We start from the raw sequence: 288,358 nt of genomic DNA, 5'->3' as shown, positions 1-288,358 counted from the left end.
TATAAATGTATCCTTAAGATCTCTCAGAGCAGCCATGCTCTATGTCAATTAGAAGAGAAAAAATGAATGGCACAGCGTCTAGTAAAAGCAAAAAGGTTTAATAGAAATCTGCTTACAGCAGCAAAGTTACAAAAAGCATTAGAAAAAAAAGAATTCGTCCTCCACCCTCCATGGGTGCCACAACATCACTGTAGCTTCCTTGCCTTGTCTGACGTCCGTGTTGTCTGAATAGTTATCTTCTGTGAGGCAGTAAGTTCTTCAATAGCGATTCTGGCATAGGGAAAAAAAAATTCAGTTTCAAGGAGTGTTAGGCCGCGTACACACGATCGGTTAAACCAATGAAAACGGTCTGATGGACCGTTTTCATCGGTCCAAACCGATCGTGTGTGGGCGCCATTACTTTTTTTTTAACCGAAGGTTAAATAACCTAACTTGCTTTCAAATTTAACCGATGGATTGCTAACCGATAGGTCAAAAACGATCGTTAGTATGCAAAACCATCGGTTAAAAACCCTGCGCATGCTCAGAATCAAGTCGACGCATGCTTGGAAGCATTGAACTTCGTTTTTTCAGCACGTCGTTGTGTTTTACGTCACCGCGTTCTGATACGATCGGTTATTTAACCGATGGTGTGTAGGTGCGACGGACCATCAGTCAGCTTCATCGTTTAACCTAGGACAACTGTCCTTCAGAGGCCCCGTACACACGACCAAACATGTATGCTGAAACTGGTCCGCGGGCCAGTTTCAGCATACATGTTCGGTCGTGTGTGGGCGCGAGCGGGCCGAATTCCAGCAAACATTTGCCCGCCGGGCCTTTTCCCAGCGGACAAATATTCCTGGACGTGTTTTAAAACCGTCCGCTGGAATCCTGCCCGCTCGGACATGTACGGTCGTCAGTACAGACCTACCGTACATGTCCAGGCGCCCGCCGTCCCTCGCATGCGTCGAATGACTTCGACGCATGCGTGGAAGCCTTTAAATGGCAGGCCCGCCCACGTCTCCGCGTCATCGCCGCGTCATCGTCGCGGCGACGACGCGGACACGCCCCGCGTATTGTTTACGCGCGGACTTCTGTACGATGGTGTGTACAACCATCGTACAGAAGCCCTCTGACAGACATGTATGGTGAAAACGGTCCGACAGACCGCTTTCACCATACATGTTTGTTCGTGTGTACCCGGCCAGACTGTTCTCATCGGATGGACTGATCGTGTGTACGAGGCTTAAGAAGACATGGAGGGTCACTCAATGAATTCAAAAGAAAAGTGGTTTAACCTTAAAGTGGAGGTTCACCCGGAAATGTAAATTTTTAACCTTAGATTGATGCTCATTTTGTCTAGGGGAATCGGGTATTTTTTTTTTAAATCAAAGCCGTACTTACCGTTTTAGAGATGCATCTTTTCCGCCGCTTCCGGGTATTGGCTGCGGGACTGGGCGTTCCTACTTGATTGACAGGCATCCGACAGGCTTCCGACGGTCGCATCTATCGCGTCACGATTTTCAGAAAGTAGCCGAACATCGGTGTGCAGGCGCCGTATAGAGCCGCACCGACCTTCGGCTTCTTTCGGCTACTCGTGACGCGATAGATGCGACCGTCGGAAGCCTGTCGGAAGCCTGTCAATCAAGTAGGAACGCCCAGTCCCGAAGACCATACCCGGAAGCGGCGGAGAAGATGCATCTCTAAAACGGTAAGTACAGCTTCGATTTTAAAAAAACTACCCGATTCCCCTAGACAAAATGAGCATCAATCTAAGGTTACATTTTTTTTTTCGGGTGAACTCCTGATTTAAGCTGCTTAGGGGTTTTTTCACTGTCAGTAAAGGGCAGTAAAGATGTGAAATTCACTTCCACAATCTGTGGTGTCAGCGGGAAGTATTGATAGTTGTAAAAAACTCTTGGACGGGTATCTTAGCAAACACAGTATACAGGGATACGGGAAATGGTTATGAACACGCACACCCACATAGATTGAACTGGATGGACTGATGTCTTTATTCAACCTTACCAACTATGTAAGCCCAGACTTCCTGACTGTTGACAACTGCCAAATGAGAAAAGTGCCCATTGTAACCTCAAGGGGTCTGTTTTGTATCAAAGGATTCAGAATTGACAGAACGAATACATTGAATGAAGCCTAGAATTAACTTGCTCAAACTCTGTAGCCACAGAAACGTAAAAAAAAAGAAATCTTTTAGTTCAGTCATGTTTCAAAAACGATTAAAGCATCTGGACAGTTAAAGTATATCTAAAGCCAGAACTTTTTGGTTTTCAAAAGAGTAGGGACTTTTTTTTTGTCTTGTAGACACAGAGGAAAGCCGTCCCAGGAGAAGACAGTGGGCCAGATTCAGAAACAACATACGACGGCGTATCTCCTGATACACCGTCGTATCTCTGAGTGCGGGAGGTCGTATCTATGCGCCTGATTCAGAGAATCAGTTACGCATAGATATCCCTAAGATCCAACAGGTGTAAGTGTCTTACACCGTCGTATCTTAGGCTGCAATTTCAGGCTGGCCGCTAGGTGGCGCTTCCGTATGTTTACACAAGGAATATGCTAATTAGGTAGATACGGCGATTCAGAAACGTACGTCCCGCCGGCGCATTTTTTTATGTCGTTTACGTTCGGCTTTTTTCGGCGTATAGTTACCCCTGCTATATGAGGCGTAGCTAATGTTAAGTAGGGCCGTCGTTCCCGCGCCGAGTTTTGAAATTTTTACATCGTTTGCGTAAGTCGTGCGCGAATACGGCTTTACGTCATTTACGTTCAAGTCGAATCCAATACATCCTTGCGGCGTAATTTGGAGCAATGCACACTGGGATATTTTACGGACGGCGCATGCGCCGTTCAAAAAATACGTCAAAAACGCGGGGTCAAGTCAAATTTACATAAAACACGCCCCCAACATCTTCATTTGAATAAGGCGGGCTTACGCCGCCACACATACGTTACGCCACCATAACTAAGGGCGCAAGTTCTTTCTGAATACAGAACTTGCGCCCAAAGTTACAGCGGCGTAACGTATCGGAGATACGTTACGCCGGCAGATAGATACACGAATCTATCTGAATCCGGCCCAGTGATTATTGCTTAGTGGCTATACCAGCCGCTAGTGATAAGCGCATACAAAATTTCAGAAGGTTGGTTGTACCCAAGTTGATTGATTGGTTAACTTTGTACACTCCGCCTGCTCATACATGATTCGATTCTCAGCCGGATCCTGCTGAACTGGCTGAGATTCAAACTGTCTATGGCCAGCCTTAGTTATACTTTAGGAAATAATACAAAATAAATAAATAATAGCACTCTTTTTAGTAGATGAGTAATACATAGTAATATTTACCTTAATCCATGGTCCTGAAATCTACCTTCCTGTCAGTGCTAATTTTGGCAACTGTTCCTCTGTTCCCTTTCTTGATGGTCTCCAACTGGTCCTGTCTGCCCTTCTCATTGATGTCATCACATGCAGTGCAGTACTAGCAGTTACCTCATCAGAATGGGACAGAGCTACTGGTAGGAATGTTCTACCCACATTCAAACACTGAACAGAAGAGGACCAAGCTGCTGGCAGTTGCATCCTCTGAATTAGACTTTAAAATGTATTGAAAGACATTTTTTTTTATTGGCCCGAGTAAGGAAGGGGAGGATCCTCCATCAGTTTTTTCTGTGAGAAGCATAGAGGAAGGCACCAGACAAGTTATACTGTCGTTGGTTATGGAATGTCATATTCAATAAAAAAACTTTTAGGGCTACCAAATCCCATTGAAAGAAGTCCATTAGAACCCCTGAAATTAGTTGGTTTTTGACTACAGCATTAAAAAAAGACTAGAGCCTCGCACACACGACTGATTTTCCCGGCAGGAAAACTGCCAGGAGAGCTTTTGGCCAGGAAAACCGGAGCAGGAAAATAGAGACCCTTCTCTCTATTTTCCCGTCGGGATTCCCAGTGTTTTTTTTTCCACCAGATCTACTACTTACCTATGGAAAACACTGCGAGGCAGTGCCGATGGAGCATACACACGGCCGGGATTCCCGGCCAAAGCTCCATGGCAGTTTTCCTGCCGGGTTCTCGGCTTTCCCCTCGGTTTTCTTGGCGGACTTTTTACCGCCGAGAAAACCGAGCGTGTATACAGGTCTTTATTCTGTACATAGTTAATTCACTCTCTTCCGTTTCTCTGAACAGTCTTAGGCCCCGTACACACGACCGAGTTTCTCGGCAGAAATCAGCCAGAAACTCGATCGGAGCTGGATTCTGCCGAGAAACTCGGTCGTCTGTACACTTTTCACCGAGGAAGCCGATGAGGAACTCGTCGGGCCAAATAGAGAACATGTTCTCTATTTCCTCGTTGTTCAATGAGGAAAGTTGGCCCGCCGAGATCCTCAGCGGCTTCAACACAGAACTTGACGAGGAACTCGATGTGTTTGGCACGTCGAGTTCCTCGGACGTGTGTACGGGGCTTTACAGGGATATGAGCCAAGACCCCTGGCCTCCGGAGAGCTGTCAAGGGAAAATCTTCTCATACCAGACAAGATACTCAATTGCATGTCCTTTTGCTTTTACTCTCCCCCTTAGATCAGTGCTGCTCTTTACAGTTCTACAAGAATCAAAAAGTTTAATTTCCTTTAGGTCTATTTGAGCCTTTTAAATTGAAAGCAACAATTATTTGTTGGTACTCCCAGAAGTGAGCGGGGGCTATTAGTAAAGAAGATTATCAATTTACTCAACAGGCAGTTACTGAGTTGGCTGAGCTTTGTCTGTACTTCTCCTTTACAGTATATTGATTATGTTCTGAGTTAAGCACAGTTCCCAAGTTTACTGCATAGCATTATTAGCCAACGGCATTCATTTTTTTGACTGAAATTGCCCTTTAAAACTGTTTTTTTATGTTCAACTGGCAAACATCTCAAGCATTTGCATTTCACACTGTAGACAACAAAGAAAATAAAAAAGGTGATAAAACTGACACCAATGACCTTCATATCAAAGACAGAATCAAAGTCAGGAAAACTTCTTCCTCTCTGAGTATAATTGACTGGCCAACCGGATGCCAATTTAATGGAACATTTATTAAAGTTTCACTGGCAGACTTGAGCTTTATCTCACCCACTTACAGAAATGTGAATCTAGGTGCATTTACTATTTCATTGACGGCATCCTGGGTCACACAACTAGATCAGAGTAACATCAACAAAAAAGGGAGTAAAATCCATCCTTTTTGGCTAGGTGAAGATGAAATAATAGAATACACACTGCAGGTTTCTGTGACAACTATAGAGCTAAAAGGCTAATTTGCAGTGTTGCAAAGCTACCAGATTGAAATTTACTGGCACGACACCTGAAATTTACTAGCGTAGCCACGTTTTTACTGCCATTTCACAAAAGTTACTAAATTACATTTTTTAGGTGCAAATTTCAGTATTTAGGCTACAAACAAGTACGCTAGGCAAAAAGCAATGTGATTTAAGGTAGATATTAAGGTAAAAAAAACATATTTTTGTTATTTTCGATATAATAAGGCCAAATTATTTAGTCACATTATTTAGTCACATCACCCTGCCTCCATCCACCTCTGCCACCAACACCCCCTGCTTTCACCCCCCTCTGCAGTGCCACAATCTCCCCCTGCCTCCAATCTCCCCCAGGCCCCCTGCCTCCATCATCCCCTGCCTCCATCCCCCTCTGCAGTGCCACCAACAACCCCTGTCTCCATCCCCCACCCTCTGCGGTGCCACCATCCCCCTCTGTGGTGCCACCAACACCCCCTGTCACTAACACCCCCTGCCTCCAATCTCCCCCTGCCTCCATCCCCCTCTGCAGTGCCACCACAGCCACCATCACCCCCTGCCTCCAATCTCCATGCGCAGTTCCAAGCCGAACTGATCTCGGCTATTTTTACTGGCAGATTCCTGCGACCACGGACATTTACGAACGGGGGGGGGGGGGGAACTGTCCGTAAAAATACGGATGGTTGGCAACACTGCTAATTTGTGGTGTAAAATCATCTGAAATTCTTGATGATCTGAATTCGATTTTCACTCTTACCGCTGAAATATCTGGATATCCAGCTTTCTTACAGGTTGAGGTTGGACTTTAAATTCACATTTCTGTGTGTTTTTATTATATAGATATAGAGTGCACTTTGTCCTTTGTACTTTGTCCCATGTTTTCAAGTGCCTTTTAACCCTAGCTATGAGGTTCATCCAGTGCCCCTCTCCTCCTACCGTGTATGATTCAACAACCACTTTGAAGGAGACGGTTGATTCTTGCAACGGCAAGAGAAATGCAGAGCCTGACATACCCCCCATCCCAATGCAATACTCTTGCTGTTGCTTGTTTTGGGAATGTGTTCACAGCTGAGACAAGCTGCAACTATGAATCAACCGCTTCCTTCAAAGCTGGTGTACGGTCGCTACAGGAGGAGGGAAGGATGACAGGTTGTTGCTCATAACTGGGGTTAGAAAGTACATACATTGATGATTTGAACCTAGCCTTAGTGGATTTTGGGCCTTCACCACCACTCACGTTTCTTCTCATTCTCACTACAATAAGTGTTTCACTAAAGCACCCTTTTCCAGGCTGTAATAGGCTTTTTTTTTTTTAGCAATGTCTCCATCACTACTCATTTCCGATGGTTCAGGGTGACATGGTCAGGTATCATATGCAGAAGTAGTAGCTATGCTGTATATAAAGGCCAAATGGAACATATCTAGTATGCACTCATCAGATAGACATTCTATGAAACAAAGGGATATAAATAAAATGAAAACCACAAGAGAATCTACTTGGTCCTTATGTTGCAGGACATTTATAATATATCATTTAAAGGACGTCATAGGTTACTGGGGTTATAAAAAAAAGGCACTGATAATCATCTGAGACTGGAGAATATTTAAAATTGAGTGTTGAATATTTTCATGAATATGCTATTCTAGTGTTTAATAATATATTCTAAATCTGGGGAACTGTTAATAGTCAATGATTGCATGCCATTATCGCACATCATTATTGAGGGTGATGTGCCACAACTGGACACAGATTGAGTATTTAATGGTTTTGTATGTACAGTGGAACCTCGGATTGCGAGTAACGTGGATAACGAGCGCTTCGCAATATGAACACTGTATTTGAAAAAAAACATAACTTGGTTTGCGAGTGTTGTCCCGCAAAACGAGCAGGATTTAGGCCAAAGCAGTGTGCAGTACAGCGTTTGGCCTGAGGTGGGGGCGCAGGAGCCGAGTGGCGGCGATCGCAGCCGTTTGGAAATGCTCAGAAAGACACGAAAATACTCCGTTCCTGAGCCTTTCCTAGGTTTGCCGAGGTCAGCCGAGCTGTCCTCGGCCCTTTCCGGACGTTTCCGAGGCTCTGTAGCGCCCCCCACCCCTGGCCGCATGCGGAATTGCATGCCATTGAAGTCAATGCGGGAAAAATTATTTTAGTTTCCATTTACTTCAATGGGGAAACTCGCTTTGATATGTGAGTACTTTGGATTACGAACATTCTCCTGGAACGGATTATGCTCGTAATCCGAGGTTCCACTGTACTTTGTTTCTAACATATGGAAGTATACTGCTCAAAAAAATTAAAGGAACACTTTGAAAACACATCAGATCTCATTGGGGAAAAATATTATGCTGGAAATCTATACTGATATGGACTGGCTAATGTGTTAGGAATGAAAGGATGCCACATCGTTTGATGGAAATGGAAATGATTAACATACAGAGGGCTGAATATAAAGACACCCCCAAAATCAAAGTGAAAAAAAAAAACGATGCAGCAGGCTAGACCATTTTGCTGAAATTTGATTGCAGTAACTCAAAATGGTACTTAGTAGTTTGTATGGCCCCCACGTGCTTGTATGCATGCCTGACAACGTCAGGGCATTCTCCCAATGAGGCGACAGATGGTGTCTTGGTGTATTTCCTCTCAGATCTGGACCAGAGCATCACTGAGCTCCTGAACAGACTGAGGTGCAACCTGGCGGCGTCAGATGGACAGAAACATAATGTTCCAGAGGTGTTCTATTGGATTTACGTGAGGGGCCATTCCATGGAATCAATTCCTTTATCTTGCAGAAACCGACTGCATACTCTTGCCACATGAGGCCGGGCATTGTCGTGCACCAGTAGGAACCAGGACCAACTGCACCACCGTAGGATCTGACAATGGGTCAAAGGATTTCATCCCAATGATGATCGGTTAAAGAACTTTCTATGGCCCTGTCCAGCTCTCCTAGAGTAACTGCCTGTCTCCTGGAATCTCCTGGAATGCTCTTGAGACTGTGCTGGGAGAAAGCACAGATAGTAAACCTTCTGGCAATGGCACTTATTGATGTGCCATCCTGGAAGAGTTGAACTGCCTGTGTAACCTCTATAGCAGTGGTCATCAACCCTGTTCTCAGGGCCCACTAACAGGCCAGATTTTATGTATTACCTTGGGGAGATGCAGACTAGAATACTGCAATCACTGAGAAGCAACTGATATCACTTGTGATGTATTTAAGTTATCTTGCAAACCTGGCCTGCAAGTTTCTGTGCTGTGTTATAAATAATAGTAATGAAGACAGCTAACCCAGAAAGGCAGTATACAACCTCCGAAGCATACTAGTCAAAAAGGTGTAGCGCCCAGAATATTATGCTAATCAGAGTAGCAATATATAAATGTAAATCAGCTAAAAACACATGTATAAAATTAAATAAACACATTGGGCTAGATTCAGCAACAACATACGGTGGCGTAATTTCAAAACTGCGCCGTTGTATCTTTACGCCTATTCTCAAAGGCAGATACGTTTTCGAATAGGGCTGAACGTAATTTACGTTCACGTCGAAACCAATACGTCCTTGCGGCGTACTTTGGAGCAATGCACACTGGGATATGTACACGGACGGCGCATGAAAAAAACGTCATTCACGTCGGGTCACCTCCATTTACATAAAACACGCCCCCCTCAAACTCATTTGAATTAGGCGCGCTTACGCCGGCCCCATTTACGCTACACCGCCGTAACTTAGGAGGCAAGTGCTTTGTGAATACAGCACTTGCCTCTCTGAGTAAGTGAGTAAGTAGGTGGGAAATATGGATGTATCGCCACCACCACCGTGAAGAAAGGGGGTCAAACACTGTCCAGGGGATAAAGCCTCCACCATCGATTACAATGCCTACTCACCAGAACAAATGGCTGCCGATACAGCAGCAAATGTGCCTTAATGCATAGATGAGATCACTCTGGAGGCATCACAACCTGCTACTCCTGCAGACAGCTCTCACTGGATTCTTCTGAGAACACCCCTGTGCGCTCACTGCTGTCCATTTGGTGTCAACCTTCTGTTTTTATCATAGTTTTATGTATTTTTTGTGCTAAGTATATGTTTTTTAACTCTTTCTATACTTGATTTTTTTGTAAATGATTTGTTGTTAATAAAAATACAATATTCTACTATACTCATCTTGCACTTAATTGTGACCTTTAAGTGACGGTTCACAAAGGGGCAGGTTCAATGTCGTCTGACTCTAAAGCCGCCCCGTACAGCGCAACTTCAGCGCGGCTTGCGAAACAACTTCTGTATAGAAGTCAATGCAAGTAGCCCCAAAGTAGTAGTGTCATCAATCAAGAAATATTCATATATAGTGTGTAGCAGTGGGACCCCTTGCTACTCAGAAGATTGGTGGTTATGCCAGATTTTTGGAGAGTGCAAGCTGATTGTTGAGGTGTGGGCTGGCTTCATAACAGACCCGGGGTTAGAGCTCAGGGCTGCACCCAACAGACAGGAGGTACATGAGGCTTTAGACTGAGTATTCTTCAGCAATGTATGAAAAGGCAAAAGGCTTTATAGGCATGACCACGCAATTGTCAGTTAAAGCAACGCAGTGCCGAATCGCAAAACGCGGGCCTGGTCTTTGACCACCAAAATGGTCCAGGGCTGAAGCGGTTAAGGAATTCTTTGTATTGGTCTGAGGAGCAGACCCAAGGCCTAGGCTTGAGGCCTGAAGCAGCCATGTGGCAAGAGAGGCACTTGCAGTGAAGGGGTTAACCACTAGGTGGCGCTGCAGGGGTTAAGTGTTCCCTAGGAAGTGATTCTTACTCTTAGGGAGCATGGCTACACGTGACACGTCACTGATAACCGTTCCCGATCACGGGAAAAAAAAAATAAAATGCGCCCCGCTATGTAGATTCGTCATCAATCATGTGGTCTAGGAATTTAGACCCCAAATCAATCACGATGAAGGATGCCTGCTCATTGCTGGCATAATCAGCTCCAGTCTCTCTTCCACCGCAAATGACATCTAAATGTAAACAAAGGCATGGTCCTCCTGGGTGGCTTCATTGACCAAATCTGGACAAATTTGAACAAATACGGACATAGGGATTATAATTGGCAAAACATATGGCAATAAGACTGCAAAGTATTGGCAAAATATACATCATCTCACAACAACCGAAATACACAGCCCCAGAGTAAGTATGCATCATAATGCTTGCAATGGTAAGCACACATTGGCCAGTGTGACTGTGTGGCCACCTGGTCACACTGAGAAGTGCTTCTTTATTTTAGGACAACTTACAAGAAGAAGCCTCAGATGCACATCTTATTGGTCAGCACTGGTCATGTAGCTGCACTGACTAATAAGCATTTGCCATTGCGAGGATTATGAGGGATACTCACTCCAAGGCAGTTTAGTGTACGGACTGCTACATTGGCAGCATAGGGCATCACGGCCGGTATGTGCAATGGGGTCTGGAGGGGTGGCCAGGATTTTTGAAGTTAGTTCTCTTTTTTATTTTTTGAATGGCGTACTAACCCTTTAACTTGTCATTTTTTGGACAGTAACAAGCACGGCTCTTTGAAGTTAATAAAGCAACCTATTCCTTCACCAAAGTTTATAGAAGCTGCTGCCAAATATGGATTATTCAACTTATAAATAATTTCCTGATGCATAATTAGTGAACAAAAACATTGTTTTTGTCTGTCTCTAGAGGCCCCAGTTGTTCTCTCATCAAATGCCCCCATCTTGCCTGGCATAGAGAAGTTGAAGCCAAGCTGTCAATCACAGCCTGAACATTCAAGACACCTCTGCCCCTCCTTTCTATGACAGTCATGGGTCCTTGCGCTCTATATACCTCAGAGTCCAGGGGGAGTAATTAGAAACGAAGATGAGGGTTTAGCTGTTGACTTTTGGAAAAACAAATATCAAAATCTGCATATCCATTTGCCTAGGCAACAGAAAGTTTTAGGGAAAAAATAAGTGCATTCGAAACAGATGGAGCTGATTACAAATGTGCCACTATGGTTACCATGCCTGGAGAAAAAGTTAACTTTAACAATCTGACAACCAGCTGCTGTAAATAAATGGCCGGACGGCACTCTTATTGGGGTAAATCCTTACTTGCTTACATTGTGTAGCAATATGGACTACAAACCTAAAGCACCGTACCTGCATTTTGAGGTATTGCCTGTCCCTTTAGTGATCAATGTATCCAGTCAGTGACATCATATCTGTGTGCCAAATAAAAGGATTGTGGGACGAAAAGTTCCCTGTCAGATAATTGCTTTGCACAATTATGTGCCAGGACTACATATCCCAGGGAGCCTTGCTGCCATCTGAAGATTGCTGGGAGTAGCTATAAGAGCAGCAGGAGCCTGAGGAGCCTAGCTCTGGTGTTCGCTGTCAGACATCCTTTACAGCACCCCTCCGGTCGCCTGCCTGTCGGTGTGTGTGGCAAGTTTCACGACGGGAGATCGAGACAGCTGATCCGCTGCACGAGTGTCACTACACAAGTTCCTGTTTGGAGGACATCGGGGACGGTCTGGTCGTTGGTGAGAGGGCAAATTGCTTGACCTATATCCATTCTTTGCCACCGTTACATTGAGACACTTTGCACAGACATCTTTACTCCAAAAACACTTCACTGGATTATTTTAACACTGGGGCAGATTCAGGTACCTTTGCGCAGTTTTTACGGAGGCGCAGGGCAACGTTTTCGCAAATTTTCTGCGCTACCCGCGATTCACGGAGCAGCAGCTCTGTAAATTGCGTGGGCGCTCCGGCAAAATGCCCGGCGTAAGTGCGCGCAATTTAAATGATCCCATAGGGGGCGGGAATCATTTAAATTAGGCGCGTTCCCGCGCTAATAGCAGGGGCAGCCTTACGCGAAAACCGCCGTATGCAAACGATGTAAACTGCGTACGCAGGGCTCGCGTAACGTTGTGAATCGGCGTTAGTATGCAATTTGCATACTATACGCTGAGCACAACAGGAACGCCACCTAGCGGCCATCGCAAGAATGCAGCCTAAGATATGCGGGCATAAGAGCCTTATGCCACGCATATCTTAGGCTGCAGTCGGCGTAACGAGGTTCCTGAATCAGGAGCATTCGTTACGCCGGCGCAAGTAAGCAATTGCGCTGCGTAACTATGGTTACGTAGGCGCAATTGCTCTCTGAATCCGGGCCACTGTGCTTAGACATCTTTAGTTTTCTTCACTACAAGGAATCTACTGTTCCCCCCACATGCAAATGGATTACAGTTAACAAGCTCTGACTAGCCGGTGAATAACATCAGATCCGCAACGTAGACTTTATTGGCATTACTTATATAGAGGCCCCTATAACTGTTCTCTAGACCCGCTCTCCCTTCCTAGGATAGCGTGTAGGCTGGCCAGGTTCCATCGTCTATAGTGTGGCATTATATGCAGTTAACTGAAACATCCACTAGGGGTTAACATTACATCTAAAGAAAGTGTAGTGAGTGGGCGCTGTTGCCTAGAACTCAGCAGATTTATTGCCTCCTCTTGTGACAACTTACACTTTTATTGGTTCAAGTAAAATATTCATATAACCTAAATACATTAAGTTGTTTGATTATTGCCGCACAGTGATACAAGGATGTCTGAACCCAGAGTGCCAGGTGGGTTGGAAAGTTCACCAGGTCATGGCTATGCAGATGAGCAGGTAATTCTAAGCAGTCCTCTAGGAGGCCGTGCTACAGTTGTAAACAGAACCAATTAGGGCGGCTCTGTGCCATGTGATCCTGTGATGGCCAATCAAAGCGATCACCAGTGTAAACAATATAGTACTGTAGACTAATGAACCTCCATTGGTGGTGGTGGGGTTAAAGGGCTGTTGATCACCAACATTGTGATAATGTTTTGGGGAGGTTTTAAAAGGCCACTGACCACCAACATTGTGGGATTTTTTTAGGAAGGTTTTAAAGGGCCACTGACCTATGATTATGAGATGGTTTTGGTGGGTTAAAGGGTGACTGACCACCAACAATAGGTGTGTGTGTGTGTGTGTGTGTGTGTGTGTGTGTTTTCAGTGTGTGTTTGGGGTTAAAATGCCACTTACTACTAATGATTGTTTTGGGGGTTTAAAATTCCACTGATCACCAATAATTGTGAAATTGTTTTGGGGTGGTGACAAATGTTTTGGGCTTATCCTTCATATCGAGCCATGCACACAATTTAAATTCAGCGCAAGGCAATGTCATCCTACAAGGAACTAATAGTGAATGACTTCCACTTGGCTTCAGTGGGCAACCTATAAAAGTTAAGCACAGCTTACTTTATTTTATAACAGTCTCAATATCAGCATGTTTCTTCATTTTCTTTCAGCATGAGGTGTCCGCTTTAAAAAAGGGGTCATTTTGGGGGTGTCCATACTGTACTGGTATTTTTATTTGATGGATTTCATACTAGAAAGGGGAAAATGTTGCCTTTTTTTCCCTTTATATAGACTAAAAAAGTGTGGGCCAGATTCACAAAGAGTTACGCTGACGTATCAGTAGATACGCCGACGTAACTCCGAATCTAAGCCCGTCGTATGTTTAAGTGTATTCTCAAACTGAGATACACTTAAACATGCCTAAGATACGACGGCCTGCGCCGTCGTATCTTAGGGTGCAATATTTGCGCTGGCCGCTAGGTGGCGCTTCCATTGCGGTCGGCGTAGAACATGCAAATGCGTTGTTACGCCGATTCACGAACGTACGCTTGCCCTTTGCAGTAAATTTACGCCGTTTCCGTAAGAGATACGCGGCGTAAAGATAAACATGCCCCCTAGGTGGCGTATCCAATGTTAAGTATGGCCGTCGTTCCTGCGTCGCAATTTGAAAATTTTACGTTGTTTGCGTAAGTCGTCAGTTAATGTCGCTGGACGCCATTTACGTTCACGTCGAAACCAATGACGTCCTTGCGACGTCATTTACCGCAATACACGTCTGGAAATTTTAGGGACGGCGCATGCGCAGTACGTTCGGCGTGGGAACGCGCCTAATTTAAATGATCCACGCCCCCTACCCGGATCATTTGAATTAGGCGGGCTTGCGCCAAAGGATTTATGTTACGCTGCCGCAACTTTACAGGCAAGTGCTTTGTGAATCAAGCACTTGCCCGTAAAACTTGCCGTGGCGTAACGTAAATGCGAAACGTTACGCCGCCCCTGTCGGTACTGAAAACTGGCAAGGCTGATAACATTGCTTGAGGTAACACTGCAAATGTATTGGATTTCTGGCAGGACCAACAGGTATTTTTTGCATTTATTACATAGATCAGAATTTCACAACTGGTGTTCCACAAAACCCTAGTGTTCCATGAAAGGTCCCCTAGTGTTCCATGAAAGGTCCCCTAGTGTTCCATGAAAGGTCCCCTAGTGTTCCATGAAAGGTCCCCTAGTGTTCCATGAAAGGTCCCCAAGGGTTTTGCTGTAGATCGCATCCCCATAATCATAATTTGCAAATATCTCCTAGAGATATTTGTTGCACCTACAGGTAAGCCTTAATCTAGGCTTACCTGTAGATTAAAGTGGTTGTAAAGGGTTTACAACCACTTTAAGGGGGTAAATCCTTTCCGGTCCTTAAAGAGGAGTTCCACCCAAATTTGGAACTTCCGCTTATCCCACTCCTCACCCCCTTACATGCCACATTTGGCATGTAATTTTTTGGGGGGGGGAGTGGGGGCTTCAGGAAGAGTGGGACTTCCTGTCCCACTTCCTCCTTCCTGTAGGCGATTAAGCCTAATCGCCTACAGGAAGAGGCTGCTGTAGGCGATCGCCTAGGACATGTCACATGTCCTAGGCAATCTCCTGGCCAATTACACGGCGCAGCGCCGGGCCGCGCGCATGCGCAGTGCCGCTCGCGCATGCGCAGTGGGTGCCCGGCCGTGAAGCCGAAAGCTGTCACGGCCGGGTGCCCACAGTGACAATGAAGACGCCGGCCGGGGAGGGGGGGAGAGGAGCGGAGCCCCAGCCGGCGCGTCGCTGGAACGCTGGAGCAGGTAAGTGTCTGTTTATTAAAAGCCAGCAGCTACACTTTTTGTAGCTGCTGACTTTTAATAAACATACAAATTGGCTGGAACTCCCCTTTAAGTGGTTAATCTTTAACTTCATAAATATTCCATAAGGTTTTTAAGTAATAAAAGTTTATTGAACCTTCTTAATCCATTCTGGAGTTTATTCAATAGGGCAATACATAAAATATTGACTTGGATAAGTGTTTTAGTCTGCTAATCATAAGCTGCCTTTGGGCATCACTCTTATAAAACCTTATTTATTTCTTGGTGCAATACAAGCAAATGATCTAAGAAGCTCCAAGTATCCTGGATGAACATTTTATAGTACATTGTCATAAAGGAGCATAAGAGTTCAATAGCCTTTCTTTTGATATAGAGATTATATTACAGGGATCTGAGATGAGATAGCAGACCTGTCAGGAACAAAAAGCTATGCGCTACGCATAAATCCTGAATTTCAATGGCACATTAACATTATCATACCCAGTAATTCTTCTTTTATATACACTGCAGGAGATAATAGTGTGATATTGACTTTGGGATAGATATTGTAAATACCATTGACCTTATTGTCATGTGGACCTGTAAGGATGAAGCAAACACTCTGTAAAGGACCATTTAGATAAACAGCATGCTTTATATGAGCATAGGAGAGATAATAAATATATACCAAAGCAGAAGATAAGGACAGAATCTGGATAAACGGCGTTGGTCCAGGATACCAGCAAATTCTCAATATCCAGTAATATCCACATAGTTGAAATGCAATGTTTCTATGCATTGTAGTTATACAGTGCCTTGCGAAAGTATTTGCCCCCCTTGAACTTTGCAACCTTTTGCCACATTTCAGGCTTCAAACATAAAGCTATAAAACTGTAATTTTTTTTGAAGAATCAACAAGTGGGACACAATCATGAAGTGGAACGAAATTTATTGGATATTTCAAACTTTAAAAAAAAAAAAAAAATGAAAAATTGGGCGTGCGAAATTATTCAGCCCCTTTACTTTCAGTGCAGCAAACTCTCTCCAGAAGTTCAGTGAGGATCTCTGAATGATCCAATGTTGACCTAAATGACTAATGATGATAAATAGAATCCACCTGTGTGTAATCAAGTCTCTGTATAAATGCACCTGCACTGTGATAGTCTCAGAGGTCCGTTTAAAGAGCAGAGAGCATCATGAAGAACAAGGAACACACCAGGCAGGTCCGAGATACTGTTGTGGAGAAGTTTAAAGCCGGATTTGGATACAAAAAGATTTCCCAAGCTTTAAACATCCCAAGGAGCACTGTGCAAGCGATAATATTGATAATGGAAGGAGTATCAGACCACTGCAAATCTACGAAGACCTGGCCGTCCCTCTAAACTTTCAGCTCATACAAGGAGAAGACTGATCAGAGATGCAGCCAAGAGGCCCATGATCACGCTGGATGAACTGCAGAGATCTACAGCTGAGGTGGGAGACTCTGTCCATAAGACAACAATCAGTCGTATACTGCACAAATCTGGCCTTTATGGAAGAGTGGCAAGAAGAAAGACATTTCTTAAAGATATCGATAAAAAGTGTTGTTTAAAGTTTGCCACAAGCCACCTGGGAGACACACCAAACATGTGGAAGAAGGTGCTCTGGTCAGATGAAACCAAAATCGAACTTTTTGGCAACAATGCAAAACGTTATGTTTGGCGTAAAAGCAACACAGCTCATCACCCTGAACACACCATCCCCACTGTGAAACATGGTGGTGGCAGCATCATGGTTTGGGCCTGCTTTTCTTCAGCAGGGACAGGAAAGATGGTTAAAATTGATGGGAAGATGGATGGAGCCAAATACAGGACCATTCTGGAAGAAAACCTGATGGAGTCTGCAAAAGACCTGAGACTGGGACGGAGATTTGTCTTCCAACAAGACAATGATCCAAAACATAAAGCAAAATCTACAATGGAATGGTTCACAAATAAACATATCCAGGTGTTAGAATGGCCAAGTCAAAGTCCAGACCTGAATCCAATCGAGAATCTGTGGAAAGAACCGAAAACTGCTGTTCACAAACGCTCTCCATCCAACCTCACTGAGCTCGAGCTGTTTCGCAAGGAGGAATGGGCAAAAATTTCAGTCTCTCGATGTGCAAAACTGATAGAGACATACCCCAAGCGACTTACAGCTGTAATCGCAGCAAAAGGTGGCGCTACAAAGTATTAACTTAAAGGGGCTGAATAATTTTGCACGCCCAATTTTTCAGTTTTTTATTTTTAAAAATTACAGTTTTATATCTTTATGTTTGAAGCCTGAAATGTGGCAAAAGGTCGCAAAGTTCAAGGGGGTCGAATACTTTCGCAAGGCACTGTATACATCCTATACATGCACAGTATTTGATGTGATAACACATACTACTGGCTGCTCCAACCCTCATTTTGAATATATATACAATTTCTATTGCCCATTGTCATTGGTTGGGATCAGTGGCAGTACTGGCGGAGAGTTGGGATGAGTGGCAATGTTGGAGGGAGTTCTGATCAGCTAACTTAGGTGCTCTTGATCAAGGTCATCTGCTGATCTGAGAACTGTAGTGGGGACTTTTAATGGGAACTATAATCACAGGTAGTGTTACTCACTGTGTCTCCGGCTTCACTGTGTCTTCGACTTTGTGGTGTCTCGTAGCAGTGACACCTCTACAGAAATCTGAAAATAGGGTCTCCTCCAGCCCCTCCCACTTCACATTCCTCACCAGTCAGCTGACCTCTAGTCTCTGCCCCCATGCCGTGAACTGAATCGGCGGCTGCAAAGAGGCTGAGTGGGTGGCCACGGGCTCCAGGGACAGCCCTGCTTTGTGACCGCAAAAAGGCTGGGAGAGAGGTGCGGGCTTCAGGAACAGCCCAGGATTTGGTGACCCCTGGAAAATCATCATTTGACCCCCAAGGGGGTCCCAACCCCAGGTTGAGAACCACTGGTTTAGTAGATTATCATACTATATGTGTGTGCATCCACTGTACACAGATGTAGTACAAGGTTGGGAGAATGGAGGGTTAAGTCAGGGCTTCATATTCCCTAGAGCCCAGATAAAATGACAGTGCCTTGCAAAAAAAGTATTCACCCCCTTGGCTTTTTACCTATTTTGTTACATTACAGCCTTTAGTTCAATGTTTTTTTAATCTGAATTATAAGTGATGGATAAGAACACAAGAGTCTTAGTTGGTGAAGTAAAATTAGAAAAATATATACATAAAAAAAAAAATCAGAAATAAAAAACTCATAATTGGCATGTGCGTATGTATTCACCTACTTTGTTATGAAGCCCATAAAAAGCTCTGGTGCAACCAATTACATTCAGAAGTCACATAATTAGTGAAATGATGTCCACCTGTGTGCAATCTAAGTGTCACATGATCTGTGATTACATATACACACCTTTTTGAAAGGCCCCAGAGGCTGCAACACCTAAGCAAGAGGCACCACTAACCAAACACTGCCATGTAGACCAAAGAACTCTACAAACAAGTAAGGGACAAGTACAAGCCAGGGTTAGGTTATAAAAATAATATCCAAATCTTTGATGATCCCTAGGAGCACCCTCAAATCTATCATAACCAAATGGAAAGAACATGGCACAACAGCAAACCCGCCAAGAGACGGCCGCACACCAAAACTCTAGGACCGGGCAAGGAGGGCATTAATCAGAGAGGCAGCACAGAGACCTATGGTAACCCTGGAGGAGCTGCAGAGTTCCACAGCAGAGACTGGAATATCTGTACATAGAACGATAATAAGTCGTACGCTCCATAGAGTTGGGCTTTATGGCAGAGTGGCCAGAAGAAAGCCATGACTTTCAGCAAAAAACAAAATGGCACGTTTTGAGTTTGTGAAAAGGCATGTGGGAGACTCCCAAAATGTATAGAGGAAGGTGCTCTGGTCTGATGAGACTAAAATATTACTTTTTGGCCATCAAAGAAAACGCTATGTCTGGCGCAAACCCAACACATCACATCACCCAAACAACACCATTCCCACTGTGAAACATGGTGGTGGCAACATCATGTTGTGAGGATGTTTTTCAGTAGTTGGGACTGGGAAACTGGTTGGAGCTGAGGGAAAGATGGATGGTGCTAAATACAGGCATATTCTTGGGCAAAACCTGTACCACTCTGTGTGTGATTTGAGGCTAGGACGGAGGTTCACCTTTCAGCAGGACAATGACCCCAAACACACTGCTAAAACAACACTTGACTGGTTTAAGGGGAAACATGTAAATGTTTGGAATGGCCTAGTCAAAGTCCAGACCTCAATCCAATAGAACATCTGTGGTTAGACTTAAAGATTGCTGTTCACAAGCGCAAAACAATCCAACTTGCTGGAGCAGTTTTGCAAGGAAAAATGGGCAAAAATCCCAGTGGTAAGATTTGGCAAGCTCATAGGGCCTGATTCCCAAAAGAGATACGCAGACTTAACTGCTGTTCAGTCTGTGCCTAACTTTGGAAACGATCCTCAAAAGGCTTTTTCCAAAGTTAGGCAGAAAATCTGACATGTGTAAGACACTTACACGGTCAGATCTTAGGATGCAGTACCGCATCCGCCACTGGGGGCATTTCTCATGGAAATGCAGCTTTGAGTATGCAAATGAGGACTTAAGCAGATTTTCAAAGCATTTCATCACTGTGATTTCTGCCTAAGTTCCGAATTTGCCTGCGCAAAACTAGGGCTGGTTTTACAATGTGGAAAGTTAGTCACACCTTGTAAAGGCCCATTCAAGCGACGGCATTTGGTATACATTCCCGAGGGAGAACTCCACGGCAATTTTTAAATTCAAAACCGGCATGGGTTCCCCCCCCCAGGAGCATACCAGGCCCTTAGGTCTGGTATGGGTTGTAAGGAGACCCCCCTACGCCGAAAATTCGACGTAGGGGTCCCCCTACAATCCATACCAGACCCGTATCCAAAGCACGCTACCCGGCCGGTCAGGAAGGGAGTGGGGACGAGCGAGCGCCCCCCCCCTCCTGAGCCGTGCCAGGCCGCATGCCCTCAACATGGGGGGGTTGGGTGCTCTGGGGCAGGGGGGCGCACTGTGGGCCCCCCCACCCCAGAGCACCCTGTCCCCATGTTGATGAGGACAGGGCCCCTTCCCGACAACCCTTGCCGTTGGTTGTCGGGGTCTGCGGGCGGGGGCTTATCGGAATCTGGGAGTCCCCTCAAATAAGGGGGCCCCCAGATACCGGCCCCCCACCCTAAGTGAATGGATATGGGGTACATCGTACCCCTACCCATTCACCTGGAGGCAAAAAGTAAAAGTTATTAAACACACAACACAAGGGTTTTTAAAATAATTTATTATTCTGCTCCGGAGGCCCCCCTGTCTTCTTTATTAGCTCTATTACCAGGGGGGGCTTCTTCTTCCACTCTCCGGGGGTCTTCTTCCACTCTCCGGGGGTCTTCTTCCACTCTCCGGGGGGGGTTTCTTCTTCCGCTCTCCTGGGGGGGGCTTCTCCGCTCTCCGGGGGTCTTCTTCTCTCTTCGCCGCTCTCCGCTGTTGCCTCGGCGCACCCCGGTTCTTCTCCAGCTGTCCGGTGCCTTCTTCTTCAGCGCTGGCTGCCTGCTATCTTTGTGTGTTAGCTCAATTAGTAACAGGCAGCCAGCGCGGTCTTCTGTGACGTCAGGTTCTTCTCTTCTGTTCTTCTCCCCTCTTCCAATGTTGACTCGTCGCCTCTTGTCGCTGTAATGATGGAAGCGCGCCTTGCATCCCATTTATATAGGCATCACCGTCCCATCATGCTCTGGCAGGTACCCACGTGGTGGGTGCCTACCCACGTGCACCCACCACGTGGGTACCTACCGGAGCATGATGGGACGGTGATGCCTATATAAATGGGATGCAAGGCGCGCTTCCATCATTACAGTGACAAGAGGCGACGAGTCAACATCGGAAGAGGGGAGAAGAAGAACCTGACGTCACAGAAGACCGCGCTGGCTGCCTGTTACTAATTGAGCTAACACACAAAGATAGCAGGCAGCCAGCGCTGAAGAAGAAGGCACCGGACAGCTGGAGAAGAACCGGGGTTCGCCGAGTCAACAGCGGAGAGCGGCGAAGAGAGAAGAAGACCCCCGGAGAGCGGAGAAGCCCCCCCCAGGAGAGCGGAAGAAGAAACCCCCCCCGGAGAGTGGAAGAAGACCCCTGGAGAGTGGAAGAAGACCCCCGGAGAGTGGAAGAAGAAGCCCCCCTGGTAATAGAGCTAATAAAGAAGACAGGGGGGGCCTCCGGAGCAGAATAATAAATTATTTTAAAAACCCTTGTGTTGTGTGTTTAATAACTTTTACTTTTTGCCTCCAGGTGAATGGGTAGGGGTACGATGTACCCCATATCCATTCACTTAGGGTGGGGGGCCGGTATCTGGGGGCCCCCTTATTTGAGGGGACTCCCAGATTCCGATAAGCCCCCGCCCGCAGACCCCGACAACCAACGGCAAGGGTTGTCGGGAAGAGGTCCTGTCCTCATCAACATGGGGACAGGGTGCTCTGGGGTGGGGGGGCCCGCAGTGCACCCCCCTGCCCCAGAGCACCCAACCCCCCCATGTTGAGGGCATGCGGCCTGGCACGGCTCAGGAGGGGGGGGGGCGCTCGCTCGTCCCCACTCCCTTCCTGACAGGCCGGGTAGCGTGCTTTGGATACGGGTCTGGTATGGATTGTAGGGGGACCCCCTACGTCGAATTTTCGGCGTGGGGGGGTCTCCTTACAACCCATACCAGACCTAAGGGCCTGGTATGCTCCTGGGGGGGGAACCCATGCCGGTTTTTTCTTTGAAAATTGGCATGGAGTTCTCCCTCTCAGGAATGCATGCTGAGCAACGCTGTCATTTTTTTTTATAATTATTTGTTTTCCCGGCGCGTATATTTTTTTTCACCCGTCGCAACTTTAGGGTCCCTTCGCAATCCACAAAGCCGCCCGGCGTCTATTACGTTCGCGCGCTGCACGTCGGGAAAATGACGTCACACGCATGCGCAGTACAGCCGGCGCGGGAGCGCGCCTCATTTAAATTTTAAACGCCCCCCGGAGAGGAGGACCGCCTTGCGACGGCGGCACTTAAGTTACACGGCCTGAAATTTCTAGGTAAGTGCTTTGTGGATCAGGCACTTAGGTAGAGATTTTAAGTCAGTGTAACTTAACTGCTGAAAGTTAAGTTAGGCAGCTTTTTTGGGAATCAGGCCCATAGAGACTTATCCAAAGTGACTTAGAGCTGTGATAGCCACAAAAAGTGGCTCAACAAAGTATTGACTTTAGGTGGGGGTGAATAGTTATGCACATTGACTTTTTCTGTTATTTTGTCCTATTTGTTGTTTGCTTCACAATAAAAAAAAAACATCTTCGAAGTTGTGGGCATGTTCTGTAATATAAATTATGCAAATCCTCAAACAATCTATGTTAATTCCAGGTTGCGAGGCAACAAAACACGAAAAATGCCAAGAGGGGTGAATACATTTACAAGACACTGTATGTGGACTCCTACTATGGTGCTACCCTCATAACATGAAGAAGGCGAACAAGAAGAACTATGGAGTAAAATTATAATTAAAATGGAGTATCAAAATGTAGTCCCATGGTGGAGGAACATTTTGGACTATGTTAACCACTTTGCATCTGGGCAATTTCTGACACTTCGCTCCTACATGTAAAAATCCACTTTTTATTGCTAGAAAATTACCTAGAACCCCCAAACATAATTAGATATATATATATAAAAAAAAAAAAATCTTAGCATTTAGCAGAGACCCTATAGAATAAAATGGTGGGTGTTGCAATTTTTTATGTCATACGATATTTGCGCATCAGATTTCCGAATGGCATTTAAAAAAAAAAAAACGCTTTTGTGAATAAAAAACAAAAAAATACTAAAGTTAGCCCAATTTTTTTGGTGAAAGATGATGTTACGCCTAATAGATGCCTAACATGTCACTCTTTAAAATGGCTTTTTTACACTTTTTTTTATACCAACTTTGAACAACATCTTTTTTGACAGCATGTCCTCATTAAAAATTTTTTTTAATTTTTTAGAACCCGAAAAAAAGGTCATGTGTACGCGGCATCAGGCTTTAGGGGGGCCGTACTGTGGCCAGTGGGAGTAAATATTGCCCCAGCATTAGTGCCCCATCAGGGTTTTAATGGGAGGAATAAAGCCCTATTTATGGTATCAATTGGAAGAATAGTGTCAGTAGGGGAATGGTGCCCCATCTTTGGTGTCAGTTGATGGAAAGGCAAGATAAAGGCAAGCGAAGGGCCACAGTTTGGAGACCACTGCCTTAGACAATGGTGATCAGGGCATTTAGAGAGAGTGAATCTTACCAACAGGGACGCAGACAGCAATAAAAATCTGACAGCGGTTCTAACCCTTCACCACGTTATCCAAATCTAAAAAAAGGTTTTTAGTCATTCTTTAATTTTGGGGGTGCATTGTCTCCCTTTGGCTCTTGCTCTTTCCTGTGTGCTTGAGTTAGAGTGTTTATATGTAACATGGCAAACTGATTCATCCTCACGGGAAAGTGTGTGAGACCATCTCCTGCTGTACTCTAAATGGAAAGTTGCCTTCAGCTACTCTGCACCCTGTAGCTAGCCTAGGGTGACCACGTGTCCCGGATTGCCCGGGACTGTCCCTTAATTAATACTTGTGTCCCGTGTCCCGGACACCCTCATTACGGGACAATACAGAGTCCCGGAATTGGCCTGGGCCGATCTAATGCCCCCTAAAATAGCCTTTGTATACATCCTCTCTGTCTCAGCCTGTGGTGGACCCCTAGCTGACAGAGAGTGAGACCCCTTTTTACTTTATTTCCACCGCTGGCTCAGTGCCCAAACTGGTTGCTACCTGGCTGCCTCCCGCTTGGCGTGTAGCAACCAGTGACGTCAGAGCAGGAGAGAGGGAGAGACCTATAGCAGCAGATGAGAGTTTAACTTCCTCCTCCGCGCCTTCTGTTCAGCTCCACCCACCTCCTCCTGTATGCTCTGGAGTCCAGCCGGCAGCCAGAAGAAACATCGGACTGTGAGACAGACTGCAGTGTACAGATGAGAGATGGTACAAACTAAGGCAAGTAAAATTACAAAGCACTGACCAGCAGATCCATCGGTGTTATAATCCTGTCGGCTCTCCCTCAGCAGTCAGAGTTCAGTAAGACACTGGAGTGTGTGTCTGCACTCTGCACAGTACACTCAGAGGCTTGCTCCAGATAAGGGTCGGCAGGAGAGACACTGACACATGACACCCTGGATGGAAGGAGGAAACTTCCTTAGATATCAGGGCAGGGTTCATGCTGGGACTTGTAATCCTTCACTTTTGGGGATGTGACTCCCCCCCAAAAGTGAAGAACTACAGGTCCCAGCATGAACTCCTCAGAGCTGAAGATGTTTCCTGCACACATGATAACTCCTCACACCCAGTCCTGTCCGGCTGCTCCCTGTCTCTTCTCTCCCACTACTTGTTTGCCTCTCACTGCAGCAGCCCCCCCCCCTCCTCCTTCACCCTCAGCCTTTCATGTTCTGCCACCTTTTCACCTTCTAGTCTTGTTACCCCCTCTGTATACCAAGCAATCCTCTCAGGAGTGGCTCATCAGCGACTATCACAACCTCAGAATCCTGCCAGCATTCCATTCATTGCTCCTTCAAACTGCCAGAAATGTTTTAGTTACTCCACTGCAGCGGTGTAACTACAGGGGGCGCCATTGCAACCCAGCCTCATACTCCAGGATGGTCCATGCAGCTTCCCTCTAAACTTGGATAGGAGGGGTGGCATATAGAGGAACTGATGCCCTCCATGTTCTTCTTGCAGCCACTGAATGCCTGCAGGAGGTAAAGGAGGAAAAGCGGGCATTCAGTGGCTGCAAGAAGAACATGGGGGGGGGGCATCGGTTTCTCTATATGCCACCCCTCCTATCCAGTTTCCTTCTGCTGCCCACAGGTCCCTCAACACTCTCCTGGCTGATCTTCCCCAGTAACTTCTCTGCTCTCTCCCACCTCACCCCCCATTCTCCAACCCCCTGCTGTCCTCTGGTCCCACCTGTGCTGTTCTTCAGTCCCCCCACCTGTGCTGTTCTTCAGTCCCCCCCCCCCCCCTCCTGTGCTGTCCTCTGGTCCCACCTGTGCTGTTCTTCAGTCCCCCCTCCTGTGCTGTTCTTCAGTCCCCCCCCCCCCCCTCCTGTGCTGTCCTCTGGTCCCACCTGTGCTGTTCTTCAGATCCCCCCCTCCTGTGCTGTCCTCTGGTCCCACCTGTGCTGTTCTTCAGTCCCCCCCCCTCCTGTGCTGTCCTCTGGTCCCACCTGTGCTGTTCTTCAGATCCCCCCCTCCTGTGCTGTCCTCTGGTCCCACCTGTGCTGTTCTTCAGATCCCCCCCTCCTGTGCTGTCCTCTGGTCCCACCTGTGCTGTTCTTCAGATCCCCCCCTCCTGTGCTGTCCTCTGGTCCCACCTGTGCTGTTCTTCAGTCCCCCCCCCTCCTGTGCTGTCCTCTGGTCCCACCTGTGCTGTTCTTCAGTCCCCCCCCCTCCTGTGCTGTCCTCTGGTCCCACCTGTGCTGTTCTTCAGATCCCCCCCTCCTGTGCTGTCCTCTGGTCCCACCTGTGCTGTTCTTCAGTCCCCCCCTCCTGTACTGTTCCTGATTTGAAGGAACTGTCCCTCATTTAGGGCATTGTCCCTCTGTCCCTCTTTCCTCTTTGTTTGTCCCTCAAGGAGCCAATATAAAAGAATAGTAGTGGTAAAAAAGCACCTGTGGGTTTAACCATTTTTATTTTTGTTTATAATTCTCCTACATATTTTTGCTAATAGGTGTCCCTCATTCCCATCTCAGAAAGTTGGGAGGTATGCCTCTATCCATCCCACGGTCCCCCTGTCCATCCCACGGTCCCCCTGTCCATCCCACGGTCCCCCTGTCCATCGCACTGCCCCTCTGACTACTCTGCTCTGTGCCCCCCCCCCCCCCCTGACCACTCAGTTGTTCTTCTTGATGCCTAGGGCCCACTTTTGATCTTGCGCATGGGCCGCTGATTTCATACGCCCCTGCCCCCAAAATCTGCAAAAAAAATGGGGGGGGGGGGTGTCCCTGAATGGCAGTTTGGAAATGTGGTCACCCTAAGCTAGCCGTGCTTATCAATAACAGCAGTGAAAATCCGAGAATGTTACCAACTACACAGCAAGCCAATTGCACACTTCCAGGCTTAATTGACAAGCACAGTGTGAGGTTGGTATGTTACATGCTTGGAAATACAAAGAGCTGTTTTCCTAGAATCAGTGGGACTAGGGTAGACCTCATTCCAGGGAGGCCCGGAGCAAAAGACAGCAAAGACTAGCAGAGGGCCGGGCATGACAGAGTGTCTAGTGACACAGGAAGGGTTAAGCTTAGGGGGGGGTTGTAGGTAGGAAGAGCAGGATTGGTGTAGAGAGGGGCGGGGGAGTTAGTATTAGCAAGTTCAGAGGAGGAGCAGGATTGGCTGCTGGTGTCAGGGGAGTTACCCTATAAAAGGGTGGGGCGGGGCCAGGCGGGCACTTGCAGTCAGGAGAGCAACGAGGAAGCAGCTTTTCCTCCTGCTCTCACACAGACAAGATGGCGTCCATCGACCTCGTGCTCGCACGCTTGCGGGCCGAGGCAGCTCATCGGGGCACGGATTGGCTGGAGAGGCGCGCTGCAGAATGGGTCGCGGAGCAGGCGGGCGGATCGGGAGGATCGGGCGGCGGTGAGTTGACCCCACGCGGGCGGAGGTCGCGGCCTCCGGCCCGCTATTCCCCGGGGCCCTCATCCAGGACTGCAAGGGGGGCCCGGAGCCCCCCGGGGGGGCGGTCGGCCCCCCCGCCGAAGCGGGTTACCAGAAGCGGAACGGGGGGGACAGAGCAGGACTCACGCCGCCGACCTCCGTCGGTGGGCGGGGCCACGGGCCGTACCGGCGCCGCTTCCCCAAATGCGGGCGGCGGGGGGGGGGCACCTTCTCCACCTGCGGCAGGAACGGGAGCGGCAAAGGGGAAAAAGAAGGCCTCAGACCCACCTGGCACGGCCGCGGGGCCCTCTACACGTGGGGCCGGCGGTTCCGCGGGTGGGCGTGGCTCGGAGCGGGGGGCATCGGTCAACGCGGAGTCATCGTCGGGTGGTCTGCCTGCTGCAGCAACGCGGGGCAGAGGATCAGAAAAAGGCCGGCCGGAACGGAGGGGGGACTCCGGGGCCTCCAGGTCATCTTCTCCTGGGGGACTGTCGGCCGCACCGATCCCAGTCGGGGAGGACAGGTCAGAAGGTGTGCCATCGGAAGAAGAAGATGGGGAACCAGAGAGGGTGGCAGCGGTGGAAATCCAATCTACGGCAGCGGGGGCGTCTCCCGGCAGGCCTGGTAAGTCCACTACTTTACATGTATCCTCTTTAGCTGACGCATTGTGTGAATTGTTGGGAGTGGGGAGGGGGGGGGTTCCAGCACCTCCGCCGCCAGTGGCGGTGGCTGCACCGGTGGTGGCGGGCGTTGCGCCTGCAGCCTCTGGGGCTGACGCCCTGTTGACGGAATTGGTGGGAGGCCTCAAGGAGCTTTTGGGCCGGGTGGCTGCTGTACAGGGCCCTTCGCCACAGGTGGCTCCGTGGGCACCTGCGGCTGTGGGCGCGACTGGGGGTGATGCTACGGCCGGAGGGGGGGTTGCGGTTTCGCAGCTTCCCCCGGTGGCCCCAGTGGCAGGACAGGTGGGGACGGGAAAAGACAAGTCAGGGGGGGCCCCGGAGGTGGTGACTCGTTCCGATCTGGTACGTATTGCGGATGCGGCAAGGGGCGAGGTTTATATATGCTACGAGTGTCCTCTGGGGGGTCATTTAAAGCAGGAGGTGAAGGAAAAAATTTATAAGAGCGAATATGTAGAGATATTCTCCCTGTTGCCGTTGGAGAAATTCAACCTCGACAGGGTGAAGCCGGATGATTCTAAAAAGGAGGATGAGGAGAAGAGGCGGTATAGGTTGATTCCGCGCACTTTCGTGAACTGGCTCCAGGCGTTCGCCATTATGGCTAGCGTCGTTGGGGAAAAGAACCCAGAACATTGCTCGGCGTTGTTCGGGTACATGGATTCAATTGGGGAGGCGCATCGGGTGTACGGGGGGTCGGCTTGGCTCAGGTACGATGAGCAGTTTCGGCAACGGCGGGCAGTTAGGCCCTCTCTGCGCTGGGATCAGAAAGATATCAGCCTCTGGATGCGGCTCATGTCGGCGGCTAAGGCCCCGGCGCAGTCTTTTCACGGGGGGGGCCGGGGGTACATCCTCCTCAGGACCGTCGGCCGGTAAGAAGTGGGGAGTTTGCTGGCAGTTCAATGAGAACGCCTGCAAATTCGGAGGATCATGTAAATTCAAGCACGAGTGCTCAGGGTGTGGGGGCTCCCACCCCGCGGCCAAGTGTTTCAAAAAAGGAAAGCGTGCCGGTGACGCTGCTCAAAAAAGGGACGACTCCGGTGAAGGGGGAAAGGATGCTACCTTTCCTAAGTAGGTACCCGGACAAGGCAGCGGCAGAACTATTGTCCTCGGGGTTCAGGGACGGTTTCAAGATACCGTGTTCGCTGGTGGTGGTGCCGCCGGTGGCACGAAATTTGAAATCGGCTCTCCTTAATCCGGGGGTGGTGGGGGAAAAGTTGGGCAAGGAAGTGGCACTAGGACGGATGGGCGGGCCGTTTTCGGCCCCGCCCTTGCCAGAGCTGGTGGTGTCTCCGTTGGGGGTGGTGCCTAAGAAGGAACCGAACAAATTCCGTCTTATTCACCACCTGTCATTCCCAAAAGGGGGTTCGGTCAACGACTTTATCGATCCGGAGGCTTGCACGGTGTCCTACACGTCGTTTGACGCGGCGGTACAGTGGGTACGGCGGTGCGGACGTGGGGCCTTAATGGCAAAGGCGGACATCGAATCCGCTTTCCGGTTGTTGCCGGTGCATCCTGACTGTTTTAGGCTGCTGGGATGTTGCTGGCAGGGCCAATACTATGTTGACCAGTGCCTACCCATGGGCTGCTCTATTTCCTGCGCACTGTTTGAGACATTCAGTTCCTTTTTGGAATGGGTGGTCAGGGATGTGTCGGACCTGGACTCGATCATTCACTATCTGGATGACTACCTCTGCGTGGGGCCGCCTTCCTCTGGTGTGTGTGCGACTCTACTGTCAACGTTGCAGCACATTGCGGGACGTTTTGGCGTGCCCTTGGCGGCTGACAAGACGGAAGGCCCCGCGACGGAGATTAGTTTTCTGGGTATAGTGATCGATTCGGAAGTAATGGAGTGCCGTCTTCCCAGGGATAAGCTCGAGGCCTTGAAAGCGGAAGTTAGAGAGTTTCAGGGCTTGCGGAAGGTGCAGCTGAGGAATTTACAGTCACTGCTGGGAAAACTTAATTTTGCCTGTAGGATCATTCCCATGGGTAGAATATTTTGCCGGCGGCTGTCGGCGGCTACGGCGGGGGCAAAGGCCCCCAATCATTTCATTCGTCTGTCTAAGGAGCATCGGGAGGACTTGAAGGTATGGTATGAGTTCCTGTCATCCTACAATGGCAGGTCGATGTGGCAGTCCAGTCCGGTGAGTAACTTCGACGTGGAACTGGTAACGGACGCGGCGGGGTCCACGGGCTATGGGGCTTTCTTCAAGGGGCAGTGGAGCGCAGAGCCTTGGCCGAAGTCTTGGGTGGAGGCAGGCTTTCTCCGGAACCTGGTGCTGCTGGAGCTTTTTCCGGTGGTGTTAGCCATTGAGCTTTGGGGGGAGGCCTGCAGCAACCTAAAACTCCGGCTGAACTGTGACAACATGGGAGTGGTTCAGGTAGTGAACCGCATGTCCGCGTCGTCACGACCGGTCATTCGGCTCATGCGGCATTTAGTGTTGAGGTGTTTGCAACTGAACATTTTCATTTATGCCGTGCATATCCCGGGCGTCGAGAACACGCTGGCTGATTCATTGTCTCGTTTTCAGTGGGACAAGTTCAGAGAGCTGGCCCCGGCCGCGGAGGCTGTCGGGGTCCCGTGCCCAGGCTGGATTTGGGAGCTGGCGCTGGATTAGCCGCCTCGTGGATTAAGCGGTCCGTTGGCACGGCCACATGGTCGGCCTACGCCAAGGTATGGAAGGAATGGTTGGAGTTGGGTGCCGAAGCTGGGGTCGTGAGCGGGGGGCCAGAGGAGCGGTTGCAGGTGATTTATTTTGTATCTAGGAACATGGAGCTAGGCGTGTCTGTGTCCTCCATTGAGAAAAAGTTGGCGGGTTTAGCGTTCTTTTTTAAACTTATGGGTGGGGTGGATTGGACCAAGGACTTCTGGGTCAGACAGGCAGTGAAGGGCTACAGGAAAGGTCGTAAGGTGCAGGATGCCAGGAGGCCTGTCTCTTTTGCCAATTTGGTAAGTATCAGGGAGGCCTTGGACGGGGTGTGCACGGGGCAGTATGAATGCCTGTTATTCGCGGCGGCTTTCTCGCTGGCATTTTACGGCGCGTTCCGCATCAGTGAATTGGTTAGCCCTTCTCGCATGAGGGCTGGGGGGCTGATGAGGGAGGATGTGTGGATATCGGAGGATAAGGTGGGTATTCGATTGCGCAGATCAAAAACCGACCAGAGTGGCAGGGGGGTGGACGTGGTTCTTTTTTCCCTGCCGGGGGCCAGAGTATGTCCGGTGGCATCGCTCAAGGCATTTTTGGGGGTCAGGCCGGAAGGGGGCGGGCCGTTGCTTAGGCACGAAGATGGGTCTTTCTTGTCAAAGTTCCAATTTGTGGCGGTTTTTCGTAGTTGCTTACAAGAAATGGGCTTGGACAAGTCCGAGTTTTCGTCTCACTCCTTCCGTATCGGGGCGGCTACCGAAGCTGCTAGGTGCGGGATGAACGAGGCGGCAGTACGGAAGATCGGGAGGTGGGAATCACGGAGGTTCCGGTCATACGTGCGGCCTCAGTTGGTGGTTGGTTGATGGGGAAGGGAGTGATGAAATGGGGGGGTTTTTTTTGCTAGGGTTGGTGTCTGTTTGGTGAGCATTGTGGATTGTTATTTCATTTCAGATGGAGGGACTACACGCCTCGTCTGGATTTTCGGACATTCGTACGTTTGCTGGGGGGCAAGAAGGGCTGATGAGAAGCCGGAAGGCAGGCAGCTGGGTATTTCCAGGAAGGAAGCGGTTTTGAGGTGGTTGGGGATACCTGGGATGATGTGGGGTAGGGTGCTACCAGAGGTCGAGAGGTACGCCCGACTGGACAGGCCCCCCGATGTTCTGGTTATACACGCGGGGGGGAATGATTTTGGTGTGCGGAAAATCAGGGCTCTGATTACGGACATCAAAGCGGACTTTGAGCGGCTGCGAGCGGCTTTTCCGGGGACGGTGCTGGTGTGGTCGGAAATTGTCGCCCGCACACAGTGGCGCAAGGCTCGGTCAGTTACAAAGCTCAACAGAGCCAGGACTCGGGTTAACCGGGTGGTGGGTAAATTTTTGGCACGCCTTGGGGGGCTAGTGGTACGCCACCAGGAATTGGAGACTAATGTAGGCATGTATCTGAGGAGGGACGGGGTCCACCTGACTGATGTGGGGATTGCGCTGTGGTCGATGGGGATTCAAGAAGGGATCCAGAGAGCGTTGAGGTTGGGTGGGGGCCCTTAAAGGTGGAGGTGTCATCCTTTCGGGCTGTGGCGGTTAGTTCTGTTGGTCCTTTATGGTGGCAGTAGAAAACGTGTGAAAACGGGGGTGGGGGGCTCATCAATATATGGGCCCCTTAAAGTGTATCCCAGCGAAAGGTTAGTTGGGATACTGTAACGTTTGCACTGCGGGCGGGGGTTGTCTCCGAGCGTACTACACGGACTGGAGGCCTAAAAAGTTTAATGTTTGCTCGCAGTGCATTGTTCATCTGGTATATGGTAAAATGGTGGAGAATGGGTGTGCTGCCAGAAAGGACCAACAGAGTGGGGGTTTACTGTATGTCATTTGATGTTGGATATTTACTGTTTCATTTAAGTTGGAGTTTTATTGCAATTTATGTTTTAATAAAATAGGCTGTTGTGGCCAGTTTACTCCAAAGCAAAGGTGTGGTCTCTTTACTATATAGTAAGTGGGGGACAATTAAGGGGTGGAGTACATGGGGTCTCAATGGTCGAAGGTTATTGTGTCATATCTGGACTACATTAGTCAAGGGAGGCCCGGAGCAAAAGACAGCAAAGACTAGCAGAGGGCCGGGCATGACAAAGTGTCTAGTGACACAGGAAGGGTTAAGCTTAGGGGGGGGTTGTAGGTAGGAAGAGCAGGATTGGTGTAGAGAGGGGCGGGGGAGTTAGTATTAGCAAGTTCAGAGGAGGAGCAGGATTGGCTGCTGGTGTCAGGGGAGTTACCCTATAAAAGGGTGGGGCGGGGCCAGGCGGGCACTTGCAGTCAGGAGAGCAACGAGGAAGCAGCTTTTCCCACCCTCCCTCCCTTATTGCATTACCAGTTGTTGCCGGTGTTTTTTCTTTTACAGGTACGGTGTTGGACGGTCGTCACGACAGCTGGGTTGGCGGTTAGTTCTGTTGGTCCTTTATGGTGGCAGTAGAAAACGTGTGAAAACGGGGGTGGGGGGCTCATCAATATATGGGCCCCTTAAAGTGTATCCCAGCGAAAGGTTAGTTGGGATACTGTAACGTTTGCACTGCGGGCGGGGGTTGTCTCCGAGCGTACTACACGGACTGGAGGCCTAAAAAGTTTAATGTTTGCTCGCAGTGCATTGTTCATCTGGTATATGGTAAAATGGTGGAGAATGGGTGTGCTGCCAGAAAGGACCAACAGAGTGGGGGTTTACTGTATGTCATTTGATGTTGGATATTTACTGTTTCATTTAAGTTGGAGTTTTATTGCAATTTATGTTTTAATAAAATAGGCTGTTGTGGCCAGTTTACTCCAAAGCAAAGGTGTGGTCTCTTTACTATATAGTAAGTGGGGGACAATTAAGGGGTGGAGTACATGGGGTCTCAATGGTCGAAGGTTATTGTGTCATATCTGGACTACATTAGTCATGCATTAGATAAGGGGCTATGTATAGTGGATCATCAGCTTGTCAATATCTATTGCTGTAAAGAACGAGAAGCTCTTTTAATTATACACAAGCGGTTAGCTGGAGGAGGAGAACTTCCACTTAGCTTATTAAATCTAAGTGATGTGTTAGAATTGGAATTAGAATTTAGTTGTATCTATTTTAGCTGTAAGCATTGTTTGTAGCCTTCGAGGCTTATTAATGATTTAATCTCCATGCTATTTTTAGTTGGTTCTATGAACCCATCATGGTGAAGTGTGCTATACGTTTTGGACATTTATGTCCTTTGGCTCGGCTTTAAAGTGGATGTAAACCCAACATTTTTTTTTTGATGTCACAATGTAGAGTATAAGATTTCCTATCATCTGTGCCCAATCTTGCCACACAGAGTTAATCCAGCTCTGAGCAATCCTCTTTTATTGTTCAACTTTTTTTCCCCCTCAGTTTAGGCCAATATGTATTCTTCTACATATTTTTGGTAAGAAAATCGCAATAAGCGTTTATTGATTGGTTTGCGCAAAAGTTATAGCGTCTACAAAATAGGGGATAGTTTTATGCCATTTTTATTATTATTTTATTTTACTAGTAATGGCGGTGATCAGCTATTTTTATCGTGACTGCGACATTATGGCGGACACATCGGACAGTTTTGACGCTATTTTGGGACCATTGTCATTTATCAGTGCTATAAAAATGCACTGATTACTGTGTAAATGACACTGGCAGGTAAGGGGTTAACCACTACAGGGAGAGGAAGGGGAAGGGGTTAAGTGTGACCTAGGGAGTGAACTTAATATTTTGCTCCTTATCAATCCTTAACTTTCACGCCGAGCGAACGCATATATGCATCCTCGGCTTTAAGGCCGGAATCACACTAGTGCGTTGCTTTTTTGAGCTGCGTTGTCGTTGCAGATTTCTCTAGAGGGTGTTCTGCAGATCAACTGCGGTTTAGCTGCAGATCAGGTGCGAATTTGGAGACCTGGGAGAACTTCCGGGTGAGAGGAGAGTGGGGGAGAATTGTATTGAGCTGAATGAGAGAAACTCCTGCAGAGAACTGAACACATGTGCGAATTAGATGCGTACCCATAGAAGATAATGGGACTGAATTCGCACCTGAGCCGCACCGCAAGACATAAAAACCGCATGCGGTTTGGAGGCAATACGCAGTGCGAATGCATCGCACATATGTGAACCAGCCTCATTGAAAACAATGTATTTTGAAATGTCCTGCGAATTAGATGCGGTTTAAACCGCACTCAATTCGCATAGGTGTGAACCTAGCCTCAGGGATTATACCGGGATGATGCCTGCAGCTGCAGGCATCATCCCGGTATCGTTGTTTAGAGCCGGCGATCGGCTTTTCAGACATAACAACCGATGCGGCTAAAAGCTGCTTGGTTGTTATGCCGGAGGAGCGGGAGGGGACATCGCCCCCTCCCGCCGCCTCTCGCCGCTCTGACCGGGCCTCCCGTCCTACCGGGAGACCCGATCCTCCATCCGCCGCCTTCTGTGTCCAGGCGGAGACTGACACTAAGCCGTAAATGGCTTTGATTCAGTCTCTGCATCAGAAATGATTAAAGCCAAGGTGAGGAAGGAAAAAAGCTGACATAGCGTAATCCTGTAAAATCATTTAATAAAAATATTTAAAATCGCACTTACAATGAGTAGATAAAAATTTGCATGTGAATATATGTAGCCGGCCGGCTAACACAGCCCGTTCACTCCGGGACACTGTATGTAATGATGACGTCATCTACTCATTGTAAGTGCGATTTTAAATATTTTTATTAAATGATTTTACTGGATTACACTATGTCAGCTTTTTTCCTTCCTCACCTTGGATTTAATCATTTCTGATCAACTGTGAGCGGTGGGAGATCTATTGGATACATGATATATCTTGCTGCATAGACCCCTAGGCTGGGTAGAAAGCCACACGCCAACAGAAGATCTCTGGTTGGGATCTTCCCTTTCGGTAAGAGGCAGTGTGTTTGGAAGGTGGAGGATTTCCTTTCTATCTTTTCACTATTCTGTGGTTCCCCTTGGTTTGATGTCACCATTTATTTGAAGGAGAGCAGTTTATTTTCAGCCACTAAACTACCATCTGATGCATCCTGTTTTTGGAAATAAGACATTGATTTTTTCAGATTTTTTTCAATTTTTTGTCTTTTCACTGGGACTCATTGAAATATACATTGTGAATGGGGCAACCCATTCTCTTCAAGTGATTTCAATCTATCAATGGCACAATGTCATAATTTTGCATGCTAGTTGATTTGATGTTTTAATTATCACGCTATTTGCGCAGCTTGTTTTTACTTTACTTTTTTAAATTCAAAAGCTTTTTTTGCTTTTTTGGTTCAATAGATTTCAATGGAGATGCTGCAGAAAAGCATGTAGTGCGTTTTTAGCACGCTTTTGATGCTTTTTGTATTAATTAATCTGGCCAACAACCAATTAAATCCGGCCCATAAGCATGTATTTACCAGGAATTACACTCCAAAATAAATTCTATTGAGGAAAGGGTAAAAAAAAAAAAAAAAAAAGTATTACCTGTGGTTTTAGTAGTGTCCACAGAGGAGAGCATTGGTCCAGGCAGCAGGCAGGGCTGTGCTTAGCGACAACAATAGTAATTATCCAGGCAGCAGGCAGGAATATTGTCAATATTTAGTACAGGTATATTGTCAGCACAGCCAAAGCATTTTTCCATAGGAATTGTGCAGACAGAGACAGCCAGCACAGCCATAATATTGGTCCTGGTACACTGTTACCTGCAGACACTTATTATTGCACCGCTCTCCAGCCCTTCATAAACATACTACCTCTTGCTACAGCTAATTATTTCCATAGTACAGGTAGCAGGCAGAGGTGTGGTCAGTTCATACAGAGGCATGATGGCAGTAAGTCAGCAGCAGGCTGAGGGCCTCAATCAGGTAAGACCTGGGCACAGGGATAGAGGCTTCACCCACCCAAATCTCGTCAAAGCCTCCAGACTCCAGACCCAAATATGTGAATTCCGAAACCTGGATAAAACAAAAAAAAATGTTTTTCTCCCTCCAGAAAAACAATTCTGGAGCCCTCACATATGTGAGACCCCTGTGTACTACAGTAGCAGGGCAACAGATAAATCACAGCAGCAGACAAAAGCATAGTCGTTAAAACAGGCCAGGGTCAGTTCACATGCAAGCAGTCCAAAAGGTAGGCAGAAGCGTAGATGATAGAACAGGCCAGGGTCAGTTCACGTGGAAGCAGTCAAAAAGGTAGGCAGAGGCATAGCTGAAAAACAAGTCAGGGTCAGTTTACGTGGAAGGCAGTGGCATGGTTATTTGAGGAAGCATGGAAAATAGTCTGCACAGATGATGAAAATGGGGAAATGGTTAAAAATATTGGCTAATATTTTAGGGATGTGTGATGAAGTCGGAAGCATTCTCCAATGCTTGGGCCGGGTTGGGAGGGACACTGGGGACAATGGTAACTGGTATCTCTTCGAAATCCTCTTTTTCTGCATATGCAACATCTTTTTTGACATCTTTGGCCTGCTTCAGATGGTGGAATCTTGTCTGGGAAGTGGCGCTCATGAAGTTAGCTAACAGCATCAGAGCAAAGGTTTTCTGGGGGGTGACCGGTGCACTTTATGGGAATGATAGGTGACAGGTGTTGGTCACTGATGGGTGACTGATGTTCACTGACGAGTGACTGATGGGTAACAGGCGATGGTCACTGATGGGTGACAGGTGCACAGCTGATGGTCACTGATGGCAGTCTCTGATGGTGACAGGTGCACTTTATGGGCACTGATGAGTGACAGGTGTACTTTACGGGCACTGATGTGGTGAATGTTGGGTGACAGGTTCTCTTTATCGTGTGGTGCTTTGTGCAGTACACTACAACACACAGATCGGTAACTCGCTGCTCCTGGCTCTTCTCTCCTCACACTTGAAACAATGTGTGAGGTGAGAAGAGTCATAACAGCCAGGTACCGGTCTGTGTTTACATTTGTGGTCGGCTGTGAATGGAACACGTCCGATGACGTGGTAAACAGCCGCCAATCATTGGCTGTTTACCATTGTCGGTGACGAGCTGTGTTCCTGGGAACACGCTGCCACCAACATCCACGCGTAGTGTGTTCCCTATCGCGCGCATACGCAATGTCCAAGGGGGAAGTACAATCTGTGATCATGTGGTAAACAGCCATGGCCATTGGCTGTTTACCCCTGTCTGTGATGAGCTGTGTTTTGGGGAGACGCCTCCGCCGATCACGTACATGCCCTGTTTGAATGCCCTGTGATATGACGTCCACCCAGAACGAGAGCCGCACCACCCCTCCGTCATTTGACAATGGGTGGGCGGCAAGTACTTAAAGTGAATAACTCAACACCAAATTCACTCTATGGACCCCTTATGTATTTGTACATGTTGATCATATCCCCCTTAATCTCCTCTTCTCCAGAGAGAATAAATTCAGTTCTTCTAATCTTTCCTCATAACTGAGCTCCTCCATGGCTCTTATCAGTTGGGTTGCCCATCTCTGCACTTTCCCCCCTTTCCCTGATATCCTTTTTGAGAACTGGTGACCAAAACTGAACTGCATATTTCAGATGAGGTCTTACTAATGATTTGTACAGGGGCAAAATGATGTCTCTCTCTGCAGTCCAGACCCCTCTTAATACAAGAAAGGACGTTCTCAGTTTGGAAACCACGGTTTTATCCCGTGTTGGGTCTTGATAAAGAAGGAGTGGTGTTGCCCCTGAAACATGTTGAATGCTTTGATAGGACTTTTTTTTTTTTTAACCAACAATTAAAATTACTTTTCACTCTCTCATCCAATTATGATTTGGTGCTCCTTTCTGTATTTTTATGGTTTGAGATACTGTCGGGTGCCCTTTCCTCGCAGTGTAGGAGCTAAGTCACCAGAGCTATTGAGCTTGTTTGAAGTTTTCCTTCATCTGACTACACTTGCAAGCATAAAAGTTTCCAACGTCTCTTTGAGAATGATGTTCTGAACAACAAAAAAAAAAAAACAGAGGGAGGTTCCGACCCACTGTATCCAAAACTAGAACAACAATTTTGGCTTTAGATGCTGTAATTTCAAACTGTCACATTTTCTAAGCCAGACTGGGTTAGGTTTCGTTAATGCTATGATGTGTGTCTGCATGACATAAATTAGATTGTGAATTGCTTTAGGGTCAGCATCTGGTATGAGTGGTTCAGCGTTCTCTATAATGTGTACTGTGCGTCAGTGATATATAAAGGTATGGAATAAGTAAAGGGTAATGGATATTCTAATCTAACAGTGGAGATAAATGACTACATGAAAAGCTGTAGGCTGTTTTTACTATGTGATATCTAATGGTTTTCTCATTTTATAGAAAGATGGAGCATTATTTCTAATAATACACATGTATCATTTTGATCTATAGCTGTGTCTGTAATGTGTCATTGGATATGTTTCACCGACAGCAATGTTAGACTGGGATACCCATGCTTATAAAGCTACTAGTATATACAGTGCTGCACATAAATGAGTACACCCTACCAGGTTTGTCAGAAAACTTTCCTTTCAGAATCAATATTTTCTATGGGACACTATACTACAAAATACTCCCACATATGCGGGCCACTGATTGCAACCAAAATTTGTTAAGTTGCACACACAAAAAAGTATTTTTCCTAACCAATTCATTCAAGACCATTTTGCAAAAATTAATACACCCCTATGAAAGTCTAAAGGCCCATACAAATGGTCTGACTTTTTGCCAACAAACTTCAAAATGAGCAAGTTTTCCAAAAAATTCGACCATGTGTACGCTCCATCGGACAAACGTTTTCGGTTTTCATCGGACAAAAGTTCGCTCTGCAAACAAACAAACTTTTTGGCAACAAAAGTCCGATGGTGCAAAGTCCGACCGTGTGTACAGGAATCCATCGGACTTTTGTCTGAAGTAGAAATACGCATGCCCAGAACCAATGTTAAAATCAACCAACAATAGCAGAAGTTGACCAAATGGAGCAGAAAAACCATGTGATGTTTGGAAAGTTTGCAGAAAAGTCCAAGCGTGTGTATGCTATGGGTATGCCTGGCCAACTCCCTTCGGACAAAAATCCACGGAAAAGTTTGTTTGAAGTCCGACCGTGTGTACGAGGCTCTAGGAGAAAAGCTACATTTTACAGGTGAGTCAAATTTTTCATCAGACAGTTGATTATAAAAGGGCATTGCTTATGTTCTGGAAATTTCATAGATAGGCAACGCCTATGCTCATATTGATTAGTGGTTCCAAATAAATAATAACTACTGCAGTAGGGATTAGGAACAGACACAAAAGATACACTCAGCATCTTTCCAAAATAACTGTTCTGCTTTATATTACGCAATTGAAGGTTTTTTATATACATGATTGCGTACAGTGAGGGAAAAAATATTTGGTCCCCTGCTGGTTCTGTACGTTTGCCCACTGACAAAGAAATGATCAATCTATAATTTTAACGGTAGGGTTATTTTAACAGCGAGAGACAGAATAACAAAAAAAATATTCAGAAAAACACATTTCAAAAAAGTTATACATTGATTTGAATTTCAATGAGTGAAATAAGTGTTTGGCCCCTTCACAAAACAGGACTTAGTACTTGGTGGCAAAACCCTTGTTACAGAGTTTCTTTTAGTTGGCCACTATGCACACAATTCAGGAGGAATTTTGTCCCACTCCTTTTTGTAGATCCTCTTCAAGTCATTAAGGTTTTGAGACTGACGTTTGATAACTCGAACCTTCAGCTCCCTCCACATATTTTTTTATGGGATTAAGGTCTGAAAACTGGCAAGGCCACTCCAGGACATTTATTTGCTTATTCTTGAGCCACTCTTTTTTGTTGCCTTAGCCGTGTGTTTTGGGTCATTGTCATGCTAGAATACCCATCCACGACCCATTTACAATGCCCTGGCTGAGGGAAGGATGTTCTCACCCAAGATTTGAGGGTACATGGCCCCATCCATCCTCTTTTTGATGTGCTGATGGTGAAGTTGTCCTGTCCCAAAGCATAATGTTTCCACCTCCATGTTTGACGGTGGGATGGTGTTCTTGGGGTCATAGGCAGCATTCCTCCAAACACTGCGAGTTGAGTTGACTTCAAAGAGCTTGATTTTGGTCTCATCTGACCACAACACTTTCACTCAGTTTTCTTCTGAATCATTCAAATGTTCATTAGCAATCTTCAGACGGGCCTGTACATGTGATTTATTGAGCAGGTGGACCTTGCGGGCGCTGCAGGATTTCAGCCCTTCACGGCGTAGTGTGTTACCAATTGTTTTCTTGGTGACTATGATCCCAGCTGCCTTGAGATCATTGACAAGATTCTCCCGTGTAGTTCTGGGCTGATTCCTCATCGTTCTCATGATCATTGAAACTCCACTAGATGAGACCTTGCATGGAGCCCCAGACCAAGGGAGATTGACAGTTATTTTGTGTTTCTTCCATTTGCGAATAATTGCACCAACTGTTTTCACCCTCTCACTTAGCTGCTTGGCAATGGTCTTGTAGTCCATTCCAGCCTTGTGTAGGTCTACAATCCCTGACATCCTTGGACAGCTCTTTGGTCTTGGCCATGGTGGAGAGATTGGAATCTGATTGATTGCTTCTGTGGACAGGTGTCTTTTTTTATACAGGCAACAAGCTGAGATTAGGAGCTCTCCCTTCAGGAGAGTGCTCCTAATCTCAGTTTGTTACCTGTATAGAAGACATATGGGAGCCAGAAATCTTGCTAATTGATATGGGATCAAATACTTATTTCACTCATTAAAATGCAAATCAATTAAACTTTTTTGAAATGTGTTTTTCTAGATATTTTCGTCTCTCACTGTTATAGACTGATCATTTCTTTGTCAGTGGGCAAATGTACAAAATCAGCAGGAGATTAAATACTTTTTTTTCTGTAGTTATCACATAATATTACAGATGCACTCTAATGCCGCGTACACAAGATCAGACATTCCGTAAAACACAACGACGTGCAGAGAAAAATGAGAACAATTAAGTTCAATGCTTCCGAGCATGCATCGACTTGATTCTGAGCATGCATGGATTTTTGACCGATGGATTTCCCCACAGATGATCGTTTTTTTCTATCAGTTTTTTAACCATACGAAAATTTTAAAACAGGTTCTATTTTTTTTCATCGACGGGAAAAAAACTGATGGGGCCCACACACGATCGGTTCGTCCGATGAAAACCGTCCATCGGTCCGTTTTCATCAGACGAACAGATCGTGTGTACAGAGCATTACTCTACCTTTTACACTACATTGTAGACAGTAGGGGGTGTAAAATAAAACCTCATAACTTTTTCTAAGGACTCTCCCATAAAAATAGTACCTCTGTTTCTCTCTTTCTTCTGGGACTCTGTACTTACAAACTACGTCTGATAACACTTTTTACTGTGGCCTTTGCAGTAGCATTTGCCACTGGACATCCAGAAAACATGTCCACACAGACAAAATGCATACTTATAAGATCCTGACTTGGGCATCTGGATATCTTTTTGTAATCTCTGGAAGGGAAGATCGGCTTTTGCTAAGACCCTTGGTAACGGGTAAAACAAAAAGTGGTGTATTATAAAAACGACTGTGGAGAACCCTGGCGTTATCCCACATTTATTTACTAAAATTGCCATAACTGTTTTTGACTGATGACAAGCTGGAGGGAAAAGAGTGACTAGTAGACATAAAATATCACCTTTTCGAAAGTCCTGTTTCATAAGTTGCCCCCTGTGGACCACTTGTTCTTCTCGTTCTGGGGTCCTGGGGTTTAAATATTAATCCCAGCTCTACTGCACCAGAACTAGGGTGGAATATGTGAGTTGCACAGACCCAGAAAGTGGCCAGGTCTGTAAAGCAGCATCCTTAGGCACCTGGTTTTCTTCCATGTTTGAGTTTTAAAGTTAGTATGGCTACCATGCTTGATTGGTTTTACCTCCTGAAGTAAATACAAACTTCTGACCCTTCAAATGAAACCAAAAGCTCTCTTTATCATTTCTATATATATAAATATATGGGGGTTATCCACAAAGCCGCGGCGCAACGTAACTTTTCGGATTTAAGTTACTCCGCCGCAAAATTCCCAAGTTAGGTGCCGATCCACAAAGCACTTACCTGGAACTTTGCGGCGCTGTAACTTAAATCCGTCCGGCGCAAGGCATTCCTATTCAAATGGGCGAGTCCCATTTAAATTAGGCGCGCTCCCGCGCCGGACGTACTGCGCATGCTCCGTCGGGTAACTTACCCGACGTGCATTGCGCTAACTGACGTCGCTCCGACGTCATTTGCTTAGACGTTAACGTAAATGGCGTCCAGCGCCATTCACGGACGTCTTACGCAAACGACGTAGAATTTAAAATTCGACGCGGGAACGACGGCCATACTTAACATGGCTTAAGACAACTAGGACTTAGTCCTAGTTTTACGCGGCGGAACTCGACGTAAACGACGTAGATTTAGAGCGACGGGCCCGTCGGAGCGTTCGTGGATCGCCGTAACTGGTCATTTGCATATTCTACGCTGGCCGCAATGGCCTTGCCACCTAGCGGCCGGCCTAGAATTGCATCCTTAAGATCCGACAGTGTAATTCAATTACACATGTCAGGTCTTCGTCCTAACTATGGGAAACTGAGTCTGTGGATCAGTTCCATAGTTAGGACCAGGGATACGACGGAGTAACAGCAGTTACTCCGCCGTATCTCTTTTGAGGATCTGGCACATACTCTTTTGATTGCTCACAGGCTTCACTAAAGCTAAGCTTCACTAAGGCTTCACATCTGCTTCTTGAGCTGGGGAATAAGGATCCAATGACTGAATACAGAGCATCTTTTCTGGGTGATAACTGTCATCCTCAGCATAAAACTGTGATCAAATCTACAAAAAAATCTAATATCTGGGTCACTGAATGTGTTTCACCAACAGAAAAGTTAGACTGGGATCAAGAGTGACCATTGCTTATAAAGCTATCAGTATATACAGTGCTGCACATAAATGAGTACATCCCAACACATTTGTCAGAAAACCTTTACTTTCCTTTCAGAATCAACATTTTATGTGGGACACTATACTACAAAATACTCCCACAAATGCTGGCCATTGACTGCAACCAAGATTTGTTAAGTTGCACGCACATTTGACGCAACTGAAGATTTTTATACACATGATTACGTAGGTATCTCATTAATATTACAGATGTACCTTTATGGGAACAAGGGGCGTAACATAGGCAGGCTAATTTTAACCAGGACTCAAGAGAATGCAAACATGTAATGAAAACATTATTAGTGCCGTGTGCAGAATGTAAGTGCAGTGTGCAATACATACAAAATAGAATACAATAATATACAGAACTTACAAATTTCCCTTGCACTTAGCATGAAATAGGAAGGGGTTTTCTTTGTTCTCAGCAATGGCACCACATGTAAGAGAAATGTCACCAGGCCTGAGAAAGAAAATCATTTCTTTACACAAGAGAGGTGAAGACTCCAAGAAGATCAGCAAAGCTTTACTTATCAGTCAGAATACTGTAGCAAAAGTGATAATTTTTTTTTAAGAAAGATGGAACTGCAACGATCTCAGAGAGATGTCCAGGCCGTCTACGGAAGTTAAAGCGGAGGTCCAACACAATTTTTTTTTTAAAAGCCAGCAGCTACAAATACTGCAGCTGCTGACTTTTAGAAAATGGACACTTACCTGTCCAGCACGCCTGCAATGTCGGCAGCCGAGGCCGAGCAATCGCTCGTCTCTCGGCTGCCCCCGCCGCCATCCTGGACCATCGAGGATGGTGAGGGAATCAGGAAGTGAAGCGTTACGGCTTCACTGCCGAGTTCCCCTCATGCGCATGTGCGAGCCGCGCGGTGTACCCTCACTGGTCCCCGCTGTCTCTTGGGACCAGTGTGTTTCCCAGAAGACAGCGGGGGTGATGCGAAGGGGCGTGACTCCCACGGCAGTCTATTCCTGGAAGTGGGTGCAAATACCTGTATTATATAGGTATCTGCACCCCCCCCCCTGAAAGGTGCCAAATGTGACACCGGAGGGTTCCAAAAAGCATTTTTTGTGTGGACCTCCACTTTAACACCTCGACAGAAGCGTCTTCTGATGAGAAGGATTGAAATAAATCGCCAAGTTCACTGCAGGTAGCTAAAGAAGTAGAAAGCCAAACTGGGTGATTGTTTTCCGTGACACAATACAGAAGGACCATGCATGAGGAATGACATGCATGGGTGTCGTCCATGAAGGAAGCCTCTCCTAAAGCCCATGCACAGAAAAAGCCAGCCAAGAATTTGCCAGGACCCATGCTGAAAAAGAAGAAGACTACTGGGACTCTGTACTCTGGAGTGATGAGACCAAGATACAGTAAAACCTTGGATTGCAAGCATAATTTGTTCCAGAAACATGTTTGTTATCCAAAGCACTTGTATATCAAAGCAAATTTCCCCATAAGAAATAATGGAAACTCAAATGATTTATTCCACAACCATTTATTCATAGGTCCTTCAGTTTCTAGTCCATATTAGAAGATTATAGCAATGTGACAAGGTTGTGTAACCATAAAATGTCCATCCACAAGGGGATTAGAAGCAAAATTCAGTAGGAGCTACAGAGGATAGAGGCACCTCTAAGTGTAGCAATGTGTTGCTAAATGTTGTACCTTCATGAAATGTTACCATATTGCTACACTAATGCCTTGTAAACATGAGCAAAATTTCAGACGGAAAAAGTCAGACGGAAGCTTTTCATCAGATTTTCCATCCGTGTGTGCCCCATCTGGCTTATACCGTCGGAAATTCCCACAGAATTAGATAGAGATATGTTCTCAATTTTTCCGATGGAAAAAAATTTCGATCAAAATTTTTTGTTCGTCTGGATGCAATTCCGACGGACTAAAAACCATGCATGCTCAGAATCAAGCCGATGCATGCTCTGAAGCATTGAACTTCATTTTTCTTGGCTTGTCGTAGTGTTGTACGTCACCGCGTTCCTGACAGTCGGAATTTGGTGTGACCGTGTGTATGCAACACAGCTTGAGAGGAAATTCCCTCGGAACTCCATCGGAAAAACCGTCGGAGTTTATTCCGACGGGAAAACCGGTCGTGTGTACAAGGCTTTAGAGGCGCCTCTCTTTTATACTCAGTTGTGACATGACGCTACTCTTATATCAAGACATCGCTTGTATATCAAGTCAAAATGTCTTAAAACATTTTGCTTGTCTTGCAAAACGCTCTCAAACCAAGTTACTCTCAAACCAAGGTTTTACTGTAAACGTTTTTGGAACCGCTGGCTTCAAAACGGTATGGCATTGCAAAGGTGAAGAATACAAAGGAAAATGAATGGTGCCTACAGTGAAACATGGTGGTGGTTATTTGTAAAAAAAAAAAACTGAAAACCATTTATCATTTTCCTTCCACTTCACAATTATGTTCCACTTTGTGTTGGTCTATTACTTAAAATTACAATAAAATAAATTTCTGTTTTTGTTTGTAACATGACAAAATGTGGAAAATTTCAAGGGGTATGAATACTTTTTCAAGGCACTATATCTAATGGTATAAGAATTTTAATAGAATTATCAGGAATTTTTATTGCAGGAAATATACTTGGCTTAAAAAAATGAAACAAGTGCGGCAACCACACCTACGGAGTCGTAATATGCAATATATTTGTTTTTGGGACATACTTTTAATATTTATTTCTTACCATGGCAGGTATACCATTTTTCAACCACACGCCAGCAGAATGGCACTTTTGCCTGAATCGCCGTACCTGTATGGCGGGCGCATTAAGGAGTATAGGGGGCATGCGTGTGCCCACCACGTGACGTAGGAGCCAATGCACCTACCTGTGATTGCTTCTGAAAAAGGACAGAACGGAGATCTGTCAATGTAAACAAACAGCACTCCGTTCTGTCAGGGGAGTAGAGACAGATCGTCTGCTCCTAGCACGTAGGAGCAGTAATCGGTCTCCTCCCCCAGGCAGTCTCATCCCCCCCACAGTTAGAAACACACTGAGAGAGAACACATTTAACCTGTAGGAGAGTCAGAACAGAGGCGCTGCTGGGAAAATTTGTGTTCCGCCTATCACAGGACAGTCTGAGAAAAAGGCGTGGCTTTTAAATCATGGACGCCCGCAGCAGACGGATTCTGTCACCGGCGTATAAGACGACCCCCGACTTTGGATGCATTTTTTTGCATCCAAAAAGTCGTCTTAGACGCCGGAAAATATGGTATATCGTTTTTGGGGATATTTATTATAGCAAAAAGAAAAATATATTGCTTTTTTTTCAAAATTGTCGGCCTTTTTTTGTTTACAGCGCAAAAAAAGGAAATAAATGCAGAGGTGGTCAAATACCACCAAAAGAAATCTCTATTTGGATACAACGCAATTGTTAGTTAAAGCGTTGCAGTGCCGTATCGCAAAAAATGGCCTGGTTATAGGAAGGGGGCAAATCCTTCTGGGGCTGAAGTCGTTAAAATGGCAGCATACACAGCTAGGCATTTCAAGCAAAGGCCAGAATTGCCATTCTGAGCTGGTTCACCAGTTTATAACATTATGCAGCCCTATGCTAGTTGATCAGATCACTATTTCACTGATCCTGCTTCCACAGGATATTTTACATATATCTTTCTTACCTGTGTCATATATCCTGCATACATTTAAACTGGCTGTTCTTCCGTAATGAAATGCACACATATATCCATAATCCTAATATGATGTCATAGTATGAAAAATATTGGAAAACACCATAGCAGGAAGATACAAGTGGTATTTTAAATAAGATTACTGGTTGTAAAGTCATCATAATGAAGATTTATGGTACAAATCGAAAGGCAGGCAATATTTCTCTTAGCAAATAGAAAGATGTAAACCTTTTATCTTTATCAGGGATTGACAGCACGCTCCAGACCACAAGAGCTTATGTTATGAAGAATATTCAGGCTACACTATCCCGATTTAAAGTGAACCTTTCCATTCCCCTAGCGTAAACATAATGTTATCGTCATATTCTTTTCCAACTACTGTTTCAAATGTTCTTTCTGCAAAAGTGCAGTTTAGGTTGACTAAACAGCACTGCTACTGATATGCAACTTTGATTTTTTTTTGTGAAAAGTTGACAGCCTCTCCGTCTCTTACCATTCCCCCTACAATTGAGCTGTTTCCTGCCAGCTGTCAAGAAAGGTGGCCGTTATTTGATGTTCAAGCCGTGAATAATGAGCAGACATTTTCCTTCTCTGTCTGTGTGAGTAGTACTGCCCAATGGTACGGTACGATACTGCCCAATGGGTGATAATGGTGGCTTGGGGGAACTGATGATAACAGAGTTCTTGTTTATGGAATATACACCAGTGTCTAAATAGCTTAAAGCGGAGGTTCACCCGCACATGACCCTTTTTCCCCTTAGATGGATGCTCGTTTTGTCTAGGGGAATCGGCTAGTTGTTTTAAAATATGATCCGTACTTACTGTTTACGAGATGCATCTTCTCCGTCGCTTCCGGGTATGGGCTGCGGGACTGGGCGTTCCTATTTTGATTGAGAGTCTTCCGAGAGGCTTCCGACGGTCGCAATCCATCGCGTCACGATTTTCCAAAAGAAGCCGAACGTCGGTGCGCAGGCGCAGTATAGAGCCGCACCGACGTTTGGCTTCTTTCGGCTACTAGTGACGCGATGGATGCGACCGTCGGAAGCCTCTCGGAAGACTATCAATCAAGAAGGAACGCCCGCTCCCGAAGACCCATACCCGGAAGCGACGGAGAAGATGCATCTCGAAAACGGTAAGTACGGATCATATTTTAAAACAACTAGCCGATTCCCCTAGACAAAACGAGCATCCATCTAAGGGGAAAAGATAAAAAAATATATAATTGGGTGAACTCCCGCTTTAAGTTTGTGGAAATTAATTATTAATTCCTCGATTAATCGTTAATTTTTTTTTTTTTTTTTTTGATTTTGTGCGTGTACTCGAGAGAGGAGCCGGACTGCAGGAGTTGGGAGTAGGCAGGCCTCCCCCAGAGACAATCTGCCACCTTTCTCCATGCCCTGGGTGGCAATGGTGGGTGTGTGAGGGGGTCCTCTCACACAGCCCGGCCTTCCTGCTCCGCTTTGAAGCCCAACGGGGCAGAGGGACTCCCTATAAGGGAGTGAGAGGATCTAGCCCGCTCAACCAGCCCCGTTAGTCCTTCGCCTTTCTTTTTTTTAGAGACCGCGTGGTCAAAGTGCGTGCATGTTAACCCAATTTCGAGTGCGTGTAAGTGTGGTGGTTTTTGTGGGAGGGGGGTGGGCGTACTAAGCGCAGGCTTACCTCGCATAGCACACCCACCGGGAGCCGGGCTGAGACCACCAAACTCAATTCACATGTAGCTGAGATCAGGATCCGAACCCCTAGCTGCAGAGGTGAATGGCTTGTCAGCGCAGTGCCAATCGCGTTGAGCCACCGCAGCTCCCCAATCGTAAATGTTTTTGATCAATCAATTTTTTTTGATCAATCAAAATTCTTTTGATCGGTACTCACCTCTCCGCTTCCGGGTCCTCAGGGAGTTCCTTCTGAGATCCGTTGACATCACGGACACCGGCGGGCCTTGCCGTGTCCGTCTGAAGGGCTCCTTTGCTGTGCCTTCATTTTTGCTTGCCGACGGGACCTTCGAAGGGACCCTGCGTGGCTCCGAAACGTTGCACTCTCTTTGTGTTGTGATCATGCAATAAACCATCTGTTTGGATGCTACTTACGTCGTTCCATGGTGTGCTGGCAAATATTTCTACTGTAACGTGCACCAGTATCCAGCTGGTTGTTGCTACGAGCACCCAAACCCAAGAGCTTTTTCAGGAATGTGTGTGATGGGAATATGAAGTATGACTTACTATCTGTCACACGCAAGGGCTGTTACACTTCCCTCTATCACTTCCCTCTATCAACCTGGAATTCTACAACCATCCACTGGGAGTTGTGATAGTTCCCTTCGTGGGACATCTACATGCCGACGGACTGAGATTAACCCCTCCTCATCTGGATTCGGCAGTGGTATCGTTGGAAAAAACATTTTTATACCAGTATCATACTTAGCTACATGTTTTTATGTCTGCTTTTGCTACCGTTTAATATTACTCGCACCATTTTTACAGTTTATGTAGCTACATCGATTTTATCTCCAGTGCAATATTTATTTTGTTACATACTTGAAGACTATAAAAGTTTTAATGCTATTCCCATCGAGCGCTGCCTTTGTGTGTTTTTTGTATCCTGCTATCCATTTTTTCAGTGGTTGGTAGCTGCACTGGGAATCAGCCTGCAAGGAGATCAGCTAAAAGTTGTTGGATCTGTATGTGCGTTATAATTAATTGAAATTAATAATGAAAAAAAAAGTAGTAAAAATATATAAAATAACGTATGAAAAACCACAAATGATGCAAAACCAAAAGTGGAGACGGAATTATAAATAAAATCATGAGCAAAGTCTCTTGCTGTGGTTGAGTTTGAGGTGGGGGAAATAAATAAATAAATAAATAAATATAATTAATCGAAATTAGTCGATTAATCGATAAAAAAAAACCGATTAATCGAACACGAAAGTTGTAATCAGTAACAGCCCTACAAATTACTAATCAGCCAATCACATGGCAACTACTCAATGTATTTAGGCATCTAAACGTTGTGACGATGACTTGCTGCAGTTCAAACTGAGCATCAGAATGGGGAAGAAAGGGAATTTAAACTCTGAACGTGACATGGTTGTTGATGCCAGGTGGGCTGGTCTGAGTATTTCAAAAACTGCTGATCTGGGATTTTCGCGCACCACCATCTCTAGGGTTTACAGAGAATGGTCCAAAAAAAGAGAAAATATCCAGTGAGCGGCAGTTGTGTGGAAGAAAATGCCTTGTTGATGTCGGAGGTCAAAGAAGAAAGGGCAGACTGGTTTGATATGATAGAAAGGCAACAGTAACTCAAACAACCACTTGTTATAACCAATGTATGTACAATACCATCTCTGAATGCACAACAGCACAAACCTTCAACCTTGAAGCAGCAAAATATCACACTGGGTGCCCCTCCTTTCAGCTAAGAACAGGAAACTGAGGCTACCATTCTCACACGCTCCCCAAAATTGGGCAATAGAAGATTGGAAAAAGTATGCCTGGTCTGATGAGTCTCAATTTCAGCTGCGACATTCAGACGGTAGGGTCAGAATTTGGCATGAACAACATGAAAGCATGGATCCATCCTACTTTGTATCAACGTTTCAGGTTGGTGGTGGTATAATGGTGTGGAGGATATTTTCTTAGCACACTTTGGGCCCCTTAGTACCAATTAAGCATTGTTTAAATGCCACGGCCTACCTGAGTATTGTTGCTGGCCATGTTCATCCCTTTATGACTAGTGTCCCCATCTTCTGATGGTTCCTTCCAGCAGTAATGCACTATGTCACAAAGCTCCAATCATATCAAACTGGTTTCAGTTTCACTGAACTCCAATGGCCTCCACAGAAACCAGATCTCAATCCAATAGAGCAGCTTTCGGATGTAGTGGAGATTTGCATTATGGATATGCAGTCGACAAATCTGCAGCAACTGCGTGATGCTATCATGTCAATATTGACCAGAATCTCTGAGGAATGTTTCCAACACCTTGTTGAATCTATGCCACGAAGAACTAATTTCTGAAGGCAAAAGGGGGTCCACCCCAGGACTAGCAAGGTGTAGCTAATAAAGTGGCCGGGGAGTGTATTTCTCAAACAATAAAATAATCAGAATCCCTAAAATACACTATATGGTCATCACATATACAGTATACAGGCTTGTTGGATATTCCATTACAAAACATGGGCATTATTATGGATCTGTAACAGCTACCACTTTTCCCAGGTTTTCCAAGTGTAACTGTGGGGATTTGGACCCATTCAGCAAAAAGGGATTTGCAGTGTCATGTACCGATAGTGGAAAAGGAAGACTTGGCTCACAATCCACATTCCAGTTGACCCCCAAGGTGTTTTGGAGGGTTGATGTCAGGATTTTGTAAAGGCCACTTTATTTCCCCAACACTAAACTCATTAAACCATGTCTTTATGGACCTGGCTTGGGACACAGTAATGGTGGAACAGGAAACGTTCCTTCCCTAAACTGTTGTAACAAAGTTGGAAGTACACAATTATAAAAATCTCTTGATATATTGCAGGGGCGGACTGGGCCGGGGAGAAATTGCCCCCTGGGCCGCTCTGATGTCCCGTAAAAGGCAGCCCTCATTCCACCGCAGACTTGCCCAAAGGTTTCCTGGTAAAGAGGAATCAAAAGTCCCAGCTGGTGTCCTACCAAGTGTGGGATGAGGACAGAGCATAGCTTGCCCCCCATCCCTGAGATGGATGGTGTATGCCATGTCTAAGCAGAGACCGGCTCCATGCCCCACCAGAGACTCTCCTCCCCAGATCAGCCCAGACTGAGCCACCCCATCTCCCCCCTGCATCCCCCGGCTGCCCCCTACCATCCGGTTCGGAAACCCGGAGTTGGTGCAGCAAGTGCTGTCCAGTCTGACCCACCCGGTGAGCAGAGAGTACTTGGAGCAGAGCTTCAGCATAGGATGGATGTAGGTCGGGAGGAGGCAGGGAAAAGGGAGAGCGGGAGGGCAACCGAGTCGTGCACCATGGGCCTTTGGGTTGTATTTGCCCCTTGGGCCAAAAGTTGCCATTCAGCCCCTGGTATACTGTATCACTATCAGTACCCTTCACTGAAAACACCTCAACTCAATCATTTGGAGGAGTGTCCAAATTGGTATTCATATAATGTAAATGTAAATGTCACACTATAATGAAGTGTAAATAAAAAATCACACCATAATCCACCTAGAAGTGATGTGTAAATTTATGCTAGTTTCTGGTCATAGCAAATAATATGAGATTGGATGTTTCAGTTATTTTAATGTATTGATAATAAAGTAGCAGGAGTGATAGTCTCTGATGGAAGAGTGCCAAGTTCCAGTGGAAAGATCTAATTGGAGTCTCAAAGAAATACAGGAAGCCACTGAGAGAATCTAAAAAGCATCTACACATAAATAATTACTTCTGGAAATTTGCTTGATAAAAATGCAAAGATAGGAAGTAATACTTGCTTTAACCGGCTGCTTTGGATCATTGGCAGCCATAAATAGACTTGAAGATAAAGTACAACCAGGCAGCTTATGGTGAGATGGTGGTTAGAAAATTAAAAGCCCCCACTATACCGGTGTGAAGTACACTTGAGCCTGTATCTGCATCACAAATGGAAAAACAAGATCAATAAAAAAAAAGCAGTCAGTACTAAAAAAAATGGCTTTGGGTCAAAGTGGAAGTAAAAAGTGCCCCCCCCCCCTTTTGCTGACCTGCAAAGTAAACGCATAATGTGCTAGTATGCATTGCATACTAGCACATTATGTGAATCTTACCTGCAAACGAAGCCCTCGTTGTCACCGCTGGAGGCAGCATCCATCTTCGCCCGTCTTCCTTTCCGGATCCGCAGACTCTGGCTGTGTGACTGGCCGTAGACGCGTGACGAGACACGCGCGGGAGCCACCGGTCATAGCACAGGGCTCTGAAGAAACGGCAAGGGCAGCCGTTCCTTCAGAGTGCATGTGCCGATGACGTCATCAGCGGAGTATACAGTAAATATCTCCTAACCAGTGCAAGTTTAGGAGATATTTGTAGTGCCTACGGTATAGGTAAGCCTTATTATAGGCTTAACTATAGGTACAAACAATACAGGGAAGTTTAAAGCTGAGCTCCACCCAGAAGGGGAAGTTCTGCTTGTCTGCCTCCTCCTCCCCTTCTGCTGCCACATTTAGCACCTTTTTTTTGGGGGGGGGGAGTACCTGGTTTTGACAGGTACCTGCTCCCACTTCTGGCTCATCTTGCGGACGGCGGAGTGAGCCGGAAGTTCGACCCCCTCTCCTTCCCCCTGCAGCCGGCCCATTTACAGAGCGCAGTGCGATTCACTGTATCACTGCCAGTTTCCCTTAACTGAGATGGCAGCGCCAGCACACGGGAGCCAACTCAAGAATCGGCTTGGGTGAGGACCATAGGTGTGCGCAGCCTATTGCATTAGGGTGTGCACCCCAAAAGCCAAACACACACTACCGATCGCTCACGGTGTTCATTCAGAAAGGGAAGGGGCCGGTAAATTACATATTTACTGGCCCCTTCCCCACTCCTAAAACATCCCAGCAGCAACAGCCAATAGGAGAGGAGGGAAGCTGGCAGTAATTATTTTATTCGATATCCATTTAAACGTTACATGATGACATGTACATAGCCCACAACTGTGTGCACGCCTATGGTTGTGAGCATAGGTGTGCACAGCCTATTGCATTAGGGTGTGCACCCCAAAGCTCAAACACATTTGCGTGTCTGACAGCAGCTCAATGGACGGTGTCAGTAGGGCAGTAGTTTTTATTTTTATTATTTTATTTTTTATTTTTTACAATTGTATTTTTTAGGGGGCTTGGGTGAAATATCAGCTGTCTAAACAGGGGGAATCTGCGCCACACCGGGTGATTAGGGTGTGCCTGGGCACATCTGGCACACCCTGTGCGCACGCCTATGGTGAGGACACCACTGGATGCCTGGATAGGTAAGTGCCCTTATAGTACATTTTTAGGGGGGGATGTAACTTCGCTTTAAGCTGTAAGCTGTTATTTTTCTATTTTTTCAATGTTCTTTAAATAATATCTTTAATTTGAAAATATGTTTTTAATTAGGGTATACCCTTATAGAGAGAGCACAGCAGAATATGTTTGACTTCAGAAAACCTCTCTAATTTGATGTCTGTAGGGTTTGATGTCTTTGGGGAGCTACAGAGCAGTGAGAAAATTAGGGGCATGAATTACTTTCCGAGTATAATCTTAGCATTAGCTACTGAGCTTTGTATATGAGGCCCCGTACACACGACCAAGTTTCTCGGCAGAATTCAGCCAGAAACTCGATCGGAGATGGATTCTGACGAGAAACTCGGTCGTGTGTACACTTTTCAGCGAGGAAGCCGACGAGGTTCCTCGTCGGGCCGAATAGAGAACATGTTCTCTATTTCCTCGTTGTTCAATGAGGAAAGTCGGCCCGCCGAGATCCTCGGCGGCTTCAACACTGAACTCGACGAGGAACTCGATGTGTTTGGCACGTCGAGTTCCTCGGACGTGTGTACGGGGCCTCAGGCTTTTCTTCAGCTAAATGGTCCAGATTAGCCCATTTATGTGAAAAAGAGCTTAAAGCACCGCCTGTTGGCTGTAAATTGTTAATATAAAAATAATCATATAAAAATAATCATATCGAGAATTTCATTTTGATTTGAGTAAAAATGTATTTGTAGTCCTGAATATATAGCAGATGGGTTTTATTATTTGTATAATGTATAGGAATAGGATCAGAATTAATAAACCAAAAATTTTATTATAGACCGCATTTGAATTCAAATGGGAAATAAGAAAAGTACTCAAGATGCAGGAATTGCATACACAGGCATAAAACAGACTAAATCCATATTTTTATTATCATGACCGAGTATTGTAATGTAAATGACATAGTTACTGCATAGACGTGCATGCTATATAGTATAAAAGAAATTTGTAAGCCGACAAATGCTATATAGTACGATTATCATAATAATGTGCCAATTTTCATTTTATAGAGAAGACTGAGCAATAGCTTGGGTTGTGCTGTAGCTGTAGTAAACGAGAAACAGACCTTTGAAAGTTTCAACCTAACAAACTTACTGAAGAAATATTGTCTGTATTGACACGGACAGGTCAATTGTGTCTTTTTTTAGCTCTCGCAGAATGAGCAAACACAGTGAAATGTCACAGAGCCTCTACCCTGAGAGTTAGCTTGATAGCAGAATCCTGTGGATTAAACAATCGAAGTACAAACTTAAAGAATATTCATCATTTGCACACAGTGGAAGCTGCTGTTTTAGGAACTTAAGCCACATGTACACTTTAAATTCTCCGTGGACTGTCAATAGCATTCAGATCCTGCTGTGGTTGATTGCTGAAGGCTACTAGTACTAATCAAACCCACACTTGGTATAATCACTTGGGTTTATTGAGTTTCTTTTTTGTCAATGTACATGTTGTTGAAGTTAGAGGTGATCCTCAGGGGTGGAGCTGTATTTAACTTCAGGCAACAGAAAAAGAAGGAACAGTGCCAAAACTTTTTTTGTTCTTCTTGACTTGTCTGATCACTGTAAAAGAGGTGAAGGATTGAGAAGTACAAGGGTAATCAAAATGGTTTTCTCAATAAACATGGAGCCATTATTGGGGTAAGCTTTCAATAAGGTTAATGTAAAGCTCAACAAACATGGATCCATCATTCGTGTAAGCTATTAGGTTAAGAAACAAGAATACCCCATATTCACAGTGGCTCCATCTGTCACATACACTAATCAAAAGTTCCATCTGTGCCCCCTGCCATTCATAGAAACTCTACTATCAGTTCCCACAATGAAAAGCGATATATGAATAGAGGACAGTTGGGGCTCTCTGAAGTTTGTTCTATGTTGAAAAAAATTACTTTGCAGTCTTCCTCAAGATTAGTAAATCCTAGTATTGGTCCTGGAGCCTGGAGGTTTTGCAGAGTATTGGGTAGGATGAAGTCTCTGCCAATCCGGCCATTGGCTGCCACTCAACCAACAAATTAAATTCAAGATGCTAACATTAACTTACAAAGCCATCCACAACCTGGCCCCCATCTTCATCACTAACCTAATCTCTAAATACCAACCAAATCGTTCTCTTTGCTCTTCCCAAGACCTCCTGCTCTCTAGCTCCCTTGTCACCTCATCCCATGCTCACCTCCAGGACTTCTCCCGAGCCTCTCCCATCCTCTGGAATGCTCTACCCCAATCTGTCTGACTATCTCCTACTTTGCCCATTTTCAGACGATCCCTGAAAACGCATCTCTTCAGAGAAGCCTATCTGGCCACCACCCTACCTCTCCATCAGCACATCCCCCACAGTTATTAACTTGTGTCTCACTTGACCCTCCCTCTTAGATTGTAAGCTCTAAGGCCCCGTACACACAATAGAATCCATCCGCTGAAAAATCTCAGCGGATCGGTTTCAGCGGATAGATTCTATGGTGTGTACATTCCAGCGGATATTTATCCGCGGATATTTCCGAATTCCAGCAGATAAAAATTTGTAGACATGTCTACAAATCTATCCGCTGGAATCGGAACCAGCGGATCGATCCGGTGGTCTGTTCAGACTCACCGGATCGATCCGTCCGAACCCATCCCTCGCATGCGTCGTAATGATTCGACGCATGCGTGGATATCCTTATATGACAGCGTCGCGCACGTCGCCGCGTCATCATCGCGGCGACGGCGCGACACGTCAACGCGATGGGATTTCGGCGCGGATTGCGATCCGATGGTGAGTACACTCCATCGGATCAAAATCCGTGGAAATCCTCAAGAGGATTTATCCGCGGATACGGTCCGTTGGACCGTATCCACGGATAAATCCTCTCGTGTGTACTAGGCCTAAGGAGCAGGGTCCTCTAATTCCTACTGTATTAAAGTGTATTGTATTTGTACTGTCTACCCTCAAGTTGCAAAGCACGGCACTATATAAATCCTGTATAATAATAATAATAATAATAATAATAATAATAATAATAATAATGAAGCCTCCGACTCAGGACACATTTTTAATGGTGACCAATGTCTGCTGATTGTGTAGGTGTGCACAAGTCTTATGTTCTGGAAACTATGTAGAGCTCCTCCCTTCCAAAGATACTGTTGTGCTGCCAGGGAGCAGCAGATGCTCGTACACACTAGGGATGTGCGTTTGTCTTCACTGACCAAGTTGACACCTAAAGGTACAGTTGCTCCAAGAGAAGCATGTGGACACTGTCATTTTTTGGACCGAGAGGTCATGTTCTTATAGGCTGGGAGCCAGTGTAGCCTGAGTTGGGCTGCTTTATGGCCAAGAGGCTATATTTTTTACCTTAACCACTGTATGAAGAAAACTCCTGCATGGTCAGATCCTGCTGTAAATAACCTTTTTTCTGTTAACCACTTCATTACTGGGCACTTAAACCCCCTTCGTGCCCAGACCAATTTTCAGCTTTCAGCACTGACGCATTTTGAATGACAATTGCGCGGTCATACAACACTGTACTCAAATTATATTTTTATCGTTGTTTTCCCCACAAATAAAGCTTTCTTTTGGTGGTATTTGATCACCTCTGCGGTTTTTATTTTTTGCGCTATATACAAAAAAAATACAGAAAATTTAGAAAAAAAACAACATTTTTTACTCTTTGTTATAATAATATCCCCAATTTTTTTTTTTTTTTCTCGGTTTAGGCCAAAACGTATTCTTCTACATATTTTTGTTAAAAAAAATCGCAATAAGCGTATATTGATTGGTTTGCGCAAAAGTTATAGCGCTTACAAAATAGGGGATAGATTTATGATTTTTTTTGATTTTTTTTACAAGTAATGGCGGCGATCTGCGATTTCTTTTTTTTTGTCAGGCCTGCGATATTGCGGCGGACATATCGGACACTTTTGACACAATTTTGGGACCATTCACATTTATACAGCAATCAGTGCTATATAAATGCACTAATTACTGTATGAATGTGACTGGCAGGGAAGGGGTTAACACTAGGGGGTGAGGAAGGGGTTAAATGTATTCCCTGGGTGTGTTGTAACTGTGTGTGGAGGGGGACTGACTGGGGGAGGTGACCGATGCTGTGTCCCTATGTACAAGGGACACAGCATCGGTCTCCTCTCTCCCTGACAGGACGTGGAGTTCTGTGTTTACACACAGAGCTCCACGTCCCTGCTGTCACCGCCCATCACGGGTACCTGGCGGACATCGCGGCCACCAGGCACGTGCATCGGCTTCCCAGCGATGCGCCGGGCACAGTGTTTCCCCGCTGCGCGCCCCCAGTGGCGTACACGGGGAATGTAAACAACAGGACATCCAGGGACGTCCACCCGGCACTTGAGAGCCGCGCTGTGGACGTCTTTCATCTACAGCGCGGGTCTCAAGTGGTTAAATAAACATGGGCAGAAAACCTTTTCGTTGCAAGTTTGGTGAGTGGACAGTGTCCTTAAAGGGGTTGTAAAGGTTCGTTTTTTTTTTCACCTTCATGCATCCTATGCATAAAGGTGAAAAAAAAACCTGGCAATAACAGCCCCCCCCGTTTTACTTACATGAGCCCCGAATCTGCTGTGTGCTTCCCCCGCGTCCGCTTCTCCTCAGAGTCTGGCAGTCGATTGGCCAGATTTGCTGGATTGATAGCAGCTCAGCCATTGGTTCGCACTGCTGTCAATCACATGCAATGACGTGGTGCGCCAGGGGCGGGGCCGGCTATGGCCGTTAGCTGTATCACGGGAGCGTGCCCGCAAGCAGGTAAAAGAAACCACAAGATCTGTAGTAAAAGCAGCAGACATTACACATTGTTAATCTTTTGATCGCCCTTGATGTTAACCCCTTCCCAGCCAGTGTCATTAGTACAGTAACAGTGTATAGTATTAGCACTTACAGTATCACTGTATTAGGGTCACTGGTGATGTCAGTGGCAGTCAGTCAGTTCCTCCCCACCCCAGCGTCAGTTAGTTTTAGATTGCCCGCCACACTGTCGCAGTCCCATTATAAGTTGCCGATCGTTGCCATTAGTAGTATAAAATAAAATAAAATTCCAGTGTATACAGTACACCATAGTTTGTAGACGCTATAACGTTCACGCAAACCAATCATTATACACTTTTTTTTTTATCAAAAACATGTAGCAGTATACATTTTGGCCAACGTTTATGAAGAAATTTTATTTTTTTATTGGATATGTTTTGCGGCAGAAAGTAAAAAATCTTTATTTTTTTAATCAAAGTATTTGGTATTTTTTTGTTTATATAACAAAAAAAACAATGGTGATAAAATACCACCAAAAGAAAGCTCTGTTTTTGGGGAAAAAAAATAATCTAAATTTAGTTTGGGCACAGCGTTGCATAATCGAGCAATTACCAGTTAAATTAGCACTGGTCATGAAGTGGGTAAAACCTTTCGAAGGTGAAGTGAATATTCCCTCTACATAAAAATTTAGGTTGTTTGGTCAGGATCTTGTTTAAAATCTCAGCTCCCAGCAAAATATGCAAATTTTATTTTTAATATCGTATTAACCCCAGTAATTACCATCCTAACATCCGTGACAAAGGGAGTGTTTTGTATTTAATATCTTTTTATTTATCTTGAATAATTCATTTATTTAAATTTTCCACCTCCTTAAAGGCTTTCTTATTAAAATTACATTTTTATTAAATTTTTATTACATTTTCAAAAGATATTTTTTCCACATTTGTCCAACGCATCTTTGAGGGTGCATTTATCGCAATATAACATGATGTATGTAAGCATAATGTAAAAATGTTTCCTCTCTTTGAGGTTACCATTTAAGAATGATACAGGTAGATTTGCCAGTGAAAAAGCATGGCAATAAATCTTCAAGCATACACAGAAAAAAGGAAAACAAAAAAACAGACCCCCCCCCCGTAAAAAAAGGCTAAAAGGGAGAAATGCCATATTAAAGCTGTTGTAAACCGCAGCAGTGAAAAAAAAAAAATACCCCTGTAAGACAATTGCATAACGTTCTAGTATGCTAATGTTTTTCTGTGTAATTGCTTGTGGTTCTATATCTTTAGCTAGCATTTGTGTTCCCAGTCCATATGTACATCATTTAAATAATATCAGTGGCTGATATCCCATGTATTGCCCTGGCCACCTGTCTGATCCTTGTCCTGCTGTATAATAATAGAAAATAAATGACGTTCTTCATAGGAAGAGATAGAACTGCATCCATATAAAAGCTTTTCCCATATTTAGAAGTGAAGCATACAATACCTAGAAATAGAAATGATCGTCATCATTGTTCAATTGCGGGTAGGTAGTGTTATAGGTTCATCCTCTTTCATCTTCAACAGTGTCCATGTTTTCACAATATTAGTCAGCATTAGAACATTCTTAGAAACAGATGTCACGGATGGCACATTAGAACATACTTAGAAACAGATGTCACGGATGGCACATTAGAACATACTTAGAAACAGATGTCACGGATGGCACATTAGAACATACTTATGCCGCGTACACACCATCACTTTATGTGATGAAAAAAAATGACGTTTTTAAAAACGTCACTTTAATTGACTGTGTGTGGGGGAAAACGTCGTTTTATGTCTTGTAAAAAACGACCAAAAAAAATTGAAGCATGCTTCAATTTTATGTGTCGTTTTTCAAAAGTGCACTTTTTACTTCACAGAAATTGACCGTGTGTAGCAAAAAACGTCGTTTTCTAAGACGTTTTTTCATCCACGCATGCCCAGAAGCTACTTCAATGGTAAAACGTGGTGGAACGTAACCTCACTTTGCAAGAACATTGTGAGAAAAACGATGGTGTGTAGGCAACTTCGTCTTTGAAAATTGAAGTTTCAAAAACGTCATTTTTTACTTCACAGAAAGTGTCGTTTTTTTTCATCACATAAAGTGATGGTGTGTACGGGGCATAAGAAACAGATGTCACGGATGGCACATTAGAACATACTCAGGGCCATCTTTTCCATTGGGCACGCTGGGCAGTTGCCCGGGGGCCCTGCTTGCCTGGGGGGCCCCACCGGCTGCCCAGCAACCCCAGTAAAAAATTGTGGAGAGTGACGGGTTAGAACTGCCCATGCCCAGTTTGCGGAAATCACAGAGAAGATCCGGTCCTCCACGAGTGCGGGGGGTTGCTGATGTAAGGGGGGAGTGAATGCAAAAATGTAAGGGGGAACTGATATAAAGGTTCCCCCTCCTATATTAGTGACCCCCCTTACCTTAGAGTATTTACTCTACGGAAGGTGGTCTCTGGTCACCAGAGTGCCCCCCACATCAGAGTTCCCCTTTACATCAGAGTCTGCAAGATTCACCCTTACAATGCAAGGGGGAACTCAGTCTGCGGACCCTGATGTAAGTGGGAAAGAGAAAGCAGTGGACTCTGATATAAGGTGGTCTCTGGTCACGGAATTCCCCCTCCACATCAGAGTTCCCCCCTTAGATCATGATCTGCAGCGTTCCCCTTTGCATAAAAGTTCCCTTTCACTGTAAGGGAGAATCCTGCAGACTCTGATGTAAGAGGAAACTCTGTGCTGGCTGGGTTATAGTAACCTGACCTTCGTGTCAATGAAGACATCTTTTTTGTTTTACTTTTGTTTAACTTAAACACATTGCTAATAGCACTAGCTATATGTTTATAGTTTAAATACTGACATTTGCATTGTTCGGCACTGAAAACTGTAATTTTAGGTACTTTTTTTGCAGTGGCAGTAAAAAATGTGGTTCTGCCAGTAAATTTTATGATTTTTGTCAGTAAATTCTCGTGCGTGATTGTGTAGACAGGGCCCCAGTGCACTGTATTGCCCGGGGGCCTATAATGCTCTTAAGATGACACTGAACATACTTAGGAACGGATGTCACTGATAGTGTCCATTACATAGCTGCTACATTGTATTTTCTAGTGATCTTAGCTACACCAGTGGGGTCAGCTTCTATTTTGTGAGCTGTGCTGACAAAAAAGCAAAAGTTGAAGACAGAGATAGATTGTCCCGACCCATCCAACAAGTGCCCTTTGGGGGTATATTCTGCTACCTACCACCTACCAAGGCTGTTGGCCACCGTTATTTGTAATATGCTAACTTGTTCTTTTTGGAACTTTGTGTCAGGGCCTGGATTTGAACCCGGAACCTGCTGTGTCAGGCAATGCATTTTCTTGCCGACCTACCTGGAATGCTAGACAGTTCCCTAGTTCATTCAATACTTTGAATGATCCTGTCTTGAACCTTGTTTGTCCTGGGCCCTGAACTCTTTGCTCCTCCCATGAACTTCCTGATTTATGTCTTGTAGCTGCACTTCCTGTTTGCCAGATCATTGTGATCTCTCCAGCCAGTATCTCACTTCTGTCTTCCCTGCTGCCGTCCATATTTTGCTACCCCTCGTTATCGACCTTTGGCTTGTTCCTTGACTATGCTTCTGCCTGATCCCAACCTGCAACTACTCATTATTGACCTTTGGCTTGTTTATTGACTGTGCTCTTCTTTGATCCCTACCTAATTATCCGCTACTGGACCCCAACTTGCTCGCCTCCTAGTGGGGTGATCCTGAGGGCCGTGACCTGGTATTTACACACAGCAAAATCCATCTTCACCACCAGGAGCTCTGGTGAACACTGGTTAGTACTTAGACTCTGCACCTCAGATGAGCCCACGTCATTCATCAGGATGACTGCCTGTGTACCTATCCTGCTGGTAAGTGGTAGTTCCACTACTGCTATAACAACTGACTTCTAAGCGTGACACTTTGCTGTTTTCAGTAAAGCTCTGCCCAGAACACCTTGGGAGTATTCACTCCATAGCCCTTGCATTACAAATACCCTCACTTTGAGGGTAAGCGCACCAACGCCAGTTTGAGGGCCCCATCACCTTAAGACTTGTTTTTTATTCCAAAGACCAATGACTACACAAGGTATGCAGCTGTTGTGCTATGGGGGTTTACTTTATTTACTGCTGTTTTTCTTGTGTAAAAGTTGTTCTCCTCATGCTGCCCTAGTGCGTTTGTAAGCAGGTTCTTACGTGTTTCTTAGTTAGTTCTCCAGGCTGCCCGGAAGGGAAGGGGTTAAATATATCTCTACATTTCCCTAGCATTTTCGGGCTCTGCTCTCCACTCTGTGTTGTTATAAAAACAGGGGGGTGGCTGAGCTTGGGGGTCTGTGGCCTGCGTGTGATGGAAATGAGGGACCAAGCCTGAGATGTAACCAGTAGCAGCTTCTAGAGTGTACTTTAGGAATTCTGCCTGAGCCGGGATTCCTCCCTTCATGCACTCTAACCTCTGGGGAAGGTATGCACTGGGTAGCCGGGGTCTAGCTAATCAGGAATGAACTGTTATTGCACTGTTGGACCGTATTGTCAAGTTGTCCAGTAAAGTCTTATCAACTGTTTCATGCCTGGTCTGAAGTTATTCAAAGAGGTGCATGATGGTGCATATCTGGAAGAACAGGGGGTGAAGAGGAAAGAACAGAAGGCCACTACGAAGGGTTAACTCAGCAGAAGAGTTGGTGGGAAGTGTATAGCTGCTATGGGTAATCATGGACTGGTGGGAATGTAATAGCAGCCAGACAGGGAAGAGTGGTACCAGGCATGGTTGACAGGTCCTCCGGTAGCGAGGAGTTGGTGCTCTTGCCCCCTCCCTATCTGCCTGGTGTTACACAGCTGTGCAAGGTGTACGGCTCACTACTAATCCAGGATTCTGCTTCAATGTTGACTTTCACACGACCGCGGTGAGCATGTACATGAGAAGAGCAGGGGCAGACTGACCATTCGGGCACTGCCACTAGGGGGCTCCATCAGGGTTGCCAGCCTCAATAAAACCAGGGACAGTATGTAAAAATCTGTGTTTTTTTACATCTGTTCCTGAAATGTCCCCTACCGACATCCTTTGGTCTAAAATTCCCAAAATTATAGCTGCCCCGCCTCTCCAGTACCTTCTCAGTGTGTGTGTGTGTGTATACTGTGTGTCTATACTGTGTATGTATACTGTATGGCCCGGATTCTCAGACGACTTACGACGGCGTAGCGCCATGTATGCAGTCGTAAATCCAAATCCAAGCCTTCGTATCTATGCGCCTGATTCTTAGAATCAGTTACGCATAGATTTCTATTACATCCGACTGGCGTAAGTCTCTTACGCCGTCGGAGCCTAACTGCATTTTTACGCTGGCCGCTAGGGGCGTGTAAGCTGATTTACGCGTCGAAATATGTAAATTAGCTAAATATGCGAATTCCCGAACGTACGCGCGGCCGACGCAGAAAAGATACGCCGTTTACGTTAGGCTTTTCCCGGCGTAATGTTGCCCCTGCTATATGAGGCATAATTGCAGCGTACCAATGTTAAGTATGGCTGTCGTTCCCGCGTCGAAATTTGAACATTTTACTTCGTTTGTGTAAGGCCCCATTCACACCTAAGCGACAAAACGCCCGACGCGGGACGCTTCTGTCGCTTGAGGGGAGAATTCCCATTGCCGTCTATGGAGATGGTTCACATCTCATAGACGCGCAACGCCTGTCGCCTGAAAAAAAGTCCCGGACCCTTTTTTTCACGCGACAGGCGCGTTTTCCCATAGACAGCAATGGGAATACTTTAGAAAAAAAAAAAAAAAAAAAAGATACATTTGTAATCGCGGCAAATCTGCCGCTACACGCGTACGCGGCTGTCGCTTAGGTGTGAATGCAGCCTTAGTCCGTTGTGAATGGGGCTGGACGTCATTTACATACATGTCAAAACCAATATGTCCTTGCGGCGTACTTTTACGCAAAGCACACTGGGATATTCCACGGACGGCGCATGCGCCGTAAGTGCAAAACGTCAATCACGTCGGGTCACAGCACATTACCATAAAACACGCGCCCCCTGCTCAACATTTGAATTAGGCGGCCTTACGCCGACTGAATTACGCTACGCCGCCGCAACTTACGGAGCAAGTGCTTTGAGAATACAGCACTTGCCCATCTAAGTTGCGTAACGTAAATCGGATACGTTACGCCGCCGTTCTACGAGAATTTGGCCCTATGTGTGTATACAGTACTGTGTGGCACCATAATCCATTGCCCGGGGGCCCCATAATCTCCTATTGCCTGAGGGCCCCATGAGTTGTCAGTCCGCCCCTGAAAAAGAGGTACCCCCACATGCAGGGCAAGTGGGCCCCATACACACATTCTGGCAGGGCAATTTAAGAGGCAGCTAGGGCAACAGATGACCCTTACTTTACTTAATCCTCCTAACCAGTAGTTCCCTTTTTAAAGACTTGTTCCAGCTTCATTATTACTTGTGTGTCTGTGAGTTGCAAGGGGCCAGATAGGCCAGGTCACCACTGGCAACGGCAGGAGAACCCAACAATTGGACAGCTCTTTAGGGAGTCAGTGCTACACATCTAAGATCTGGAGCCTTTCTTTTTTTTTTTAGAACGGTATAATTGTGTTGAAGAAACACTACATTAAACCTTGCAAGTCATTGACGATCCTTCTGTTTCAAATGTAACTAATATACCGAGTACAGAGGAAATGATTCATGCAGCTGTCCTTTAGATTGATTGGCACATTATTCCATGTCTTTGAGCGTCAAGGGTTTTAATTCTGCAATATAAATGCATTGCCGTGAACTAGTGATTAAACTCTGCCTTCCACCCAAAATTGAAACAGAAATTATTTTCCAACAATAAAAAAAATAAGATACTGCAGCTATTCAATATAACTCATTTCGAATGAAAATATAAGACACAACAGCATGATGAACAGCGGAGTAAAATGAACACGATAAAAAAGATGCTAATGGGGCAAAATCAAAGGTTCTCTAGCTATACTCTCCACAACTCTAATGCGTGAAAGTGGAAAATACCATATTATGGTCACTAGATGGCGCTGAGGAGCATACATATTTCTTATGATAGTCAGTGGGGTGGATTCAGGTACGACTTGCGCCCTCTTACGAAAGGCGCAGCGTACCGTTTTAACGCTGCGCCTCCGTAAATTAACTGCGCTACGCTTCATTCACGAAGCAGTAGCTCCGTAATTTGCGTGGGCGCTCCGTAAAAGTGGCCAGCGTAATCGCGCGTAATTTAAATGATCCCGTAGGGGTCGTGGATCATTTAAATTAGGCGCGTTCCCACGCCGAACGTAGTGCGCATGCTCAGTCGGGAAACTTTCCCGACGTGCATTGCGGCAAATGACGTCGCAAGGACGTCATTTGCTTTAACGTGAACGGAAATGGCGTCCAGCGCCATTCACGATTCACTTACGCAAACAACGTAATTTTCAAACATCGCGACGCGGGAACGACAGGTATACTTAGCATTGGCTGCCCCTGCTAATAGCAGGAGCAGCCTTACGCGGAACCCGACGAACGCAAACGACGTAAACTGCGTACGCAGGGAGCGCGTACGGTTGTGAATCGGCGTTAGTATGCAATTTGCCTACTCTACACTGACCACTACAGGAACGCCACCTAGCGGCCATCGTAAGAATGCAGCCTACGATACAATGACATAAGAGCCTTATGCCAGACATATCTTAGGCTGCAGTCGGCGTATCGACCTTTCTGAATCAGGAGCAGTCGATACGCCGGCGCAACTAAGCAATTGCGCTGCGTAACTATGGTTACGCAGACGCAATTGCTTACTGAATCCACCCCAGTGTCATCTTGTGGTTTGCTCCATTCACTCAGAACCATATTACATGCAGTTTTGATGGATGAACAGCTATGCAATTTTTTTATAAATACACAACATAAAGTTATAGGCAATATTAAAATGTGTTTTTTCTTGGTTTTAAGATTTTAATAAATGCTAAACAATATTTCAGCATTTTTAAGCTTTTCTGTTCTTATCTCAACAACTGTGGATATTAACCCATATCTGTGACATTGGGGAGGTGGTTACCACTCTTGCAGAATATATTACTTAAAGTGGAGGTTCACCCAATTTTTAACCTTAGATTGGTCCTAATTACGGGAAGCAGAATCGGGTGTTTTGATTAAAATCAATGCAGTATTTACCTTTTTTGAGATAGATGTTCTCCCGCCGCTTCCGGGTATGGGCTGCGGGACTGGGCGTTCCTATTTGATTGACAGCCTTCCGACCGTCGCATACAGCGCGTCACCAGTTTCCGAAAGTAGCCGAACGTCGGTGCGCAGGCGCCGTATAGCGCCGCATCGACGTTCGGCAACTCGTGACGCGCTGTATGCGACCGTCGGAAGGCTGTCAATCAAATAGGAACGCCCAGTCCCGAAGACCATACCCGGAAGCGGCGGAGAACATCTATCTCTAAAAAGGTAAGTACTGCATTGCTTTTAATCAAAACACCCGATTCTGCTTCCCGTAATTAGGCCCAATCTACTGTTAATTTTTTTTTTTCGGGTGAACTCCCGCTTTAACCACTTGATGCCCATGCTATACCTGAAAGACAGTACTACAGTGCATGCTTAAATTGCTGGGAGGGCATACATGGATGTCCTCCCATGCTTGCGTTGCCCACACGCCCCCTGTGGTGTGCGGGCAGCACGCTCTGTAATCACTGAGTACCTGGAACTCGGCAGATCACAGATCCCGGCCCTTTACCACATGATCAGCTGTCAGCCAATGACAACTGAGCGTATGATGTAAACAGAAACCGGTAATCATTTTTTCTTCCCCCTCACGCTATGTGAGGGGAAAAAAATAAGCCGATCACGGCTTGTGTAAATGGGACATCTGTCCCACACACTGACAGCCACTGCTGCTGAGCAGTGCCCACCAGTGTCACCTACCAGTGCCTATCAGTACTGCTAAGCAGTACCCACCAGTGCCACCTATCAGTGCTTCCTATCAGTGCCACCTAGCAGTGTCACCTACCAGTGCCCATTAGTGCTGCCTATTAGTGCCCTTTAGTGACACCTATCAGTACAGCCTCATCAGTGCCTCCTGATCAGTGTCCACTAGTGCCACCTCATCAGTGCCACCTATCAGTGCCCATCAGTGCAGCCTCATCAGCACACATCAATGAAGGAGAAAAAATACCTATTTTATTTTATAACAAACTATGAAAACTTTTTTTTTTTAAATGTCAGTCTTTTTTTGTTTGTTTATTTAGCAAACAATGAAAAACCCAGTGGTGATTAAATACCACAAAAAAAAGCTCTATTTGTGTGAAAAAAATTATAACAATTTCACTAACAAATACCCCCCTGTTTATATAACAAATTATAACAAAAATGCTGTGTGGCAGAAAACGAACACATCATCCCCACCGTGAAACATGGTGGTGGCATGTTGTGGGTATGCTTTTTTTTCACCAGGGACAGGGAAGATGGTCAGAGTTGATGGGAAGATGGATGGAGCTGTATTAATCCTGGTATTACTCCTTTCTTTTTCCTTCGGGGTCCAAGGGGAGGCTGGGTTGATCTGGGCTCTTGTGTCTCTCCCCCTGATATTGTACTGCGCTAAGGGAATCTTGCCTCGTTTTGAATTTTTGTGTTGCTCCTGATTGTTGTACCTAACTGTACCTGCATTTATTTGCGTTGATGTAACCCTGCTATGTTCTCTCAATAAAACATCTCTGTTAAAAAAAAAAAGATGGATGGAGCTAAATACAGGGCAATCTTAGAAGAAAACCTGTAATGCCACGTACACACGGTCGGAATTTCCGACAACAAAAATTGAGAGTAGGTTCTCAAATTTTCCGACAACAAAAGTTGTTGTTGTAAATTTCGACCGTGTGTACACAATTCAACGCACAAAAATTCTATGCATGCTCGGAATCAATTTGACGCATGCTCAGAATCATTGAAATTTATTTTTCTCGACTCATTGTAGTGTTGTACGTCACCGCGTGCTTGACGTTCGCAATTTCCAACAACATTTGTGTGACCGTGTGTATGCAAGACAAGTTTGAGCGAACATCCGTCTGAAAAAAAAAACACGCTTTTGATGTCGGAATGTCCGATCGTGTGTACGCGGCATTAGAGTCTGCAAAAGACTTGAGACTGGGGTGGAGGTTCATCTTTCAGCAGAAACACAGCCCTAAACATACAGCCAGAGCTACAATGGAATGGTTTAGATCAAAGCACATTCATGTGTAAAGGCCCATACACACGATCAGACTTTTTGACAACAACGGTCCGACGTACTTATTTGATCGGACAAGCCAACCGTGTGTATGCTTCATCGGACAATTGTTTTCGCTTTTTCATCAGACAAATGTTCGCTGTGAATGCTCTCAAATTTTTAGACAACAATGTCTGATATGCCTCGTACACACGATCGGTTTTCCCGACGGGAAAACTGCCATGTTTGCTTTTGGTCAGGAAAACCGGCCGTGTGTATTCTCCATAGCAGTTTTCCCGACAGGAAAACTGGGAGCAAAAAAAATAGAACTTCTTCTCTTTTTTCCCCGCCGCAATGCTCTGCATTTTTTTGCTCGGCAGTCTTCCTATGGGAAACACTGCAGTGGAGCATACACACGGCCGCTTTTCCCGACCAAATCTCTCTTGGTAGTTTTCCTGTCGGGAAATCGTGTGTACATGGGGAAAAGCAACCGACCAATCGGAGCAAAATCGACGGAAAAGTCCGATGGAAGTCCGATCATGTGTATGATGCTGCATACACACGATCATTTTTCGGCATGAAAAAAACTTTGTTTTTCAAAAACGTCATTTAAAATTATCCTGTGTGGGCTACATATCATTTTTCAGGTTCTGAAATACGACAAAAAAAAAAATTCGAACATGCTGCATTTTTTAATGTCGTTTTAAACAATGTCGTTTTTCGGGTTGTAAAAAATGATCGTGTGTGGGCTAAAACTACGTAAAAAACCTGCGCATGCTCAGAAGCAAGATATGAGACCGGAGCGCTCGTTCTGGTAAAACTACCATTCGTAATGGAGTAAGCACATTCATCACGCTGTAACAGACAGAAAAGCGCGAATTGTCTTTTACTAACACGGAATCAGCTAAAGCAGCCCAAAGGCGAATGGAACTTCCCCTTTATAGTGCTGTCGTACGTGTTGTACGTCACCGCGCTTTGCTAGATCATTTTTTAAAAACAATGGTGTGTAGGCAACGTCGTTTTAATGATGAAGTTGGGAAAACGTAATTTTTTGGACATGCTGAAAAACTACGTTTTTTTTCATGCTGAAAAATGATCGTGTGTACGCGGCATGAGGCTTTAGAATGGCCCAGCCAAAGTCCAGACTTAAATCCAATTGAGAATCTGTGGCAAGAATGGAAATTGCTGTTCACAGACACTCTTAGCTAGATTCAGGTAGGGGCGCGCAACTTTAAGGCGGCGTAGCATATCGTATTTACGGTATGCCGCCTTACGTCAGAGAGGCAAGTACTGTATTCTCAAAGTAGTTGCCTCCTAACTTACGGCGGCGTATCGTAAGCACGCCTAATTCAAAATAGGCTGAGGGGGCGTGTTTTATGATAATTTGGTTTGACCTGAAGTGATTGACGTTTTTTTGGAACGGCGCATGCGCCGTCCGCCTACATTTCCCAGTGTGCATTGCGGCTAAGTACGCCGCACGGTCCTATTGATTTCGACGCGGACGTAAATCCCTATTCCGCGTATATTAATGCGCCGGGTGCAAGTACGTTCGTGAATTGGCGTATTTCACTCATTTGCATATTCGATTTGTAAATCAATGGGAGCGCCCCTTGCGCCCAGCGTAAATATGTGCCCACGATACGACGGCGTAGGAAACTTACGTTGGTCGTAGGAAGCCTATTTTCAGGCGTATCTTGTTCTGTGGGCACGGCGCACAGATACGACGGCGCACATTTACACTTACGCGGCGTATCTCGAGATACGCCGGCGTAAGTGCTACGTGAATCCGGGCCATAATGTTCAGTTTTTCGTTCTTGTTCAGTTTTTTGTAAAGAAAGTATTTTTTTAGAGTATGTACAGCATATTTTTGATGTTCATTTTACAGCTCAGTATCCTAATAAGACTGCACTGTATAAATGAATTCCCGACTCCTTCACATAATCCTCCAGTGTACTTCACTTCTGAGGTCCTCCGTCCCTCTTTATTCATTTTGTATTCTCTGCGTGTCGCTGCACAATTGCCGTTGCATGGCTTCCCCAGGGTATAAGAAGATTCGGAGGCATATTAAATGACGGCATTGATGATGAAGATCTTGAAATAGAAGCACAGACATTATCAGGTGTGCCAGTCTTACCTTAATAAGCAGTGTACAGAGTATTAACTAAACCCTCATTATAAGCGCTCTTGTTCTGCCATTCAGCAAGTACTGCTGTTCAGAGGTATGAAAAGCTGTTGAATTAACATTCATGTTTATCATAGAAGACTTGTCATTTTGCTGCAGAGGACCAGGATAGGAAAGTTAGGGGGTTACATATTAATGTCTCCATTTAGTTCCATAAATATACCAATTATTTTGTTATATCTGATGTTAAGATTAGGGATGAGCCGAACACCCCCCCCCCCCCCCCCCCCCGTTCGGTTCGCACCAGAACCTTCAAACGGACCGAACGTTCGCGCAAACATTTAGAACCCCATAGAACCCCAAGAAAGAGGCGGGGGATGTGTCGAACCGGTGGTAAAGGTCCCGCCTCTTTCTTGGTTCTAGCTGTGATTACACGAGATCCAAGAGGAGGCGACTGGGACAAAAAGATCCTACAAAGTGAAACAAAGTGGATTGAAAGATTGAACGCCACCCAACCCCCAGGAATTAACGAACTCCAAACATATAAGTCATTCCTGTAGTCCACCACAGTGTTAATTTTATGGCAGACACTGATTTCACTCCACTCTCCATAATAGACAGTATATTATGATTCTGCTCCCCCCCTCCGCAGTGCACTCATTTGTGATATGCAATGTACTCCGTCAGATATTATCCTACTTTGTTCCCTCCCCTTTTCTTGCTCTGCTGCCTTTGCTCTTTTGTTTTCCATATTCCCTTATCTTCTTATAGGTATTTACAAGTGTTAAGACATAACTGTATTTAAAAGTATTGAAGATGCTTATACTACCTAATACATGTCCTGTTAAACAAGGTAGAATGAATTCATGGCCACTTTAACCATGTACTGGATTGTGGCGTGCTACTACGTACAATACATGTTTGTTTTTTATTATTTCCCCTTTTTTTAGGATTGATCACTGAAATTCTATGACTCTGGTTGCCACTTTTGCTGGGATTGGTGCGTCCTTTGGGGTTCAATGGGGGGGGTTGTGTACGGCCAGATAACCACAGCATATTTTTATGCTGTGGGATATCAGGGGATGGACGAAGAGTTTCGGCCTGATCCGTATTCATGCTGATGGCTTTGCCATCGGATGTGTGCAGTGCTGGTTCGACACGCCCCGTCTATTCCATTGGCGGGACGTGTGCTTGCACTCCTCCCCTTCCACGAAGAACGGCCCTGTGATTGCGACGGCTCTGGCAGGCGTCATCTGACGCCCACGGAGCGTTGCAGACAGGTGATTGGCTCTCGTGGTCTATGGCCGGAACACGTGATGCGGAAGTTCCATCCGCACACGTGATCGGAGACATGCACGCTTATAACGGAGCAGGATCCCCAGAAAGCCAGACGTTTGCTCCCATATGTAGTGGCGTGCGAGACATTAGGTGTATCCGGACATGGTGAGTACCCCTCTATAGGCTTCTATCTGGTAGCGGTGACTGGCATTATTCTTTGTATTAGGACCAGCCCTCACTTAGAATGTTTTCTTTGTTTATCCATTTTTTCTAAATAGATACCATCTCATACCATCACAGCTGTGTTCTAAATGGTCTGGTCCCCACAATTTTGGGATATTCTCCTAACGTTCATGGGAACATTTCCCCTTCACTTACATATATGCAGTATATACATATGATCCTGCATTTCTTCCTAATTTTGGACTAGCCCTACATTTGCTGTGCCTCATACATCTGGGTATGTATATATGGGTCTCTGGATTGGGGACTTTATCTGCACTTATGCGATTGAAGAGCCCTATCACCTTATTAGTATTTTTTACCTTTTATTCCATTAGATCTACATACCAGCCTATATCTGTCTGAAAATACACACCTATATCCATTTTGTTACCTGGAACTTGTTACTCCATTGATCCAGAGTTTCCATTGGAAATCCTATATATTTTTTCTTATCCATTATCGTGGATGGTAGGTTTACTACATTTTCTATTATATAATCTCGCCTCTTTCTATACACAAAGCGGTTAACTTTCACTCCCTACTGGTGACGTGTGGAGCTTCGCTATCATCTTTCCCTGCCTCTATTATCACCGGCAATATATATATATATACTTTTCTTTTCTCTTGCCTCACTATTTAGGCATACCCGCAATTACTCGCCAACCCTTTACATTGGCGAAGACGGGTCACTTCTGAACACATTTGTTCTATCTATATGGGTATGTGGCATGTCCCTACACCTCCCTCACTTGAACCTTTTTCGCACCGTTCGCATGGCAGTCTGTGGCAACCTGAGTCATATATTATGGTGCTCTTATGCACAAGGAATACTATTTGTCTCTATTTATAAAACACACAATGATAAATCAAAATTTGAAACCAATAATAGTCTATGTTTTTCCTTCCAGAAAGTTTTCTTTTTAAGCTCCTGAAGAAGCAGTAACATGCGAAACATGTAGAGCCTATTTATAAAAAAAAAACGCCAATTGAAGTCTACGTTTGTTCACCAACTGTTGTTGTTGTCCCTTGTGGACTGTTTGTGGTTTTTGTATAACCCCTCTGGGTTATTAGCATTTTAGAGATATTCTATGCTTACCAATGTTTTTAATGTAGTAAAATATATGTTTTTTTATATATCGTTATTCTGTACTGTAATTGTTGATTCAACCACCCAGTTTCCTGGGCTTGTATCAATAAAAAACTTTTATACCTTATGTTGACCACTGGTGCCTATAAAGTCCATTATTCCTCCAAAAATTTAAAATCGATCTACCAAGTGTCTAACATTGCTTTTTATTCATGTGTACGGATATGTATCTCCCACTTATACCTACCTGATCTCCATCTCGATCCAGCGATGCTCATGAGAGCACTGGCTCTCCTGGGTCTCTCTCACCTAATTGGCTCACACAGCAGCAGCAGGAGCCATTGGCCAATGAGTAGAGAGCAGGGGCCATGGCCAGGAGCCAGGAACGGGGCTTGGGAGTGAGCCTGCTAGAGTGCCCTCATAGCAAGAGGCTTGCTATTGGGGGAACTCCACAGTAGGGAGGAGCCAGAACTGCCAGCAGGGGACCCAAAAAGAAAAGGATCAGGGCTGCTCGGTGTAAAACCATTGCACAGAGCAGATAATTATGTAGCGCCTGGTTACTTCAAAATACCGGTGCTATTTAAATGTAGAGGGAGATCAGAGTGTAATTGAACTCTGATCCAGTTAATGTGTTCAAACTTAGGTCTCTGTCTCAGCTTGGCTGTGCTGTGGGCTCATTCTGTTGTTGCTGGGGTGCTCTTCTCACCCCAGGGCAGTAGGTGGCAGCAGTGGAGTCAAGGTTTGGGTGTTCTTCCCCAGCAGCCAATCAGAAGGGTTGAGCCTCGCTGTGCATGCTAGGGGAGGGTATTTATGGGGCAGACGCCATTGGTTCGGGGTCTTCTTCTTGGAGTGCGGCACCCACCTTTAGGATGACTGTGCCACGGCGCCCCAGCGTTATGGCCTACCGGGGTGTGCGTGCCACACGGTGTTCCTGGTTCTGGGACCATGTTGGTCCGGAACATTCGAGCTGTGGCAGGGAGCCCAGTGGTCTACTGGGTTCCCAATCCTGAAGATCCCAAGCGGTATAGCTGTTCGGTCCATCTGAGGAGAGCCAATGAGAGGCTGGCAATCCAATAGGGTCTTGACAAACCACCGGGGACACTGAGGTATCCGGACACTGAGAGGCTGGTCACCTGTCACTCGGTACTTGAAAGCAACTTGAAGGAGATCCAGGCGTAATTCTATCAAGGAGTTTCATCTCTGTAACCACAACCAGGAGGGCCTGTGGCAGAGGTTTCTCTCTGAGTCCATTCCAGGAGGGTCTGTGGCAGAGACTTTTCCCTAAGGCCTCTTACACATGACCAAACATGTCTGCTGAAACTGGTCCGCTGACCAGTTTCAGCAGACATGTTCGGTCGTGTTTACGGCCGACCGGACAAATGTCCGGCGGATCGGACAGGTTTCCAGCGGACAAATGTTTCTTAGCATGCAAGTGAAAAAAAGCGAAATATTCCTTTAAATATCGTACCTGCTGGGTGTCTATAGTATGCCTGTGAAGTGGCACGTTTTTTCCTGTGTTTAGAACTGTCCCTGCACAAATTGACATTTATATAGGAAACAAGTCATTTAAAACTGCTTGCGACTTTAATGTAATGTCTGGTCCCGGCAATATGGATGAAAATCATTGAGAAAAATGGCATGGGTCCCCCCCCCCAGGCCATTACCAGCCCCTTTGGGTCTTGTACGGATATTAAGGGGAACCCTGCACCCAAATTAAAAAAAGGAAAGGCTTGGGGCCCCCAGGCCCTATATACTCTGAACAGCAGTATACAGGCGATGCAAACAAGACAGGGACTGTAGGTTTGTTGTTAAGTAGAATCTATTTGTAATTTTGCCTGTATTTGTATGAGAACACCAGCATTTGTATTCAGGTAAGCTTTAGGTGCACACTGCGCAAAGGACAATAAAACTGAATACTATAGGTCCCTGACTGTAATTGTATGAGAACACCAGCAATTGTATTCAGGTAAGCTTTAGGTGCACACTGCGCAGAGGACACAGTACACTAAGTGAAAATACTGCAGCTAGCACAATCACCTGCCTGCCTTAGTATATTAGGAAGAGAATACAGGAACGGATCTAGCTAAACTGAATACACTGTATAAATATATTTACACAACACCTGGGATGCATATATATCTCCTAAACACTGTAACTGCAGCTAACTGACTCGCATGCATGCCTGCCTGCTCTATCTAACTCAAATGAAATGACACTCTCTCTCTCTGTCTTTCACCAACGCCGCAACACACTACACAAGGCCCATTTCCAGGCAGCCTTATATAGTGTGGGGCATGTACTAAATCCCGTGAGGTATAATTGGCCAAAGCCACCCTGACTTTGGCCAATTGCGGCTCTCTGTACAGTGTCACGATCGCTACCGTGCCAAATGGACAGCAAGGCGTGGTCGCGCCCCAGGTGGCTCTGGGTGGAATTGAACCCAGGACCTCCCCGTTGCTGCTCCGGGTCTTTGCCTCTGAGCCACTTCTCAGTTGATATCCTGCTTGCTGTCTGTCGGAGCCTGGTTCTGAACTATGTGCTGATTGCCTGTCTCTGGATCTCCCTACAATCTGCACTTGTCTATCCTGGTCCAGCTGAGGCAGGTTTCCTAATCAACCAGGGTATAAAGCCCTGCCTCACTATGAGGGATGTGTCAGTTCACTGTTCTCTGATTGTCCTGTCTGTGCCAACGGTTCCTGTGTTCCTGTGGTTGTCTTCAGCTACAAGACTGACCCCGGCTTCTGACCCTTTGGCTTACATACCCTGGAATGCTGCTGTCTCCTGCCCTTTGACCCCGGCCTGTACTTTCGGACTTTCCCTGCCTTCTCCAGCCCTTGACCCACGGCTTGTGCCCCGGACTTGTCTTTGGTTCCTGTCTGCAAACCCTGAACTTACCGTCAGTAGTTACCTAACCCTCAGCTGTCATCTGTGTACCTCGTCTGCTCAGCTACAAGACTGACCCCGGCTTCTGACCTTACTCTGAATTCTGGAATCCTGGGCCACGGCTAATCCTTGGCTAATCCCTATCTAGCCCCCGTGCACAGACTCACAGCCCAGGTAGTGTCTTACCTTATTACCGTGGGCTGTGTGTACCTGCAAGGGTGAGCTTACAAATCTGCAAAATGGACTCCACTCAAGGTAAGCCCTCACATACAGATGGCGCTGTGATTGGCCAAGCATACAGGTCATAGTGCATGCTTGGCCAATCATTAGCCAGCAATGCACTGCGATGACGCAGTGAATTATGGGGCATGATGTGCCACTCGAATTTGGCGTGAACGCCCCATAACGTTCGCAATTCAACGAACGATCGAACATACGATGTTCGAGTCGAACATAAGTTCGACTCGAACACGAAGCTCATCCCTAGCACCTACCAAAGCAACTCCCACCAGCACTGTGATATCAGTGCTCCCCTTGGTTGCTGGCACTTTCGTCTAACAGATTCAATCCACACAAATGAGGTGGATGGAGGAATCTGCTTTGCCAGGGCATTTTATTTGGACAGTGAGACCCGGCACTGTCAAAACACACCTATCAGTGGCTGTAGATTCTGGTCAACAATACTTTCCTACTTGTCTGTTAAACAGTAGTAATTAGATTGACTTCTGTCAAACAGTGGCGCTGCCACACTGAATGAAATGTGTCCTCAACCAAATGTTAATCCTTTTGTGGCATGCTTTACACAGACAACAGAGGTTCACACTATAAAATAGAGTTTACTAATGACCATCTACTTCATTACATCTGGTCCTGTGCTTAGACTCTTCGGGAATTAATTTGAAAAAACTGAGAGATCTTGCGAACAGTCGGGGGCTTTCCCTCTTCACCATTCAAGTCTTCCCAGGAACAGATATAAGCGCTCTCTTGTGTATCTCTCTCCCTTTCCAAGCAGCAGTGCACAAAAACAAAACACCAAACTGTGAAGGATGTGCGTTGGTCCCTTCGAAGAAGAAGAAGGCGTCCTCTCTTCTCCCCGGAGCTCAAGGCTCCTGATGGGGGCAAGGCACACTCTAATCTACCTAGTCAAAGGGCCCAGCAGAACCCCGCTCCTCATAATAAGGTGAAGGCGACCACTGAATACTAGAGAGACTCCTAAGGAAGGGGTGGAAGGAACCCGATGGCCACACATCCTCGCCCTAGTCAGGGCCGTCTTTAGCGCAGGGCAAACGGGGAACTTGCCCTGGGCCCAATCTTTGTAGGGGGCCCTGTGCTTCCCGTGAATTGGGGCCCAAACGACGGCTTTGCAGAGTGCACAGAGGACACGGAAGGCTGTATTCCCAATCTAGCCAGCAGTGAGGGGGTGGGACCGGGAGCTCCACAGACGCGCCCCATGTAGCCTGTATGCTCGGAACAGAGCGCTGTAGTTAGACCAGTGATCAGAGTGGGCGTGTCAGTGGAGCTCCCGGCCTGCCCCCTCTATACTGGCTGGGGAATACAGAGGTCCAGGGGCGGGCCGGGAGCTCCACTGACGTCCACTCCGATTACTGGCTCTAACTACAGCCGCTCTGTTCCGAGTGGAGCTCCCGGTCCCGCCCCCTCTCTGCTGTCTAGCGCGCAAATACAGCCTCCTGTGTCCTCTATGCACTCTGCAAAACTGTCATCTGGGCACCAATTCACGGTAACTTTATGCAGTATATGTAACAGTCTCTGGTAACTTTATGCAGTACCTATACCCACCTCCATCTGCATGCTGTACCCACCTCCAGCTGCACCCTGTACCCACCTCCATCTGCACCCTGTACCCACCTCCATCTCCCTCTGCACCCATCTCCCTCTGTACCCACCTCCATCTTCACCCTGTACCCACCTCCCTCTGTACCCACCTCCATCTGCACCCACCTCCATCTGCACCATGTACCCACCTCCATCTGTACCCACCTCCATCTGCACCCTGTACCCACCTCCATCTCCCTCTGCACCCATCTCCCTCTGCACCCTGTACCCACCTCCCTCTGCACCCATCTCCCTCTGTACCCACCTCCCTCTGCACCCTGTACCCACCTCCCTCTGCACCCATCTCCCTCTGCACCCACCTCCCTCTGCACCCACCCACCTCACCCCTCAATACCAGTGGCGTCTCCAGCTTTCATATTTAGGGGGGGCACATGGGGGGACAGGGACAAAAGTAGGGGGGCCAACTATAAAATGCAATTATATATATATATATATATATATATATATATATATATATCTCCTGTGGCCCTTTACTACGATCCCACAACGGGCCCTTTTACATGTTCTGCAGTGAGCTCCCTTCCTACTATACTGGGGCCCCCCAGTATGTCTTGCCACCTGGGCCTGGTGTTCTGCCCCTGTGAGGTTCCCCAGCTGTCCTGTCCCTGCTATTTACAGCGCTGGTCTGGCATCTGTCTCCTTGGCAGCAGCGGCAGTCTATTAGGACCTAGTGCTGGTGACATTATGGGTGCATGCAGGGGAAGGCTGGCACTATTTGTTATAGAGAGCTGAGCCCCCAGCTGTTCACCTAGCAGCAGTAATGCTGTATAACCTTCTCTGTTGACATGCTGATCGGGATGAGATCCGGGTAATGCTCCCAGTCAGATCTAATAAGCACAGTATTTATTAGCATCAAGAGTACAACCACACATATATATATATATATATATATATATATATATATATATATATATATATATATATATATATATATATATATATATATATATATATATTGATTATATATATATATATATATATATATATATATATATATATATATATATATAATCAAACGTATGTTCCGCAGCCGTGTGGGCTCTATGCCTGTAAAGTGTGGGCTTTGATCAATAAAATCACTGATATTTAACATTAGGATTTGACTTGGAGCATCACCTGGATTGCATCACGATCAGCATGTCAGAGAAGGCTCCACTGCTGCTAAGCAACCTGCAGGGAGATCAACTGTCTACAACCAATAGAGATGGGCTCGGGTGGGTTTGAAATCCCACATGCCCGATCCCGCCAGGCCCCCCCTCCCCCACAGTGCTCATGGAGTCCTTTCTGCAACTCGCTCTTCTCCGTGCTAATGAGGATGCAGGGGAAGGAGCAGATCGGGCGGATGTGGTTGTGTGAACGCTCGCATTATGCAGTGTCAGCGAGAAGAGGGAGGGGGAGGAATGCCCTGCAGAGCTGACTGGGGACGCTCTCCCTCTCAGGAGAGACTGTTACTCCAGCAGCGGCCCGAGATGTGGGGGGCACAGCATAATGTTGGGGGGGCCAGGGCCCCCTCTGGCCCCCCCTAGAGTCGCCTCTGCTCAATACTAGTGCAGTTTGGCCACACCTTCAATTTGCACTGAGAGGTTATGATGTGTAGTAACCTCTTACAACTAATCAGTGAGTAATATTGATTTGCAGTAACCTCTAGAATCCAAGTAGTGAGCAGTAATGATGTTCTGTAACCTCTAGCAACTAATCTGTGAGCTGTAAAGATGTGTTGTAATCTCTGGCAGCCTATCACAATCACTGCCTGGTCTGCTGCAGTAAACTCATTTGGAGTCTACAGTAGCTGGGGGGGGGGGGGCAATAAAATCTTTGCCCAGGGCCCAATGAATGTTAAAGGTGGCCCTGGCCCTAGTCTACAACCTAAGTCAGAAGACCCACACCCTACCATCTTGTCAGTGAAAGAAAGACACATAAAATGCAAAGACACAAGTGGAGAGTGTATAATTAAAAAAATAAAGTGCCAATTTGTTTCCCATGCCTTGCAGCCTGGTAACAAATGTTGCCCTGGCTTTGGCCAAAAGGCCTAGCCCATGAGATGAAGTGAAGAAAAAGCTTAGGTGTTGTGCTCTAGCACTCCCTCACACAGTGGGGTCTCAAGCCCATAGTACTACTCTGGAACCCCCCAGGGATGGCACTCCCAGGGGCGCTTGACATCTGCTTAACACTGCCAGAACCTGTATCCCTGCCCTCTTGGGATCAGGCTCTCTCCCCAAGTCATGCTTTGTGGTTTTCCAAAAAAATAAAAAATACACTACAGATCCCTGAATTATCGGAAAGAAACATTTTGATGCACCTGGCTCTACTGGGTAGACTATACCTGCTTCTTGGAATACAAGACTATTTATGATTGACATAAACAATCAAGTTGTTTTTTTGCTTGTGCCCTGATTTATCCAACCCTTGGAAGCAGACCCATTCCTTGATTTGCTTCCTCTTCTTTTTCTCCCACAAGCCCCCCTCTTTTTTTTTTCTTTCCTTTTTTCTTTTTCCCTGTCCTATAATTATACTTTTTTTTTTGTTTCGGAACAAAGGGACTTGCAAATTAATTATTCTCTTTTCAAATTGTACAATCTTACAATGTGGCTTCTACAGGCAATTCCCTTTTGACTTTGGATCTTTGAAAAATGTGTTTACTGCCTTTAAAATATTTTTTCTTTTGAACAAACATTTTATTGGAAAAAATTCAAGCAGTTTCACAAATAGTCGATATTGCAGTACATATAAAAGATAAAAATTGCACATAAAAGTCAACTGTTGTACATTTGTTTTGTATTAGGCTCTCAATACAAGATGTACAATTATAGCATGCACAATACTTACAATTGGTATATTTTTAGAAAAACTGAAATAAATGTCTTTAAAATATTGTTCATACATTTTTTCTGTCAGATCTCAAGATACAAATCTATGCTTGTGTAGCACTACCCCCGGAGGAGCTGCTGGTTGTTTTGGGTGGCATATTTTCCTCGTGGCTCTTCCGAATTCCTAGGGGTGAATGGTGCATATAGCAATAGTAAAGGAATGTCCGCAACAAGTGTCTTTTCTGTGCTCTTTATTACCCAGCCGGGTAAAAACAATGAACCGGTGATGAAAGGATAGAGTTTGGAAGAAGAACAACAACAGATTCAGGCGTAGTATTTGGAACAGTCCTGCTCCCATACGTAACACTTTCCGTACCACTCCTACCTGAGTGGGCTTAGCGTACACGGACAAGCCTCTTCCACTGACCTGGCAGCCGAAGTATCACTCAAACCTTTTTAGGGAGAAGTCTCTGCCACAGACCCTCCTTGGAATGAACGTCAGGGAGACACCTCTGCCACAGGCCCTCTCTGATTGCAAATGCGGAGGCAATCCTCCTTGGAAGAATTACGCCTGGATCTCCTTCTTAACGTCGCTCAGGTACCGACTGACAGGTGATCAATCCTTCAGTGTCCGGCTACCTTGATCCCCGGTGGTTTGTCGAAATCCTTTTGGACCGCAAGCCTCTCAATGGCGCTCCTCAGATGGACTCCCCACCGAACAGCTCTACCGCTTGGGATCTTCAAAAGTGGGAACCTCGTTGATCACTGGGTCCCCGCCGTTGCTCAAACGTTCCGAACCAACATGGTCCCAGAACCAGGAACACTGCGTGGCACACGCGCCCCGGGCCAGGTAGGCCATAACGCCGAGGCGCCGAGATGTGGTCAGTCTAAAGGTGACTTAACATCCGCCCGCCGTCAAATGACGGCAGACGGAATGCTCTATTGTTCCGACAGGACGTCATATGACGTCCTGTCATTTAAAGCCTCTAGGGCGCACGCGCCGCCGGCAGCGCGCGCCCACCCGTCGCGTCACTGGGAACACAGTGCGCGTGCCCGGCGGCCGCGATGGCCGCCAGGCACCCGCGATTGCCCAGTAACTGAGCAGGTACGTGGAGCTCTGTGTGTAAACATAGAGCTCCACGTCCTGTCAGGGAGAGAGGAGACCGATCTGTGTCCCTTGTACATAGGGACACAGATCGGTCACCCCCCCCAGTCACCCCCCTCCCCCCACAGTTACAACACACCCAGGATACACATTTAACCCCTTCCCCGCCCCCTAGTGGTTAACCCCTTCCCTGCCAGTTACATTTATACAGTAATCAATGCATATTTAGCACTGTTCACTGTATAAATGTGAATGGTCCCAAAAATGTGTCAAAAGTGTCCGATGTGTCCGCTATAATGTCGCAGTCCCGAAAAAAACGCAGATCGCCACCATTCCTAGTAAAAAATAAATAAAATAAATAAAAAAATAAATCATTATGTCCCCTATTTTGTAGGCAATATAACTTTTGCGCAAACCAGGTTATTGCGATTTTTTTTTTTACCAAAAATATGTAGAAGAATACGTATCGGCCTAAACTGAGAAAAAAAATATATTTTTTTTTTCAAAATTGGATATTTATTATAGCAAAAAGTAAAAAATATTGTGTTTTTTTTCAAAATTGACGATCTTTTTTTGTTTATAACCCAAAAAATAAAAACCGCACAGGCGATCAAATACCACCAAAATAAATCTCTATTTGTGGGGAAAAAAAGGACGTAAATTTTGTTTGGGAGCCACGCCGCACGACCGGGCAATTGTCAGTTAAAGCGACGCAGTGCCGGAAGCTAAAATCTCGTCTGGGCAGGAAGGGGGTGTATGCAAGTAGGCAAGTGGTTAAAGGGGTTGTAAAGATTCGTTTTTTATTTTCTAAATAGGTTACTTTAAGCTAGTGCATTGTTGGTTCACTTACCTTTTCCTTAAATTCCCCTTCTAAATGTTTTTTTTCTTCGTTTTCTTTGTCTGAATTTCTCACTTCCTGTTCCTCCTCAGTAAGGTGTTCAGTAAGCTGTTCTAAATTACTTTCCACCGCTCGGATGATGGTGGAAAGCTTACTGAGGAGAAACAGGAAGTGAGAAATTCAGACAAAGAAAAAAAACATTTAGAAGGGAAATCGAAGGAAAAGGTAAGTGAACCAACAATGCACTAGCTTAAGGCCGGGTACACACGGACAAACATGTACGATGAAAGCGGTCCGTCGGACCGTTTTCACCATACATGTCTGCCAGAGGGCTTCTGTACGATGGTTGTACACACCATCGTACAGAAGTCCGCGCGTAAACAATACGCGGGGCGTGTCCGCGGTGTCGCCGCGACAATGACGCGGCGACGTGGGCGGCCCGCCTTTAAAATGCTTCCACGCATGCGTCAAAGTCATTCGACGCATGCGAGGGACGGCGGGCGCCTGGACATGTACGGTAGGTCTGTACTGACGACCGTACATGTCCGAGCGGGCAGGATTCCAGCGGACTGTTTTAAAACAAGTCCAGGAATATTTGTCCGCTGGGAAAAGGCCCGGCGGGCAAATGTTTGCTGGAATTCGGCCCGCTCGCGCCCACACACGACCAAACATGTCTGCTGAAACTGGCCCGCGGACCAGTTTCAGCAGACATGTTTGGTCGTGAGTATGGGGCCTAAGGGAACCTATTTAGAAAATAAAAGACGAACCTTTACAACCCCTTTAAGTCCTAAAGGAGTTTATCCACCTGCAAGGGAAGTTAAAAGGGGTTGTAAATATTTGTTTTTTATTTTCTAAATAGGTTCCTTTAAGCTAGTTGGTTCACTTACCTTTTTTCTTGGATTTCCCTTCCAAATGTTTTTTTTCTTTGTCTGAATTTCTCACTTCCTCTTCCTCCTCAGTAAGCTTGCCTTGCCCCCATCATCCGAGATGGAACAAGGCGCAAATGGCTCATCTACTGAAATGTAAACAAAGTTTTGCTCTGTTTGGCTTTTTTAAAGTCACATGAAATACATTCTTTTATTTTTGACAGATAGGCTTGTCATGTTCAAAGAATTGAAAAGCACGAGAAGAGTGCTAATGCACAACGTGTGTGCCGAAGCCTTTTGTCTGAAATCCATCAGTGCTGGATGCTGTTAATGATCTACTTTTGTATAAGCAAATGTCTGTAAGGCGAGAACAAGTGAGAAACAGACGGCATTTACCGCAGCAGGTTGTAGATGTAGCAAAAGTTTTAGGAAAGAAAGGTTTGAGTAATAAGGGAGATAAAGATTTAGAGGTCGAAAAACCATGAAAATCTCGAGCAGAATTTCCGCCAGCAAAAGTTTAACCACTTAAGACCTAGGCAGCTTAAGGAACCGGTCAGTTTTTGCGATTCGGCACTGCGTCGCTTTAACTGACAATTGCGCGGTTGTGCGACGTGACTCCCAAACAAAATTGGCGTCTTTTTTTTCCTACAAATAGAGCTTTCTTTTGGTGGTATTTGATCACCTCTGTGGTTTTTATTTTTTGCGCTATAAACAAAAATAGAGCGACAATTTTGAAAAAAATGCAATATTTTTTACTTTTTTCTATAATAAATATCCCCCAAAAATATATAAAACATAATTTTTTTCCCTCAGTTTAGGCCGATACGTATTCTTCTACCTATTTTTGGTAAAAAAAATCGCAATAAGCGTTTATCGATTGGTTTGCGCAAAATGTATATCGTTTACAAAAAAGGGGATAGTTTTATTGCATTTTTATAAAAAAAAATTTTTTTACTACTAATGGCGGCGATCAGCGATTTTTTTTCGTGACTGCGACATTATGGCGGACACTTTGGACAATTTTGACACATTTTTGGGACCATTGTCATTTTCACAGCAAAAAATGCATTTGAAATGCATTTTCCTGGTGCCTCCATGGCAGCATACCAATGGTTGTGGCTCCGCCCTCGTCCAACCCACAGGACCACGTAACTCTATAAAAGAAAGAGCTACTCCCCCCCTCAGGTATTCTTTTTTCTGTCCTCATCCCTGCAGGATCACAGATCAGCCCTGCCTCACCGTCATATGGTGTAACCATTGCAGGTTCATGCTCTCCTGCAGTATGGAGTCCCATTACTTGGACTGCTAAATGCCTCACATAAGTATGGGAGCCCGTTTTTCTGTGGATCTTTTTGGGGCCCGTCTAAAAACATCCAGGAGCATCTCCTTCTCCTCTGTGGCTTTTGGCTGGCTATTTTGGGGCAAGACAACACAAGGTACCTTTTAGAGCCTACAATAGCATTTCAATGTTTTTTTGCCTCACCCTCTTCATGTCTGCTGACATTTCATCCATGTGCACCTGATTTTGAATCCATGTGCACCTGATTTTGAATCCATGTGCACCTGATTTTGAATCTATGTGCACCTGACAGTGCATCCATGTGCATCTGACAGTGCATCCATGTGCACCTAGCAGTGCATCCATGTGCACAGTGCATCGGACAGTGCATCCATTTGCACCTAGCAGTGCATCCATGTGCATCCATGTGCACCTGACAGTGCCCCTGACAGTGCATCCATGTGCACCTAGCAGTGCACCGGACAGTGCATCCATGTGCACCTAGCAGTGCATCCATGTGCATCTGACAGTGCATCCATGTGCACCTAGCAGTGCATCCATGTGCACCTAGCAGTGCATCCGTGTGCACCTGACAGTTCATCCATGTGCGCCTGATGCCTCTTCCATGTGTAACTGGCACTACCTGTGCGCCTGACACTGCCTTCATGTGCACTTAACACTGCATACATGTACACCTGACACTGTCCTGTGTCACCTGACACTGCCTACACGTGTATCTAACACTGCGTCCATATGTTCCTGGTGCTGTCTCCATGTGTACCTGGTCCTACCTCCACGTGTATCTAACACTGCAACTATGTGTACTGGCGCTGCCTCCATGTGCACCTATCACTGCATACATGTACACTTGACGCTATCCTCGTGTGCGCCTGACACTGCCTCCATGTGGGCCTGGTGCTACCCCCATGTGTGTGTGCCGGAATGCCACCCTCCTGTAGGTTCATTTCTGGGAGCCGTTAGTGGCCTGATTCTGCCGCCGGGTGCGTTGCCATTTCCTTCCCCCTCTCTTCCTGTGCGGGCGCTTCGCGCGCGTCTCCCAACACAGCTTCATCATCTCGGAGGGGCGGAGTCACAGCGGAACGTCACGGCGCATGCGCAGTAACCTTTCTGAGGCTGAGCGGCGGCCATTTTGGTACACCCTGGCCGAGATTGTCTGTCTTAGATTAATGGCTAATTTAAGTCTGACAAAAAAAATACAACTTTAGGTGTCTGCTTCCCTTCACCTCCCTCTTATAGAGCTTAACCTATATAATGATGATGTGTAGGTGTGTGTGTATGTATATCTATGTGTATGTGTTTACATGTGGGTATATATATACATATGTGTATACAGTATATATTAATAGTATTATTTATGCCTTCCTATACTTTACGTAATTAGATTTAATCTTAGTCTTAGCCGCTCTGATATACAATGCCGCATCAATAAAGATCCTCAACATACGCTAGGTAAGGGCTGCAACAAAACAGGTAAGTTCCTTCATTCAAAGAGCTTATGGCATATGGAAAACACTCCTTTTTGTTTGTTTCCGCAGCCCGCACCGAGAACCACCCGCAGGGGTTCTCTATAGGGGCATACCTCCTACATTGACTGAGGTCACCCCAGCATACCCCAAGCAGGCATGACATGACTCTGCACATTCAGGGGGAAAGGCCTGTTGAGTTTGTGGGGAACAAACCTTACTGGGAATATTGGCGTGTGGTCCAAAGTCTGTCTACAGAGGAGAAAGCAGTAAAGCGCTATCTTTTCTCCAGACCGGTTCAGAAGCTGATTCGCATCACATTGTGATAATTTTATCACCACATTAAAAGACACGATTCCGTGGGAAGAAGATCCGGTATCCTCTGTCCATACGGGAAAATATTGTTTTCCTCACCTGACGAATAAAGCTGCAGCCGTTACCTTTACGAGGTTAGGAGAACGAGCGGCGATAAGTGGAGAAAAAATGCATCGCCTACAATCAATGTCTCAAATTTTCTGTCTGCTGACATTTCATTCATGTGCGCCTGATTTTGAATCCATGTGCACCTGACAGTGCATCAATGTGCACCCGACAGTGCATCAATGTGCACCCGACAGTGCATCCATGTGCATCAATGTGCACCCGACAGTGCATCCATGTGCATCAATGTGCACCCGACAGTGCATCCATGTTCATCCATGTACCCCTGACAGTGCATCCATGTGCCCCTGACAGTGCATCCATGTGCACCTAGCAGTGCACCCGACAGCGCATCCATGTGCAGTGCCCCTGACAGCGCATCCATGTGCAGTGCCCCTGACAGTGCATCCATGTGCACCCAGCAGTGCACCTGACAGTGTGCACTGGCGGAAGCAGATGCTCAGCTCCTTGATTCAGATCAAACTTTGGGCACATCGGTCATGACATTAGCCAAGAATGCAGCCATCAGTGTCTGTGGGTGCTCCCCCAGAGCCATGCTATACTTCATCACAGCCAGAAGGGCATTACGATAAAAGCCATGGTCGGCGGACCTATCTGCAATGCATTCCTAGTGTCGCATCCCATATGATGGAAGGCCTGGTTCGGCAATAAAGAAAAAATTCCCCAAGATAGGAGAAGAGAATTTGCCTCGCGGGCAGCTACCAAACAAAGATCAAGAGAGGAGGCTGGGAAGGCTCACAAGCCACCCTCCCAAATTGAGCAATCCTAAGACTCGTTGTCAACGGTTGAGAGCCAGAAGTCCTTTTGCCCCCCTTATCCACCGGTCCGGTAGTAGCAAGACTCAGGCTTTTCTGCCTACGTTTGGGTGGAAAACTGCACTGGTCCATGCAGCCTCCACGGTCCTTCAAGGACTTTTTCTCTTCTGGTGATTCAAAACCATCCTCTACCGCTTTCTCTCCGACCCACCAAATTCTGATCTCCAAAGACAAGAAAGAAGCTCTCTTTCAGTCCAATGTTTCGCCTGGGCTCAAAGTAGGCGATTTGCGCCTCCAATTCAAATATCTTCCCTTTGGAATTTCATCCCAAAACCTTTTTACCAAGGTTTTAGTAACAATCCTAGCTTCCTTCTGGGAAAGGGAGATCAGGTTCCTACATTTCTTCCAGTTCGAATGACTTATCTACTCAGTCTATTGGCGCTTATGCACGCATCTGGAAGCTTTATTCAACACCCCGAAGAAGCGACACCGCCTTCAATCAGAGAGGATCCCTGAATTTGTACAGAAGGTGGACGAAGCAAACCAGTTGGCATCTACGATCTCCACTTGGGTTTTTTCTGGCACAATGGAGAAAGGGGCATTTAAGACAAACAGTTATCGGGAAAGTCCAGCCTTGGTAGTGGGCATGACCTCCCAACCTCCTAGTTCACAGCTTCCTTGACCCATCTCATGAACCATTCTTGCATCTGAGGCAAGTCATCTGGGCTGGGGGGTGACACATCACCTAGAGAACCAGTTAGTACAAGTAGGATGGCGGCTCAGTTCGGAAAGAATCTCCGATATCCTAGAGCTAAGAGTAGCATGGATGGCGCATCTAGTCCCTCTTCTTGGGAGCAAGTGCATGCTGGTTCAGACAGACAAGGTGGCAGTGGCCCATGTTCAAAGCCAAGTCGGGACGCACAGCAGGTCTCTGACCCAGCGAGGTGCCCCAATTGATAAATAGACCGAGAATAATTTGATTAATCTTCAGGCTGCCTACGGCCCAGCCCCAAGATTCAGCTAGCCGTTCGCCTTTTTCAAGACCTTTCAACAGCAACAATGGATGATCACTAGGCCTGCAGATTTTCCGTTGGATATACCATTTAGATCATAGAACTTCCAAAAGGGATATGTTTTCCCTAATGATTACTCTGAAACTGCCTTTTCTCCAGCTCCTGACGTTGGTGAGGGTCGCTATCCTGGCAGTCACGCTATTCTGGCAAAGAAGACAATGGATTTCCACTATTAGCCAAATGGCTCGGTACAGTTCCCACACGCGGACAACCTCCTATATCAAGACGACTTCTTTCACCCACGTCCAGGGATCCTGGACATGAAGGCCCGAAGGTTGGGCAGAACAGACTGGGTGACCTAATTTGCTCACATGGTTTCACCCAGACATTATTACAGGCAAGAGATTCATCCACCTATGCCACCTACTAATAGGTTTCGAAGGAGGTTCACAGAACTGGAAGAATCCAGCCATTTCAATTCGCTAGGTCCTGGGGGTCCAAAAGATTCTACTCTTTCTACAAACTGGTCTGAACTTAGGCTTAGGTCCTAAAGCACTCTGAAAGTTCAGCTTGGAGCCTTGTCAGCTCTGACGGGCGCACACTAGGCACATAGTCTTCTCGTGGAGCGCTTCCTGAAAACAGTCAAAGACTACGCCCTCCCGGGAGGACCCACACCCCATATGGGTGTCTGACAGTTGTCTTAACAAACCCTTCCTTTGCTCCCACTAAAGAGTGTGCATTGGAAGACATTACCTGGGAACCTACCTTGCTGATTGCTATCGTGTCAGGGCATAGAGCGTCCGAAACGCAGCCTCTAGGGGCACAGAAATCCTACGTCACTTTTTTCCCAGACAGGGTAGTCCTACAGCCTATGCACCGGTATGTCCCTAAAGTACCTGCAGTCTACCATCTTAGCCAGGAAAGGGTTCTCCCGACCTTCAGAGGAGACCCAATCACCTCAAACTACATGGTTTGGATATAGCCAGATCCCTGAGGCGTTACTTAGAACTAACACAACAGTTTCGCAAGGATCAATGTTCATTCGTTATTCCCAAGGGCGAAAAGAAAGCAATGTCGCCTTCCAAGCTAGTCCAAGGACGTATCATGCTAGTTGTCTCCCAGCCTAAGTATGCTGAATGCGCTGAATGCTCACGAGGAATCCTCAGCAGGATTTGGGCTGAGGTGTCTCCTGGAACAATTTGCAGGATGGCTAGTTAGTCGTCCTTCATTGCCTTTGGGTCGCACTATAGCCTAGATGCGGCAGTCCTTATCTCCCAAGACTTTGGGAGGAGATTTTGAACTATCAGTTTGGTAAACTCATTTGATTATATTATTACAGTACCCTCCCTGTAAGCGAGTTAATAACCATTGGTATGCTGCCATGGAGGCACCAGGAAAACGGAAAATTGAATACTTACCTTTCCGTAATTTTCCTTTCCTGGTGCCTACCCATGGCAGCATACACCCTCCCTTCTGTAATCCTTAAAGTTCTGAAGACTAGTTACGAGAATACCTGAGGGGGGGAGTAGCTCTTTCTTTTATAGAGTTACGTGGTCCTGTGGGTTGGACGAGGGCGGAGCCACAACCATTGGTATGCTGCCATGGGTAGGCACCAGGAAAGGAAAATTACGGAAAGGTAAGTATTTAATTTTCCGTTGTTTACTGTGAAAATGAAAGTTGCAGTTTGGGAGTTAACCACAAGGGGGCGCTGATGGGGTTATGTGTGACCTCATTTGTGTTTCTAACTGTAGGGGTGTGTGGCTGTAGGTGTGACGTCATCGATTGTGTATCCCTATAAAAGGGAACACACGATCGATGACAGAGCCACAGTGAAGAACAGGGAAGCTGTGTTTACACACAGCTCTCCCCGTTCTTCAGCTCCGGGGACTGATCGCGGGACCCCAGCGGCGATCGGGTCCGCGAGTCCCACGCCCACGGAGCTTCGGACCGGGTCGCGTGCACGCGCCCGTGACCCCATGGCTGGGCTTAAAGAGCCACGTACGTGGATGTGCCCAGCCGTGCCATTCTGCCGACGTATATCGGCGTGAATGGGTCCTTAGGTGGTTAAAGAGCAGGTTCTTAATTTTTCAGACAGATAAAAATTCCTATGGGAAAATCCATTCGTCTGTATGGAATTCCGTTAGGAAAAAAACACATGCATGCTCGGAAACAATTTGACGCATGCTCTGAAGCATTGAACATTTTTCTCGCCTTGTCGTAGTGTTGTACATCACCACATTCTTATCGCTCGAAAGTTCAGAGAACTTTTGTGTGACCGTGTGTATGCAAGCCAAGCTTGAGCGGAATTCCGTCGAAAAAAACATCCGACTTTTTTTTAACGGAAATTTTGGTCGTGTGTACGCGGCATTAGAGCTCATTCTTTCCTTCAGCAAGTACAGTATGACATATGTCTGAACGATCATGTACATTTTTTTTTTATTCAAAGCAGCAAGAAATTGCAGTCTTCTGGAGGTAAAGGAAGAGGGTCTTTGGTTGCCTTGCTCTCAAAAACAACTGTTAAAGCAATACAAGCTATTCAGGTGCTCATCCAGGAAAATATCTCCGAAGTAGTAAGGAAAGCCGGGATGTTTTCAATTCAGATTGATACAACTCAAGACATCACTTCCAAAGTTATTGTTCGCTTTGTGACTGATTGCGTTCAAGAAAAGCTTCTGCGGTTGTTCAATGTGCATCTTCAACGAGACAAAACCTATTTAAATTGCTAATGGAATTCTTAAAATCATGCAAAATTCATTTTACAAATTGCATTGGCAATTCAATGGATGGTGCAGCAAAAATGTAAGGCCAATACGATGGTTTTTCTTGGCTGTCAACTTAAAGCGGTAGTAAAGCCGCAGCTGTTTTTTTTTTTTCCATACCTGTAAAGCAAAAGCCATAATGAGATAGTATGCACCGCATACTAGCTCATTATGAAATACTTACCTTGGAACGAGGTTAGGGGAACTCACCTGGTCCACGCCGAGGGGGATGTCATCTTGCCTCGGCGTGTCTTCCGGGTATCGCCACTCCAGCGCTGTGATTGGCTGGAGCGGCGATGAGACTTTTGTCCAGGGGTGGACTGGCCATTGGGACTACAGGGAGTTTCCCGGTGGGCCGAGGGCTCAGTGGGCCGGCTTCAGTGACAGCTGACTGCCGCCCCCCCTCCGCTCCTCTGGAGTTGTCCGGCTGCCATAGGAGAGACATGTCAAAGTGGGCCAGTCTGGATGAAGTCCAGGGCCAAATTTTTGTCCCAGTCCATCCCTGCTTCTGTCCAGCAAGGTCTGGCTGGCTCTATGTTGGCTCTCTTTGTGATTACATGACATACAAGTCCTTTGAAGCGGAGGAACATCTAAGGAGTAAGGCTGAATGATCCTGGAGATCAATCCCCTATTTGTGAGACACATTGGGTGGAGTGGAGATCGTGAAAGGTAGAAATTGAACAGCTGAGCCCAGATAGAAAAGAAAGACGCCTGGGGAGTCATAATAAAGAGTTAATTTGAGTCTTCCCAACTTATCCTTGAGGTGAGCAGATTAAATAGCTGGTGGTGGTGTGCACAAGTAGTAAGAAGTAACGAGAAGCACATGATTTGATTATAACACCGGAGCACTATTATCAAGATTTATATTGAATTATATTGATTTATGGGAAATTTTTATGATTTTTTTTATGATTTTGAATATTGCATTGCTTGCTTCATTAGCACCAAGTATAGCATTGAACTATCACAGTAGTAGCGCTGCACTGTGTGCTCTTTGGGTGACATACATATATATAGACAATTGATTTTTAAAGTGTAGTGAATTCACTTATAGTGTACAGCGGCTGCATATTTACATTTGATCAATCATTAGGGTGGCGCAGATTGTTTCACATATTTATGTATATGCAGTTAAGCATGCTTGTTATACTCACTGTGGAACCTAAGGCCTAGTACACACGAGAGGATTTATCCGCGGATACGGTCCAGCGGACCGTTTCCACGGATAAATCCTCTTGAGGATTTCAGCGGATTTGGATCCGATGGAGTGTACTCACCATAGGATCGAAATCCGCGCTGAAATCCCCTCGCGATGACGTGTCGCGCCGTCGCCGCGATGATGATGTGGCGATGAGCGCGACGCTATCATATAAGGAATTCCACGCATACGTCGAATCATTACGACGCATGCGGGGGATCCCTTCGGACGGATTGATCCGGTGAGTCTGTACAGACCAGCGGATCAATCCGTTGGGATCGATTCAAGCGGATAGATTTGTAGACATGTCTACAAATTTTTATCTGCTGGAATCGGGAAATATCCGCGGAAAAATATCCGCAGGAATGTACACACCAGGGGATCTATCCGCTGAAACCGATCCGCCGCGATTTTTCAGCGGATGGATTCTATCGTGTGTACGGGGCCTAAGGGTTTAATCCTATGTATTGTGTAAAAAGGCTGTTTGATCCTAACTTCTGACGGTCCCCTTCTAATTGAGGTATTAAGGTATTTTTATATTGGTTAATTGAAAGTTTTGCGATATGAAACAAATAAGCCCATGGGTCTTCAGGAATATTAATTCCCGTAATCTCCTGTATCTGTTGATGAACCTTTTGCCAAAACTTCTGTATTTTTGGGCACACTTCCACCATAAGTGTGCCATTGTTCCTCTTGTGCCACCTCTCCAAAAGAGTGGTGATTTCTCTGGCTGGTATATGTTTTCTTTAATCATTGTTATATACCATCTTGACAGACATTTAAAAATTAATTTCTATCGAATTTACATACTGCAATACCATATACTAAGCTCAATATTTTCTCCCTCTGTTGTTCACTTAGGGATGCCCCAAGCTTACTTTTCCATCTTTTGACATACACTTTTTTTTACAAAAAGTATTAGGACGCCTGCCTTTACACGCACATGAACTTTAATGGCATCCCAGTCGTCTTAGTCCGTAAGGGTTCAATATTGAGTTGGCCCTCCCTTTGCAGCTATAAAAGCTTCAACTGTTCTGGAAAGGCTGTCCATAAGGTTTAGGAGTGTGTCTAAGTAGGCCTGTAGTAGAGTAGGCCTGTAGAAGGAGCTTGTCTCCGAGCGCGTAGCCTGTTGTTTCTAGTCTCACCTTCCTTCCGGTGCTCTCCCTGGTCCCACTCTCTGGTAACGTCATCATCTGTGTCTCCACGCTGAACCTGGCTGTTTCCTGGTGTCCACAGAATGGATTTCTCTCCCTGCCTGCAGATCCGTGGATCAAGATGGACCTGAGACTGGACCGCGCCGCGCATCATGAGACCCTGATGAGCCTGTTTTGTAGTTGTGTATTGTAAGTGCATTTCTTTTGAGATTAAACATAGTATCTGACATATTGCACTTAGGTGGCGCTTCCCTTTTTTGCTTCCTTAAAAAATCCCCATAAGCACATTCCTAAACTTTGTGGACAGTCTTCCCAGAAGAGTTGAAGCTGTTATGGCTGCAAAGTTTGGGCCAACTCAATATTGAACCCTACGGACTAGGACTGGCATGCCATTAAAGTTCATGTGCGTGGAAATGCAGGCATCCCAATACTTTTGGTAATATAGGCCCGGATTCACATACATTGGCGCATATTTATGCCGGCGTAACGTATCTAATATACGCTACGCCGACGTAGAGCAGAGAGGCAAGCACCGAATTCACAAAGCACTTGCTTTTCCAAACTACGCTGGGTTCCCTCGGCGTAAGCCGTCGTAGGCGGAAGTGGGCGTGAGCCATGCTAATAAGGCGTGACCCCATGCAAATGATGGGCCGAGTGCCATCCAAGTACTTAAAACGAACAGCGCATGCGCCGTCCCGTGGACGTATCCCAGTGCGCATGCTCAGAATCACGTCGGAACTACTCCCTAAGATACGACAGATCACTGCCTACGACGTGAACGTAACCTACACCCAGCCCTATTCACGTACTACGTAAAATACGACAGCTGTGTTCCCTGGTCCATACCTTTGCATGGGATGCGCCTCATATATGGGGAATAACGTTGCGCCGGACGTACGACATACGCAAACCGTGTATATTATGCGCCGGGCGCAAGTACGTTCGTGAATCGGCGTATCTCCCTCATTTGCATATGTGCATAGAAATCAATGGGAGCGGCAAATGCGCCCAGCGTAAATATGCGCCCACGATACGACGGCGTATGCAAGTTACGTCGGTCGTAGGAAGCTTATTTTTAGGCGTATCTCAGTTCGTGGGCACGGCGCATGGTAACGACGGCGCATATTTACGCTTACTCAAGATACGTTGGCGTAAGTACTTTGTAAATCCGGGCCATAGTGTATGGCATGATTTTTGGTTCCACCATTGTGGTGAGTATGAATCCGGCATATACAATGCTTTGTGGCCACCTCCAAACTATACAATCGTTCCAAATGGAAAACGCATTTCCACTGTTCTTATTGGCTGTGGTAGAGTCGCTACAAAATGTCTTAGCTGATAATACCTCCACTCATTAATCAAAAATATTCCCACTTTGTGCCTCAGTTCCTGGATCGTGCATATTTCTCCTCCTTTCATTATATCTTTTAATTGTGCCTTATTCTCTTTAATCCAATCTCCAAATAGTGTTTCCTTTCCTGGCAAGAAATAATTTTTTAAATACCCAAATCCCAAATTTGAAATACATTCAGTGTTAAATCACTTGTGTTCTCCATATACAAGACTTGACCAATAAACAGCAGTGTCAGCTATAAAGAAAGCAATCCGGGGAGGGAAACCCATCCTCCACATCAGTTATCAGATGAAATCCCAGGAAAACCTTTTTAGATGGGCTTGCTTATCACTCTTTCCATCTAGAAGATTGGAGCCAGGCCAAGGATATTATAGGGATTGTATATGGATGCTTCATTTTGTATAACTATTCCATCAAGAAATGTCTTTTGCAGCTATTAGATGGGGGCTTTGGAGGAGCAGGGGCACTGAGACTTCCAGTAAAGCTTTTAACGAACAGCAAAACGAAGGAAAAAGCAGAAGGTTATATTTACAAACTCACTTTGTTTGCTTGGCTATAATTATAGGAGCTTAGTTATGTGAAACATGCACTTATTCTCGAATGTTTCGGAATGGCACTGATCCCGTATGAGGTTGGGTGGCCAAGCAGTGCCTGTAATAGTTTTGCTATGGAACTAATATATACACATCACTGCTTACCGTTTAACCACTTGCCTACTGGGCACTTTCACCACCTTCGTGCCCAGGTAAATTTTCAGCTTTCAGCGCTGTTGCACTTTGAATGACAATTGCGTAGTCCTGCAACACTGTACCCAAATTACATTTTTATAATTTTTTTCATACAACTAGTGCATTCTTTTGGTGGTATTTACTGGTAATGAACTAAAAAAAACAAAACATTTTTATAGTGTCATGGATATTTTTCTATACGTCATGCGTAATCCATATCTCCTGCACTTTAAGCGCCCTTTCAGCCTAATGGTATAATGCATCTTAGAATCACTCGGTTTCCCGCATATCCCCAAGTAAACAACCATGACCAACATGCTTACATCCTCAGCTCACTCAACTGCCTCGAGCCTGGAGAGCAATCGTTATCTAACAATAGAGCTTGGTGGCTTCATAAATCAGCCAGCCAAGCACAGGCAAGCAGGAGGGGTTATACAACAGGCAGGGACAGTGTGTATGATTTCAACTCACATGGCTTGAAATCATGGACGCTCTCCCCGACCAAAACAATTTAAAGGCTCCCCTTATTACCGTTGGCGTGAATTATTATTCTGCATTGTTCAGAGAACAACGCATACCCGGATTATACTACCGTTCCTGTGGATAGGAGATTATCTGCAGGGGCACGCCACGGCCTCCCTAAATGTGTTGATCAGGCACACCGGAACACATCCCCCCCAGACGAACATCTGTGCATCGTACAGGGGCCCTTCGCTGGCGGACATATCCCCACTCTGCAAACACCTCTCTGCGACCTCAGGAAGCTTTCCACTACCAGACAGGACTCAACCAGCGTCAGTCTGCCCCAGTCAGCTCTTTAGAGCGGGCTGCGGGAGTACTAACGGGAAACACTGTGACAATACATATTAAATACAGTATTTATCGGGGTATTGCGCACTCCGGTGTATAGCGCGCACCCCTAAAGTGGACCCGCATTCCTGTAAAAAAAAAACATTTTAGTACTTACAGTTTTGGTGTCTTGCGTGGCGTCCATCGGCGGCCTCGTCGGGGTCCGGCATCCATCTGCGGCTTCGGTGGTGTCCTCCTCGTCGGGTCCGGCGTCCTTCTGCGGTGTCCTCCCCGCTCGATCCCCGATTCCCACGCTGAGTTTGAACTACTGTGCCGGCATATACCGAACGCAGTACACTCGTGTATAGTCGGGCAGGCTCGGCTCCTCTCGCGGTCACGTCCTGTGCGTCCTGTACGTCCAGGACGTGACTGCGAGAGGAGCCGAGCCTGCCCTCGGTATATGCCGGCGCAGTAGTTAAAACTCGGCGCGGGAAGCGGGTATCGGCGTATATCGCGCACCCACGCAAAAAAGTGCGCGGTATACGCCGATAAATACGGTACATCTTCATAAAGTTTCCACAACAATAGTTAGTTATAACATTTTGAAAACAGGTAATCTTTCTCCTTCACTGATGTGCGCTGATGAGGCTGCACTGATGGGCACCGATAGGCTGCACTGATGAGGCTGCACTGATAGGCGACACTGATAAGTGTCACCAACGGGGAATGATAGGCAGCACTGATAGGTGGCGCTGATGTAAAGAAAATTAGATAACCAGCTTGTGTTGACATCCGTGATCAGCTGTCATTGGCTGACAGCTGATCACATGGTAAAGGGCCGCCTTGATTGGCCCTTTACCTCAATCTGTAATCAGCTGAGTCTGAAGGATTTGAAAAGTGCGATCACGGGAGGACATCAATAAGTCAGTCCACGCTGTAGCCATCATTCGACTTTAGTGCTGGCGGGAAGGGGTTAATAAAGGAAAAGTATGCTGTATTCGTATTGAGTATATTTTGAATCATGTATTGAACAGTGTTCAACATTATAGTAACCTGTTAAGGAGTAATTCCACTTTTGTTCAGAGAAAAAAAACATTCCCTTCAATGTATATGCCAGGATTTTAACCTCTTTGAGCCCAAGGATGAAACAAATCTTAATGCCTAAGCACAATTTTGAAACTTTGACTAGTCATTACCAACCACTGATCTCGCTCGGATCATTAACTTACATGGCCAGGAAATCCCAGACACTTAAGCAAAGGAACAAGGATAATGCCGCGTACACATGATCATTTTTCGGCATGAAAAAAACATTGTTTTAAAAAAATGTCATTTAAAATGATCGTGTGTGGGCTTCACATCATTTTTCGGCTTCTGAAAAAACGACAAATGTGATCGTGTGGGGGCTAAAACAACGTTAAAAACTCGCGCATGCTCAGAAGCAAGTTATGAGACGGGAGCGCTCATTCTGGTAAAACTACCGTTCATAATGGAGTAAGCACATTCATCACGCTGTAACAGACAGGAAAGCGCGAATCGTCTTTTACTAACACAAAATCAGCTAAAGGGTGACGTCATCCGAATGGAACTTCCCCTTTATAGTGCCGCCGTACGTGTTTTACGTCCCTGCGCTTTGCAAGAGCATTTTTAAAAAACAATGGTGTGTGGGCAACGTCGTTTTAATGATGAAGTTGGAAAAACTTCGTTTTTTCTACATGCCAAAAAAAATTTTTTTTTCATGCTGAAAAATGATCGTGTGTATAAGGGTTCGACATCATCATAGCTTAATATAGTCATGATGCATCCCCAAATTCTTAAAGGGCCTGGTATGAATTTAGAGGGGGTGGATCCCATGTAGTTTACTTTTTGGAAAAGGGGGATAGGATCTGGCTGGTCTAGACTGGAAAATAGTTTTTTTAACAAAAGCACCTCATCCCAAATTTATATATGGGAAAGTAGAACAATGGCGGGACTATAGCGGTGCATGCAAAAAACAGCAAAAGAAGATAGAACAAATAATATAAATTTTAATGATTTATTAAAAAACAGAGTAACGTCAGGTTGTAAGGCATATCATAGACCTCACAGGAGCCCACTACACAACTCAACAACCTGATCAAGAGTACAAAGTTAAAAGGTTCCCATAACAGACATCAGTACTGTAACAGAGATCGCAACCCGGTTGGTAAACCCTATATATTTCGCCCGGTCAGGCTTCTTCAGGGGTGGTTGAGATCAGAGTTTGGATTCTGATAATGACATACAGAGAAAGAAAGTTAACGATTTATACATAGAAACATTAGATATACATAAACAATAAATAAAGTCGCTCTGTCAGTGTATATCACATAATGCCCACCTGCTGGTCCGTAGTGGGAGTAAAAAGACAACAGGGTGCGTGTATACCCTGGTTCCATCACATGCCTGAAAAATCAGGCCGGATGAGCACAAGTTGACAGCCACAAGGATAACCTAGGCAGGAAAAAATGAGGAGCCGCTGCAGATGGAATTCACACAAGCCCCAACCATCGGAGAGGCAAGGGGCGGCACCCAGAGACAGAGTGGCCAACTGTGGAGAAGAGTAGTGATATCAGTATCTATTATAGAATACTTAATAAAAATATTTATAGAAAGTAATGAATGAAATGTACACTCACAGTGCTTAAATAAACAGGTATAGCATCTGTGGAGGCATACGCCTAGCTTGAGACAGGAGGCTTATCAGATCTATAACAAGCTGATCCAAATATTATGTCAAAAAATAGAAAAAAAGAGAAAATTAGGAAAAAGGCAAAAAAGAAAGAAAAAAAAAAAAACCAGAGAAAAAGAAAAAAGAAATGAAACAGATAGTTTACTTCTGTATATAAATATAGATGTAGCGATTATAGTGATCTTCAGCATACAGCTGTTCCATAATAGGATAAAAAGATCCACTCATAGAGAGAGAGTTTGTTAAAAAATAGCAGCAAGCCAAAAGATTATAAATGATAATTTTTTAGAACAGAGAAGGAGACACTTAATAAGGAGCATAAGAAGTTGTTTGAACAAACAGAGGAGACAGGCTTGTATAGTAGGCAGCTTTTAGGCATGGTAGAAAGGATACCTGGTCAATCAATCTCAGCAGCACAGGTTAGCTCCACAGGAGTGTAAGGCACACTGACGCTCCACAGCAGGACAGAGTCCTGATATACCCCTCAACCCCTCCCACACGTCCGTGCGTCAGAGGGGGCGCGGTCGGGCGTGAGCGGACACATAGTGTCAGTGCGCAGGCGCCCACACTAACGCTGGACAAGAGGCCTACAATCCCCAGCAACCCCTGGGTTGGGAGGCGTGGACGGCCGAGTGGTCGGCCAATCACAGCGCGCCGGGGGAGGGGCACCACCGTGCAGCGGAGCAGCCCATAGGCACAGAGGAAGACCAATGTCCAAGAGCCGGGAGGGGCCAGATCGCCGATGGAGAGGGCGGGGAGCCAGCGATCAGGGGGGAGAGAGAGACACTGACAGAAAACGGGCTCACACAGTGAAGCCCTTGGGTGTCCAAATGGAAGGGGAAAAAAGGTGAAACATCAAACAACCGCAGCAGCATCACAAATCCTGCAGAATAATATAGGATTACCCAAAGGGCAAAGGAATAGCAACTCGGTATATAAAAAAATATATCATGACCCATAACTTAGAAAGGCAGGGCCATTGAAAAAAACCAGCATGGATGAAGGCAGGGTGGCAAGGGCATATATACAGTGGCAGAGCGATTCACAACAAGGTTCACACAGATAGGTAATATGTATAGATCAGAATAATAGTTAAGATCAAACATATCTGGGGCATTTGTATAAAGAATAATAATTCATACACATACATTGATTAACAAAATGCCAAAATAGCCAAAGAAAGAAAACAGACAAAGAAAAGGAAAAAGGAGGAAAAGGAGAGGGGAAAAGATAGAAAAGAAGAACAGGGGAAAAGGTAGAGCATATAAGGGAAGGGGAGACAAGGAAAAGGAAAGGAAAGGGAAGGGGAAAACAGGAGACAGAGAAAAGGAAAAAGAGGGAGGAAAGGGGGGGGGGGGAGGGGCAAAAGAAAGAAAGAAAGAGAAAAGGAGGAGCAAAGTACCAAAAGAAAGGGAAAGGAGAACAAAACAGACAGGTGATGCAGAGTGACAAGCATCATATATTTCATGCTGGAGCAACCCGGGCGGTCGCCCGGTGAAAGCGTGGCAAGCCAATCAATAGAGCACAGGGATAGTGGAACTGAGACACATAGAATAGGTAGCCCTTACAGGAAAGATTTAAAGCTGATATACTCGTCCAGTCCTGGGTAATGGGTGGCGTTTAGAGTTTGTATCCATTTAGTTTCAAGTTGCAGAAGACTGCGATCAATGCCCCCACCCCTAACATGTGTGGGCACATGTTCCAGGGCAGTGAATTTCACCATAGTGGGCTCGAAATTGTGCTCATGTCCCACATGCCGGCTAATGGCAGTGGTGGACAATTTTTTTCGTATAGGTGCAATATGGTCCGATATACGTTTGTGGAAAGGTCTTTTCGTCTTGCCTACGTAGAAGCACCCACACAAGCATTTGGCCAGATACACCACGCCGACAGTTTGGCATGTGACCCGATGCCGAATGGTGTGGGTACGTCCACCAGGCAGGACGACTGTCGATCCACTTAAGATAAAAGGGCACATGTGGCATCCCTTGCATGAGAAGGTGCCATTGATTATGTGTGGAGTTTTCTAGGGGATTGTGATGACTCTGGACAAGTTTGTCCCGTAGAGATGGTGCTCTGCGGTAGGTGACTTCCGGTCGATCCTTAATAAATTTATTAACGGTATTGTCAGCCAATAGTAACGGCCAATACCTATCCAAAATTTCCTTAAACTGTGCATGGCAAGCAGAATACTGAGTGAGCAGACGTATTGGTTGCAGGGAGTTAACCTTTCTGGGGGGAAAAATCAGGTCCCTGCGGTCAATACTCGCGGCTTGATTGTAGGCCTTCTTCAGGATATTATGACTGTAACCTCTATCCTTCAAACGAAAGTATAGGTTTCTAGCAGCTATTTCATAATCTTTCTTGAGGACACAATTCCTTTTTAGTCTAATGTATTGGCTGTAGGGTATACTTTTTACAAGCGACTGCGGATGGCCGCTGGAGGCATGCAGAATAGTATTGCCTGCAGAAGGCTTACGAAAAAGAGAGGAGTAGACAGTTCCATCAGATCCAATGAAGATGGTGAGATCGAGAAAATTAATAGATTTTAGACTGCATTCCATGGTGAACTTAAGATTAAAGGTATTTTTGGCCAGTATATTCATGAATAACTCAAGTTCCGTTCTGCTACCAGACCACAGTAGCAGAACGTCATCGATGTATCTGTACCACGCAATAACGTGGCACAGATACATCGAGGATTCATCATCAGAAAAAAGCTCCTTCTCCCACCCCCCCAGGTACAGGTTGGCATACGATGGGGCACATTTAGTCCCCATCGCAACCCCCTGCACCTGGAGGAAGTGGGAGAGTCCAAACATGAACACATTTCTGGTGAGAATGAACTTTAATAAACCCAGGATAAATACGTTATAAGGTTCTGCCTGATCGCCTCTATCCTTAAGAATTTTACCCACAACTTCAATACCCCTATCGTGGGGGATTGCGTTGTAAAGACTTTCAATATCGATAGCAACCAGCCAGGTATTGGGTGGGACTGATATGCCATCGATAGTTTGCAAAAGGTCAATCGTGTCCTTGATGTATGAGGACTAGTGTTGAGCAGAATATGCCATATTCGATTTCGCGATATATCTCGAATATATATTCGAATATTCGAGATATATTCGCTAAATTCGAATATTCGTGATATTTTATCGAAATTAATTGAATGCGATTTTTCGCTATTGCGAATGCGAAAATAATTGCGATTTTTTTAATAACTGCGGTAGGAGCGCTCTGATTGGCTTAGAATATTCGTGATATTTTATCGAAATATCGCAACATGCGAATGCGATATTTATTGCGCAATTTCGAGATATGCTGGAGGAGCGCTCTGATTGGCTCAGAATATTCGTGATATTTTATCGAAATATCGCAACATGCGAATGCGATATTTATTGCGCAATTTCGAGATATGCTGGAGGAGCGCTCTGATTGGCTCAGAATATTCCTGATATTTTATCGAAATATCGCAACATGCGAATGCGATATTTATTGCGCAATTTCGAGATATGCTGGAGGAGCGCTCTGATTGGCTCAGAATATTCCTGATATTTTATCGAAATATCGCAACATGCGAATGCGAAATTTATTGCAGATATTTCGAAAACTGCTGTAGCAGCACTCTGAAATCGAATATGTATGATATTTTAACCAAAATACATATTGCGATTGCGATTTTTCGATCGCGCATGCGCAATTGCGCGAACAACACGCGACCATTTCCTGGAGCCTTGCCAGTTTCCCAATATTACAGCAACATGGTGGGAAGCAATTTCACAAAGTCTGAGGAAAAGTTGCTGATTTGTGTAAGTATTTTGACCACTGTTATTTCATCATCTTCAACTGCATTTAAGTCTAGTTTAAAAGTTAGTATATATGATCAGATATTAGTATTTAACCAAAAATGTGTCTCCTGCTTTTACAAAACTACAAGTCCCAGCATGCCTGGACAGCTGCAGACACCCTGGTTGGCAAATGTGTATTTAGGCACTTTTCCTTGTTATTTAGCATAATGAATTTAAAATTTTTTTGGACATAGGACGTATGCGAACGTCCTGACTTCAGTGTCCTCAAGGCCCAAGGACGTTCGAATACATATTGCCCTTTAGATGTTGCAGAACTACAACTTCCAGCATGCCTGGGAATGCTGGCACTTCTAGTATTGTAAGTTCTGCAGGCCCACATTTTTCAGGCCTTTATGCACGGGTCTCTAAACTGTGGCACCCTAGATGCAGCAAAAGTAAAATTCTTAGCATGCACTGAAAGACCGTGGCTGATGGGAGTAGTAGTTTTGCAACAGCTGGAGGTGGACTGGTCTTGAAACCCAGAGTTAGGTAACAAACCCGTAGTGTTTTGCAACCATTCTGCCTCCAGCTGGTTATTTTCTGTTGAAAAGCCTGTGGCGTGCAAAACACAACCCAAAAACTCCACCCGGTGCAAGGAAAAATTTGCACACACCTAAAGAGTGACATCACAAAAAACTGCGACGGTTGCATACGTCAGTGGTCCTCCGAAAAGGTCCCGTCTCTGACCCCCCGGGGCGTTAGGCTCCTAGGCTCCTGACAGGGAAAAGAGTTACTGTGGTCCATACAGCCGAAGCCATATGGACCCATCTCGGTCCAAGCAGCGCAATCAACACGCGAACAACACGCGACCATTTCCTGGAGCCTTGCCAGTTTCCAACTTATGATCGCAGCGCAATCACACAGCAACATGGTTGGAAGCAATTTCACTAAGTCTGAGGAAAAGTTGCTGATTTGTGTAAGTATTTTGACCACTGTTATTTCATCATCTTCAACTGCATTTAAGTCTAGTTTAAAAGTTAGTATATATGATCAGATATTAGTATTTAACCAAAAATGTGTCTCCTGCTTTTACAAAACTACAAGTCCCAGCCCAGCCCAGCATTTAAGTCTAGTTTAAAAGTTAGTATATATGATCATATATTAGTATTTCACAAAAAATGTGTCTCCTGCTTTTACAAAACTACAAGTCCCAGCATGCCTGGACAGCTGCAGACACCCTGGTTGGCAAATGTGTATTTAGGCACTTTTCCTTGTTATTTAGCATAATGAATTTAAAATTTTTTTGGACATAGGACGTATGCGAACGTCCTGACTTCAGTGTCCTCAAGGCCCAAGGACGTTCGAATACATATTGCCCTTTAGATGTTGCAGAACTACAACTTCCAGCATGCCTGGGAATGCTGGCACTTCTAGTATTGTAAGTTCTGCAGGCCCCCATTTTTCAGGCCTTTATGCACGGGTCTCTAAACTGTGGCACCCTAAATGCAGCAAAAGTAAAATTCTTAGCATGCACTGACAGACCGTGGCTGATGGGAGTAGTAGTTTTGCAACAGCTGGAGGTGGACTGGTCTTGAAACCCAGAGTTAAGTAACAAACACGTAGTGTTTTGCAACCATTCTGCCTCCAGCTGTTTTTTTCCTGTTGAAAAGCCTGTGGCGTGCAAAACACAACCCAAAAACTCCACCCGGATGCAGTGAAAAATGTGCACACACCTAAAGAGTGACATCACAAAAAACTGCGACTGGTACATACGTCAGTGGTCCTCCGAAAAAGGTCCCGTCTCTGACCCCCCGGGGCGTTAGGCTCCTGACAGGGAAAAGAGTTAGCAACGCATATCTCCCCTATACGTGTATCCTGTGTTGTTAATAATATATTCATAATTATGCAAATGATAATGGCTGCTATATTTATGCAAAAAAGGTGGCGACCGAAATGGCAGGATATAAAATCTTTCATGTTACCCCTGTCATTGATTAATAAGGCGAGAATGCTTCCAATTGTTGAATAGCATACATTTACGTCATATATCCATAAGGCTGTCAACAGAAGTATTACAATATACTTTGTTCTTCATCTTGCAGAAGTTCCTGGAAACAGGATACGATGAGCTGCGGAGGCAGCCACAGAAAAGGGCTGTGGTCAGCGCCCTAATCGCTGACTTTGGCGGCCAACATGACCACAAGGCCATTGTTAAGAAGTGGTCTGACCTGAAGAGGCGCCAAATGGTTCATGTCAGACGTCTTCGGGCTAAATATCATCCAGGTAAGTTATTGTTGACAGTTATGTTTTTTTTAAAAAAAGTGTATTTTGTGCGTGAACTCGAAAGAGAGAGGAGCCGGCCTGCAGGAGTTGGGAGGCCTCCCCCAGAGGCAATCTGCCACCTTTCTCCATGCCCCGGTTGGCAATGGCGGGTGTGAGGGGGTCCTCCCAACCCAACCTCGCATAGCACACCCACCAGGGGCGGGGCTGAGACCACCAAACTCAATTCACAGGTAGCCGAGAGCGGGATCCGAACCCCTAGCTGCAGAGGTGAATCAGTTGTCAGTGCAGTGGCAATCGCGTGGAGCCACCGCAGCTCCTTTGGTGACAGTTATGTAAGGTCATATGTAATTCATGTAAGGTCAGATGTTGTTAACCAAGATGCCATGTTGTGCTAACATATATCACCACCGGCCAAGGTATTCATAGTACTGTTGAAAAAATACATGGGGCAGCAGACAGGAACACAGAAGTTATGTGGGAACATAATTTTCCCATTGCTTTGCATGGGACTTTAAAGAAAAACCCCGACCATGGCAAGTGGGGGTGGGTAAGGTTTAAACCACCTATCCTATGTTTGTGGCTGACATATAAGTAACCTGTGTGCCAAGTTTCATATAAATATCTTTAGCCGTTTGTACGTGATGCTGGAACATACATACATACATACATACATACATACATTTATGCACACACACACGTTGAGTTTTATATATATAGATTACCACTAAATTCCTGTGTTAGGAGTGGGGTTGTTATAGTAATCCCGTGTGCTCCATCAGGCCCTTTTTTTAACATGAGATGGTCTGAACAAAACAAAGGAGACAAAAACAGCTCATTTTAACATGGTTGCATCCCAGCTCACGCTCAGTCCCCTGTAGTGCCCACAAGACCCTTTAATATAACATTGTCCCATTGGTTAACTGTCTATATAAATCAATTTGTATTCATATACAATACAGCACAGTACACAGAATTTGCATACGTCATTAGAAAACATTTTTATAATATATGAACATTGTGTTATTATAGGAGCTCCAATGCCAGTTGTCCGCGCCAAGCGCAGAAGGCGCCAGGCCGATGAGGAGGAGGAGGATGCGGCAGAGGAGGATGCGGCAGAGGAGGAGATGGATGAGGAGGAGCAGCCAGGGCCCTCCCACTCCCCAACCCCAGCTCCTGTTGAGGAGCAAGCTGAGGAGCTTCCCCCCCCCCACCACCCCAACTTCTCAAGCAGAAGAGCAGGAGGAAGAGAGCGGTCCTGTGAGCCTCATTCAGGAAGGTAAATATGTGCACAATGATTAATAACATTTCAACAACAAAATGTAGATATAAAAATGGACAACATATAAAGCGCACCTGTCAGATTGTAGAACCATAATATGGTATTGATGCTAGAAGTATACAGGTAGTGCATAATTATTAGGCAAGTTGTATTTTTTGAGGATTCATTTTATTATTGAACAACAACCATGTTCTCAATGAACCCCAAAAACTCATTAATATCAAAGCTGAATTTTTTTGGAAGTAGTTTTTAGTTTGTTTTTAGTGTTAGTTATTTTCGGGGGATATCTGTGTGTGCAGGTGACTACTATTACTGTGCAGAATTATTAGGCAACTTAACCAAAAAATAAATAGCCATTTCAATGATTTATTTTTAACAGTGAAACCAATATAACATCTCAACATTCACAAATACACATTTCTGACATTTAAAAACAAAACAAAAACAAATCAGTGACCAATATAGCCACCTTTCTTTGCAAGGACACTCAAAAGCCTGACATCCATGGATTCTGTCAGTGTTTTGATCTGTTCACCATCAACATTGCGTGCAGCAGCAACCACAGCCTGCCAGACACTGTTCAGAGAGGTGTACTGTTTTCCCTCCTTGTAAATCCCACATTTGATGATGGACCACAGGTTCTCAATGGGGTTCAGATCAGGTGAACAAGGAGGCCATGTCATTACTTTTTTTTATTTAATACCCTTTCTTGCCAGCCACGCTGTGGAGTACTTTGACACGTGTGATGGAGCATTGTCCTGCATGAAAATCATGTTTTTCTTGAAGGATGGTGACTTTTTCCTGTACCACTGCTTGAAGAAGGTCTCTTCCATAATCTGGCAGTAGGACTGGGAGTTGAGCTTGACTCCATCCTCAATCCGAAAAGGCCCCACAAGCTCATCTTTGATGATACCAGCCCAAACCAGTACTCCACCACCACCTTGCTGGCGTCTGAGTCGGACTGGAGCTCCCTGCCCTTTACCAATCCAGCCACGGGCTCTTCCATCTGGCCCATCAAGACTCACTCTCATTTCAGCAGTCCATAAAACCTTAGAAAAATCTTTCTTGAGATATTTATTGGCACAGTCTTGACGTTGCAGCTTGTGTGTCTTGTTCAGTGGTCATCGTCTTTCAGCCTTTCTTACCTTGGCCATGTCTCTGGGTATTGCACACCTTGTGCTTTTGGGCACCCCAGTGATGTTGCAGCTCTGAAATATGGCCAATCTTGTGGCAAGTGGCATCTTGGCAGCTGCACGCTTAACTTTTCTCAGTTCATGGGCAGTTATTTTGCACCTTTGTTTTTCCACACGCTTCTTTTGTTTGATGATCACGCTTCAGAAGCTTTGCAACTTTAAGAGTGCTGCATCCCTCTGCTAGATATCTCTCTATTTGGACTTTTCAGAGTCTGTCAAATCCTTCTTTTGGCCAATTTGCCAAAGAAAAGGAAATTGACTAATAATTATGCACACCTGATATAGAGTGTTGATGTCATTAGACCACACACCTTCTCATTACAGAGATGTACATTACCTAATATGCCTAATCTGTAGTAGGCTTTCGAGCCTATACAGCTTGGAGTAAGACAACATGCATAAAGAGGATGATGTGGTCCAAATACTCATTTGCCTAATAATTCTGCACTCCCGGGATGTGTTAGACACATAACAAGTGTATACACATGATAATGATTGATTAATAAGCAAAAAAAAATATTTATTTATTTGGTAACGTTATTTGAAATCCAAATGTTTTTTTATTATATCCTAAAAGCATCAAGAGATCTGAGGAGGCAAAATATACTCATCCAAAAGACGCACCAGAAGATCCTTCAGAACCAGCGGAAGATGAGCTACCTCAACCAACAAAATGCTCTGCTAGAGCAGCAGCTATCGGGTCAGATTGCGGAAATGCACCGCATTCAGAAACGGATTGAGAGCTATATTTAAATTTATTTTTGTATTAAAAAAACTTATTTTTTGCAAATGTTTCATTTCTTTTTGAGATAGAGTTGTAGGTTTTTAAACACATCTAACTTCACATCAAACAAATCAACATCAACACATTTAACTTCATAATAAGCAAAAACATTTTATACTATTATTTTATTTAACATTAACCTAGGACAAACTAAAGCACACGACACAGACACGACGAACACAAAATAAACTGTTGAAAAATGAACATAACAAAAGCAACAATATATATATATATACAAAGAGAGAGAGAGGGAGAGCAAGAAAGAGAGAGAATGCAGATGAGCTCTTGCAGTCAGCCCAATGGTTGCAGTATAAATGCCGCAAAACAGGGTTTAACATAAGGTTCATTGTTATAGTTACACTTGCTGTTTAGATCCGGTCTGGTAGTCCGGTCTGGTAGCTTGTAGCGGAGGCTGTTGGTGGATCCGCTGTGCCAGAAAGGTCATGAAGCTTTACTCAGCATGGAGGCAGCAGCAGGAGTATTAAAATATAATATAACTAGACAATGCATTTCCTGAGGAAAATGCGAGTGGGAATGCTGAATAGCTTAATTGGTGAGCCCCTTGCCAAAGACATTCACCATAACCACTACACTATCTTTAGGACACACAGCTTCTTTCTCTATCTGCAAAGTATAGAGTATGCTGACTTCCTGGTCGCCCCTCCCCCCTCAATAGGTTTCCCCTCCCCCCCAGGTCAGTGAGGAGGAATATTGCACTGAGGTCAGGAAAGTTATTTATGGAAAGAAATAACATTACAAACGCTTTTAATTCACAGATCTAATACATGATTTAAGCCTCCAAACAAAGCTTAATAAATCCTCAAACGTACATGCAATTGATACAACGACTACACCGTTTGAAATACACGGCCCTTGTAAACGCATCGATATGAAATTTATGTAGATAAACTTAAAAATGTGGCCATGTCTGCGATTTAGAAAAGAGCGTCTTTGTGAGTTCTGCAGCAACATTTTTTAGATAATTTCACATGAGAGTCTATGAGACATAATTTCTGGCTGTTGCTCCAATAATTAAAACTAAAATACGTATCGCAGAATTGGTCACATTGCCATAAACCAGACAAGCATAGCTACGTTTTGATATAAAAATTGTGTATGAAAAGTAGATCTTGTGGGCGTGAGACCAATTTGTTTCCCCTTTTTGTAAAGATATTTTTAATTACAAAGATCTCCAATGTTAAGGTCACATGACAGACTCTAAATCCCCTCCATAGGATTACATTATAACCTATTGCATTTTTGTGAAAAATTCGCAAAACGTAAATTGCGTTTTCACCAAAAAATTGTAAACGATAACGATCTGAAAAGTCATAGCCGGATAGCTAAATATTTTGTGACCGCTTTAAAGGTTTTTCAGTGTCTGTAAGTGAAAGTATGAAGTAGCTGAAACTTTTGGCATGGCATGTGAATTCAAAGGGGAAAAGGATGTTCTCATTGACTTCAATGTTTAAAAAAAGGGTCTAAAAGCTTAAAATTTATAAAAGTGTAAAAAGTAGAAAAAAACTTGAAGAAGTCCCATCATTAGCTGAACGAGACGAACATTTTTACAGTTGAATGGTCTCAATAGCTGAAAGTATGCCGAAGTTACGCAGAACCAAAAAACGTAAGGAATAATAAGATTACTAAATTTACGGATATCAATACTGGAAATGTTTATTAAAGCATTCACACTAATTAAGATTAATACATTTACGGGTATCCATACTAGGAATGCTTATTAAAGCATTCCCACTAAGTATCACACAGGCATGATTTACAAGCAGTAGTGGTAATAGTAATACATAGCATAAAAACACTTGGGGAATACTTTACAGCATCAGTAGTGGTCATAGTAGTCAATAGTGTACCAAAAAATTGGGACACAGGTGTCTTGACTGAGCTGTAATAGTAGTAGTAGACATTGACAATACAGTGTCAAATCACTCGGGCAAGAGGTGCCATGATGAACAGCAGTCTTAATAAGAGTATATAGGGTGTGAAATAACTGATGACATAGGTGTCTTGACTGGGCAGCAGAAGCAGCAGTAGTAGTATTAACAGTAGTAGTTGATACAGAGTCATATCACATGGGCAGGAGGTGCCATGATGAACAGCAGTAGGAATAGGAGTATATAGAGTGTCAAATAACTGCTGACATAGGTGTCTTGACTGGGCAGCAGCAGCAGAAGCAGCAGTAGTATTAACAGTAGTAGTTGATACAGAGTCATATCACATGGGCAGGAGGTGCCATCATGAACAGCAGTAGGAATAGGAGTATATAGAGTGTCAAATAACTGCTGACATAGGTGTCTTGACTGGGCAGCAGCAGCAGAAGCAGCAGTAGTATTAACAGTAGTAGTTGATACAGAGTCATATCACATGGGCAGGAGGTGCCATCATGAACAGCAGTAGGAATAGGAGTATATAGAGTGTCAAATAACTGCTGACATAGGTGTCTTGACTGGGCAGCAGCAGCAGAAGCAGCAGTAGTATTAACAGTAGTAGTTGATACAGAGTCATATCACATGGGCAGGAGGTGCCATGATGAACAGCAGTAGGAATAGGAGTATATAGAGTGTCAAATAACTGCTGACATAGGTGTCTTGACTGGGCAGCAGCAGCAGAAGCAGCAGTAGTATTAACAGTAGTAGTTGATACAGAGTCATATCAAATGGGCAGGAGGTGCCATCATGAACAGCAGTAGGAATAGGAGTATATAGAGTGTCAAATAACTGCTGACATAGGTGTCTTGACTGGGCAGCAGCAGCAGCAGAAGCAGCAGCAGTAGTATTAACAGTAGTAGTTGATACAGAGTCATATCACATGGGCAGGAGGTGCCATGATGAACAGCAGTAGGAATAGGAGTATATAGAGTGTCAAATAACTGCTGACATAGGTGTCTTGACTGGGCAGCAGCAGCAGAAGCAGCAGTAGTATTAACAGTAGTAGTTGATACAGAGTCATATCACATGGGCAGGAGGTGCCATCATGAACAGCAGTAGGAATAGGAGTATATAGAGTGTCAAATAACTGCTGACATAGGTGTCTTGACTGGGCAGCAGCAGAAGCAGCAGCAGTAGTATTAACAGTAGTAGTTGATACAGAGTCATATCACATGGGCAGGAGGTGCCATGATGAACAGCAGTAGGAATAGGAGTATATAGAGTGTCAAATAACTGCTGACATAGGTGTCTTGACTGGGCAGCAGCAGCAGAAGCAGCAGTAGTATTAACAGTAGTAGTTGATACAGAGTCATATCACATGGGCAGGAGGTGCCATCATGAACAGCAGTAGGAATAGGAGTATATAGAGTGTCAAATAACTGCTGACATAGGTGTCTTGACTGGGCAGCAGCAGCAGCAGAAGCAGCAGCATTAGTATTAACAGTAGTAGTTGATACAGAGTCATATCACATGGGCAGGAGGTGCCATGATGAACAGCAGTAGGAATAAGAGTATATAGAGTGTTAAACAACTGCTGACATAGGTGTATTGACTGGGCGGCAGCAGCAGCTGAAGCAGCAGTAGTAGTATTAACAGTAGTAGTTGATACAGAGTCATATCACATGGGCAGGAGGTGCCATGATGTACAGCAGTCTTAATAAGAGTATATAGGGTGTGAAATAACTGCTGACATAGGTGTCTTGACTGGGCAGCAGAAGCAGCAGTAGCAGTATTAACAGTAGTAGTTGATACAGAGTCATATCACATGGGCAGGAGTTGCCATGATGTACAGCAGTCTTAATAAGAGTATATAGGGTGTGAAATAACTGCTGACATAATTGTCTTGACTGATCCAAAGGAGTCATGGGAGAAAATCATGTGGTCAGATGAGACTATAATATAATTTTTTGATCATAATTTCACTAACCGTGTTCGGAGGAAGAATAATGATGAGTACCATGCCAAGAACGCCATCCCTAATGTGAAGCATGGGGGTGGTAGCATCATGCTTTGGTGGTGTTTTTCTGCACATGGGACAGGGTGACTGCACTGTATTAAGGAGAGGATGACCGGGGCCATGTATTGCAAGATTTTGGGCAACAACCTCCTTCCCTGAGTTAGAGCTTTGAAGATGGGTCGAGGCTGGGTCTTCCAACATGAGAATGACCCAAAGCACACAGCCAGGATAACCAAGGATTGGCTCTGTAAGGAGCATATCAAGGTTCTGGCGTGGCCTAGCCAGTCTCCAGACCTAAACCCAATAGAGAATCTTTGGAGGGAGCTCAAACTCCGTGTTTCTCAGCGATAGCCCAGAAACATGACTGATGTAGAGAAGATCTGTGTGGAGGAGTGGGCCAAAATCCCTCCTCCAGTGTGTGCAAAGCTGGTGTAAAACTACAAGAAATGTTTGACCGCTGTAATTGCAAAGAAAGCCTACTGTACCAAATATTAACATTGATTTTCTCTGATGTTGAAATAGTTATATTCAGCACTGTAAATACATCAGGTCCGGGGCTTCATCAGGGAATGCATGGCAAGGGACCCTTCAGCGCCCTGAACCGACGACGGGTGCCAGAAAGTCACCGCCGATCCAGGACTCATTCATCTTTATGAATGTGAGTCTGTCCACGGAGTCTGTGGACAGACGGGTCCTCTTGTCCGTGACCACCCCACCTGCCGCGCTGAATGTCCGCTCAGATAGTACGCTGGAGGGGGGGCAAGACAATAACTCCAGCGCATACTGAGCGAGCTCGCGGCAGGTGTCCAATCTGGCAACCCAGTACTCCATGGGGTCGTCGGTGCTCATACTGTCAGAAGCACCGACGGACGCCATGTAGTCTGCCACCATGTGGGCCAGCCGCTGGTGGTGACTGCTGCTGCTGCTGCTGGTGGTGGTACTGGGTCGCTCGGTTTGGAAGAACATCCTCATCTCTTCCATTAGGTCCCCTGCTCGGCTGCAGCTGGGTGCAGCCACCTGCTGGGTGAGATGAGGGGGGACAACTGGAGGCCGGGGAGTTGCCTGCTCCAACCGTCTGACAATGGCTGCCTGCAGTTCCTCCATCCGGTGCTGCCTCCGGCTGGCTGGGATGAACTGCTCCAGTTTCCCCTTGCACCTGGGATCCAAAAGGGTGGCCATCCAGAAATCATCCCTCGTCTTGATGGTCTTAACCCGGGGGTCCCTCCTGAGGCATCTCAGCATGTGGGCAGCCATGGGGAAGAGCACAGCCCGCTGTGACTCCTCAATGCTGGCCAGGTGAATGAGGTGCGACTCTTCTTCCCTGAGGCGCTGCTGGTCAAACTCAGACATGCCCAACCCCCGGACTATCGGTGCCCCCAACACCGGCTCTCCCTCCTGACCAGGCCCTGACTCCGGGACGACACCAGCAACCACCTCCTCCTCCTCTTCATCATCATCCTCCTCCTCCTCCTGGTCCTGGCCCTGGTCTCGGTGGAGCATTGCTGACTCCTCCTGCTCCACCAAGGCACTCTCCCCAGCCTCGAGCAGGCGATCTAGTGTCCTCTCCAGCATGAACAGTATTGGCAGCACGCTATTGAGGCCAATTTGCTCACTGCTGACCATCTTGGTCGCCTGCTCGAAGGAGGACAACACTTGGCAGACCTGGTTTATCTGCCCCCACTCCGCACAGGCGATGAAAGGGAGTTGTGGTGAAGCCCTCTGAGTGCCTAGTTCCATCAGGTACTCCCTCACCGCCCTTTGCTGCTCCCACAACCTCTTCAGCATGTGGAGGGTGGAGTTCCACCGCGTCACACTGTCCACAATCAGCCTGTGAAGGGGCAGATTGTACTTCCGCTGCAATTTGGACAGGGACGCGGTAGCGGTTGGGGAGCGCCTGAAGTGGCTGGCAATCCTACGCGCCTTTGCCACAATGTCACTCAACCCTGGATAAGTGCGCAGGAACTTCTGCACCACCAGGTTGAGGACATGTGCCAGACAGGGCACGTGCGTCAGACTGCCAGCATGGAGGGCGGCGAGTAGGTTGCTGCCGTTATCGCAGACAACCATACCTGGCTGGAGCCTTCGGGGTGTCAGCCACTTCTGGACCTGAGCTTGAAGTGCTTTCAGCACTTCTTCTGCAGTGTGTCTCCGGTCCCCTAAACTAACAAGCTGGAGCACGGCCTGACAGCGCACGTGCCCCACACTTGAGTAGCTACGGGGGCGCTTGCTGGGAGGCTCAGCAGCTGCGGAGACAGTGGCTTGAGGGAGACCAGCAGTTCTCCCCTGGACACCCCGGGGCGGCACCACAAGATCGGTTGCCGACGATCCCTCACCGACGCCTCGGAGGGAAACCCAATGGGCCGTGAAGCTGATGTAGCGTCCCTGCCCATGCCTGCTGGTCCAGCCATCCATTGTCAGATGAACCCTGTCGCTGACAGCGTGATCCAGCGACAGGGTTACATTCTGCACAATGTGCTGGTGTAGGGCAGGGACACCAGTCCTGGCAAAGAAATGGCGGCTGGGGACACGCCATTGGGGTTGGGCCTGCTCCAACATCTGCCTGAAGGGGTTGCTGTCAACTATGTTGAAGGGCAGCAGATGTTGGGCAATAACCCTTGCCAGGAGCCCATTGAGGGAACGCACACGTCGGTCTCCAGGGGGGAAGGGAGTGGTGCGGTCAAAGGCGTCTGAAATCGACGCCTGGCGCCGGACGGCAGTGCGGGACACAGACGTGGAGGGTGCTGTGGAAGTAGAGGTCTGGCTGCCGGTACCAGTACCTCTACTAGAGGGAGCGGGGGGGCATGACCTGCTGGAAACAGATGAAGATGTGGCAGGGGCTGCTGTACCCTGCTCACGTGTGGTGGTGGCGCTGCTACCACCACCACGCTTCATCTCTTCATACAACGCCCAGTGGTTTATCCTCAGGTGCTGGTTCAGGGCTGTGGTACCCACCCGAGCCAAACACTTCCCTCTCTTCACCCTCACTTTACAAATCCGGCAGATGGCCACGGTAGGGTTGTCTGCCACCAGGGTAAAGAAATTCCAGACAGTTGACTTCAGCACCGCCCTCCTGTCAGATGGGGTGACGCTTACTTGCACCTGCTGGGATTCGGTGCGCACAGGTGGAGCTGCCTGCTGCTGCTGCTGCTGCTGCTGCTCCTCCTCCTGACACCTCCTGCTGCCATCACCAGTGGAGACCCTGACGATGGTCTCCCTGGTGGTGACCTGGCGCACCGTTTCACCAGGGTGCCTACCTTCCCCGTCGTCACTGACGTAGTGAGCCGACGCGTCAGATGGCAACCATGATGGGTCACCCTCTTCGCCCCCAGAGATGTCAGACCAAGGGCTGAGATGTGTTGGTCTGAGGGAACCACGTGACATGGAGCCTCTAGCCTGGCTCCGCTGTCCCCTCACCCACGCCTGGGTCTGACTAGGTGCTGCTGTTTCCTGCACCAAAACAGCAGCACCAGTTTGAAGGGATGTCTCTGGGATACTGCCAGCAGGTATCCCATCCTCCTCATCCATCCCTTCAAAAAGGTCCTGACCATCAGGACAGAGCTGGAGGTCTGCCTGATGCATGGCCTCCCCCAAGAGATCCCTATCACTGTCGCTGTCGAACAGTAAGATGCTGGACTCTTGGGGGCTGGGGGGGGGTAGTACAGGCAACGGTGTAATGGTGGTACTACTGTGAGTCGGGACCGACGACTCAGTGGCACTGCTGTGCCCCATGTAGTCCACCACTACTTGAGCCTGAGATGGCAATATCGGGCGGCTGCCCGATGGGAAGAACTCCCGGATCAGGCGTACTCCCCTTGCACCCGATCCTCTACCACTAGTAGGGGCACGAGAGGTACCCCGTGCTGGCAGCGATCCAGCACTGGGAGTAACTCCCCTACCCCTGCTGCCACGGCCACGGATGCCGCTCATTATTGCTGATATGTGTGTGGGGGGGTTAAACTTTATTGGGGGGGAAAATGTGAACAAAATTTGTTTTTGTGTTTTTTTTACAAGACAGGCACGCAGACAAAGACGTACACAGACAGCTACTAAACTATAAGAAAAGTAGTACACCAGACAAGGACTACAAAATTAAAGAAAAAAAAAAAAGCACTAAACAAACACTAACTTTTTTTTTTTTTTTTTTTTTTAAACACAAAACACAGACACTAAACACACACTAAGCTAAGCTAGATGAAATAAATGTACACTAACAGTGTGTACACTTACTACACAAAATTTAACTAAACTGAACACAAAACTTAGCTTTTATAAAAGCTCTTTAGGGAAAACTAAACAAAATTTGAACTGAGATGCCTATCAAATATCACTGAACAGCGAACCTGCAAGATCTAACAGTAACACAAGATGAACAAAACTTAGCTTTTAGAAAAGCTCTTTTATAAAGCTCAGATCAATATGTGTTCTGAAATCTCTTGCAAATATAACTGAACAGGGAGGATTGCAGGATCAAACAGTAACACAAATGAAAAAAACAGCACAAAACAGCACAAAACGTAGCTTTGAAAAAAGCTCTTGGGTCTATTGCTTTGAAAAAAGCAGTTGATATACTGGAAAAGATCCACTGGAATCACTAAATAGCAATGCTGGTGATGATCTAAATCAATCAAGAACAAAGACACAGGAAACCAGGAACACAGAAACAGCCTCCACACTCTATAGCCAGCTTCTGAATCTGCAATGAAATGGTGCTGGGAGTGAGCTTATATAATGTCCATGCAGGCAGGTTCCTATTGGTTGCTAACCTGTGACGAGTGTGGAAGGAGAACTCTGATTGGCTCTGATGCAAAAGGGCGGAGCAAATAATCGCGCAATATTCCTATTGCCGAATATTCGCATTGCGAATATTCGGCAATATAAAATGATCGCTTCAGCTACTCGGCCCAATGGCTCTAATCATACCAGCAATGCTTTCAGACGTCTATGGAGATCACTAGGATGTGATCTGTTTTAAAAATGAAACTGTAAAAATCGCTCTGATGCGGAAGATCGGGGCGAGGAAAATAATCGCGCGATATTGCGTTTGCCGAATAATCGCATTGCGATCTTTCTGGAAAATTCAATGAACGCTTCAGCTACTCGGCCCAGGGTCTCTAATGATACCAGCAATGCTTTTAGACGTCGATGGAGATATCTAGGATGTGATCTGATTCAAAAAAAAAATTGTAAAAAATCGAATATTCGGAATTGCGAATATTCACCGCGAATTTCGAAATATAGCGCGATTTCTCGAATATGCTATATTCGAGTCGAATATTCGCAATGCGAATATTCGTGAGCAACACTAATGAGGACAAGGCGGTAACATGCGGGCAAAGGTAATTATCAACCAGGGAACTGGCATTCTCTGTTGGCCCCGCACAACCTGATACTATGGGTCTACCTGGTGGGCATTTTAGAGATTTATGAATCTTCGGTAGGGCGTACATTGTAGGAACCCTAGGTTCCTGAGTGTTAAGAAAGTTCCACGTATCCTTGTCAATCAGGCCCTGATGATAGGCCTGAGTAATAAGGGCGTAGTATTCATTATTGAAGCTTAAAATTGCTGACTGGGATATTGGACGGTACCAATCCTTGTTTTCAAGGATCTTATAACACATTCGTTCGTAGTCCTGTATGTTCATGACTACTACGTTGCCCCCTTTGTCTGAGGGTTTGATTATTATAGAGCGATTTGTCCTGAAGACTTCTGAGAGCTTGTCGTTGATTGAAAGTGAGATTTGGGGAGTTATTAGAAAGGTCAATTTTCTCCACTTCTCTTGTGGTCTGCTGGACAAATGACCATATACTGGCATTTTTGTTCAGGAGTGGAAAATTTAGCGATTTGGGTTTAAAGGACATAGGTGGAGGAAAGATGACCTCTGAGGCACACATTCCCAAAGTGGGTGGTACCAGGGGGGAATGGTCATCCACATGACCTTCCTCCCATAGTTCCATCAAGGTCTCGATGGCCTGTATCTCATCGGCATCATTTTTAAGTTGTTCAAAATTGCTAGTGTCTGACTCGATAGATGGTTTATTATAGATGACCTTGAACATTAATTTCCGGGCAAAGAGATGAATGTCTTTAATCATTTTAAACTTATCACCCCCCATGGATGGACAGAATGTGAGTCCAAGCTTAAGGACATCAATCTCATGTCCACTTAATAAAGTGGATGATAGATTGATGACCTCAAGATCCAAAGAGGGCGTGCTCACTTCGTCGAGGGTATCGGGGTGGATGATAGTTCCATCTGTTTGCCTAAAAAAATTGGTGCAATTTTGGGATCGATACTTGCCGAACTCTGGGGAAAGAGTGAAGATACATGTGAAGATACATTGGGTTTGCTTACCCGTCTCGTCGGGGTGGTATTAGGTGTCATTAGCAGAGGCGACGTAAGTGCCGGAACTCGCGGAGGGTGCGCTGATAAGGCATTCGTCACCTGTGGGGTATCAGAATGCAAGATTCGTGATAAGGAAGATGGACGAAAGTTGTCTAAAATAGAAAAGATAGTGGGTAGACGCTTAGTAGTGTTGAGACCGGTTTGTGATAGAGATTCTGAGGACGTAGATTTTCGGTCATTTTTACGTTTCCTTGGGAAACGATCATGAGACATCTCTCGGTATACAGTTGACTGACTTGATGCTGTGGAGGAGACAGAGGTGACATTTGGTATATTAGTCAAATTGACAGGCATGTTACGTGTAGGCGGATGAGCTGTAGGTTTGTTGAAGGTTGGTTGGTTCCATTTATAAGCATACTTATTGTCATATGCAGCCTTATCTCTAAGATATTTGCCCTCCTTAAAATTGATTAAGTCAGTAGTATACTCTTCCAGATGTTCTTTTAGGGATTTCTCCCTCTCAATGAACAACGGATTGGATATCGACAATACAAGTTCAATATACCAGGCATTGACCTGAACATCAAGATCTTCAATTTCAGCTTCGTATTGATTGCATAAGATGTTCATCATTTCGAATGAACATGTCTGTAAGTTCTGTTCCCATCTAAGTTTAAGCGCGTCATCTACCTTTTTAAGATTGGGGAATATTTGTATCCTCAGGCCCCATGGGGTGATCTGATTTTCAACATACTTGATGAAATATTGTTTATGCCAAAATATTCTGACCTTCTTCTCCAGAAGTCGTTGTAATCTAGAGAATGCTCGATCAAGCTCGGGAATAGTTATGTCGGCATTATTTGTATTGGACTGAATTTTGAACATAAAGCCTTCCCATGCAGCACCACGAAAGTCTGCCATGCTAACAGCAAAAGACAGCCTGAGAAGAAAAACCAGCAGAAAAAATTAAACAGATAATACAAACAAAAAAACACACCGGGTGCCCTGTAGCAGGTGAAGTGGGAATCTACACCGCACAGGGTAGCCGAGTGGGGGTGACAGTGATGCACACTCAAAGTGCTAGAGACACTGTCAATGGGGGATGACTGAAGGAGGGGATCAAAAGGAGATCCGGAGAGAGGATCAGAGGAGAGGGGACTAAATGGCAGAGTAATGGAGGCTAAGTCCTAAACAAATATTAACGTATTAACAATATATACAACAATCGCAATATCATAGGTTCATAGATAGAGCCAGGAGAGCATAGCATTCAATCATAAGTCGCTAGGCCAATCAGATCCAAATATGATGTATTGAAACATCCAAGAAAATATTTGGAAAAGGGGGATAGGATCTGGCTGGTCTAGACTGGAAAATAGTTTTTTTAACAAAAGCACCTCATCCCAAATTTATATATGGGAAAGTAGAACAATGGCGGGACTATAGCGGTGCATGCAAAAACCAGCAAAGGAAGATAGAACAAATAATATAAATTTTAATGATTTATTAAAAAACAGAGTAACGTCAGGTTGTAAGTAGGGGTGCAACGGATCAAAAAACTCACGGATCGGATCGATCCTCGGATCAGGAGTCACGGATCGGATCATTTTCGGATCAGCGAAAAAAAAAAAATCTTGTTACACCCACCAGAGTTTTCGATTTCACAGTTATTCTCAACATAAAACGGAGCTTATGTGCTTAAAGCGGTGGTTCACCCATAAAAACGACTTCCCCCTATTACACTGCCCCCCCGCATTACAATACGAATATGCCATTAATTATTTTTTGGCTGCTGTACATACCTGGGTACAGCTATTCACCCGTGTCCTCCGGGTTGCGAGTCCCGCGGGAGTGGGCGTTCCTACCATGGCGATGATTGACGTTTTGACTAAAAAATGAGCTCCCCCCCGTCACGTAAGCCGCGTCACGACTGGCGAAAGGAGCCGAACTGCGATGCGCAGGCGCAGTATAGCGCCGACTCGCCGTTCGGCTCCTTCCGCCAATCGTGACGCTGCTTACGCGACGGGGGGAGCTAGTTTTTTAGTCAAAACGTCAATCATCGCCATGGTAGGAACGCCCACTCCCGCGGGACTCGCAACCCGGAGGACACGGGTGAATAGCTGTACCCAGGTATGTACAGCAGCCAAAAAAAAATTAATGGCATATTCGTATTGTAATGCGGGGGGGCAGTGTAATAGGGGGAAGTCGTTTTTATGGGTGAACCACCGCTTTAAATACAGTGTTTGGAAATCCGACGGACTGTTTATTGCTAATGTGACAGAACACCTCTGATTTTCACATTTAAACAGTCCGTCAGATTTACAAATACTGTATTTAAGCGTATAAGCTCTGTTTTGTGTTGAAATAACTGCATCTCGCAATACTTATATGTGCAGCCAAGTGGAAGTCGCAGCCCCATGTACGAAAGTGGTGTCACCAGTTCCCTACTGTGACCTGAACTATCCCAATCATCAGATCCCTTTAGTGTCATTGATCGGCGGGCTGAGTGTCTAGTGAAAATCCCCTCTACGTGCTCAGTCCATACAGATCCCCCCGATCGCCTCCTCTCTCTTCTCTGGCAAGCAGCAGGACGCCTGGTGTGGTGGCGGCAGCGGCTCCCCGTGTGGATTCCTCAAGGTGCAGCATGGAGCTCATCGCTGGGCTGTTAGGAGTCAATGACATATTGAGCTCAAGTGCCCACAAACTTCCGAGGAGCAGCCTGCATCCCCCGCGCCGGGTGGACCTCGATGGCCGCCGCTTCGATAGCTAGGCCGAAGCCGCGGCCTTTCCTATGAACCGGGAGGCCCGTGGATCACCGTGTGTCCCGACCCGAAGGTGCTGATCCGTACGGATCAGTTGCACCCCTAGTGACAATACTTGATGTGTTCCCACTGTCATATGGCATTCTTGTGCCACAGTGCCTACACACCGTCACGGTTTTATCCACTAACCTCTTTCCTTCATCATTATATTTGGCAGGGAAGCCAGAATGCTCCCATACAGGGGATTTAAATGACACGGGGCATTCAAGCTCCTCTGTTCGCCATGACCACGCTGTGTGTGGACTGAAAATGCGCAAATTATTATTATTATTTTTTTTTAGAAAACAATCCTCGGATCACGTGTGTGCGGTTCGGATCAATCTTTTTCGGTTCGGATCACGGATCAATGACGATCCGTTGCACCCCTAGTTGTAAGGCATATCATAGACCTCACAGGAGCCCACTACACAACTCAACAACCTGATCAAGAGTACAAAGTTAAAAGGTTCCCATAACAGACATCAGTACTGTAACAGAGATCGCAACCCGGTTGGTAAACCCTATATATTTCGCCCGGTCAGGCTTCTTCAGGGGTGGTTGAGATCAGAGTTTGGATTCTGATAATGACATACAGAGAAAGAAAGTTAACGATTTATACATAGAAACATTAGATATACATAAACAATAAATAAAGTCGCTCTGTCAGTGTATATCACATAATGCCCACCTGCTGGTCCGTAGTGGGAGTAAAAAGACAAAAAGACAACAGGGTGCGTGTATACCCTGGTTCCATGCCTGAAAAATCAGGCCGGATGAGCACAAGTTGACAGCCACAAGGATAACCTAGGCAGGAAAAAATGAGGAGCCGCTGCAGATGGAATTCACACAAGCCCCAACCATCGGAGAGGCAAGGGGTGGCACCCAGAGACAGAGTGGCCAACTGTGGAGAAGAGTAGTGATATCAGTATCTATTATAGAATACTTAATAAAAATATTTATAGAAAGTAATGAATGAAATGTACACTCACAGTGCTTAAATAAACAGGTATAGCATCTGTGGAGGCATACGCCTAGCTTGAGACAGGAGGCTTATCAGATCTATAACAAGCTGATCCAAATATTATGTCAAAAAATAGAAAAAAAGAGAAAATTAGGAAAAAGGCAAAAAAGAAAGAAAAAAAAAAAAACCAGAGAAAAAGAAAAAAGAAATGAAACAGATAGTTTACTTCTGTATATAAATATAGATGTAGCGATTATAGTGATCTTCAGCATACAGCTGTTCCATAATAGGATAAAAAGATCCACTCATAGAGAGAGAGTTTGTTAAAAAATAGCAGCAAGCCAAAAGATTATAAATGATAATTTTTTAGAACAGAGAAGGAGACACTTAATAAGGAGCATAAGAAGTTGTTTGAACAAACAGAGGAGACAGGCTTGTATAGTAGGCAGCTTTTAGGCATGGTAGAAAGGATACCTGGTCAATCAATCTCAGCAGCACGAGTTAGCTCCACAGGAGTGTAAGGCACACTGACGCTCCACAGCAGGACAGAGTCCTGATATACCCCTCAACCCCTCCCACACGTCCGTGCGTCAGAGGGGGCGCGGTCGGGCGTGAGCGGACACATAGTGTCAGTGCGCAGGCGCCCACACTAACGCTGGACAAGAGGCCTACAATCCCCAGCAACCCCTGGGTTGGGAGGCGTGGACGGCCGAGTGGTCGGCCAATCACAGCGCGCCGGGGGAGGGGCACCGCCGTGCAGCGGAGCAGCCCATAGGCACAGAGGAAGACCAATGTCCAAGAGCCGGGAGGGGCCAGATCGCCGATGGAGAGGGCGGGGAGCCAGCGATCAGGGGGGAGAGAGAGACACTGACAGAAACTTACTTTCTATAAATATTTTTATTAAGTATTCTATAATAGATACTGATATCACTACTCTTCTCCACAGTTGGCCACTCTGTCTCTGGGTGCCGCCCCTTGCCTCTCCGATGGTTGGGGCTTGTGTGAATTCCATCTGCAGCGGCTCCTCATTTTTTCCTGCCTAGGTTATCCTTGTGGCTGTCAACTTGTGCTCATCCGGCCTGATTTTTCAGGCATGTGATGGAACCAGGGTATACACGCACCCTGTTGTCTTTTTACTCCCACTACGGACCAGCAGGTGGGCATTATGTGATATACACTGACAGAGCGACTTTATTTATTGTTTATGTATATCTAATGTTTCTATGTATAAATCGTTAACTTTCTTTCTCTGTATGTCATTATCAGAATCCAAACTCTGATCTCAACCACCCCTGAAGAAGCCTGACCGGGCGAAATATATAGGGTTTACCAACCGGGTTGCGATCTCTGTTACAGTACTGATGTCTGTTATGGGAACCTTTTAACTTTGTACTCTTGATCAGGTTGTTGAGTTGTGTAGTGGGCTCCTGTGAGGTCTATGATATGCCTTACAACCTGACGTTACTCTGTTTTTTAATAAATCATTAAAATTTATATTATTTGTTCTATCTTCCTTTGCTGGTTTTTGCATGCACCGCTATAGTCCCGCCATTGTTCTACTTTCCCATAGTTTACTTTTTATTTTTGTGTGAGGGTCCCCTATTAACATCTATATCAAACCCTCATCTACAATAAGGGTCTAGTATAGCTGAATGGAATTGCCTATTAGCACAGAAAACTAGGAAAACTCTTTTTAACCACTTCCAGACCTGCGCACGACGATGTACGTCCATTTTTTAAAGATTGATATCTCGGTAACGGCAGCAGCTGCTGCCACAACCGAGGTATCAATCTTTAGTGTGCGCGGTCTGGTAAACGATAACGGCGGTCTCCGCGGCGGATTCGCCGCGAGATCGCAGTTATCGGTGGCGGGAGAGGGGCCCCCCCTCCCGCCGCTCTCCCGCGCCCTCCGCCGCTTACCGGAGCCGTCGGTAGCGGCGGAAGAGATCGGGACCGTTCGGCTGGTGACTGGGGACGAGACTGAAGGAAAAATCTCTTTCGCCCGTCCCCATAGCTCTGCTGGGCGGAAGTGACGTCAAAACGTCAGTCCCGCCCAGCCTCTTAAAGAGACAAATTTTTTTTTTTGTCATTTGAAAAAATGACCTTTCCACATTATTTTTTTTTTTTTTTTTTTTTGCATTTAAGTCCAAATATGAGATCTGAGGTCTTTTTGACCCCAGATCTCATATTTAAGAGGACCTGTCATACTTTTTTCTATTACAAGGGATGTTTACATTCCTTGTAATAGGAATAAAAGTGATACATTTTTTTTTTCAGTGTAAAAAGTAATAAAATAAATAAGAAAACAAAAAAAAAATTTTTTAAAGCGCCCCGTCCCGACGAGCTTGCGCGCAGAAGCGAACGCATACGCGAGTAGCGCCCGCATATGAAAACGGTGTTCAAATCACACAAGTGAGGTATCGCCGCGATCGTTGGAGCGAGAGCAATAATTCTAGCCCTAGAGCTACTCTATAGCTCAAAAAATGCAACCTCTAGAATTTTTTAAACATCGCCTATCGAGATTTTTAAGGGTAAAAGTTTGACGCCATGCCACGAGCGGGCGCAATTTTTAAGCGTGACATGTTGGGTATCATTTTACTCGGCGTAACATTATCTTTCACAATATATAAAAAAATTGGGCCAAATTTATTGTTGTCTTATTTTTGAATTAAAAAAAGTGAATTTTTTACAAAAAAAGTGCGCTTGTAAGACAGCTGCGCAAATACGGTGTGACAAAGTATTGCAATGACTGCCATTTTATTCTCTAGGGTGTTAGAAAAAAAATATATAATGTTTGGGGGTTTTAAGTAATTTTCTATAAGAAAAAACTGTTTTAGTCTTGCAAACACCAAATCTGAAAAACACCTAAGGTCTGGAAGTGGTTAAACATGTGGCTTTCATTGACTTTTATGGGATTCAGATCCTTTCACACTGGGGCGGGAGCCGCGGTGGCGGTATAGCGCCGCTAAAAGTAGAGGCGCTATACCATCGGATTTGCCGCGGGATTCGGCCGATAGCGGTGCGGTATTAACCCCCGCTAGCGGCCGATAAAGGGTTAATACCGCCCGCAATGCGCCTCTGCAGAGGCGCATTGCGGGCGGTATTGCCGCGGTTTCCCATTGTTTTATATGGGAAGGAGCAGTAAAGGAGCGGTATACATGCCGCTCCTCTCACCGGTCCAAAGATGCTGCTGGCAGGAGATTTTTTTTCTCTCCCGCCAGCGCATCGCCTCAGTGTGAAAGCCCTCCGGCTTTAACATTGAGTATGCAGTGCAGGAGTTTTTCAGGCGGTATAGCAGCGCTATTTTTAGCGCTGTACTGCCTGAAAAACTCCTCAGTGTGAAAGGGGTCTTATTTATCTATACTAAACCATGCTTGAATAGAACCCAGGAACATTTGGCTCAACGCTATCAGAAAATTACATCAGCCAGTGTCTTTTCAAGCAAAACATTATTTATCTTTAAGAATAAAAAAAAGATTTAATTAGGTTGAAATGTAATTCTCTCATAGTTGCTATAAGGGAAGGTAATTGTTGGAGTGAACATGCACAAAAAAAGTTAACTTTGGGTTTTAAAAACAGTTTTTTTTAACGAGAGGCTAATAATGATGGGGTCACAAATAACAGCAATATTCATGAATAGTCTCCCAGGGATCAGTTCAAACACAAACAACCGCTAATTTTACCAGCTGCTTATGCAAAATGCCATTTAAAAAACAAGCAGTGACTTGGCATTTGCATCAATACTTATTCAGCACAGTTTCTGCTCTCCCCAGACCTGATCTAATCCCCAAACTCAATGCGTAAATGAGAATACCACAAAATAGAGACTCCAGTGGGCACACAGACAGTGGCAGCATGCTGTGTTGACATTAGCACAGCAGGTGTTCTGACGAAATGTCGAACCTGGCAGAATGAGCAACCTGCATCATTCCTGTTTTCTTTAAACCATCATGAATTGCAGATTTTGACAAATTACTGTTTATTTTTACAAATTGGCGTTTGGACACTGCCATTCACCACAGGCATCACAAAGAACTCCTACAATATAGCTAATAGTTTTATTTACAGTGATTGTCAGCTCCATCTAGTGGCCATAATGCAATATTTTCCTGATTGAATTATTACAGGAATATACCAAATTATGCCCACTAGATGGAGCTGATGGTAATAAGAAATAAACATAATGGGGATTATTTGCGTTTGTTGTGTGAATGCTGAGACATTCACACAGTTTGTGAAAAGCCCCCCAAGTTATATTGAATGGCTTAGTTAACCTGTGGCTGCTCAATGTGGTTTGTGAAAGTTTAAAAGCAGAATGTACTGACTGGAGGTGTCAGGAGCAAGGTTTATTACAAGCCTGTACACTTTGAGTGGTGGTAGTTTGGATATTAGCATGTGTGTGTTGTTTTGTGGTTATTTCCTACAACTCAATTGGAGAAATTTTGGGTCTAGTGATAATCTGCTAGAGTGATGGTCATTCTCCAAGGATGAGCAACGAATGGTGATATCTTGCACATTATCTGGCCTTCCACATCACTGTACCTCCTGTGACACCAGTGCTGGAGATTCTAGAATCCCAAAATGATTGCTTGTCGATATCCAGACATCTTCATGGAATTAAAGTCTTTATACCTTGACCGTGACGAACAGGTAAGGATGACAACCATATGGTCAGGATGGCAGATTACCTATCTTGTCTCCTAACCATAGTTTTTTCTTCTTAGAAAATAGGTGCAGGAACTCAATCACGCCCCCCCCCCCCCCTCATCCCCACACACACACCCTCCAAACCTCATTACATAGTGAGTTAGTGTGGTTAAATTTCACTAACAGTGAAACAACCACTTTTACCTACAGGTAAGCCTAGATAAGGGCTTACCTGTAGGTGCTCAAAATATCTCCTAAACCTCCACGGTTTAGAAGATATTTACAAAAGATTTGGGCGCCGATGTCTACGGCGTATGAGCACTTTAGAAACAGCGATCGTGACGTTTCTAAAGGAAAGCGTGCCGTGACTGGCGGGAGTGATGTCATCGCAACTCCGGCCAATCACAGCGCCGGAGCCGCGATACACGGAAGGAAGATGGACGCTTCGTGGAACAGGGGACAGCGGTCACATCGCAGGCTTCGGGTTTAAGGTAAGTGATACATAATGGCCCATTATGCTTTACCTTTGCACGGAAATAAAGAGGAAGTAAAACCCATCAGGGTTTACTTCCTCTTTAAGGGGCATTAAACACCAGGAGTGCATTACATACAGAGTGTAGAGTTTGGGGGGCACTACAAAGAGAGTGCAGAGTTCAGCCTTCTTCCACAGCAGCTTACTTCTGCATCCCACTTTCACCCATCTTCAGCTCTGACCTATCCATGCAACCCCCCCTTCCTTAAAAGCTCCACCATGGTCCACATATCTTACTTTTGTTGCTGTATTAAGTTGAGGCACCCAGCCGGCCCTAGTACCTCCACGGTAGTAGGCGACTTCTGTGTTTACAGGTGTAAGTGGTAGGCAGAAAGCCTGAGCCAGAGGTGTTCCAGCTGAAAAAAAGCCCTGGTCCTAACCCTTTTGGCAGCTTCATTCAACAATTGCCTAGGACAACCCTTGGCTAAAAAAAAGTGTTCAACTTAAGAACCCTATTCTCAAAGGGCCAGATTCTCTAAGATTCTGCGTTGGCGTAGTGTAAGCCATTTACACCACGCCACCGCAACTTACTGGAGCAAGTGCCATATTTCCCAAACACTTGATCCGTAATTTGCGGCGGCGTAGTGTAAATGGCCCGGCGTATGAGCGCGTAATTCAAAGGGGACGGCTTGTATTCAAATTAAGCGCGCCCCCGCGCCGATCGAACTGTGAATGCACCTGGCGTAAAAATAGCCCAGTGCGCATGCTCCAGCTCACGACGGAAAACGTCAATGACGCCGATGTGAGCGTCATTGACGTAAAGTCGTATTCGCGGACGACTTAGTAAAACTACGTAACCGACGGAAAAAGACGACGCTGACCCGACGCCATACTTAACATGGCATATGGCGGACTGGCGTAAGGTTACCCCTCATATAGCAGGGGTAACCTTACGCTTACGGAAACAATGTAAACGACGACTACGCAACGCAAATTCGTTCGGGAATCGGCGTATCAGGCTCATTTGCATAGTCAAATGAGAACTGAACGTAAACGCCACCTAGCGGCCGGCGTCGCATTACATCTAAGAAGTGACTTACACCTGTCGGATCTTGGCCGTATCTATGCGAAAATTATTCTAGGAATCACTCGCATAGATACCCGGGCTCAGAAACAGAGATACGACGGTGTTTCCTGAGATACACCGTCGTAACTCTTCTGAGAATCTGGCCCAAAATGTTCATCCCTACTCAGAATTCTCCTAGTGTGGATACATTGCCTATATGGTAAACCTTTCTTCAGAGGAACAGGATGAAAATTGTCTCTTGAAAAAATGATTCCTTGCAATCTGTTTGTCCATTATCAAACCGTTATCCTGCTGGCGAATTGCAATATCGAGAAAATGTTTTGTCACTTTCCAAAGTGAATGAGATCCTTGGCATGCACGAGTTCCAGTAAGAATGAAATGGCAGCAAATTATAAGTGCTGAGATGGTATAAAGACTTTAATTCCATGAAGATGTCTAGATATCGACAAGCAATCATTTCAGGATTCTAGAATGTCCAGGCTATGAAGATGTCTCATGTGATCTGGTAGAAAATACCAATATCCTTAGGGTCATGCTACTCCCTTGGGTCTATCATAGGGGGCATGCCATGAACATACAATTGAATTTCTTGATGTTGTCTGCTCCCATTCACTGTAATCCTCCCTAAAACTATAAAGAATACAATTTATTGTGAAGATTACCTTGTCAGCCACTCGGCAACTAAATTAATAATTCAGCTTTCCGTTATTCTTCAGGGACACAATGACTAAAGGATGTAAAAGGGGAAGAGTATTATGAAATTTTGTCAATTCTCAATGGAAATGAATAGCCCACTCAGGCATTTAATGAGAGAATGCATGCAATTTTAATTGTTCCCTTTATTGTTTCCCCTTCAGTTTGCGTAAATGGTATGATACAAAATGTGAAGAACAAAAGAATAATGAATACAGCTGGTTCATCAACATCATATTGAAGACAACCTGTCAGGAATGAGGTTGTCGTACTTATTCTCGCTTTATTATTTAAAACCCAACCAGGGGTGTCAGCCATACTTCCACCACTACCAACCCTCAGTCCCCAATGGGATCCCACCCAGGGGTGTCAGCCATACTCCCACCACTACCAACCCTCAGTCCCCAATGGGATCCCACCCAGGGGTGTCAGCCATACTCCCACCACTACCATCCCTCAGTCCCCAATGGGCCTCCAACCCAGGGGTGTCAGCCATACTCCTATCACTACCAACGCTCAGTCACCAATGAGCCTCCAACCCAGGGGTGTCAGCCATACTCCCACCACTACCAACCCTCAGTCCCCAATGAGCCTCCAACCCAGGGGTGTCAGCCATACTCCCACCACTACCAACCCCCAGTCCCCAATGGACCCCCAACACAGGGGTGTCAGCCATACTCCCACCACTACCAACCCTCAGTCCCCAATGGACCTCCAACACAGGGGTGTCAGCCATACTCCCACCACTACCAACCCTCAGTCCCCAATGGGATCCCACCCAGGGGTGTCAGCCATACTCCCACCACTACCAACCCCCAGTCCCCAATGGACCTCCAACACAGGGGTGTCAGCCATACTCCCACCACTACCAACCCTCAGTCCCCAATGGGCCTCCAACCCAGGGGTGTCAGCCATACTCCCAACATTACCAAACCTCAGTCGCCAATGAGCCTCCCACCCAGGGGTGTCAGCCATACTCCCACCACTACCAACCCTCAGTCCCCAATGGGCCTCCAACCCAGGGGTGTCAGCCATACTCCCAACATTACCAAACCTCAGTCGCCAATGAGCCTCCCACCCAGGGGTGTCAGCCATACTCCCACCACTACCAACCCTCAGTCCCCAATGGGCCTCCAACCCAGGGGTGTCAGCTATACTCCCACCACTACCAACCCTCAGTCCCCAATGGGCCTCCAACCCAGGGGTGTCAGCCATACTCCCACCACTACCAACCCTCAGTCCCCAATGGGCCTCCAACACAGGGGTGTCAGCCATACTCCCACCACTACCAACCCTCAGTCCCCAATGGGATCCCACCCAGGGGTGTCAGCCATACTTCCAACACTACCAACCCTCAGTCCCCAATGGGATCCTACCCAGGGGTGTCAGCCATACTCCCACCACTACCAACCCTCAGTCCACAATGGGCCTCCCAACTGTGTTTTATTTTTCATACTCATTGTCTTCAGATGTCTTCTGGCTGCTCACGTGACGTTCTGGGTCTTCTCATGTGACGTTCTGGGTCTTCTAACGTGACGTTCTTGGTAATATGTATGTAAGAATGCATTTTTAATTGTTCCCTTTATTGTTTATCCTTCAGTTTGCGTAAATGGTATGATACAGAATGCGAAGAATAAAAAAATAATGAATAAAGCTGGTTCATCAACATCATATTGAAGACAACCTGTCAGGAATGAGGTTGTCATACTTATCCTCACTTTATTATTTAAAACCCAACCAGGGGTGTCAGCCATACTCCCACCACTACCAACCCTCAGTTCCAAATGGGCTTCCCACCCAGGGGTGTCTGCCATACTCCCACCACTACAACCCTCAGTCCCCAATGGGCCTCCCACCCAGGGGTGTCAGCCATACTCCCAGAATTACCAACCCTCAGTCCCCAATGGGCCTCCCACTTGTGTTTTATTTTTCATGCTTATTGTCTTCAGATGTCTTCTGGGTCTTCTCCCGTGACATACTGAGTCTTCTCCGGTGATATACTGGGTCTTCTCCCGTGACGTTCTGGGTCTTCTCACGTGACGTTCTGGGTCTTCTCACGTGATGTCATGGGTCTTCTCCCGTGACGTTCTGGGTCTTCTCCCGTGACGTCCTGGGTCTTCTCCCGTGACGTTCTGGGTCTTCTCCCGTGACGTTCTGGGTCTTCTACCTTCTTGCCTTTTATCCAGCCCTGGGCAGTCCTCTGCAAATGCAGAGAGTAGTATAGACATATGACGTCAGTGCCATTCTCTGCTTCAATACACCATGAATGAAGGTTGTCTTGGTGACACCTTTTTAGGGCCATGACACCCATTCATTCATAATATTCATAGTCTTTTAGATCACCTTGTGGCAAAAGAGAAGTACTGAAAAAATTTAAGTGGTTCTAAACCCTTACATATGTCCAGTGAAGTGACTGGCCTCAGTTGATAAAGAGAGATTCAATAAATCCTCCTACATAAGTTGTACTTATATCTCTGCAGCCCTGTCTTCCCTACATAGATTCAAAGTCCAGCGGACTGCCTTTGCCTTTAATACTCACAGCAAAAGCCGATCTGTGGATGTCGGACACTGCATGTCTGCTGCACCCGTTGATCGTCGGGCAGAGACACCGAATGAAGCTCTGCCTATATAAACAAAGCAGGACTTCGTTCTGACAGTGGGAAGGTGATGGATGTTGTGTCCCTGCAAAGCAGGGAATATAACCCATCACTTCCTTTAGTAAAAGCACCTCACACAGTACACATAAACACTGGCTAGGCACACAGCTAACTCTTTGATCGCCCTATATGTTTAACCCCTACCCAGCCAGTGTCATTAGTACAGTGACAGTGCATATATAGCATCACCATATTAGTGTCATTGGTTCCCACAAAGTGTCAAAAGTGTCAGTTAGTGTCCAATTGGCCGCCGCAGTATTGCTGTCCTTATATAAGTCGTTGATCGCTGCCATAACTTGCATAAAAACAAAAATGTCAGTATATAAACGCACCATAGTTTTTAGACGCATTAAATTTTTCGCAAAACAATCAATATATGCTTATTGTGATTTATTTTTTATTTTTACCAAAAACATGTAGCAGAATACATATTGGCCTAAATTGATGAAGAAATTAGATTTTATGAAAAAAAAAAAAAAATGGGTGTGTTTTTTTCTGTGTGGCTGGGGGATGAGCAGTTGCTGAATACAAGTACATTGGGGTAGATTCAGGAAGCAATTACGCCTGCGTATCCATAGATATGCAGCATAATTGCTAAGTAGCGCCGGCGTATCGACTTTCTGTATTCAGAAAGCTCGATACGCCGACTGTAGCCTAAGATACCACTGGCATAAGGCTCTTATGCCGTCGTATCTTAGGCTGCATTCTGCCGCTGGCCGCTAGGTGGCGTTCCCGTAGTTGTCAGCGTAGAGTATGCAAATTGCATACTCACGCCGATTCACAAATGTACGCACGCCAGGCGGTCGTGTTTTACGTCGTTTGCGTTTGTCGCTTTCGTCGTAAGGCTGCTCCTGCTATTAGGAGGCGCAGCCAATGGTAAGTATACACGTCGTTCCCGCGTCGCGATTTTCGAAATTTACGTTGTTTGCGTAAGGGAATCGTGAATGGCGCTGGACGCCATTTACGTTCACGTCGAAGCAAATGACGTCCTTGCGACGTCATTTACCGCAATGCACGTCGGGAAATTTTCCCGACGGAGCATGCGCAGTACGTTCGGCACGGGAACGCGCCTAATTTAAATGATCCACGCCCCCTACGGGATCATTTAAATTACGCGCGCTTACGCCGGCCCCTTTTACGAAATGCCGCCGCAAATTACGGAGCAAATGCTTCGTGAATGAAACGTAGCTCCAGTAATTTACAGAGGCGTAGCGTAAAAACAGTACGCTGCACCGCCGCAGCAGTGCGCTCCCTACCTGAATCTACCCCAGTGTTTGTAATGGTTAGTTGTTTTGCTCCCCAGAAGCAGGACATTGTCATAGACAGGCTGCATTTCCTACTGCAGGCCCGAAACCTTTATTGCACGTCACATTTCCTTAGAAACAGTGTTTCCAAAAAAAGAACAAGCAAAGTTAGCTATATAGCTAATCACATACCATATTACAGAATTTTGTAGTTCCCGTGGCGTTTTCTTTGATTTTAATAGGCAGAACAATCGGTCAGATTATGGGTAGGGGGATTAGAAGGAACCAAAAAGCCCTTTGCTAATATATGCAAAGTGCAGAATTGGCTTCTTCAAGCAGAACGTATTTAACCCCTTCCATACAGGGCACTTATACACCTTCCCGCCCAGACCAATTTTCAGCTTTCAGTGCTGTTGCACTTTGAATAACAATTGCGCGGTCGTGCTACACTGTACCCAAACTAAATTTTTATAATTTTGTATCCACAAATAAAGCTTTCTTTTGGTGGTATTTGATCACCTCTGTGATTTTTATTTTCTGCAAAAAAAATTAAAAAATTACCGAAAATTTTGAAAAAAAAAAAAAGTTTTTTTTTTGTTTCTGTTATAAAACATTATAAATAAGTATGTTTTCTTCTTCACTGATGGGCACTGGTGGTACTGCACTGACGGGCACTGATGGGCACCGATGAGGTGGCACTGATGTGGTGGCATTGATGGGCACTGATATTGGACACTAATATGCGGCACTGATGGGCACGGATAGGTGGCACGGATGGGCACGGATAGGCGGCACAGATGGGCACGGATGGGCACGGATAGGCACGGATAGGCGGCACGGATGGGCATAGATGGGCACTGATAGGTGGCACTAACGTATGTGTTGTACTAATGGATGCCAATCAGTGCCAAACAATGCCTGCCAATCAGTGATGCTCATTGTGGGCACTGATTGGCATCCATTGCGGGCACTGATTGGCATCCATTATTTTTGTCATCCCTGGTGGTCTAGGGTGGCATACCTGTGTTTTGCATCCCTGGTGGTCTAGTGGCATCCCTGGTGGTCCACTGTGGGCATCCTCGGGGGGGGGGGGTCTGTGGTGATAATCGATCAGCACAAACCCCCCCTGTCAGAGGAGCAGTCGATCGGCTCTCCTCTACTCGCGAGTGAGCAAAAGCCGATTACCGGCTTTTCCTGTTTACATCGTGATCAGCCGTGATTGGACACGACTGATCACGTTGTAAAGAGTCTCCGTCAGAGACTCTTTACCTAGATCGGTGTTGCGGGGTGTCAGACTGACACCCTGCAACAACGATCGCTGTAACGTCCACTCAGGATATTGAAACCACTTTGCCAACGTCTTTTTGCATAAGGCGGGCGGCAAGTGGTTAAAGAGGAACTGCAGTCTGCTCACATAATGTGTAATAAAAACATCTTCACCATTCTGGAGCTTCCCACCAACGACTTTACATATTATTTTATATATACTGCGATTCTGTACTTGACAAATATGCTGCAGAAATCTCCCTCCACTGAGTCTGGCTGCAGCCATTTTAACTGTGGGCAGCTGAAGCTGCTGCCTGTTCACTTCCTGGATTAACACAGACACACAGAGGCTGTAAGGTACCGGTGGTAGGTAGGAGCTTGTGTGCTGAGGATTCAGGAGAAAACAGGTCAGGTCGGCAACGGATCAGGCAAAGCGGTACACGATCGAAATCCAGAGGGTGGTCAGGCAGGCAGAGGTCATACACAAACTGGTGTTGAAGTACAAAATCATCAGGCTAGAGAGACTAGTCGGGAATTCAGGCAGAAGTTCACACACAGCAATCAGCGTCACAAAGCTTATATCAACACCCAGGCACTGAGAGACAGGAAGTACTGCTATTTATGGGCTGCATTGATTGTAGATTATCCACAGCTGGCAGCAGATAGGGCCAGTGGGTCCAAGGTAATGCTTTAAACTGAGAGGACATTGCCATAACTCCAGAGCTCCTCAGTGGCACAACCAGTAAAACTGCAGCTGTGGGTCCAGGAAGATACCGGTTTAAATACACCCAGGTACATGACAGAGGCACATCTGCAGCTCTCATTGGCCCACTTATGACTCATCCCACCCCCCTTCCTGGCAAACTCTCACGAGAGTGAGAGAAAGAGAGCTGTGCACAATGTCATAAGCCTAGGCTAATGACCAGACAAAAATTCATAAAGTAGGCTATATAAGGTATTTACTATCCAAAGTTAAAACAACAAAGGCAGAAGATTTAATAGATGGAAAGATAAAAAAAATAACAAAAGGTCCGCTTTAAATCATTGTGCTCATTGTAAATCCCAGACAATGTATTAATTCTTTATTATGAGGTCTGCTGGTTCATACGATTGGTATAGGACAGCCAGAGGGTGGTCTGGAGGTTTGGTGGAACTGCATGTGGGGGCTCTTAGGAACTTGAGAGGGGTGTAGGCAATTGCCCACTAAACCCCGGACCTTTCATTCACTATATCTGGTATCCAACAGTACACAGAAATGCAATAGTTTTAGTAAATATAAACTGCTAAATACCTCTTCTCATCAGCAGTTAGAACAGTCTTGATAATTCTATCAGTGTATGGTTAAAGTTTCTAGGAGGAGTTTTCGTTCTGCTCTGACTGTCCTATAAGGCTGCAGCACCCCTCACCCTCTGTCTGGACAGTGCTGATTGGCCCTGTGCTGTACTCTCCGAAGAAAATGAAAAAACACCCTAGCAATACACACCAAACTGAGCATGTGCACAGTGCCCCCAAGTCTCTGTTCTATCAGGAGATGGATTGGGGACAGTAAAAGAAGGGGTGGATCAGAGAAGATGGGGTCAAACAGCCTTTTTACACAATGCAGAGGAATAACCCCTTAGGTTCCACTGTGCTGTCTCTGTGGCAGCACAGTGGTGGGCTTTAGCTGTTTTCTGTCATATACACTGTATACACAAATTTAGTATTGAATTTATGTGCTGATAGAACGCTCATTCGGCACCCCAGCACTGTCGCCGTGCTGTTTCCAGCAGGTACCAGTCAATGGTTGCGATCAGGAGCCAGTAGGATGCATGGGGGGCGCTCAACGATCGCGTGGCGTGGCGATCGCGAGTGTGGTGTGCTGATAATCAGCACATTGATTATCAGCACAGCCCCATCAGATGTGCACATCAGCTGCCCATAAGCTGCCAGTCAGTGCCACATAAAAAAAAAGTCTGACAGTACCCATCACAGTGCCAATCAGTGCCCATATCACTGCTAATTAGTGCCCACCTCAGTGCCAGTCAGTGCCCATCACTGTGCCAATCAGTGCCTAGCAGTAAAACCTGTCAGTAACTCATCAGTGCTGCCCATCAGTGCCACCTGTCGGTGCCAATCAGTATCAATCAGTGCCACCTGTCAGTGCCGCCTATCAGTGCCCATCAGTGCCGCCTATCAGTGCCCATCAGTGCTGCATATCAGTGCCCATCAAATTCTACATATCAGTGCCACCTTATCAGTGCCAACTCATCAGTGCCCATCAGTGCCCCTCATCAGTGCCCGCCAGTGAATGAGAAAACAACAATTTATAACCGAAACTAAGAAAAAAACTTTTTTTTAAAAAATGTTGTTCTTTTTTGATTTGGGGTTACATTTTTTTGCTGCGATCGGTAACCCCGAGTCAGACTCGGGCTCGCCCTGCTGAATCCACAGGCAGTGTTTACTTACCTTGTCCCTGGATCCAGCAATGCCACCGCGCTGTGTGAGCGAGCGGGTGCTCACTCGATTCACACAGTGCCTCTGTGTGCCGCCGATCTCCGTTCCCTGCGACGTTACGACGCACGGGGGCCGAGAACGGCGCCAAGTTTAAAAAGGTAAACAAACACCTTACATACAGTATACTGTAATCTTATAGATTACAGTACTGTATGTAAAAAATACACACCCCCCTTGTCCCTAGTGGTCTGCCCAGTGTCCTACATGTTCTTTTATATAATAAAAACTGTTCTTTCTGCCTGCAAACTGTAGATTGTCCATAGCAACCAAAAGTGTCCCTTTATGTCAAAAATGGTTTTAGAGCAGCTAGAAAACAGCGATAATAAATGATAATCACTTGCAGAATTGTGCGATAGCGATTTGTGGGGAAATTCGTCATAAAAAAATAAAAGTAATGACAGCGACAATTCTGCAACTGAGCAAATTTCAGTGATTTTGATTTGATTACATTATTGAATAATTGTTATTATAATTATATTATTATTTGTTATAATTATTTATAATTATTTCCTATATTATAATTTATGATTTTGTTTTTAAAAAAATGTCATACCTGGTATGCCTACTAGACTCTTGTTTGGACAGATTTAAGTGAGTTATTCCTAAGAATTACAGGCCTACAATTTAAAATGCCAAATTTCCTTGCAAATAATGATACCGCTTTCAGCACCTAAAATCTGAAATAATCATACCGCCAGGGAGGTTAAGTTGCATTAGTGAAATAAATGAACTTTTGCACGATATTCAAATTTTTCGGGTTTCACCTGTAAATCCCAATTGCTAACAATGTTTAGTGGCATAAAATTAGCACTGCTTCGAATGGCAGTTTAATAATGGGCCAGGTTGCAGAAAATGTGTAGGCTGTTGTGCTAAACCAGGGCTGAATGAGGCTGGTCAACCCACAGGAGCATATGCCAACCTAAAAATATTTACAAATCAACCAGCCTAGAAAATGTCAGGTTTAATAAGCTGCTATACAGGTCTGCTATTCTGGTCCTACTGTGTTATCAGGAAATGTTTAAAGCTGATAGATAGGCAACAAATACCCATACATTTTATTGATGCTGCAATGTGACTGTTCAAAGGTCACTAATTAAGCAGGGAGGGAGTGATTTCTGTCACTTTGGACCACCTTTTTCAAGTACCTTTTAATGTTTTAGAGAGTAAAACCTGACCCTTGAACGGTACAATGCAGCTGTCAGGAAAGGTTTCACCTGTTGGTGGCACTGTCGGTCCTGTGGGTCGCAGTACTGGTGTCCACCAGCAGGTGTCTCCTAACAGTCTGGAGCTGTCATGAAAAGTTTTAACTTGCTGGTGGCACTGTAATGCCCCGTACACACGATGGGAAATTCCGACAGCAAAAGTCCGATGTGAGATTTTGAACAGAAATTCCGACAGTGTGTATGCTCCATCAGACTTTTGCTGTCGGAATTTCCACCAACAAAAGATTGAGAGCTGGTTCACAAATTTTCCAACAGAAAAAATTCCTATCGGAAAATCCGATCGTCTGTAGCAATTCCGACGTGCAAAATTCTGACGCATGCTCAGAAACAATTCAACGCATGCTCGGAAGCATTGAACTTAGTTTTCTCGGCTCGTCGTAGTGTTGTACATCACCACATTCTTGACGGTCGAAAGTACTTTTATGTGACCGTGTGTATGCAAGCCAAGCTTGAGCAGAATTCCATCGGAAAAAACATCCAAGGTTTTTCCGACGGAAAATCCGATCGTGTGTACGCGGCATTAGATCCTTGGGCCGCAGTACCAATGTCCACCAGTGGGCGTCTCCTGGCTGTATGGAGCCAACATCATCCCCTGCAATCACGCATCACCTGAGGCTGATTGCAGGTGTGTGTACTTATACCCGGCAAGCATTCACACACTTGCCCTGGTATCTTCCTTGTGCCCTGATCCGTACCTGCTACCTGTGAACCTGTAACCTGTGTACCTGATCCTGTTACCCTGGGCATCTGATCCTGATTCTGATCCTGTCCCTCCTGTTACCTTGCATCCCTGCAGCCTGATCCTGTCCACCTTCTCCCTGTCCCTGTTCCTTGCCCCCCATCTGCTGATCTCCTGTGAATGACCCTGGCTTGGCTACGTTTAAGATTTCGGTACTTCCCTTCTATTGTATATAGTTATTTGTTGTTTGTGGGTCACTGTCTGGTTGGTTGTTCACGGTTTTGTATTGGAGGTGTTTTATATATTTATATCACTTATCTTTAACCACTTAAGGACCGCCTCCTGCACATATACGTCGGCAGAATGGCACGACTAGGCACAAGCACGTACCTGTAGGTCCTCTTTGAGTGCCCAGCCGTGGGTCGCGGGCACGCGCCTGCGGAAGGGGGTCCGCGACCCGGTACGAAGCTCCGTGACCGCGGCCGCGGGGCCCGCAGACCCGATCGCTGCTGGAGTCCCGCGATCGGTCCCCGGAGCTGAAGAACGAGTAGAGCTGTGTGTAACCACAGCTTCCCCGTTCTTCACAGTGGCGCTGTCATTGATCGTGTGTTCCCTGATATAGGGAAACACGATCAATGATGTCACACGTCCAGCCCCGCCCCCCTACAGTTAGAAACACATATGAGGTCACACTTAACCCCTTCAGCGCCCCCTTGTGGTTAACTCCCAAACTGCAATGGTCATTTTCACAGTAAACAATGCATTTTTATAGCATTTTTTGCTGTGAAAATGACAATTGTCCCAAAAATGTGTCAAAATTGTCCAATGTGTCCGCCATTATGTCGCGGTCACGAAAAAAATTGCTGATCGCCGGCCAGCGTGTCGCTGGAACGTGGAGCAGGTAAGTCTCAGTTTATTAAAAGCCAGCAGCTTTTAATATACTGAATATCCTCAATGTTACCAGCTCTAGAATGGACACACGTTTGATAGTTCAACTAAAGGAAATCTCAGTTCTCATGATTTTTACAGTAATCAGTGCATTTTTAGAGCACTGATCGCTGTATCAATGACAATGGTCCAAAAATGGCGTCAAAAGTGTCCGATGTGTCCGCCATGATGTCGCAGTTACAATAAAAATCTCTAATTGCCGCCATTACCAGTAAAAAAAAAAATATTAATAAAAATGCTCTTTCATCACCTCCTCATCACTTCATCACCTCCTCCCATGCTCGTCTCCAGGACTTCGCCAGAGCCTCTCCAAGCCTATGGAACTCCTTACCCCAATCTGTACATCTTTCTCCTTCTCTATTAGCTTTTAGAGCAGTGGTTCTCAACCTGGGGGTCGGGACCCCTCAGGGGGTCAAATTACTATTTGCCAGGGGTCACCAAATCCTGGGCTGTTCCTGCAGCCGCCCACTCGGCCTCTTCACAGTCGCCTATTCCATTCACGGCATGGCTGGGGGGCAGAGACTAGAGGTCAGCTGACTGGTGAGGAATGTGAAATGGGAGGGGCTGGAGGAGACCCTATCTCCCTTTTTCCGCATAGGTGTCACTGCTACGAGACACCACAGAGCTGGAGACACAATGAGTAACACTACCTGTGATTAGAGTTGCCTTTCAAAGTCCCCACTACAGTTCTCAGATCAGCAGATGACCCCCAGCAATACCACTCATGCCATTTCCCCCCTACCAAGGAGTAAGAGAAGGAAAAAAGGGAGAATACATGGAAGGAAGAGGAAAAGAGTGGGAGGAACAAAGAAAAAGGGAAAGAATAAGGGAACAAGAAAGAAGGCTAGAGAGATTGATGGGGGGGGGGGGGATACAAGAAATTAGGATAGAGAGAGATAAAAGGGAAAGAAAGGAGAACAAAAAGAAAGAGTAGTACATCCTAAAATGTACAATTAGGGGTTTTAATACTGTAGGAGTGGAAGGGGCCCGAGGAGCACTAAATGTCGGTGGGTTAGGGGCTCAAATTACCGTATTTATCGGCGTATAACACGCACCCCAATTTTAATAGGGAATTTTTTTTTTTTTTTTTTAATAAACAACTTTGAAGCAATCTAAAACAGTCTCTGGGGTGTCCCTCAGACTTTCCTGACAGATGGGAGGGGAGGGACAAAGCTAGGAGAGCAGCAGCTCTCATGCATAATGCTGGATCGCAATGGGGTTCAGGAAAAGTAATCAGAGCCTGGGATGTCCCCAAATAATGAGACTAGATTTCTACAAGAGAGCAGTGTCAATGCTGCAATACACACTGGCTGATTTATACAATTCATTTGGGCCAGTGGAAAGGATTGGCCGTCCACCTAATAAAACTTAGTGTACGGAGTACACTTACCTCTCACACATACCTCGGAGGGGAAGGAGGGGGACGAGCGCCCGCCAGAAATCACTGAGCCGTCATCTCCTCTCCACTCCGTTGTCACGTCACACAAGCACAGTCCCGCCTCCACCATCGGCATTGGACCATCTCCTGTGATAAACAGAACACTGGTCCAATGCTGGTGGCGGAGGCGGGACTGTGCGTGTGTGACGTGACAACCGAGAGGAGATGACAGCTCGGTGATTTCCGGCAGGCGCTCGTCCCCCTACTTCACAGGAGATGGTCCAATGCCGATGGCGGGACTGTGCGTGTGTGACGTGACAGCCGAGAGGAGATGGCGGCTCGGTGATTTCCGACGGGCGCTCGTCCCCTTCCTTCCCCTCCGAGGTATGCCATCGGCGTATAGTGCGCACCCGTGATTTTCCCCCTATTTTCAGGGGAAAAAAGTGCGCGGTTTACGTCGATAAATACGGTACTTGTCTTGGGTGCTGACAACCCACCCTACAAAAATTTTACTGTTAGGGGTCCCCACAACTTGAAAAATGTTATCAAGGGGTCATGGCACTAGAAAGGTTGAGAACCACTGTTTTAGAGGATCCCTGAAAACCCTCCTCTTCAGAGAAGCCTATCTTACCCACACCTAACAACTGTATTTTCATTTTTGTCCATCTGATCATCCCCCACAGTTACTACCTTTGTTCCACTTGACCCTCTCTTCTAGACTGTAAGCTCTAATGAGCAGGGTCCTCTGATCCCTCCTGTATTGTATTGTGACTGTACTGCCTTAACTGATGTAAAGCGCTGCGCAAACTGTTGGCGCTATATAAATCCTGTATAATAATAATAAATGCCATAAAACTATCCCCCATTTTGTAGACGCTATGGGCCAGATTCACAGACTAAGTACGCCGGAGTATCTGCTGATACTCCGGCGTACTTTCAAATTTGCCGCGTCGTATCTTAATTTGTAATTCACAAACAAGATACGACGGCATTTGGCTAAGATCCGACAGGCGTACGCCTTTGTACGCCTTCGGATCTTAGGATGCAATACTTCGGCCGCCGCTGGGTCGAGTTTGCGTCGTTTTCCAGCGTCGGGTATGCAAATTAGCTTTTACGGCGATCCACGAAGGTACGCGCATTCGTTACGTCGTCGCTAGTCGGTTTTTCCCGTCACAAACATAAGCCTGCTTTTTTATGGCTTACATTTAGACCAGCCATGTTAAAGTATGGCCGTCGTTCCCGCGTCTAATTAAAATTTTTTTTTTTTGCGTAAGACGTCCGGGAAAACGAAACGACGTAACGCACGTCGCCGTTTAAAACATTACGTCGAGGCGACGTCATTTCGCGCAAAGCACGGCGGGAAATTTTCGCACAGAGCATGCGCAGAACGTTCGGCGCGGGAGCGCGCCTAATTTAAATGGTACACGCCCCATTTGAATTAGGCGGGCTTGCACCGGACGGCTTTACGTTACACCGCCGTAAGTTTACACGCAAGTGCTTGGTGAATCAGGCACTTGCGCAGAAAACTTGCGGCGGTGTAACGTAAAGACGATATGTTACGCCGCCGCGGATGTACATGAATCTGGCCCTTTAACTTTTGTGTAAACCAATCAATATACACTTATTGCGATTTTTTTTTACCAAAAATATGTAGAAGAATACGTATCGGTCTCTAAACTGAGGATTTTATATATATATATATTTTTTTTTGGGGGGGGATATTTATTTTAGCAAAAAGTAAAAATATATTTTTCAAAATTGTTTATAGCGCAAAAAAAAAAAACTGCAGAGCTGATCAAATACCACCAAAAGAAAGCTCTATTTGTGGGGGAAAAAAAGACGTAAATTTTGTTTGGGAATCACGTCGAACGACCGTGCAATTGTCATTTAAAGAGGAGTTCCACCCTAAAAAGTGACCTCCGCTTAACCCACTCCTCTCCCCCTTACATGCCACATTTGGCATGTAATTTTTTTGGGGGGGGGGGAGTGGGGGCTTCAGGAGAAGGGGACTTCCTGTCCCACTTCCTCCTTCCGCCGAGGGGCTGCAAAGGCGATACGTCATATCGCCTTTTGGCAGCCCCTCCCTGTAGGCGATCGCCTATGACACGTGACAGGTCCTAGGCGATCGCCTGTCCAATCAAACAGCGCAGCGCTGGGCCGCGCACGCATGCGCAGTGCCGCTCGCGCATGCGCAGTGGGTGCCCGGCCGTGAAGCCGAAAGCTGTCACGGCCTGGGTGCCCACAGTGACAATGAAGACGCCGGCCGGGGAGGGGGGGAGAGGAGCGGAGCCCCGGCCGGCGCGTCGCTGGAACGTGGAGCAGGTAAGTGTCAGTTTATTAAAAGCCAGCAGCTACACTTTTTGTAGCTGCTGACTTTTAATAAACGTAAAAAATGGGTGGAAAACCCCTTTAAAGCGGTGCAGTGCCGAATTGCAAAAAGTGCTCTGGTCTTCGGCCAGAAAAATGGTCCGGGGCTTAAGTGGTTAAGATGGGCAATCTTAATATATGAGGGTCATAAGGATTTTTCAGATGTGTGGAAAGAGCTTTTCTATTTCTTAGCATGCATAGCCTATTAAAGTAGGATCTTTCGCTTCCATTTCCCAGCTCAGTAGTGCCATGCTCAGATAAGCAGCAGTCAGAGTTTAGTGATGAAGCTGAAGGCAGGGAACACATTAATATAGAGAGATTAGGACGCAGCAGAAGATGCTTGCACACAGGGACGGGGAGGAGGAGAAACGACACCTAAGCTTTCTGAATGGCAAACACAGCGTTCAGTAGGAAGAACCGCATGAAGGGATGAAGGTATAATAGACAATAGAGGACAGGGGCAGGAAATGGAAATGTAAAAGCTTGACTCCGTGAGAATAGAAACTCACCAAAACTATAGACAGAGCTCAAGAGGTACTCCTCCTGTTCATCACAAGCTATTGACTTATTTCAACCAATTCAGTACTGGGATTGGAAAGATGCCATCATACGCTTTATTCTGTTAACTCATCCAGGTATTTGGAATTACTTTTAAGAACCTCTATAAAAAATAAAAAAAAATGAGGGACTAAGGGGTCCAACACTGAGGACTATACCAACAAGGCATAGGAAATCATGAGGAATATACAGAAGGAAATGCTATTTGTTCTGTTTTGGTTTTCTCATGGGATGGTAAGTTTCCTTCTATTTTACCTTTGTCTTGTGTCTGTGTATTGAGTGTGTAGGTGCTCTACGTTGGTAAGGAAAGGACATCATGCCTCGAAAACTTTCCCGAAAGAAACATAAAAGGAATTTTGTTCTGGCTGCTCAATCACTCTGAAAATGCTAGATGCCTGACTGTCATGGCTTCAGTATTTTAAGTAGGGTTGTCCTGGTACCACTTTTTTAAGACCGAGTACAAGTACTGATATTTTTTTTCAAGTACTCACCAAAACCGATACTTTTTTTTACTGTCACGTGACTATGTTTTTTTTTTATATTATTTACATTTTTTTTATATTATTATTTACATTTTTTTAAATAATATTTAAAACATTTTTTATTGTTTTACAATGCTTTCTTTTTTTTAGGGGGGAGGGGGTGGATGGTGTCTGTGTGTTTTTATTTTATTTTTGTTATTTTTGACATTTTTTTTTATTATTTATTACAATACTTTTTTTTTAATCAGCCCTATTGGGAGGCTTTGGTGAGATATCAGGGGTCTTAACCGACCCCTGATATCTCCCCCTTAACACAGAGAAAGAGACCAAGGATAGAGATTCCCCAGTCCCTTTCTCTGCAGCCTCAGCTGCACTGAAAATGAATGGAGAGAAGACAGCGGCTCCTCTCCATTCATAAACTGAGACATCGTAATCACAGGAGGAAGAAAGTAGGGGGACAGCAGAACGGAGGGGGCATGGAGGGGGACACAGAGGGGGACTGGAGAAGGATGCGGTGACAGTCAGCGGTGATCGTGTGTGGGAGAGTTACAAGCACTGATCACCGCTGTATAGATTTCACTAAAGAAGCTAAAAGCCGCGGGGGGAGACGCTTAAAACTCCCCCACGCACCAATCACCGCTGTCTTCCAGGTATCGGGTGAAGCATCGGGAGCATTTGCCAGAGTACAAGTACTTGGGCAAATGCTCTGTATCGGTGCCGATACTGATACTAGTATCGGTATTGGGACAACCCTAATTTTAAGTATTTGTAACCAGTTAAGCCCCGGACCAATATGCAGCCTAAAGACCCAAGGTGTTTTTACAGTTCGGGACTGCTTCGCTTTAACAGACAATTGCGCGGTCGTGCGACGTGGCTCCCAAACAAAATTGGCGTCCTTTTTTCCCCACAAATAGAGCTTTCTTTTGGTGGTATTTGATCACATCTGCGGTTTTTAGTTTTTGCGCTATAAACAAAAATAGAGCGACAATTTTGAAAAAATGCTATATTTTTTACTTTTTGCTGTAATAAATATCCCCCAAAAACATATATAAAAACATTTTGTTTCCTCAGTTTAGGCCGATACGTATTCTTCTACCTATTTTTAGTAAAAAAAAAAATCGCAATAAGCGTTTATCGATTGGTTTGCGCAAAATTTATAGCGTTTACAAAATAGGGGATAGTTTTATTGCATTTTTATAAATTTTTTTTTTTTTTACTACTAATGGCGGCGATCAGCAATTTTTTTCGTGACTGCGACATTATGGCGGACACTTCGGACAATTTTGACACATTTTTGGGACCATTGTCATTTTCACAGCAAAAAATGCATTTAAATTGCATTCTTTATTGTGAAAATGACAGTTGCAGTTTGGGAGTTAACCACAGGTGGCGCTGTAGGAGTTAGGGTGCGCCTAGTGTGTGTTTACAACTGTAGGGGGGTGTGGCTGTAGGAATGACGTCATCGATTGTGTCTCCCTATAAAGGGGATGACACGATCGATGCGCCGCCATAGTGAAGGACGGGGAAGCCGTGTTTACATACGGCTCTCCCCGTTCTTCAGCTCCGGGGAGCGATCGCGACGGAGCGGCTATAAACAAATAGCCGCGCCGTGGTCCCGGATCGCTCCCCGAGCGGACCCGACCTCCGCATGTAGCGGGGGGGGTCCCGATCGGACCCCCCACCCGCTAATAGGCAAGGACGTACATGTACGCCCATGTGCCTGTACGTGCCATATTGTGGACGTATATGTACATGCGGGGGTCGGGAACTGGTTAAGAGAAGAATGGACAGCAGAGAGAGATATATAATTTTGCCCCTGTACAAATCATTAGTAAGACCTCATCTGGAATTTTCAGTTCAGTTTTGGGCTCCAGTTCTCAAAAAGGATATTGGGGAATGGAGAAAGTGCAGAGAAGGGCAAATAAACTGATTAGAGGCATGGAGAAACTCAGCTACGAGGAAATATTAGAGGAACTGATTTTTTTTCCTCTTGAGAAGAGGAGATTAAGGGGGGATATGATCAACATGTATTAATACATAAGTGGTCCATATAGTGAACTTGGTGTTGAGTTATTCACTTTAAGGTCATCACAGAGGACAAGGGGGCACTCATTATGTCTAAAGGAAAAGAGATTTCATCTACAAATATGGAAAGGTTTCTTCACAGTAAGAGCTGTGAAAATGTGGAAAACACACCCACCAGAGCTGCTTCTCTCCAGCTCAGTAGATTGCTAAAAAAAGGCCTGGATTTGTTCCGAAATATACATAATATAATTGGTTACTAACATTTATAGGTAAAGTTGATCCAAGGAATATCCGATTGCCTCTCAGGGCGATCAGGAAATAACTTTTTGCTGGTTTATTTTTTGCCTTCCTCCGTATCAACTGTGGGTATAGGATTGTGTATATAGGATTGTATAAAAGAAAAAAAAATTTTTTATTGGTTGAACTAGATGGACTTGTGTCTTTTTTTAACCAGACTAACTATGGGCCAGATTCACAAAAGGGATACGACGGCGTATCTCCTGATACGCCGTCGTATCTCTGTTTCTATCTATGCGACTGATTCATAGAATCAGTTAGGCATAGATATCCATAATGTAAAGAAGACTAATGCTGCGCTGCTAGTATAATGTGTGTGTGTAAATCATTACCAACATAATATGGTAAACATTGTACAAACCACAAGAAAAAAAGTGCTTATGTGCTAGAATTACAAAGTGAAATAGTGCACAGAAATAAATATAGTCCATATAGCTGTGGTCAGCTAAAAGATGGTTAAACGTAACAAATCTTCATGTAAGCACCGAGTTGTGTTGGAAAGAAAATCCACAATAAGTGTATGACAGCTGATTGAAGCACCTCCACCTCAAGTAAATATTCTGCTTACCGAACACCAAATAATAAATCTCATGTAGCACTGAATCTGAAAGCCTCCGTTCCCCAGCTAGGTTCTTCCACACCAGATGGAAAAAATGGATAATCCTTAGCCTGAACGCACTCGTGCGTTGAACCCAGGAGTGAAGACAAGAAGGGCAAACATAGAGTAGTACTGCTAACAAAGCGATTTATTGATAAAATAAAGTTTATGCACTCACATGTCCAAAGTAGTACATAGGCGTGTATTTAAAATGTAAAAGCCGGCCGGCTTGAATAATCCGCTCGTTCCTTCCGGATAGTCGCGGGCAAACAGTGATGACGTCAGCACGCCGTTCCTCCCTACGCCGTTTCGTCAGTAGAATGACATCTTCCAGGGGCACTGGAATACACTTATTGTGGATTTGTGGATTTTCTTTCCAACACAACTCGGTGCTTACATGAAGATTTGTTACGTTTAACCATCTTTTAGCTGACCACAGCTATATGGACTATATTTATTTCTGTGCACTATTTCACTTTGTAATTCTAGCACATAAGCACTTTTTTTCTTGTGGTTTGTACAATGTTTACCATATTATGTTGGTAATGATTTACACACACACATTATACTAGCAGCGCAGCATTAGTCTTCTTTACATTCTATATCATTTGTTCATCTAACATTTTTTTTTGCTGCAGCAGCCACACACATAATTGATTTTTGACATCACGTCAATATTAATTATATACATAGACCTGCGCTGTATTCCTCACATATATAGATATCCATAAGATCCGACAGGTGTAATTGTTTTACACTGTCGAATCTTAGGATGCAGTACCGCGGCCGCCGCTGGGGGGAGTTCGCGTCGTAAACCAGCGTCGGGTATGCAAATTAGGAGTTACGGCGATCCACGACGGATTTTCGCGTTCGCTACGTCGCCGCTAGTCTAGTTTCCCGTCGCAAAGTTAGTCGTCGTTTTGGGTGCCCTAACTTTAGTCAGCAAACGTAGTGCTGTCTAAAGTATGGCCGTCGTTCCCGCGTCGAAATTTAAAAATGAACGTCGTTTGCGTAAGCCGTCCGGGAATACGGAATTACGCTACGCGCGTCGCCGTTCGAAAAAATGACGTCGCGGCGCGCAAAGCACGACGGGAATTGCGCAACTGAGCATGCGCAGTAGGTCCGGCGTGGGAGCGCGCCTAATTTGAATGGCACACGCCCATTTGAATTGGCCCGCCTTGCGCCGGAGGCCGCTGGCGTAGTTTTCATCGCAAGTGCTCTGTGAATCAGGCTCTTGCGATGAAAACTTGCGGCGGTGTAACGTATCTACGATACGTTACGCCGCCGCTCACCTACGTGAATCTGGCCCTATGTAACTATGTAAGTATTTGAGTCATTCTCCCAAAATAAGTAGGGAGACCAGGAGTGACTTTTTCATCTGCAAACTTGTTCCAGACCATTAAGTCAGAAAGTAGTGAAACCAGAGGGTCAAACAGCCAGGAAACTGACACTTCCCTTTCAATGATATTTAATTACAGTAAGGTTTTTCCAGGGAGGATATCCAGCAAACGTCAAGAAAAAGAGAGATAGCTAGAGATGCAATTAATAAGTGTTGGAATTTATAAACAAGGACTAAATTTAACGTGTATCTCTTCAGGGTGATACTGAGGATACACTGGTACCAGTGTGCCACCGTCCCAATATTGTATGAATTCTGGCTAAGGACTAGTGATTTGTGGACTTTGAAGGCACACGATAAGTATGATAAGAAACTAGAAAATTTATTTTATAGAGATATCATAAAAAACAGTTAGAAATATAAAATCAAAGAAATTCAATCAATAACTGGTCCACACAGGTTGTCACAATCATAATACAGTTCTATCATAAAAGACTCAGAAAGGAGTACAATCAAAGGTTAGCTGTGTGATGTGTAACCAGGCGGTGGGTCCAGAGGAAAAGGAGGGCTCTCTCTACATGTTACGCGTTTGAAAACAACGCTTCCTCAGGAGCAGGGCCGCCATAAGGAATTATGGGGCCCCTTACACGGCTTCAGCCATGGGCCCTCTGGAGCAGAGAGAACCTGGGGGGGGGGGGGTTGGTGCTGCCTGCTGCCCAAGAAAAAGAAGAAATAAAGAAAAATATATATCTGGACCCTTTAATAAAAAGAAAAAAAGAAATAAAAAAAAATATATGGGCCCTTTAATAATAAAGGGCCCATATGTATATATATATATATATAACATATATATAACATTTTTTTTTTTAATAAAAAGAAATTACAAAAAAGGGGGGGGGTTGCCACCCGGGACCTCTGTACCCTTTAATAAAAAATAAATAAACCTCTGGGCCCTTGAATAAAAAATAAATAAAAAAATATATATAAAAAAATAAACATTTATAAAAAAAAAAGAAGGGGGGGGGGGTTGCCATCCAGGGCCCTGGGGACCTCTGGGCCCTTTAATAAAATAAAAATATATAAACGAAAATAAAAAAATATACATTTATAAAAAAATAAAAAAAAGGGGGTTTGCCACATGGGGCCCTGGGGACCTCTGAGCCCTTAATAAAAAAAAAATATATTTATAAAAAAAAAGAAATAAAAGAAGAAAAAAAGGAATAAAATAATATAAAAAAAATTATAAAAAAAGGGGGTTGCCATCAGGGGCCCTGGGGACCTCTGGGCTCTTTAATAATAATAATAATAATAATAATAATAATAATAATAATAATAATATATAAAAATAAAAGAAATAAAAAAATATATTAAAAGTTTTTTTTTTTTTATAAAAAAAGTGGGGTTGTCATCCGGGGGCCCTGGGGATCTCTGGGCCCCTGGGGACCTCCAGATCTCTAAAAAAAAAAAAAAAAAATTAGCCCTTTAATAAAAAATAAATTAAAAAAAGGGGGGTTGCCATCCAAGGCCCCGGGGGACTCCGGGCCCATAGGGACCTCCAGATTAAAAAAATAAATAAAAATTAGCCCTTTAATAAAAATATATATATATATTTTTTTTTTTAAATAAAAAATAAATAAAAAAAGGGGGGGTTGCCATCTTGGGCCCTGGGGGTGTATTTACCCTAGTATTTGCCATCAAAAAGCTGGTAAGAAACAAACCGATCAGCAGGGGATACAAGGCTGGTAAAGCAGCAGTAGCTATAGTATTAAGCCAGAGAGCAATGACAGAGGGCTGGCTTGGAAATTCCAATCCACTTATAGGTGTGTTCAGGAAAAATGCCCTTTGGCAGCTGCTATCATAGAAGGACCGCTGAGTAGTGTCCCAGGATCATAGAGAACGCCTGTGGCAAGAACGCCTGTGTAAAGGCAGGCGTCCTGTTGATCGGTTTGTTGCTTACCAGCTTTTGACCGTCCTGCTAACTTCATTTATATGATAAAAAATCCCCCCTAGCTGACTAATGATTTTGAAAAAACGGCAAACAATAGGGTAAATACACCGATTGTAGTTTATCTCCAACGCGGTTAATCATAATCATATCGATATGTCTATGCTCCTGAGGAAGCGTTGTTTTCAAACGCGTAACATGTAGAGAGAGCCCTCCTTTTCCTCTGGACCCACTGCCTGGTTACACATCACACAACTAACCTTTGATTGTACTCCTTTCTGAGTCTTTTATGATAGAACTGTATTATTATTGTGACAACCTGTGTGGACCAGTTATTGATTGAATTTCTTTGATTTTATATTTGTAACTGTTTTTTATGACATCTCTATAAAATAAATTATCTAGTTTCTTATCATACTTATCGTGTGCCTTCAAAGTCCACAAATCACCAGTCCTTAGCTAGAATTCAATAAGTGTTGGAAACTCACATTTCAAGAGAAACTGAGCAGGCAGATTCCATGGGGTATTTATATAAAACATGTGCATAGCAATATGCATTATGCCCAGTGAATGTGCATGTACATTTACTTTGTGTGGTATAAAAAAAGAATGCTATTAGGCTATTTACTGTGCTGCTTAAATGTCTTTCATTGATTTAAAATGGAAAATACTACATTTGGCCACTAGATGGCACTGAAAGACATAGTAAAATCCTCACTGGGTGAATTGCTGCGCAAACCTTTTATAAATACACCTCCAAGTTCATCTCCGTTAATTGGAATGATAGAAGTAATATCAAAAGATGATGTAAAAATATGTAAATAAGGAAATAAGTGGAAAATGTAAATTTTTAGCTTGGACATATCTAAATTACACTTTATTAAAAATCTGTATGAATACTATAGTTACTATATAAATTAAAAAATATTATATTGGGGGCGTGGCTTGGCACGCAGCGAAGATGGCAGCACACTAAAGGAGCTCCGGAGAAGCCGCAGCCTTAAGCCAGTTTTCTGCCTACCAAACACTTGATAATGCACAAACAGAGCTACCGGACACCGCACACGAGATCCAGGCGCTCTTCTGCGGCACAAAAAGGGAGAAATATCTCCGAATTATTCAAGCAACAAACCCTCTCGAGAAGCGGGGGGTCCGGTGACAAGATGGCGCCGCCACATGTGCCTGGGGACTACAGCGAGGACTCGCAATCGGCTCCGGAGGGTTACGGTGGGGGAGCCCCCAATCCCAATCTACCTCTAACTTATGCCGGCATGTCGGTCTTTGCGGCGGACATCAAGTCCACTTTCTCCGCGGCCATCACGGACCTCAAATCGAATCTCCTGGTCCTAAATGACAAGATGGCCACCGCAGAAGCTGCGGGGAAACAGAGAGACAGAGCGCTCCATAGGCTAGACAGGATAGCGGCGACACACTCGAATCATTTCATCGAAATGAACAGACACATGGAGGATTTGGACAACCGCGGAAGAAGATCCAACATCCGCGTCAGGGGGATCCCTGAATCTGTGGAGGCAGACCAAATCATTCCAACACTGCAAAAGATCTTTAATAACCTGCTGGAAAACCCCGAGGACACGGAGATTGACTTTGTACGAGCCCACAGGGCTCTAAGAGCACGAGGCCCAGACACCCAGCCACCACGGGATGTCATATGCTGTATGCAGAGTTTCACATTAAAGGAGGAAATTATGCAGAAGGCACGCAGGAATGACAGAATTTCGTTTAATGGCGCCACAATCCTACTATTCCAAGATCTGTCACAGATAACCCTGAAGAACCGCCGAGCTATGCGCCCACTACTGGACAGGCTCAGGGAAAGAGGAATGAGATACACCTGGCGATTCCCGTTCTCGCTACTAGTGACTCATAACGGCCACCAACACTCCCTACGCACGCCGGATGAACTAACTGCATTCTGCGACACCCTGCAACTCGGACCTGTTTCCCTTCCGGAGTGGTATCAGGAATTCCGGCTGCATCCACTAGAAAGGAGTCCGCCGGGCTCCCCTCTTGCATCCCCGGATGGGAAAAACCACAAAAGGCTGAAAAATGGCAGGAATGGGGGTTCCTCGGCCGGCACACCAGCGCACAAAATGGCACACGCATCAAGAATGCTGGGGGGTGAAGACATCTAACCCAACGAACGTTCAGCCTCATCCTGAGATCCCCACTAACATGGCTACCCTGGACCAGCTACACATCTCCAACCCGCTCTAAAAGGAGAATCCCAGACGAAAACAGCCTTTCCAACGAGAGGGACCCTTCCAACACACAGGAGGACAACACCGGCTATTGAGAACATTTTTATTTTTACTTTATTTTACTTTTTCCACCTTTCCTTTTACGCACGTCTACCAGGCTTTTTACACAGTCCCCCGACACCTGTGCCCTGATACCAGACGTGGAGCGTGGGGAGCCATCGGCGAAGGAGCGGGATCGCGATCAGGAAACAGGCACCGTAATGATGTACCTACTTATGCCGCACGGGACACGTAAGCATAAAAAAGCACTGTCAACCACTCCCTTTCCCTGCTACCCGACCCTCATCGCCGAACTATGGACGATGTAGTTCAGATCCGAGACTGGTCCTGCCCCACTGAGCGCCATTTTTGGCAGAACTTCACCCTACACCCTCGGGAGCACTTATACTTATTTTGGGGATCTGTGGTCGTTGGGTGGGGGGGGGGGCGGGGGAGGGGTGCTCGGGTGGGGGGGGGGAGTCGGGCTGAGGGACCGGGATAATATGTTGCAGATCTAGACAATGGCAGGATGGGAACCGGGACGCCCACTCCCAGAGGTTAAGTGAGGCTGATTGAGTATTGGCTTATGCACAAGTGTCGTCAACGATCTGTTACAACGAACTCTAAACTGTCACATTCTCACACTAAACGCTCCCTGACTAAATAGCGGTTCCCCGCTCCCTCCCCCTGGGGGCCCGGCTCCCTCGCTTCCCCTCCATAGCTGGCAGGCCTACACCTGGCGCCTGCGGACGGGGAGGCCGGTGTCTCCCCATACCTCCCGCTCCTCAACACACAGTGCGCCATGCGCTGACACAGGGCCCTCGCTGTGACCTTGAAATCTTGCTCCAAGTAAACCATACAATGCCCCTCACACACAGACGGGTCTCCTCACACATTACCTATTACTACAGAAACTCACACCCTAACCACAATATTACATGTCGGGTAGCCATGCAACATAATCTCTAGATGCTGTTTGCTCTTACGCCATATATTATGCGCCTTATTCAGTTTTATTTTTTGTTCAAGTTAAACACATGTTCCGGTTTATCTGTTCATTCACACCATCAAGGCAGAACTACTTCAATAGACTTATCATAAGCAAACCTAGGCTGCGGCCACCCGCTCCTCTCCACGGAGACACCCATATATATACTAATACCAGTTACTGGTAACTAGTACTGTTTCTGGGGCTGCTGCCTCCCACTACCCCTCCAAGCGACACCCGTTTACGGTTATACACCCCGGGAGTTGCACAATCTAACCCAGTGGATAGCATACCTATTTACTGGGTTTCCAACACGACTTTTCTCCCCCTAACTACAACTCTCTCCTACCCACTTTCTTACTCCGAGCTCTCTAGCTCACCTTCTTTCAACACTAATCACCCTCCCTAAAACCCTTACCCATTCCTGAGAGTACGCAATCATACACTTCATAGCTGTGTATTGGTAGAATATTATACTGAGACGATATTATATGATACTAATTGAATTGTATTACAGACAAAAGGCGGAGGTACTTTCAATCCTCTGAAACATGGCATACGCAGCTTTGGGCCCAAGCCCCACCGTGATCTCACACAATGTGAGGGGACTAAACATCCCGGAGAAAAGGTCGGCACTACTACGCGAACTGAAAAAAGGTAGGCCGCACTTCGCTTTTCTCCAAGAAACGCATTTTATGACAAACAAAATACCCAGGCTCACTGACTCGTACTTCACCACAGCATTCCATGCTACCAACGACTTAGCCAAATCCAAGGGGACTTCGATACTGATCAGTAGGGAAGCCCCCTTCGAACTAACAGACAGACTGACGGACCCTGAGGGCAGATACCTCTTCCTGAAGGGTACATATAGAGGAGAACCCATCACACTGGCCAACGTGTATTTCCCGAACTCCTCACATTTACCATTCTGTAAAAAGATCGTCAGGGAACTGGAGAGTTTCAGCTCGGGATGTACAATCCTGGGAGGGGACTTCAACCTACCTCTGAACCCACTGACGGACACATCCACGGGAAAGACTTACATCAAATATCAAATACTAAAACTTATCAAAACATCCCTGAACTCTCTCCACCTAGTGGACTCATGGAGATACTCGAACCCCGACACGAAAGATTACACCTTCTATTCAATTCCCCACGACAGGTACGCCAGGTTGGACTATTTGTTCATCTCCCGTAGGGACTTACCACTGATCCAGAATGCGCAGATAGGAATACAATCTTTATCAGACCATGCCCCAATCTCCCTTACGCTACATCTAAATTCCTCTAAACGCACATTCCCTACATGGAGGCTCAACTCTTCCTTGATAACAGACCCCGAGTTTCTCCCACAATTGAGGTCCTCACTCACTGAATACTTTGACACCAATGCCACGTCGGACTCCGACCCACTGACGGTATGGGAAGCCCACAAATGTTTCATCAGGGGCGAGCTCATACGTATGGGGGCAAAGCGTAAAAGGGAGGGGAAAAAGGCTCTGACCGACCTCTCTGACACGATCATGAAACTAGAAACCCAACACAAACAAACTCTCTCAAAGGAAGTTGCCACCGAATTATTAGACGCCAGGAAGAAACTACACCAACTGATAACAAATACGGCTAAACGTTTTTTGTATTTTAAAAAGAAAATATACTACGAGTTTGGCGACAAAACAGGGAAATTTTTGGCTAGAGCACTAAAAAAACCTAAGTACAACAACTCCATCTTAGGGATAAGGAACAAAGGGGGCTCCCTAGATTTAACAGACGACCTCATAGCTAAACACTTCCAAACCTATTACACAGAACTCTACAACCTCCCCAACCAACATAAACCAGCTGGAATACAAGGCACCAGGTTGCAAATCATCCAAGATTACTTACAATCCTCTATGCTTCCAAAGCTAGCGGAAATAGACTCCTCATCGCTCGAACTACCAATTAGCATATCGGAGGTCACAGCAGCAATCCACGGTCTCAAAACAGGGAAGAGCCCAGGCCCAGATGGCTTCACATCCATATACTTCAAAACATTTCTGGATACGTTAACAAACCCCTTAACAAAGGCCCTAAACACTCTCTCCTCGCCCCGTGCTGTCCCGACAACCTTCCTCACAGCACACATTGCACTTTTACCCAAACCAGAAAAAGACCCGACACACTGCTCCAGTTATAGGCCAATATCCCTTTTAAACCTAGATATTAAGATCATGGCCAAAATTTTGGCCAACAGGATCAGACCTCTCCTCAACCAGCTGATAGGCCCCGAACAAGCAGGCTTTATGCCGAATAGAGAGGCAAAAGACAACGTGACCAAATCCCTGAACTTGATCCACGCGGCGGGGCGGCGCAAGATCGAGGGCTTTCTCCTGTCCACGGACGCGGAGAAAGCGTTCGATCGCGTGGCCTGGGATTTCATGCAGGAAACCTGCAGGTTTGTGGGTATGGGAGAACACATGATGGCGTGGATCTCAGCACTATACCAAAACCCCACCGCACGGTTAAAAATAAATGGATCCTTGTCAGAATCAGTTTATATAAAGAATGGCACAAGACAGGGATGCCCCTTATCACCACTCCTCTTCATCCTAACATTAGAACCATTCATCAGAAAGGTAGGGCTAGAGCAATCCATCAAAGGCTTCCAGATAGCAGAGAAGGAATTTAAAACAGCAGCTTATGCAGATGACCTCCTATTCTTTCTAACAGACCCTAAGACATCCATCCCCCAACTTATGAAGAGCTTCTCCCTTTTCGGTTACGTATCCAATCTGAAAATAAACTTCGCAAAATCCGAAGCACTGAACATCTCAGTACCTAACGAGGTCTTGGGTCCATTGCGAGCGGACTGTCCCTTTAGGTGGGTACCATCTGCCCTCAAATATCTGGGGACATGGCTCACCCCCCAACTATCCCAAATCTTCGACAAAAATTTTGCCCCCCTTCTCAAAACAATTGACACAGACCTACTATCATGGCACCCTAAAAATTTCTCCTGGTTTGGGAGGGCAGCTATCTGTAAAATGTCCATACTGCCCAGACTCTTATATCTGCTGAGGGTGTTACCGATCAAGATCCCTAACAAATTTTTCCAAACGCTACAGTCACTCCAGCTTAGATTCGTGTGGGCACACAAGCGCTCTCGTATCAAGTTTAGCTTGCTAACCAGACAAAAAGCCGATGGTGGGATGGGGCTACCAGACTATAAGCACTATTACTATGCCTCCCACGTGACCCGGATCGTGGACTGGCATTGCCATGCGGACACAAAAGACTGGGTCCCCCTTGAGGAGGAGCTATGCCAACACAATCTACGATTCTCCCCCTGGATACCATGGGAAAAGTGTCCAACCCCTTTAAAAAGCCACCCCCTGACAGGTACCACCCTCTCAATATTCCACTCATTGACCGGACGTTCAAAACCCTTCTCACACATAGGCCCCCTCACACCCCTGAGAAACAACCCGGACTTCCAACCAGGGATAAGAAATCCACTCTTACATATGGGAGACACTAACAGGCCCCTCCTAGCCACCCACTGCTTCAAGAATTCACAATTTAAAGACCACCAAGCCCTAAAAACAGACACGAACTGTCCCCAATTACCACTGTGGACATATTTCCAAATCCGCAGTTACACGACCGACACCAGACGCAAAACTCAATTTAACAGACAACCAACGGAGATGGAGTCAGTGTGCCTGGAGGGAAAACCAATTCGTAGGGCCACCTCGCTGGCATACAAATGGATACAGAACGCGTCGCAGGACGACAATAACAGATTCAAAGACAAATGGTCAAGAGATCTTGGGACCACTCTATCTGACAAACAATGGCACAGAGCGTGCGTATTAGCACATAAATGCTCACTTAGCACCAGGACCCAGGAAACGGCGTACAAACTGCTAACGCAGTGGTATGCCACCCCTGCTAAATTACACAAATGGTACCCGGAGTCCTCAAACAGGTGCTGGCGGTGCAACGCGGAAGTGGGCACTTTGCTCCACATCTGGTGGCAATGCCCACGCATACAAAAATATTGGTCGACAATCATTGCGCTGATAAAAACCATGACAGAAACAGAACTTACGCTTGATGCAGCATGCTGTTTGCTCCATGTCAACGACTTCTCATATAGAAGGTATAAAAAATCTCTAACCAGACACCTGCTTAACGCGGCAAAGTCATTAATTCCGTTATACTGGAAATCTACTTCAGTTCCAACCACTAAAGAATGGCTACAAAAAATCTCAGAGATCCATGACATGGAGGACACAGCGGCACAAGCCACAGAGGAAGCGGCAAAATTCCAGGACACTTGGCGCCCATGGGTGTCCTTTCGATACTCGGAAGAATATGAACAGGCACTCTCAACACCCACTACGTGAATAAACCACCCGACTAAGCTGATAGGCGGGTTATCATACCCAAACTCTCTACTATCTCTCGTCCATTGTCAACCAGCCATAGTGAGAGGGGAAACACCCTTTGTCTCGCATGGATGTCGTCTCGTGTACATGAATACCCTATACACAACGCACAGCATTGCCAAACCCAGGTACAGCTTACTCTCATCCCTCTTGAACCCTTTCCAACTTTTCTACTCTTTACATCTGTTTCTCAATTCTTTATCGGCTCTAGACCGAAAAACAAGCCCACTAACAACAATAAACAAAAGGAAACTTGGCTGACCCGGCAGCTGAGGAATCACAATTTTGATCATTTGCACGCAAAGTAACCGGTTAATCCTTCATGTTCTTAGATAAATGTTTTCCAGCCGGTAACCGGTTAATGCTATCGTTGTTCCCACTATTGTTAGACAAATGCAGTGTATGTACTTTTATCATTCAAAATCTGTCTCATATGCATGTATACACACTTGTACTGCAACTTTTGTTTTAATAAAGCATTTGAAAGAGAAAAAATATTATATTTAATGTATGACGTATATGATACACTATAATACCAAAAGTTTTGGGACGCCTGCCTTTACACGTACATGAACTTTAATGGTATCCCAGTCTTAGTCTGTAGGGTTCAATATTGAGTTGGCCCACCCTTTGCAGCTAGAACAGCTTCAACTCTTCTGGGAAGGCTGTCCACAAGGTTTAGGAGTGTGTCTATGGGAATGTTTTACCATTCTTCCAGAAGCGCATTTGCGCCTACCAAAAGGTCTCCCTTCACTGGAACTAAGGGGTCAAGCCCAACCCCTGAAAAACAACCCCACACCATAATCCCCCCTCCACCAAATTATTTGGACCAGTGCACAAAGCAAATTCCATAAAGACATGGATGAGCGAGTTTGGGGTGGAGGAACTTGAGTGGCCTGGGGTTGGGCTTGGCCCCTTAGTTCCAGTGAAGGGAACTCCTAAGTCCTCAGCATAGCAAGACATTTTGGACAATTTCATGCTCCCAATTTTGTGGGAATAGTTTGGGGATGGCCCCTTCCTGTTCCAACATGGCTGTGCACCAGTGGACAAAGCAAGGTACATAAAGACATGGATGAGTGAGTTTGGGGTGGAGGAACATGACTGGCCTGCACCCATTAGAACACCTTTGGGCTGAAGGGAACAACAATTGTATCTACTGATCACTCACGGTGTCCATTTATGATTGAAACATAGTAAACTGGGTTTACAGGTGGTCCCAAACAATATAGGGTCTGTAGCTCCAGCCCAAATTTGTTTTTAAGCTTTTTGGATAGCATAGGGAAGGGTTAATATCACCCCTGTAACATTTGTTTTGCTGTCTCTTCCCCTGTTCAGAAGATTTCACTTCACTTTCTGTCCCAATGACAATTGGATTTTAAAAATTTTGGGTTATTATGGAAACAAGGATTGGTGATAAAGCATCAATGGAGACACCTTTTTCCCATATTAACTCTTACAGGAGAGAATTTCCCCTCCTATGGGTAGATTTCCTCTGATTTCCTGTTGTCTCCCTCCGTTTGTAAATAGGAGTCGTTCGTAAGTCGGATGTTTCTAAGTAGGGGACTGCCTGTACTATGTTTCAGTTTGTGAATGAACAGGAAGCCTCTACACAGAGCTATTCCTGTCCATTCATTCAGTGCAACTGAGGCTGCAGTGATAGAGATTAGGGGCTGTGTCCTTAATCCCCTTTTTCTGTCTCAAAGGTGAAACATCAGAGGTCTGTTTAAAATAAATAAATAAAATAGTAAAAAAAAAAAAAAATTCTGACACCAGTGGTGGAACTACCAGGATCACAAAGGTTGCACTTACGACTGGGCCCTGGTGTTCCGCCACCATGTGGGCGGGCCAAGATCCTGAAGAACACGTGAAAGGGTCCCGCAACGGGATTAAAAAACCCCAGGATCAGTGGGAAGGACCTCGGGCCTGGAAAGAAGGGCCCCGGCTGAAGGTCAGGCAGGACCTGAATGGTTTCAGGGAATGGTGCCCTGAAGGTTCTAGTTTCTCTCAGTATTGCTCCTGTTTTGTTACGCTGTAATGAGACAGCATACAGCCATGCCAACACACATAGTGCTGGAATGTGTTTTTAAGCCTGTCCAGCACAAGGAAATACAGCCAAGGATGGGTCAGGTTCAAAGAGACAGGAAGTAGCTGAAAGAGGGTGGAGAAGATGAGCAGGACTGAGATACTAAATATAAAAAATAATGTAAAAGCCCCTCCCTCCTCCTCCACGCTAACAATCTGACCACAGACTGCACTGTCCACTGTTAAATTGTTCTTGTGAAGACTGAAAGTTCAGGGAAGCAGTGCTGTAGCATTAAAAGTTGTAAACTGCTAGCGCTTGGATAAGAATTTAAAAGCAAGGTCCATAAAGACATGGATGAGCGAGTTTGGGGTGGAGAAACTTGACTGGCCTGCACAGAGTCCTGACCTCAACCCGATAGAGCACCTTTGGGACACTGCGAGCCAGGCCTTCTCGTCCACATCAGTGCCTGAACTCACAAATGTGCTTCTGGAAGAATGGCCAAACATTCCCATAGACACACTCCTACACCTTGTGGACAGTCTTCCCAGAAGTGTTGAAGCTGTTATAGCTGCAAAGGGTGGGCCAACTTAATATTAAACCCTACAACGGAGCTGCGGTGGCTCAACGCGATTGGCACTGCACTGAAAAAGCCATTCACCTCTGCAGCTAGGGGTTCGGATCCCGGTCTCGGCTACATGTGAATTGAGTTTGGTGGTCTCAGCCCGGCTCCCGGTGGGTGTGCTATGCGAGGTAAGCTTGCGCTTAGTACGCCCACCCCCCTCCCACAAAAACCACCACACTTACACGCACTCGAAATTGGGTTAACATGCACGCACTTTGACCACGCGGTCTCTAAAAAAGAGAGGCGAAGGACTAACGGGGCTGGTTGAGCGGGCAAATCCTCTCACTCCCTTATAGGGAGTACCTCTGCCCCGTCGGGCTTCAAAGCGGAGCATGTAGGGCGGGCTGTGTGGGAGGACCCCCTCACACACCCGCCATTGCCACCCGGGGCATGGAGAAAGGTGGCAGATTGCCTCTGGGGGAGGCCTGCCTATTCCCAACTCCTGCAGTCTGGTTCCTCTCTCGAGTACACACACAAAAATACACTTTAAAAAAAAAAAATATTGTGAAAAAAAAAAATGTGAAATAAAAAAAAAAAAAAATAAATATATTAAACCCTACAGACTAAGACTGGGATGCCATTAAAGTTCATGTGCATGTAAAGGCAGGCGTCCCAATACTTTTGGTAATATAGTGTGTGTATATATACCATATATTATATTATACTGTGTGTGTGTGTGTGTATATATATATATATATATATATATATATATATATATATATATATATATATATATATATACACACACACTGCTCAAAAAAATTAAAGGAACAGCTCTTATTCAGGGTATACAGTAGCTCAAGCCAAATAAACTCCTAGGATTTTGATCTGTTAGGTAGCAGAGGGGGAGGGGTGTATACAGAGGGGGTTGTTAATCAGTTTCAGCTGCTTTGGTGTTAGTCAAATTAACAGGTGCACTAGATGAGCAACAATGAGACAACCTCCAAAACAGGAATGGTTTTTCAGGTGGAGGTGTCTGTCATTTTATTTTCCCTACTCATCTTTTCTGGCAGTTTTTCAGTAGTTTTGCATTTAGCTAGGGTCAGTGTCACTACTGGTAGCACAAGGCGATACTTGGACCCTATAGAGGTTGCACAGGCAGTCCAACTCCTCCAGGATGTCACATCAATACCTGTCATTTCCAGAAGGTTTGCCGTGTCTCCCAGTCTCAAGAGCATGGAGGAGATTCCAGGAGACAGGCAGTTACTTTAGGAGAGCTGGACAGAGCCAAAGAAGGTCCTTAACCCATCAGCAGGACTGGTATATTCTCCTTTGTGCAAGGAGGAACAGGATAAGCACTGCCAGAGCCCTACAAAACGACCTCCAGCAGACCACTGGTGTGAATGCCTCTAACCAAATAATCAGAAACAGACTTCATGGGGGTGGCCGGAGTGTAAATATATATATTACAAAAATTACTTTTCTTTGAAATGAAGCCAGGTACAATTTTCTGCAGCAAGTAATTCAAATATTTTCCCCATGCAAACACGGAAGAGGTCCTATACACCGCTTCATATACAGAATATGCTGAAAAACCCATTTCCCCATAATTGGCTTTTTCCAATGGTTTTCTCTTACTGTAGCACTGAGATTCACTGTGTGATCAAATCACGCAGACCTTCCCATTCAGCACTCTACCCATCCTTCAGTTTGGAAAAACAAATTGAATAACCTATCCTAGTACAACCCCTGGCAAAAAGTATGGAATCACCACTCTTGAAAAATGTTAATTGAATTGTTTAACTGCTTGCCGACCAGCCGCCGCAGTTATACGGCGGCAGGTCGGCTCTGCTGGGCGAGATCACGTAGCTATACGTCACCTCGCCCAGCAGCCAATAGGGGCGCGTATGTGCCCCCCGCTCGCCCCAACTCCCGTGCGCGTGCCCGGCTGGCGCGATCGCCGCCGGGCACACGCGATCGCTCATTACAGAGAGAGGACCGTGAGCTGTGTGTGTAAACACACAGCTCCCGGTCCTGTCAGGGAGAGAAATGCTGATCTTCTGTTCATACAATGTATGAACAGAAAATCAGTCATTTCTCCATGTCAGTCCACCCCCCCCCCCCCACAGTTAGAACACACCCAGGGAACATACTTAAAGCGGGGGTTCACCCAAAAATAAATTTTAACATTACATTCAGCCGAGTTGTCCTAATGACAATCGGCTGTTTTTTTTTTTTTCGTACATACCGACTTTCACCGCCGCTTCCGGGTATGTCTTCTCCGGGACTGGGCATTCCTATCTGATTGACAGGCTTCCGACCGTCGCATACTACGCGTCACGAGTTGCCGAAAGAAGCCGAACGTCGGTGCGGCTCTATACGGCGCCTGCACACCGACGTTCGGCTTCTTTGGGCAACTTGTGACGCGATGGCGGCGATCAGCGATTTTCTTGTGACTGCGACATTATGGCGGACTCTTCGGTCAATTTTGACACTATTTTGGGACCATTGTCATTTTCACAGCAAAAAATGCATTTAAATTGCATTGTTTATTATGAAAATGACAGTTGCAGTTTGGGAGTTAACCACAGGGGGCGCTGAAGGAGTTATGTTTCACCTAGTGCGTGTTTACAACTGTAGGGGGGTGTGGCTGTAGGTCTGACGTCATCGATTGTGTCTCCCTATATAAGGGATCACTCGATCGATGCAGCCGCCACAGTGAAGCACGGGGAAGCCGTGTTTACATACGGCTCTCCCTGTTCTTCAGCTCTGGGGAGCGATCGCGAGGGGGTGGCTAGAAACGATTAGCCGCCCCCTCATCCTGGATCGCTCCCAGATGATTTCCGACCGCCGCATGTACCGGGGGGGTCACGATCGGACCCCCGACCCGCAGAAAGGCAGGGACGTACATGTACGCCCATCTGCCTGTACATGCCATTCTGTGAACGTATATGTACATGCGGCGGTCGTTAAGTGGTTAAAGGGGTTGTAAAGGTAAAATCCCTAAATAGCTGCCTTTACCTTAGTGCAGTCCTCCTTCACTTACCTCATCCTTAGATTTTTCTTTTAAATGTCCTCATTTCTTCTGAGAAATCCTCACTTCCTGTTGTTCTGTCTGTAACTACACACCGTAATGTGAGGCTTTCTCCCTGGTGTGGAGAAAGCCTCTTGAGGGGGGAGGGGGCGAGCAGGAGTGTCAGGACGCCCACTAACACACAGCTCCTTTCTCTATCTGCAAAGTAGAGAGCGTCCTGACTCTCCTGCTCGCCCCCTCCCCCCTCAAGAGGCTTTCTCCACACCAGGGAGAAAGCCTTGCATTACTGTGTGGAGTTACAGACAGAGGAACAGGAAGTGAGGATTTCTCAGAAGAAATAAGGACATTTAAAAGAAAAATGGAAGGATGAGGTAAGTGAAGGAGGACTGCACTAAGGTAAAGGAAGCTATTTAGGGGGCGGGGGGGGGGGGGTGTACCTTTACAAACCCTTTAAATCTCTAATAAATGCACAAGTTTATATTGAGATTTTGGACACTTTTCTTATTCCATCAATTGAAAAGATGTTTGGTGATGATGACATCATTTTTTAGGATGTAATCTGATGCAGATGATTGTTTTAGAACTGCAAAGTACATGGTGATTCCATAATATTTTCTTCAGAGTGATTTCCATATTTTTTTCCTCTGCTTGATCTGCAAAAACAGTTGCAACTGACTGCAGTTTTCTTTCTTTTTTTTAACTGTATCTTAAAGCCAGAAGGTTGGAATGTTAAATGAAAATAGTTTTAAGGCATGTCTGTGATTAGTTTTGTTTCTACGCAATTAAACAATTCAATGAACTTTTTGTCAGGGGTTGTGTATATATAGAGCTGAAGCAATTAAGCCCCCATTCACATTGTAACGCCGCGTACGCGGCGTATTTTGCCGCGATTAGGCTACTTTTTTTTTTTCACAAAGAATTGCCATTGATGTCTATGGCCGAACGCCAATGCCGCCTGAAAAAAAGGGTCCGGGACTTGTTTTCAGGTGGCAGGCGTACGGCGTTTATGAGATGTGAACCATCTCATAGACATCAATGGCAATTCTCCCCTCCAGCGGCACGGGCGTCGGGCGTTTTGTCGCCAATGTGTGAATGGAGCCTAAGAGTCAACAAAAAATGAAAAGCCTTGTTGTATATAATTCAAGTATAGAGAATTATTATTATTTTTTTTTTAGCAATGACATTGTTTCTCAAACTTAATGTAAGTTTCCATTTTTTTTTTATCTCAGATCACGCACTCTGCAATAGCTACTGCTATCCAAAGTATATTATGAAATCCGTGTGAATCCTGAAGGCCCTTGGGTTATATTAAAAGCAGCAATCTGATACGGAACACAAGAAAACAATAAAGAATAAACAATAAAGAGCAGACTCAAGTAATCATATTTTTTAACCACTTTCTGCCCAGCCTATAGCAGAATGACGGCTGGGCAGGGGTTCAGTTATCCTGACTGGGCATCATATGACGTCCAGCAGGATAACAGCCGCTGCGGCGCCCTTGGGTGCGGCGTGTCAGTCTGACACACTGCTACACCGATCTCGGACGGAGGCTCTTTACCATGTGATCAGCCATGTCCAATCACGACTGATCACAATGTAAACAGGAAGAGCCGTTGATCGGCTTTTCCTCACTTGCGTCTGACAGATCTGCTGCTCTCCTGACATTGGGGGTCTATACTGATTGTTTATTAGTACAGCCCCTCCTTGGATGCCCGCCCGGGACCACCAGGATGCTGCCAGGACCATCAGGGATGGCCATCATACTGGACCACCAGGTATGCCACCCTAGACCACCAGAGAAATGCCAATCAGTGTCCAGGCAGCTGCCAATCAGTTCCCATCCCCAATGTCTGTCAGTGCCATCAGTGATACCGATCAGTGAATGAATGACTTGTATAGCGCTACACATGCGAACTGAATCACCTCTAGGCGCTTTTTACAGCCAATGTCTTCCTAGCTGGTGCGGTCATTTACCCCGTAGGATGTAGACATGCTTGGGACACACAGTCGTACATATATATATATATATATATATATATATATATATATATATATATATATATATATATATATATATATATATATATTAATATATACAGGGTGGGCCATTTTTATGGATCCACCCGGGTGAGCCATTTATATGGATACACCTTAATAAAATGGGAATGGATGGTGATATTAACTTCCTGTTTGTGGCACATTAGTATATGTAAGGGGGGGAAACTTTTTAAGATGGGTGGTGACCATGGCGGCAACCATTCCCATTTTATTAAGGTGTACACATATAAATGGTCCACCCGGGTGGATCCATATAAATGGCCCACCCTGTATATATCAGTGCCGCCTATCAATGCCACTCATAAGTAACCATCAGTGCAGCCTTTCAGTGCCCATCAGTGCCCATCAGTGCCACCTATCCATGCCCATCAGTGCTGCATATCAGTGCCATCCATCAGTGCCGCCTACCAGTGCCCTCAATGCTGCCTATCAGTGCCCATTGTCAATGCCCATCAGTGCCACCTCATTGGTGCCACCTTATCAGTGCCAATCAGTGAAGGAGAAAACATACTTATTTACAAAATTTTATAACAGAAAGCAAAAAATAAAAACCGCAGAGGTGATCAAATACCACCAAAAGAAAGCTCTATTTGTGGGAACAAAATTATAACATTTCTGTTTGGATACAGATGACCGCGCAATTGTCATTTAAACAGCGACAGTGCTGAAAGCTGCAAAAAGGCTTGGGCAGGAAGTGGGGTGTAAGTGCCTGGTATTGAAGCGGTTAATGTTCAGCCTGTTCGTCTTTGTTAATTGCCACATCTGTATTTCCACTGGCGTGCTGGGGTTACCTCCTGGAGCCTTTTCATTTGCCCGCAGTTCTTCATTAATTTGATTAAAAAAAATAATCTAGGGCAGACCTATTATTATAATGCAGGTTGGGTGAGTATCAATCACCTGTCAGTCACTTGCCTGCAGAGTTCTGTTCTTTAATGATAATCTCTTCAAAAATAGAACATCTCCTGATCAGTGAAAAGATTGCCGGAGTTTTCTATGACCTCATGCTTGAAATCCAACTGCAGCCGTTACATACGCTAATTACGATCATCGTGCTCTTGACAGCGTAGTTAGATCCTGCAATTTGTGCATCTTGACTTATTTATATGACAATACCATATATCATATAAGTATACTCTGTACGATTCGCCGCCCACACAGGACAGCGGTGGCAGTCTGACAAGCTAGCGGTTCTTTTTATTTAATCGTCCAAATCAGCCATTTGCAGATAAAAAGCCTCAGAAAAGGTCTGGGGCAGTATAATTTGAAAGGAGGGGAAGGTTGCTTTTGTTTCTTTATTCTATCACATGTCATGTTTCTAAAGAGAAAATGTGAAACTATTTTCATTTATATATTATAAGAGGTGTATTTAAGGGACAAGCCACCAAAATCTGAGGGCGTAGAAGTAAAGTACCCTAGGGGGTCATACAGGGAGGGCATATAGCACAAATATGGACCGTTTTTATGCATTTTTGGATTTAGGCTTTAACTGCTTAAGGACCAGCGCACACACATATACGTCGACAGAATGGCACAGACAGGCAAATGGGCGTACAGGTACGTCCCCTTTAATTTGCCGCTGTGTGGTCACGCACGCACCCTATCGCGAGCTCCGTGACCGTGCCAGCGGGAACCGCGGACTCGATGTCCACCAGTGTCCCGCAATCGGGTCACGGAGCTGAAGAACGGGGAGATGTCAGTGTAAACACAACATCTAAAACATTTAAAAAATGACAGTGACATTTAAAAAAAAAAACACCCAATTCCCCTTGACAAAATGAGCATCAATCTAATGTTAAAAGTTTTTTTTCGGGTGAACTCCCGCTTTAAGTATGTCCTAGGGAGTGATTCTAACTGTTAGGGGGCGTGGCTACGAGTGACACGTCACTGATCGCTGTTCCCGATGACATGGAACCTACGATCAGTGACATGTCACTTTTTTTAAATGTCATGTCACTGACCGTAGGTTCCATGTCATCGGGAACAGCGATCAGTGACGTGTCACTCGTAGCCACGCCCCCTAACAGTTAGAATCACTCCCTAGGACACACTTAAAGCGGGAGTTCACCCGAAAAAAAACTTTTAACATTAGATTGATGCTCATTTTGTCAAGGGGAATCGGGTGTTTTTTTTTTAAAATCTAAGCAGTACTTACCGTTTTAGAGATAGATCTTCTCCGCCGCTTCCGGGTATGGTCTTCGGGACTGGGCGTTCCTATTTGATTGACAGGCTTTCGACAGGCTTCCGACGGTCGCATACATCGCGTCACGAGTAGCCGAAAGAAGCCGAACGTTGGTGCGGCTCTTTACGGTGCCTGCGCACCGACGTTCGGGTACTTTCGGAAAATCGTGACGTGATGTATGCGACCGTCGGAAGCCTGTCGGAAGCCTGTCAATCAAATAGGAACGCCCAGTCCCGCAGCCCATACCCTGAAGCGGCGGAGAAGATCGCTCTCTAAAACGGTAAGTACTGCTTTGATTTTAAAAAAACTACCCGATTCCCCTTGACAAAATGAGCATCAATCTAATGTTAAAAATTAGGTTTTCGGATGAACATCCACTTTAACCCTTCAGCGCCCCCTACAGGTTAACCTCTTCACTGCCAGTGTCATTTTTACAGTAATCAGTGCATTTTTATAGCACTGATCGCTAGACATGTGCACACTGAAATATTTTGTTTCGGAATTTAGTTTTCGTCCGAAAAATGTATTTATTTAGTTACTCCCGAAATTCGTTTTTATTTATTTTGTTTCGTTAAAAAATGCATTCGTCCGAAAATCCAAATTAATTAAGGTCGAATCTGTCATTGAAGGCTTATGGTGTCTGTCGAATGTTCTAAGAAGATTCGACGGAGAAGCTAAACTGTACGACGTTGGTCGAATGTTCCGCCTACTAGCTATAGAAGAATTCTAATGTTGTATGACTAGTAATAATTATATTTATAAATTATTACTACTAGTCAACCAACATCCGAATTCTTCTATAGCCTATGGGCAGAGCGTTTGACCAGAAATGTACGATTGCGGCGTCGTACAGTTTAGCTGCTTGTCGAATCTTCTTAGAACTTTCGACAGACACCATAAGCCTTTAATGACAGATTCAACGTTTGTATGTTTTCTGCTGCTTCGTCGAATCTTCGTTGTTCCTGTCGAATGGTCTACCCCAACACTGTCTCTATAATGTCAAATCTTTTCTCTCTACGTAGAATAATCTTGGACTAATAGAGTTAAGGTTCGGCACATTCGACCACAGGTTCGATAGACAGAGATTGCTATTGTCAGCATCATGTCGATTCTCTTATCTATATCGAACTGTTGTAGCAACGAAAATAAAGCATTTTTTTATGTTGGATCTTTCGGATTTCGGATTCTGCGCGTTCGTTTGTTAAAACGATAATGAAAATACCCGAAATTCGGACGAAAATGCATTTGGACGAAAATAAATTATAATAATTTAAGTTACGGCGGCATAGTGTATTTCTGGCGGCGGAATTCAAATCGGCGATTAGGGGGCGTGATTCATTTAAATGAAGCGCGTCCCCGCGACGAATGAACTGCGCATGCTCCGTTTTTAAAATTTCCCGCCGTGCATTGCGCAAAATGACGTCGCAACGACAGAATTTTTTAAACTTAGATGTGACTCACGTCCATCCCGATTCACGGATGACTTACGCAAAAAAAAGAAAAAATTCAAATTTCGGCGTGGGAACGACGGCCATACTTAACATGGCAAATCTAACTATACGCCGCAAAATACCAGCTTTAACTATACGCCGGAAAAAGCCAACTAGAGACGACGTAAGAGAATGTGACGGCCGCGCGTATGTTCGTGGATCGTCGGAAATAGCTAATTTGCATAACCGACGCGGAAAACAACGCGAACTCCACCCAGCGGACGCCGAAGTATTGCATCTACGATCCGAAGGCGTACGAAGCCGTATGCCTGTCGGATCAAACCCAGATGGCGTTGTATCTTGGTTTGAGGATTCAAACTAAAGATATGACGCGGGAAATTTGAAAGTACGCCGGCGTATCAGTAGATACGCCGGTGTACTCTCACTGTGGATCTGGGCCTATAACTTTTGCGCAAACCAATCAATAAACGCTTATTGCGATATATTTTTTACCAAAAATATGTAGAAGAATACGTATCGGCCTAAACTGAGGAAAACATTTGTTTTTTTTTTATATATATTTTTATATATTTTTGAGGGATGTTAATTATAGCAAAAATGAAAAAAATATTGCATTTTTTCAAAATTGTCACTCTATTTTTGTTAATAGCACAAAAAATAAAAACCGCAGAGGTGATCAAATACCACCAAAAGAAATCTATTTGTGGGGGAAAAAAATTGTTTGGGAACCACGCTGCACGAGCGCGCAATTGTCAGTTAAAGCGACACAATGCGGAATCGCAAAAAGTGGCCTGGTCTTTGGCCAGCCAAATGGTCCAGGGCTTTAGTGGTTAAACACATGGGCATTTATTCTTTTTAATTTGTATAACTCTACAGCAGGCTTTCTTAACCTTTTTACACAAGAGGAATCCTGAAATATTTTTCAAGTATCGGGGAATCTGTGCTAAAAGCAATCCACCAGTGGTGGAATGCCATTGTTCTAGACAGCTGAAAAGATCATTGGTGTCCTGCAGCTGGCCCCACAACTATGCAGGTGGCATCTATTCCTTCCACTGGCACAAATGATGAGGCATTTTGTCTTCTACTGACACCAATAATAGGGCATGGAATCTCCCACTGACACCAACGAGGTGGCATCATTCCTTCCACTGACACCAATGATGGGGCACTGATCCTCCCACTGACACCAATAATGGGACACTATTCTACCTCCCACTAACCAAAGGAACTATATATAGTATATATTTTTACTCCCACTGACCACCAAGCCTTGTAACGCTGTTCCTCACACTGATACTAGGCACTATTCTTCCCACAGACACCAATGACAGGATACATTACTTTCATTGACACGAATGATAGAGCCCTATTCCTTCCACTGGCAATAATGATGGGGCATTTTGCCTTTCACTAACACCAATGATGGGGCACGGAATCTCCCACTGACACCAATGATGCAGCACCATTCCTTCCACCGAACACCAGTTATATGGAACTGATTGTCCCACTGACACTAATGATGGGGCACTGTTTCACTTCCTACCGACCAAAAGTGCTATATTTTTTATTTTACTCCCACTGACCACCAAGCCTGAGACATTGTCTACTCTCATTGACACTGGGACATTATCTACTCCAACTGGCTACAGTCCGGTCCTCCTAAAGTCTGATGGACAGTAAACCAGTCCTTTGTTTAGAAAGTTTGGAGACCCCTGCTCTAGGAAAATGACCTATGTACAGTACATAGTAGGTAATGATGACTAAAGAAAATAGTCCATCCAGTTCAACCTGTGTAGGTATATGTGTGTCAGTGTCTATAATCATTTACCATATCCCTGTATGTTGTGTTCTTTAAGATGCTAATCCAAGAGTCTTTTAAAAATATCAATACTGCCTGATGCCACCACCATTTGTAACCAGTTTTCTATCCAAGAACAAACCTTATGGTCCAGACCACAGCTTGTAGATTAAACGTTTATGGGGAACTGTATTGAGTTCTTTTGCAAAATCCAGATACACCACTTTGAGAGACCTCTCCCTATCTAGATTGCAGCTCACTTCCTCGTAGAATGTTAACAGATTGGTCCGGCAGGAACGACCCTTCATAAACCCATGCTGATTACTACTAATGTTACTATTTTCCTCAGTAAATTCTTGGATATAGTCCCTTATCATCCCCTCCAATAATTTACCTACTATTGATGTTAGGCTGACTGGCCTGTAGTTTCCAAGAATATGTATTTTTTGAATATCGGTACCACATTGGCTTTTCTCCAATCAGCTGGTACAATTCCTGTCAGTGTGCTGTCTGCAAAGATTAGGAGTAATGGTCTAGTTTTAAACTGACTGAGTTCTTTGAGGACATCTGGTGATTTATTTGTGTTAAGCTTATCTAGTCTTCTCTTGACTCTGGCCTCTGTTAGCCACAAGTGTACACCCTGTGATGTGTTACTAACAATACTGTCATGGTCGATAAACCCCACCTTTTCCTGTGTAAGAACTGAGGACAAAAAAACATTTAGTGCACTTGCCTTCTCTGTGCCTTCCTCCAATCATTGTCTTTTATTTTTTGCAATGTGCTCTGACCTTGCTTTTTACTGTTAAAGCGGAGGACCCCCCCCCCCAAATGTAATTTTTTTTTAAAAGCCAGCAGCTACAAATACTGCAGCTGTGCTGACTCCTAAAAAATGAACACTTACCTGTCCAGCGCGCCCGCGAAGTCGGCAGACGAGGGCGAGCAATCGCTCGGTCCTCGGATGCTGCCACCGCCATGCTCGGTGAGGGAATCAGGAAGTGAAGCCTTGCGGCTTCACTGCCTGGTTCCCTACTGTGCATGCGCCGTCACTGGTCCCCGCTCTCTCCTGGGAACAGTGTGTTTCCCACAAGACAGCAGGGGGGGGTGTAAAGCGAAGGAGTGTGACTCCCGTGGCAGTCGATACCCGGAAGTGGTGCAAATACCTGTCTTAGACAGGTATCTGCACCCCCCTGAAAGGTGCCAAATGTGACACCGGAGGGGGGGAGGGTTCCAAAAAGCGGAAGTTCCATTTTTGGTGGAACTCCGCTTTAATATATATATATAAATCTTAATGTTAATCTTGTAGTCTTTTTTAGCTGCCCTGATTTTTTTTCTTACACATTCCTTGTAGTGTTGGAATGCTGACAATGACCCCTCCACTATATATTTTTTAAAGATCAGTTTTTCCCTTTCATAAGACTTTTTACTTTACGGTTTGCCACCCAGGTTTAACCTTCGCTCTTCTATATTTATTGTCCATTGGAACACAATGTGTGATATCTTTGTTTAATATGTTCTTAACGCATTCCCATTTTTCTTCCATGTTCACTGTTTCTAAGATTTGGTCCTAACTGATGTATTGTAGTATTGAGCACAGTTTGCTCGTTTGAAATTTAGTGTTCAGGTGCTACCCTCGTGCCTCTTTTTCCTATGATTTATGCTAAATGTGATCTTCCTATGATCGCTAGATCTCAAGTTGTCCCGTATTGCCACATCTGACCACATCTGAGTACGTGAGATGAAGGTCAGGGTGCTGGAACCTCCTCCTGTTGTCAACTTTGATCTGGGCAAGTAAGATGCAGTAAGCAATCTTTAGAATACCCCAACCATTCTCCTGATCTGTGATATTCAGGTGGGTGTTTGTACATGGAAGCTAAATGGAGAAAAGTTTGTTTGGGATAGCAGTAAAGAAAACCTTGTCCTAATTCATCTTTAGCAAAAGTTGAAGGTTCCATTGTAAAGAAGATAGCAAGCTTATCTCTTTTTTTCTTCTATCCCCATCCCAGGTCCGCTGCATCCATCCAGAGTGTGCTCTTGTTCTTCAGGTTCTGGAAGAAGAGGCGGAATGTTTCCATAAGATAAAAAAAGAAAATCAGACATTAGTGAATTCTCTAAATGAAGGTGAGGGGGAAGGAACAGAATATATTTTAATTTTTTTTTTTTTTTTTATCATCATCATCATCAGCCATATATTTAGTATTTCTGTGTAGCCTGGCTTAGTCCCCCAGCGACAGGCTTAGAGACTAAGCCAGCTGATGGTTGGCTGGGCAGATCCTGTAATAATTTCCCTTTTGGGATTTAATAATTTTTCTTTGGGATTAATAAATTATTATGAATGTCAATTCTGAATGCCTGCTGGGCCTGAACCTGCTCTGTGACGTCTGGCTTTAGCCTGCTGTCGGTTGAATCTAATGTCGCGTACATAATCGGACATTCCGGGCAACAAAACTGTGGATTGTTTTCCGACGGAATGTTGGCTCAAACTTGTGTTGCATGCACACTGTCACACAAATGTTGTTGGAAATTCCGACCGTCAAGAACGCGGTGATGTACAACACTACAACAAACCGAGAAAAATTAAGTTTGATGATTCCGAGCATGCGTAAAATTAATTCCAGGCATGCGTAGGATTTTTGTGTGTTGCAATTGCATACACACGATCAGAATTTCCGACCAGAACTTTTGTTGTCAGAAAAATTGAGAACCAGCTCTCAAACATTTGTTGTCGGAAATTCCGACAGCAAATATGTCCGATGGAGCCTACACACGGTCGGAATATCTGACCTAAAGCTCACATCAAACATTTGTTGACGAAAATTACGATCGTGTGTACGTGGCATAAGTCACAGGAGTGTAAAATTTAGACTACTTCTATGACGCACAGAAGAAGCATGGCCAAAAGAGCTTTGGACATACTTTTCCTTTAAATAAATAGCAAGTTACAGTCAGTTACCCTCTGTTCTCTCACCCTATTCTGTTAAATGCCTTCTTGCGTTAGTTGCACATTGAATAGTGGCCAAAGACCCGATAAATTACAGTTGAATTACATGGCATTGGGGTAAATTGGTTATTGATCCTGTGATTCCTGTATTTTTTTAACGTATATAAATTAGAAACATACAGAGGCTGACAACCTTTTAAAGAAATGCTTAATTATCTTTCTCTTTTACTATAAATTTCTTTCTTTTATTGCAGGGTGTCCCACAGAGTGGGATGGTGTCAATTGCTGGAATGCAGCCATGGTGGGACAAACTGTTACTGCATATTGTCCGGAGAGCCTTCAGATCTTTCTTAAGACAGAAGGTAAGGGTCAAGCTATCTTTTAAGATTAGAGTTTTGTTGCAATTTTACTAATAATATTATATATATCATGGTGCTTTATACATAATTTCTTACGGATGTGTACTAGATCTCAGAGACTTAACGAGAACCTTCAGGGCCCTGGTGCAAGAGACTATGAAGGGTCCCCCTGACCCACGCCCCCTAAAAAATAGCATCTGCCAACAATGAAAGGGTTGATTGTCACCAGCAATAAAACTTTCATTAACCCTTTCATTAATGGCAGATGAGAAGTGTATGAGTAACCATTTCATTACTAGCAGATCCCTAGTGGAAATGCACAATATTTCCTCTGGGGATCTGCTAGCAATGAAATGGTTAATCATCTCTTGTGGGGTGCCCAGGATCCCAGGTGCCACGATCACCCTCTGTGTTTAGCAGATGGCATCTCTTTCATTTGGGGGAGTGTGGGGGCAAGAGGATAAGTGCTGGGTGTGCTTTTGGAGTGGACTTGGGGGGGGGGGGGGGGTGTTAGACTGCAAATCCAACTGTCCCTTCTAGCACACGTCCTCTTTGCTCCAAAAGTGCCCCCCCCCCCCCCAGCACTTATCCTCTTATCCTCATATCCCCTAAAACACTCCTCAAATTATACATCTCTGTTAACTTGCTGCCCTCACATCCCTTCCTGGTCACTGTGTCTCCTCCACTGTAGTCTCCATACAGTACATAATGGATTACTACAGACATCAGATCAGTGCGGCACACGCAGAGCAGATTCTCTCCTCCCCAGATCCTTCTCCTCTCTGTGTACAGGAAAACATCAGAGCCAGGGAGAAGGAGGAGGCTCCGCTCTGCAGTGTGTTACAGGCAGTATGCGATTCCAGCTGCCATATAGAGAAAGGATCACATCATATGGGACTCTAGGCAAGTGTTGGGGCAAGTGTCACTATGCCAGGCAAGTCAGTGGAGCCACATTTTTTTTGTTTTTTTGAAGCATGTGAGTAGAGCCTGAGGCTCTAATAGGCTTTAAAAAGGGGTGGACTCTGGTCTGAGACCTGCTTCCTGATTGGCTGAAGAGAGAAGCGATCCATAGCCGCTGAATGTATGACTCGGCCCCGCCCCCCTTTCGCCTACGTCATTGGATTTGATTGCGCTGCTATCAATCTATTCAACCCCGTGGAGAGAGGGACGGCACGTCCCTGCCAAGGGAAATTTGAGGCTCAGGTAAGTTGACTGAAAGGTGTTTTTCCACCTTAATGCATAGGATGCATTAAGGTGAAAAAACATGAGGGTTTACAACCCCTTTAAAGCCACAAGTATCTCCTACCAAAGTATGTCCATCTACAAGGCGAACTAGGCAGGTGTATGTGCAATTGGCCCAGCTACAACCTTCATTCTCCTGCAATAAACCATGTAGATAGTACAGTAGCTGGTCAAAGCTGTGCACCCACATGCCATTTCACTGTGGAAGATAGAATTGTAGGTAGTTGGTGTCTCATGGGGCTGTGCCAGTGGAGAAAATGTAAATAGAGCAGATTCTCTGCGCCCATCAAGGTCAGTTGAAGTAATGGGGGGGAATCTTGCACCAGAGGTGTGGAGTAGGGTGACCACGTGTCCCGGATTGCCCGGGACAGTCCCACATTTTGCAAGTCTGTCCCAGGTCCCGGGCACCTTCATTCCAGGACAATACAGAGTCCCAGAATGAAACTGACATAGCCACCCCCCCCCCCCCCCTTGGGGCCGATCTGATGCCCCCAAAAAAGGCCTCCACTGGTCTCAGCCGGCCAGGACAAGTACTATCAGTGAGTGAAGTGGTTGATGCGGCTGCCTTTTCCGGGGGTCTGATCACTGCTTCTGGGTAGAATGCGCACCCGCTGCGCCGGCTGTTTTCAGGGGGTCCCTGAATAGCAGTTTGGAAATGTGGTCACCCTAGTGTGGAGAGCTTACTTGGAGGACAGTGTTTGATATTTCAGCTTCCAGCTCAGTAGATTGCTTTAAGAAAGGCCTTGATTCTTTCCTAAATATACATCAGGGGTGTCCAAACTTTTTTCGAAAAGGGCCACATTTGATGAAGTGAACATGCTTGAGGGCCGACCATTTTGCCTGCCATTCTTTGAACCATTAAAATTTGATCTAAGTGTGTTTGCCCGAGCACTAAATCACTGCCCAACAAGAATTCTCTTGCCTTCCTAGCTGTGTGTGGTGAAGAGATGAGCTCAGGCATGTTATTTGGATATACTGTATATATCTCGTTTGTGGCCCCAACAAATCCCAGAGCGCTGCTCAGGTTGAGCTTGGGCGTGTTATTTGGATATACCATATTTATCAGCGTATAACACGCACAGGCTTACCATTGCCATGAATGCAGCCTCACCATTGCCATGAATGCAGCCTTACCATTGCAATCAATGCAGCCTTACCATTGCAATCAATGCAGCCTCACATGTGCCATGAATGTAGCCTTACCATTGCTATCAGTGAAGTCTGATCGATGCCATCTGCAGCTTCGGAGGGGACAGGGAGGGGGAGGAACAAGTGCCGTCAGATTACAAACAGGAGAATTTCTTGTTTACGTGTGGCCTCTTTAATACAAAGTCCCGCCTCCTATGATAAACAGAACAGTCATCCAATGGCATCCCAGGAAACGGGACTTCCTATTACAGATGCCGCCGAGTAAACAGGAGATTCTCCTAATGTAATCTGACGGCGCACATCCTGTCCCCACCGAGGCAGCGCCGATAAATACGGTCAGGGCTTTTTTCAGGGGGAACTTGGGGGAACTCAGTTCCACCACCTCTGGCTCAGACCCTTTGGTGCCTGCTCACCACAATTACTTGTAAACACAGAAGTCTGGTTTCTGTGTTTACAAGTGACAGCTCTGCACTCTGTGTGTAACCCCCCCTGAACTCTACACTCTGTATGTAATGCAATCCTGGTATTTAATGCCCCTTTAAGACCCTTCTACGGTTTGTGAAATATGAACGGGGTCGTGGTTGAGTTCCTGCACCTATTTTCTGAGAAAAAAAGCTCTGAATACGGTATATATATTTTGTGACCCCCCCAGGGCACAGGGCACATGTGAGGCTGCAATGGCTATATATATATATCCAAATCCCCAGGGGGGCCATATTAAATCACCAGGGGGGCCGCAATTGGCCCCCGGGCCAGACTTTGGACATGCCTGATGTACATAATATAACTGAGTACTAAGATTTGTAGGTAAAGTTGATCCAGGGTAAATCCGATTGCCTCTCGGGGGATCAGGAAGGAATTTTTTCCCCTGCTGTAGCAAATTGAATCATGCTCTGTTGGGGTTTTTTGCCTTCCTCTGGATCAACTGTGGGTATGGAGTTGGGTGTATGGGATTGTACTGTGTTTTTTATTTTGTTTGTTTATTATATTGTGGTTGAACTGGATGGACTTGTGTCTTTTTTCAACCTGACTAACTATGTAACTTGGGGCCAGATTCACGTACAAGAGCGCCGGTGTAACGTAACCCGTTTACGATACACCGCCGCAATTTTCCAGTTTTAGTGCCCGATCCACAAAGCACTTACCTGGAAACTTGCGGCGGTGTATCGTAAAGACGTCCGGCGCAAGGCGGGACAATTCAAATGGGCGTGTGCCATTTAAAATAGGCGCTCTCCCGCGCCGGACCTACTGCGCATGGTCCTTTTTTACAATTCCCGTCGTGCTTTGCGCGCAGTGACGTCATTTTTTCCGAACGGCGACGCACGTAGCGTAATTCCGTATTCCCGGACGGCTTACGCAAACGACGTTCATTTTTAAATTTCGACGCGGGAACGACGGCCATACTTTAGACAGCAATACGTTTGCTGACTAAAGTTAGGGCACCAAAAACGACGACTAACTTTGCGGCGGGAAACTAGACTAGCGGCGACGTAGCGAACGCGAAAATCCGTCGTGGATCGCCGTAACTCCTAATTTGCATACCCGACGCTGGTTTACGACGCGAACTCCCCCCATCGGCGGCCGCGGTACTGCATCCTAAGATCCGACAGTGTAAAACAATTACACCTGTCGGATCTTATGGATATCTATGCGTAACTGGTTCTATGAATCAGTCGCATAGATAGAAACAGAGATACGACGGTGTATCAGGAGATACGCCGTCGTATCTCTTTTGTGAATCTGGCCCTATGTAACTATGTAACTATAATAGTGAGTGACAATTTGATAGTTTATAAATTCCATTTGGAGTCATTTCTAAATGCCAAAGTAACATAATATAATGAATGCATAGAGATAATTGACAGGTCTATCTGTCATTGTTCCATGTACCAGTACAGTTAGTGTTCTTAGCGGTTGCTTAGCAAAATGTGACAACCAAAAAAAACCTGAAATATTGGAGAGATCAGCCTTACATTGAATGACAAATGATTAACCACTTAAGGACCTTGTTCAGTATGAAATTTATTAGGGTAATTGACTAGAAACTAAACGCACAGTTACAGGCAGAGCCACCAATGGGCTGTTGTGTGAGACCAAATTTAGGTACCCCGCCCCCATTCAACTTCTGGTGAAATAAAAACACTAATATGTATTAGAGTGTATTGACTGACAGCCTAGATCATATAAATGTCAGAAGTATTTAACCACTTCCATACAGGGCACGTATACACCTTCCCGCCCAAGCCAATTTCCAGCTTTCAGCACTGTCGCACTTTGAAAGGGAATTGCGCGGTCATGCTACACTGTACCCAAACAAAATTGGCGTCCTTTTTTACCCACAAATAGAGCTTTCTTTTGGTGGTATTTGATCACCTCTGCGATTTTTTTTTTTGCGCAACAACTAAAAAAAGACCGAAAATTTTGAAAAAAATTACGTTTTTATTTTTTTCTGTAATTTTTTTGTAAATAAGTACGTTTTCTCTTTCAATTACGGGCACTGATATGGTGGCACTGATGGGCACAGATGAGATGGCACTGATGGACATCGACGAGGTAGTACTGACGGGCACAGATGAGGTGGCACTGATTGGCGGCGCTGGTATGCGGCACTGATGGGCACACATAGGCGGCACTCATGGGCACACATAGGCGGCACTGATGGGCAGCACTGATGGGCACTCATGGGCGGCACTGATGGGCACTCATGGGCGGCACTGGGCACTCTTGGGCGGCACAGATGGGCACTCATGGGCGGCACAGATGGGCACTGTGGGGTGACACTTATGGGTGGCACAGATGGGCACTGTGGGGTGGCACAGATGGGCACTGTGGGGTGGCACTGATGGACACTGTGGGGTGGCACTGATGGACACTGTGGGGCGGCACTGATGGACACTGTGGGGCGGCATTATTTACTTGTTTACTTGTTGCCAGTCAGATTGGCATCTTTTTTTTTTTTGCATCTTTTTTTTTTTTTTTTAGACTTTTTTTTTTTTTTCAGACTTTTTTTTGGGGACTTTTTTTTGCCCCTTTTTTTAAGTTTTGCCCTTCCCTAGTGGGCATCCCTGGTGGTCCATGTGGCTATCCGAGGGGGGGCTGCGCTGATAAACAATCAGCGCGAACCCCCCCTGTCAGGAGAGCCGCCGATCGGCTCTCCTCTACTCGCGTCTGTCAGACGCGAGTGAGGAAGAGCCATCAACGGCTCTTCCTGTTTACATCGTGATCAGCTGATCACGTGGTAAAGAGTCTCCGTGAGAGACTCTTTACCGAGATCGGTGTTGCGGGGTGTCAGACTGACACCCCGCAACAACGATCGCCGCGATGCGCGCCCCCGGGGGCACGCAGCGGCTAAGAATCCTGAGGACGTCATATGACGTCCAGTCAGGATTCTACAACCACTTTGCCGACGTCAATTTGTCATTGGCGGGCGGCAAGTGGTTAAAGCCCAACTCTGGGAAACGTAAAAACAGTCCCTTGCAGCAGGGCTGTGTCTGCACTGCAGGGGTAAACTGCCTCTTTAGCCCAGGGGAGAGATAAAACACTTTTAGGTAGATTCAGGTAGGGGCGCGCAAATCTAAGGCGGAGTAGCCTAGCGTGTTTACACTACGCCGCCTTAAGTAAGAGAGGCAAGTACTGTATTCTCAAAGTACTTTCCTCCTTACTTAGGGCGGCGTAGCGTAAATGCGGCAGGCGTAAGGGCGCCTAATTCAAATGTGTTGGAGGGGGGCGTGTTTTATGGTAACGAGGCTTGACCTCACGTTTTTGACGTTTTTTATCACTGCGCATGCGCCGGGCGCCTACATTTCCCAGTGTGCATTGCGTCTAAGTACGCCGCACGGGCCTATTGATTTTGACGTGGACGTAAACAACGTAAATCCCGATTCGCAGACGACTTACGCAAACGACGTTAAAAATTTGAATCTCGCGGCGGGAACGGCGGCCATACTTTAACATTGTTATTCCACCTAATAGATGGAAAACTCTAGGCCTGCTAATGCCTTACGGAAACGGCGTAAATCTACTGCGGCGGCCGGGCGTACGTTCGTGAATCGGCGTATCAACTCATTTACATTTTCTACGCCGACCGCAATGGAAGCGCCACCTAGCGGCCATCCGAAAAATTGCAACCTAAGATAGGACGGCGCAAGCTGTCTTATCTTAGATATGTTTAAGCGTATCTCTGTTTGAGCATACGCTTAAACATAAGTCGGCGTAGATTCTGAGTTAGGTCGGCTTATCTACTGATAAGCCGGCCTAACTCTTACTGAATCTACCTATTTTACTTTTTTAATCCTGTGCTTCCTAGTGCTTCAGAGATGGACTGTTTCTTGATGTCATTGGGGCATATTCTTAAAGATCTGAGGCGGCGGAACGTATGTCCTTTACGTTACGCCGCCGCAAGTTTAAGTGGCAAGTGCCTGATTCCCAAACCACTTACCTGTAAACTTGCGGCGGCGTCGCGTAAAGTCCACTCGCGCAAGCCCTCTTAATTCAAATGATCCTGGTAGGGGGCGTGGATCATTTAAATTAGGCGCGCTCCCGCGCCGATCGTAATGCGCATGCTCCGTCGGGTAAATTACCCGACGTGCATTGCGCTAAATGACGTCTCACGGACGTCATTTGTTTTGACTGTAACGTAAATGGCGTCCAGCGCCATTCACGGACGACTTACGCAAACGATGTTAAATTTTCAAATTTCGACGCGGGATCGACGGCCATACTTAACATTGAGTACGCCACCTTGGGGGCATGTTTATCTTTACGCCGTGTATCGCTTACGGAAACGACGTTAAAACACTACGGTGGGCAAGCGTACGTTAGAGAATCGGCGTGACTAGTCATTTGCATATTCTACGCTGACCGCCACCTAGTGGTCAGCGTAAATATTGCAGCCTAAGTTACAACGGCGCAGGCCGTCGTATCTTAGGCATGTTTAAGTGTATCTCAGTTTGAGAATACACTTAAACCTAGGATCGGACTTACGTCGGCGTATCTGCTGATACGCCGGCGTAAATTATTTGAGAATATGGCCCATTATGTCCAATGCAGGGCTATAGACCCTCCATTGGTCTTGATGACTTCAGGACTTTGCACCACTAAAACATGAATGAAAAGGCGCTGCAGGGACTGGTCTAGCAACGCAGAGGATCAGGGAAGTAGATCTTATTTTCTTTGTCCCCTAGACAAAAACGAGCAATTAGGTAATAAAATAATGTGGCGCTACCCAAACAGCTAAAGTATGTATGTGCTCATATCAATATTACTATGACAAAACATTTACAGGTTAATGTTCGGGTCAGTTTTATTTGCTATATATATACAGGGAGTGCAGAATTATTAGGCACATGAGTATTTTGACCACATCATCCTCTTTATGCATGTTGTCTTACTCCAAGCTGTATAGGCTCGAAAGCCTACTACCAATTAAGCATATTAGGTGATGTACATCTCTGTAATGAGAAGGTGTGTGGTCTAATGACATCAACACCCTATATCAGGTGTGCATAATTATTAGTCAACTTCCTTTCCTTTGGCAAAATGGGTCAAAAGAAGGACTTGACAGGCTCAGAAAAGTCAAAAATAGTGAGATATCTTGCAGAGGGATGCAGCACTCTTAAAATTGCAAAGCTTCTGAAGCGTGATCATCGAACAATCAAGCGTTTCATTCAAAATAGTCAACAGGGTCGCAAGAACCTTTTAGAAAAACCAAGGCGCAAAATAACTGCCCATGAACTGAGAAAAGTCAAGCGTGCAGCTGCCAAGATGCCACTTGCCACCAGTTTGGCCATATTTCAGAGCTGCAACATCACTGGAGTGCCCAAAAGCACAAGGTGTGCAATACTCAGAGACATGGCCAAGGTAAGAAAGGCTGAAAGACGACCACCACTGAACAAGACACACAAGCTGAAATGTCAAGACTGGGCCAAGAAATATCTCAAGACTGATTTTTCTAAGGTTTTATGGACTGATGAAATGAGAGTGAGTCTTGATGGGCCAGATGTATGGGCCCGTGGCTGGATTGGTAAAGGGCAGAGAGCTCCAGTCCGACTCAGACGCCAGCAAGGTGGAGGTGGAGTACTGGTTTGGGCTGGTATCATCAAAGATGAGCTTGTGGGGCCTTTTCGGGTTGAGGATGGAGTCAAGCTCAACTCCCAGTCCTACTGCCAGTTTCTGGAAGACACCTTCTTCAAGCAGTGGTACAGGAAGAAGTCTGCATCCTTCAAGAAAAACATGATTTTCATGCAGGACAATGCTCCATCACACGCGTCCAAGTACTCCACAGCGTGGCTGGCAAGAAAGGGTATAAAAGAAGAAAAACTAATGACATGGCCTCCTTGTTCACCTGATCTGAACCCCATGGAGAACCTGTGGTCCATCACCAAATGTGAGATTTACAAGGAGGGAAAACAGTACACCTCTCTGAACAGTGTCTGAGAGGCTGTGGTTGCTGCTGCACGCAATGTTGATGGTGAACAGATCAAAACACTGACAGAATCCATGGATGGCAGGCTTTTGAGTGTCCTTGCAAAGAAAGGTGGCTATATTGGTCACTGATTTGTTTGTGTTTTGTTTTTGAATGTCAGAAATGTATATTTGTGAATGTTGAGATGTTATATTGGTTTCACTGGTAAAAATAAATAATTGAAATGGGTATATATTTTTTTTTGTTAAGTTGCCTAATAATTATGCACAGTAATAGTCACCTGCACACACAGATATCCCCCTAAAATAGCTAAAACTAAAAACAAACTAAAAACTACTTCCAAAAATATTCAGCTTTGATATTAATGAGTTTTTTGGGCTCATTGAGAACATGGTTGTTGTTCAATAATAAAATTAATCCTCAAAAATACAACTTGCCTAATAATTCTGCACTCCCTGTATATATATATGTGTATATATATATATATATATATATATCGTATTTTCCGGCGTATAAGACGACTTTCTGGATACAAAAACATGCATCCAAAGTCGGGGGTCGTCTTATACGCCGGGTACGGTCTCCGTGCTCACTTTTTTTGCCGGCGGTGACAGTCTCCATGCTGCGAGCGCGAGCGTCAATGATTTGAAAGCCGCGCCTTCCCTTTAGAGTGTTCTGTGATAGGCGGAACACAAATTTTCCCAGCAGCGCCTCTGTTCTGTGTTCCGCCTATCACAGAACACTCTAAAGGGAAGGCGCGGCTTTCAAATCATTGACACTAGCGCTCGCAGTACGGAGACTGTCACCGCCGGCAAAAAAAGTGAGTGTTTGCGGTGATTGCACTGGGGGGGGGGGGCAACAAGTTCAGGCACAGTGGGGGCAAGTGATGGCACAGTGAGGGGCAAGTGATGGCACAGTGAGGGGCAAGTGATGACACAGTGAGGGGCAAGTGATGGCACAGTGAGGGACAAGTGATGGCACAGTAAGGGACAAGTGATGGTACAGTGAGGGGCAAGTGATGGCACAGTGGGGGCATGCAATGTAATGGCACAGTGAGGAATGTAATGTAATGGCACAGTGCAGAGATTTGAAAAAGCCTGTTTCTGTCAGCGGTTCTGGCTACCCCTCAGCTTCCAGAAAGACTAGTAAGAAGGGGGTAGTCTTATACAGTGAGTATATCCCAAAACCAAATTTTTTCCTGCAAAATTAGGGGGTCGTCTTATACGCTGGAAAATACGGTATATATATATATATTGTAATGTTGGGGGTTGTTTAGCTCAAGTGGGATATGCGATTTTAAGCGATTCACGCCAGTCCAGAACTATGTAAGGGCTTGTTGGCCCACTTTTATTCAAAAGGCAAAAATAAACAAAATCCAAACATAGGTTTCCCACACAGGGGTTTTCACTGTCCATACAGAATGGTACATTCAGCCACCTGGCTTACACGTGCAAAAGGAAATACTGAGCCACCTGGCTCTCTTTAGCAGTAGCACCACTGCTCAGGCTCCCACATAAAGCCTTCCTGACTGCCACCTCAGACTCAGGACTCTGGGTATTATAGTGCAGCCTGAACTCTCCAGCTTCTCCAGCTTCTCCAGCTTCTCCAGCTTCTCTAACTTCTCTAGCTTCTCTAGCTTCTCCAGCTAATTTAGTGCACACCTGCACTCTCAGGGTTCTCCCTACCAAACCTGGACTCCTCGGGAGGGTGGAGCCTAGAATGCTGGTCCTGAGTCTCCTATCAGGCCCACACACACCTGCACAATCAGTGTGCTGATCAGCTTTGAGGCTGGGTTCACACTTGTCCGACAAACGGTCCTACATTGGGAGCCTCATGTAGCATGACGTGTGAAAATCAATGTTTCCCTATGAGAACCGTCTTAACTGGTCCTACACAAGTCGGTCCGACTTTGAAAATGCTCCCTGTACTACTTTTGGTCCTACATTGATCCTACTTCAGGCCCATTGAATATCATTGAAGTCGGACCAAAGTAGTATCCTGTTCATGAAAGTAGGATGGATGTAGGACCAATGTAGGATAAATGTAGGACCAATGTAGCAGAGCAAAGTAGGATGAAAGTAGTGTAGTAGTGTGAACCCAGCCTACAGCCTGAACCCAGGACTGGGGATTTTATTAACAATTGGGGAAACTGGAATATATATATATATGATGGTCCAGACTAGGGTTGTCCCGATACCACTTTTTTAAGAGCCGGTTCACACTGTGTCGGCACGACTTCGGGGGCGACTCGGCAAGGCGTCCTAAAGACGACTTCAGAGGCGACTTGCAAAATGACTTCTGTATAGAAGTCAATGCAAGTCGCCCCAAGTCGCCCCCGAACTCGTACAAGAACCATTTTCTAAGTCGGAGCGACTTGATTCGCACCTATTAGAACGGTTCTATTGAATACAATGGGACGCGACTTGTCAGGCGGCTGAGTTGCCCCAGTGTGAACCGGCTCTAAGACCGAGTACAAGTATCGATACTTTTTTTCAAGTACTTACCGATATCGATACTTTTTTTTTTTTATGTCATGTGTTAGTATTTTTTTTTTTTTTTGACAATTTTAATTTTTCACTATTTTTTTTATTTTTTTTTACAATGCTTTCTGGGGGGGGGGGGGGGGCGGTGGGGTGGATGTGTCAGTGTGTTTTTTTATTTTAATATGTATTCATTTTTACAATTCAATTTTTTTATTATTTATTGCTATTTTTTGGGGGGGGCTTTCGTGAGATATCAGGGGTCTTAACAGGCCTCTGACATCCCACCTTTGAGACAGAGCAAGGGACTAAGGACACAGGTTCCCCAGTCCCTTTCTCAGCTGCACTGGAAATGAATGGACAGGAGACAGAGGCTCCTCTATTTACACAGTTTACAATGCTCAGTTATATGAATGGACAGAGTCAGTGATCACTGACTATGTTCATTCGGAAAAGGTAGGAGCCGTGTTTAGCGGCTCCTACCGCCGCTCTCCATCCTGACAGAGGGGGCAGAGGAGGACATGAAGGGGGACACAGAGCATGGAGGGGGAGAGCAGAACGGAGGACAGCAGCGGCACGGAGCATGGAGGGGGAGAGCAGAACGGCAGCAGCACGGAGGGGGAGAGCAGAACGGAGGACAGCAGCGGCACGGAAGGGGAGAGCAGAATGGCAGTGGCACGGAGAGGAAGAGCAGAAAGGCAGCGGCACGGAGCGGGGACACGGAGCATGGAGGGGGAGAGCAGAACGGAGGACAGCAGCGGCACGGAGTGGGAGAGCAGAACAGCAGCGGCATGGAGGGGGAGAGCAGAATGGAGGACAGCAGCGGCACGGAGGGGGAGAGCAGAACGGCAGCGGCACGGAGGGGGGACACAGGAGCATAGAGGGAGAGAGCAGAACGGATAGGGGAACTGGAGGAGGATACAGGGAAAGTCAGGTATCGGGTAAAGTATCGGAGAGTTTTTCCCGAGTACAAGTACTCAGGAAAATGCTTGGTAACGGTCCCGATAGCGATACTAGTATCGGTATCGGGACAACCCTAGTCTAGACGGCTCACCATATACTGAGGAAGCTCTATTTGGGGCGTAACGCATAAAGGAGTGGTACCTACTGATCATGCCACCACGTTGCACATTTGGAGGAGGGAGGTGAGCTGGAATGTTTAATGTGTAATGCTGGTTTCATTAGGTGCAAGCCTATGAGGAGGAGAAAGAGAGAGCACAGCCCGCACCTCCTCTCTGCTCTCTCTTGCCGCTTCCAGCGCTGGGCTCACAGAAGTAGCAGTGCCGCTGTCATTAGTCCTGTCAGCCTTATAGTAGAAGGAACTTGCGGCACCCCAATCCCTACAATACTTATTGCACCCAGGGCACCCGCCTGTTCTGCTCACCCCTTGTCCCGACCCTGGATGTATCTATTATAGAAAAGCTGTTTTGACCTCTGAGGAAGCTGTGAGGTCCAGTACAGAGCTGAGCGGACTCACTGGGTAGCGTGTCACATGTTTTATGGAACAGGGCAGCATATTCACAGAATATTGTTGGCACTATTCATAGAAGATTTTTTTTGGACTATTATATATTGATCTAATTTAATGTGTTTGGACTTTTATCATATCTGCCTGAGGATACAGGGGAAAACCCACTAATTGAAGAGTTTTAAAAGTAGTAATTTTGATTTGAGCACATGATTTAGCTGTTTGGATAGCGATACACTTTTTTATATTCATTATGTTATTACCTAGGTGGTGTGGAATCACTTTTTCTGTTTTTGATTTTTTCCCCACAAATAGAGCTTTCTTTTGATGGTATTTGATCACCACTGAGTTTTTTTTTAGTGCTGTAACAAATTTCTTCATAAATTTAGGCAAAAATGTATTCTGCCATATGTTGTGCCGTAGTCACGGAGTTGGGCTGTAAATCTGTGACAGTGGGAAGGATTCCAGTACCCATCTGACATTGTTCCAGAAGGTCCCTGTGTAGCTGCACAGACTGTATGTGGCTGATTTACTAAAACTGGAGAGTGAAAAATCAGGTGCAGCTCTGCATAGACGCAAATCAGCTTCCAGGTGTTTTTTTGCCAAAGCTTAATTGAACAAACTGAAGTTAGAAGCTGATTGGCTACTATGCGCAACTGAAAGAGAGTGGATACCCTGCGCTGCCAGGTGTGCGTAAATGGTAGCTGCTGACACGGCTTATTCAAAAAAGCAAAACAACCAAAAAAATACGTATGTGTAGCGCTAAAATTAATAAATGAATATCAAAATACCAAAAAATGTGTATAGTAAAAAATAAAACACATATAACATTAATAAATGTTAGACACAAATTGTGAAACATGTGAGATTCCTCTGTAACGAGGGGTGACAACAGTGCCAACTGGCACGTGAACTGATGCACCTAAGGTGGTATCAAACATAAAAACAAAGTCCAACAAAAACTCCTAAGTGTGATGATCCGAGGTATGTAGCAAAGTTCATCAACATCCACAAGTCATTCAAGTGAAAAGGTGAATAAATAGAAAAAGCGTGACTCCTTTAACGTGACAATCTCATCACCGGAAAAAGTGCAGGCTTACCGGAACTTGTTGACCACTGGTGGCATATGCCAAAAGAGGTCAGTCAAGGCTTTATATGACGGTTGTCAAACAGCAATCCTTGGCAGGAAGCGTAGGTCCAACTGGTGGGTAGGTCCTTATATGGAATAGGTCCCCAGGAGTAAGCCGGAAGCTATACTGATGTTGGTATCCCAAAACCAATTGGCTCAGTGTGTTAGTGGTGCATAGAGAAAAATAAAGAGAAGTGGCCACATAGCGTAACTCCGTATAAAAGAAAAAATACGTGTTTATTCACAGCTAACAAACTTACATTTGGCTGGAAGTAAAAGAGCTCTTGCATGTAAATGGGGCGACAGTGGAGTCCTCCCGACGCGTTTCGTGGTCAAAAGCACATCGTCTGGGGTGTCTCTCCACTGCAGCCCACTCCAATATATGTGTAGTCCATGTAATCACATCCAATCAAATGAAGATCTGACTCACCCCAAACAATCAGCAATCACAGACAGCACATCACCTATCCAAGATACTATGCGCAACTGCACCAGATATTGCACTTTCCAGTTTTAGTAAATCAGCCCCTATATGTCTGCCAATGCACATACAGATTTTTGAGTAAGGAAGATTTTTTACTGTGTTGATGGAGGAATTAAGCAATTTTCTTTCCTTCAACCCATTGTTGAAGAAAAGAAAAGTGCACAATGTATGGCCTGCCTTACACTTTTATTTGTAATGTAGGTACGTTGGCCGTAACCAGGGGTATTTTTTCAGCACCGGCACCTTTAGCACTGAATGAATGTATTGGCAAGAGGTGCTGGGGTGTGCTGAAGTGTCTACTGAGGCTGACTGCTGGGGGATCTATTGTAGCTAGAGGGGACCTATTTTGCTAGGGGGGGGGGGTCTATTGTTGCTGGGGAAGTATATTGGTGCTAGTGAGGGAACTATTGTTACCAGGGGTGGGTCTTGTGTTGCTGGGAGTCAGTTGTTGCTGGGAGAGATCTACTGTTGAGGGGGTCAGGGTCTATTATTGATGGCTGCTGGAGGGTCTGCTAATGCTGGCTGTAGGAAGATCTGTTGTTGCTAGGGGGTTCTTTTGTTGTGCTGGGGGTAATTTGTTGTTGGTAGCCCATTGTCTTTGGGGGGGGGGGTCTATTGTTGCTGAGGGTCTATTTTTGCTGGCTGCAGGGGATCCCGTGATGGACCCTGTACTCAAGAGGAGTATGTCTGCCGTATAAGCTTCCCTTGCCTGGTACCAGCACGATCCAAGATCCATTAGCCCACCCAGTCATTTGTCGAGACATCGGTGTAGGGTGGTGGAAAACATAAGACTGTTTATTCAAACACAGGTACAAGGAAATATACACTCAGGCCTTGTACACACGACCGAACATGTCCGCTGAAACTGGTCCGTCGGACCAGTTTCCGCGGATATGTCTGACCGTGTGTAGGGCCTACCGGACAGTTTTCCGGCCTAGCGGACATGTTTCCAGCGGACAAAAGTTTCTTAGCATGCTAAGAAACTTGTCCGCTAGGAGCCTGTCCGTCGGACATATCCGATGGTTAGTACAACTCATCGGACATGTCCGCTGGCCCGAAATCCCGCACATGCGTCGAATTGATTCGACGAATGCGTGGAAGCATTGAACTCCCGTGTCAGAGAACTTCGGTGTCTTCTACGTCACCGCGTTCTCTGTCCGCGGGGATTTTGGTCTGATGGTGTGTACACACATCAGACCAAAACCTGCCAGCAGACATGTCCGATGAAAACGGTCCGTGGACCGTTTTCATCGGACATGTCTGCTCGTCTGTACAAGGCCTCAGGGGACATCCCCCTTCTTTGCATAATGCACAGGGTGGGGTAAACTACATTCCATAATATGACACACATACAGTTTTTAGGAAGGGCTGCAGGAGAAATTCCCCCTCTAGAAACTAATCCACATATACATCCCATAATAGGTTGCTCCCAAGGCAGACAGAAACAAAAGAACAATGGGATATAGCCACTTAACAGTAAACACATAGCAACACCCAATGGTCCATGAAACACTCAAAACAATGGTCCATGAAACACTCTTACAATATTCTAGCAGTCTGAAAGGTGGAATTATTTATCTTAATATATTTCTTGAGGGTTATTGTTCATAAATGACACTGTGCCCAGTGAAAGAGCCTCTTCATTCTTTCAACACAAACCACACATATAAGACCCAGGATACCTGAGGTAAAATGCTGAGTCTGGTGTGGTTTTACTTGGAGTCTAGTTAGGCAAACAAGACTGGGCTTCTCAGGTCATCCTGTGCCCAGTAGTGTATTTAGGTTTTGTGCTGCCCTAGGCCTGACTAAACTCGTGCACCCCCTAATTTAAATATGACCCACCCTTCCTGTCAAGGCCACACCCCTTTCTGTTTTAGACATTTTCAAGTGGGGACACTAGTTTTTAGGGCCAGGGGCATTGGATTTCCTTAATTTGCATAGATTTCCTCTCACTTCCTGTTTGGCTATGGTGCAGGAAGTGAAGGGAAATCTCTGCAATGGGACAGGGACGGTAAAAATTCAACTGACAGTGGCAATAACCCTCCCTTACTAAAAATGGTTGCCTACAGTTCTACTTTAAGCACCAATTTCTGATCATTTTATGGAGAGGACTAAGATATACTAATGCCAATGGTGTAGCAGAAAACATATAGCACAGTGAGGTTTGTGGTCCAGGATGATAGGACAGTCAAAATTTGAAGCAACTTGCGTTACACTAACAGTGTAGCGCAAGACGGTGGGGACTCTTTCCGTGCTGCCCCCCTGCAAATGGCTGCCCTAGGCCTGGGCCTTGTTGGCTTAGGCCAGGATTCAGCGTTGCCTGTGCCCCTAATAGACACAGGGTAACTTACGCATAAGAGGGGCCTGGAAAGCTCTCTATGGTAAGATGGGTTCTATGCCCCCCGCCCAAAGTTACTCCCATCACAGATCTATTTTACTGCTTTTTGTTGTTTATCATTAACAAATTCCATACAAATTACTTGGCACCAAAAAAAGATACTTGGGGCCAGATTCACAGAAAAAGTACGCCGGTGTATCTGCTGATACTCCGGCGTACTTTAAAATTTGCCGCGTCGTATCTTTATTTGGGATTCTCAAACAAAGATACGACGGCATTTGGCTAAGATCCGACAGGCGTACGGCTTCGTACGCCTTCGGATCTTAGGATGCAATACTTCGGCGCCCGCTGGGTGGAGTTTGCGTTGTTTTCCGCGTCGGGTATGCTAATTAGCTGTTTACGGCGATCCACGAAGGTACGCGCGTTCGTCGCATTCTCTTACGTCGTCACTAGTCGGCTTTTCCCATCGTAAAGTTGCGATTGCTATTTAGGTGATGTAAAATTAGAAAGCCCATGTTAAAGTACACGCCCCATTTGAATTAGGCGGGCTTGCGCCGGACGGCTTTACGCTACGCCGCCGCAAGTTTACAGGCAAGTGCTTTGTGAATCAAGCACTTACGCTGAAAACTTGCGGCGGTGTAACGTAAACGGGATACGTTGTGCCGCCGTAAAAGTACATGAATCTGGCCCTTGGTTCTGTATTCTCAATAAAGGTCAATACTGGGAGGTGGGTAGGGGTGGAGAAAAGGGGTGACTCAGAAAGTGGGAGTTCCTGCACCTATTCTTTGAGAAAAAAAGCCTTGGCCATAACCCATATTGTACATAATAGGATACAGTATATAAGAGAAGATAATGATATACCGGTACATATGTTAACTCAACCACTTTTCTTTCTGCTATTGACAGTTGCCATCAGCAGGAACTGCACTAGTAATGGTTGGAGTCTTCACTCACCTCCATATCTGAAAGCCTGCTTCTTTAACAGCAGTATTGAGCCTGATGACAAGGTAAGTGAATTGCCTAGCAGACATTTCTTCACATTCACAAGGAGGTTAGATATTTGGCATTATAGTTATGGGACAGGGAGATGATAATTTTCATGTTTATTGCAGTTGGCATTAGAGGGACAATCAGTAGTGTATTTACATTTTGTGCTGTTTTAGGCCTGACTAAACTCATGCACCCCCTAATTTAAATATGACCCACCCCTTCCTGTCAAGGTCACGCCCATTGTTGTTTAAGACCCGCTCTGAAATTTTCGAGTGGGGACACTAGTTGTGAGGGCCTGGGGGGGGGGGGCAATGTATTCCCTTAATTTGCATAGATTTCCTCTCACTTCCTGTTTGGGTATGGGGCAGGAAGGGAAGGGAAATCTCTGCAATGGGACAGGGATGGTAAAAAATAAACTGACTGGGGCTATAACCCTCCCTTACTCTATCCAAAATGAAAGAAAAAGTGTTTCCTATAGTTCTACTTTAAGCACCAATTTCTGATAATTTTATGGAGAGGACTAAGAGGATATAACCATGCAGCAGAAAACATATAGCACAGTGATGAAGGTTTGTGGTCCAGGATGATAGGACAGTTAAAATTAGAAGCTGCCCCCCCCCCCCCCCCCACAGATGCAAAATGCCGGCCGCCCGCATACCGGAAGCAGTGCGACCGCTTTATGGGGGCTCTAGACTAATTTGCCTAACAGTATAGGGCAAGCCGGCGTGGACTCTTTTTGTGCTGCCCCCCGGTAAAGTGCTGCCCTAGGCCTGGGCCATGATACAGCGTTGGGGACAATACTCCCAAAGCTGGAGTGGGAGCACACCCCCTTGGCCATGATAAAGGCTATGAACTGTATCAGTTGGATTTTTATTAAGGAGGAGGGAGAACCATAACATGCTAAGGTGTACAAGAGCATCTAGACATCTGAGGTGAAATGAAGGAAAGTCAAGAATTATGGCTAGGAGCTCTCACTGGTGTATCTTGGCAAATAGGAAGACAGGGTCCAATTTCTTTTACCAGGTTCTGCCTATCACTAATATATGACATTTAGATGGATTGACTCTCTCAAGAAAGGTGGAATCCCTTTATGGGTGGTGTAGTAGTGACCAGCAATAGTCCTCCTTCCTTCTTATGAAATCATTGAGGTTCTATGGTGCTCCGTCTATTCTAGTCCATAAAGTCACCCTAGAATAAGGTGACCAGATTTTTCAAATTTTACTAGTAATCGGTTCGCACCAGAACCTTCGAACGGACCGAGCGTTCGCGCGAACATTTAGAACATTTAGAACTCTGGCTTTGGCCAATTATTGCTCTCCGTTTTTTGCGCGCTGTAATTGGCCAAGCATGTGGGTCATAGTGCATGCTTGGCCAATCATCAGCCAGCAATGCCGCAGTGAATTATGGGCCGTGGCATGCCACTCGAATTTGGCACCACTCGAAAGATTACTCCGCCAGAGAAGGCAAGGAGATGAGCAAGCAGGCAACTGGCCAGGACTTGAGCCAAGGCAGAAGAACATTCAAGTGGAGCTGAATGGGCATGCACCTGAAACTGAAGAAATAATTACTCCACTCCAACCAGCACATGATCATCAGAAAGGAGCTAGTAGGAGCAGCGGGGCAGGGCTGAGTAATTCAGATATATATTTTTTTAATTCTGCACTGACTGTCTTTGAAATTGCCCCAGCCCCTGTTCAAATCCAATCCGGGGACAAACCCGGGACAGACTTGGTCCGGGGACAGTGTCCACAATCCGGGGACTGTCTGGGGGAAACCGGGAAAGTCTGGTCACCCTACCCTAGAAGCTATTGTAAGGACCATCAAAAGCAACTGGCTGACAGGGTTCTGAGAGGTGCCATCCTTGCCAGTTATACCTTTTAAAAAGGAAAAATAATACAAGTGAGCATCAACTAAGTGCAATATTACAGAAAAACACAAGCTTATTAAAAAAAACAGTAGGCAACTCATATGTAAAAGGAGAAAGACTGGTGTAGCGCTACCCCCGCAGGAGCCGCTGATTTGTTTATTGGGATCGGCATATTGAGTTACCTTAATGTGGCGTATGGGTGCAGTTGGAGAACAAAGCAGTGAGCGAAGGTCCAGACAGTGAATAAAGGTTTTCCAATGCTTTATTTCCTGGCCAAACACGGCCAACATCAACATTAAATGGGAAGAGCAGGTTTATGAAGAAAAGGGAGAACCTTGCAGTGTCAGGCCCAGATATTAATTGAGCAGTACTTGCTCAATAGAGTACCAAATTGTTATTCGTCGCCACTCTAGTTGGAGTGGGTGAAGTGCCCCCGGACAGACCCCTCTCACAAGCCTGGCAGCCGAGGTGTCACTTTGGATTTGCTGGGAAGAACAGATCTCTCTCACAGACCTGGCTCTAGGGCCTCTGCCACGGGCCAATTACATTAAGTGAGCTAGATGGATAAATGGAGCGAATCCTCCCAGTAGGTTTTAGCACAGGTCACCAGATGACAGCACAACGTACCTGTCAACATTCCCGTCACCAGATCCCCAATTGGTTCATTCAAACCCTGTTGGACAACCTGCCTCCAAATTCTCCTCAAGCCGACCCCCCAATCGAACGGCACCCAGCCTGGGATCCTTAAAATGAATCGTGACCCAATGTAAATGAAGCGCCGAACGAACGGCGCATGCGCACGCATGCTCAGAATCACGTCGAATTTCCGCCCTAAGATACGACGGCTCAATGGCAACGACGTGAACGTAACCTACGCCCAGCCCCATTCACGTACGACTTACGTAAACGACGTAAAATCCGACGTCTGTTCCGTCGTCCATACCTTTGCATTGGCTGCGCCTCCTATTTGGTGGTTTATCTTTATGCCGGACGTACGCCTTACGTAAACGGCGTATGCTCATGCGACGGGCGCAAGTACGTTTGTGAATCGGCGTATCTTGGTCATTTGCATATTAGACGCGTAAATCAATGGAAGCGCCCCTTGCTCCTCTTCTGTACATACTGCCCACTGCCATACCCTCAGCACTCCTCTCCTGTACATACTGCCCGTGGCCATACCCTCTGCACTCTTCTCCTGTACATACTACCCACTGTCATACACTTCACACCTCTCTCCTGCACATTTTGCGTCCTCATACCCTCTGCAGTCCTACTTGGAACATACTACCTCCACCATATGCTCTGCAATCCTTTCCAACACATATTACCCACTGTCATATCCTCTGCACTTTTCTCCTACACAAACTGCCCCTGTCTTATCCTCCAAACTCCTTTCCTGCACCATCTGCTCACTGTTATACCCTCCGCACTCCTCTCCTACACATACTGCCCTGTCATATCCTCTGCACTCCTCTTTCATGCATACCACTCATTGTCATATTCTGCATTTCTCTCCTACTGTCTTTCATACCCTCTGCTCTCTTCTCCTACACATACTCCAATCCAACGGGAACACTTTTAGGCTGCATTCACATCTAGGCAGACAAAATCGCGGCGTTTTGTCCAGCGAATTGCGGCGACAAATAGCGGCGTTTTGTCGCCGCGATTGTCCGCCTAGATGTGCCCCTAGATTGTCCCCCTATGAAGATGGTTCCCATCTCCTATGCCGAACGCCGAAAGCCGCCTGAAAAAAAGGTCCGGGACTTTTTTTCAGGCGGCAGGCGTTCGGCGTGGAGATGTGAACCATCTCCATAGAGGGCAATGTTAAATCATCCCTCTGGCGTCTCAGGGCGGCAGCGGCGTCACACTACAGGCGACAAAACGCCTAGGTGTGAATGGGGGCTAACTTGTTAAAAAAAAAACACATACATTTTTTTTTTCCACCTGACTACATTAGAAGGTAAGGGTTCAATCTAGTTTTCAAAGATCACATTTTAATAGCCTAATGATTATTTAAAATATTTAATTTATATGTATTTATAAAATATTGGGTGGAAATGCTCATATTCTCAGCGACAAGAGATAAGTCTTTTTCTAGAGCTTGGCTACTATCCAGTAAAAGTAATGCACACTACTGAACCTTAATCATTACATTAGCTTCATATCACGAACCTCACTCGCTTCTCTCTCCATGCGGCTTGCATGGGAAAATCTCATATAGAATTTTGCAAGCTCCTGGCAGATGTTGGCATGGTAACTTATCATTTGCAATTTATTTGTACTTATATATCCACAGGAGCCAGTTCCACAAGAAAGAGATCTAAACAATCTGTGTGATACAGTAATACGTATTTTTTTCTTCTCCATAGTTAATGACAACAATGTGTTTTATCCTTTTCACTATTCCAAAAAAACAAAAAAACTTTTGGCTTTAGAAATACTTTAAAGTTGCTGTAAACCCTTCCATATACCCAGTGAAGTGCTTAGCCTCAAGTGATACACAGAGGTGAAACAAATCCTCCTACATAAATTGGACGGCCCGGATTCACATACATTGGCGCATATTTATGCCGGCGTAGCGTATCGAATATATGCTACGCCGACGCAGCGCAGAGAGGCAAGCACAGTATTCACAAAGCACTTGCTCCCACTCGCTCTTAAATCTACGCTGGGTTTCCTTGGCGTAAGCCAGTGTAGGTGGAAGTGGGCGTGAGCCATGCTAATGAGGCGTGACCCCATGCAAATGATGGGGCAAGCGCCATAGAAGTACTTAAAATGAACGGCGCATGCGCCGTCCCGTGGCCGCATCCCTGTGCGCATGCTCAGAATCATGTCGAAACAACTGCCTAAGATACGTCGAATCACTGCCTACGACGTGAACGTAACCTACGCCTAGCCATATTCACGTACTACGTAAACGACGTAAAATACGACGGCTGTGTTCCCTGGTCCATACCTTTGCATGACTTGCGCCTCCTATATGGGGAATAACTTTACGCCGGACTTAAGCAAACTGCGTATATTATGCGCCGGGCGCAAGTACGTTCGTGAATCGGCGTATCTCCCTCATTTGCATATGTGCATAGAAAATCAATGGGAGTGGCAAATGCGCCCAGCGTAAATATGCGCCCACGATACGATGGCGTAGGCAAGTTACGTTGGTCGTAGGAAGCCTATTTTCAGGCGTATCTAGTTTTGTGGGCACGGCGCATAAATACGACGGCGCATATTTACACTTACGCGGCGTATCTCGAGATACGTCGGCGTAAGTGCTTTGTGAATCCGGGCCTACCTGTTTATCTGCTGTATTGCCTTCTCTACATCCGTTCAAAGTCCAGAGTTTACAAAGTTCAACATTCCGAAAAAAAGGGGAGGAGAGCTCTGAGAGCTAATTGAAAAGAAGGGACACCCCCCCCCCCCCTCCCTCTTCACACAGCACACAGGACCAGAAGGCTGTCATTCAGTTGTATTTGGAGCTTATGACGGACTCTGTACTCAAGAGGAGTATGTCTGCCGGATAAGCTTTCCTCGCCTGGTACCAGCAAGATCCAAGACCCCTTAGCCCAGGGCTCGACAAATCCCGGGCGCCAGGTCGCCATGGCAACTAGAAATAGGGTCCTGGCGACTTGGCTTGGAAGGGGGGCAAAAAAAAAGTTATTACCACCAGATGTGTAAGCTGGTGCCATCTGGTGGTGGCCGTTGGTATTACAAGTTAAGCATTACAAGTAAGGCCCCGTACACACGACCAAACATGTATGCTGAAACTGGTCCGCGGGCCAGTTTCAGCATACATGTTCGGTCGTGTGTGGGCGCGAGCGGGCCGAATTCCAGCAAACATTTGCCCGCCGGGCCTTTTCCCAGCGGGCAAATATTCCTGGACGTGTTTTAAAACCGTCCGCTGGAATCCTGCCCGCTCGGACATGTACGGTCGTCAGTACAGACCTACCGTACATGTCCAGGCGCCCGCCGTCCCTCGCATGCGTCGAATGACTTTGACGCATGCGTGGAAGCCTTTAAATGGCAGGCCCGCCCACGTCTCCGCGTCATCGCCGCGTCATCGTCGCGGCGACGACGCGGACACGCCCCGCGTATTGTTTACGCGCGGACTTCTGTACGATGGTGTGTACAACCATCGTACAGAAGCCCTCTGGCAGACATGTACGGTGAAAACGGTCCGACGGACCGCTTTCACCGTACATGTTTGTTCGTGTGTACCCGGCCTTAAACAGCCATTCTAATGTAATTTTTCACTATTTTGACTGCCATCTTCTTCCCTCTAATTAGAACCCCCAAACATTATATATATTTTTTATCCTAACACCCTAGAGAATAAAATGGCGATCGTTGCAATACTTTCTGTCACGCCGTATTTGCGCAGCGGTCTTACAAGCGCACTTTTTTGGGAAAAAATTACACTTTTTTTAATTAAAAAATAAGACAACAGTAAAGTTATCCCCATTTTTTTATATTATGAAAGATAATAACGCAGAGTAAATTGATACCCAACATGTCACGCTTCAAAATTATGTCCGCTCGTGGAATGGCGACAAACTTTTACCCTTTAAAATCTCCATAGGCGACATTTAAAAAATTCTACAGGTTGCATGTTTTGAGTTACAGAGGAGGTCTAGGGCTAGAATTATTGCTCTCGCTCTACCAATGGCGGCGATACCTCACATGTGTGGTTTGAACACCGTTTACATATGCGGTCGCTGCTCACGTATGTGTTCGCTTCTGCGCGCAAGCTCGTCGGGACGGGGCGCGTTTTCTGGCTCCTAACTTTTTTAGCTGGCTCCTAGATTCCAAGCAAATTTGTCAACCCTGCCTTAGCCCACCCAGTGACTTGTTGAGACATCCGTGTAGTGTGATAAAAAAAACATAAGACTGTTTAATCAACGCAGGCACAAAGAGATATACACTCAGGGGACAAACCCCCCTCCCCCTCTTTGCATAACAACACAGGGTGGGGTAAACTACATTCAGCAACATGACACACGGACAGCCTTTAGGAAGGGCTGCAGGAGAAATCCCCCCTCCCTTCTAGCAGCTAATCCACATACACATATACATCCTATAATCCTTTGCTCTCAAGGCAGACAGAAACAATAGAACAATGGGATACAAGCACTTAAAGGGTCACTAAAGGAAAAACATTTTTTAGCTGAAATGACTGTTTACAGGGTATAGAGACATAATAGTAAACGGATTCCCTTTTAAAAATGATTAAAAAAAGATAAAAACCAATCATATAATGTGCCTGCAGTTTAGTTTTGTTTTTGCTGTTGTTTCCTGGTTCTCTGATGTACAGAGAGCCAATAGAGGGCAGTGATACTTTTTTTAAAACTCCTCAGCACCAATCCAGTTTCGTTTTACACACAGTGGCCCGGATTCAGGTACATTTGCCCCTTATTTGCGGAGGCGCAGGGCAGCGTTTTTGCCCTGCTCCCCCGCAAATTTACTGCGCTACCCGCGATTCACGGAGCAGTAGCTCCGTAAATTGCGTGTGCGCTGTGTAAACTTGCCCTGCGTAAGGGCGCCTAATGTAAATGATCCCGTAGGGGGCGGGAATCATTTAAATTAGGCGCGCTCCCGCACCGAGCGTAGAGCGCATGCTCCGCCGGGAAACTTTCACGACGTGCATTGCGTCAAATGACGTCGCAAGGACGTCATTTGCTTCAAAGTGAACGTGAATGGCGTTCAGCGCCATTCACGAATCACTTACGCAAATTACGTAAAATTCGAACGTCGCGACCTGGGAACGACGGGTATACTTTAGCATTGGCTGCCCCTGCTATTAGAAGGGGCAGCCTTACGCTAAACACGCCGTACGGAAACAACGTAAATTGCGTACGCAGGGCTTGCGCAACATTGTGAATCGGTGTTAGTATGCAATTTGCATACTATACACTGAGCACAATGGGAGCGCCCCCTAGCGGTCATCGCTAGAATGCAGCCTAAGATATGCTTGGCATAAGAGCCTTATGCCACGCAGATTTTAGGCTGCAGTCGGCGTTACGATGTTCCTGAATCAGGAGCATTCGTAACGCCGGGGCAAGTAAGCAATTGCGCTTTGTAACCTATGGTTACACAGGCGCAATTGCTTCTTGAATCTGGGCCAGTAATCACACCTCCTTGATTAGTCACCACAGTGAGAAATCTCCCAGTACTGTGGTGATCAGGAAACAGACAACCAGGAAGTGTCCAGAACAGAGAGGATTTACAGCAACATCAAAGCAAAAACGAACAATGAGGACATGAAACCAGGACTGCAGTAAGGTAAAGGAAGCTATTTAGCTAAAAAAAATAATTCCTTTAGTGACCCTTTAAACACATAACAACTCCCCCACACCTCAAACTATCTAGAAATGGTCTGACAAACTCTTACAATATCCTAAAAGGTGGAATTATTTATCTTCGTATATTTCTTGAGGGATATTGTTCAGAAATATTACTGTCCCAAGTAAAAGAGCCCCTTCATTCTTTCAACACAAACCACACATAGGGGTAAAATGAAATGCTGAGTCTGGTGTGGTTGTACGATGACTCTGGTTAGTGCAGGTCCCACTGGGGTTCTCGGTCACCCTGTGCCGCTAATAGACACAGGGTGATTTACACATAAAAAGGGCCAAGAGCTGGAAAATGGGTTTCTAGAGCTCTCTAAGGTAAGCTAAGTTCCACAAGCCCCCCGCCCAAAGTGACTCCCGTCACAGAGCTCCCTCCCAGTCACCTTTTTTCTCTTGGTGTCAGGAAAACTTGTCAGAAGTGATTCATGCTGATAGCAGAGGAAGGAAGCGGCAGACAGAAATTGCACTTAGTGGTCTTAATTGAAACAAGCACACACTATACAGTGATATGCTTTGTTCATATTTCATGTCTGAAGTTTACAACCACTGTAATAAAGTGTTAAACTATAAGTCTGCCCCCCCCCCCCCCCCCAAAAAAAAAGAAGAAAAAACCCAAAAAACATTTAGGACATCTCTGCAGTTTATGCATGCTTCCCCAGTTATAGAAAAATATCTGTTGATCCTACCAGTAATCCAGTTCACGCTTAAAATCTTGTAGTAAGCTGACAATTTTGCCTCTGCTGTTGTCAGCCCAGCCAGAGTTCTCCTCTGCTGGGCTACATAACGTATCTTAGGTAATGGGGATGAGGAGAAGGGGAGATGTTTCATAATACAACAGAGGAGAACTCGCAGAACTGATACCACTGTCTGAGATTTTAGTCTTGCAAATGCAGTTGTCTCACTAAATATAGGAGCGCTTTGGATTTCTAGTAGATCAAATGGTATTTTTCTGTGTATGTAAACAAAGGGGCAAAGGTTTCCTGGGTGATGTCATTGTCAAAAATTTCCATGGCCATATTTTGTGAACATCTTTATCTAAATGAGGCCTTGTAGCCACATTTGGTCAGTTGCACTATCGCTGTCACTATGATTGTATAGCTGAGGATTCCTGGCCAGTAAATTAATGGGGCTGGGTAATGTCACTAGTTGCTAAGAGTACAACGGGTGCTGGTGTAGTGTCACATTCTGCTGCCTATCGTAGAATGCTGCGGAAGTCACGTGGCGGCCAACTGCGCATGCGCAATGCGTTCCAAACGCAAGTGCGATGCGTTCCAATAGATTTACGACAGTACACACCAGCGAACCCGGCATTCAGGGCGACGTGGATTTAGAGGAAAGTAGCCAGTCGGCCTCACTTTCTCGCTTCGCTCGGATGGCTCGCTCCGCTCGCTCGGCCTCCTGGCTCTTTTTTTAACATCCTCCAATCCACGGGGATGTTAAAGTGGTTGTAAACCCACTATTTTGACGTTTACCTACAGGTAAGCCTATAACAAGGCTTACCTGTAGGTAAGGAGAATATCTCCTAAACCTGCACGGTTAAGGAGATATTCCCCTCGCAATGCGGGCGGCGCATGCGCAGGGGGGAATCCACGGCGAAAGGACCGGCATCCGCCGGACCCTGACGATTTTAAATCTCCCGCGCGCACGCGCGGGAGTGACGTCATCGCCGCTCCAGCCAATCACAGCGCTGGAGCGGCGATACCCGGAAGACACGCCGGAAGCAAGATGACATCCTGCTCGGCGTGGACCAGGTGGTGCATACTAGCCGACTATGCCTTTTGCCTTACAGGTTTTAAAAAAAAAGAAAAAAAAGTTTATTACAACCGCTTTAAGGAAAGAGCCTGGATGCCGACCGATGTTTCACTGGTGTGTACTGTCGTGAATCCATTGGAACGCATCGCACTTGCGTTTGAAACGCATCGCGGATGCGCAGTTGGCCGCCACGTGACTTCCGCAGCATTCTACGATGGGCAGCAGAATGTGACAATACACTGGCACCACCAGCTTCCTTAATAATCTTCGACAGGAAGGAAGCGAAATAATAGTGGTAGAAATAGCGGTACTATAACATTCGCCCCCCACCAAACAATAAAGTTCAGCGTTCAGACAAGCACCCAAACAGCAAAAGTTCAGTCCAAAGACCGAAACGTCAGCCACATTGCTGATAGCAACCAGGGAACTGGTCCTCCCAGAAGAAGATCGACAAAGGCAGTCTCCGTATTTTATCAGTACATTTTCTTTAGGAAGTAAAATCTAATTAGAATTCAAGAACCAGACAGAATAATGTGAAACATAAAACCTTTAGTCTGCAAGTAGTTTAGAGAATTATAACAAACCTTTAATCATCAGTAAAAAATACCACATAATTTATCTTCTAATCCAATAAAATTAAATGCCACTTGGCATTATGTCCCTGCTATTGCCATTTATAACCACTCAAAGCTGTTTTTCCTTAAAGCGGGGGTTCCTACCGCTCTTCATATAATTAAGATTGTACTCACGTGTCTTGTTTTTGTAGCCCTCCGCATCGACATTCGGCCTTATAGAATGATTTATAAAAAATTGTCCTGTATGGATCCATCTTGCTTGTGGGCACTGTGAAGCCCACAAGCAAATACTTCCGGGATAGGTCAATGCTGATGTCCCAGCATTCACCGCTCTATCCCGCGGGATACACTACACCAGGGATAAGCAATTAGCGGACCTCCAGCTGTTGCCAAACTACAAGTCCCATCATGCCTCTGCCTCTGGGTGTCATGCTTGATGCTGTCAGAGTCTCGCTATGCCTCATGGGACTTGTAGTTTGGCAACATCTGGAGGTCCGCTAATTGCTTATCCCTGCACTACACGGTTGCCATCCGCTGTGTATAATGCCTGATTCACCTGTTTGCCATCGAGTAAAATGGCGGAATTAGATCCGCCCTCGTCACATGACCTGGTTCCCTAGTCACGTGACGAGTAAAATCTTGCAATATCTCGTCAGGCTGTGTTTAGAATCCCCTCGAGGGAAGCGTCAGACTCTGCTCCCAGGAGACACTGCGGTACAGAAATCATTTTAGAAATTGCGGATAGCGGAAGATATTAGTACATATGGAGCACGTCTGAATAAGGTCATGTTCATATAGTGGGTGAACCTCCGCTTTAATTATATTTTGGTAGTGAAAGTCTATTGTCTGTGTCGAGGATGAACTACTACCTGCTGTCTAAAAATGTTGTATGTGGGGATAGAGTGTGAATCAATGCATGCCATTAGGTAATATCATCCCTTAAAAGACAATTACAAAAATATAGGTATGGTTTGGGTCAATACCCACTAGGTCAAAAGGTTATATATAAAACCATTTGTACAAAACTTTATTTAGAAAATTGTAATAAAAAAAAGAAAAGAAAAAGGGGGGGTTTCATAAAAACAAGGTAACAAAATACTTGTCCAGGGTGGTGTAATTCTGGGTTCAAGATCCGTTTTTTAGTATATATATATCCCACCCCTTTCGTGGGCAGACCCGCTTCATCAGGGCCTCAGATCCTATTAAATATTGTAGCAACATTGTAGAGCATGCTAATCAGTGTTTCATATATCAAATAACAGATTCTATTTTTATATAAACAGCATAATTTTTGTTGACCAGAAAAACACATTGGGCCGGATTCAGATACATTGGCGTATCTGTCCGGCCCGCGTAACGTATCTCCGATACGTTACGTCGCTTTAACTTTGGGCGCAAGTTCTTTATTCACAAAGAACTTGCGCCCTTAGTTAGAGCGGCGTAGCGTATGTGTTGCGGCGTAAGGCCGCGTAATTCAAATGAGGATGTAAGGGGCGTGTTTTACTAAAATTTCCCTTGACCCCGCGTTTTTTAAGTTTTACTTGAACGGCGCATTCGCCGTCCGTAAAATCTCCCAGTGTGCATTACTCTAAATGACGTCGCAAGGACGTCATTGCTTTCGTCATGAACGTAAATTACGTCCATCCGTATTCGCGAGCGACTTACGCAAACAAATATGCAAATATTTACACATTTCAAAACTCGGCGCGGGAATAGACCCATGGGTAACTATACGCAGGAAAAAGCCGAACGCAAATGACGTAAAAAAAAGCGCTGGGTGGTCGTTCGTTTCTGAATCGGTGTAACTCCTCATTTGCATATTCGTTGCGTAATAATATGGAAGCGTCACCTAGCGGCCGGCCTGGAATTGCAGCCTAAGATCTGACGGTGTAAGACACTTACAACTGTCGGACCTTAGGGATATCTATGCGCCTGATTCTATGAATCAGGCGCATAGATACGACCGTCGGAACTCGGAGATATGATGGCGTATCAGGAGATACGCCGTCGTATCTCTTTCTGAATCCGGCCCATTCTCTATATTTATTGCGACATTCCATATAGCGGGGTGAATGGTATTTTATGATATAAATCATTCCATTTAAAAGGAAACATTTAAAAAAATCACCTATATAGTGTTGCATCAAATATTGATGGTAGATGGCCTGGGGAGTCAATGGGGAACGTCTCCAAGACCCCAAACAGGACAATACAATACTACTAGAAGGGAAGGGAAACGGGAAAGAGAGTAGAGGGGAGTGGAAGGAGGGGATGGAAAAAGAAAGAGGGGGAGAAAGGAGAATAAAGGGGGGAGAAGGGGAGGAAAAGGGGAAAATGGAGGGAGGAAAACGGGGGAGAGGGAGGGAGTGGGTGGGTAAACAAAAGGAGTGGGGGGAAGGAAAAAAGGGGGAGGGTGAAAAAACGATTGCATACCTAAAAAGTCTAATGCCGCGTACACACGATCATTTTTTGGCATGAAAAAAAAAACGTCATTTAAAATGATCATGTGTGGGCTGCACATCGTTTTTCAGTTTCTGAAAAACGACCAAAAAAAAATTTGAACATGCTGCATTTTTTAACGTCGTTTAAAAAAAATGTGTTTTTTAGGTTGTAAAAAATGATCGTGTGTGGGCTAAAATGACGTTTTAAACCCGCGAATGCTCAGAAGCAAGTTATGAGATGGGAGCGCTCGTTCTGCTAAAACTACCATTCATAATGGAGTAAGCACATTCATCACGCTGTAACAGACAAAAAGCGCAAATCGTCTTTTACTAACAAGGAATCAGCTAAAGCAGCCCAAAGGCGAATAGAACTTCCCCTTTAGAGTGCCATTGTACGTGTTGTACGTCACCGCGCTTTGTTCATCATTTTTTTTTAAACGATGGTGTGTGGGCAACGTCAATTTTAATGATGAAGTTGGAAAAACTTTGTTTTTTGGACATGCTGAAAAATGACGTTTTCTTTCATGACGAAAAATAATCGCGTGTACGCGGCATAACTCACAAGTTCTCTAATGAAGTGTCCAAGATATAGTGGATATCATAAACTGGGAAGACATGATTGTTATATGTCTTAAACTTTACAGAGTTTTCTAAATAAGGATTAAATTAAATTGGAGCACTAAAAGAAACGTACCGTATATTCCCCGAGTATAAGCCGACCCCAATATAAGCCGAGGCACCTAATTTTACCACAAAAAACTGGGAAAACGCATTGACTCAAGTATAAGCCTAGGGTGTTCATCTGCATGCCTCACTGTGCCTCACTGTGTCCATGTCCATGCCTCACTGTGTCCATGCCTCACTGTGCCCATTCCTCACTGTGCCCATGCCTCACTGTGTCCATGCCTCACTGTGTCCATGCCTCACTGTGTCCATGACTAGACTGACGTTTAACATGGGAGTCCATAGAAGGGGTGCCCGGCTTTAAAAAATCGGTGCTCCCCAGAAGGGCTGCTGTTAGAAATCACAGGGCCCCATACAGCCTACCTGGCAGGGCCCCCCTCAAATATATATAAAAAAAATATTTTTCACAATAAATATACTAAAATAACAGAGAAGCTGTGCGAATTAGCCCTTTTTTAAATAGTTTTCAACATTTTTGAACAAAAACATTTAATATATTTTTTTAAAAAGTTGAAATGTTTTAAAATTATTTTATTTTACAATTTTTACAAATTATTTTTATACAATTTTCAATATTTTTTTTTACAAGGGTTTAAAACAATACAGGGTTTCAATTTTTTATTTTTTAACAGGACAAGGAAGTCGGTAGTTATGTCTGTGTCTCTCCCTGCAACCACTAAAAGTCGGTGGGAGGGTTTTCAGCTGCTGCCGAGAGCCGCACAGGGCATCCTGTAATTCCCCCTTCCCTCTGGTGTTTGGGCCCCCCTGTGTGCCCGGGCCCCCTACAGGAGGACTGGTGGTCCCCCCCTATCAGCGGCCCTGCTCCCCAGCTATAGATCCCCTAGACAACAAACTTTCCACACTTGTAGGAGAAATGGGTCTACATGTGTGCCAAGGTCCCCAAATTCTGGGAGATCAGGTGCAAAATGGTGACTCGAGTATAAGCCGAGGGGGGCATTTTCAGCACAAAAAATGTGCTGAAAAACTCGGCTTATACTCGAGTAAATATGGTATACGTTTAAATTTATAAGTAGAATTTATGCTTACCCCTGCAATACATCTTACATAGAAGAGGCATGCAAGGGAAGGGAATACGAGTGTCTAATAAAATAGTTTTACCTTTGTTTCCTATGGTATCATGTGTCCTCTGTGAGATCTGCTACTATACTGCTGGCAGGCTATAAACCTTTGCCAGGTTATGTTGATTGCCTGCTGTCTCCACTATATACAATGGCTGAAAAGTGCAGTTTTTATGGACATGAAATAACTTTACTGCGTCAATCCTAAGTGGATGACCTAGAGCAAGGGTGCTAAAGTCAGTGGGAGTAGAAAATGTCCTATGATTTATGGTTAATGAATTTTCCCCTAGGCTTGAAGGTCAGTGGGAGTAAAAAATACCCTAGGGTGGGTGAGAAGCGGGAGTTAAATAATAACCTAATGCCCGTGGTTACTGGGAAACGGAATAGTGTCCCATCATTGGTGTCAGTGGGAGACGCAATAGTGCCAATTGTTAGTATCAGTAGGAAGAGTAGTGTCCCATCTATGGTGTCAATGGTAAAATAGTACACCGTCACTGGTGTCAATGAGGGGAAAATTAGTGTCAATGGGGAGAATAGTCCCAATAATTGGTATCAATAATATTAATTTGTGACAGGATTGCCAATGTCCTGATATCTTCCCCAACTAACATACTCCATCCAACCATGTTCAACATTTTTCTTCTTGGATCCTGTCACCACAGAGTTTGCTATAATTCTGTCTAATGCTTACCTAACCACCTGCCCTTTGGACCCCATTCCCTCACAACTCTCAATGTGGGGAATAGCACCCCATGATTGATGTCAATGGGGGTAATAGTACCACATCATTAGTGCCAATTGGAGGAATAGTACCACATTATTGGTGTCAATGGGGTTAATTGTTCCCCATCATTGGAGTCAATGGGAGGAACAGTACCCAAGAGCAAACAAACACCACAGTTTTGGTACCAATGATTTAGAAAATGGGCCAGTCCTTGGGACACTGATACCAACAATGTGGTATTATTCTATCCACTGATACCAGAGGTGTCAGCTGCGCCTGCTATGAAAATACCAAAACAGCGGCTACATCTCAATGGCTGCAGCCACTGTTCAGCCAACAATTTTTGAGTTTGTATTCAAAGGATGTCAGGCAGGAGGCAGCAAAGGAGCAAGGAACTGGCCAAATTTGCTCAGGGCATGACCAGTGCATAGAAATTAATTGTAATACCTTCACATTTTGCTTTGGAAAACTCACAAAAAATGAAACAGCAGTGGAAGAATATTATAGTCAGGACAGGTGGCTGACTGGGGCTCCATGGGGATGCTTGCTAAATTCTATTTTTCGTCTGTGCTTTTTATAGTAGGTCAGTTTTAGCTTTATGAGACTTTTTTCAGAAGGTGATCAACAATGGCAGCCTTTTATATCTCTCTATAGAGGGTTTCTTTACTATTATCGCATGATTATACGCAATACATAAGCACACTTCTTGTACCTGGGGGCATCTTTTTGATATTGTCTGATATTGATATCTGTCATTATCATATGAGTAAATGTGGAGAAAATTGCTGATCCTATTTAAAATTTAAGCGAGTGAGTAATGAGTTCCTCATCCTTCAGAAATGTTTCCACTTCCCATGACAGAAGCAAAACACATACCTGTGTACACTGGTTCGTATGCATAATCCAACTGGTTGGGGGCCAAAAAAATAAAAATAAAGACCAGAATTCAAGAACCACAATACAAATTAAACGTCATATATATAGTAACTCATGCATAATGTTAAAATTAGTTTCTTTGATTCCAAACCAGCTTAAATGTTAAAACGGTTCCTGTACTAGATTGATGGTGATATGGCAGGGGCAGTGGTAACACCTACCTGCATGTTTTTCTATTTGCTTTACTATTTTCTTTTTACAAAGGGCAAAAATCAAATATCTTTAAGAAAAAGAAAAAAATGGCAGAACTATATATAAGTCCATTAGTCCACTTAGGGCAAGTCCATAAATATATAACTATACTGTCGCGAAGGAGGCTGCCAGCTTGCAGATAGAAGCAAAAATCTGAAAATGTAGAAGGGAGAAAAAAGCAGCGCCTTCTAAGTGTAGTAATCAGGTTATTTAATTGTATTAAAAATTGATTCTTATAAAATCATCACTCACAAAGGAGTTAAAAACATATGGCTTATCTGTAGGGGTTGTAAGTGTCTTTCATCCGCTCTCCGTCTGGAAGTGCTGGTGCTCTGTATTCCTTGAGATGGTAGATAGGAGGTACACATGTACATAGGGATTGCTGTAAGCCACTGCCCCAGTCGGCGGCGTTGGTGGAACCAAAACCTCCAACACAGGGAGGAGAGGGACGGCAATCCGTGGAGCACAGTGCTGTAAACAGGTCACTTCCGGGTACGGGTCGCGGGAGGGTGCATGCGTTCGAAGCATGCGTGCTTCTTCAGGCTTCTCAGAGCCTGAAGAAGAAGCAACGCATGCTTCAAATCAGATCTAGCAGTCCAGTAACAGAACAGTGTCTAGATGAAACAACTTTACCCAAAATGCAACGTGCACAAATGAAATCTTCAGTGATGACACCTCTGAGTGTGCTAGCAGCTCACCTCACGGCTGTTTGTCCAAACAGCTAACAGAGATACTGATCGCAGCTGGATGAGTGGGCTGATAAAACACCTCCTCCTGACTCCCAAGACAGCTCTCAGCGGCCAATGTATGTCATGGAAAAGAGAAGATATATGCAATGCATATAGCGTGACACTGTGAGAGTACCTCGAACAGGTAAAGATTTGAGAAAATGCACTCACATGAATGAAAGGACAGCGGGCATAAATCCACGAGTGCCGAACTCGTATCCCCCTCAGAGTGTCATCTATACAGGTGAGAGTGTGATCTGTTCCTCATACGACCAAATGGCAAGGTTTAATGTTTAATAGGAGCATTAGGAAGAGCGAAAAAAAGACCATTGTAGTATCATCAGATACCCTTTTTTTTCACTGTTTAGTTCACCCACGATCCCTTTACTTCGCATTCTCTTTTCACTTCTCCTTCCCATTCCCTCCCCCACAGCGCAGCTACCATACTTCACATTATTATCACTTGGATTGAGAGTGTTTTCCGAGACAAGCTATTTTTTTTTTATACATTTTTACTTAAACGAGCAATGTCTTGATATAAGAGTAGCGTCATGTCACAACAGAGTATAAAAGATAAGAGAGGTGCCTCTAAGTGTAGCAATATGGCTACATTTAATGAAGGTAAAACATTTAGCAACTCACACGGTTGATGATTAAAACAGGCACATCTAAGTATGTAGGCATCCTGGGTAAAGCTGCCCACATAGACCCTCCTCCTCACCGCTTCATGAGCGTTTCAAACCTCGCTTTCAGATCGCTCTACAGCAGGGTAGTCTTCCCGGTCACAATTGCAGACTGACAGCGGTGAGAGCTGGTGGTGCAGAGGACGGTCTATGTGGACAGTTTTGCCCTGGATGCCTGCATACTTAGGCCGCGTACACACGGTCGTTCCAAACCGATGAGAATGGTCCAACAGGCCATTTCCATCGGTTCACCACTGAAGTGGCCTGATGGTCTGATGTGCGTACACACCATCGTTCCAAAAACCGATCGGGTCAGAACGCGGTGACGTCAAACACACGACGTGCTGAATACAACGAAGTTCAATGCTTCCAAGCAAGCGTCGACTTGATTCTGAGCAAGCGCGGGTTTTGAACCAATGCTTTCTGTACTAACCATCGGTTTGGACCGATCGGGCAGCGGTCCATCGGTTCGATTTTAAAGCATGTTTTAACATTTTGGACTGAAGGAAAACAGACCGATGGGCTATACACACGGTCGGTTTGGACCGATGAAACTGAACCTCGGTCCATTCACATCGGTTTTGTCCGACCATGTGTATGCGGCCTTAGATGTGCCTCTTTTAATTATCAACCATGTGAGTTGCTAAATATTGTACCTTCATTAAATGTTACCATATTGCTACACTTAGAGGCGCCTCTGTTCTTTTTTATACTCTGTAGCTCCTTCTGTATTTTGCTTCTAATCCCCTTGTGGAGGCTTCCATTTGTGGATGGACATTTTATGGTTACACAACCAAGGATTTACTGTAATTGATTTAGTTATTGATTTCTCTGACAGCCCAGACAATTTAAAAGAGCAATTTTTTGGTTACAAGGAATTAGAAATTAGGATTGACCATCCATCCAGATATCTCCTGATAATAAACCTTAACCCTGATAATGGGCAGTCAACTCTTCATAGATTTGTTATTGTGACAAATAAAAACGATTATCTATGTGGTTAACCCACCCGAAAGCTTCCAAATATTTAAAAGATTCCTTACTTTAATAATCTTCCTACAGTTTGTAGAATAACATTATAAAATACTGAATCTTTGGTATAGATAATGACTAACGGCAGCCTTTATTTCAGTTTTCTCCCTCCCTCCCCCCTCCTTTATTTGTATTTACTTTAGCTGTATAGGTGTACCACTGATCATCTTGGTGACCTCCCAGTCCTACAGTTTGTACCCAAATGGGGTAGGCTGGCCTAGGTCGCCAAGTACTGTATTCTTTTTCTGTTAAATGTTTGCCTGTACAAGGTGATTATCCTGCTTGGGGTGGGGGTTCACCCTGGGGGCATGTGTATGCCATTCCGTCAGGCGTGCTGCCGACGTGTGCAGTGTGCTGTTTTTTTTTTTTCCGCTGTGCATGCCGCTGTGTGGCTGTTTTCCCCCCGGCTTCCGAGTGGTGGGTCCCGCGGGGGTGGGTGTTCCTGTTTGGGGACCGGGTGGTTGACGTGGTGGCGGGGGCTACCGCCCGGCGCTTGGTGCGCGTTGCGAGTTTCCGAATGTCGGTGCGCAGGCGCCGTATAGAGCTGACTCGCAGTTCGGCTTCTTTCGGAGACTGGTGGCATGCGTTGTGCGGGTGGAGGCTTCTGTCGTCGCGTCGGTCACTTGGTCTCTGGGTGGGGGCGCCCGCTCCTGCGGGATCCGCTGCCCGGGGGCCGGGGGAGAGTGGCTGTGCGGCGGTGTGTGCAGCGAAGGAGAGGACCCGGCGTGCTGTGCATGTTGGCGGTGTGCTGGATGGAGTGGTGTATGCATGTTTTTGGGGTGGACCTCCGCTTTAGGTTGTATATTGAATGCAACTACCTCAAGTGTTGTAAATTGATAAACCCAATAATGGGTATTGATAAAAAAATAAAAACGAATATCTGGTCCGATCCCGATGGCTTGGAATTCTCATTCCTTTACTTCAAAGTAAGTGGGAAACCTTTAAATGCTCAGAAAATGGACGTCTCCATCCTAAGAATAAAGGAGGAAATAGCAAGGGGAACACGACATCCAAGGTCTACTTGTACAAAAACTATTTTTAGGTGCAGGCATTCCTACTGCATTAGGTGTTCATTTCATTGGCTGGATTCATTTTCCCATTGGATGTTGTTCTTCATCTGACTTTGCTGGCAAAGAAAAAGAACACTTGAATGAAAAATACTGAATGACCCTATCCCCTCTACTAGGTTTATTCTTGTTAATTATTTGATATACCAACTGTAATAGAAGATGCTTTGAATGGTTGAGCTGTTTGACCTTCACACCAGATAAAGCCAAGCCAAGAGAAGAAACTTGGCCCAAGTTTAGCCTAGTTTATTCCCCCAGCTATTCTACAACACATTAACTTTATATTTCTTTATAGGTTCATTCAATTCTATTCTCTTCATAGCTGACATAATTATATTATATTATTTCAATCAACTTAATTTCTCAATTACTTGTCATCAAATAGCTGCCATGAAGCTATGATTATCACACTTCCTGTTACATAATCTTATCCTACAATCCGCTAGGATATCTATTTTCATTTACATTTATAAGAGTTACTTTCCTGAATAATTACGCCTTTTTCTACTATACCATTGTACATTTTCTGTTAATGGAACATCTATTTCTATTATATTATTGTATATGCTCTGTTAATGGAGCTTTGTTGATAATTATAAAATTCAATAAAATATTTGAAAACGAAAAATACTGGAATGTGTCTGGTTGTCGTCATTATCTATGTATATAATCATTGGGTGACTATGTCTTTATGTTTTAGAGAGGACATTTCTACACAGTGAAGATCCTGTACACTTGCGGATATGCTGCTTCCCTGCTGGCGCTGGTGAGTGCCATCAGCATCTTCTCCCTCTTTAGGTGAGTGTATATTACCGATATCTGCCTCATGGGAGGTTAACTAAGAATTCTGCTGAGTACTGTTCCCATCTAAGCTTCATACATTATAACCCCAGTGAAATTATGAAAACCAACGCTTTATGTAAAATTGTGAATTAGGTCTCCATTACTGTAATTGTCGGGTACACGAGAAAGGTCAAACAATTTGCAGTGTGAACTTTCCTTCTAAATTCAAAGGGCAAAGATGGCAAACTGCGCCCCCCATCTGCTTACTTTGTTATTGAATGCCTGTTTGGTTGCTCCTCTCGCCCGGAAGCTCTCTATGGTCCTCTCTCCTCCCGGCCGGCCTTTCAGTGACGTCATGTCACGCCTCGCCGAGACTCAGAAGCGCCTGTCGGCGGAGATTACTCTGCGGCTCTGCCTGGCAGGAAAGCAGAGACCAGGTCCTTTGCTTGTACCGGGGTGCAGGAGCGCACTCGGCACGTCTTTGCAAGCAGGTGCAGTTCTGCAATGTTGTAGGGGTAGTCACAGTCACTTGTTACCGAGAAAGTTTAACAGCACACTGCCAGCACTGCACCCCCTTTGCTACAATAAATTGCTCCGCCCAGGGCTTCCCACCCTTCCGCCCACCCCTTATACCCACCCTGGCTTCCATTATGCAACAAGTGCTCTCCTTATTGTAATCTATGTAAGCTCTGGCCATACACCAGTAGAATTTTTAGATCAATAATTTTGGTATTCGGAATGCTCATTCGATTTTCAAATAGATAAATAGCTCCTGCTGCTGTGTGAGCCAATGAGGAGAGCGAGAGAGACCCTGGAGAGCCACTGCTCTCATGCACATTGCTGGATTGGAAGGGGCTCAGGTAAGTATGGGGGGGGCTGCACACAGAAGTGTTTTTACCTTAATGCATTGAATGCACAAGGCTGGCTTCACACTGGAGAACTCAGCAGCTCACAGCAGGAGTCAGTGCATCTCCATTCACCAATTCAGGTCCGATTTCAGCCCGAATTTTTGGCTGAATTAGGGCCAAAAGACACACAGGAGTCGCTGCGGAGATGTGTGCTCCATAGAGAGCCGGTCACAATCTCCTACTATGTGAATTGGATGTGGAGAACCCAACCTTAAAGAGTAACTCCACTTTTGTTGAGGAAAAAACATTCCCCTCTGGGTGATCTCTGTACACTTCAAGGATTATAACAAACTTTGTTGCAGATTCCTACATTTTGTTACTCTTAAGTAATCCATGTGTGTTCATCTGCGCCTCTGGACTAAGTGGGTCTAATAGGAATGGTTTCATAATTAACTGTCAGGTGTGCAGCTGCAGGACACTAATGAGCAAATCTGCTGGGCCTGCATCCCTTTAGATGTGTTCCTATTGAAAGTAACACTCCAGAAATTACATTTTTGTTGCAGGGAATGCCTGAAATCTAACTTGTATCTTAGTGCAGATTTCTGGGGAAATTAGTGTCGCAATAATATGTGCTTTATTATTTTTTCTTTATTTGCTATTTTTTCCCCCCACGAAATTGGAGGTACCCTTTAAAGCGGGAGTTCACCCATTTCTAAAAAAAATTTTTTTCTCCCCTTAGATTCCTGCTCGTTCGGTCTAGGGGAATCGGCTATTTGTATTAAAATATGAGCTGTACTTACCCGTTTTCGAGCTGCATCTTCTTCCGTCGCTTCCGGGTATGGGTCTTCGGGAGCGGGCGTTCCTTCTTGATTGACAGGCTTCCGACGGTCGCATCCATCGCGTCACTCGTAGCCGAAAGAAGCCGAACGTCGGTGCGGCTGTATACTGCGCCTGCGCACCGACGTTCGGCTTCTTTCGGAAAATCGTGACGCGATGGATGCGACCGTCGGAAGCCTCTCGGAAGACTGTCAATCAAGAAGGTACGCCCATTCCCGCAGCCCATACCCGGAAGCGACGGAGAGGATGCATCTCGTAAACGGGTAAGTACTGCACATATTTTAAAACAAATTGCCGATTCCCCTAGACAAAACGAGCAGGAATCTAAGGGGGAAAAGTGTCCTCTAAGGGTGAACCCCCGCTTTAAGGTAGAAAAAGAACCTCCTGCCTTTAGAACCAATTTAAGTGAAGTTATTTTTGTTCCTTCATTCAGTTTAAAGCAGAGTTAATTTTTATTTTTTTATTTTTATTTTTTTCTAGCATTAGTATGAATTCAATACAATAACATTTAGCTACAGTTCCTTAAGTATTTATTAACCATATAAATTACTTACTGAATTTATTCTTCCTCCTCTTCTGGCCACTTCCATCTCTACTGGGGGCATGTGAAGCCTAATCGTTATCTTTTCCTGGTTTGCTTTGATGAGGGGCATGCTGGGTGCACCTCTCGATCTCGCGCATGCGCTATTCAACGTCGGGCGTAGCGGCGATTATTTCTAAAGTTGCCATAACAACGGGCGGTGAGGGAGGTCCCGCCCCATTGTTATGGCAACATAGATAAACACATCTCGATGCTGTGTTCCGCCCTACATTGCGTCATTTCCTGTCAGGAAATAATGCAGTTTTTGATTACAGTACTGCCCACAGACTCCTGGGAAATGATGTGTCATCATTTCCCAGGAGCACAGGCGAGGGAGGAAGTGACATAGGAGATCCACGGTCCAGGAAGTGGCAGATTAGGACGAGTACACAGCAACAGGGCGATTCTGGTTAGTGAAATAAAGCCTGTACCCTGCCAGCACACTTGCTCTCTACAGGGAAGCACTGATCACTCTGCAGAAGTGTGATGTCCTCTGCTAAATCAGAGCTAGAGCTCTTCAATCTGCTTGGAGTCAGTAGAAGGCGTTTCGGACCACTGCCATGAGACCACTGCTTCCACACAGTCTCACTTTGCATCTGCTGGCAGGGGGCATGCTTTTCTACTAAGCTGTGGCTGATTGAGAGAGAAAACAAACTGTAATGCCGCGTACACACGATCATTTTTCGGCTTGTAAAAAACAAAGTTTTTCAGAAAAAAAAAAAAGCTTTGTTTTTTCCAACTTCATCATTAAAACGACGTTGCCCACAAACAATCGTTTTAAAAAAATGCTCTAGCAAAGCGCTGTGACGTCAGTGGCGTCTCCAGCTTTCATATTTAGGGGGGGCACATGGGGGGACAGGGACAAAAGTAGGGGGGCCAACTATAAAATGCAATTTTATATATATATATATATATATATATATATATATATATATATTCTGGGGCCCTTTACTACGATCCCACTATGGGCCCTTTCACATGTTCTGCAGTGAGCTCCCTTCCTACTATACTGGGGCCCCCCAGGGTGGCAGAAAACAAGAGATATGTCACCAGCACACCAAGAAAATATAAGGGTCCAAAGCAGTGGGAGAACTATCAGGGTTGCAAAGGTTGTCTTGCCACCGGGCCCTGGTGTTCTGCCACTCTAGGGTTCCCCAGCTGTCCTGTCCCTGCTATTTACAGAGCTGGTCTGGCATCTGTCTCCTTGGCAGCGGCGGCAGTCTATTAGGATCTAGTGCTGGTGACATTATAGGTGCATGCAGGGGAAGGCTGGCACTATTGGTTATAGAGAGCCGAGCCCCCAGCTGGTCACCTAGCAGCAGTAATGCTGTATAACCTTCTCTATTGACATGCTGATCGGCATGTGATCCAGGTGATGCTCCCAGTCAGATCTAATAAACACAGTATTTATTAGCATCAAGAGTACAACCACATAAATATAATCAACCATATGTTCAGCAGCCATGTGGGCTTTATGCCTGTAAAGTGTGGGCTTTGATCAATAAAATCACTGATATTTATGACTAGGATTTGACTAAGAGCATCACCTGGATTGCATCCCGATCAGCATGTCAGAGAAGGGTCCACTGCTGCTAAGCAACCTGCAGGGAGCTCAACTGTCTACAACCAATAGAGATGGGCTCGGGTGTGTTTGAAATCCCACATGCCCGATCACGCCAGGAAGCCGACACTCCACAGTGCTAATCAATGTATGGGCTGCATAAGAGCTAAGACCAGCCATAGACAGTTTAAATCTCAGCTGGTTCAGCAGAAACTGGCTGAGATTTGAACCATTAATGAGCAGATTCTCTTATAATTATCACTAGTGGTTGCTGTATAGCCACTGGTGATAATCACTGTTTGTCGGGAGAAAATAATTGCTGGGCAGGAGGGATATTCCCCTGTCACCACTGTCTGTTGATGGGGGAATCATGCAAGTTTCTTTCCTGCAATTTGTGGATGCAGGAAATAAATTTACACCGTATATTATCTGTCTAACTGAAAGTGAAAGTAAATTGTGAATGTTTTGAAAGAACAGAAGAGGGGGAGGGAGACAGATCGGGGTGGACAGAAGGGATGGAGATAATGTAGTTCAGTGATTACAGTGTACTGCAGTCTGCAGTGCACACACTTAAACACGGCCCAGGCTAGAATATCTGGTTGTGTGAGCGCTCGCATTATGCAGTGTCGGCGAGCACAGGGAGGGGGAGGAATTCCCCGCAGAGATTACTGGGGACGCTCTCCCTCTCTGGGGGCAAAATACAAAAATTGCAAAAATAATTTTTTTTTTGGGGGGGCATATGGTGGGGCACAGCATGATGTTGGGGGGTCAGGGCCCCCTCTGGCCCCCCCTAGGGACGCCTCTGGGTGATGTACAACACGTACGACGGCACTATAAAGGGGAAGTTCCATGCGGATGGCGCCACCCTTGGGGCTGCTTTAGCTGATTTTGTGTTAGTAAAAGACGATTCACGCTACTCTGTCTGTTGATGAATGTGCTATCTCCATTACGAACGGTAGTTTTACCAGAACGAGCGCTCCCATCTCATAACTTGCTTCTGAGCATTTTTTACAACCCGAAAAACGACATAGTTTAAAACGTTGTTAAAAAATGCAGCATGTTCAAATTTTTTTTTTGTCGTTTTTCAAAAGCTGAAAAACGATGAAGCCCACACACGATCAAAAACGTTGTTTTTTAGTCTCCATTCACATCTAGGCAAGAAAACGCCCGACGCCGGACGCTTGTGCCGCTAGAGGGGGAAATTCCCATTGCTGTCTATGGAGATGGTTCACATCTCATACAGTAGACGCCGTACGCCTGTCGCCTGAAAAGAAGTCCCGGACCCTTTTTTTCAGGCGACATTGGCGTTCGCCCATTGACAGCAATGGGAAGAATTTGAAAAAAAAAAAAAAAAAGGAAAGATACACTATCCGAGGCAAAATACGCCGCGTACGCAATGATCGTGTGTACGCAGGATAAGACTTTGACTACTTGTTGTGTTGATGCACCTGAAATGAGGGTTACCCGAACACTTTATTGGCACACAGCAATTTTTTTTTTTTCATAGTATAAACCATAAATATATTTTGCTATAAAATAACATTTCTAATCATATGAATGTAATAACAAGAGTCCCCCTTTACATCAGAGTCCACAGAGTCCCCCTTTACATCAGAGTCCACAGAGTCCCCCTTTACATCAGAGTCCACAGAGTTCCCCTTTACATCAGAGTCCACAGAGTTCCCCTTTACATCAGAGTCCACAGAGTTCCCCTTTACATCAGAGTCCACAGAGTTCCCCTTTACATCAGAGTCCACAGAGTTCCCCTTTACATCAGAGTCCACAGAGTTCCCCTTTACATCAGAGTCCACAGAGTTCCCCTTTACATCAGAGTCCACAGAGTTCCCCTTTACATCAGAGGTCACAGAGTTCCCCTTTTACATCTGAACTTGCAGAGTTCCCTTTCACTGAACTCTGGGGCCTCTAACATAAGGGATGCTCTGGGAACCCTGAATTAAGGAGGAACACTAAAAACTTTGATGTATGGAAAAGACTCTGATGTAAGGTGAAACATTGTGGCTTCTAGTGTAAAAGGGGAACTCTGATGTAAGGGGTGCTCTGAGAAACCTGATTTACCCTAGTGTACTCACTCAGAGGCAGGAGAGAGAAGGGGGAGACTTCAGTCACAGACAGGGATGGATGTAACCTCACTCACCCCTTCACAGTCAGCACCTCTCATCCAGATGTGAGGCTGCTGGACTTTAAATCTTCTGCCCCAACTTTCCTTTTCTGAGGCACGTGACGGGGATTGGAGTATGGGCAGACACAGAGGGGTAGGGGTGTTTTGTTTTGAGGAGGGGGGGGTTGTTAGTAGACATGTGCACACTGAAATATTTTGTTTTGGAATTTAGTTTTCGTCCGAAAAATACATTTATTTTGTTACTCCCGAAAGTCTTTCGACAGACACCATAAGCCTTCAATGAGAGATTCAAAGTTTTTCGCTGCTTCGTCGAATCTTCGTCGTTCATATCGAATGGTCTACCCCAACACTGTCTCTATAATGTCAAATCTTTTCTCTCTATGTCCAATCTTTCCTCTCTTTCCTCTCTATGTAGAATAATCTCGGACTAATAGAGTTAGGTTAGGCACATTCGACCGCAGATTTGATAGACACAGATTGCTATTGTCACCGTCATGTCGAATCTCCTATCTATATCGAACTGTTGTAGCAACGAAAACAAAAATAAAGCATTTTTAATGTCGGATCTTTCGGATTTCGGATTCTACATGTTCGTTTTAGTTTGTTAAAACAATAACGAATATACCCGAAATTCAGATGAAAATGCATTCGGACGAAAACGAATGCACATGTCTAGTTGTTAGTGCTGACTTTGGGCAGTGTGAAAGAGTGTAACAGACACTCTCAGCTTGGACAACTAACTGCAGCCAGAAACCTGCTGGGAAGCTATAGTCCAGTGTAAATAATGGCCCAGATTCACAAAGCACTTACGCCGATGTAAATCACATTACGCCGACGTAAGTGCAAATGTGCGCCGTCGTATCTGTGCGCCAGACCCACAAACCAATATGCGCCAAAAAACAGGCTACACCCCGCTGACGTAGCTTGCTTACGCCGGCATAGAGTGGGCGCACATTTAGGCTGGGAGCATGGTGCCGCTCAAATTGATTAGCCATTCAAACATGCAAATGAGGGAAATACGGCGATTCACGAACCTGCGTGCGCCCAACGCAGGCTACGCAAGGTGCGCGTAAGTTGTACGTCAGGCGTAAAGTTAAGCCCCATAAAGGAGGTGCAACCCAGCAGCAGACATGCAAAGGTCTGCACCAGGGAACACAAGCCGGCGTATTTTTCGTTGGACGTGTGTCTGGCTGGGCGTAGGTTACGTTTACGCCGTACGCAGTGATCCGGCATAGTTTAAGCAGTTGTTCCGACGTGGTTGTGAGCAGGCGCAGGGGGATGCGTCCACGTCACGGCGCATGCGCAGTTCTTGATACGTATCTGTCTGGCGCTCGGCCCATCATTTGCATGGGGTCACGCCTCATTTGCATGGGTCACGCCCACTTCCACCTTACGCCAGCCTGCGCCCTCGAAACCTACGCCACCCTGACGCAGCGTTGGGAGCAATAGCTTGCTGAATGCAATGCTTGCCTCTCCGTGCTACGTTGGCGCGGCGTACAGCGTTTGCGCTACGGCGGCGTAATGTGCGCCCACACTCTGTAAATCTGGGCCAATGTGTCCGTGTTTCAGGCAGTCTGAAACCCGGACGCCTGATTCCAAACCCAAACTGTCCGGGCAACCCTACCTGGAATGCATTCAAACTGAAGGTTCAAACAGGCTTTAAGGGCCAGATTCACAAAGGAGATACGACGGAGTATCTCAGATACTCCGTCATATCTCTCAGAGTATCTATGCGACTGATTCATAGAATCAGTTACGCATAGATATCCCTAAGATCCGACAGGTGTAATTGTTTTACACTGTCGGATCTTAGGATGCAGTCCTGCGGCCGCCGCTGGGCGGAGTTTGCGTCGTAAACCAGCCTCGGGTATGCAAATTAGCAGTTACGGCGATCCACGAAGGTTTTTCCCGTCGTTACGTCGTCGCAAGTTTTAGATTCCCGTCGCAAAGATAGGGCTGCTATTAACATGGTGTAAAATTACTCCACCATGTTAAAGTATGCCCGTCTTTCCCGCGTCGGTTTTGAATTTTTTTGTTTTCCCGACGTAAGTACGTTACGCACGTCGCGATTCTCAACACGTCGGCGCGTCGTAATTTCACGCAAAGCACGTTGGGAAACTTGCGACCGTAGCATGCGCAGTACGTCCGGCGCGGGAGCGCGCCTAATTTAAAAGGTACCCGCCCCATTTGAATTGGGCCACCTTGCGCTGGACGTGTTTACGATACACCGCCGCAAGTTTCCAGGTAAGTGCTTTGTGGATCGGGCACTTAGACTGAAAACTTGTGGCGGTGTAACGTAAACGGGTTACGTTACGCTGCGCCGCAGGTACGTGAATCTGGCCCTAAGCTTCCACATAAAAAAAAAAAAAAAAGTAATTTGACTTTGCCTTCACGCTGTGCATCCTCAAAAGTAAATGTGCAACACAGAGAAAGTCTATCACTTGATCTACTTTTATTGTCCTTGTAATTATACAACATTTACATACGGCACCAATCAGCTCTGGGCTGATCAGCTATGCTGATGAGCTGTAGAGAATACAAATCATCAACATTATATTAAGAAGTGTTTTCATTAGAGAAGAAATACTGGAACTGACAAGAATATAAGTATTCATGATTTGATTTCTCATTCTCGAGGGTGGGGGGGTCATTTTTGTTCCTGAGATAATTTTTATTTTTTCTGCCCCAGCTTCCCAGCGGTATGCAGAATTAGAGTCTTGATTGACATTTACTCATGGTCCATTATTTTCATATAGCAAAGGAATCACCAGTGTATTAGATATAGACTCACGGGAGGACACTATATGCCACCGGAACGCCATGTGCTTCTTCTGACACTGCTTAACGAACCTTAGCCGTTTCTAAAAATGCTAATAAGCGTAACTCTTAATTCTTTTGCCTGGCAGAAGGAATTGCCTACCTAAAGTGATAATAAAGTGGCTAGGTCCCACTGGGCGCTTCCGAAACACAGAGTGTCTTATGGGAGACTATTCCTGTCTTGTCTAATGCTACCTGACAGTACTCTAATTAGGGTAGATAGGATACACGCGTAAAGGCGTGCTGGTAAAAGAAATGTCTGCTTTATAGGATTTTCTGCTACTCCTAATGGGATTGATATAATGAGCCAACAGTGAAGCTATAGACCAGTGATGGGGAACCTTGGCACCTCAGATGTTTTGGAACTACATTTCCCATGATGCTCATGCACTCTGCAGTGTACTGGAGCATCATGGGAAATGTGGTTCCAAAACATCTGGGGTGCCAAGGTTCCCCATCACTGCTATAGACAGTGCCTTGAAAAAGTATTCATACCCCTTGAAATTTTCCACATTTTGTCATGTTACAACCAAAAACATAATTATTTTATTGGGATTTTATGCGATAGACCAACAGAAAGTGGCACAAAATTGTGAAGTGGAAAGAAAATTTGAAATTGTTTTAATTTTTTTTTTTTACAAAGAAATATCTGAAAAGTGTGGCGTGCATTTGTATTCAGACCCCCCTTTAACCACTTCAATACAGGGCTTTTTATACCACCTCAATACCAGCCTATTCTGGTACTTCTCTCCTACATGTACAAATCATCATTTTTTTGCTAGAAAATTACTCAGAACCCCCAAACATTATATATGTGTTTTTTTTTAGCAGACACCCCTTTTGGAAAAAAAAAATGGTTTCATGAATTAAAAAAATAACAAAACAGTAAATTTAGCCCAATTTCTTTGTAAAATATGAAAGATGATGTTACGCCGAGTAAAAAGATACCTAACATGTCACGCTTAAAAATTGCGCACACTCATGGAATGGCGCCAAACTTCGGTACTTAAAAATCGCCATAGGTGACGTTTTGAATTTTTTTTTACTAGTTTAGAGTTACAGAGGAGGTCTAGTGCTCGAATTGTTGCTGGCGCTCTAACGCACGTGGCGATACCTCACATATGTGGTTTTAACAGCGTTTACATATGTGGGCGGGACTTACTTCTAAGCGCGAGCTACCGGGGACAGAGGCGTTTTAAAAATATTTTTTTTATTATTTATTTTCTTACTTTCCTTTTTTTTTTTACACTTTTTTTTATAAATTTTTTGATCACTTTTATTCCTATTACAAGGAATGTAAACATCCCTTGTAATAGGAAATGTGTGTGACAGGTCCTCTTTTTGGAGAGATGCGGGGTCAATAAGACCCCACATCTCTCCTCCAGGCTGGAAAGCATGAGATCGTGAACAAAAATTCACGATCTCATGCTTACTAGCTGCAATCGCGGCTTTGTTTACTTCTGAGAACCCGGGCGTGGTGTCATCACATCGCGCCAGGGCCTCCGACGGTCATAGAGATGACTGGTGACCATCATCTCTATGCTTCCATCCGGCGCCGGACGATTCATTTTCCGGGCCCCCGATGGCACGGGAGAGCCCAGAGAAGCACCGGATGGTGGCGGGAGGGGTGCTGTCCCCTCCCACCGCCTATAGGAACGATCAAGCGGCGGAACTGCCGCTATGATCGTTCTTATCGTGCACAGAATCACTGGCACGAAAGAATGAAATCTGAATGATGCCTTTAGCTGCAGGCATCATTCAGATATCCCCCAACAAAGTCCTGGATGTCATATGACGTCCACCCAGGATGGGAGATCCCATCAAATGACTATGGGCCGGTAATGAAGTGGTTAAGCAGGCCATACACGGTCGAATTTCAAACAAATTTTCTTTTTAAAATCAGAAAGTTCGTATTTTTTTTGTTGTGATCCGATGGTGCCACCATAGATTTTCAAAATTTGGCCGACCAACCCTTCATCTTGCTACAGAAAATAATTTTCGTGGCCGGGAATATTCTTATCTCTCCGGGAATTTTCTTTTCTTGCACGCATTTTTTTTTCTATTACATTTCTCACACTATTCTGCCATCGTTAATTAGAAAATCGTTAGTTTTTCAAAAGATTTGAAAATTCCTCAAATTTGATTGCCGCACGAAAATCGGCTGTTGCTGCAGACCACTAACGGTGCGAAATTCTTTGATACGATTTTCGAAAAATAAAAATTATTTCGAAATTCGAACTGTGTATGGCCGCCTTTACTCTGATACCCCTAACTAAAATCTAGTGGAACCAATTGCCTTTAAAAGTCACCTAATTAGTAAATAGAGTCCACCTGTGTGTAATTTAACTGCTTCAACCCCCAGATCGTTTCGCTGGCCAAAGACCAGGCCACTTTTTGCGATTCAGCACTGCGTCGCTTTAACTGACAATTGCGTGGTCGTGCAACGCTTTTCCCAAACAAAATTGACGTCCTTTTTCCCCCCACAAATAGAGCTTTCATTTGGTGGTATTTGATCATCTCTGCGGTTTTAATTATTTGCGCTATAAACAAAAATAGAGCGACAATTTTGAAAAAAATTCTATATTTTTTACTTTTTGCTATAATAAATATCCCCAAAAATATCTAAAAAAAATTTTCCTCAGTTTAGGCCAATACGTATTCTTCTACATATTTTTGGTAAAAAAAAATCGCAATGAACGTTTATTGATTGGTTTGCGCAAAAGTTATAGCATCTACAAAATAGGGGATAGTTTTATTGCATTTTAATTATTATTTTGTTTTACTAGTAATGGCGGCGATCTGCGATTTTTGTGACTGCAACTTTATGGCGGACACTTTTGACACATTTTTGAGACCATTGTCATTTTTACAGCGATCAGTGCTTAAAAAATGCACTGATTACTGTGAAAATGACACTGGCAGTGAAGGGGTTAACCACTAGGTGCCGATGAAGGGGTTAAGTCAGTACAAGGGAGTGATTCTTACTGTTAGAGGGCGTGGCTACGAGTAACACATCACTGATGACCGTTCCCGATCATGGGGGGAAAATCGTCAGTGACATTTCACTAGGCAGAATAGGGGAATGCCTTGTTTACAAAGGCATCCCCCTGTTCTGCCTTTGCCGACCACAATCACCAACCACAATTACGGGCCGCTTGGAAACATTGAGTTCCCGGGACCGGCGAGCACACTCACGAGGCATGTGAAATTGATAAGCGGAGGGGCTGCCGCGAATTGAGAAGCGGGGGTGCCGCCGCTAATTGACCCCTCTACACCCCAGATATCCCCCCAGCACTCTGACCCCTCTACACCCCAGATATCCCCCTGCACTCTGACCCCTCTACACCCCAGATATCCCCCAGCACTCTGACCCCTCTACACCCCAGATATCCCCCCAGCACTCTGACCCCTCTACACCCCAGATATCCCCCCAACACTCTGACCCCTCTACACCCCAGATATCCCCCCAACACTTTGAACCATCTACACCCCAGATATGCCCACAGCACTCTGACCCCTCTACACCCCAGATGTCCCCCCCAGCACTGTAACCATATACCATAAGATACCCCTTGAATTGTGACCCCACTACATACCTGATACCCCCTACACTGTGGCCTCTCTACATCCCTTCCATGGAGTCCCAAGCATTCAAGCTGCGTGGGGTGGGGTCAGAGCATCACTGGTGCTCTGGCCCTGCCCCTCCCTGCTGGCTGTGAAATAATAGGCATCATTCTGCACAGCACGGTGCACTGCTGCCAGCCTGCCTCCCCTGTTTCCCCAATTTCGGGGGCAGCATGGGCTCAAGGACCAGCTGCTTTAGGGAAAGTCCAGGGGCCCCCATGAAGCTGGGGCCCCTGGGAAGTGCCCAGGTGTGCCCTCTCATTAGGACAGCCCTGTTACCGAGGGCCTCTTGGCTGCTTCTCTGATTAATGCTTTCCTTGCCTTGCTTTTTGGATGTAACATGACAAAATTAGGAACATTTCAAGGGGTAGGAATACTTTTTCCAAGCACTGTAACGTAATGACATGGAGTGGTTTTATATATTATAAAAATGTGGATCCCCGATGACAATATTTGAATAGCAGTTGACGGTTTCAAAACTGTGACTTAAAAAAGAAAAAAGTAAAAGCATAAAATAACCATAAACAGAATGGTCACATAATAGAGATATGTACTTTGATGGGCACCAATTTTCCAGACATCAAACTGAATAGAGAAGAAAATGGGATAAACATGGGTTGGTATTCAGAAACATTCATAGGGTTCTGGAATGGGCTAATTACTAGTGACAGAGCTATTTGTTCTACTCAGAGTCCAGTGACAGGGTAATCTCTTCCAATAAAGGTGTCCATTCCGACTGAGGTGATGGCCAAGTAGAAAGAGGGATGTTATTATATATAGGAGCAGGCTCGGGGACTGGGGATGCATACTAAATCCACTTTCTCTGAAGTCTAAAAGCTGCCCTTTATAACCACTGGCCCAGATTCAAGAAGCACTTGCGCCCGCACAACCATAGGTTACGCAGCGCATGTGCTTACTTGCTCCGGTGTAACGAGTGCTCCTGATTCAGGAACCTCGTTACACCGACTGCAGGCTAAAATCTGCGCGGCATAAGGCTCTTATGCCTCGCAGATTTTAGGCTGCATTCTTGCGGGGGCCGCTAGGGGGCGCTCCCATTGTGTATCAGCGTGTAGTATGCAAATTGCATACTACCACTGATTCACAAGCTTGCGCGGGCCCCGCGCAAGCCAGGTACGGAGTTTCCGTACGGCTACTTTTAGCGCAAGGCTGCCCCTTCTAATAGTAGGGGCAGCCAATGCTAAAGTATAGCCGGCCTTCCCGCGCCGTGAAATTTGAATTTCACGGCGTTTGCGTAAGTGAAACGTGAATGGCGCTGGACGGCATTCACGTTCACTTAGAAGCAAATGACGTCCTTGCGACGTCATTTGCCGCAATGCACGTCGGGAAAGTTTCCCGACTGAGCATGCGCTGTACGCTCGGCGCGGGAGCGCGCCTAATTTAAATGATTCCCGCCCCCGGCGGGATCATTTAACTTGCGCGCGCTTACGCCGGGCAAATTTGCCGGCGCGCCCTCGCAATTCACGGAGCTACTGCTCCGTGAATCGAGGGCAGCGCAAAATATTTGCGGGGGCGCAGGGAAAAATCGTTGCCCTGCTCCCCCGCAAATATCGCGCAATTCTACTTGAATCTGGGCCACTGATTTTACATTTACGCCAGATTCTGTTGGCTGATCAAATTTTTTATTTATTTTAAGAGTAGGGAAGGAGCAGTAGTATAACCCCCCCCCCCCCAAAAAAAAATATATAATAAATTGCAGCTTACCATTTCCTAAAATGACATTAAACCTTCAGTTATTTTTTTAAAACTAAAATAACACATTATACTTACGTGCTCTGTGCAATGGTTTTGCACAGAGCAGCCCCGTTCCTTCTTTTCTGGGGTGCCCCTCCGGTGCTCCAGGCACCTCCTCCTCAGCGAGTGCCCCCATGTAAAGCCACTTCCCGAGGGGGCTCCCATGCGTGCTCGCTCCCATATTGGCCAGTGGGAGTCTAGACCGAGGGACTCGTCCCTGTCCCCCTCGCACCCTCATCACAGCATTTGATTGACAGCAGTGGGAGCCAATGACTGCCACTGCTATCAATCTGCCCAATGAAGAAGGAGACAGTAGGGAGAGCTACTGTTCTGGTGCACATCGCGGGATCAGATCGGGGTCATGTAAGAATAAGTGGGGTGAGGGGCTCCTGCAGCACAGAAGGGTTTGTGGCTTGTGGCTTTAGAACCACTTTAACCACTTAAGACCAAGACCAAAATGCAGGTAAAGGACCCGGACAGTTTTTGCGATTCGGCACTGCGTCGATTTAACTGACAATTGCACGGTCGTGCAATGTGGCTCCCAAACAAAATTGGCGTCCTTTTATCCCCACAAATAGAGCTTTCTTTTGGTGGTATTTGATCACCTTTGCTGTTTTTATTTTTTGCGCTATAACCAAAAATAGAGCGACAATTTTGAAAAAAAAAACAATATTTTTTAATGCCCATTTGTCACATCGAGAAAAATGCTCTGGAGCCCACACACGATCGTTTTTAACCACCTCAATACCGAGCTTTAAAACCCACCTCCATACCGGGCCTATTCTGTCACTTCTCTCCTACATGTACAAATCATCATTCTTTTGCTAGAAAATTACTCAGAACCCCCAAACATTATATATTTTTTTTTAGCAGACAAAATATAAATAAAATGGCGGTCATTGCAACTTTTTATCTCACACAGTATTTGCGCAATAATTTTTCAAACGCCTTTTTTTTGTAAAACAAAAATGGTTTCATGAATTAAAAAATAACAAAACAGTAAAGTTAGCCCAATTTTTTGGTAAAATATAAAAGATGATGTTACGCCGAGTAAATAGATACCTAACATGTCATGCTTTAAAATTGCGCACACTCATGGAATGGCGTCAAACTTCGTTACTTAAAAATCTCCATAGGCGACGCTTTAAGATTTTTACAGGTTAACAGTTTAGAGTTACAGAGGAGGTCTAGTGCTAGAATTATTGCACACGCTCTAACACACACGGCGATACCTCACATGTGTGGTTTGAACAATGTTTACATACGTGGGCGGGACTTACGTGTGCGTTCGCTTCTGAGCGCGAGCTACCGGGGAGAGGGGCGTTTTAATTTTTATTTATTTATTTTTTATTTTACTTATTTATTTATTTATTTAAAAAATAAAATAAAAAAAGTTATGATAAAAAAAAAATTATAAAAATAAACTACTGACATCAATCTATTCCCTATTGACACTGTCCACTGCTCTACTGATATATATATATTAGTGCTGTCAAGCGATTAAAATTTCTAATCGCGATTAATCGCATTAATGTCATTAATGTCATAGTTAACTCACGATTAATCGCGCGATTAAGGAGGTTCACCCTTTAAAACATTTTTTTTTTTTGTTTTCTTATTTTTTTTTTTTTTTTTTATAATATTAAATTGTGTTTTTTTATTTTTTTACATTTTGATCACTTTTATTGCTGTCACAAGGAATGTAAACATCCCTTGTGACAGCAATAGGTGGTGACAGGTACTCTTTATGGAGGGATCGGGGTCTAAAAGACCTCCGAGCCCTCCTTTGCACTTCAAAGTATTCAGATCGCCGAAAACGGCGATTCTGAATACTGTGTACTTTTTTAAATCCGGCGCCATTGGCAGCCGAGAAACCCGGAAGTGACGTCATGACGCCGCTTCCGTGGTTTCAATGCGGAGACTGAATCAAAGCCGTTTTACGGCTTAGTGTCAGTCTCCGCCTGAACACAGAACGCGGCGGATGGAGGATCGGGTCTCCCGGTGGGACGGGAGGCCCGGTCAGAGCGGCGAAAGGCGGCGGGAGGGGTGGGATGTCCCCTCCCGCTCCTCCGGCATAACAACCGAGCGGCTTTTAGCCGCATCGGTTGTTATGTTTGGATAGCCGATCGCCCGCTCTAAACAACGGTACCGGGATGATGTCTGCGGCTGCAGGCATCATCCCGGTAAAACCCCCGAACGCCGAGGACGCATATATGCGTCCCGTCGGCGTGAAAGGGTTAAGAGGTACGTGCTGACAAAAAAAAAAAATGTTTTAAAGGGTGAACCTCGTTAATCGCGCGATAAAAAAATTTACGGCGTTAAAATGGGTTTGTGTTAACGCCGTTAATAACGCGTTTAACTGACAGCACTAATATATATATATATATATATATATATATATATATATATATATATATATATATATATATATATATATATATATACGTGTGTTTGAGCTTTGGGTGCACACCCTAGTGCCATGGTCTGCGCACACCTATGATAGATTGCATTTTTTTCTGCCACCCAAATGCATTATTTTACATTTTTCTACATTAAACCTTATTTGCCATGTAGTTGCCCACTCCATTAATTATAGTCATATTCAAACATACAGCGAGGGAAAAAAGTATTTGCTCCCCTGCTGATTTTGTACATTTGCCCACTGACAAAGAAATTATCAGTCTATAATTTTAATTGTAGGTTTATTTTAACAGTGAGAGACAGAATAACAAAAAAAAATCTAGAAAAACGCATTTCCAAAAAGTTATACGTCGATTTGCATTTTAATGAGTGAAATAAGTATTTGACCCCTTCGCAAAACATGACCTAGAACTTGTGGTGGCAAAAACCCTTGCTGGCAATTTATAAATTTTCTCCTGTTTTTAGCCTTCTATTTTTTTTTTATGTACACTGGTGACACCTAGTGATGTTTTATCAGTACTACTTCTTTAGTAAATTGTTCGTTCGCCGGGTACAGTACACCATTTTCATTCTTTAACCCTTTCACAACTAAGCCTATTTGTTTTTTACAAGTTAAAATACGTATTTTTTGCTAGAGAATAACTTATAAACCCCAAACATTTTATATATATTTTTAGCAGAGAATATAGAAAATAAAATGGCGAGCGTTGCAATATTTTATGTCACACGGTATTTGTGCAGCGGTGTTTTAAACGCAACTTTTTGGGAAAAATACATTTTCATGACTTAAAAAATAAAAATTAAAAAGTAAAGTTAGCCCAATTTTTTTGTATAATGTGAAAGATGATGTTACGCTGAGTAAATAGATACCAAACATGTCATGCTTTTTAATTGCACGCACTCGTGGAATGGCGAAAAGCTACAGTACCTAAAAATCTCCATAGGCTTTCTTGTGAAAAAAAAAAATCTCCATGGGCGTAGTTTAATTTTTTTTTATGGTTACCAGGTTAGAGTTACAGAGGAGGTCTTGTTCTAGAATTATTGCTCTCGCTCTGACGATCGCGCCGATACCTCACATGTGTGATTTGAACACCGTTTACATATGCGGGCGCGACTTCTGTATGTGTTTTCTTTGCTGCGTGAGCTCGCGGGGATGGGGGCGATTCTGAATACTGTATATTTTTTTAAACCAGGGCCATTGGCAGCCGAGTAAACTGGAAGTGGTGTTGTGACGTCGCTTCCGTGTTTACATTCAGACAGCTGGTGTGAAGCTGATTACGGTTTCGTCTGTCACTAGGCGCCGGAAGTGCCGGACCGCCGATCGGGTCTCCCGGTGGGACGGGAGTCCCGGTCAGAGTGGACCGGGAGGGGGGTTGTCCCGTCCCGCTTCTCCAGGATAACAAGTGGCTTTTAGCCGCATCAGTTGTTATGCCTGGAAAGCCGATCGTCCGCTCTAAACAACGGTACCGGCATGATGCCTGCCGCTGTAGACCGAAAACCGAGGACGGATATATGAGTACGCTCGGCGTGAAGGGGATATGGTTTTGTAGCCCACATTAAGTTTCCAATTATTTACATATTATTTATCATTTGCAAACCTTTTTTTTTATACATATTTTATATTTTGTGGTATTTATATAATTTTAAATGTATGGTACTGCAAGATTATGTAAAACATTTTACATCCTCCTTATTTTATTATTATGCATAGCATTTTTCATCTGCATTTTTTTTTGTTTTGTTTTTAAAGCTGAAGAAAAGCCATGAACAATTTTTGAACATTTGTTACAAAAGTTACCTTTAGAGCCGGTTCACACAGGGGCAACACGACTTTGTGCGTGACTTTGCGAGGCGACCTCAGCGCATCCTTAGCAACCAAGCGGAAATTTCCATAGCAACAGTGGGAAACCCTCTGCATCAAAGTGGGAACCTCCAGCCCCTAATTGGGAACCCTCTTCACTAAAGTGGGAACACTCTTCACTAAAGTGGGAACCATAGGCAACCAGTTGCAAAACTACGTCTTTTGAGATTTCTGGTGTCCTCACATATTTAAGGGCCTGTGATGATGATCACTTCTATAGCCACCAAAGTCTGTTGACACTGTCCTGTAGAGCATAATATAAATACAGTGAAACCTCGGATTGCGATTAACACGGTTAACGAGCGTTTCGCAATACAAGCATTTTTTCTTAAATCCTGTCTCGGTTTGCGAGTTTTGTTTTGCAAAACGAGCAGAATTCAAGCCAAAGCCGTGTGCAATACCGCATTTGGCCAGAGGTGCGGGGGCGCCGGAGCAGAGCCGAGCGGAGCCGGTCCGAGACACTCAGAGCCGTTCAGAAATACTCTGAAAAACTCTGTTCCCGAGCCTTTGCGAGGTTTTCCGAGTTCAGCTGAGGTGTCCCCAAGCCTTTCTGAGTATTTCCGAGGCTCTCCGCGCCCTTCCACCTCTGGCCACATGCGGTATTGCATGCCATGGAAGTCAATGTGGAAATAATTATTTTTGTTTCCATTGACTTCTATGGGCAAACTCGCTTTGATATGCGAGTGCTTTGGATTACGAGCATTCTCCTGGAACGGATTATGCTCGTAATCTAAGGTTCCACTGTATTAGATATATAAATAATATATAAACCATTTTGTGTTATATTTCCACAGGAAACTCCACTGTCCCAGAAATTTCATCCATATGAACTTATTTGTGTCCTTTATCATGCGTGGTGCTGCAGTGTTTGTCAAGGATGCCATTCTCTTCGCTGATGAAGATGTTGATCATTGTACTATGTCTACGGTAAAATCTTTTTAGTGTGAATCTCTCTAGATAAGCATAAGTGGACACTTGCTTTTAGCTATTGGCGCTGGCTATACAGTATACTTACTGGAAATCTGACTGTTAGACATGTGCAATTCGTTTAGTTCCAAATTAGTTTTTTAACTTATGTGACAAATTGTGACAAATTTGTTAATTCTGAAATCTCCGAATTTTTCAATTTCCGAATTTTCAGATTTCTAAAATTTAGAATTTCCGAATTTTAGAATTCCCCAAATTCCGAAAATTAGAAAATTCTGAAGTTCGGAAATTGGAATTTCAGAGTATTTACAATTAGAACATTTTGAAAATTTGGAAATTGGAAAATCCGTAAATAAAAAAGAAAATCAAATATTGGAAAATCAGAAATTCAAAAAATCCGAAAAGTTGGAGTTTCAAAATAATGAAATTCGGAAATTCGAAAAAATTCTAAAACTCAAAATGTTTCCAATTCGAAAGTTCAGAATTCAAAAATTTCATACATTTTCTAATTTCGTAATTTTCTAACTTATTCTGAATTTTCTAATTTACGAATTCCCAAATTACAAATTTTCAAATTTTTGAATTTCAGAATTCCGAATTTTCGAATTTCAGAATTCCAAATTGTAAAATTTCAGAATTTTCGAATTCCGAAAAAAGCAAAAAAACAAATGTAAAGAAAACATTTCACCAAAATAGTAATGTATTGCTGAGATGTTTTCCCCCCAAAAAAACAAACTCTCAACCTCACTCTGTGGTAGACATGTGCAATTTGTTTAGTTCCGAATTCATTTTTTAACACATTTTTTCAAATTTGTTAATTCAGATATTTCCGATTTCTTCGATTTCCGAAATTTTGAATTTCCGAAGTTTCGAAATTTCAAAATTTTGCATTTCCGAAATTTCGAATTTCCAAAATGTTGAATTCCAAATTTTCACATTTATGAATTCCCGAAATTTCCAAAATTCGGAAATTAAAAAAATTCAAGTTTTCGAAAATTCGGACTTTGGAATTTTGGAAATTTTGGCATTCAGAATTTTCAAAATTTCGAATTTTTTAATTTAGGAATTTTCGAAAATTCGAATTTTTAATTTAGGAATTTTCGAAAATTCAAATTTTTAATTTAGGAATTTTCGAAAATTCTAATTTTTAATTTAGGAATTTTCGAAAATTCGAATTTTTAATTTAGGAATTTTCGAAAATTCGAATTTTTAATTTAGGAATTTTCGAATTTCGGAAATTTCGGAAATTCGAAAATCCCAAAAGTCGGAAATTCCAAAATCCAAATTTTCAGATTTTTGAATTTTCGCATTTTTTGAAATCTGACTTTTCTAAATTCGAATTTTTGATTTTCTGAACTTTCGAATTTCCAAATTTCCAATTTCTAATTTCAGAAATTTAGATTTTCAAAAATTTTGAATTTCAGAAATGTCCTAATTTCGAATTTCAGAATTTTTCAAATTCAACATTTTCGAACTTCTGATTTTTGAATTTTCGAAAAAAGCAAAAAGACGAATGAAACTAAAACGAAAATGAACAAATTTTCTGGCAGTGCACATGTCTAATCTGTGGTCACCGAGTATCAGCATTGTCATGTGGGAGGAAGGGGAGCGAGTCATGCTCTCTTTGTATCCAGAAGTACAGGTTATTGTTCTCCGCTCACCTGGAGCAGCAAGGAGTTGAGGGCTTCTGGTGAGGTCATTGTTAAAAATAAACCTCTTGCTTTTCTATGCATGACATGACCAAACCTCAGCTTAGATATAAACTGTAATATGTATAGATCGATGGCGCAAAAACCAGGAGAGCACAGTCAACAATAAAAAAGTACATACATCATATGGTCCATGTCAATAAAAATTGAAAAATAAATGAATAAAATAAGTCAAATGGATCAATAATCCAATTTTAAGTCCAATAGCACAATAGTGGCAGCAAAATCCGGAGTTAGAAGCAGACTCTGAAAGATATGTATAAAAAAGAGAAAATGCGCCAACCTAAGTGCAGTAAGTAGGTATTTAATTAAAGCAATTTGCACAGTAAAAAAGGGCTACTCACAAAACCAGTATAAATACAGGCATGTTATGGAGGAGACGGCTGGTCCGATGTCACAACTCGTAGTCAGCAATGCAACAGGCTGGTCTCTTATCCTAGTCCCCCGGGTGATGTAAATAAAGGTCCTAGATGTTTGGTAGCCTTAGGGGAACCCCACAGAGAACGGGAGCCGTAGATGCTGCACCAGAAGCGGCGTGCGTTCCAGCGTGGAACGCAGCGTATCGCCGTATAACCGGAAGTGACGTAGGGGCTTCGGACAGCCAATGGGATGACGCGTTTCTCAGATGGATCTGATGAACCAGCGGAGGCTGAGAAACGCGTCATCCCATTGGCTGTCCGAAGCCCCTACGTCACTTCCGGTTATACGGCGATACGCTGCGTTCCACGCTGGAACGCACGCCGCTTCTGGTGCAGCATCTACGGCTCCCGTTCTCTGTGGGGTTCCCCTAAGGCTACCAAACATCTAGGACCTTTATTTACATCACCCGGGGGACTAGGATAAGAGACCAGCCTGTTGCATTGCTGACTACGAGTTGTGACATCGGACCAGCCGTCTCCTCCATAACATGCCTGTATTTATACTGGTTTTGTGAGTAGCCCTTTTTTACTGTGCAAATTGCTTTAATTAAATACCTACTTACTGCACTTAGGTTGGCGCATTTTCTCTTTTTTATACATATAGATATAAACTGTGTTCTAATGTTCTAACTAATGTTCTTTTTTTACTGACATGTTTACTATTTATTGACACGAGTTAAGCCATGTCCTGTTTGTCTTTCAGGTGGGCTGTAAGGTGGCCATGGCGTTTTTCCAATACTCCGTCTTAGCTAATTTCTCCTGGCTTCTGGTGGAGGGGATGTATTTGCACACTCTACTCACGCTCACCTTCACCTCCCAAAGAAGATATTTTTGGTGGTACATTGTTATTGGCTGGGGTGAGTGGGAACAGAAAATACTGGATAGCGAATGTTGTACAATGCTGTGTGCCTTCATTTGGCCTAAGAGGACAAACAGATCTAGGTAGTTGTACCAAACGTCTCAAAATGTCCACAAACAAGAACAGGAAACACGCCCAACGCATTTCAGGGGCCAAAAAATCCTTCATAAGGGCTTGAACACTATATCAAAATGCCTATTGAACTCAACACAAAAAGCGACTGGATATGTGTATTAGGCCGGGTACTCACGGACAAACATGTACGGTGAAAGCGGTCCGTCGGACCGTTTTCACCGTACATGTCTGCCAGAGGGCTTCTGTACGATGGTTGTACACACCATCGTACAGAAGTCCGCGCGTAAACAATACGCGGGGCGTGTCCGCGGTGTCGCCGCGCCAATGACGCGGTGTCGCCGCGACAATGACGCGGCGACGTGGGCGGCCTGCCTTTAAAATGCTTCCACGCATGCGTCGAAGTCATTCGATGCATGCGAGGGACGGCGGGCGCCTGGACATGTACGGTAGGTCTGTACTGACGACCGTACATGTCCGAGCGGGCAGGATTCCAGCGGACTGTTTTAAAACAAGTCCAGGAATATTTGTCCGCTGGGAAAAGGCCCGGCGGGCAAATGTTTGCTGGAATTCGGCCCGCTCGCGCCCACACACGACCAAACATGTCTGCTGAAACTGGCCCGCGGACCAGTTTCAGCAGACATGTTTGGTCGTGAGTACGGGGCCTAAGTATTAATAAATCTATGGCAGGAGACAAGTCAATCATGTCAGTTATCAACAATAGAACCATTATTGTTTTTGCTGCTTATACTGGCAGATCTATTACCTAGGTGCTGGATCTCTGAAAAGGGACCACTGCTGGCAGAGTACAAGCTTTTCTACTCAGGCTGTAGCTGCTTTCTAAAGAAAACACACTATAAAAGACTTTGGAACCCTTTCACACTGGGGCGCTTTTCAGGCGTTAATGCAATAAAAATAGCGCCTCTAAAGAGCCTGAAATGCGCCTCTCAAGCAGAGGCGGCTCTAGGCTTTGTGAGGCCTTAGGCAAAACTTAACATGGGGCCCCTCTCACACCCATGATGGGAAAAAATTATTCAAGGGCAAGAGCCTCTTCCCAACAACCCTGGCCGGTGATTGTGGGGGGTCTGCCGGCAGGGGGCTTATCGGAATCTGAAAGCCCCCTTTAACAAGGTGGCCCCCAGATCCTGCTCTTTAATAACTGGTGATGTCACCTGGTGGGTCATTGATGCCACAAGGGGTGGTGTCACCGATTTTCACTGGTTGCCAGGGACGCTGGCGGCCCCGCTCCTGAGTCATGGCTCCTAACACTGCCTGAGCACAGCAGCGTTAAGGTCCCCTGTCCCTCAAAACTGGAGTAATGCATTGGGTAAGTTAGGCGGCCACGAGGCCCCTGTGAGTGTGAGGCCTTAGGCGACCGCCTAATTTGCCTAATGAAAGAGCCGCCTCTGCTCTCAAGCCACCCCAGTGGCTTTCCACCCCTTTCACACTGGGGGCGGTGCGCTTGCAAAAAGTCCTGCCAGCAGCATCTTTGGGGCGGTTTGTAAGCGGTGTACACACCGCCCTCAAAACGCCCTGCCCATTGAAATGAATGGTCAGCGCTGCCGAAACGCCTGCAAAGTGCTTTGGCCGAGCCGCAACACGGGCGCTATTAACCCTTTCTTCGGTCGCTAGAGGGGGTTAAAAGCGACTTACTAGCGGCCAAAAAGCGGCGCTATAACAGTTGTAAAGCCCCGCTAAAACTAGCATCACTTTCACGCTAACGCCTGCACTGCCCCAGTGCAAAAGGGGTCTTAACCACTTCAACCCCGGAAGAATTTACCCCCCTTTCTGACCAGAGCACTTTTTGCAATTCGGCGATTTAACTGACAATTGCAGGTGACGTTTCACCCCAAACAAAGTTTACGTTCTTTTTTTTCCTACAAATAGAACTTTCTTGAGAGGAGAACTTCCTTACCTCGCAAGGCCCCCTTTATCCAGACAGTGGTCCTGCTTGCCTGCCTAACACAGAGGAAGAGGAGGAGGAGGAGGATTGTATCAGCATGGAGGTGGAGCCTAGCACTCAGCATCAGCAGCAGTCTTCAAGGGATCAATTACTGTCCCAAGGAACCCATGGACTTTTATGTGGCTGGGATGAGGTGGCTGCAGGTCCTGTCGTCCTCAGTGACCCAGAGGACTCTGCCCTGAATGCCTCTGAAAACCTACGCTGCATGGCCTCCCTGATCCTGCAAAGTCTGCGTAATAATCCTCGTAGGAGGCTTTGTGACCGATAACAGGGTGCGCCTCTCCACCGACTCGGTCGATCGACTGACCTTCATAAAAATGAATCAGGCTTTGATCACCACCAGCTACCAAGCACCTGATACTGATGTAACTGAATAATTTTTTTGAAATGTCAGATCCCTTGGAGACTGCCTATGCTGATGCTGAGTGACTGTCCTGTTATGCTGACTGAATATCCTTTTCCTCCTCAATGATCTTGCTAATAGCTTGTAAGAACATTGTTGGTTCTGGGCACCACCACCAGTGCCTAAGGCCCAATTTTTCTGCCCCTGTTTAACAGGGATAAGTAATTTCAATTTTTGATGCAATACTTTGCAGCGGGCTCTTTGCTGCGCTCCAACTAGAGTATCTGTGAGGGGTTGCAGTGTTGTGGCACCAGCACCAGTGACTAAGGCCCAATTTTACTGCCCCAGTTCAACAGGGGAGTGTAATTACAATTATTGATCTAATATTTCACAGCAGGGCGTTCCAGCGCCCACCAAGACTAACTGTGAGGGCTTACAGTGTTGTGGCAACACCAATACCTAGGGCCCAAATTTCTGCAGAGTATATACGGCAGGCCCCTACTTTCAAACATCCAACTTACAAACGACTCCTACTTGCAAACGGAAGGAGACAACAGGAAGTGAGAGGAAATCTACCCCTAGGAAGGGAAATTCTCTTCTGTAAAAGGTTTCTCCTGTCCACTGATGCTTTATCCCCCAATCCTTGTTTCACAATTTATTTATTTTTTTTCAAAAAATCTTTTGTCATTGGGACAGAAAGTGAGGTGCAATCTTCTGAACAGATGCACCCAGACAGCAAAACAAATGTTACAGGGGTAATAACCCTTCTCTATGTTTTCAGAAAAGCTTAAAAAAAGATTTTATGGCTGGAGCTACACTTTAAAGAAGTACCAGTTGAAAATTACAAACAGATTCTACTTAAAGTGGAGGTTCACCCAAAAACTTAGGGCCAGATTCACAGTGGAGATACGACGGCGTATCTGCTGATACGCCGTCGTATCTCTGTTTCTATCTATGCGACTGATTCATAGAATCAGTTACGCATAGATAGCCATAAGATCCGACAGGTGTAATTGTTTTACACTGTCGGATCTTAAGATGCAATACCGCGGCCGCCGCTGGGGGGGAGTTTGCGTCGTAAACCAGCGTCGGGTATGCAAATTAGGAGTTACGGCGATTCCCGACGGTTTTTCGCGTTCGCTACGTCGCCGATAGTCTAGTTTCCCGTCGCAAAGTTAGTCTTTTTTTTGGTGCCTTAACTTTACACAGCAATCGTATTGCTGTATAAAGTATGGCCGTCGTTCCCGCGTCGAAATTTAAAAAATAACGTTGTTTGCGTAAGCCGTCCGGGAATACGGAATTACGCTACGCGCGTCGCCGTTCGAAAAAATGACGTCACGGCACGCAATGCACGGCCGGAGTTCGTAAACGGAGCATGCGCGGTAGGTCCGGCGCGGGAGCGCGCCTAATTTAAATGGCACACGCCCATTTAAATTGGCCCGCCTTGCGCTGGAGGCCGCCGGCGTAGGTTTTCATCGCAAGTGCTTGACCTACTCCGGCTGTCTTCGGGGAGAGTGACGTGCCAGGGCCGGCCGTCAATCATCCTCCCTCTCCATAGGCACGCCCATTCCCCGCGGGAGCCAAAATCTACAATGTACGATTACAAGGTGAGTCCGGGGTTAAAAAAATCGGGACAGGCATACTGTAGCTCGCGCTACAATGCCTGTCTCGATGGTAAAATCATGTGGGTGAGGGTGAACTACCGCTTTAAATAACCCCCAATGTATGCCAAGTTCTCTTTTTATTTCACGGTGTGCGAACACGACCTTACTATGCAAAGAAATAAAACATTTACATATCTGGTTTAGTAAATATGTAACAGGATTTTACAGCACTGCACTGCATTTGCATGTCTTTGGTGACAAACTTGATTTATTGCTTTTGGACTTTGGAAGGTAATTTAATTGTTGACAGATGCCATGGCAGTTTAACAGCTGAGCGTGTTTAAGGAAATGGAACCATGGGGGAAATATGCAAAGGGTACAATAAAGTTCAGCCTTTCTGCAGGATAGGATTTTTTCTTCTCACGAGAGACAGAAATTAAATTAATTTAATGTTCTTTATAGAAAATAGAAACACCTGTTTAGCAAATCTTGGTTTGCCTTCAGGGATTGTACATTTCCTGGATTACGTAACTGTAGCACCCTTTTCTGGACTAGACAAACCTGATCAGGATACTTGGATCTCACTCCATTGCACAGTTCAGTCGGATAGCTTGCTCATTTATGTTATCCCAACTCTTTTGCATAGCTCCCAACTGTCCCTGATTTTGAGGGACTGTCCCTGATTTGAAGCAATGTCCCTCTGTCCCTCATTCCTCCTCATTTGTCCCTCATTTTGGTCTGATCTCTATAGATGTATATAAAATGCACTTTTTATCCATCAAAAAGTGTTTTCCGGTGCTAAACCTTTCATCTGGTTTCTAGATTTCTGCATTTGTAAATCCCAAAAGCCAATATAAAGGAATGGTAGTGGTAAAAAAAAGCACATGTGGGTTTAACCAATCTTGTTTTTTTGTACAATTCTCCTTTAAGGGGGCGTGGCAAGGGGTGTGTCCTATGCCTACATACTTTTGCTGATAGGTGTCCCTCATTCCCATCTCAAAAAGTTGGGAGGTATGCTTTTGCATAGCTCCCAACTGTCCCTGATTTCGAGGGACTGTCCCTGATTTGGAGCAATGTCCCTCTGTCCCTCATTCCTCCTCATTTGTCACTCATTTGGGTCTGATCTATATAGTCGTACATAAAATGCACTTTTTATCTATCAAAAAGTGTTTTCCAGAGCTAAACCTTTCATCTGGTTTCTAAATTGCTGTACTTGTAAATTCCAAAAGCCAATCTAAGGAATAGTAGTGGTAAAAAAAAGCATGTGTGGGTTTACCCAATCTTGTTTTTTTTTTGTACAATTCTCCTTTTAGGGGGCGTGTCCTATGCCTGCATACTTTTTCTGATAGGTGTCCCTCATTCCCATCTCAAAAAGTTGGGAGGTATGCTTTTGTCCACATTTTTGTTTTTATGCTTTTAAATAAAAAGCTATAAAGCATCTCTTCTTTGGTGAAAAGTGATTTGGGAGGAAATTAGCTTTCGTTGTCCTCCCAGTCTTTGGAGCAGGCAGGTCAGCACTGTACAGTAAAAATAAGTGCTTTTACTCTTGCCCTTACTAGGGTGGGGCATGAGTTGTTTATCCCTGACTGCCCACCTCAAAATAACATGGCAAGCAGTTAAAGTTGTACACATGCCGCAGCAAAAATGTTACCCGTCCCCTAGTGGCAATTGGCAGTTGTACCACTGAGGAATGTAACCCATTAAATTGAATAGGATATGAAATTAAAGAGGAAGTAAACCCTCTTTTTTTGCCCTGGAAAAAAAAACCTGCAAGAGAAAGGCATAATGACCTTGTATGCATAGCATACTAGCTCATTATGTGGCACTTACCTGAGATCGAAGCCCCCGAAGCGCTCCTCGTTCCCCTCTGCCGCCATGTCCCCTCCGATCGTCTTCCGTGTATCGCCGCTCAGGCGCTGTGACTGGCCAGACCTGCAATGACATCACTCCCGCGCACAGGACCGGCAGATACCCGTGCATGCGCGCGATCCCAGGATTACTGCATTCAGAAAACTCAGTGTGCCTGCGCCGTTGTTTACGGCCTGGTTGAGGGAGTTTATGCTTGACCCTGATCTGCCTCCATGGTCCATCCCCGGCTTAGGAGACCTTAGCTCGCCACCCTCCCCTGCAGCTTTTCCTTAGGGTTTATTCCTTCTTCTGCATTGATGGGCACTTATAAGGCTGCATTGATGGGCACTAGTGAAGCCGCATTGATGACTGGACAGTGCTTTTTGCGGCACTGCAGCATCACGTCTGGTTTCTTGGCTGGCTCACTGTGCTGTGCCTGGTAATGGTAGGTACAGCTAACAGCGCATTGGGCCTCAGGTTCAGTCTCCCTCTCCTCTCCTCTGAGTCCTTGCTGAGTAAGATGACTGTCTAACAGCCGAGAGCCACGCTTCTGCTTCGCACACACTTCCCTCAGTCAGTTCCCTGCACTTCTCTGCTTGATGCAGTCTCCCCACTCAGTGGGTGCAGACTGGACCCAGGCCAGGGCGGATGTCCTGGCAGTAGTCACTGTATGAGAATAGCAATGATGTCGGGTGTATTATACAATGGGATGATGGATGTATTATACAATGATAAGGATGATGATGATCCTGATCTGTAATGCTGAGCTATATACCCTAATCTGTAATGCTGAGCTACATACCCTGTTTTTTTAATGCTGAGCTATATTCCCTGATCTGTAATGCTAAGCTGTATACCCTTATCTGTGAGGCTGAGCTTTATACCCTGATATGTAATTCTGAGCTATATACCCTGATCTGTGATGTTGAGCTATATACCCTGATCTGTGAGGCTGAGCTATATACCCTGATCTGTGAGGCTGAGCTATATACCCTGATCTGCGAGGCTGAGCTATATACCCTGATCTGTGAGGCTGAGCTATATACCCTAATATGTAATTCTGAGCTATATACCCTGATCTGTGATGTTGAGCTATATACCCTGATCTGTAAGGCTGAGCTATATACCCTGATCTGTGATGTTGAGCTATATACCCTGATCTGTAAGGCTGAGCTATATACCCTGATCTGTGAGGCTGAGCTATATACCCTGATATGTAATTCTGAGCTATATACCCTGATCTGTGATGTCGAGATATATACAATGATCTGTGAGGCTGAGCTATATACCCTGATCTGTGAGGCTGAGCTATATACCCTGATCTGTGAGGCTTGGCTATATACCCTGAACTGTGAGGCTTTGGCTATATACCCTGAACTGTGAGATTGAGCTATATACCCTGATCTATGAGGCTGAGCTATATACCCTGAACTGTGAGATTGAGCTATATACCCTGATCTATGAGGCTGAGCTATATACCCTGATCTGTGAGGCTGAGCTATATACTCTTTCCTGTGATGCTAAGCGGTATTCTCTATCATGTGATGTTGAGCTGTATTCTCATGTTCTGTGATTCTGAGGCTGTATACTCTGTCCTGTGATGCTGAGTTGTGTACTCCTGACACTATGGGTGGAAGCAAGTGGAATACAGGTGACAGAGTGGGTGGATTCTATAAGGGGTGGGGCTTATGAGAAATGGATGGGGTCAACATGGAAGGATGAGGTCTGGCGCCCCCATTCCTAAAACTTCACCAGACCCCAGAAAAGGAAAATTAGAGCTGCTCTGTGCAAAACCATTGCACAGAGCAGGTAAGTATAACATGTTTGTTATTTTTTTTAAATAAAAAAAATGAAGGTTCGATGTTACTTTAAGATGATCATTCACATTTTTTAACACAACACAACAGATTATAGTTCTGCTTTAAGTGTATAGTAACTATCAAAGGCATGTGATTTTTTTTTCTAGGTCTGCCAGCTCTTACAATAACAGTGTGGATCAAAACCAGGATCAGCTTTGATGATACTGGGTAAGAGATTGTCTGTCTTTCTATCATGTTATAATATTGTATGCACATGTAGCACTACCCCCGAAGGAACTGCTGGTTTGTTTTGGATGGCATGGTACCTCTATTCCTTCACCGTCTAGGGTACACGATGAGAGCTGAGAAGAACTGCAAACTAATGACGTCTGTCCCTTAAGTACTCTCCCCAGCATGCACAGCGAGGCGATCAACCCCCACTGATTGGTTGCCGAGGAAAAACACCCAATACGCCCTGACTTGACTGCTGCCACTTTTGGCCTGGGGTGGTACCAACACCCCAGAAAGCAATAGTGGTCACTCACAGTACAGCCATGGCTGCAACAGAGGCCCAAAATTTGGCAAAACAACTAAATCTCTGACCACCCTCTAAATTTAAGGCAGCACCAGCTATGAAAGTAGCAGGGCGCTACACACATAACTCCTGTGTATATTTTTTGCAGAACTGCTTCTGGTTTCTGTATCTCAAGTTTAGGGGAAGCTGTTACACATCATTCAACTAGTTTAAAACTTTTGGAAGGATATCAGTGGTTTGAATATAAAACCAACCTATTTTACCTTTAAAGCCTCGTACACACGACCGGTTTTCCAGTCAGGAAAACTGCCATAAGAGCTTTTGGGCGGGAAAACCGGCCGTGTGTATGCTCCATCGCAGTTTTTCCGACAGAAAAACTGCCGGAAAAAAAAAGAGAACCACCTCCTATGTGAAAAACTGCGATGGAGCATACACACGGCCGGGATTCCCGACCAAAGCTTCGTCGCAGTTTTCCTGTTAGGAAAACCTCTTATGTGTAGGGGAAAAAAAACGTAACGAGCAGGTTCTCGGTTTTCCCCTCAGGATTCCCGGCGGAATCTAGCATTATGAAAATCACTGCTCCTAAAAAAAATGCAGTTTTAAAAAAAAATTGCATTGATACATGTCCCCTGGGGCAGTACCCGGGTCCAAAAAAACACTTTTTATAGCAAAAACGTGCATATAAGCCTTTAAAATGAGCACTTTTGATTTTTCATGTCTGTGTCCCATAGACTTTAACGGTGTTCGCACAATTTTTTTTCCTGTTCGCATGTTCTGCTGCAAACCCAGGGGTGTTTTGGCTCATTCTTACAGCCAGAGCTACAATGGAATGGTTTAGATCAAAGCATATTCATGTGTTAGATTGACCCAGTCAAAGTCCAGACCTAAATCCAATTGAGAATCTGTGGCAAGACTTGAAAATTGCTGTTCACCGACACTCTTCATCCAATCTAACAGAGGTTGAGCTATTCTGCACTAGATGTGCAAACCTGGTAGAGACATACCCAAAAAGACTTGCAGCTGTAATTGAAGCTAAAGGTAGTTCTACAAAGTATTGACTCAGGGGTGCTGAATACAAATGCACGCCACACTTTTCACACATTTATTTGTAAGAAATTTGGAAAACTATTACCGTATATACTCGAGTATAAGCCGACCCGAGTATAAGCCGAGGTACCTAATTTTACCCCAAAAAACTGGGAAAATGTATTGACTCGAGTATAAGCCTAGGGTGAGAATGCAGTAGCTACTGTAAGCAGAAAAGTGGGTCAACAATGCCCATTTGCACGCCTCACTGTGCCCAATTTGCACACATCACTGTGCCCATTTGCACGCCTAACTGTGCCCATTGCAACCTCACTGTGCCCAACCTTACTGTGCCCATTGCAACATCACTGTGCCCAACCTCACTGTACCCATTGTCACCTCACTGTGCCCATTGCAACTTTACTGTGCTCAACCTCACTGTGCCCATTGCCACCTCACTGTGCCCATTGCCAACTCACTGTGACCAACCTCACTGTGCCCATTGCCACCTCACTGTACCCAACCTCACTGTGCCCATTGCCACCTCACTGTGCCCATTGCCACCTCACTGTGCCCATTGCAGCCTCCCTGTGCCAGGGTCAGTGTACCTGAAATTCTTGACAGGCTGGGGACATCCATTCATTGTTTAAAAGTTGCGGTCTCCTCCTGGTCTCGTTCCGTGAGCAGCAGTCTACGACGGACGTCTCCTCATCCTCGGACTCAGTTTCCCAACAGACACTGTGTTCAGTGTTCCGCCAATCACGGACGTCTTTTCATCCCCGGACAAGAGAACGTCCGTGATAGGCGGAACACTGAACACAGTGGGGCAGATTCATCAAAGAGATACGACGGCGGATCTCCTGATCCGCCGTCGTACCTCTGAGTCCAGCCGGTCGGATCTATGAGGCTGATTCATAGAATCAGATTCCGCATAGATCTCCCTTAGATCCGACTGGTGTAAGTGACTTACACCAGTCGAATCTTAGGCTGCAATCTACCGCCGGCCGCTAGGTGTCGTCGCTTTTTTTTACGCGTCGGATATGCAAATGAGGACAACCGCCGATTCAAGTCCGTACGCCCGCCCGTCGCTTTTTTTTAACGTCGTTTGCGTTCGGCTTTTTCCGGCGGATAGCTACCCCTGCTATATGAGGGGTAGCTAATGTTAAGTATGGCCGTCGTTCCCGCGCCGAGATTCTAATTTTTACGTCGTTTGCGTAAGTCGAACGGGAATACGGATGGCCGCAATTGACTTAGCCGACGCAAACAATGACGTCCTAGCGACGTCATTTGGAGCATGCGCACTGGGAAATTTCGCCGGCGGCGCATGCGCAGTTAAATCGGCGCAGGAACATGCCTGATTTAAATTGTACACTCCCCCTAGCCGCGGAATTTGCATTCCGCCGGGGGAGTTACGATCCGACGGTGCAATTTTCGAGGTAAGTGCTTTGTGAATACTGCACTAGCCTCGCTAAATTGCACCGGCGGATCTTAAAACACGTAGATCGAGCGGATCTAAAGATCCGCTGATCTACATGAATCTGGCCCAGTGTCTGCTGGGAAACGCGTATCACGGAAGGGACCAGGGGGAAGCCACAACTTTTAAACAATGGACGCTCGCAGCCCTTCAGATACACTGACTCGAATATAAGCCGAGGGGTACATTTTCAGCCCTAAAAAAAGGGCTGAAAAACTCGGCTTATACTCGAGTATATACGGTAATTATTTTCCTTCCACTTCACAATTATGTGCCACTTTGTGTTGGTCTATCACATATAATCCCAATAAAATACATTTCCGTTTTTTGATGTAAAGTTACAAAATGTGTGAAATTTTAAGGGGTATGAATGCTTTTTCAAGACACTGTAGGTGTCTCATTGCACAGCGAAAGCAAAAGAATGTGAGGAAAGGGAGATAGCCTGTTTTAAAGGCCCCTCCGTTTGCCTTGTGGGATGGTTTAAGCCCCCCCATTAATTGATTTCAATGAGGGTTTTTTGTGATAGGTCAAAAAGGTTAACTGATTGGTAATGTTAATAAAAGTATGTGTGTTGGTTGCACCTATCATCCCCCATTCAACAATTCAAACTTCATTATAGTGCACAATACAATTAAATCATAATTAAATCATTCCGTCATAAAACTCCTTCATATGTTGAAATCCAAGGTTCATGCGTGAATACAAATAAGATAAAAAAATTCAATAAACATTCATATGCAACAAAATGTTCTTTCATTCAGATAATAATCCTTCCAAATGTGCTCTTTGTGCCAACCTTCTATTAACAATCACCCTTTGTGAGTCTTTGTGGCACTTAGGTGCGGTGCCTCCCACCACCTTTCACCACTGCGCTCACCTTCAGGATTAGAAACAACTTCCCCGCCTGGGGTATATATTCAGGCTGCTCAGCTGGTAATTCTCCCTCCGTTCCCCTTTGTCTCACTGAATTGCACTTTAACGGGTAAACCTCGTATAGGCTTCTAAGTTGTATTCCTCTCTTCTCCTCCATTATACTCAGTAAAATAAATGAGCTTCAATAGTGTAATATTTAAAAGCTTCTACGCTTATTAAAATAACATCCACTTAGATTGAAAACGCGTATGTAAGCGTATTTTCTCTGTTTTCAAGTGCAATCCAGCATGTAAGTCATCCGACGGGGCCGAGCTGAGCAGCCTGGATATACATTAGAGATGAAAATTAGAGAACAATTTATGAACACTTGATTTTTTTCAGAAATAATGTAATATTCATTGCTCAACATTTGATGGAATTTTTGTTGTGGCTATATCATGCTATTAGAACATTTTTTTTCAAAATAACCAAGGCACTTCAACAAAAAAGGAGGAGACACATACACAATGGGGTAGATTCAGGTAGATTGGCGTAAATTTCTGCGGGCGTAGCGTATCTCAGATACGCTACGCCGCCGTAACTTAGTGAGGCAGGTTCTGTATTCACCAAGAACCTGCACCCTAAGTTAGTGGCGTAGTGGCGTAAGTTAGTGGCTAGTGGCATGGCGTAAATCTGCCCGCGTAAGCGCGCCTAATTCAAATTGTGAAGAGGTGGGCGTGTTTTATGTAAATAAAACATGACCCCACGTAAATGACGTTTTTGACTAACGGCGCATGCGCCATCCGTGAACGTAACCCAGTGCGCATGCTCCAAATTAACCCGCAAAAAGCCAATGCTTTCGACGTGAACGTAAATTACGGACAGCCCTATTTGCGAACGACTTGCGCAAACGACGTAATCGACAGAAAATTTGACGCTGGCCCGACGTCCATACTTAACATAGGATACGCCTCATATAGCAGGGGTAACTTTACGCCGGAAAAAGCCTAACGTAAACGACGTCAAAAAAATGCGCCGGGCGGACGTACGTTTCTGAATCGGCGTATCTACCTAATTTGCATATTCCTCGCGTAAATCGACGGAAGCGCCACCTAGCGGCCAGCGTAAATATGCAACTGAGATACGAGGGCGTAAGAGACTTACGCCAGTCGGATCTTAGCCAAATTCCGGCGTATATATATATGTTTTCTGAATACAGAAAAAAGATACGCTGGAGCATCCTAGAAGTTACGCGGCGTATAAAATAGATACGCCAGCGTAACTTCTTTATGAATCTACCCCAATATTGGTATAATGTTCAGCGCTAAACCATTGTATGGGAAAGTTAAAAATTTTAATAAAAAGGCATGCATCTACATGCTGATACATTAAGGCGGCTCTTAGGCAAATTAGGTGGTCACCTAAGGCCTCGCACTCACATCGGCCTAATTGCCTGTGATCCGTACTAATGTTGACGCCATTGGATCTCTCTATCACCCCTCTCTCTTTCTCACCTCCCCCTCTCCCCCCCCCTTGCATTGGCTGAATATGTCTGATGGGTGAGGAGGGTGCCCTAAAGTGATGCTGATCACCTGTGTGTTAGATCCGTGCGTTTTCTGCAGTCATTTTTCTTGCTTGAATTAGTTTTCCCATTATGGGCGTGAGTGGGGACCCATGTCTAAGTTTTGCCTAAGGCCTCACAAAGCCTAGAGCCGCCTCTGATTGAAGGTGCAACCATGTGAATGGTGAGAGGATTGGAAGTTCTGGGGGATGAACCCCTAAAAATTAGTCTCTAAAGGCTGTAAAGGGAGCGAGGCTGCTTCAGGCAACCCGATCACTGTGAACAAAAGAAAAGCAAAAGGAGGAGAGAGAAGTGCCAAGCCAATCCTTTAAACAGCTTAGGAATCTATTCAGTATATAACTATAAAACAACACTAAAAACTTGCGTGGAAAATGTTGGAGCGCTTGCAGAGTGCGAGAGCGGGTGGGAACTTCCACGTGCAGTGTCACAGGAGCACAGGAGGGCCGCCGGAAAGTCTCTGATCCATAAGCGCCATGTGTTAGCCGCAGCTGGAGCCTCGATAAGCCTCATGGAGACGTTGGCTGTGTATCTCTGGGTGGTAGTGGTCCAGGGCTGCAAACTGGGGGGCCACCCACACGCTGTCTGGCCAATCAGAACGTGTTTCAAAGGCACAGACTTTTTTTTTTTTTAATAAAGGACTTGTCTCGAAGTGTCTCCTGTATTTTTTTACAGTTTGTTACACTTTTTTTGTGAAATGTTAGGGGTACCAATTCACATTGGGGGGGGGGGGGGCGGGATCTAGGGTCTCCTTGTTAAAGGGGGCTTCCAGATTCCAGGATTAAAATCAGAATCGAACCGATAGACGGCTGACCGATAGGTCAAAACCGATGGTTAGTACACAAAAGCATCGTTTCAAAACCGCGCATGCTCAGAATCAAGTCGACGCATGCTTGGGAGCATTGAACTTCGTTTTTTTTTTCAGCACGTCATTGTGTTTTACATCACCGCGTTCTGACCCAATCGGTTTTTGAAACGATGGTGTGTACGCACATCAGACCATCAGTCTGCTTCAGCGGTGAACCGATGAAAACGGTCCGTCGGACCATTCTCATCGGATGGACTGACCGTGTGTACGCGGCATCAAGCTTTCAATACTAAAGGAGTTGTAAATATTTTTTTTTTTGCTGAAATGACTATTTACAGCAGGGTCCACTAACAGGCCAGGTTTGCAAGATAACTGAAATACATCACAGGTGATATAATTTGCTGCTCAATGATTGCAGTATTCTAGGCTGCATCTCCCCAAGGTAATACATAAAACCTGGCCTGTTAGTGGGCCCTGAGGACAGGGTTGATGACCATCATTTACAGGGTATAGAGACATAATAGTTAACTGATTCCTTTTAAAACGATTAAAAATAGATAAAAATCAATCATATAATGTACCTGTAGTTTCTAGTTTAGTTTTTGCATGTTTTCTGCTTCTCTGATGTACAGAGCCACAGAGCCAATACAGGGCAGTGATGGTTTGGAAAACGAAACTGATTGGTGCTGTGGGGTTTTAGACACACAGTAATCACAGCTCCTTGATTAGTGACCACAGAGAGAAAGCTCCCAGTACTGTGGTTATCAGGAAACAGACAACCAGGAAGTGTGGAGATCAGAGAAGAATTACAGCAACTTGAGAGCAAAAACGAACAATGAGGACATGAAAACAGCATTGCATTAAGGTAAAGCAAGCTATTAAGATAACAAAAAAAAATTCCTTTACAAACCCTTTAACCACTTCCCGACCTCCTCATGTACATATACGTCAACAGAATGGCACGGACAGGCACATGTACGTACCTGTACGTCCTCTGCTAGACGTGGGTGGAGGGTCCGATCGGGACCCCCCGGTACATGCGGAGGTCGGGTCCGCTCGGGGAGCGATCCGGGACGACGGCGCGGCTATTTGTTTTTAGCTGCTCCGTCGCGATCCGTCGCGATCCCCGTGCTTCACTATGGCGGCGCATCGATCGGGTGATCCCCTTTATAGGGGAGATCCGATCGATGATGTCATTCCTACAGCCACACCCCCCTACACTAGTAAACACACACACAGTGATCCCTAAATGTTACAGCGCCCCCTGTGTTTAACTCCCAAACTGCAACTGTCATTTTCACAATAAAGAATGCAATTTAAATGCATTTTTTGCTGTGAAAATGACAATGGTCCCAAAAATTTGTCAAAATTGTCCGAAGTGTCCGTCATAATGTCGCAGTCACGAAAAAAATAGCTGATCGCCGTCATTAGTAGTAAAAAAAAATAAAAAAAATAAAAATGCAATAAAAATATCCCCTATTTTGTAAACGCTATCAATTTTGCGCAAACCAACCGATAAACGATTATTGCGTTTTTTTTTACCAAAAATAGGTAGAAGAATACGTATCGGCCTAAACTGAGGAAAAAAAAAAAATTATATATGTTTTTGGGGGATATTTATTACAGCAAAAAGTAAAAAATATTGCATTTTTTTCAAAATTGTCGCTCTATTTTTGTTTATAGCGCAAAAAATTTAAACCGCAGAGGTGATCAAATACCACCAAAAGAAAACTCTATTTGTGGGGAAAAAGGGACGCCAATTTTGTTTGGGAGCCACGTTGCACGACCGCGCAATTGTCTGTTAAAGCGACGCAGTCCCGAACTGTAAAAACCCCTTGGGTCTTTAGGCAGCAATATGGTCCGGGGCTTAAGTGGTTAAGTAAACTTTGGACCAGTTCTCCCCTGTCCACACAACATGCTTCTCAGCAAAGGTTAGTCTAGCCTTTTGATTCAGTCTGCTAATGAGAGGTTTGGTCACTGCAGTGTGGGCTTTCAGTCCAAATTCTCTTAAATGGAAAAGACACTGAATGACGAGACAGATCCTTACTCTGTTCGGCAATCGCAGCTGCAGCGTTGAACCGATTGCCCACTGAGATTCTCCGCATTATCCTGTCCTCTCTCTTGCATTTGTCTATCATGGATGACCAGCCTTCTTGGGGGACTTGAATGAGTTTGATAGTCAAGAATTCTGTATGCATTCCACTTCAGGCCTTTTCTACCCAAGGAAGGAACAAGTTTTACAAGCACGGTTCTGCACATAAAGGGACACACTTCTGCTAAATCCAGCTTAAGCAAGCTCTATAATCTTCCTTTAACATCCTTAAAGTGACTTCCCAGGTTTGTCGCCTTCTGTTAAAGGGAAACTCTGCTTGCTATTTCACCATCTCTGGGGGAAATGCCATTTCTCACCCACAAAGACTATGGGCCATATTCTGGTACATTGTAGGCGGGCGGCGCGTAAGCCATTTACACTACGCCGCCCCAACCTACAGGAGCAAGTGATGTATTCCCCAAACACTTGCTCCGTAGTTTGGGGCGGCGGAGTGTAATTGGCCTGGCGTATCCCCGCGTATATCCAAGGGGGCGGCTTGTATTTAAATTAAGCGCGCCCCCGATTCGAACGAACTGCGCATGCGCCGTGCTTAAAATAGCCCAGTGCGCATGCTCCAGTTCTCGGCGTAAAACGTCAATGACGCCGACGTGTGCGTCATTGACGTAAAGTCGTATTCCCGGACGACTTAGTAAAACGACGTACCCGACGGGAAAACACGACGCGGACCCGACGCCATACTTAACATGGCCTACGTGGGACTGGCGTAAGGTTACCCCTCATATAGCAGGGGTAACCTTACGCCTACGCAAACTACGTTAGCGACGGTTACGCGACGCGATTTCGTTCGTGAATCAGCGTATCAGGCTCATTTGCATAAACAAATGAGACCTGAACGTAAACGCCACCTAGCGGCCGGCGGAGTAATTACATTTAAGATCCGACAGTGTAAGTGACTTACACATGTCGGATCTTCAGCGTATCTATGCGAAAATGATTCTAAGAATCACTCGCATAGATACGCGGACCAAAAAAGAGAGATACGACGGAGTTTCCTGATATAATCCGTCGTAACTATACTCAGAATATGGCCCTATACCTCTAGTGTGCATCAACGTATCGGGCCCCATGAATCCGGCAGAAGACTCTTTCCCATGTTTGTGACTGGTTCTTCATGACACATTTTCTCACCAAAATTATTGGAGAGTTAGACCCTGGTCACTCTGAGCCTGCAAGCGAGCCAGCCAGTGGCGGCCCGTTCATAGGGGCGCCCGGGCGCCGCCCCCCATCACACAGTCAGTAAAAAAAAAAAAAAAAATTTTTTTTTTTTTTAAATCTGTCCCTTTAAGAAATTTTTTTTCCCAAAAAAGGGCCTTATGTCCGCGCGCCGGACGCCGGGAACAGTCCTTTAGGAGTAGCGCCACGTCTGTGCAATCACGGGATTGCAGACGCGGCGCTACATTGGCACCAAAAATATGCCTTTGTGGCGCTCTCCATCGCGCCACTTGCTTCTGGCGCGATGGAGTGTAATGTTATGGCCGGGCGGGTGCATACACTGTCTGTGTGCACCCGCCCGTCTCTGTGCTCGTTCCGACGTCACTGGAAAAACCGGAAGTGACGTCTGGTCAGCTCCAGCTCACTGCGCCCGACCGAGGAACAGGTAAGCCTGCCTGTCTCACAGCAGCATTCAACCCCTCCCGTGATTTCCATTATCGTATGACCACATTCATATTTGCTGCCCCCCCCCACTTATTCATAGTTTGTTTTTTCTATTGATTATTCTTGGGCGGCCCCCCCCCCCCCGCTTATTCAAAGTATTTTTTGGCATTTAATATTCGTCGGCAACCCCCCCCCCCCCCCCGCTTATTAAAACCCTTTTTTTTTTGTAATATTCGGCGGCCCCCCCCCCCCCACCCCCCGCTTATTCAGCGGCTGGCATCCACCCTCCTGCTTAATCCAATTTCTTTTTTATATATTTTTTTATATTTTTTTAAAATATTTTTTAATATTTAATATTCAGCGAAAATAATGCCAGGCAACAAGCCCCCCCCCCCCAATCAATGTTTTTTTTTATTTAATATTAATTAAATATATTAAGATTATTAACAGTTTATTTTGTATATTTGATTCAATTTAGCATTAAGTATAAAAAAAGTTTTTTTTTAATAACTGGGGGGGGGGGGGGGTGGTCTGGTGGGGTAGTGTTACCGCCCGCTGTAGTGTTATTTGTGCTGTAATGAATTTTTACATAGAAAATAAATGTTGTTAATAAATGGGTAAATGAATTATAAAAAAAAGATTTTTCCAATAACGGTTATTAAAAAAATCTTTTTTTTATAATTCATTTACCCATTTATTAACAACATTTCTTTTCTATGTAAAAATTCATTACAGCACAAATAGCGGGCGGTAACACTACCCCACCAGACCACCCCCCCCCCCCCAGTTATTAAAAAAAAAACTTTTTTTATACTTAATGTGCAGGGAAAATATCGGCCGTCAACACCACCCCACCCCCCGCTTGCAAATTGTCCTGCGACTTGGGACTGGAAAGTTGCAGGATAAGTTGGACCCGATGATTTCCAATGAGAACTGTTCATATCTGTGCAACTTTGAAGTAGTCCCTGCATTACTTTTGTCCCACTTTGATGTGACTTGAGGTCCATAGACCTCCAGAATACATAGGCATTGCTTCAAGTCGCTGCAAAATCGCACCAAAAAATTGTGGCAGAATCTTGCGACTTTCAGGCTAATGCAGTTTGAAAGTTGCACAATTCTACTGCAATTCTGATGTGACTTAAAGCAATGCCTGTGTATTCTGGAGGTCTATGGACCTCAAGTTGCATCAATGTGGGACCAAAGTAATGCAGGGACTACTTTGAAGTCGCACAGATATGAACGGTTCTCATTGGAAATCATGGGGTACGACTTGTCATGCAACATTTAAGTCCCAAGTCGCAGGACAAGTAATTCCTGCAGTCTCTGGTAATCTTGTACAGTATGTCCGCAGTCTCTGGTAATCTTGTGTAGTATGACCGCAGTCTCTGGTAATCTCCTGCAGTATGTCCGCAGTCTCTGGTAATCTTGTGCAGTATGTCTGCAGTCTCTGGTAATCTTGTGCAGTATGTCCGCAGTCTCTGGTAATCTTGTGCAGTATGTCCGCAGTCTCTGGTAATCTGCAGTATGTCCGCAGTCTCTGGTAATCTCCTGCTGTATGTCCGCAGTCTCTGGTAATCTTTTGCAGTATGTCCGCAGTCTCTGGTAATCTCCTGCAGTATGTCCGCAGTCTCTGGTAATCTCCTGCAGTATGTCCGCAGTCTCTGGTAATCTTCTGCAGTATGTCCGCAGTCTCTGGTACTCTTGTGCAGTATGTCCGCAGTCTCTGGTAATCTTGTGCAGTATGTCCGCAGTCTCTGGTAATCCTGTGCAGTATGTCCGCAGTCGCTGGTAATCCTGTGCAGTATGTCCGCAGTCTCTGGTAATCTTGTGCAGTTTGTCCGCAGTCTCTGGTAATCCTGTGCAGTATGTCCGCAGTCTCTGGTAATCTTGTGCAGTATGTCCGCAGTCTCTGGTAATCCTGTGCAGTATGTCCGCAGTCTCTGGTAATCCTGTGCAGTATGTCCGCAGTCTCTGGTAATCTTGTGCAGTATGTCCGCAGTCTAATCTCCTGCCCATTTCGAGTCCTTCATTACTAACAGTGTCATATTTTAGTTTGTTTGCACCGATCTGTAAGGCTGCGCTATATACCATGATTTGTGATGCTGGGGCTATATACTCTGTGCTGTGACGCTGAGCTGTATACTCCTGACATTGAGTGGAAGCAAGTGGAATACAGGGGACGGAGTGGTGGATTCTATAAGGGGTGTGGCTTATGAGAAGTGGGAGGGACCAAATGTGGAAGGGCGGGGTATTGCGCCCCCCCATCATAAAACTTCACCAGCCGCCACTGGAGCCAGCCTATCATTTCTTGCTCTTTTCCCTTTTGCTCACTTGGGGAAAACTTCTCGATGGGAAAGTCCTGCAAGACGATTGGGTCTACCTAAAGAGGCACTGTTCTGTGTTATAGTGCTTATTTCTTATATGTAGTTCTCCTTTGTGTACATCAGACATTGATTTTTCATGCTTATACTGTTGCTAATCTGACCAGATTAAGATAAACTATTTTTTTTTATCCTATGTGTGATAACCAGGGGGATATCTGGTCAAGATGTTAAGGGCTGTACACATGACTGACATTCGGCCCGTGCGTATAGCAGCCAATCCGACAGAAGTCAGAAAATTGTCCGGCTTCTGTCGAAGGGGCATGAGTGAAAAAGGTCTGCCGATTGACATCCAATCAGTGCTCTTAGCCAATGACTGGAGAGTTCTGGTGGGGGGGGGGGGGTGCAGCTGCAGCCTTGATCCCGGTACCATTTTTTAAAGGGGACAATCTGCTTTCTTGTAAAAGTGATCTGGGCAGCTCTACAGCTGTCTAATCACTACCCTTCCCTAGTTGTAAGTTGTTGATTGCTGCCCACAGAGAAGATGGATTAATATCTGTTTTTCTACTTTGTGGTGAAAAATCAGAAGTGCAAAATCCTTGTCGCTTCTGGCTTCATAGTGTCTCCCTTGGCCATTAACCAGTTAAGCCCCGGACCAATATGCAGCCTAAAGACCCAAGGTGTTTTTACAGTTCGGGACTGCGTCGCTTTAACAGACAATTGCGCGGTCGTGCGACGTGGCTCCCAAACAAAATTGGCGTCCTTTTTCCCCCCACAAATAGAGCTTTCTTTTGGTGGTATTTGATCACATCTGCGGTTTTTAGTTTTTGCGCTATAAACAAAAATAGAGCGACAATTTTGAAAAAAATGCAATATTTTTTACTTTTTGCTGTAATAAATATCCCCCAAAAACATATATAAAAACATTTTTTTTCCTCAGTTTAGGCCGATACGTATTCTTCTACCTATTTTTAGTAAAAAAAATCGCAATAAGCGTTTATCGATTGGTTTGCGCAAAATTTATAGCGTTTACAAAATAGGGGATAGTTTTATTGCATTTTTATTAATTTTTTTTTTTTTACTACTAATGGCGGCGATCAGCAATTTTTTTCGTGACTGCGACATTATGGCGGACACTTCGGACAATTTTGACACATTTTTGGGACCATTGTCATTTTCACAGCAAAAAATGCATTTAAATTGCATTCTTTATTGTGAAAATGACAGTTGCAGTTTGGGAGTTAACCACAGGTGGCGCTGTAGGAGTTAGGGTGCACCTAGTATGTGTTTACAACTGTAGGGGGGTGTGGCTGTAGGAATGACGTCATCGATTGTGTCTCCCCTATAAAGGGAATGACGCGATCGATGCGCCGCCATAGTGAAGGACGGGGAAGCCGTGTTTACATACGGCTCTCCCCGTTCTTCAGCTCCGGGGAGCGATCGCGACGGAGCGGCTATAAACAAAGCCGCGCCATCGTCCCGGATCGCGCCGTGGTCCCGGATCGCTCCCCGAGCGGACCCGACCTCCGCATGTAGCGGGGGGGGTCCCGATCGGACCCCCACCCGCTAATAGGCAAGGACGTACATGTACGCCCATGTGCCTGTACGTGCCATATTGTGGACGTATATGTACATGCGGGGGTCGGAAACTGGTTAAAGGGGTTGTAAAGATTAGTTTTTTATTTTCTAAATACCGTATTTATTGGGGTATAGCGCGCACCCCTAAAGTTGGCCAGAAATTCCTGTGGAAAAAAGGATTTTGTACTTACAGTACTTACAGTTTTGGTGTCTTGCGCAGCGTCCATTGGCGGCCTCGTCGGGTCCGGCGTCCGTCTGCGGCTTCGGGTGTCCTCTTTGTCGGGTCCGGCATCCTTCTGCGGCGTCCTCCTCGCTCGTTTCCCGCTTTCCCGCGCCGAGTTTGAATACTGCGCCGGCATATACCGAGCGCAGTACACTCGGGCAGGCTCGGCTACTGGACGTACAGGACGTGAGCGCGGGAGGAGCCGAGACTGGCCGACTATACACGAGTGTACTGAGCTCGGTATATGCCAGCGCAGTATTCAAACTTGGCGCGGGAAAGCGGGTATCGGCGTATATCGCGCACCCATGATTTTGCCCTGATTTTCAGGGCAAAAAAGTGCGCGGTATACGCCGATAAATACGGTGGGTTCCTTTAAGCTAGTGCATTAATAGTTCACTTACCTTTTCCTTCAATTTCCCTTCTAAATTTCTCACTTCCTGATCCTCTTCAGTAAGCTGTTCTGGCTGACTAACCCCCAGCCAGATTGGCTTGGATGATGGGGGCAAGCTTACTGAGGAGGAACAGGAAGTGAGAAATTCAGACACATTTTTTTTTTAGAAGGGACATCGAAGGAAAAGGTAAGTGAACCAACAATGCACTAGCTTAAAGGAACATATTTAGAAAATAAAAAAACGAACCTTTACAACCCCTTTAAAGCAGTTGATTAACCACTTAAGGACCGGACCAATATGCAGCTAAATGACCCAAGGGGTTTTTACAATTCGGCACTGCGTCGCTTTAACAGACAATTGCGCGATCGTGCGACGTGGCTCCCAAACAAAATTGGCATCCTTTTTTTCCCCACAAATAGAGCTTTCTTTTGGTGGTATTTGATCACCTCTGCAGTTTTTATTTTTTGCGCTATAAACAAAAATAGAGCGACAATTTTGAAAAAAATGCAATATTTTTTACTTTTTGCTATAATAAATATCCCCCAAAAACATATCTAAAAAAAATTTTTTACCTCAGTTTAGGCCGATACGTATTTGTTTTCCTATTTTTGGTAAAAAAAATCGCAATAAGCGTTTATCGATTGGTTTGCGCAAAATTTATAGCGTTTACAAAATAGGGGATATTTTTATTGCATTTTTTTTTTTTTTACTACTAATGGCGGCGATCAGCGATTTTTTTCGTGACTGCGACATTATGGCGGACACTTCGGACAATTTTGACACATTTTTGGGACCACTGTCATTTTCACAGCAAAAAATGCATTTAAATTGCATTGTTTATTGTGAAAATGACAGTTGCAGTTTGGGAGTTAACCACAGGGGGCGCTGTAGGAGTTAGTGTTCACTTTGTGTGTGTTTACAACTGTAGGGGGGTGTGGCTGTAGGACTGACGTCATCGATCGAGTCTCCCTTATATAAGGGATCACTCGATCGATACGCCGCCACAGTGAAGCACGGGGAAGCCATGTTTACATACGGCTCTCCCCGTTCTTCAGCTCCGGGGAGCGATCGCCACGGAGTGGCTATAAACGAATAGCCACGCCATCGTCCCGGATCGCTCCCCGAGGGCATCCGACCGCCGCATGTAGCGGGGAAGGTCCCGATCGGACCCCCGACCCACGTCTAGGCAGGCACGTACAGGTACGTTGATGTGCCTGTCCGTGCCATTCTGCCAACGTATATCTACATGAGATGGTCGGGAAGTGGTTAAATAGACGTTAGCTGTGTTTGATCAGATGTCTTGGAAGGCAGGGGAGGCATCATGGCTCCAATCTATCTCTGATTAAAGAGTACATGTAACTGTTTATATATCCTAAACCTTTTTAGTTTTGAATAATATAGGGAAGCAGTGCCCAATCCTTACTCTGTTTGTGATTCACCCCACAGTTTTTCCGATTGCGTTGCAATGAGATCGAAATGATGGGACATCCAGAATTTGTTATCACCAGAACAAGAGGTGAGGGATAGCTTCCAATAGGGACATCTGTTCCGGTGATAACTGTCTAACATGGGAGTTTCCCTCCCTTTGCAGAGGTTTCCTCTAACTTCCTGTTGTGTCTCCATGACAATAAGGGGAGAGAAATCTCCTCAATAGGACACAGACAGCAAAAAATAAACTACCTGGGATTTTAACCCCCCCTACCATATTAAAAATAATCGAAATTTACCTACTAAAACTCACCTTTTTCTTCCCTTTTTTCACACAGATGCTGGGATGATTATGAAAATAATTACTGGTGGATAATCAAGACTCCAATTTTGATGGCGATATTTGTAAGTATTTTTTCGCTTTATTTGATTTATGATTTGTACATAGACGCTGGTGTAGCACCCTGATCCTAAACAGGGCTGCTAATAAATGTAGTCGTGCTAGGTGGTAACTAGCCTGGCTAAATGGTAGTCTTTGATCCACTGATTTCTGTCCTAAGTCTGAGTTTAATTTGTAGCCTCTCTCTTCTGTCAAAAGGTGGCACTGTTGCCTTTGGCATTAGGATGATTGATTACAGTGAATTCAGATAATGAGTAAATAAGTTGTCTCAGCCAATTAGCAGGAGTTTCTTTTGGTCGCTTTGCATGCTGGGATAGGCAATTTATTCAGGAGGAGTCAGGTGATCGGGGTTCTTCCCGCCCGGGGGTGCAGGCTACACTGGAAATTCAGCCAAAACTTTATATTGTTTTTGATGAGGAGGGTTAGGATTTATTAGTAGTAGTTTATTTTTTATCAACTAACAAAATGGAAAGTAAATGAATGAAGAAGAAATCCAAATCAAATCAATAATTGGCGTGACCACTCTTTGCCTTGAAAACAGCACCAATTCTTATAGGTAAATTTGCACACAGTTTTTAAAGGAACTCTCTTCATGTAATCCCAGACAGACTCGATGATGTTGAGATCAGGGCTCTGTGGGGGCCAAACCATCACTTCCAGGACGGCTTGTTCTTCTTTAGGCTGAGGAAAGTTCTTAATAGATGTGTGCAGTTTGTTTTGTTCAAAATTGAAATTCTGACAAATTTCCTTATTTAGGAAATTCATATGTATGTATCCGAATTTCCGAATGCAACAGTAATAAATTTCAACAACTCTGAAATAAATAATAAAATAAGTAAAATTTGTTTTAATCGGATGTTTGAAGCATTTGAATTAAACAAATGATTTAAATTAATTCGATAATAGCTTGTTGTTAAGGAGCAGGGGGACCTCCTGGCCGCCGCATCCTTAACAACCACGATGTATCTGCTGTCAGCAGGGAATCCACGCTGTTTCTAAAAAATGATGTCGCCAATTGTTAACATCACAGGTTTACCCGCTGACAGCAGAGTCATGGTTATTAAGGAGGCTGCAGCCGTAAATTCTTCACGCACATTTTGGATCGGTCAATTTTCAACCGATTTGAATTGTAATCCTTACAAAAATGTTGAATTTGTTTGAAAATGAATTCCAAAAACAAATAACGAAATAAGATTTGTAGCATTTCTAATCTATTCAAAACAAACAAAACAAAATTTCCTACTGTGTTTCTCCAAAAGTAAGACCTACCCCGAAAATAAGACCTACTGTGATTTTCGGGGAGGGCTGAAATATAAGCCCTACCCTAAAAATAAGCCCTAGTTTAAAGTGGTGGTAAACTGCTAGAATCCTCTCTATTACAATATTATATGATATAAAAGGTGTGTGTTTTTGTAATGTAATTGAGTCAAATACCTCCGTTATAGCAGCGCTCGGCGCTCAGCTGATCTCCCGCGGCTCCCCTCCTCTTCTCCCAGCTGTCAGCGGGTATTTTATTTTACCCCCCACCTGCAGTGCTAGGAGCTGGGAAGACAGCTCAGGCGGGTCACGGAAGGTATTTAACACACTTAGGCCTCGTACACACGACCGGATCTGTCCGTTGGGATTTATCCGGGGATCAGTTCCAGCAGACAAATCCGGTCGTGTGTACGGCCTAGCGGACATTTTTCGGCGGAGATTTCTCCAGCTGACGGTTTTCAAGCGGATAAAAATTTCTTAACATGCTAAGAAATCTATCCGCTGGAAACCTGTCCGTTGGACTGAACCGGTCGTCTGTACATACTCACCGGATAAGTCCAAGCGATCCCCATCCCTCGCATGCGCCGAAGTGATTCGACGCATGCGTGGAAGTATTTACCTTCCAGGGTCGCGCACGTCGCCGCGTCATCGTCGCGGCGACGGCGCGGCACGTCACCGCGTATGTTTTCGCGGGGATTTTGATCTGATGGTGTGTACAGCCCATCAGATCAAAATCGGGAGCAGAAATTTCTGCTGGAAACGGTCCAGCGGACCGTTTCCAACGGATATCCTCTCGTCTGTACAAGGCCTTAGACTAGACACTTTTACTATGTTCACACTGACAGGCAGGGAGGGAGAGGGGGAGAGAAGACAGCACATAAAATGGCAAGCCCTACCCAGAAAATAATGTTTTTGGTTGCCAAAATGAATTTAAGACCCGGACTTATTTTCGGGGAAACACGGTATTCTGCGCATGTCTAGTTCTTAATGACATTGGCTGTATGTTTGGGGTCATTGTCCTGCTGAAGAATAAATTTGGGGCCAATCACACACATATCTGATGGAAAGGCATGATGGATAAATATTTGCCTGTATGTCTCAGCATTGAGGACACCATTGATGCTGACCAAATCTACAACTCACTTTTCAGAAATATAATACATATAATATAAACTATACATATATTTTGCAATTAAATAAAATTTCGAATCATATAAAGTTAATCACAGGAGTCCCCCTTTACATCCGAGTCCACAGAGTTCCCCTTTTACATCTGAATCCGCAGATTTACCCTTTTACATCTGAATCCGCAGATTTCCCCTTTTACATCTGAATCAGCAGAGTTCCCTTACACTGTAAGGTAGGACTCTGATGCAAGGGAGAACTCTGAGCACTCTAACATAAGGGATACTCTGGGAACCCTGATTTAAGGGGGAACACTGGTACGCTGATGCACGGTGAGGACTCCGATGTAAGATTGCCCTGCCAAATCTAACATGTTGGTTTTCATATCTTATACTTCAGCTAAATTTCATCATATTCCTCAATGTGATCAGAATCCTCATGCAGAAAATCAGATCTCCTGACATCAGTAAAAACTACAAGCAACAATACATGTGAGTAACTTTAACCACTTCAATACCGGGCACTTATACACCTTCCTGGCCAGACCAATGTTCAGCTTTCAGCGCTGTTGCACTTTGAATGACAATTGCGCGGTCATGCAACACTGTACCCAAACCAAATTTTTATCATTTTGTTCCCACAAATAGAGCTTTCTTTTGGTGGTATTTGATTACCTCTGGGATTTTTATTTTCTGCAAAAAAGAAAAGACAGAAAATTTTGAAAAAAAATATATGTTTTTGTTTCAGTTACAAAACTTTGTAAATAAGTAAGTTTTCTCCGTTACAGATGGGCACTGATGGGGCTGCACTGACGCGCACTGATAAGGCGGCACTGATGGGCACAGATAAGGTGGCACCAATGAGGTGGCACTGATGAGGTGGCATTGATGGGCACTGATGATGGGCACTAATATGCGGCACTGATAGGTGGCACTGATATGCAGCACGGATGAGCACAGATAAGCGACACGGATGGGCACAGATAGGTGGCATGGAAGGGCGAGGATAGGCATCACGGATGGGCGTGGATAGGCGGCACGGTGGGCACGGATAGGCAACACGGATGGATCTAATGGATCAACTTCAGTACAACCAGCCTGCCCATACATGGATGGAAACTCTGCCAGCACCTGCTGAATTAAATATTGATGTATGGCCGGCCTTAGTGGCATATGAGTCTGATTCTGAGTCCCATCAGTCTTTGCGAGTTGAGACTATCCCAGAAGAGTTGTCTTCTGCTATTGTTCCCAAATTACAGGAGACAATACCAAATTATCAATGTGGTATGCGCCACTATGAAATTAGAGGATCAGCCTGTTGCCTCTACCAGTGCTGTTTCCAGTCTTTGGCCCCTAAGGTATCAAGGACCATTTTGTTACACCTGCATTTCCAAAACGTTTATAACAGAAACTGGAAGCACCTGATAAGCTGTATGCTTCCCCTCGATTACTTATTACCCAAACATGTTACTCCTCTGTTACTTTCCCTTTGACTCAGTGGAATCTGAATCTGGTTCTCTTTGCACTTTAGAAACCACTGTTTGAATCCATAAGCGACATTTCTGTATTTACTCTCATCTACAAAGTGGTATTTATTGTAGCCAACATGTTTGCATAGTGGTGTATATATATTGAAATTTGCTACCTTGCATCTGTGAAGATAAAAAAAGTAGCTAGAAAATCAGAATACTTGTTTCAGATGCTGTCCCCCTTCTATTGCTCCATGGTCCAGTGCTACACATCTTCTAGTTGAATGATGCCCAGCTTTGTCCTACCCACTTCCTGTGTGTCTAGTCTATCATTGACACACCCCATGGGGGAAGTCATCATGGGCTTACAGTACTCCTGAACTGAACAGTGCTAACACCTCATTGCATGGATGGAGGATAGCCCACTGCTGCTGTGGCGAGAAAGAGGAAAGCCCCATTGAAGGAAAAAAAAAAATTGTATATGGATTTTTTAAGAAAAAAGATCCAAGAGGGACTTTAGGTAGGAAGTGATGGACAGTCGGAGCTGGAGTTTTGTTTTTAAAATACTTAAAGCGGGAGTTCACCCATTTATTAAATTTTTCCCCTTTTACCCCTAGATTCCTGCTCGTTCGGTCTAGGGGAATCGGCTATTTGTATTAAAATATGATCCGTACTTACCCGTTTTCGAGATGCATCTTCTTCCGTCGCTTCCGGGTATGGGTCTTCGGGAGCGGGCGTTCCTTCTTGATTGACAGTCTTCCGAGAGGCTTCCGACGGTCGCATCCATCGCGTCACTCATAGCCGAAAGAAGCCGAACGTCAGTGCGGCTCTATACTGCGCCTGCGCACCGACGTTCGGCTTCTTTCGGAAAATCGTGACGCGATGGATGCGACCGTCGGAAGCCTCTCGGAAGACTGTCAATCAAGAAGGAACGCCCATACCCGGAAGCGACGGAGAGGATGCATCTCGTAAACGGGTAAGTAATGCTCATATTTTAAAACAAATAGCCGATTCCCCTAGTAAAAACGAGCAGGAATCTAAGGCTAAAAAGTGCCCTCTAAGGGTGAACCACCGCTTTAAAGTGGGTGTAAACCCCATTTTTTTTAAATTAAGGCTTGTACCTTGTACAGTATAGGATTTCATTTTATCTGTGCCCAGTCTTGCCACGAAGAGTTAATCCAGCTCTGAGCAGTCCTCTTATCTTTTTTCAGTGAGATAAAAACTGACACAAAGAAATAGGAGTCAGTTCTTCCCCCTTGCTGTGAGTGATTTCCTTATCTCATGCATGAACCTGAGAGAGGCATTCTGTGTACTTCAGATCCCCTCCTCCTCTCTTCTCCAGCTCTCCCAGGATTGGCTGCTCCACATCTCAGCATGATTGGGAATGCTAAAGTCATTTGGTGACTTTTCTGGGTTTTGACGGGATGGTAGTGATCAGCTGAAGTGATAAGAGAAGTTCATTGTAAGAAATACACAGGAGAAAATGCATGTTGACAAGGGGAGTGTAGAGGTGAGTGGTAGGGATGAACTTCGAGTTCGAGTCAAACTCATGTTCGACTCGAACATTGCCTGTTTGCCTGTTCCGCGAACAGTGAACAATTTGGGGTGTTCGCGGCAAATTCGAAAAGTCGCTGAACACCCTTTTAAAGTCTATAGGAGAAATCTAAAGTGCTAATTGTAAAGGCTAATATGTAAGTTATTGTCATAAAATGTTTGGGGACCTGGGTCCTGCCCCAGGGCACATGTATCAATGCAAAAAAAAGTTTTAAAAACGGCAGTTTTTTCTGGAGCAGTGAATTTAATAATGCTTAAAGTGAAACAATAAAAGCAACATTTTCCTTTAAATTTCGTACCTAAGGGGGGGTGTATAGTATGCCTGTGAAGTAGCGCTTGTTTCATGTGCTTAGAAGTGTCCCTGTACAAAGAGTCATTTCTGAAGGAAAAAAAGTAATTTAAAATCACTCGCGGCTATAATAATTGTCGGCTCCCGGCAATACAGAGAGAATTCATTCATAAAAAATAAAAAAAAGCGTGGGGGGTCCCCCCAAATTCAATTACCAGGCCCTTCAGGTCTTGTATGGATATTAAGGGGAGCCCCGCTGTCAATTTAAAAAAAATGACGTGGGGTTCCCCCAAATATCCATTCCAGACCATTCAGGGCTGGTATGGATTTTAAGGGGAACTCCACCCCAACTTTAAAAAAAAAATGTTGGAGTGGAGACCGAGAGTGGATTACCACCGCTGGAATTATTATTATTTTTTTTAATAAAGGACTTTCCCAGCGGTGTGTAAGTTTTTTTTTTTACAATTATTTACACTTTCTTTGTGAAATGGTAGAGGTACAATTTACCAATTTACATAGGGGGAATGAGGCCCTTGTCCCCATCAACATGGGGACATGGTGCTTTGAGGGGTCACAGACCCCCAAAGCATCCTCCCAATGTTGAGGGCATGTGGCCTGGTATAGTTCAGGAGGGGGGGGCGCTCTCTCGTCCCCCCCCTCTTTTCCTGCGGGCCTGCCAGGTTGCGTGCCTGGATAAGGGGTCTGGTGTGGATTTTTGTGGGAACGCATATTTGGGGGGAACCCCACGTAATTTTTTTTAAATTTGACGGCGGGGTTGCCCTTAATATCCATACCAGACCTGAAGGGCCTGGTAATTGAATTTGGGGGGACCCCTACGCTTTTTTTTATTTTTTATGAATGACTTTTCTCTGAATTTCTGAATTGCCGGGAGCCGACAATTCATTATAGCCGCCAGTGATTTTAAATTACTTTTTTTCCTTCAGAAATGACACTTTGTGCAGGGACAGTTCTAAGCACGGGAAAAAAGCGCTACTTCACAGGCATACTATACATACTCCCTAGGTACGAAATTTAAAGGAATATTTCACTTTTATTGTTTCACTTTAAGCATTATTAAATTCACTGCTCATTCCTACTGATCTCCTACCTTCACTGAATATGCCATTCATCTTCTTCTGAGTTCTGTAGTTTCTCTGCAATAGCCTGATGATTTCCAGATAAACCCATTACAGGCATACCCCACTTTTAAGTACACAATGGGACCAGAGCATGTATGTAAAATGAAAATGTACTTAAAGTGAAACAATACATTTCTTCACTTCTAGAGTGTAGTGGGGGGTCAGGGACTGTAGTAGGGGTGTCAGGAGCTGTAGTTGAGGTCTCAGGGGCTGTACTGGGGGTGTCAGGGGCACACTGGAACAGGGTGGGCTATACTCTCTGAGCTTCAGCTCCTTCTACTGCGACTGCAAAATGTCTGTACAGTACTTGTAAGGCACTTTACATACACTCACAGGTATGTCCTTACTCGCGAGTGTATGTAAAGTGAGTGTACTTAAAGCGGGGTATGCCTGTATTGCCTTGTGATTTCCTGTTTGTAAGACTGTTGGCTTGCTATTCCTCCTGTACCTCTACGGTCTGACACGCTACCTTGTAGTTCACCGCAGTGAGCATGGACTTGTATTACCGGTCCTCGCATGCTGTAGTGGGCGGAGCGGGTCTCACATACCCCGGTCTGTACCGCCCATGGAGGTGGTGTCCTTTTCCTCCTTTCTCCTCCTCCTCTGCTCCTGCCAGCAAAAAAATCATCTGACGGTGTAGAGATCGAGGATCGTAGGAGACACAAGCCGGAGTCACAGAGTAGAGATCTGTGACAGATCTTGTATGTGTACACGGCTCGCCATAATCCCAAACGGCATTGTGATTGACAGCACACTGGTCTGGGAGGCGGGACATTACGGTGAGCTGTTTTCATCTACAAGATCCCTGCTCTGTGACCCAGCTTGTGTTTTCTACAACCCCGATCTGCACACATGGCCCTGGTGAGACCGCTCACATGGCACTGGTGAGACCGCTCACATGGCACTGGTGAGACCGCTCACATGGCACTGGTGAGACCGCTAACATGGCACTAGTGAGAGCGCACATGTAGCACTGGTGAGACCGCTCACATGGCACTGGTGAGACCGCTCACATGGCACTGGTAAGACCACACACATGGTACTGGCGAGACCGCACACATGGCAATGATGAGACCACACACATGGTACTGGTAAGACCACACATATGGCAATGATGAGACCGCACACATAATACTGGTGAGACCACTCACATGGCACTGGTGAGACTGCACACGTGGCACTGGTGAGACCGCACACTTGGCACTGGTGAGACCGCACACTTGGCACTGGTGAGACCGCTCACATGGTACTGGTGAGACCGCACATGTGGCACTGGTGAGACTGCTCACATGGCACTGGTGAGACCGCACACATGGTGCTGGTGAGACCACACACATGGCAATGATGAGACCACACACATGGTACTGGTGGGACCGCACATATGGCAATGATGAGACCGCACACATGGTACTGGTGAGACAGCACATATAGCAATGATGAGACCACACACATGGTACCGGTGAGACTATACATATAGCAATAATGAGACCACACACATGGCACTGGTGAGACAACACACATGGCAATGATGAGACCGCACATATGGTACTGGTGAGACAGTACACATGGCAAAGATGAGACCACAGAAATGGTATTGGTGAAACTGCACACTTGGCCACTGATAAGACCACACAAATGGTATTGGTGAGACCGCACACTTGGCCACTGATAAGACCACACACTTGGGCACTAAGGAGACCACACTTATGGGCACTGATGAGAGTGCACTTATGGGCAGTGATGAAACTGCACTTAAGGGCAGTGATGAGACAGCACTTATGGGCACTGATGAGACCGCACTTATGGGCACTGATGAGACCGCATTTATGAGCACTGTTGAGACCACACATATGGGCAGTGATGAGACCGCACTTAACGGCACTGATGAGACTACACATACAAGCAGTGATGAAACTGCACATATGGACAGTGGTCACCGTCCACAGCCAAATATATGTAGGAGGGGTTTCCACCATCCCTGAAAAGTTTGCGGTAATTTTGTATGTCTTTTTTTCAGTGTGATGTGTATTATATGTGACGTTACATTTCACAGAGACCGGTATTGTGGTGATATTGAAGCTTATTGGGATTTCCATATATTAGAGGGTTCCACCAGTATTGTGTTATTGATTAGTAAGTTAGCGCTGCACTTTTTTGTTTTTTTCTCATGACGACATTATATATATATATATATATATATATATATATATATATATATATATATATACACACACACACACACACACACTCTTATTAATAAATGTAAAAAAAAAAAATGTTTTAAATGTATTAGTAGGTAGGGCAGTGGACAGTGTCAGTAGTTTTTTATTTTATTTTTGCATTATTTTTTACAATTAAATTTTTTTATACGTTACAATTTTTTTAGGAGCCCTATTGGCAGGCTTTGGTGAAATATCAGCAGGGGAATCTGGGCTGAACGGGGTGATTAGGGTGTGCTTAGGCACACCTGGCACACCCCCTGCACACACCTAGGGATGTGCTCTTACACCATACAAGCACTGATTACTGCTAGAAATATCTCATAAAGCTGCAGCAGGAGGAGGAATATTTATAATTCTGAGTACAGTGTGTATAATATATAATTATGAGATGTGTCTACAGTTCTGTAATGATTGCATAAAGCAATTAACCAGTTAAGCCCCGGACCAATATGCAGCCTAAAGACCCAAGGTGTTTTTACAGTTCGGGACTGCGTCGCTTTAACAGACAATTGTGCGGTCGTGCGACGTGGCTCCCAAACAAAATTGGCGTCCTTTTTCCCCCCACAAATAGAGCTTTCTTTTGGTGGTATTTGATCACCTCTGCGGTTTTTAGTTTTTGCGCTATAAACAAAAATAGAGCGACAATTTTGAAAAAAATGCAATATTTTTTACTTTTTGCTGTAATAAATATCCCCCAAAAACATATATAAAAACATTTTTTTTCCTCAGTTTAGGCCGATACGTATTCTTCTACCTATTTTTAGTAAAAAAAATCGCAATAAGCGTTTATCGATTGGTTTGCGCAAAATTTATAGTGTTTACAAAATAGGGGATAGTTTTATTGCATTTTTATTAATTTTTTTTTTTTTTACTACTAATGGCGGCGATCAGCGACATTATGGCGGACACTTCGGACAATTTTGACACATTTTTGGGACCATTGTCATTTTCACAGCAAAAAATGCATTTAAATTGCATTCTTTATTGTGAAAATGACAGTTGCAGTTTGGGAGTTAACCACAGGTGGCGCTGTAGGAGTTAGGGTGCACCTAGTATGTGTTTACAACTGTAGGGGGGTGTGGCTGTAGGAATGACGTCATCGATCGTGTCTTCCCTATAAAGGGAATGACGTGATCGATGCGCCGCCATAGTGAAGGACGGGGAAGCCGTGTTTACATACGGTTCTCCCCGTTCTTCAGCTCCGGGGAGCGATCGCGACGGAGCGGCTATAAACAAATAGCCGCGCCGTGGTCCCGGATCGCTCCCCGAGCGGACCCGACCTCCGCATGTAGCGGGGGGGGTCCCGATCGGACCCCCCACCCGCTAATAGGCAATGACGTACGTGTACGCCCATGTGCCTGTACGTGCCATATTGTGGACGTATATGTACATGCGGGGGTCGGGAACTGGTTAAAGGTAATAGGTTTGATGTAATCCCTGTGCACCTCCCTGCCAGAATAGATGCTGTATTTTTTTAATTAGAAAACTGACTTCCTGAAAATTCAATTCGAATTTTCTCTTAAACGGTAAGGAATTTCACACATGTAATAACTGTTGAGGGGCAGATTCACAAAGATCTGCCCCGGCGCAGCGTATCTGAGATACGCTACGCCGCCGTAACGTACTTTTTTTGGTTTGAATCCTGGAAGAATTTGCGCCGTAAGTTACAGCGGCGTAGTGTATCTCTCACGGCGAAACGGCGCCTAATTCAAATCGGCGAGTAGGGGGGCGTGTTTCATTTAAATGAAGCGCGTCCCTGCGCCGAACGAACTGCGCATGCGCCGTCCCTAAATTTCCCACTGTGGATTGCGCTAAATGACGTCGCAAGGACGTCATTGTTTTGACGTGGACGTAAATTACGTCCATCCCGATTCATGGACGACTTAAATGTGGGAACGACGGCCATACTTAACATAGCAAGTTTAACTATACGCCACCAAACAGCAGCTTTAACTATACGCCGTAAAAAGCCGACTAGAGACGACGTAAAAGAATGCGACGGCCGCTCGTACGTTCGTGGATCGTCGGAAATAGCTAATTTGCATAATCAACGCGGATTACGACGGGAACGCCACCCAGCGGACGCCGAAGAATTGCATCTTAGATCCGAAGGCGTACAAAGATGTACGCCTGTCGGATCTAACCCAGATGCCGTCGTATCTTGGTTTGAGGATTCAAAACAAAGATACGACGTGGGAAATCAGTAGATACGCCGGCGTACTCGCTTTGTGGATCTGCCCCTGTGTGTTTAGTGTGTGTGTGAAAGGGGGGGGGGTGCTAATAGGGGATTTTTTTTTGCATTATTACCGGAGTTCTGCTTTAATACTTGGCTCATTTTCTTTCTTAGGAGACTAGCTAAATCAACTCTACTCCTCATCCCATTGTTTGGAATTCATTATGTTGTCTTCGCTTTGTTTCCTGAACATATTGGCGTTTGGGCCAGGTTGTATTTCGAACTTGTTCTGGGATCCAATCAGGTAATTTACTGTTTTATATATTGTTCACTAACAGATGTCAGATGATCACTGTGAATACACATACAGCGAGTAAAATAAGTATTAAACACGCCACCTTTTTTCTAGGTGAATATATTCCTAAAGGTGCTATTGAAATGAATTTGTCATTACTTGTTGGTAACTACCCATGCAACCCATACATACAAAGAAACCAAAACAAATACGTCCAGAATGTATGTATAATAAAACGGAATGACACAGGGAAAACTTATTGAACACATGAAATAAAATGGAGGTGCAAAAAGGCATGGAACGCTTAAAGGAGTTGTAAAGGAAATTTTTTTTTTGTCTAAAATTAATGTCTGCAAGGTAAACAGACAGAATAGTGTAATGACTCTGTTAAAAAACGAGTAAATACCTATTAAATTCTTTCATCTATATCACCTCCGGCGTTCTAGTTTCTGTTCTCTCATTCACTTCCTGGTTTGCATCGCTCGTTAATGTAAGAACTACATTTCCCAGTATACATTGCGGCACACCCAGTAATTCACACCTCCTTGAAGTCTCTAACACGTAGAGAGCGTCCTGCCGCACAGATGTAGTTCCCAGGAGGGGGCGAGCACGTCACTGACCACCGCAGTAAAGCCTCCCTTCACGGTGGTCAGTAAAATCAGACAAGCAGGAAGTGAGCAGAACAGAGAAGAAATAGAGCAACTTCTGAGCAAAAACGAACAATGAGGAAGTGAAAAGAGGAATGTCTGCAGGTAAAGGATGCTTATTATGAAAAAAAAAAAAATCCTTTACAACCCCTTTAAGCCCTGTACACACGATCGGTTTGTCCGATGAAAACAGACCGATAGACTGTTTTCATCGGACAAACCGATCGGATTTTTCACTGATGGTGTGTAGGCAAGACTGATGAAAGTCAGCTTCATCGGATATCCGATGAAAAAATCCATCGGATTAGATTCCATCAGATATCCGATCGTGTGTACGAGGCTTAAGACATGAGCTGAAACCTATCAGCAATTAGAAAGCAATCCTGCCCTTTGTCAGTGCAAATTAATATCAGCTGATTCAGTCTCAACTGATATCCTATAAAAAGGTGTCTCATCACCAAGGTGTCGCACAAGAAACTTCTCATGATGGTAAAAGCAATGAGCTCTCTCAAGACCTTTGCAACCTTATTGTTGCAAAACATACCGATGGCATTGGTTACAAGATGATTTTAAAACTTCTGATTGTTCCAGTGAGCACTGTTGAGGCCATAATCTGGAAGTGGAAAGAACATAATTTCACTATAAACCGGCCACAACCAGGTGCTCTTGGCAAGATTTCTGAGAGAGAAATTAAAAGATTTATCAGAAGAATTGTGCAAGAGCCAAGGACCATGTGTGGAGAGCTTTAGAAAGACCTGAAATTAGCAGGTACAATTGTTAAAAAAAACAACAATAAGTAATGCACTCAACCGCCATGCCCTGCATGCATGTTCACCACGCAATACTCCATGGCTGAAGAAAAACGTTAAAGTTGTTTAAAGTTTGCTGCACATCATTTAGACAAGCCCGTGAAATACTGGGAGAATATAGTCTGGTCAGATGAGACCAAAAGTTAAAGGGGTTGTAAAGGTAAATTTTTTCACCTAATGCATTCTATGCATTAAGGTGAGCCTCCGTTTTACTTACCTGACCCTTCGAAAGTCCCGCACTTGCCCCATCATCCTCCTCCAGTCGAAGCCTGGCCGTTGATTGGCTGCAGTGGATGGATTGAAAGCAGCGCAGACATTGGCTGGCATTGCTGTCAATCACATCCAATGAAGCGGCGCGCCGGGGGGCGGGGCCGAGTGATACAGCGGCGGCTATCATTGGAGCGCTCCTGCAACAGCTACACACCATGCAAGCTCGCATGTCTGTGTGTAGTTGTTGCGGGGAGGAGCCGCGACAGCCGCCGAGGGACCCCAGAAGACCAGGATCGGGGCCACTGTGTGCAAAACGAACTGAACAGTGGAGGTAAGTATAACATGTTTTTTTTTTTTTTAAATGCACGCCATGTTTGGAGGTCAAATGGCACTGCACATCACCCCAAAAACACCCCCCATACCAACAATGCAGTTTTAAGGTGGGAACATCATGGTATGGAGCTGTTTTTCAGCATAAGGTACTGGAAAACTTCATATAGTTGAAGGAAGGACGAATGGAAAACTGTACCAAGACATTTTTGATTAAAATCTGCTGCCATCTACCAGGACGATGAAGATGAAATGAGGGAGGACATTTCAGCAAAACAATGATCCCAACCACAAAGCCAAGGAAACTCTCAATTGGTTTCAAAAAGAGAAATAATAATAATTATTCCCAATAATCTCAAACACAAAGCCAAGGAAACTGGTTTCAAAGAAAAGAATAAAGCTGCTAGAATGGCCCAGCCAATCAACTGACTTGAATCCAATAGAAAATCTATGAAAAGAACTAAAGATCAGAGTTCATAGAAGAGGTCCATGGAACTTTCAAGATATGAAGACTGTGTGGAAGAATGGGCCAAAATCACACCCGAGCAATGCATGCGACTAGTTTCTCCATACAGAGGTCTTGGGCCCCGTACAGACGACGAGATATCCGATGGAAACGGTCCGTCGGACCGTTTCCATCGGACATTTCTCCTCCGGATTTTGATCTGATGGCTTGTACTCACCATCAGATCAAAATCCGCGCGGAAAACATCCGCGGTCACGTGTCCGCGCCGTCGCCGCGACGATGATGCGGCGACGTGCGCGACGCTGGAAGGTAAATACTTCCACGCATGCATCGAATCATTCCGACGCATGCGAGGGATGGGGATCGGACGGACTTATCTGGTGAGTCTGTACAGACGACTGGATAAGTCCGAGGGACAGGATTCCAGTGGATAGATTTCTTAGCATGCTAAGAAATTTTTATCCGCTGGGAATCCGTCGGCTGGACAAATGTCCGCCGAAAATTGTCCGCTCGGGCCTACACACGACCGGATCTATCCGCTGGAACTGATCCGCGGATAGATCCAGTCGTGTGTACGGGGCCTTAAAGCTGTCATTACCAACAATGGATTTTGTACGAAGTATTACACGAATTTCAATTTGCGTGTTCAATACTTTTTCCCTGTGTCATTCCATTTCATTACACATAATTTAATTTCTGGATATATTTGTTTTAGTTTCTTTGTATGAGTGGATTACATGGGTTGTTACCAAGATGTGGTGAACATTTCTTGTCAATAGCCCCTGTAAAAATATATTTACCTAAAAAAATGGTGACTTGTTCAATACTTCCCCATTGTATATTGATGTTAATTGTTTTATTATGCATAATTTGTTAATAGGTGTGTCTATATATATATGGTATATACTCGAGTATAACCCGAGTTTTCAGCACTTTTTTTTGTGCTGAAAATGCCCCCCTCGGCTTATACTCGAGTCACCTTTTTGCGCCTAATCTCCCGAAATTTGGGGACCCGGTCCCGGAACTTGGCACACATATAGTCCCACTCTTCTTCTATAAGTGTGCAAAGTTTGTTGTCTGGGGGACCTACGGCCCGGGGAGCAGCGATTTTTCAAAGCCAGGCACCCCTTCCATAGACTCCTATGTTAAACAGTAATTTCTCCGGTGATTTTGGGGATCCGGTACAGGCTGGTCGTAGGTCCCCTGGACCCGGGAACTTGGCACACATGTAGCCCCATTTCTCCTTTACGAGTGTGCAAAGTTTGTTGTCTGAGGAACTTAGGGCTGGGGAGCACCGATTTTTCAAACTTGGGCACCCCTTCCCCAGGGCTGGACTGGGACAAAAATTTGGCCCTGGACTTCATCCAGACTGGCCCACTTTGACAGATCTCTCCCATGGCGGCCGGATAACTCCTGCACCCCCCGGCCACCCAAACCCCCTCTCCCCCTTCACTTGCCACTAGCCGTTCTACTTTATTAGATACTGGTACTCTTATAGGCAGTACCAGTGGGGAAGCTAGACATTATTTTACCCGGGGCAAAGAATCAGTTTGGTGCCCCCCCTTATGGGACAAGATTAGGCAGAAGTGAAAAACTCCCAGGCCATAGCTGTTGAGTCAGCTATCTGTCCCCTCCCCCATGCTTCTCTGTTCCCCCCAGGTAAGCGCTGCGGGAAGGGAGAGACAGAGGAGTGGAGGGGGGCAGCGGTCCGCTGTCACTGAAGCCGGCCCACTGAGCCATCGGCCCACCGGGAAACTCCCTGTAGTCCCAATGGCCAGTCCATCCCTGCCCTTCCCTAGACTCCCATGTTAAACGTCAGTATAGTCATCGACACAGTGAGACATGGGCATAGTGAGGCATAGACACAGTGAGGCATGAACATGGACAAAGTAAGGCACAGTGAGGCATGCAGATGGACACCCTAGGCTTATACTCGAGTCAATACGTTTTACCAGTTTTTTGTGATAAAATTAGGTGTATACTCGAGTATGTGTGTGTGTGTGTGTATATATATATATATATACAGAAATGCATCCAAGAAAATTAACATACTTAGTGGATCAGTGATATTTCAGCTTCAGGTAGAGATGTCCCGTACTTACATCTCCTACAGTTTTGAAGCTGCCAGGTCTGCTTTTGCAGTGCAATAATACAAGTAAATCCCTCTCGTGGTGGATAGTCTGGATTTATAGCCCAACTGGAGTTTCAGGTAAATCATCTAAATACATTCTAGGTGCATCAGACAAAATGCTTCTAAAGTCTCATGCCCCGTACACAAAAAATAAATAAAAAACATTCCTGCTTGCAGCTGCCTGCATAAGAAAGTTTTCCTTTAAAATAGTTGTACCTGCATGGGTAAAGCAATACTTTATATTGCTATAACCAAACGAGAAAATCTGGACATTTGAATTTAGGACATTTCGATATGTAATTTGGGCTGCGCAATGCAGACCCCCCAACTTTATTTATCTGTTGACCTGACCCATACCAATCAGATTTTCTCCACTTTTTCAATAAAACCATTGAAGACTTAAAAAAAGGTTTACCTATTCTTAAATAGCAAATATCATTACCTACCTACCATAATATGCTAAAAGACTTCTATTGAACTCACTTGCTAACAGGAACACGTTTAGATCATCTGGATAGGTCATTCTCTTCTGGTCTCTGATCTAATGCATTGAACCCATAGGGATACTAAAGGCAAATAGACTGTGCACTTTGCAAGAGCATTTACTTCAGAGCTTAGTAAATTAGGTAAAGCTTCACTTTGCAAATAATACCCAATCACATGCTTGCTATCACGTAAGGAAAATTTAATTTTTGCTTGCACATCATTGGATAATGGCAAGTCAGCAGAGGTCACCCTCATTTACTAAACTCTGAAACAAATGCCCTTGCAAAGTGCAATTGCACTTGGAAAGTACAAAGTCTGTTTGTTTTACTAAATCAACCCCAGCCTGTGGACATCTGGTAATGCCAACAGACAGAGGCGGCTCTAGGCTTTGTGAGGCCTTAGGCAAAACTTAGACATGGGTTCCCACTCACGCCCATAATGGGAAAACGAATTCAAGCAAGAAAAATGGCTGCAGAAAACGCACGGATCTAACACAAAGGTGATCAGCACCACTTCAGGGCACCCTCCTTACCCATCAGACATAGTCAGCCAATGCAAGGGGGGGAGAGAGGGGGAGGTGAGAAAGAGAGAGGGGTGATAGAGAGATCCAATGGCGTCAACATTAGTACTGATCACAGGCAAATTAGGCAGCCGCGAGGCCCCTGTGAGTGCGAGGCCTTAGGCGACCGCCTAATTTGCCTAATTAGAGAGCCGCCTCTGCCAACAAATACTCTCTGCTAGGCCTCTCAGGCAATGCTCTTTGGCACCAATCCTTGGTTTTCTCCTAGTTGTATCTCACATTGGGCTTTGTTTTCTCACAAATGGCATGCATGACTCACATCTTCACCCTCACACTTCTATATATCTTTTATTTAACTGGTTATGCTAACATTTCCCAGCAATGCCAAACCATAGAATGCAAGTTGCGTTGCAGGTTTTTGAGACTAGAGAATGTTACTATCCCGTAAAATCTTTATACTTTTCAGACAGAATATGTGCCATCTCTGTTGGACTTTGTAACTCTGTTTTAAGTTGGTCAGGTTTTATAATGCCTAATGTACCTCATGGTCAAATGTGCCATGTCTAAACATCTTTGTCACTTACTGTATTTATTGGCGTATAACACTCACTTTTTTACCCTGAAAATAGAGGGTAAACTGTGCCTGCGTGTTATATGCAGGGGCTGTTGAAAGTTTTTTTCCTAAAACGTCCCTCTTAAAGTTAGGGTGCGTATTATACGCCGATAAATACGGTAGATATGGATGTGTACTTTGAGCTTCTGAAACTCGCAATAACTCTACTCAGTCTATACTTGACTGAAATAAAAAAATGGCTCACCTCCTTACTTTGCTGGCAGCCCTTCTTTATCTGTTGTCAGGGCCGCCATCAGGAATTATGGGGCCCCTTACACAGCTTCAGGCATGGGCCTGGGGGGGGGGGGGGTGCTGCCGCGAATTGAGAAGAATTGAGAAAGAAGAAATAAAGAAAAATATATATAAAAAAGGGGGGTAGCCATCCGGGACCTCTGGGTCCTTTAATTAAAAAAAAAGAAACCTCTGGGCCCTTTAATAGAGAATATATATATATATATATATAAGAACTAAAAAAAAGAAATAAAATAATATAATTTTTTTTTTTTTTTATAAAAAATAAAAAAAGGGGGTTGCCATCCGGGCCCCTTACAGGTGTACTGCCTGTACCCCCCTGATGGCGGCCCTGTCTGTTGTCTAAACAAACCAGTGGTTGCCCCTTTATTTTTTCATTAAAATGGCAAACACATTTCTGATGCAGATTATGCAAATATTAATTTTCTCTTACAATCTTAAGGCCTTCCTTCATTATAAGATATCATTATGTTACAAGAAACCAACTTTTCTACTTCTAAACCCCACCGCCCAATCTACTTTATTTTGACAAATTATGTCCCATTGTGTTTATATCACATTTGGGTACACAACAATGGGGGCTTCTATACCTATAAACAATAACCTGCCATTTCAAATGACATTTATCTATAGGGACCCAAATAGTAGGTATGCCTTTCTCAAGGGATCCATGGCAAGCAAATAGATCACTATCATCAATATCTTTGCCCTAATCTTTAATTCACCATACTTCATAGTTTTTCAATATTTCAGTTGTTTGTCTAACTTTGAACATTATAATTCACCCCATGTCATCAGGGAAGATTTAAGCTGGAAGCACAACCCAGCCTTGATAGTAGTAACCATCATATTACCCTTTAGGCCTTTGTGAAAAACCTTCATAGTTTTCAACTCACAAATGTTTGGTGCACCCACAATAGGGTCATACTATTTATATCCCAAAAACAGCGGCACCTGACTTGTACTTGCCAACGCCAGAAACGTGACCATATAGCAATGGCCATAGTCTGACTACAACATTGCCTCATTTAGAAACTAAATCTTGGGGTTGGCCCTGACTCCTTTTGGAGACTTGATGACTTCCGAATATTGCATCCTATACACACCCACATGCTAACCAATGTTTTAGAACTGTGGTCTTTTTTTTACTCCCACTGACCACTAAACCTGAGACATTGTTTACTCCCACTGATGTCTGAACATTTTCTACTCCCTCTGGCCACAATCAAGCCCCCCTAAGGTCTGATGGACAGTAAACTGGCCCTTTGTTTAGAAAGATTGGAGACCTCTAGAGCAGGGGTCTCCAAACTGCGGCCCGAGGGCCAGATGTGGCCCTTTTCTAACCTTTATCCGGCCCTCGGGGCTTTATTCCTCCCACTGATATGAGGCACTATTCTTCCCACTGACTCCAACAAGGGGGCACTTTTTCTTCCACTGATACCAATGATGAGATACAATTACTCCTACTAATAGGGGCACTACTCCTTATCCTACTGATCGCAAACTATGAGACCATATTTATTCTAACCAATGCTGGGCTTTTTCTGCCCCCGCTGGCCACAATCCGGCCCTCCTAAAGGCTGAAGAACAATAAACTGGCTCTTTGTTTGAAAAGTTTGGAGACCCCTGCTCTAGAGGAACGTTTCCTTCACAATGATAAAGCTGAAATATCAAATACTAATCTATGGGGAGATCATAAAAGACCATGCATGGCCACATAATTCATTACAGCATTACAATGCACAAGGAATCATACACTGAACCCATAATCCTAATGGTAGGATTTGATTTGTTCTCTAATGCCTCGTTTCCACTGAGCGGATCGGTTCGGTACGGTTCGGTTTGGTACGCTATTTTGGGTGTTTCCATTATGAAAGTGTGCCATAAAACCGAACCGTACTGGACCATTCTGGGTCCTGCTTCAGATGTGGGGTCATAGAAAATGGAACGGTTCCATTAGGGCGGAGATGCAATACATTCCACTGATTGGTGGACGCGCTAGGCATTTTTTCTAAATCCTGTATGGTCCCGACGGTCCGATTTGCAGTGGAAACACTCACGAGAATAGACCGGTCCATTCTAAACCATTCCAAACATACTGACCCGAACCGTTCCGTTCAGTGGAAATAAGGCATACATGTCATGCCTAAGTTCTTACCCAACAAACTCTCCAACAAATTAAAGAAACAATTCTGCCTCTCAAAACATAATTTTCTTGCTGAAAATGTATCTTGCTTCTTGAAAGCTAGATTTTTAATTCATTCACATGTAAAAAGCACTGGATTTGCAACAAGGCTGAACCAATCTATGAAGCCCCACTATATAAATTACATGTCTTGAAAGGAAATATATTCCCACACAAATGCCATTGTAGAGATATTTAAAACCTTTATCAAACTTTCCTCTTTTTCCACCCATAGATGGCACCTACCAGAAAGCACAAACATCCCATTTCGTAACCCCTCAACAAATGAAAATCTGGCCTTGCACTAAAACCAAAAATGTACAACCTTTTGCCAAACCTCAAGGTCACCCATCAAATGTAGACACCATTTAACTGGAAATGATTTCATATCTTTTTTTTTTGATTGAATAAAAGGCAAAGTAGAGACAATCCTAGTTATGGAATGTGTATTACGTCCTCCCACAATTCCTAATCTCAGTTCCAAGGGTGACAGGAACCCTGGTTAACAATAAGTGCAACTACATGCAGACACATAATCTATGTGAATACTCTGATATTTAATATATGTTATCATTAATGTTTTATGATATAACTTTTCATTGACACATAAATGTAATAGAGGGACAGGCAGAAATCAGGGCAGGCCACAGACAATGAATGTAATCCAGGGTCAGGCAGAGGTCAGGGCAGGCCACAGACAATAAATGTAATCCAGGGACAGGCAGAGATCAGGGCAGGACACAGACAATAAATATAATCCAGGGACAGGCAGAGATCAGAACAGGCCACGGCCAATAAGTGTAATCCAGGGACAGGCAGAGGTCAGGGCAGGCCACAGACAATATATGTAATCCAGGGACAGGCAGAGATCAGGACAGGCCACGGCCAATAAGTGTAATCCAGGGACAGGCAGAAATCAGGGCAGGCCACAGACAATAAATGTAATCCAGGGTCAGGCAGAGGTCAGGGCAGGCCACAGACAATAAATGTAATCCAGGGACAGGCAGAGATCAGAACAGGCCACGGCCAATAAGTGTAATCCAGGGACAGACAGAGGTCAGGGCAGGCCACAGACAATATATGTAATCCAGGGACAGGCAGAGATCAGGACAGGCCACGGCCAATAAGTGTAATCCAGGGACAGGCAGCGGTCAGGGCAGGCCACAGACAATAAGTGTAATCCAGGCACAGGCAGAGATCAGGGCAGGCCACAGACAATATATGTAATCCAGGGACAGGCAGAGATCAGGACAGGCCATGGCCAATAAGTGTAATCCAGGGACAGGCAGCGGTCAGGGCAGGCCACAGACAATAAGTGTAATCCAGGGACAGGCAGAGATCAGGGCAGGCCACGGACAATAAATGTAATCCAGGGACAGGCAGAGGTCAGGGCAGGCCACAGACAATAAATGTAATCCAGGGACAGGCAGAGATCAGGGCAGGCTACAGACAATAAATGTAATCCAGGGACAGGCAGAGATCAGGGCAGGCCACAGACAATATATGTAATCCAGGGACAGGCAGTGATCAGGACAGGCCACGGTCAATAAGTGTAATCAAGGGACAGGCAGAGGTCAGGGCAGGCAATAGAAAAGTCAGATGTGAGCTTTTGGTTGGAAATTCCGACCGTGTGTATGCTCCATCGGACTTTTGCTGTCGGAATTTCCGCCAACAAAAGATTGAGAGCAGGTTGTCTATTTTTCCAAAGGAAAATCCGCTCGTCTGTATGCAATTCCGACTCGCAAAAAAACACGCATTCTCAGAATCAATCAGAAGAACCAAACTGCCTATTGAACTTCATTGATCTCGGCTCGTCGTACGTCTTGTACGTCACCGGGTTCTTGACGGTCAGAATTTCCGACAAGATTTGTGTGACCGTGTGTATGCAACACAAGTTTGAGCCAACATTCCTTCAGAAAAAATCCACGGGGAAAAAAGCCGCTGTAAATAGGACAGGAGTGCCAACCAGAAATATTTTATTGGAGTCAGCCCATTAGACAGCATCTATATGTACATATGGACAAAAGTACCAAAATGGTGTTTTACTGCAAGTTCAGGCTGTTTTCTTTCTTGGTTTAAAGCTTTTTTTTATTCCTTTGAGGTATCAAAATGTTTAATTATGAATGTTTTGACATCCTAATGTGGAGGAAGAAATCTATTACATTTTCCTATTTGTATTCTTTTCCACCAGGGATTCATTGTGGCTTTGTTGTATTGCTTTCTTAATGGAGATGTGAGTAATATTTGTCATAATTTATTATCATTATTACACTTATTAAAGACTCTCTCGTCCCTCCTTTCCTCTCCCAATTCTTCTCTCCTCCCCTCCGGTGTAGGATTAGCTGAATATGTGACCATTGTGATTGGCTGCCACAGTGGCCACATGATCAGTAACTGGTCATGCCAGCTACTAACCATACTACTGGCTAAGAGCTGTCTTTGACTGTGCTGGGAATGCAGTTAGCATGCTCTTAGCATGGAAAGCTCTCCTGCCCATGGATGTTAAAGCCCACCCTCTTTGCCATGTGCATTACGTGTACGGCAAGAGGTCTAAAATGCCAATGCTACATCCATCCATCGTGATCTATTTCTTTTTTTTATAATTTCAGGTTCAAGCCGAGATCCAGCGGCACTGGGGCAAGTGGCAAAGTTCATTGGAAAGCAATGTGTTCAACCTAGTGACTCAGGACTTTACAGCATGAATTATTACATACTAACTGACTTTGGACATGTGTATTGAGACGGTTCAGGTTGAACATGCTTCTGGCTATAGGGGCATAATGGAGAAATGCACTGTGCGGAAAAGGTGCTGAAGGCTTCTGAGAGTTCCTATATCAACAGACTGCATTATGGCCACTAGATGGCGATGAAGAACATATTTATTGCTTCTTATGTCAGCCCCATCCTCTAGACGTGAAAAATGAACAAAGCACACCCTACTATAGTGTGTACTAACCTGAATCCAAAGCATCAAGTATGGTTCCTCTCTTATCTCTTCTCTCTCTCTCTCTGCATGACTCACTCCTAATATATTAAGCCGACACCTCAATCTCCCAAGGGAATGGTCCACCCCATTCCTCCAGCACCAAGCAGATGACTCCTGCTCTCAGCTCTTTTTCTTTGAGCCTGTGAAGACTGGGGGGGGGGGTGTCAGTTGCCTCCAATCAGCTATTGGATTTCACAGAGCTGTGTGCTCTAGCTCTGCAGTGTGTGTGACGCCAGATCCCCATCCCTTGCTTCCTGCTGCTGAGGAAAATCTTTTCATCTGTGTGTTCTAGAACGCTGTATAGAAGGGGGTAAACATGTACAACTTATGTAGGAGGATGTGTTTCACCTCTCCGTATCATCTGAGGCAAGTCACTTCACTAGGTATATGTAAAGGTTTACAACCAGTTAAAGTATGCACCTCAGTGCCACCTAGTGGCCATAAGGCAGTATTTTCTGAATTTACACATTTGAATTAAAGAGCATATAGCCTGAGAACATTACATTTTGCCCCATTTGCACAGAACAAATTTTACATGCAGTGGAGCGAACAGCCGTGTGAACCTTTTATTAATACACCTCATCGTTTTTTTTAGGGATGCCGGTTAGTGAATTTGCCTATAGACTCGCTAAAGAAAAAAAAAAGTACACATTTTTTATTACAATGTTAAGGCAATAATAAGTGAACCTCTTTATAGATTTGAATTTTAAGTTTTTCAAAGACAAGGTAATGTATAAAACCTACGGTATATAAATTGGATCTGTGAGGGTCTTGATTTACAGTTTGTGTTGACGCTGGCAAGCTGCCTGCTACTAATATGTTCACATTTCTAGTTGGTATCTGCACAAGAAGGGATGACAGTCATTTTTAAAATGTATTTTTTTTATTTCTCATAAGTGCAAAATTAACTTGTAAAAACACACTGACGGAACTACACAGAATATTTTTAAGTCTCTCTATCTGTATCTCCATCTCGTCTTTATGTAAACGAAATAGCATGGGTGTAGTTGGTGCAAAATGCAATTTGTTACCAGAATTTCCTCCATTGAAAATTCTTGAAATACTTTCTGAAATATTCAAAAGGCCTTTGTGCGTTTCATAAATAGGGGAACATGTTGACACTATTGACTAAGAATGTTTAAAATACACAGCAGTTGTTAGAGCTTGACAATACATTGTAAAACACCCCCACATACTAAAGGCCATACACGGTTCGAATTTTCGAAAGAATTTTCTTTCAAAAATCGTATCAAAGAATTTTCGTACGAATTTCGCACCGTTGCAGCAACAGCCGATTTTCGTGCGGCAAACAAATTTGAGAAATCCGACGTGTTAGAATTTTTTTGAAAAACTAACGATTTTCTGATCAATAATGGGAGAATTGTGCGAGAAATGTAATAGAAAAAAAACGCGCATGTGCAAGAAAAGAATATTCCCGGAGAAAAAATAATATTCCCGGAGAGAAACGAATATTCCCGGCCGAATTTCTAAAATCAATGGTGGCATCATCGGATCACCAAAAAAACAAAACTTTCTGATTTTGAAAAGAAAATTTGTTTGAAATTCGACCGTGTATGGCCTGCTTAATGGTTGGTCATCTACAGGTGTGTTTTTCGATTTACGGTTTGACTTTCCCATAACAGTTAGGCCGAGTACTCACGAGCAGACATGTCCGATGAAACCGGTCCGCGGACCGTTTTCATCGGACATGTCTGCCCGAGGACTGCCCGGGGACTTCTGTTCGATGGCTGTACACACCATCGAACAGAGGTCCGCGCGTAAACAATACGCGGGGCGTGTCCGCGGTGTCGCCGCGTCGATGACGCGGTGTCGCCGCAACAATGACGCGGCGACGTGGGTGGCCTGCCTTTAAAATGCTTCCACGCATGCGTCAAAGTCATTCGACGCATGCGAGGGATGGCGGGCGGCAGGACATGTACGGTAGGTCTGTACAGACGACCGTACATGTCCGGCCGGACAGGTTTCCAGCGGACTGTTTTAAAGCAAGTCCAGGAAACAGTTGTCCGCTGGAAACCTGTCCGATCCGCCCGAAAATGGTCCGCTCGGGACTACACACGGCCAAACATGTCTGCTGAAACTGGTCCGCGGACCAATTTCAGCAGACATGTTTGGTCGTGAGTACGGGGCCTTAGAAAAACACAATTGAGTGGTCCAGCATGATTTTCCACTAAAGCTGATGACAGCTTTCAATTAAAGTATACCGGTCCATGGGAGGTGTATAGGAAATGTTGGCTGGCTGGGTTTGGCCTGAGAACATTCCATTTTGCCCCATTTGCACAGAACAAATGTTACATGCAGTTGAGCGAACAGCCGTGTGAACCTTTTATAAATACACCTCATCGTTTTTTTAGGGATGCCGGTTAGTGAATTTGCCTTTAGACTCTCTAAAGCAAAAAAAAAAAAAGTACACATTTTTTATAACGTTAAGGCAATAATAAATGAAACTCTTCATAGATTTGTAGTTTAACCACTTAAGGACCGCCTCCTTACCTGGACATATACGTCGGCAGAATGGCACGGCTGGGCACAGGCACCGTGACCATGCCCGCGGGACCCACGGACCTGATCGCCGCTGGTGTCCCGCGATCGGTCACAGGAGCTGGAAAACAGGGAGAGGTTTGTGTAAACACACCTTCCCTGTTCTTCTGTGTGGCAGTGTCACTGATCGGCTGTTCTCTGTTATAGTGAACAACAATCAGTGATGTCACACCTACAGCCACGCCCCCCTACAGTAAGAATCACTTCCTTAGAGTACACTTAACCCCTTAGCACCCCCTAGTGGTTAACCCCTTCACTGCCATTGTCATTATCACAGTAATCAGTGCATTTTTATAGCACTTTTCGCTGTGAAAATGACAATGGTCCCAAAAATGTGTCAAAAGTGTTCGATGTGTCGGCCATAATGTCGCAGTCATAAAAAAAATTGCTGATCGCCGCCATTACTAGTAAAAAATAATTATTAATAAAAAGGCCATAAAACTATCCCCTATTTTGTAAACGCTATAACTTTTGCGCAAACCAATCAATAAACACTTATTGCGATTCTTTTTACCAAAAAGAAGTAGAAGAATATCTATCGGCCTAAACTGAGGGAAAAAAATATTTTTTATATATTTTTTGGGGATATTTATTATAGCAAAATGTAAAAAATATTGCATTTTCTTTTTAATTGTCGCTCTATTTTTGTTTATAGCTCAAAAAATAAAAACGGCAGAGGTGATCAAATACCACCAAAAGAAAGCTCTATTTTTTTTGGGAAAAAAGGATGCTAATTTTGTTTGGGAGCCACGTCGCACGACCATACAATTGTTAGTAAAAGCAACGCAGTGTGGAATCGCAAAAAGGGGCAAGGTCCTTAACCTGCATAATGGTCCAGGTCTTAAGTGGTTAAGTTTTTCAAAGACAAAGTAATGTATAAACCTACAGTATATAAATTGGATCTGTGAGGGTCTATTTGATTTACAGTTTGTGTGGACGCTGGCAAGCTGCCTGCTACTAATATCCTAATAGAATTCTTAGTAACATCCAACAATCACACTCCTTGAGTGGACTCTCTCTCTATAATGTAGAATGAATAGTTCTCTGTGAGCTGACACCATTACCAGAGCACACAGGGAGATGTGGAGGCATAAACTATTGTAAAGAATTCCTGACAGCTGGGTCCCCAAGAGGTGTAAGGACCTGGTAAGTGATTCAATCAGTTGGTGCTGAAGTAAATAAAGACACACATTTTGTCCATTAAAGGAGAACCCCACTTTCATAAAAAAAAAAAAGAATAGAGCATGCCAAATTGTTACACAAGCCATTTTGTAATTTAATGTTATTAAAGTTACCATTCCATTTCAATTTGTAGCCGCTGTAATTGTTCAAAACTGATGAAAAACCTTACTGCAATCTGCAGCACTTGCAACACTAAAGACCACTTGGTACAGCAACCAGCCCCATCCAGACGCAGCGTATTTTGGCCTGCCATAGATTTTAACAGGCTGCAGGCAGCAAAGCTGTGCCCTCTGGGTGCCCGAAACATGGCCACATCTAGGGGGGTTTGGGGAGGGCTACACCCCCCCAGATTTCAGTTGTGCCCCCCAAAGATGATGCTTTTTGTTGTTTCTTTCTTGAACATCCATCAATATGTGTCAGGAACCATAAACCAGACAGAGGCAGAAAATGCAGTTTAAATCACACCTTTAATGTAATAGCAAAAATTACACAGTTCAGGAACAAATAGCTAGATTCAGTAAGAGTTAGGTCGGCGTATCAGTAGATACGCCGACCTAACTCAGAATCTGCGCCGACCTAGGTTTAAGTGTATTCTCAAACAGAGATACACTTAAACCTATCTAAGAAACGACGGCTTGCACCGTCCTATCTTAGGGTGCAATAGTTTGGCTGGCCGCTAGGTGGCGCTTCCATTGCGGTTGGCGTAGAATATGTAAATCACTAGATACGCCTATTCACGAACGTACGTCCGCCCATCGCAGTAAATTTTACGTTGTTTCCGTAAGAGATAGGCCGCCTAAAGATAAAGCTGCCCCTAGGAGGCGTAGTCAATGTTAAGTATGGCCGCCGTTCCCGCTTCGAAAATTTTACGTCGTTTGCGTAAGTCGTCCGTGAATAGGGATTTATGTTGTTTACGTCCACGTCAAAATCAATAGGCCCGTGCGGCGGACTTAGCCGCAATGCACACTGGGAAATGTAGGCGCCCGGCGCATGCGCAGTTCAAGCCTCATTATCATAAAACATGCCCCCTCAGACAAATTTGAACTAGGCGCCCTTACACCCACCCGCTTTAGGCTACGCCGCCGTAACTTAGCAGGCAAGTAATTCGAG

General features: G+C 45.1%; 1 protein-coding gene across 2 annotated transcripts; it reads left to right on the top strand.

Moving 5' to 3' along the window:
- The first annotated feature begins 144,368 nt into the window (after positions 1-144,368).
- Positions 144,369-284,704, top strand: LOC120918305 (vasoactive intestinal polypeptide receptor-like). Of its 2 annotated transcripts, XM_040329820.1 has the most exons (13): positions 144,372-144,908; positions 174,157-174,271; positions 175,346-175,453; positions 193,071-193,171; positions 213,959-214,056; positions 233,277-233,409; positions 236,241-236,394; positions 244,193-244,253; positions 260,289-260,355; positions 263,132-263,223; positions 271,752-271,881; positions 282,713-282,754; positions 283,131-284,704. In XM_040329820.1, exons 1-13 carry the CDS (start codon positions 144,852-144,854, stop codon positions 283,221-283,223), a joined length of 1,251 nt encoding a protein of 416 aa, XP_040185754.1. In that variant the 5' UTR covers positions 144,372-144,851; the 3' UTR covers positions 283,224-284,704. The 2 variants fall into 2 exon arrangements, with proteins under 2 accessions (XP_040185755.1, XP_040185754.1); XM_040329821.1 differs by lacking the exon at positions 282,713-282,754 and having other exon boundaries at positions 144,369-144,908.
- Positions 284,705-288,358: the final 3,654 nt, after the last annotated feature.

This window comes from Rana temporaria, chromosome 12 (genome assembly GCF_905171775.1).
Source record: "Rana temporaria chromosome 12, aRanTem1.1, whole genome shotgun sequence".
Taxonomy (NCBI): Eukaryota; Metazoa; Chordata; class Amphibia; order Anura; family Ranidae; genus Rana; species Rana temporaria.
Note: the sequence above shows the minus strand (reverse complement) of the source record. Positions and strands in the feature narration are given on the sequence as shown.

Excerpts from the sequence above, each read along its gene's own strand:
- LOC120918305 (XM_040329820.1), top strand. The coding sequence starts at position 144,852 with ATGAGGAATATACAGAAGGAAATGCTATTTGTTCTGTTTTGGTTTTCT. Across the intron at positions 174,272-175,345 it reads AGTGAATTCTCTAAATGAAG|GGTGTCCCACAGAGTGGGAT; the intron begins GTGAGGGGGAAG and ends CTTTTATTGCAG. Across the intron at positions 175,454-193,070 it reads GATCTTTCTTAAGACAGAAG|TTGCCATCAGCAGGAACTGC; the intron begins GTAAGGGTCAAG and ends TGCTATTGACAG.